The sequence below is a fragment of the Lepus europaeus genome, chromosome 23 (assembly GCF_033115175.1).
Source record: "Lepus europaeus isolate LE1 chromosome 23, mLepTim1.pri, whole genome shotgun sequence".
In the NCBI taxonomy this organism is placed as follows: domain Eukaryota; kingdom Metazoa; phylum Chordata; class Mammalia; order Lagomorpha; family Leporidae; genus Lepus; species Lepus europaeus.
Window position 1 is genome coordinate 6161698 of NC_084849.1, and position 214803 is coordinate 6376500.

Sequence of the window (214803 nt, forward strand, 5' to 3'; positions counted from 1 at the left end):
CCTGGAGCCCTGAGCGACCTCCGCCCTGCTGGATCAGTCACTCCCCGGGCCTTGCAGATGATTGAGGCGTTTGGCTTCCCTTCAGCGCCATTGCCCCGCTGGACAGATGGTATCGGTGCTCTGTACACCGGGTTTTTCCTCGCCACGGTCTGGCCACCCGGAGCTGGGCTCCGTCTCTCCCGTCTCGGGGGTCCGGGCTTCCGTGCACTCGTTCGTTTGGAGAGGATCCTTCCAGTCCCTAGCCAGCCGCGCTGCGCCCCCGCGCCCCCGGCTCCTCCACCGCCCTTTAATCTTCTGTTCACAGCTCCGTCTGTGTGTGCACTGAGCCGCCTAGCGCAGCCTTTTCTACCGGAGATTCGTCCACGGTGTCCACTCTGACGCCTTTTTTAAATTAAGAGGAGACCCTGGGGCTGGCGCCGTGGCACAGCAGGTTAAGCCGCTGCCTGTGGTCCCCGCATCCCCTGCGAGCACCTGTTGGGGTCCTGGTGGCTCCACTTCCGTCCAGCTCCCTGCTGACGCGCACCTGGAGGCAGCACAAGATGTGCTTGGGCCCCTGCCACCCACGTGGGAGACCAGAGGGAGTTCCCGGCTCCCAGCACCAGCCTGGCCCAGCCCAGGGGGTTGTAAGCATTTGAGGAGTGAAGCAGCAGATGGAAGATCTCTCTCTCTATAACTCTGCCTTTCAAATAAAGGAAATAGATCTTTAAATAAAAGATTAAGGAAAGCCCCTCTCCCAACACACACACACACACACAGAGTTCTAGGTGACATCGGGGGAAGAGAAGAGCTTGTTCCCACCAAAGCATGTTTAACTCCAACAATAATAGCTCCGTTTATTGACACCCGTCCCCACTATGTGCCAGGAACCATGCCCTGTTGGAGGTGCAGGGTCTAGGTGGGTTCATCCCAGAAATCTTCCTAAGTTCCCACTGTGCACCAAGGCATTGCTGGGCACTGGGGGTGGCTCAGGAGTCAGAGAGAAAGTCCTCACCCTCGCTAACAAAGTCCCTGCCCTCGCTCGGTTTGACAGTCCTAGCTGTGTCAGCTGACCTGATCCATAGAAACACCCGGTCAGGTAGTTTCCTGTTCCTAATTCCCAGGAGGAAACATCGAGGCCCAACGGTGGAAACGCATGGACTCACAGGAGCAGCAGACAGTGTCTCACCCATCCCCAGAGGCGCCTGTTTCCCGTGCCAACCTCTCGTCCGTCCAGGCGCTGGGACGGTGGCGTCTTAGCGTTGGGCCACAGTTTTGTCGGCAGCATTTTGCTTTCTTGGGGGTATAAGATGGTAGCGCGTGTTACAAGCAATGGCGTCTTAGAGGTGGTGAAACATGGACGTGGGCCAGCCTTGCTGGTATCAGAGACCGAGGTCTTCAGTTGCATTCCTCGCCCGTCGCCTGCTCCACTTCCTACAGAGGGAGGCGCTGACCCCTGTAGCCTGCGGTCTCTGGCTTCCGTGTGCTGTGGCTTCCAGTGGGGTTCAGCTGATGGGAGGCAGCTCTCCCAAACACCCAGGCCCCCTCCCCGGCCCCACCCACCCCAAGCAGCTCCTCTGAGTAACTGGATCTCTGGGTCTTGGGTGGGGATACCGGGCCCTAGATGGAGTTTCCTGCCTGGGGGTGGAGGCAGGGTCCTGCTGTTGCTAAACCTGGTCTTCCCTCACCACCTCTGCAAAGCTTGCCATTTTTATTGTTCATGCAGTGCTCCTCGGCTGCCAGCAGGGGGTTCTGCTTTCCGGGTTCAGTCTGCCCGGCGTGACCCGCACCTCCTCTGTACCTCAGGGCTCAGGAGTGCTGACGGGGAGTGACCTGACGTGAAGGGCTCTGGGGCTTCCCACCAGGAAGCCAGGCGCCCAGAGGCCGTGGGGCTTCTGCAAAGGATGCAGGAATCCACCTGTACCCTCCAGGTTCCCAGTGACTTGATGGCGTCTCTCAGACCGGGTATCACCATTTTCTAGTGACAGTCACGGGCTGTTGTTGTTTTTTTTATATTTATTTATTTATTTGAAAGACAGAGTTACAGAGAGGCAGAGACAGAGAGGGAGAGAGATCTTCCATCCACTGGTTCACTCCCCAAATGGCCACAACAGCCAGAGCTGTGTCAATCTGAAGCCAGGAGCCAGGAGCTTCTTCCAGGTCTCCCACACAGGTTCAGGGCCCATGCATTTGGGCCATTTTCTACTGCTTTCCTAGGCCATGGCAGAGGTTGGATGGGAAGTGGAACAGCCAAGATTTTAATTGGCGCATATATAGGAAGCCGGCACCGAAGGCGGCAGCTTTACCCACTACACCACAGCGCCGGCCCCCGACAGTTACCATCTTGTTCTGCTGAAAGTCAGCCACCATAGCTAATGGAGCCCTGGGCCAAGGGGTCCATCTCTGAGATTTATTTATTCATTTGAAAGTCAGAGTTAAAAAGAGAGAGAAGGAGAGGTAGAGAGAGAAGTCTTCCATCCGCTGGTTCACTCCCCAGTTGGCCACAACAGCTGGAGCAGTGCCAATCCGAAGCCAGGAGCCAGGAGCTTCTTCTGGGTCTCCCACGCGGGTGCAGGGGCCCAAGGGCTTGGGTCATCTTCTGCTTTCCCAGGCCATAGCAGAGAGCTGAATGGGAAGTGGAGCAGCAGGGACTTGAACCAGCGCCCATGTGGGATGCCAGCACTGCAGACGGCAGCTTTACCTGCTATGCCACAGCGCCCGCCCTGAGGGTCCATCTTTGGAGCTAAGTTTGGAGAGGGGCGAGAGGTGACCTTCCAAAGGATCATTGAGGCATTCACCACCGGAACAGGGAGTGACGCTGAGCAATCAAAACTGACAGAGGTGCACTCTCGGCCCCTCCTACTCACGGACGCTGAAAATCACCCCATAACCCGGCACCTCCAACTCGTCCCGTGGCTGTGTAGGTTAGGTGGAGCTGCCCAACAGAATCTGACTACACATGCTTCATTTCCCATCCTCCCTGGCGACAGAAGTGGCCTAGTGACAGCGTTCTGGTCCAGGAGATGCAGGGCGGTGACCCCTTCCGTCAGGAAACACCATGAGAGACTTTGAAAGGGGTAAAAAAGGGTTATTTTACAATTTTGTACATTGTAGGGCGCCCACAGCGAGGTCCACGGAAATGCAGATAAATCCCATCTGGAGGAGCTGTGGCACTACTGCTCTGGAGATTCCTTTCAGCATCCGTGACTGCACGTGTGCGAGTGCGTGTGTGTGTGTGCGCACGTGTGTGTGTACATGTGCGTGTGTGTGCGTGTACGTGTGTATGCGTGCGTGTGTGTACGTGTGTGCGTGTGTATGCATGTGCGTGTATGTGTGTACATGTGTGTGCGGGTGCATGTGTGTGTGCGTGTGTGTGCATGTGTGTATGTATGTGTGGTTGCTTGTTCCTACACGGTTGTAAATTCTCCTTTGAACTGGTTTATCATCTTGCTGATTTCTGTATTAATAAAAGAAAGAACTACAATCTTTGACACGTTTATTTTATAGTTGCCTAAGAATGATGGTTTTATGCTTTAAAAATTTATCATTTAACATTACTCACATAAGAAAACAAGAGCTCATGTTTAAAAAAAAAAAGGCCTGACCTCTCTCCCTCTGTGTGGCTGGACACGCACACAGGGCAGAAGGCGATGAGGGGCAAGCTGTGGATGAAGCGCCCACGCCGGGCTTACAGTCCGTGCACACGCATAACGAGCCCGCGTTCCTGGCCGTCTGGGTCTCCATGTCAGCTCTCAACTTCTTCCATTCCCAGTCTTCCCAGTGTGAAAGACAAACTTTCCCACCTGTTAAGCCACCGTAGCAGGGCTCTCAGTTGGGCTACGAATCACGAAACACGTTCCCCACTGACATGATCAGAAAGCCTGGTGTTTCCTTTAACACAGGAGGAGGGGAAGCAGAGGGTGGCCAGAGGACGATGGGGAAGCGATGTCGCAACCCTGAGCATTCGGAGGAAGCGTGGGGGCGTTTGACACTCGCCTGCTGAGAAGTCTTCTGACAAGAATCAAGGAGTCCGCTTCTTCTTCTTTTTTTTTCCAGATTGATTTAATTTATTTGAAAGGCAGAGTTACAGAGAGAAACAGCCAGAGAGGGAGATGTCTTCCATCGGCTGGTTCACGCCCCAGATGACCACAATGGCCGGAGCTGTGCTGATCCAAAGCCAGGAGCCTGGAGCTTCTTCCAGGTCCGCCATGCACATGCAGGGGCCTGAGCACTTGGACAATCCTTCGCTGCTTTCCCAGGCACATAAGCCGGGAGCTGGATGGGCAGTGGAGCAGCTGGGACTCGAATTGGCGCCCTCATGGGATGCCGGCACTGCAGGCGGCAGCTGTACCTGCTACGCCACAGCGCCGGCCCCTGCCTGAGGTTCTTGAAGAAGTGGCTTTGGGTGACATGCGATATGTTACCATAACACCACCGAGATTTTCAACAACACACTGTAAGGCCACCACAAAACACACCAAACACCAGAGTTAAGGGAAAGGTTTATTGTTGAGTGGGGGGAGCCTGACAGGCAGAGGGGAGAAGGCGAGAGAATGAGAGGATGTGTGCTGGAAGCAGGTCCTGTTACACGTTTGCGGGGGCCAGGGGAGTAGGAGCAGCAGAGCTGACACCTGTGGTTGGGCCGTGGGGTAAGCTTACTGTGCAAGGTGGCCACCAGGCGGGGGCGGAGCCTAAGATGGCATGGGGCATAGATGGTGCCCAGAGAAGACGTTGCCATTTTACTAAAGGCACAGCTTTCACTTGTCCACTCTTAAGGCTGGCTCAGCCCTGAGGCCCACACGCTCTTTCCCCTGGGCCTTTCTGGGCGTTTTCAAGGTGGGATGAAGCGGATGTTGGTCGTTGCCTTTTCAGGATCCGCTCTCAGTCACAGGTCCATTTTGGTCGGGAAGCTCCGTTGCCCCTGACTCACCCACCCTGTGGTCTGTTTGGGTGTTCAGAACCTCCGTCAGGAGACGGAGTGTGGGACCCCGGTCTTCCCGGGTACTGGAGCCTCGCTGCTTTAGGGAAAGAGCAACCACGTGGACTCCAGCCGAGTTCTGCGGGAGCTTCTCTAGGGCTTTTGCCGGATGCTTTCACCTGCTGGACTTCAGTCTTAGAGGACGCGCGGTTGGGGGCAGCCTCTTTGCCACCATTCGGACTCAGGATAAAGCCAACTAGGAGGAGTGCAGAGCTGAGAGGTGGGGAACATGTTTCCACTTGAGTCCGTTTGAACCGGAGTTTCTTTCATTCTCACGTTACTCCTGATTGACATTAAGGCTGCGGCCGAGCAAAACAAATCAGACCTCACCAGGGGTCACTTAGGACCTATTCTGGCTCAGTGTTTCCCAGTATTTTTTTTTTAAAGATTTATTTATCTGAAAGTCAGGGAGGGAAGAAGGGAGGGGAGAGAGAGAGAGAGAGAGAGAGAGAGAGAGAGAGGTCTTCCATCTGCTGGTTCACTCCCAGATGGCCACAAGATCTGGGGCGGGGCCACTCTGGAGTGAACCAGCAGATGGGACCTCTCTCTGTCTCTTCTGGGTCTCCCACATGGGTACCAGGGTCCTGAGCACTTGGGCCGTCTTCCACTGTTTTCCCAAGTGCATTAGCAGGGAGCTGGATCATAAGTGGAGCAGCTGGGATGCGGGCTGGTGCCCATGTGGAATGTTGGCCTCGTAGTGGAGGCTTTACCCACTGTGCGGCAGCGCCAGCTCCTCCCAGTAGTTTTCCTCCACAATGGATCCTATGCCCCTAATGCAATTTTCAAAGATGACAAATTTGCTGTTTATCATTTTCACAACTGCTTACCATACACCTGTCAGGACTGTGGACCATGGCAGACGACTGGGCTGCCACTTGAGTCCTTTCTCTTCTCCACAGGAGGGCATTTCAGGGGACTTTCACCAAGGCCCAGCCCCAGAAGAATCATTCTGGGGCTAATCTTCAATCTGTCTAATTCGTTCACATAATTAGGATGTCAAAGCCTAGTCCTTTCATGTTAGCCATAAATTATCAGACACCTGCCATACATCCAGCTGCTCTCAACACAGCGTGGATGAGAGCCGCTCAGTGAATGGGCTCCATCAACGGTCAGCTTGCTCTCAGCATCCTTCAAGAACTCTCTCTGGCTGGCGCGTGGCTCACTTGGCTAATCCTCTGCCTGCAGCGTCGGCACACCGGGTTCTAGTCCCAGTCAGGGCACCAGATTCTATCCCGGTTGCCCCTCTTCCAGGCCAGCTCTCTGCTATGGCCCGGGAAGGCAGTGGAGGATGGCCCAAGTGCTTGGGCCCTGCACCCCATGGGAGACCAGGAGAAGCACCTGGCTCCTGCCATCGGATCAGCGTGGTGCGCCAGCCGCAGCGGCCATTGGAGGGTGAACCAACGGCAAAAGGAAGACCTTTCTCTCTGTCTCTCTCTCACTGTCCACTCTGCCTGTCAAAAAAAAAGAACCCTCTCAGGGGCTGGCATTTGGCCTGATGTGTACGGCTCGGGTTAAGAAGCCCATGTGCGTATGAAGTGCCTGGGTGAGGCAGCCAGCTCCAGTGACTGACTCCAGCTTCCAGTTCACACAGACCCCGGAAGCAGTGGTAGTGGCTCAAATCGCTGGGTCCCTGCCAATCATGTGTGAAGCCCAAACTGAGTTCCTAGCTCTCCACTTTGGCCCAGCCTCGTCCTGGCTGTTGCAGGACGAGTGAACCAGCAGATGGGACCTCTCTCTGTCTCTTTGTCTCTCAAATAAAATTTTAAAAAATCAGCTTTCTCTCTCAGCACCTCCCTTTTGGGTCACTGTGCTCAAACTAGTTAATTTTTTTTTTTTATGAATACATTTTCAAGAGTGAGGGAGTGAGTCTCAGCTACAGGCATAGGTGAACTCTAGGCAACAGCATGTTCAGGAATCTCTCTGAGGTTGATACAGCAAGTGGGAAAAGCATCTCTATTTAGTGGTAAATACTTGTAGCTTTTCTGCAAGTTTGAAATTATTTCAGCTTTAATATATTTATTAGAAAGGCAGAGAGAAAGAGAGACCTTCCATCTGCTGGTTCATTCCTCAAATGTCCACAACATCCAGGGCTACACCAGGCTACGCCAGGGTCCAGAACTCTATCTGGGTCCCCCTGTGGGTGCAGGGAGCCAGGTCCCTTGGCCGTCATCGGCTGCCTCCCAGGTGCATTAGCAGGGAGCTGGGTCAGAAGCGTGGAGCAGCAGGACGGGTACCCAGGCATCTGATACGGGATGTGCTGTCCAGCTAAATCTGCGCCATCAGACCTGCCCCTATTTCAACTCTAAAATTTTTTTAAAGGAAACTTTTCATCTCTTTGCCCTTTCTCTAAGCTGTTTTTTTTTCTCTCACATTCCTTAGATACTTAGGCTATTTTCTGCTAGTTTCGCAATTCCAGAATAAAGAGATATCTTTTCCAAGGGTTCTAGCAAACAACTCAGTATCCCAGCAGCCTTCGAGTCACGTGTCCACGCCTGAGCCAATCACAGTGGCCGCAGAGGGATAGAGTGATGTGATTGGCCAGAGCAGGTCACATGCCCATGCCTGGCGCCAAGGGAAAGAGCTACACCCGCCGCAGGCCTCAGAACGCAGGGCCGGGGGAGGCGGCCTGCGCGGCCGAGGGGAAGTCGGGGGGCTGGTGGCGGAAGGAGGTGCAAAGCCGGGGTCCGCGCTGTCGGTCCGAGGCCCCGACCTCCGGCTTGGTGCCGCCCGGGGCTCACACAGGACGCCCATAAACGTTCAGTGGAGGGGAGGAGCAGTTCGAAGGCGACGCTGGGGTGACACTGGGGAGAGCCGGCGCTCGGGCCGCTTCGGTGGCGAAACCCGGCTGCTTAGTCCCAGCCCGAGCTCGCCGGGCCCTCGCTGATCGCAGCGCGCTGCTGAACACTTGCTTTTACTCCTTTGAAAGTCGGAGAGAGACAGAGCGAGAGGTGGAGGCAGACAGAGCTCTTCCCTCTGCTGGTTCACGCCCCAAAGCCCGCCCCATCTCTGTGTCTGCTCCCCCCACTACTGGTTTCCTTTTATTATTATTATTATTATTATTATTATTATTATTAGATCTTCCATTGGCTGGTGCACTCCCCAATTGGCTGCAACAGCCAGGGCAGGGCCAGGCTGAAGCCAGGAGCCAGGAGCTCCACCCCGCTCTCTCATGTGGGTGTCAGGACCCCAAGCACTTAGGCCATCCTCTGCTGCTTCCCAGGCGCCTAGCAGGGAGCTGGATGGGAAGTGGAGCGGCCGGGACTCGAACCTGTAGTCTGATATCAGAGCAGGCATCCCACGTGGGGGCTCAGCCCGCTGCACCACTGTGAAGCAAGTCCTGACTGTCGTGTCACTCCACCTCCATGTATGCAGTGGTTATTTCTGAAGGTGGCTCTTTAAACAGACCCACAAGATCTTCACACCCACTATACCTTGATAAGCTCTATCAGCCAATTGGTGTTCAGATTTCCCCGATAGGTCCTTCAGAGCAGCGGGAGCTGACCAGAGCACAGTTGGTGCTCTTAAATCTCTTTGAAATCTATAGCTGTTCCCTCTTAAATCTCTCTCTCTTTTTTTTTTTTTTTTTTTTTGACAGGCAGAGTGGATAGTGAGAGAGAGACAGAGAGGAAGGTCTTCCTTTTTGCCGCTGGTTCACCCTCCAATGGCCGCTGCGGCCAGCGCATCTCGCTGATCCAAAGCCAGGAGCCAGGTGCTTCTCCTGGTCTCCCATGCGGGTGCAGGGCCCAAGCACTTGGGCCATCCTCCACTGCCTTCCTGGGCCATAGCAGAGAGCTGGCCTGGAAGAGGGGCAACCGAGATAGAATCTGGCACCCCGACCGGGACTAGAACCTGGTATGCCGGCGCCGCAAGGCGGAGGATTAACCTGTTAAGCCACGGTGCCAGCCCCCTCTTAAATCTCTTTTGAATGTTTTGCTTGCACTTTATATGTTTGACTAAATTGTTGTTTGTGATTTTTAAAACTCATTTTGAAACAGCAGGGCGCTTCCTTGTCAGATCCCGAGTCCGGTCACAGTGTCCCTGGCTGGGCCATGATGCAACCCCCCCACCTCCTCCCCACCTCTCCCACCTACCCCCTACCCCCCCCCCCCCCCCCCGTGACCTGTAAGTCCCCAGCGTTCTCTAGAACTGCACCCTCTCCAGGCAGAAACCAACAAATTAAAAAAAAAAAAAAAAAAAAAGACTCACACCTTAAACTAGGTCAGCAATTCCTCCTCCCTTTCCAGAGAGGGCGCTGTGAAACAGCCGGCTGGAGAGGGGCTCTAGGACCCAGTGTTGACACCGAGAGGACCCAGTGGGTTGGATGGTGACCCCCCACCCCACACACACCACGGCCGACTCAGGAACCTGTGAACGTGGCCTTGTTTGGGAAACAGAGACTTTACAGATGCAATGAAGTTAAAGATTCCAAGAGGAGCTCATTGTAGATTAGCTGGGCCCCAAAACCAATGGCAGTGTCCATGCAAGACACACATGAGAGAGGGCCGGGCCCCATTAGGGGCAGAGGTTGGAGGGGTACAGCTGTGAGCAAGGACACAGCCGAGGGAAGGGGCACGAGGCGAGGAACACACTTCCTGGAACCTCTGGGAGGAGACAGCCCTGCTGACGCCTTGACGGATTGATTTTTTTTTTTTTTTAAAGATTTATTTATTTGAAAGTCAAAGTTACACACAGAGAGAAGGAGAGGCAGAGAGAGAGAGAGAGAGAGAGAGAGAGGTTTTCCATCCACTGGTTCACTCCCCAATTGGCCACATCAGCCGGAGCTACGCTGATCTGAAGCCAGGAGCTTCTTCCAGATCTCCCAGTGGGTGTAGGGGCCCAAGGCTTGGGCCATTTTCTACTGCTTTCCTAGGCCATAGCAGAGAGCTGGACGGGATGTGGAGCAGCTGGGACTCAAACTGGTGCCCATGTGGGATGCCAGCACTGCAGGCAGCGGCTTTACTCGCTGTGCCACAGAGCTGGTCCCTATTTATTTGTTTGAAATGCAGAGTTACAGAGAAGCAGAGGCAGAGAGAGAGAAAGTCTTCCATCCACTGGTTCACTCCCCAGATGGCCACAACGGTCAGAGCTGAGCTGAGCCTATCTGAAGCCAGGAGCCAGGAGCTGCTTCTGGGTCTCCCAAGAGGGCTCACGGGCCCAAGCACTTGGGCCATCTTTTATTGCTTTCCCAGGCCATAGCAGAGAGCTGGGTCAGAAGTGGAGCAGCCGGGTCTCGAACCAGCATCCATATGGAAGGCTGTCACTGCAGGCCACGGCTTTGCCTGCTATGCCACAGTGCCAGCCCCAACGTCTTGATTTCTGACTCTGACCTCCAGAGCTAAGAGAGGAGGCTCTCAGCCACCACGTCTGTGGTCACTTGTTCCGCCCACATGGTGACATAGCCAAGCCTCTGGCTGGGGAGGTTCTGGGGAAGCAGAGCCCCTGAACTCTTACCACACGGACAGTTTCTCCTCCTACAACCGGTGAGGTGGCCTTCACAGGAATGACCACTTCCTGCCCTTGTCACAGATCAAGGGAAGTGCTGTCCTATCGCACCTCTGATAAGGTGACAGGATGGGCACAGAGCCCTGCGCTCACCCCACAGGGGGCTGGCCGGTGTGTTTCCACGCCTCCCGTCCACTCCGCCTCCTGCCAGCCAGGAGGAGTACTGTGGAGGCTTGGAATCACTTGTGCACTGGTTCATTCATTTCTCCAAGACATCCTTTCCAGGGTTGTCTTGGTGCTGAGAGTCGGGCCACGTCCGGCGGGCATGGCGGTGCTGCCGGAAGTGCACAGGGAGGAGGCCTCACTCAGACTCCAGGGGACTCACACAAGGTTTGGGAGGCAGGAGGCGGTATCTCCTGCACGTGCTGATGGTAGCACCAAGCCACATGTGCCTTTCACATTTTTAATGAATTAAAATGAAATAACATAAGATATCAGTTCCCCCTAGATCCATTTCAAGAGCTTGATAAGCTAGGGCAGGCTTTGCGCTCAATTTGGGAGGGCCTGGGTTCCAGCCCCAGCTCTGCCTCTGATGCCAGCTTCCCCCTAACGCACACCCTGGGAGGCACCAGGTGGCGGCTCAAATAGTTGGGTCCTTGCCACCCATGGGGTTCTTAGCTCCTGGTCTTGGCCTGGCCCAGCCTCAGCTGTTGCGTTTGGGACGTGTACAAGAAATCTCCCTCTCGCTCTGCTTTTCAAATAAATTAAATTAAATTAAAAATGAATTAAAGGTTTTTCTCTAGTAGCCAATGTGAAATCCTTTAGGGAAAGAGCTGGGTAGCTGTGTGGATATTGCAGACCACTTCCAGCTTGTAGGATGTTCTGGAAGATGCCAATCTAGGCTGAGGGCTTCCAAAGCCGAGGGGCCTGCCCAGGGCCTCGGCGACGGCGGCGCCTCCTTGCTGAAGGCACTGGACTTGCACCAGGTGAGTCCCAGCACTGGGTGTGGGTCCTGGAGAACGGACGGGAGGGGAGAAAGCCTGGAGGCGGGGCCAGAAAGGAGGCGGTAGTTTCCCTTCAGAACCTTGGGCCAGCCAGAGGGGCGGCACCGCGGGCAGGGAGGGATTCGGGATGCAGCCTGTGGCTTGTGGCTGAGCCTGGAAGAAGAGGAACCGAGCGACGCGTGAGCGGCATGGTGGCCGGTGCTGACCGCTCCCTCCGTCTGGCGAGCAGCGGGAGGAGAAGCCGTTTTCAGTGTCGGCACTTGAGGAGTTGAGAGCTCGGCCCAGAGCTCCCAGGGGACCTAATGGGGAGTGTGGCTCCAGGAGAAGTGGGGGCAAATCCTGGGTCCTCCCCCTTCTCTCTCACCTGCCCCTGCCCTGCCCTTCCCAAAGCCCCTCCTCCCAGGTGGGCCCTCGCCCGCAGACTTCAAGCAGCAGCAGCACTCAACATGGCCTGTATTGTCCCTCGTAGTTCTCTGACGTGGACTTCAATTTTTTTTTCTCGAAAACCCAGTAAGGCTATTAGATAGAGAGACAGACAGAGATCTCTACATAGAGGTCTTCCCGTCACTCATTCACTCCCCAGATGGCCGTAGGAGCCAGGGCTAGGCCAGGCGGAAGCCATGAGTCTGGAGCCTCCGGGACGCTCGTTCGCAGGAAGCTGTGTGGGAAGTGGAGCTGGCACTTGAATGCAGGCGCTCAGATGTGGTGGCCACCGCGGAGCCTGGGGTGCGTGGGTAACAAAGAGGAGGTTAAGCTCTCAAAGATCTTAATATCATGAGGAAGAAGGAATTAAAGGGTCCAACTCACAGCGAGGCAGGGAGACAGCACGGTCAAGTCCAGCAATGCACCCCCAAGGCCGGTTGTATTTCCCATTCGTATTTTCCTGCTTTGGTCTTTTTCAGTTCAGCTGGTAGAAAACGCATGGAGTAAAAATCAATCAATCAATCAATAATCAATCCTGAACGCCCGGTCACCCCCGAGACACTTGTCATCCACCTCTTGGCTCCCTCCATCCAGCACTCACCCTGTTTGTAGAAACACGTGTGGAAATGTAATTGTACAGAAATGAGTTGGACTGCGTGGGCTGCCAGCAAATGGTTTGATCACTCAGCAGAGTGTCACAGGGCTTTTCTGTGACCGTCCATCAATCGTCTCTTTTCCACGTTAACCATGTTTAAGTGCGCAGTTCAGAGGTGTTAATCACATACATCTTTTAAAAAGATTTTTTTCTTTGAGAGGCAGAGCCACAGACAGAGAGGGAGAGCCAGAGAGGGCTTCTGCTCTCTTGTTCACTCCTCAAACGGCCACAACGGCTGGAGCTGGGTCGATCCAAAGGAGTCAGGAGCCAGGAGCTTCTTCCGGGTCTCCCATGTGGGTGCAGGGGGTCCAAGCACTCGGGCCATGTTCCGCTGCTTTCCCTGCGCATTAGCAGGGAGCTGGATCGGCAGAGGAGCAGCTGGGACACACGTGGTGCCGGCAGAGGCAAACATTTAACCGACTAGGCCACAGCACCGGCGCCTCACACACACATTTTTGTGCGACCCTCACCAGCATCCATCTCCAGAACTTTGTCTATCCCCACAAAACACTCACTCCCCAACCGCTGTGCCCTGCGCCCCTGGAGCCCACTGTCCTGCCTCTGTCTCCGTGGCTTCGCCAGCTCCGGGCGCCTCCTGTGCGGTGACGGGCTCGTGTCCGTTTGTGGCTGGCTCATTCACGTAGCACGCGCGAGGCTCCCCCACGCTGCAGCACGTGTCAGACTCCCTCTCTGGAAGGCTGACTAGCGCTCCCGTGTGTCTGAAGAGCACGTCCTCTTTCTCCATTCAACCGTGGATGGCACCTGGCGGCTTCCACTGCGGCTCTTGTGAATAACGCTGCGACCAACGCGGGGGCGCAAGTACCTCCTTGAGTCCCTGCTTTCCATTTCTTGGGGTGTGCACCCCGAAATGGGATTCCTGGGCCACATGGTGACTCTACACTCCATGTTTTCGAGGAATCACCAGACTGTGTCTTGCCCAGTGGCCCCGCCAGCCATGCAGAGGGGCTGTAGTTTCCCCAGTCTTGCCACCACGTCTTACTTTCTGATTCTTACCGCTTCCATCTCTCGTAAGAGCCATCCTGATGTGAGTGAGTAGTAGTTCATGGTTGTCATGAGCATTTAATTATTCTGTTCAAAAGACTCGAACAGACATTTACATGAGCACTGCTTGACTTTTGTCCTTGTGCTGTACGTTCCTTGTGTATCCTTAACTGCTTAGCAGGTCCATAGCTTGCAAAGGTTTGCCCCCAGTCCAGTGGCCGCCTTCTCATTCTGTCGACAGTGAGGGTGCCTGCACGCACACAGATGTCACACTGATGACGCCCAGTGCATCTAGTTCTCCACTTTGCTGTCTGTGCTTTTGGTACCACGGCCACGAAAGTGGAGCCACCTTCCACATCATCAACTCCTGCCCCTTAGGTTTTCTTCTAGGAGTTTTATGGTTTTAGCTCTTCCATTTAGGTCTTGGGGCCATTTCGAGCCCATTTTTTTTTTTGATAGATTTTAATTTGATGCCCAAAGAAACACAGCCCAGGGCATGCCCTGGGACAGGTCATCCCACAAGAGAGGCCATCTCCCACAAGAGGGAGGCCCCTGGGATGGAAGAAGACCAGGTTGTACATGGGAAAAAGCAGTCGACTCAGAGAAAGACAAGCCGATCTCTTCCACAGTGACTTCCAAGTCAACAAGAGAGGACGATGATGTGACAAGACAAAGAGGATGTGCAAGAGAGAGGCAGGTGTTTGTCACGTGGGAAAGGGGGAAGTGTTGCGCCTGCCAGTAACCCAGAGCAGCGGGTGAAAGATATTTACCATCTGCTGAAAAAGTCGGCCCGAGCACGGCCAGGCATTCAGGCTGCCACTCAGCCTCCCCTGGGGGTGCCACAGCCCCCCGTGGCGCCCCCTCCCCACAGTCACAAAGGCCCACAGAGCGAAGGCGGCTGCGACAAGCTCCCGGGAAAGCCAGAGTGAGGCTGGGTGGGTGCGCGGTGCAGCAGTTAAGTCTCCACTTCAGACGCCGGCATCCTGTACCGGGGACAGTTGAGTCCTGGCCACTCTGCTCCAGTCCAGCTCCCTGCTAACACGCGTCCTGGGGGGCGGCCGGTGGTGGCGCAGGCAGTGAGGTTCCTGCCACCCAGGTGTGAGGCTGGGATTAAGTTACTGGGTCCTGGCTTCCACCTGGCCCAGCCCTGGCTGTTGTGGGCATTGGAGGAGTGGATCAGAAGGTGGAAGATCTCTCTCTCTCTCTCTCTCTGCCTTTCAAATAAAATGAAGATAAATAATTTTTTTAAAGTAGGAGTGAGTCATCCCCATCCTTAGGTATGTCCCTCCTGCCAAGAACAGGGGCTTGGTCTTCCAGGGGCTCCTGGGTTAGTGGGAGAGCTAGGTGTGGTGTTTGATGGACATATGTATGCACCATAAGTTATGAAACCAATGAGTGAGTGTGAGGAGGAAAGGGCAGAATGACACTGCGGAGGCAGGCTAGGAACCACCGCGAGGGACCCTGCATGTCAACCCGAGAAAGGTGACCAACGCCAAATCCCACAGAGACCAGGCATGTACACCAGGGAAGCCAGCCAGATGTAAGGCAATAGGGAGTGGTGGGGATTGTGGCAAAATGCAGGACTCACTCCTGGCCTGAAGGGGGCAGCCACTCCTGCTCCAGCTGACTGCTCCCATATGGTAGTGACGGCCGCACGGTCAGACCTCCCGGCTTTCTAGAAGTTGCAAAGTCAGATCTTTATGCGGTGGTCTGGGGTTTTAAAACATGCAGTCCCAAAGGAACAACTGGTTTTCCAAGTGGACATGGCCCTGGACCAGCAGTGTGTCACCTTGGGAGCTCCTGAAGGCGCCTACTGAGAAGGGCTACGACCCCATCTGCGCGTCAGAAAGATGAGCCTGTAGGACGAGACTCCAGGGAGCGGGTGAGAGGGAGGGAGGCCCTCAGGAATCCGACTTCCATGGTGCAGGCAGGAGGCCGTCGGGGCCCGCCACAGGACGGGGCAGTGGGGACAGTTTGGGACCGGTCCGGAGCCCAGCCTTGGGTGGGAGACTCCTGCCTCATTCCATGTCTGAGAGGCAAACGTGTTCTTTCCACGCGCTCCTCCTCACCCCCACACCCCTTCCTAAACCCGGCCGAAAAGGCACAGGACACACACGTAACCCCTAAGGCCAAAGGACAGGAAAGGCAGCCAAGTCCCCGTTCTTCCTGCAGTCTGATTTTACCTGTGATTAGACAGCCTCCTTGACCAACTCCCCAGCCCGCATCCGCCGCGGTCCATGGGCTCGGTACACAATTACAATGAAAAACACACATGTCCTGGTGTTTGGCCAACGGGGACCTCAGGGCCAAATGCTCCCCGCCAAAGCCCCGGGCTCTGCTTCCCAGCCAAGCGGGGAGCTGGCCCCGCAAGAGGCCGCTCCATGCACGCAGACACGAGCAGGGGGGTCGGGGACCAAGGCGACTCCTGGGAGGATTTTGCTGACACTGGGTGAGCGTGGCCTTGCCAACTGCTCTCCTCCACGGACCCCCGCGACCTCGGAGGGCCCGGGAAGCTGCCGGGCAGCGCCTGCCCTCTCTGTACCTCCTGCCTGGGCCCCGTGGGACCAGGGAGAGGGGCCGGGCAGTCAGGCAAAGGTTAGGGGAGGGAAGCAGGGCAGAGGCCCAGGAGGACGGCAGGAAATGTTTGTGTTTCTCCAGCAGGAGGGAGGACAAACACGCTTTCCCCCGAGCCCCTGGGCAGCAGCGAGCTGAGCTCCCCGGCACAGGCGGAGTCCGAGGAGCTGAAGCGAGGCTGGGGCCGGAGGCAAGGGCAGCTCTGCAGCTTGGATCTGCCTGGGGCCTGCGGCCGCTTTCCAGGGTGACCCCTCACACCCGACTGCACGCAGTCCCCAGCCTGGGTGGTAGCCGCGGCTTGTGAACTCCCCGGCTGGATGAAGTTTCCATCCCGGGCGCAGCGGCAGCGTCCACAACTCCACGCCGCCTCTGTGCGGAGCCTGCAGCCCAGGGGGCTGAAGTCGGAGAGAGGGCAGCTCCGCTGAGCACTGGTGCCTCTGCGGCACATGGGCCGCTTGCCCTGTGCCCACCATGGACAACGGGTCGTGCTGTGCCATCGAGGGGGACCCCATCTCCCAGGTGATGCCGCCGCTGCTCATCCTGGCCTTCGTGCTCGGGGTCCTGGGCAACGGCCTCGCCCTGTGCGGGTTCTGCTTCCACGTGAAGAGCTGGAAGCCCAGCACCATCTACCTCTTCAACCTGGCCGTGGCCGACTTCCTCCTCATGGTGTGCCTGCCTTTCCGGACGGACTACTACCGGCAACACCGGCGCTGGGCTTTCGGGGATGTCTCCTGCCGCCTGGTGCTCTTCATGCTGGCCATGAACAGGGCCGGGAGCATCGTCTTCCTCACGGTGGTGGCCGTGGACAGGTACTTCAAAGTGGTCCACCCCCACCATGCGGTGAACGCCATCTCCTGCCGCACCGCGGCTGGCATCGTGTGCGCCCTCTGGGCCTCGGTCATCGTGGGGACGGTGCACCTGCTGCTGGGGAGCCGCCTGTGCGTGCACGAGGGGGCCGCGTCCTGTGAGAGCTTCATCATGGAGTCGGCCAACGGCTGGCACGACATCATGTTCCAGCTGGAGTTCTTCCTGCCGCTCGCCATCATCCTGTTTTGCTCCGTCCGGATCGTGGGGCGCCTGCGGCAGAGGCAGCAGCTGGCCCGGCAGTCCCGGATGAGGAAGGCCACCTGGTTCATCCTGCTGGTGGTCGTGGTGTTCGTCACCGGCTACCTGCCCAGCGTGTCGGCCCGGCTCTACTTCCTGTGGACGGTGCCCGCCAGCGCCTGCGACGCCTCTGTGCACCTGGTCCTCCACGTCACCCTCAGTTTCACATACATGAACAGCATGCTGGACCCCCTGCTGTACTATTTCTCAAGTCCCTCCTTCCCCAAATTCTATTCCAAGCTCAAAATCCGCAGTCTGAGAGCCAAGTGGCCAGGACCCTCCAAGACCCGAGGGCCGGAAGAGATGCCAACTTCCAACCTGTGTGGCGAGGGCCGTGCCAACGTGGCCAACAGCTTCCAAAGCCAATGTGACGCCCAGTGGGATCTGCACACGTGCTGAGCGGCGGGGGACAGGCGTTGGCGCTGGTGGCCGGGGGCTTCGGAAGAGGCCACCACCTTTCCTCCACTGTAACCGCCTGGCTCTGTTGGAAGTGAAAGTTGTGTCACTCTAGCCTCTCCGAAGGTCCCGGCTGATTGCAGTGAGTCGGTTGCATTGACAAGTCCTGGTATCCAGGGCAGGGGCCGGAATGTGCGTGGCGTGGAGTGCGTGGGTGTTGGGTAGGGAGCTAGGAGCTGCTCAGCTCCAGGTAATTCTAAATGGTGGGGCAAAAAGGTGTGCTTATGGGACCGTGTTCTCGCACTGGGGGGTTTAGGGAACTTAACTGTTTGTGGGTATGTCTTATCCCCTGCCCTGAATTCATCACTTGCCTTGGAGAACAGAGACTGGCCTAGGCCAGCATGCTTAGTCCAGGCTCAGTGGAAACAGGGGCCCCTCCAGACTCCTCTTCGTCATTGTTTGGACTTCCAGACAGCCCAAGACCAGAGCAAAACAACCCACTCTGGCCTTTGAGTTCACGTTTTTCTGCAGCTCCTTGCATTTTAAAGAAGGCGCGGAGGGATATGTTTACCTGCCCTGGTTTTCCCAGGCTGGAGCTGGGAGCTTGAAGAAAATCCTGGTCGGCTTCTGGGAGGCGCCAGGCCAGCGCAGTCGCTGCCGTGCTGTTCTGTGGCTGTGGGTGAACATCGCCCAGCCCTCCGTCCGTTCTGCAGGGTTCACTAAGTTCAGAATGCATCTCTTTCCTGGAGGGTCGCTGGCCGGCTCCTGTGGGTCGGCCGTTCTGGGGTGGCCGAGCAGAGCCCCCGCGCTTTCTTACCACGTAGTTTCTAGATATTTTCTGCAAACATTGCATTTTCTTCTTCCTGCGGGACTTCCTTTTGCTTTTGCTTTTAGTTTCCCTAATATGTCCCTGGGGTCCTGAAAACTGGACGACTGTGTGAAAGACAGGCTGCCCCTGCCCTGGACTTGGGCGTCCTCGCCAACCTTCTCCCCAGTGTCCGGCCATGACGCGTGGCAGCAGCTCTCTGCTCCTGCACGCAAGCTTCCGCAAATTCCCAGTGTACCTTTTCCAAGCTCTTTGGCCTGATAAGACCCCCAGAGGCTGCTCTCCTGTTTGCTTCCTCGGGGGGCTGTGCACCCCGCGATAAAAGCTGTGGGCTGTGGTGCAGGGTCAGAGGGGTGGAAGCTTGCGTCCCAGCGCAGCCACTTCCTACATACGCGCTCTTGGAGCCCTTCTTTATTTAACCACGTTCAACTTCGGGTTGCTGGTTTGGCAAGCAAAGGAAACAGTAATTCTGACTGCAAAGGGTGGTGGGGTGGATTCGGTGAACGTGCGACCCTGAAGCATAAGGACTTTGCTTACTGTTACGACCTCGCTGCCTAGAAGGGCACCCAACCACGGCAGGTGCTTAACGCACGGATTTTTTTTATGAATGGATGAACGAGTGCATGTGCAGCATCAAACACAGTGCTGACAGCAATCGCTCCAGATGATGTTGCATTGCATGGACGCATGTTAAACGCAAACAAGAGGCAGCACAGCCTCTCTGGGGCCCAGGGCTCCTACGAGTTGCCTCCTTGTCTCCACCCAAACTCCCTGCTCCCCAGCTGCCAGGAGAGGAGTGGAGACAAGGATTCTTATCATTCCCCAAAGTCCACAAATCTTCCTGATAGGAATCCCCGAAAAAACTCCACTCAGCTTCCAATTCTATTCTTAGCTAACATGCTTTTCTGGGCTGCTCCTGTGTTGCTTCATCGTAATAAAAATGGGTTCCAAAAGAAAAGTCTCTGTGTGTCTCTGCTAGAAGCCTGGCCGGGGAAAAGGCTCTGCTATCTAGAAGCCTGGGGCAGGCTCGCACACAGGGGTCTCGCCAAGAACACAGAGAAAGGGGAGTCACACACAAGCTCAGGCACAGCCTTGGTTCGAAATTTGCTTCTCCTTTCAAGATTGCAGAGTGTGACCCGAAAATAAATCTGTAAATCTTAACCAGAAGAGTTCCTCCAGAGTGCAAGGAAGAAGGGAGAGCTTTGTCGGGGCGGGAAAGCCCCGGATTTGAGGGACAAGGTTTTCTCCTGTTGCGGTGTTTCAGGAAAGGCCCCTGGAAATGAGAAGGGACTCAGACCAGGTATTCTGTAGGGGTCACGTGGGAAATCTAAGGGGCACCCAACAGGAGTGCTGACCGTGGTGAAAGTGTCGATTCTGCTCCATCCTCAGAAGCAGGTCCCTTGCCTGTTATCCAAACTGAAATGGTCAGCTAGGGCTGCTTGCAGGGGACCGGCACCCGAGGGCACAGGGCGTGGGGGTTAAGCCAGCAAGGCGGAGCTTGGCCACGCTGTGTGGCAAGGGCTCCAGGAGTTTGCCTTTTGGGCCTTCGATCCAAGAGGTTTCCAGTTTGACTCCAGACCCAACCTCACCAGGCAGACATTAGTGGCTCAGGATGGGCACCACCATTGGGAGGGCTCAGGGCAAAGTGAAGACCTGGAGAGAATTTCACCGTGTGACAGCCGAGCACTCAAGCTGCACGGGGCGCTGCTGAGCTCCCCGGGAAGGAGGCTCTAAGGTTTATGCATATGCAATTTTTAATTATAAATTTGAGCTTCGTGTGGTTTATTCATAATATGCATTTTTCAGAACATATCTCCATGAACTTTCTGAAGATCCCTCACATGCTTTCAAAAAGTTTCTATACCAAGATGAGCTCATCTTGCAGTGGGCACTTGGGATGCCATTTTATTTTCCCTTTTAAAGTAATGGAGTCGGGGCTGGCGTTGTGGCACAGCAGGTGTAGCCGCTTGCCCATGACACCGGCATTCCATCTGCTGCTCCACTTCCAACCCACTCCCTGCTAATGCTCCTGGGACAGCAGCAGCAGATGGCCCAAGTGCTTGGGCCCCTGCACCCACGTGGGAGATGGGATGGAGTGCCAAGCTCCTGGCTTCAACCTGGCCCTGCACCTGCCATTGAGACCATCCGAGGAGTGAACCTGTGGATGGAAGATCTCTCTCTCTCCCTCTAACTCTGCTTTTCAAATAAATAAATAAATCTTTAAAAAATAAAGTGGGCCGGCGCCGTGGCTTAACAGGTTAATCCTCCGCCTTGCGGCGCCTGCACCCCAGGTTCTAGTCCCGGTTGGGGAGCCGGATTCTATCCTGGTTGCCCCTCTTTCAGGCCAGCTCTCTGCTATGGCCAGGGAGTGCAGTGGAGGATGGCCCAAGTGCTTGGGCCCTGCACCCGCATGGGAGACCAGGAGAAGCACCTGGCTCCTGGCTTCAGATCAGCATGATGCGCCGGCCACAGTGGCCATTGGAGGGTGAACCGATGGCAAAAAGGAAGACCTTTCTCTCTGTCTCTCTCTCTCACTATCCACTCTGCCTGTCAAAAAAAAATCTACACTAAAAAATAAATAAATAAATGAATGAAGTGAAGTGCATTTGTTTTTGGCGTCATGCCCAGGAAGGCTGGCCTAACCTGAGGTCATGTAGAGTTATGTTTTCTTCTACGAGTGTTGTAGTTTGAGCTTCTGTGGTTAGATCTGTAATTCACTTTGTGAGCCGTGTAAGGAAAGGGCTCACTTCTCTTGCTTGTGGTTTCTCTGATCACTTGCGTATCATTTATTACATTGATTGGATTGTTCTGACATGCTTGCTAAAAACCAGCCGACCATAAACCTGCTATCTTGACTATTTCTGGACTCTGAGAAATCACATTGTTTAGATTACCGTAACTTCATAGCGAAGTTTTTAAATCAGGAAATGTGAGTTCTCCAATTTTGTTCTTCTTTTTCAAGATTATTTGCTAAATCTGGTTTTTTGTTTTGCTTTGTTTTGGAGGTTATTTACTGATCTATTTGAGGCAGAATTACAGACAGAGGAAGAGACACAGAGAGAGGTCTTCCATCTGGTTCACCCCTCAAATGACCACAGCAGCCGGAGCTGGGCCGATCTGAAGCCAGGAGCCAGGAGCTGCTTCTGGGTCTCCCACATGGGTGCAGGGGCCCAAGCACTTGGGCCATCTTCCACTGCTTTCCCAGGCCACAGCAGAGAGCTGGATCAGAAGAGGAGCAGTGGGACTAGAATCAGAACCCATACGGGATGCTGGCGCCACAGGTGGAAGCTTACCCTAACACGCCACAGCGCTGGACCTTGCTTAGTCTGCTTTGCCTTAGGTTTACATTAAACCCAACATTACATTTTTAAACCCTAAAATATTATTTGTAAAAAGATTTATTTATTGGCCAGTGCTGTGGCTCACTTGGCTAATCCTCCGCCTGCGGCGCCAGCACCCCAGGTTCTAGTCCCAATTGGAGCGCCGGGTACTAGTCCCGGTTGCTCCTCTTCCAGTCCAGCTCTCTGCTGTGGCCCGAGAGGGCAGTGGAGGATGGCCCAAGTGCTTGGGTCCCTGTACTCGCATGGGAGACCGGGAGGAAGCACCTGGCTCCTGGCTTCGGATCGGTGCAGCGCTGGCCATAGCGGCCATTGGGGGAGTGAACCAATGGAAGGAAGACCTTTCTCTCTGTCTCTCTCTCACTGTCTATAACTCTGTCTCTCTCACTGTCTAACTCTGCCTGGCAAAAAAAAAAAAGATATTTATTTATTTGAAAGTCACAGTTACAGAAAGAGAGGGAGAAGGAGAGAGAGAGAGAGAGAGAGAGAGAGAGAGAGAGAGAGAGAGAGAGAGAGATCTTCTATCTGCAATGGCCAGGGCTGGGTCAGGCTGAAGCCAGGAGCCAGGAGCTTTTCCAGGTCTCCCACATGGGTGCAGGGACCCAAACACTTGGGCCATCTTCTACTGCTTTCCCAGGACATCAGCAGGGAGCTGGATCAGGAGTGGAGCAGCCGGGACTCAAACCAATGCCCCCAAAGAGAATGCAGCAGTTTTACCAGCTACACCACAGCACGGCCCCAGCTTCTTGTCCTGCATCTCCCTCATCAGGAGTCCAACTGTCCCGACTCAGTCAATCCCACTCCGCAGAATGAAGTCTCCCAAAACAGCCCCAGGCACTTTACTTCCTGAGACTCCTCCTGTGGGCTGCCTGTCCACTCGGGTGTGGTGGAGGTGATGTTCTGGGATTTCTGAGCCCAACAACTAAGGTTCCCTTGTGTGCTCTTGGGACCCTTGGTAGTCCATGTATGAAATCTCGCCTGCTCTGTGAAAAGAACATGTGAACACAGAGAGGCCATGGGGAGAGGCACAGGACCATATGGAGAGAGAGAGAGAGAGAGAGAGAGAGACTCGAGTGTCCTAACATCCTGCTGGCCATCCCTACAAGTCTAGTTCAGCTGCCGTCTGAAAGCCTGCAAATAAGAACCATCCAGCTGAGCCCAGCCCACCCAGAGATCCACCAGATAACACAACAGTGCAATTTGAAGCCACTAATCTCAGCTGAGTTCAAAGACATGAAATAGTTAATTACTTAGTCTCTCTTAGCCTTGGTTTTCCAATCTGCAAAATGGGGATTATGATAGCCCATCTCTCACAGGATTTTTGTGAGGATTAAATGAGGTCACATAGGCAAATCTCCATGTTCCATGTCTGGCACACAGCAAACAGTTGAAAAATGATAGCTGGTGCTATTTTTAGAATTTCTATTTACTTATTTATGTTTATTTGAAAGGGAGAGAGAGAGAGAGAGAGAGCGTGAGCTATCTTTCCATGATGGTTCACTCTCCAAATAGCCACAGCAGCCAGGGCTGGGCCAAGCTGAAGCCAGGAGCCAGGAACTCAATTTGGGTTTCCCACATGAGTGGCGGGGACCAAGCGCTGGGGCCATTACCCATTGCCTGTCAGGTTGAGCGATAGCAGTAAGCTAGACTGGAAGAAAGCCAGGGCTCGAACCCAGGCACTCCAGGGCGGGATGTGGGAGTCCACCTCTGGAATTCCTTCTTAATTTTAAGAAACAGTTCAGTGCATTTCAGTCAGTGGTGCACACTCAGGCTGTCTTAAGACAGGTAACCAGATGTGGTGACACAAGTTCATGGAGAGAGTCATAAATTGTAAGTGGAATTTCCACCGCACTCTGCGCTCTCGAAATGATTCATTATAACAAGTTTCTGTGCAACTCATGCACTAATAATAATAATAAAAAAGGCAGGAGCAAGAAGAAACACGCCTGTGGCATCGTGGGGAGACTGGAAATTCCACAGCAGGCACCCGAGTCCAGGGAGGCCAGAACTGACGGTCTGTCTGAGCAGCTGTGACCTTTGGTTCAGAGTCACGGACTGTGCGAGCTGGACGCCAGCCTGGGGATCCTACCGTCCCTCGAGTCACCCGCGGGCAAGCCAGGGGGTGAGGAGGCTCACAGCCGCTGTGTCCAAACGTGGCGCCGTCCACTGTCCTGCTTTGCCCATCGGACCCATGGCCGCTGCTCAGACACCACCACACACGGCAGAAAATCGCAAAACCCAGGGAGGGCGGGGAGGGTCCCTCCCAGATTCCAGCTCCCAGGAGTCACTGCTCTTACCAGGTTTTCCTGACGGTGAGTAGGGTTGTTTCCCGAGTCCCAGCAGCAGGGACAGAGAACAAATGCCCATCACTGCAGCAAGCCTGGGTCCAGGGCGGCCTGACCGACTAGGCACGCACACAGGACGAGCGGCGCGCACCTGCACACCGTGGCCAGCGACACCGGCATGGAAGTCGGTGGTGCACTGAAATCCAGCCTCTGCCCTCATGAGCTGGGGGGCCTTCAACACAGGACCCACCTCTGTGAGTTTCACTTTCTGCATTTTTTTTTTTTTGACAGGCAGAGTTAGAGAGAGAGAGACAGAGAGAAAGGTCTTCCTTCCATTGATTCACCCCCAAATGGCCACCATGGCTGGCGTGCTGCACCAATCTGAAGCCAGGAGCCTGGTGCTTCTCCTGGTCTCCCATGTGGGTGTAGGGCCCAAGCACTTAGGCCATCCTCCACTGCCTTCCCAGGCCACAGCAGAGAGCTGGACTGGAAGAGGAGCAACTGGAACAGAATCCGGCGCCCCGACCGGGACTAGAACCTGGGGTGCCAGCGCCGCAGGCGGAGAATTAGCCTAGTGAGCCGTGGCGCTGGCCAACTTTCTGCATTTTGACATCAGAATCAGTAACAGTCCCTCCCTCGTAGGCTGCGGTCAGGATGAAACGGGTGCATGGATGCAAAGCACCGAGCCTGGGCTCCAGCCTATTGCAAGTTCTCTGTACCACAGGTGCCAGCATCATCTTCACCACCATCGTCATCGTCAAGTACCACTGGATATAGAGGAGTCTGATATTAAGTCATCCTGACTCTTGCGTACTATGAAGGGTCCATGATCCCCTCTTAGAGCATCCAGGTATGCAACTGAACTTTCCTAATCAAAGCAGGATTATCACTGGGGCCCGTGTTGTGGCACAGTGAGCCAAGACGCTGCTACTGATGCTGCCATACCCACATGGGTGCTGGTTCCAAGTCCCGGCTGCTCCACTTTCAATCCAGCTCCCTGCTATTGTACCTGGGAAAGCAGCGGAAGATGGCCCAAGGGTCTGGGCCCCTGCCACCCACATGGGAGACCCAGTTGGAGTTCCAGGCTCCTAGCTTCTGCCTGGCCCAGCGCCAGCCAGTGTGGCCATTTGGGGAGTGAACCAGCGGATGGAAGATCTCACTCTCTCTCTGTCTCTCCCTCTCCCTGTAACTCTGCCTTTCAAATAGATAAACAAATCTTTTTAAAAAATGTAGAAGGACAGCAAGAATTTGTAAGACAGAAATAACCAAGTAGCAATGTTCTGTAGGGTGACCCTTAAATACACTGGAAAGCAAAGGGTGTCCCACTGAGGTCCCTTTGCTCCAAGATTAACTTTACAAAAACAGGAGTTTTAAAATATCACGCACTGAGGCCGGCGCCGTGGCTCAACAGGCTAATCCTCTGCCTTGCGGCGCCGGCACACCGGGTTCTAGTCCCGGTCGGGGCACCGATCCTGTCCCAGTTGCCCCTCTTCCAGGCCAGCTCTCTGCTGTGGCCCGGGAGTGCAGTGGAGGATGGCCCAAGTGCTTGGGCTCTGCACCCCATGGGAGACCAGGATAAGCACCTGGCTCCTGCCATCGGAACAGCGCGGTGCGCCGGCCGCAGCGCGCTACCGCGGCGGCCATTGGAGGGTGAACCAACGGCAAAAAGGAAGACCTTTCTCTCTGTCTCTCTCTCACTGTCCACTCTGCCTGTCAAAAAAAAAAAAAAAAATATCACGCACTGACTGGAGGAGGCTGTGCCTATGCGGCGATGGGGTACAAAGGAGCTGCCTTTCCTTTCTGCTCCATTCTGCTGTGAAGCTAAACCTGGTCTAAAACAGAACGTCGCTCATTAAGAAAAACACCTCCTTGAAGATCAGTGACTCAGCTGAGCACAGAGGTGATTAGACTCTGACGGACAAAAGACAGTGGCTTTCACAGACCTTGGGCAATTCAAATCAGGTTCAGATTTGCAAACATCTCACAAAAGCTTACTCTCTCCAGTAGCATTTTTTTCCCCTAACTAGATCATCATTGTAGGGTGCTGGTGCGGAAAATGCCACATCCACTTGGAGGTAACACAGGACAAGTGCTGCTCACGTTCCATTCGTCTGTGCTCGTAAAATGGGCAATTACTGCCTTCTCAGCCTTTTCAAGAGGTCGTAGGTGGGGCCGGCGCTGTGTTGTATGGGTAGAGCCGCTGCCTGCAACGCTGGCATCCCATAGGGGCGCTGTTTCAAGTGCTGGCTGCTCCACTTCCGATCCAGCTCCCCACTAATGGCCTGGGGAAGCAGTGGCAGATGGTCTAAGTGCTTGAGCCCCTGCTCCTAAGTGGGAGACCCAGATGAAGCTCCTGGCTCCTGACTTCAGCCTCACCCAGCTACAGTCATTAAGGGCATTTGGGAAGTGAACCAAAGTGGATGGAAGATCTCTCTCTCTCCCCCCTCTCTCTCTCTCTGTAACTCTGCCTTTCAAATAAATAAATACATAAAATCTTGAAAAGCAAACAAGAAATCATTTGCATGCTACTGGTCTGAAGTCGGAAGTGCACACTGACATTCCAGGCTGATCCTCCGTGCTTCCGAGCCTAGCGCTTCTGCTAAAAGGCCATGGAGCCCCGTCCACAATCCCGGCTGCTGCTGTTGTTTTGTCGATTGTGCAAGCCAAGCAAGTGACAGCGAGTGGCCTCTCCCACGCCAAGTACCTGGTCAGGAGACGGGCCAGCCAGCTCTCTCACAGGGGGTGCCCCGCACGTATCAGTGGCAGGTGACGGTCGGCTTGCCCGAACTCACCCTTTACATCCAGAACATTTTCTGGGTTCCTGTCTGCCCAGGGGATTTTTATTACTTGTTTATGCAAACAGCAGGTTGCATAAGAGCCTCGCTGCCTTTTTTTTTTTTTTTTTTTTTTTTTAAAGCGATTTCGTAGCTTCCTGGTAACCATTCAGTCATCTATTTCAACACCCTGACATGACATAAAGGCGAGCCCTGAGCCGCGGGCTCCCCACACAGACGCACACCTCCTTCCCAGGCGAGGCGCTCCTGAGCGGCCCCAGTCTGGTCTCCCCATGAACCAGCACCGCCCGCAGAGCCATTTTCTGGAGATAGACAAGAAGAACTGCTGTGTGTTCCGAGATGACTTCATCGCCAACGTGCTGCCGCCCGTGCTGGGGCTGGAGTTCGTGTTCGGGCTGCTGGGCAATGGCCTCGCCTTGTGGATTTTCTGCTTCCACCTCAAGTCCTGGAAATCCAGCCGGATTTTCCTGTTCAACCTGGCCGTGGCTGACTTCCTCCTGATCATTTGCCTGCCCTTCCTGACGGACAACTACGTCAGGAAGTGGGATTGGAGGTTCGGGGACATCCCATGCCGGCTGATGCTCTTCATGCTGGCCATGAACCGCCAGGGCAGCATCATCTTCCTCACGGTGGTCGCCGTGGACAGGTACTTCCGGGTGGTCCACCCTCACCACGCCCTGAACAAGATCTCCAACCGGACAGCGGCCGCCATCTCCTGCCTGCTGTGGGGCGTCACCATCGGCCTGACGGTCCACCTCCTGCGCAAAAGGATGCTGACCCAGAACGGCCCGGCGAATCTGTGCAGCAGCTTCAGCATCTGCAACACCTTCCGGTGGCACGACGCCATGTTCCTTCTGGAGTTCTTCCTGCCCCTCGCCATCATCCTCTTCTGCTCCGCCCGGATCGTCTGGAGCCTGCGGCAGAGGCAGATGGACAGGCACGTCAAGATCAAGAGGGCCATCAACTTCATCATGGTGGTGGCCGTGGTCTTCATCATCTGCTTCCTGCCCAGCGTGGCCGTGCGGATGCGCATCTTCTGGCTCCTGCGCACGGCGGGGACACAGGACTGTGACGTGTACCGCTCCATCGACCTGGCCTTCTTCATCACCCTCAGCTTCACCTACATGAACAGCATGCTGGACCCTCTGGTCTACTACTTCTCCAGCCCCTCGTTCCCCAACTTCTTCTCTGCGCTCATCAACCGCTGCCTCCGGAGGAGCCCAGCAGGTGAGCCAGAGAACAACAGGAGCACCAGCGTGGAGCTCACCGGGGACCCGAGCACCGCTCGAAGCGCTCCGGACGCACTAATGGCTGAGCCCAACGGGCCACGGAGCCCCTCCTACCTGGTCCCAAATCCTCGTTAGACGGTGGTTCCGAGGAAGGAGACTGTCGGCAAGAAGCGAGATCTCTGGAGAGACACAGGGCTGGCGCACAGGGCGCTGTGGCTGGACTTGGCTTGAGGCTTCCTGCAACTTCCACACTCAGAGACTCAGATTTGGAGAGACGGCATGGTCCTGTGGGCAGTGCGGTTGTGAGGTTCAGCCACAGACATTGCGAGGGAACAGATGGCAAACTTCTGGGCATTCTGCTCCGCCTCCGGTCCCTGCAGCACTGGAGATGGGCGAACTGTCCAGGTCTCTGCTGGGCAGAGCTGGAGCCCCAGGGCTGCCCCTGGGGGTCTGTGGCTTGGCGGCCTCCTTCCTTCGCCTGCCTGAGACTTGGACGGTTCTCAGCTCCTGGGGTGACGCCTCGCCTGTGTGTGAGCTCCAGCAGAGGCAAAGAGGGCTAACAGACTGGAAGGGACGGACGTGGCTCCTGGTAGAAGCCCAGGGCATCACGAAAAAGCCCTTAGGTCACCTTACACTTTAGTAGACACGGAGCAGGCAAGGGGACTCATAAATTTTGGATAATATCTGAGTTTCCAGCTGTGGTGACAAGGGGATTAGCCCCAGGAGGGACCGAGCCAAACAGTGTTATTAGCGGAAAGGAAGTGGTCTTTGTGCTACAGCCAGGCAGGAATCCGGATCCTGGATCCATTTCTCTCCCGTTTACACTAACGTGAGGGCTGAGCAGTTAAAAGGCTTCGGATGAAAGCTGCTTCTGTTTGCTTAGGACATTAACGGGGAGCCGCCCCGGGGTGCCAGGGGCAAGGTTCCTTCTGGCTCACTTGCTTGTGTTTCTGTATTTAAAAGAAATTGACCATTTCAATAAATTTTGATAGGAGATGCAGTCTGGCGTTGTGTTTGTCTGGGTTACGGTTCACAGACAGATTTCTAATTGAGGCGCAGACCTACTTGGGTTGTTAGCTCTGTCCTGGCAGAAAAATGCTGTGCACTGAAAAGCAAGACAAGGACATGCTGGTGGCATGGCGAGAGACTGACCCAGAAATTATGCTTGGCGTCCAGCCATGGGTGGAAAGGGGCCGGGACACCTGAGAACCATCTGACGTGGAAGGGCGCCGGGCAAGGTTCCAGGAGGAGTTCACGTTCTATCTGGAGTTCTGTGAGCTCTGCTGCTAGCGTTTGTGTGTTAAGGAAGGGATCGGATCAGACTCAAGTCTTCTGCAGGAGGCGGAAGAGTCTCCGCAGGGCCTTTGCAGTTCCCAGTTCCGAGACAGAAAGGAGATGTTCTGGTCTGAGTCCTGATCCGCCCAAGTTTCTGTTACGCTTTCATTTCCATCTGCTGTCCCGCCTTCACGGCTTGAGCGAGATGAGCGAGATGAGGCTTGCTCCAGCCTCCGCGCCTGGACACAGATAAGGAACTTAACTATTCAGACGCCCAGTCCCAGGAAGGACTTGTTCCTGGATTTCTCAAGACCCGCGTGTCTGCAGCACCCAGCAACGCCCAGCGTGAGAAAGTCAAAAGCGGGCGCCGCCTTCTTGGGAGGGGACGGAAGAGCTGAGCTCGGTGGGGCCCCCAGCTGCACGTCCTGGGAAGCCTGGCTGTGAAGCTCCAGGGCTTTGCGGGGACCGGGCGGCTTGCAGCATTGGGAATTCAGGTCTCATCCATTCACTCATTCAGGCCCCATCGGTTTCCACATATTCATCACCGATTCCGTGCCTGGGTGGTGGCCCTGGTGCGAGGACCGAGGCAGTCTGGGTCTCCTTTGGACTCACGTTCAAGGCTGAGGGGGAGATGGCAACAAAGCAAACACGGATGTAAAGGGAATGGGATAAGAGGCTCAGGGGATCGTGGAGACACGGCAGGGAGAGTGGGAGGAAGAGTAGCCAGGGCTGGGATGCATGGGGAGGGCTCTCTGGGGAGGTGACTTCAGGGTGAGCCATGAATGACAAGACAGGGCCAGCCACGCAAACGTTATGGGAAGGGGGTGGCACACCATGTGGGCATCGCTTCAAGTCCCAGCTGCTCCATTTCCAATCCAGCTCCCTGCTAATGTGCCTGGGAAAGCAGCAGAGGGTGGTCCAGGTGCTTGGGTTCCTGCACCCATATGGGAGACCCATTAGACACTCCTGGCTTCAGATCGGCTCATATCCGGCTGTTGTGGCCTCTGCCTTTTCCTCTCTGTAACTCTGCCTTTCAAACAAACAAACAAACATTTTAAAAAATATCAGAAGGACATGCTAGGCAGAGGGAACAGGGAGTGTGCAGGCTCTGGGGTGAGAAGTGGCTGGGGTATATGAGCATACTGGTTTCCTGTGGCTGCCTTAACAGATACCCTAAAATTGGACAGCTTAAAACAATATAAATTTGTGTTCTCACTGTTCTGGAGAGCAGAAGTCCAAAGCCAATGTGTCAGCTGGGGCTGCCCCTCCTGGAGGCTCCGCCCGACTCCACGGCTGGAGGTTGCTGGCAGCCCCGTGTTCCTTGGGCACAGACTCATCCCCCATCTCTGCCTGCATTTGCACGTGGCCTTCTCCTGGTGCTGTGTGCCCTCTCCACAGTCCCTGAGGACGCTTGGCACTGGCTCTCCCCCGGAGAGTCTGCCTCTAGGTGCACCTGCAGAGACCCTCGTTCCAATGCGGTCACGTTCTAAGGCATAGGGTGAACCTACCTTGGGGAGCCGCAATCCAATCGCCTGTAAGGAGGAAGACAGAAGCCGGAGCAGCTGGCGCTGTGGGCAGGCGGTGGCTACACCCTGAGCAAAGCAGAAGACGAGACAAAGATCCTCTTAGCCTGAGCAGAGAGTTTCAAAACAAAAAGCCACCTTTATTTTCTTTAAAACAAAACAAGCACACATGGGCCCAAGCATTGTGACGCAGCGGTGGAGAGGCCATTGGGAAGCGCACAGATTGGAGTGCCTGGCTTTGGGACCCGCCTCCGCCTATGATCCAGCTCCCTGCTAATGTGTACCCTGGGAGGCAGCAGGTGACAGCCCAAGTACTTATTTCCCTGTCACCTACGTGGGAAATCGAGGCTGAGTTCCTGGCCTGGTCCACTCCCAGCTGTTGCAGACATTTAGGGAGTAACCCAATGGATGGAAGATCTCTCTCTCTCTCTCTCTCTCTCGATCTCTTTTTCTCTCTCTGTCACTCAACATATTAAAATAAATAAAACTTGAAAAAAGAGAAAACCGTGTGCATTTGTGTATTCATGCACAGAACGGCAGCCAGAAAGTGGATTGTACCTTTCTGGACTTTTCCTTATTTTTAAATCATCGACATTCGTTCCAGTGAACTCACCTTAGAGTTAGGTATAAATGGCACAGCAGGTAAAGCCTCCGCCTATGATGCTGGCATCCCATCTAGGCGTCGGTTCATGTCCCAGCTGCTCCACTTCCAACCCAGCTCCCTGCAAATGGCCTGGGAAAAGCAGCAGGAGATGACCCAAATGCTTGAGCCCCTGCTACTCATGTAGGAGACCCAGAAGAAGCTCCTGGCTCCTGGCTCCAGCCCTGGCTGTTGCAGCCATCTGGGGAGTGAACCAGAGGATGGAAGATCCCTCTCTCTGTGTGTATCCAATTCTTTCAAAATAAATAAATAACTCTTTAACAAAATTAAATAAAAATTAAGTCTCACTTAGTCATGTTCCTATAAATAAGGACAGTATCATCAGCAATGGTTACTACAAGAGTGCGTCCTCAGATACGGCTGCTCCCTGTGCAGGGCAACGCTGCTGTCAGTCTCAAATGCAAACAAGAGAGGCTGTATGTACTGGAGCAGTCATGGAAGCTGTCAGTCTCAAACTACAGTGGTGTGTGTGCGTGTGTGTGTGTGTGTGTGTGTGAGAGAGAGAGAGAGAGAGAAGAGACATATGTGCATGTCCAGGAAAGAGTGGTTATAACTATTTACGCATTCATTTTTCTATTTTTTTTTTTTTGACAGGCAGAGTGGACAGTGAGAGAGAGAGACAGAGAGAAAGGTCTTTCTTTTTGCTGTTGGTTCACCCTCCAATGGCCGCCGCGGTAGCGCGCTGCGGCCGGCGCACCACGCTGATCTGAAGCCAGGAGCCAGGTGCTTCTCCTGGTCTCCCATGGGGTGCAGGGCCCAAGCACTTGGGCCATCCTCCACTGCACTCCCGGGCCATAGCAGAGAGCTGGCCTGGAAGAGGGGCAACCAGGACAGAATCCGGTGCCCCGACCGGGACTAGAACCCGGTGTGCCGGCGCCGCAAGGCAGAGGATTAGCCTAGTGAGCCGCGGCGCCGGCCTCTATTGCTCCTTTTAAATCCATCTTACAGCTGCTTTCTTGCTTTTGCGGGGTGCCAGGTCATGAGTCCTTCTCCACTGTGCAAGCTAGCATTTTCTTTTAGCTGCTCCCCATCTCTTCCGAACCTTAAGAGATCACCCCTGGGTCCAGAACCAAAAGCCAGGGGTGGCAGGCCGTGTCGGTTCCGACTCTGTGAGCTCCCTCGCTCTCCAGAGCCTGTTTGCTCCCTGGGTCCCTTGCTTGAGGACGAGGTCTGCCCAGCCCCCGCCAGTCTGGAGTGGATGCATCACACAGGTCCCTCCTACGCCTTTTGGTTTAATTTTCAAAATGCTTCCTGGTGACGATCTGTGCATCAGCCGGCTCTCTGATTACGACAGGCGCTGTCTTCACAGACCCGGGAGCCTCTGACCCCGTCTCCTGGCTGGGCTTCTGCAACCAGAGGCTCAGCCGAGGAACCGGCTCTCTGTGGCCCTCGGCTCAGGGTTGCACTTGGTGGAGAAGCTAAGCACTGGCAGTGGAGCACCTGCCGGGCCACCGATCATCGCCTGCTCATCCATCCTTAGTTCTTACCACGACTTCTCCCAACTGCAGCTGCACCGGGCCTGAAATTCTTCCATGGTTTGGGGTGAGGCTGTGCATGTTACTGACAAACTTCCTGAGACGGAAATTCATGTTTCGGTTGTGTCTTGTTTTCTCGGTGTAGTGAGAAGTTCCTAAGGACTGAAGGGACACGCTTCAGATTGGTTCAAGTGAAAAAAAAAAATCAAAGATAGGGAGAGAGGAAGGGTGCTGGGGAGAAGGCAGTGGTTCCCATGGAAACTAAGAATCAAACTATGAGGCTTGGGGCTGGCATTGTGGCATAGCAGGAAAAGCCTAGGCCTGTGACATAAGGATCCCATATGGGCGACGGTTTGAGTCCTGGCTGCTCCACTTCCAATCCAGCTCTCTGCTGTGGCCTGGGGGAAAGTATAGGAAGATGGCTCAAGTGCTTGGGCCCCTGCATCCACGTGGGAGACCCAGAGGAGGCTCCTGACTTCAGCCTGGCCCTGAGCTGGCGGCCAGTTGGGGAGTGAACCAGTGGATGAAGATCTCTCTCTCTCTCTCTCTCTCTCTCTCTAGCTTTTTCAGATAAATAAACAACTCTTTTTTAAAAAGTAAAATAGAATAAAAAAATAAAAACAAGAAAACCATGTGGCCCCTTCAAAGAGTTTGTGGAACGATGCGAGTAGAAGATGAGTTTGTTTTGGTGCAAAACCGTTTTGGAACCAGGCATGGTCTTCGCATGCCAGGCCTTTCCATGAGCTCTCGGAAGCTCGCAGGCGTGGGCAGCTGCAGGCGGCCGGCCCAGGACCCTTCACCCAGCTCTCAGCTCGGGCTCTGACTCAGCTTCCCACGCTTGACTCTCAGGGCCGGAATCACATGAGAGTCGGCAGTAGCTCCCACGTCACTCTGGACGGGAGGGTCGTGAACACGAAGCCAGGAAAAGGCCTTAGGTAGACACACGTGCGTCTGGTTTTCCCACTGAACGGGGCGTCCCTGGGAATGGGGCACACTTTCTCCAGCCACAGCGAGAGTTCTGGGGGTGGCTGGGCAGGCTCCCCTCATCTGGGTGGCTATGGGCAGGGCTTTGTGGATCACATGCTGTCTTCATGTTGGGGTGAGTGGGGGCGGAACAGCGGGGGAGTGAAGGGCAGGAGCAGTCCAGCCCCTTGGCCCATGCATTCTTAGGAAGGATCTCCCTGAACCAAAGCCGTTCTCTCTGCCAGGGTTCTTTCTCCATTTCCCAAGCACGTTCGGGCTTTCAGCAAAGTGGATCACAATTCTCTTGCTTCCGAATCCTGCCCTGTGACAAGAGTGTGGTCCTGCAGGTTATGAGTCCTGATGGAGTTCGCCCAGCTGTTTCATGTAGGCAACACATGTATCCATTTTTGGATGCAGGTTCTTGCCTCCCACAGAGATAGAACTCCTGAGCGGAGACTGGTATGGCGAGCACACAGGAACAGAGCTAATTGGGTAGTGAGGGAATGAGCATGTATTCACCTGTAAGTGTGGGCGGCCCCACAAAGAGAAATACCCAACATGAAAGAATCGTCCATAAACAAGAGAGAAAAGAAAAATGGAAAATGGTACCTGTGATTGGGAAGGTCTGTCCGAGACCATTCTGAGTGGAAGAGCACATATGGGAGCCACTGCATGGTGCAGAAGGACTCTATCCTGCCTTCCAACTCTTTTTATAAGGAAGGGGGTGGTACCCTGTTGGATACTCAAACAGAATGGAGTCTTAGGGCGTGCCTTGGTCCCGGATGCAACGGGAGCATCCTGGGAAGGTGGGCATGGTGAACCCACTTTATTTATTTATGTATTTGTTTGTTTTTTACAGGTAGAGTTATAGACAGTGAGAGAGAGAGAGAGAGAGACAGAAAGAAAGGTCTTCCTTCCATTGGTTCACCCCCAAAATGGCCATTACGGCTGGAGCTACCCCGATCCGAAGCCAGGAGCCAGGTGCTTCTTCCTGCAAACCCACTTTGAATAGTCAGCGTCAGTTAACTAGTCAGCACCATTTTGTGGGGACACATGAGTTCCAGCTCGCCTAAACTTCCACTAGGTACACCACTTCCCATGCACCTTCCCAGGTGTCTCCGGAGCCTCCCCAAATCCTTCCTTTAGAAGGCCTCCCTGGAGAATCAAAGCCTTTGTGACCCTATGTATCACTTAGTAAACTCAGGGCAGAGACAGGCTCTTCGGCAGACCTAGCTGAAGTGGGCAGCTGGCCGCGAAGCTTGCTCTGTTCCCCGTTTCTTGTCTTCTGTGATGGGAGAAACATTGCCGTTTTGCAGCCAGGAATGGATGCTCTTTGGGTTCACGAGTGCCACTTGGCTGCACTGTGTCTTCAGGGACAGGAGCTGCCGTGTGGCATGAGCGGCACCAGGGCCTGCCCAGTAGGCTACAATCCCACGGTCCCAGGGGAAAGTCAAGTGCTTCTGGGCTCTGAGCAAATATTGATTTGCCTGGAGCTCTGGGCACACCCGGGTGGACCTCCCGCCATCAACAGGCGCTGGGACAGGATGTGACGCGCTCAGCACAGCTGTGCAGAGAAGAGAAAATCAGCTCACCAACTGATGTCGTCAGGCTGGGAAACAGCTGGTCTCTTCTCTGTGCACCTGCACAATACGTAAAACGATGCAGGGGAGGAAAATGACATTAACTGCTTTGGTAAAGCAACATGAACGCAGTGAGGTACCCACAGAGGGAGCCAGGCTCCTCATCACCATCACCGTCACCGTCACTCACCGACTGCGGCACCTGTCAGACAGTTGCAAAAGGTTTCGAGTAGATGACCTCATTCAGTCCTTTCGACAGCCTCCCAGGACAGGTGCTGCCTCCTGGTTGTTAGATAAGGGAGTGGAGGCCCAGCCAGCGTGAATAACTCGGCCGAGCTCAGACAGCTGGTAAATGAAGACGCAGGAGAACAAACCCGGGCATTTTTACTCCAAAGTCTTTGCTTCTAAAGTTCCAAGGCATGAGCAACTGAAGCTGGAAACACAGGGTGAAGACCTTGGCCCGGCTGGGTCGGCATTCCCAGAGCCTCCCAGGCTGCCTGACCATGGCCCTCAGGCCCCTCCCAGGCCCAGGCTGAGGTCATGGAAGTGGATGCTCTACAAATGCCATTTCTGCTTCTTCCCTTGTTGCAGGTGCTACTGGTCTAACATCTGCCAGCTCCCGTGGAGACAGGCAAGGATGTTGTCTGCAATATAAACTTGGAACAGCGCCAGCCATCTAGGTGCCCACTGGGGGCGGGGGGATAGATACATGCATAGTGATACAGGCAGCAATGAAAAGTGAACCAGAGCTACTGGTATCAACAAGGCTGAGTTCGCGCATATCTAAAGCACAAAGCAAGTTCCAAAGGATACACACAAGATGGTAACATTTGTGTAACATTTAAAACACTAGGCAAAAGCAGAGAATGGTGCCATCAGTGTGTAATGTCCCATGGAAATCCTGGGTGAGAAGGATACACACTAACGTCAGGATTCAGGCCACGTCTGCAGAGGGAGAGGGAAGCAGCTACGCTGTGTCTGTAACACTCATTTCATTTTAAAAGATGGACCTGGGGGCCAGTGCCATGGCACAGTGGGCTAAGCCTCCGCCTGTGGCCCAGTATCCCATATGGGCGCCAATTCTAGTCCCGGCTGCTCCTCTTCCAATCCAGCTCTCTGCTGTGGCCTGGGCAAGCAGTGGAAGATGGCCCAAGTGCTTGAGCCCCTGCAGTCATGTGGGAGACCCGGAAGAAGCTCTTGGCTTTGGATTGGTCGTTATGGCCATCTGGGGAGTGAACTAGCAGGTGGAAAGGTGGAAGACCTCTCTCTCTCTCTCCCTTCCTCTCTGTGTCTGTAGTTCTATCTCTCGAATGAATAAAATCTTAAAAAAAAAAAAAAAAAAAAAAAAAAGGGTTGGTCCTGAAAATGTCCTTCAAAGGGTGAATAAGCAAACTGTGGTACAGTCACATCGTAGAGCACCCTCAGTTATCATCCATATCCCATGACATATTATCACATGCTTCAGAGAGTAGGTGCCCCAGCAGTTACGACAGTGAAGGCCCCATGGCCCGTATCCGAGTGCTTGGGCTGAATCCCGAGTCCACTTCCTGCTGATGCAGACCTGGGAGGCAGTAGTGGTGGATGGAGTAATTGGGTCCTCGCCACCCACGTGGGAAAACCTAGATTGCATTCTCAGCTCCGGGCTTTTGCCCAGCCCAGTTCTGGCCATTGTGGACATCTGGGGAGTGAACCAGTAAGTGGGAGCTCTCAATCTGTTTATTTGTCTCTCTCCGCCTCTCAAATAAATAAATACTTAAAAATTTTGAAAAAGGCAGCAATTTGACATAGTAGTTAAGATACTGCTTGAAATGTCACACTCCTCATTGGAGTGCCTGCATTCAAATCCTACCTCCCCACTTGATCCCCAGCACCCTGAGAGGCAGCAGGGGTGTTGGCTCAAGTACTTGGCCCCTGCTACTCGCATAGGGGACCTGGATTGAGTTCCTGGGTCCTGGCTTCAGCACAGCCCAGCCCTGGCTGTTGTGAGCATTTAGGGATGGGGGAATCTCGGCTTGTGGCCTGTTGGTCTGTGTCTCTTTCTCTCAGCCTTTCAAATAAATTTTTATAATTGTTTCAATTGTCATTTTGTTGCGGGATGGTAGGATTGATTATAAATTTAAACTATAACTTGGTCATCTTTAGTCAGGCAGCAAGTGTTTTCTTTTTTAAAATTTTTTTATTTATCTATTTGAGAGGTAGAGTTCAGACAGAGAGAGGCAGAGGCAGAGAGAGAGGTCTTCCATCTACTCATTCACTCCTCAGATGGCTGCAACGGCCAGAGTTGAGCCCATCTGAAGCCAGGAGCCAGGAGCTTCTTCCGGGTCTCCCATGTGGCTTCAGGGGCCCAACCACCCGAGCCATCTTCTATTGCTTTCCCGGGCCATAGCAGAGAGCTGGACCGGGAGTAGAGCAGCCAGGACTTGAACTGGTGCCCATATGGGATGCCGATGCTTTAACCAGCTGTGCCACAGTGCTGGCCCCTCAAATAATTTTTTTGAAAGTGTAAACTATTGATCCAAGTGACAGCCCGACCAGATCTCAAGGACACTATGCCAACTGAAAAAACAGGCCAATGTCAAGAAGCTCCTTCATTTTATTTGTATAACATTTTTTAAAGGTTTATTTATTTATTGGAAAGGCAGAGTTAGAGAGAGAGAGAGACAGAGAGAGGTCTTCTATCTGCTGGTTTACTCTCCAGATGGCCACAACTGGCAGCACTTGGCCAGGTCGAATCCAGGAGCCCAGAATTCCATCTGGTCTCCCACATGAGTCGTAGCGGCCCAAGCACCTGGGCCATCTTCTGATGTTTTCCCAGGCCACTAGCAGGGAGCTGGATTGGAAGTGGAGCAGCTGGGACTCAAACCAGTGCTCACAGGGGATATTGGCATCACAGGCTTCACCCGCTACGCCACAGCACCGGCCCCTGAACCAGGCACCATGACATGGGATTCAGGGTCCTAACAGGTGGCCGAACCTGTGTGTGCCAGGCCACCCCTGAGGTCTCTTTTCCAGGGTCTCGCAGGCTCTGCTCACCACTCAAAGGCCACCTCGTCACCTTGGGGACATGACTTTCAACAGATGACTGGGGGGGGGGGGGCATAGACATTTGAGCCACAACAGACAACTCGGAAAACACACTCTGCTGGATCTTAGCCCAAATGCCAAGAAGCAATAAAGTCATCCTTTAAAGTGCACAGTTCGGTTATTTTCAGTCTATCCACAAACTTGTGCAATCACACCACCCTCTAATTCTAGAACTTTCATCACCCTGAAGAGAAACCTTTTCCCTCTGGCAGTCATTGCCCCCCTCCCACCCCCACTGCCCCTAGAAAACACCATCTGACATCTGTCTCTGTGGTCACCATGTGCTTTTCTTAAAATGAAGAAATGCCATTAACAGGGTAAGAAAATTAGGGAAGGGGAATTTAGGGGGAAATCTCTCAAATTGCAACCCAGGAACCTGCTATCCAGTCTTCAAAACCCTTTTTTTTTTTCCTCAAAATTTTATTTATTTATTTGAAATGCAGTGTATACATTTCAAAAAGAGAGAGAGAGCACTCTTTCATCTCTCTCCAAATGCCTGCAACAGCTGGGGCTGGGCCAGGTCCAAGCCAGAAACCTGGAAATCAGTCGGGTTTCCTATGTGAGTGGCAGCGACCCAAGCACTTGGGCCATCAGCTGCTGCCTCTCCGTTGCATTAAAAGGAAGCCGAGTGGAGGTGCAGGTGATGCTCTGAGAAGGGCTGTGGGCACACCAAGCAGCAGCTTAACCCATTGCACCTGCTCTGTTGAGGCAGAGGGAAGACGTTCGAGGACGCCCAAGAATTTGGAGCCTAACCCCCAGGACCCCATCTGATAAAACTACTTGAGAAAAAAAGCCAACTGGACCACAAGGGCACCTAAAAAGACATCTCAAGGGGACAAAGGAGAGAGGAAATCAGGTCCACACGACAGCGTTTGACAGCTCAGCTCTAAGTGGACCAGGAGAGACGGGGGTTTGTGCAATGGGGAAGGGCTCGCATAAAAGAGAAAGACTCTGGGAACCCAGCGATGCCCTCCCTGTAGGGCAATGACAGGAACCACGAAGCAGCCTCAGCCCAGCCCCGGAGAGCAGGGGTGGGGGCAGGAGGAAGAGGGGGCGGTGAACGTTCTGGAAGGTCTTGTCGTCCCGGGGCAAAGAAGGAGCGAAGGGTGCCCTGAGCAGGAACAGCCGCAGCCACCCCTCTGTGTCCGCAGGGGACTGGCGCCAGGGCACCCGCGCCTCCACCAAAGTCCCCCACCTAACATGGAATCTTGGCATACGGCCCACACAATCCTATTTGCCTTATTCACCTATTTTAGCTTTCTGTTTATTTCTATTTAGTCGAGGGGCAGAGAGAAACAGAGCTCTCCTCACAGGTTTGCTCCCCAAACAGCCACAGTGGCCAGGGCTGGGCCACGTCAAACCCAGCAGCCCAGAGCTCCATCCAGATCCCACACGGGTGGCAGGGACCCCACTGCTGGACCCGTCCCCTGCTGCTCCCCAGGGTGTACATTAGCAGAATGCTGGAATCAGGAGCGGAGCCAGGATTTGAACCCAGGCACCCCAACGTGGGACATGAGCATCCCAGCTGGTGCCTTAAACCGTTCCACGAAGTGACTGCCCCCCTCCTGTGTGCTTCGAAGATAATCTCTTTAGGTGACTTACAATACCTAAAATAATATACATGTTTTTGAATCGCTGCTATCCTGTATTGTTCAGGGAATAATGACGAGAGAAAGTCTGCGCATGCACAGTAGAGACATTTTTGTTTGACCCGTGGTTGGTTAAACGTAGAGCTCGCAGATACAGGGCCAACTAACACGATTTGTTCTCTGCCCGTGGTTTCTGACTCCTGACGCAGCTTGTCATCTTCTGAGCCACAGGGCCAAAGAACACCTTCTGTTGTAACGGTTGGTCTTGGTCCCTGGTTCCTGACGCGAGAGCTTTGCAGACCCCTGACGTCTGCAGGGTGGTAGGTGTGTGCTCACCATGCTGGGACCCCAGAGAGCTTCAGGAGTGCTGGTCCCACAAAGACCAAGTCTTGATGAGAGGCTGGGAACTTTCAGCCTGGCCTTTGACCTCTGGCAGGAAGAGGGGCTGGTGACTGGATGGATCACGCTCACCTTACGAAGCCGCCATAAAAACCTCATGACAGGACAAACACAGTGGTGAGTGGGTGCACCTGGAGGCAGACGGCCCCCATGCACCTCTTCCACTTGGAGCTGTATACTGCGTGACAAAGTGATACATGGGGGCCATTCTAGCAGATTAGGGACCTGGGGAGGGGGTTGTGCGGAGCCCGACTGCCAGCTGTTGGCCCGGCAGGATGGGTGGAGACCTGGGACTCTGTTCTAGGCACCTGAGCAAGGGGCTGTCTTGAGCAACCTGAGCCCTAAACCTGTGAGGTCTGCGCTAACTCTGGGTCCATGTGTCAGATCTGAATTGAATAGTAGGAAACCCAGCCAGTGTCCACAGGGAACTGGAGAGCTGTGTGGTGTGGGAAAATGTGGTGTCAGAAGTGTTGGGTGCAAAGAGAACAGTTTGGAGCTGGCGTCTACCTAGCAGTTAAGATACTGGTTAAGGGGCTGGCAAGGTGGTGTAGCGGGGAGAAGCTGCCACTTGCAGGGCTGGCATCCCATATGGGCACCGGTTCAAGTCCTGGCTGCTCCACTTCCTATCCAGCTTTCTGCTATGGCCTGGGAAAGCAACAGAAGATGGCCCAAGTCCTTGGACCCCTGCACCTGTGTGGGAGACCCGGAAGAAGCTCCTGGCTCCTGGCTTCAGATCGGCACAGCTCCAGCAGTTGCGACAAATTGGGGAGTGAACCAGTGGAATGAAGACCTCTCTCTCTCTGCCTTTCCTCTCTCTGTATAACTCTGACTTTCAAATAAATAATAAAAATAAATCTTTTTTTTAAAAAAGACACTGGTTGAGACACCAGCCATGATGCCGTGTATCAGTGTACCAGGGTTTGGTTTCCACCGCCTCCTCCTCACTCCAGCTCTCTGCAGTGAGGCCATCCGGGGGACCTGGGTGTCTGTGGGCAAGAACCCAGCAAACGCACTCCAGTAACACAGACCCTCAGCCGCAAGTGCTGGCCCTAGTAGCTGAGTCTCTGCCACCCGTGTGGGAGATCTGGATTGAAGTCCTGGCTCCTGGATCTGGCCTGGCCCAGCCTTAGACGTGTGGCCACTTGGGGAGTAAACCAGAAGACGGGAGCACTTTCGTTCTCTCAAATAAATACATTTTTAACACAAGTTTATTTATTTGAGAGACAGAGTTAAGAGAGAGGGAGAAACAGAGACAGAGAGTTTCCACTTGCTGATTAGGCTGATCCAAAGCCAGGAGCCAGGAGCTTCTTCCAGGTCCCCCATGTGGGTGCAGGGGCCCAAGGACTTGGGCCATCTTCTGCTGCTTTCCCAGGCCATAGCAGAGAGCTGGATGGGAAGTGGAGCAGCCAGGACTAGAACCGGGGCCCATATGGGATGCTGGTGTCACAGGCAATGGCTTTACTACTACACCACAGCGATGACTCCTGAATAATTTTTTAAAAAAGAAAAATGATTTGTTTTCAGTTCAGGGAGAAAATAGATCAGGGAGCTGAGAGGGGCGTGCACTTCAGGCTAGGAGCTAATGGACGATGAGGTTTCTGACTTTCAGAGCGAGGGAATTTGTCATGAAGGAGACAGCCTTAGCCTGGGAACTCTGCAGCTCTGAAAGAAAAGGATGGATACATTTGGCTACATAAACATTCAGACGTTTGTGTGACAAAGGGGACAGAAAGTGGAGCCAATGGAACTGACAGAGCTGGAAAAATATTTGTAATATAAATAGCAGTCAGCAGCTTTTATTGACCAACGTCCCCATGCAGGCATCAGCGTGTTTGCTCTCCGCGGATTAATGGCTGATGGCTAATGGCTAACGAGGCAGTGAAGCAGAGAGCACGCAACACCCGGCTCGCGATGGCCACGATGGCTATGTTATGGATGAAGAAGCTGAGGCACGGCACCGCGGCCCCCGGCCGGTCCGGGCACACTCAACATGTGACCCTTGGCAGGCTGGCCCCAAACCAACACTGTTAATCACTTCTCAGATGAAAGCCAAAAGCCAAACAGACACTATTTAAAGAGCTTTTGCAAACTGACCTGCAAAGGGTAAACAACCCGTACAGAAATGGACCTGGACCAGAAAAAGACTGTTTACAGAGGAGCAAAACCGAACGGGTCACACGCGTATGAAAAGAGACTCAGGTGCACAGGTGGCACGAGAAAGGCCACGGGGAGAGACCACGCAACCTGGCCACGGACTGAGACGCTGGCAGGAATACGGACGAAGGTGCCTTCTCACCCAGATGGGGTTTTGCAGCCATTTGGGAAAGCAATCTGGCAACGCCTGTCAAAACCGAAACTACACAAGCCCTTTGACCCGCTAATCCCGCTCCTGGGAATCTATCCCAAAGACATAAAACCGCCAACAGCAGGACAAGGATGTGTCCCGGAGCGCTGCCACTGCTGTGTTTGCTTGTTTTGTTTTGCTGGACAACGGGCCACACAGTGGATGCTCAGTGCAGGGACAGGGTGGGCTGAGTGGGCTATGCTGCAGCCACTCCGGAATGTTCCACAGCCCTTCACAAGGAATCAGATGCCTGGACTTGCAGCGGGTCCACGCAACAGTGCGTCTTCTGTGCCACTTTCCCAAAACTTACTTCCGTGGAGGAGTTTACCCAAGACAGCAGCAGGAACTCCCGCTGGTTGTTAACCTCTGGCCCCCACAGGGAAGGGAGGGGTCGGGAGACCACTGTGGACTGAGGAGTAAGGAACTGGAGAAAGAGGACTTGGGTGGGGACAAAGGGTTGACTCGAGTGGAAAGCTGTGGCTCACGGGCCAGGCCAGTCTGCCACCTGCCTGGTGAATCTCCAATTACTTATCTTCACTTTAATTGAGAGAGAGACACACACACAGAGATCTTCCATCCGCTGGTTCACTCCCCAAAATGCCCACAACAGCCAGAACTGGCTCAAGCCAAACCCAGGAGCCAGGAACGTAATCCACGTCTCCCGTGTGGGTGGCAGGGACCCACTTATTGAACCATCACTACTACCTCCAGGGAGGCAGAGTGAGGAGCCAGAGCTGGGAACAGAGCTCAGGCCCTCCCATGTGTGGCATGGGCAGCTCCGACGACAGGTTGTGACAAACCTGCGGAACAGTGCCGCTGCTCCTGCAGAAGCTCAGTCCAGGACCCGGCAGTCCGGCTCCGGCAGCACAGCCCAAGGAGTGGGAAGCAAGTGCTCAAATAAAAAGAAGACATGGGGCTGGTGCTGTGGCTCACTTGGTTAATCCTCCACCTGCGGCGCCAGCATTCCATATGGGCGCCGGTTCTAGTCCCGGTTGCTCCTCTTCCAGTCCAGCTCTCTGCTGTGGCCCGGGAGGGCAGCGGAGGATGGCCCAAGTGCTTGGGCCCTGCACCCGCATGGGAGACCCGGAGGAAGCTCCTGGCTCCTGGCTTCAGAAAGGCGCAGCACCACTGTAGCGGCCATTGGAGGGTGAACTAATGGAAGGAAGACCTTTCTCTCTCTCTCTCTCTCTGTCTAACTCTGCCTGTCAAATTAAAAGAGAGAGAGAGAGAGAGAGAGAGAGAGAGAGAGAGAAGACAGCCGTTGGGAGCAGCTCTCTTTAACTGAAAGGCAGGCAGAGGGAGAGAGAGAGGTCCTCCACGCTACCCATCACGGAGGGGAGGGCGGTTGCCGGAGCCAGTCGTGGGTTCTTTTCCTCAGCTTAGTATAGAAATAAAAGGCCAGGAAACAATTTGCAAAGAGGCAGAAATGTTTATTCAGTTGGCAAGCGACAGAGAAAGCGTGCGGTCCGAGAGGAGCCCAGGCGGAGTGCCCGAGCAGGACACCGGCTTTGAGGAAGTGTGCCGTGTGCCGGGTTTTGAAGGCATTACAGCTGTTCATTGGGTTATTGTGTTGGGGGTGCCCATTGGATAGGGGGGTTTCACATATGTATGTTGATTGGCTTGGGGCTCAAGGAGATAGTGGGGGTCTCCTGGAGACATCCCATCTCCTTAGGGGCTCAGACCCCCTCCTCTGCTAGCTGTGGGTGAAAGATTGCACCCATCCTGAAGCGTGATTTAAAGCCGTAAGGTCACACAAGACAGCCGGGATCTCCTGGAGCCAGTCTGACTCTCCCCAGGGGCTTGGCCCCTTCCCCTGCCGGCTCTGAGTGGAAGATTGCCCCCACCCTGAAGGTGTGATTTAAGGCCGCAAGGTCACACGTGGAGCACAAGAAGCGGTTAGCAGGGAGATGCCAGTTGGCCTGGAGACCGGCTTTCCAGCCACAGCAGACAGTCTGCTGTGAAGGACATTGTACCTGTGTCTGAAGGGGCCACAGACTCCCAGCCCCACTGGCCGGCTGCATTCCATCTGCTGGTTCACTCCCCAGATGTCCACAGTAGCCAGGGAGGGAGCCAGGCTGAAGCTAGTGTTGTGGTCGAATTTCGCAATCAATGCACAGGGCACAGTCGCGGATGCAAAAGCAGAGGTTTATTTGTTACCAGGGCTGGGACCCCCACCCGCACACAGCCCTTTCCCGGCTGGGACCCCCTACCCGCACACAGCCCTTTAGCAGAGCACAGGCAAAAGGCCCCCTCATTTGCATAAGGGAAGTTTTTATAGCCTCACACTTACAAGGGTGCAGGTCATCTCCTACGTAGGTTACCTTCTCACTCTCTGTAGGACAAGGTATTGGGACCTAACATGTTCATTGGTTCATTCAAACGTAAAGATTATATACGTTATGTGGCGGGAAGGCCACACAAAGGGGATGGCACAGGGAGGCACTGGCAGGAAGCATCAGGCCATAAATCCCAGGGGAGCTGGTGGGGGGTCAGGAGGTCATACATTCCAGGGGAGCATAGCCGGCAAGCAAGCAGGCAGAGTACAGAAGACTCCAACTCCTACACTAGCAGCCTCAAGCTCAACCTGGATCTCCCACGTGGGTGCCGTGGGCGCCAGGGACTCAGGAGCGTGAACCTCATCTGGTGTGTCCTGGGTGTGCATTAGCAGGAAGCTGGATGGGAAGTGGGTAAGCAGGCACTCTTATGTAGGATGTGGTATCCCAAGTGGAGGCTTAGCTGCTGTGCCAAACACCCACCGCAGCGCTGTTCACAACAGCCGAAGAATGGGAACAACCCGATGTCCCCTGGCAGGTGAACGGATGAGAAAAAGCCCTCTCCCACCCGAAGGAGTGATTCGGACCCAGAAAGCCACAAAGTCCTGACACCTTGAAAACGCGACGCTATACGAAGAAGTCAGACACGAAAGGTCAGCTGGTGTATGAATCCACGCTAGGAACTTCCAGAATGGAAATCCCGAGACAGGAAGCCCGCACCGTGCAGAGCGCTTCCTTGGAAGGTTCCGGACAGCGCAGCCTTGCTTGCTGAGTCGGGACTCTGGTTCCCGCACTTCTTGAAGAAGGAAGTTTGGACCGAGGGAGCCACCCAGGCTCCGAGGGCAAGGCTGAGGTCCACGGGATTCACCGCCCTGAATGGGCTACAGACGGCTCTGACAGCAGAGAGCTTGTCGACCGGTGTCACCCGCTGTCCTTGCGAGGGGCCGGGACCCCCGAGAGTGAGTCTGGGTGCGTTTCAGGCAACTGCGGTGGCCTCGCACCCCTGGCTGAGACCTTGCTGTTGGCACGGAGGTGTGACATGGTTCTGGCTGGACTGGTGTGAGGGAAGCCTTCCGAAAGCTGTCCCCACTTTTAGAAGGAACCTTCGCGTTGGGCAGCTACTCAGAAAGTTAAACATAAAACTACCCAGGATCCAGCGGTTCTGCCCTGAGGTCTGTACGCTCGAAGAACACAGGTCGCCCGAGCAAATCCCCGTGGAGGCAGGTCCACAGCAGCCCTGTGCAGAGAAGCCACGAGGGACACAGCGCATCCACGAGGAACGGACGGAGACGTCTGCCCGAACCGTGGAGTGTGTGCCAGCGAGAGGAACGCAGCACTGATGCTCAGACCCTGGAGGACTGGGCTGAGTGGACACCACGTATCGCGCGACTGCTTTTCTATTAAACGTCCACGACAGACAAGGCCATCCGCACAGAAAGCACCCAGGTGCCTGCTGGGGGCTGCTGCTGCGACGGGAGAATGGGAGGTGACTGCTTGACGGTTACTGTGTCTCCTTCGGGATAACGGAATGTTCTAGAACCTGATGGAGGTGGTGGCTGCAGTACACGGTGAAGGGGTTAAACATCCCCAAATCACTTGCTTTAAAGCAGCTAATGCTACGTGATATGAATTTCCACTCAATTTTTTAAAAGATTTATTTGGGAGTCAGAGTTACACAGAGAAGGAAAGGAAGAAAAAGAAAGAGAAAGAGAGAGAGAGAGAGAGGTCCTCCATCTGCTGGTTCACTCCCCCATTCGCCACAGCCAGAGCTGCGTGGATCCGAAGCCACGAGCTTCTTCCAGGTCTCCCACACAGGTGCAGGGACCCAAGGACTTGGGCCATCTTCTACTGCTTTCCCAGGCCACAGCAGAGAGCTGGATCGGAAGTGGAGCAGCTGAGACTTGAACATATAGCATGCCGGCACTGCATGCAACAACTTTACCAACTATGCCACAGTGCCAGCCTTTTTTTTTTTTTTTTTTTTTTTAAGACAGTTGGAAACTTTTGCAAGGATGTTAAGTTTGGAGCAGCCAAGCTGCTTTGCATATGAGGTGACCCGATAAGGCAGAACCAGCACATTAAAGGGCAGCCGAGTGGGACCACGGAGAGAACCCAGGTTCTGGACAAAGTCACTGGCCTGGGCTGGGAACTCTGTGAACCCGACTGTGAGAGACGACGAATATCACCTTTGCTTACAGACATTTGCAGCTGGGTTTTCTACTGTGTGCAGCCAAAAGCAACTTCAAGGTTCTGATAAAGCACAGTGAAGGCATTAGTCTTATCCAAGCAGGAACAAGAAACCCGCAGGCTCCCAGTAACCACCTCTGCACACCCAGGTGTCTCTCGCTGTGTGTGGTGACCGCTAAAGGGGTAAATAACCGGCGACAAGTCCTCAGCGGCAGGCGTTCTCGAGGATGGGGAAGGATCCATGTTCGCTGCTGGACAGCCAAGGGGAACCAAGGCCTCCCACTCCCGGTTGTCTCCAACCAGCCCTAGTGTTCGGAAAAACTGGATGCACGAGCTGTAGGTGCCACAGATAATTACAGGGCTGTCAGCTCTGAGCCCCGTGGGCCAGGCGGAATCAGCCACTGGCCTTGGCGTCGGTGTTGCCCCTCTCTGGGGATCTGGGAGCTTGGCATTGGACACCGCGACGGGACCTGGCACTCTAGGAAACGCTGACCCCTTCCGTCCCTTTTCCAAGCCAGGCTGACTTTTCTGCATCACAGGCTGCGACCGCCAGGCAGCAAAGGAAAACACGGAGTTCCTTCTCCGCAGCCGTCCCTCCCGTCTCCTGTCTCCATGGCTCGGGAAGGCCCCGGCAGGGCAGCCCCTGACCACACCTGCCGCACCTGGAGGGGCTTCAGAGGAAGCGAGCTGGGTGGGCTTTTGCCCAGGGCACTCAGACGCCAACGTGAGGGACGGAGACTTGCGTGCCTTTTTGGCTCTGATCTCGCCCTTGCCATGTTCCTTGGCTCGTAGACCCAAGTCATTGTGTAACGTGTAAACTATGAAAATAAATGACTTACGTGAAAACCTGTTTCACAGCGGATGGATTAAGGGAAACCCTCCCGGGTCTGTGCTGATTAAGGTGCCCTACCGGTTCCAGAAGCTCGCGGGGAAATGAACGTGAAAACCATGCTCTGTCTTCACATTCCGGATCCGCCCCCCCCACCCCGTTTCACTGGGATTTCATACATCCAACGGGCCCTGTCTAGAAAGCGGGGAGCTGTTTTTTCAAGAGGTCTTAAACTGCCTGGAATGTGAGATATTTCCAAAACAACCAGTACATGTGCTAAAATAAAAGGAAGCAAAACACAAACACTCGCTGACTTTGAGAGGGCTGCCAGGCCGAGGACCCTGAGGCAAATGTAAGCAGCGGCCAGGGTCCCATGGGGCCGCCTGAGGGCAGCAGAGGAGGAAGGTCTGTACCCCTCCCCCCAGCTACTCTGACCCACTTTTTTTTTTTTTTTTTTTTTTTTCATTTTCATTTTGTTTGAAAGGCAGAAAGACCAAGACAGAGAGAGACACAAACAGAGCTCTCACCACTGGCTCACTCCCCAAGTACCCACACAGCCCCGGCAAAGTCAGGAGTCTGCAACTCCATCTGGGTCTCCCATCCTGACCGGGGTAGCAGGGACCAAGCACCTGAACCATCACTACTGCCTCCTAGGGTGTGAATGAGCAGGGAAGTGGAATTGGGAGCAGAGCCAGGATTCAAACCAGGCACTCTAATGTGGGATGTGGGCATTCCAAACAGTGTCTTAACTGCTGTGCCAAAGGACTTGTTTATTTATCTGAAAGGCAGAGCTACAGAGAGAGAAGGAGACACACACACACGCAGAGAGAGAGAGAGAGACAGAGAGAGAGACAGAGAGAGATCTTCCATCCACTGCTTCACTCCTCAAACGGCTGCAACAGCCAGGGCTGGGCCAGGCAGAAGCCAGGAGGTGGAGACTCCATTCAGGCCCTCCACACGGGTGAAGGGGCCCAAGGACCTGGGCCGTCTGCTGCTGCTTTCCCAGGCACATTGGCATTGAACTGGTTAAGAAGTAGAGCAGTCAGGACTCGAATCCACGCCCATATAGGAGGCTGGCATTGCAGGTTGCACCTGCTGTGCCACGCTAGCCCCAAAGAACTATTCCCAATCTAGATTAGGAATCATAATCTTTTTTCCTTTTTTATTTTTTATTTTATTAGACAGGCAGAGTTAGACAGGGAGAGGGAGAGGGAGAGGGAGAGGGAGAGAGAGAGAGAGAGAGAGAGAGAGAGAGGGAGAGAGAGAGAGAGAAGGAGGACTTCCTTCTATTGGTTCACCCCCCAAATGGCTGCCATGGCTGGCGCTGTGCCGATCCGAAGCCAGGAGCCAGGTGCTTCCTCCTGGTCTCCCATCCTCCACTGCCTTCCCAGACCACAGCAGAGAGCTGGACTGGAAAAGGAGCAACGGGGACTAGAACCCGGTGCCCATATGGGATGCCAGCGCTGCAGGCGGAGGATTAACCAAGTACGCCATGGCGCCGGCCCTCCTTTTTTATTTTTAAAGCTGGTAAAATGCCCAGGTGGAGTTGCAGACTCCTGACTTCGCCCTGGCTGTGTGGGTACTTGGGCAGTGAGCCAGTGGGTGAGAGCTCTGTGTCTGTCTCGGTCTTTCTGCTTTTCGAACAAAATGAAAATGATAATCAATCAATCACCCACTTAGCTCCTTTTGATACCTGTTGATTGATTCTGTAGCTTTACCACAGACTCAGTGGGATAATTAAAATGTATATGAAACTTGTTCACGTGGTTAAAACCACAGCACCTAGGGAAGAGCACCACAATCTGGGGTTGGCGTGGTGGCACAGCCGGCTGAGTTGCTGCCTTAGACGTCTGCACCCCGCAGCAGTGCCTGGTGTGAGTCTTGGCTCTACTTCTCATCCAGCTCCCTGCTAAAGCACAGCCTGGGAGGCAGCCAACGGTGGCTCAAGTCCTTGGGTCCCTGCCACCCGTGCAGGAGACCTGGATGGAGCTCCTGGCTCCTGGCCCCTGGCTTTGGCCTGGCCCAACCCTGGCTTTGTGGGCATCTGGGGAGTGAGCCAGCAGGTGGAACATCTTTCTCTCTCTGCCTTACAAATAAATAAATAAAACTCAAAAAATTTCTAAAACTTATAATCACCAAGGAGGGAAATACACATCGCTTATTAATTACAATCAGGAGTGAAAATAAGTAAGGACTCAGCCATGAGAATCCACGGGCGGTTACGCTTGTTCCTTCACGAGAATGTGGTTCCTCTCGACGGCCACACCACCCAACACGCCTCGTCTGGTCTGACGTCGGAAGCTAAGCAAGATCAGGCCTGGTTAGTGCTTGGATGGGAGAATGATGTGGTCCCTGTGACTCAGCCTTGAAGAGGAAGGAAATCCCCACTCAGGCCACACGGCCTCAGGACCTGGTGCTCGGAGAAAAGTCAGCCACAAGACAAGTGCTGCCTGGTTCCACTCACGGGAGGCACTCCCAGCAGTCAGACGGACAGACGGACGGCAGGACAGTGCTGAGCGGGGCTGGGGGACGAGGGAAGGTGCTCCCAGCAGTCAGATGGAAAGAGATGGACGGCAGGACAGTGCTGAGCGGGGCTGGGGGACGAGGGAAGGTGCTTCCAGCAGTCAGACGGACAGACGGACGGCAGGACAGTGCTGAGCGGGGCTGGGGGACGAGGGAAGGTGCTTCCAGCAGTCAGACGGACAGACGGACGGCAGGACAGTGCTGAGCGGGGCTGGGGGACGAGGGAAGGTGCTTCCAGCAGTTAGACGGAGACGGACGGCAGGACAGTGCTGAGCGGGGCTGGGGGACGAGGGAAGGTGCTCCCAGCAGTCAGACGGACAGACGGACGGCAGGACAGTGCTGAGCGGGGCTGGGGGACGAGGGAAGGTGCTCCCAGCAGTCAAATGGAAAGAGATGGACGGCAGGACAGTGCTGAGCGGGGCTGGGGGACGAGGGAAGAGCAGTGAGCATTCGTGGGACGGAGTTTTGGTTTTGCAAGGTGAAAAGTTCTGGAGACAGATGGTGGTGATGGTTGTGCAACAAAATGAACAGATTTACTGTCTCTGAACCGCGTGTATGAATACTGCTGAGACAGTCAATTTTATGTGCATTTTACCAGTTTTAAAAATAAAAAAGGAAAAAAGAAAGATTATGATTCCTAGTAGTTCTTTGGGGCTAGCGTGGCACAGCAGGTTAAGCTGCAACCTGCAATGCCAGCCTCCTATATGGGTGTGGATTCGAGTCCTGACTGCTCTACTTCTTAACCAGTTCAATGCCAATGTGCCTGGGAAAGCAGCAGCAGACGGCCCAGGTCCTTGGGCCCCTTCACCCGTGTGGAGGGCCTGAATGGAGTCTCCACCTCCTGGCTTCTGCCTGGCCCAGCCCTGGCTGTTGCAGCCGTTTGAGGAGTGAAGCAGTGGATGGAAGATCTCTCTCTGTCTCTCTCTCTCTCTCTCTGCGTGTGTGTGTGTGTGTGTGTCTCCTTCTCTCTCTGTAGCTCTACCTTTCAGATAAATAAATAAGTCCTTAAAAAAAGAATATTCTCTTACTTTAAAATTTTTTGTATTTATTTGCGAGACGCACAGAGAGACATATAGACAGACACAGCTCCCATCTGTCCCATGGTTCTATTCCCAAATGCTAGCAATGGCCTGGATTGGCCTGGCTGATCCCAGAAGCTAGGAAATCAACCCAGGAACCCAACCACTTGAGCCACCACTGCCACCTCTCAGTGTCCGTTAGCAGGAAGCTGGAATCGAGAGTGGGACTGGGACTCAAACCCAGTGGAATGCAGGCGTCCTGTCCCTAGGCCAAGTGCCTGCCCCTGCTTCCTGGTCCTGGTGACAGTTACATGGCCACATCCACCTTGTGGGAATCCATGATCGCTCTGTATTTTCAGTGTTAGTTTACCTCCAGGTTCGTAAGATGGAGAGCCCACTGCTACTGGCAGGACACAAGCGGTGGAACTTGAGGAGGAGTTTATAATGGCTGAATAGCGCCTCCCACTCCCCAGATGCATGTCCACCTGGAGCCCGAGACTGGGACCTCCTTTGGAAGCACAGTATCAGCAGACATAATGAAGCCAAAGGCGGAGATCAAACAGGTTTAGGGTGGGCCCTAAATCCGAAGACAGTATCCTCCTACGAGGCAGGGAAAACAACCACACAGAGGAGGCTATGCGAGCAGAGGCAGAGGCCAGAGTCTCAGGGCTGTGAGGCCAGGAATGCCGGAGCCCCTGGGAGCCGGGAGCAGCCACTGAGAAGCTGCCCTAGTGCGTTAGGCGGGGGCGTGGATCCCACCACACCTTGACTCTGGCCTCCAGCACTGCGAGGCAGTGGGGTTTGGGGCTGTGGGGATTTCTTAGGGCAGCCCTAGGAAGCCACTCCTGCAGCATTTGGGGCAAATCAGGGCGAGAAACACTGATCTCCCAAGAGACCTAGCAAGGCGTCTGCTGGAACTTGAGGCTGCTGGGAGAGCCTGGCTCCTCCCCCTTTGTCCTGGTCCCTCCGAAACTCTAGGCTCTTTCACTCTTTGTTACAGCCAGGATCACTTATGTTTTCATTTTACTCTATCAGTTTCTCTTCTATTCCTTCTGAAATCCGGAAGTAAAAATGAAAACAGAACAATCCTCCCAGTGATCTAGACGGAGCCCGTGGCCGGTTGAGTCACGGTCGGGGGAGGAGTGTGGCATTTGGCATAGTGGCTGAAGCCACTTGGGATCCCGCACCTCAGATTGGAGTGTTCAGAGTCAAGTCCAGGCTGTTCCCAGTTCCAGCTTTCTGACACTGCACCCGGGGAGGCAGCAGGTGATGGCTACGCTGGGTCTCTGCCACCAGTGTGGGAGGCCGAGACGGAGTACCCAGCTCCTGCTTCCGCCTAGCCCAGCGCTGGCTGTTGTGGGCGTTTGGGAAGTGAACAGTGGATGGGAGTTTTCTCTCTCTGCCTTTCTAAATAAATAAGTAAATAAAATTGAGAGAGGGAGAGGGAGAGAGAGAGAGAGAGAGAGAGAGAGAAAGAGGAACCAGAATATGCATTCCCATAGTTTAACAATCAAAAATTTCCTAGATATTCTGATTCCATGTGATCAAAACACCAACAACTGCAGGGCACATGACTTTATGGAGTAAGAAAGAGGGGAGTTTAATTCTGTAAATTACCACTTCTTCTTTTGAGGTACGAAATATAGTATGGGTTATGAGTAATGTATGTTTGTAAGACTTTAAAAAAATCACCAAGTCTATATAAAGAACATGGAAGGAATGAGCTGACAGTGATCTTGGTTTTAAAATAACCACTTCCTCCTGGTTTACTACGTTATCCTTTTGAATAAGGAAAATTCTAATGCTCATACATGAGGGATCTTTGGAAAGCTCATAGAAAGGACTTTTTTTTTTTTAATTTGAAAGGCAGAGAGACAGAAAAATGAGACAGAAACACATCTTCTATCAACAGGTTCACCCCCTAACTACCTGGAGCAGCCAGGGCTGGACCAGGCCGAAGCCAAGAGCCGGGAACTCCATCCAGGTCTTCCACTTGGTGGCAGCAATCCGAGTATTTGTGCCATCACCTGCTGCCTCCCAGAGTGTGCATTGGCTGGAAACTAAACCACAAGTGAAGTAGCCAGGTCCCAAGCCAGGCACCCAATATGGGATGTGGCATTGCAAGTGGTGGCTTAACCACGGCACCAAATGTCCACCTCAGGAAAATGCTTATAATAAAAATCATAGATGAGGCTGGCACTGTGGCATAGTGCATACAGCCGCCACATGCAGTGCCGGCATCCCATATGGGCACCGGTTCAAGTCCTGGCTGCTCCACTTCCGATTCAGCTCTCTGCTATGGCCTAGGAAAGTAGTAGAAGATGGCCCAAGTCCTTAGGGCCCCTGTACCCAAGGGGGAGACCCAGAAGAAGCTCCTGGCTCCTGGCTTTGAATTGGCGCAGCTCCGGACATTGCAGCCATCTGAGGAGTAAACCAGTGGATGGAAAACCTTTCTCTCTCTCTCTCTGCCTCTCTGTAGCTCTTTCAAATAAATAAATAAATAAATAAATAAATAAATAAATCTTTATATACAAAACTATACATGGACTTCAATTTGCTTATATCAAAATATAGTCTTTTAATTCAATTTTCCATGAGTTTTAAAAGTTTCATTGCATATACAAATTCATATTAAATGAGATATTCTCAGAAATTCAAGGAACTTGGGCCCCTGCACCCACGTGGGAGACCAGAAAGAAGCTCCTGGCTCCTGGTTTCAGATCAGCCAAGCCCAGCCGTTGCTGCCATTTGGGGAGTGAACCAGTGGATGGAAGCGCTCTCGTGCACGCGCTTGCTCTCTGTAACTGTGCCTTACAAATAAATACAAAGAATTTTTAAAAGTTTTTTAAAAGATTTATTTATGGGGCCGGCGCTGTGGCTCACTTGGTTAATCCTCCGCCTGCGGCGCCAGCATCCCATATGGGTGCCAGATTCTAGTCCCGGTTGCCCCTCTTCCAGGCCAGCTCTCTGCTGTGGCCCGGGAGGGCAGTGGAGGATGGCCCAAGTGCTTGGGCCCTGCACCCGCATGGGAGACCAGGAGGAAGCACCTGGCTCCTGGCTTTGGAGTGGTGCAGCACCAGCCATGGTGGCCATTTGGGGAGTGAACCAATGGAAGGAAGGCCTTTCTCTCTCACTGTCTATAACTCTACCTGTCAAATAAATTAATTAATTAACTAAAAAGATTTATTTATTTATTTGAAAAGCAGAGGCAGTGAGGGAAAGGAAGGAGGGAGGGAGGGAGGGAGGGAATATGAACCTTCCATCTGCTGGTTCATGCCTCAAATTGCTACAACAGCCAGGGCTGGGCCAGGCTGAAGCCAGGAGCTGGGAGCTTCCTCCAGGTCTCCCACGTGGGTGCAGGGACCCAAGAACTTGGGCCATTTTCCACTGCTTTCCCAGGCATGTCAACAGGGAGCTGGATCAGAAGTAGAGCAGCCGGAACTCCAACCAGCACCCATATGGGATACCTGCACTGCAAACAGTGGCTTTACCCACTATGTCACAGCACTGGTACCTGTGTCAAAATTTTTAAATGAGGGGCATGCAAAAAAAAAAAAAAAAGATGCTGGGACTATTGGTCTATACTGCATGGGAACAGTGTGTGTGTAGACTTACTGATCAAAATTATTCAGTCCTGTTCCCTTACTCAAAGGTAACTTATCAGAACTTCCCAATGGAGGGAACTGTGTTTGCTAAGCACAAATGATAGATTCCAAATCTCCGGTCCCTAGGAGAGACTGAACATCTTACATTTCATCAGGCCGAGTTTTCTATCCCCAGGAAGTAGAGGGAGTACCTCCCACTAATTCTTTATTCTCTATTCCAAGAAGTGAAAGGAATGAAAACGTGGCTGCTTTGCACCAAGACATGAGGAAGGATGCGCAGCAGCCTTGAAAACCAGCCCGGGTGCCTGCACTCACTTGGTGACTGCTGCCTCCCCCACTTCTCCACACTATGTGTGACGAGGTGCCAGGGTTTGTTCACGTGACCACGGAACGTCCAAGGAAGGAGTTTCATCGTGGAAACGGGAAGCTCCGACTCGTTCATTTCACAGACAGGTATTCAGTGTCTGCTCCATGCCAGCCATCATACTAGGGTTTAGGGATCTGAGGATGAACACCCTAGAGAAAGCTCCCGGTGGCACGAAGCCTCCGTTCTGGGGAAAGCGTTGCTAATGAGTTAACAGAACTTTAGGGGTAGCAGGAAAGAGGAAACACAGTAACATCACAGCAAGTGACCCGGGATGGGAGGCCCTGTTAGCTGGGCTGGCTGGGAAGGGGTGAGAGAGGTGGGCATCCAGGCTGGAAAGGTGGGCTGGGCTTCTCATGCAGAACTTATGGCCATGGTGTGAATGCAAAATTCAGATCCCAAACCCAGTGCTCTTCACAAACTTGACCCTTGGGGCTGGCGCTGTGGCACAGTGGGTAAAGCCATCACCTGCCTCGTGAGCATCCCACATGGGCGCTGGTTTGAGTCCCACCTGCTCTACTTCCAACCCAGCTCCCTGCTAATGTACCTGGGAAAAGTGGCGGAGGATGGCCCAACTACTTGGGCCCCAACAACCTATGTGGGAGACCTGGAAGAAGTTCTTGGCTCCTGGCTTTAGCCTGACCTAGCCCTGGCCATTGCAGCCATTTGGGGAGTGAACCAGCAGATGGGCAATCTCTCTCTGTCTCTGTAATTCTGCCTTTCAAATAAATAATTTAAAAAAAATTTTTTTTTTTGACAGGCAGAGTGGACAGTGTGAGAGAGAGACACAGAGAAAGGTCTTCCTTTTTGCCATTGGTTCACCCTCCAATGGCCTCTGCGGCCAGTGTGCTGTGGCCGGCGCACCGCGCTGATCTGAAGCCAGGAGCCAGGTGCTTCTCCTGGTCTCCCATGCGGGTGCAGGGCTCAAGTACTTGGGCCATCCTCCACTGCACTCCTGGACACAGCAGAGAGCTGGCCTGGAAGAGGGGCAACCGGGACAGAATCCGGCGCCCCGACCGGGACTAGGATCCAGTGTGCTGGTGCCGCAGGCGGAGGACTAGCCTATTGAGCTAGGGCGCTGGATCAAATAACTAAATCTTAAAAAAAAAATAACAAAAACCATGACCTTTCTCTGGGGTGTTTTATTTACTTAAGATTTATTTATTTGAAAGGTTGAGCGACACACACACACACACAGAATACGTGAGAACACTTTTCTATCTGCTGATTCACTCCCCAAATGTCCACAACAGCAAGGGCTGGGCCAGACTGAAGCCAGGAGCTCTGTCTGGGTCTCTCACATGGGTGGCAGGGGCCAAGAACCTGGGCCATCTTCCCTGCCTTCTTAGGTGTATCAGCAGGGTGCTGGATTAGAAGAAGGGCAGGGGCCAGCGCTGTGGCACAGCAGGGAAAGCCCTGCCGGCAGTGCCAGCATCTCATATGGATGCCAGTTCGAGTCCTGGCTGCTCCACTTCCGATCCAGCTCTCTGCTGTGGCCTGGGAAAGCAGTAGAAGATGGCCCAAGTCCTTTGGCCCCTGTACCCATGTGGGAGACCGAGAAGAAGGTCCTGGCTCCTGATTGGCGCAGCTCTGGCCATTGCGGTCAATTGGGGAGTGAACCAGTGGACGGAAGACCTCGCTCTATCTTTCTCGCTGCCTCTCCTCTCTCTATGTAACTCTTTCAAATAAAATAAATAACTTTTTTTTTAAAAAAAGCAGGACAGCCAGGACTCAAACCGGCCTCCCGAGAGGGGACGCAGTGTGGCAAGTGTTGTCTCAGCCCACCACGCCACAGCGCCAGCGCTCTCCGGCAGCAAGTCTCCCGAGAGAAGAGCCTGCTTGAAGGGCACCTTCCTGGAGAAGACCCTTAATTCTGCTTTCAGCAGAGGTGCCAGTGTGCCTGCCAGCAACTCGGGGTTCACGCCAAGCGAATGGAAGCCAAGCGAGAAGTCTGAGGCGGTGCCGAGGTCGGCTTATGTTGTAAGAACCGACTTAGGCAACAGCATGGAGACGAGCAGAGTAATCCAGAGAGCGATCGATCGGGGTGATGAAAAGATAACACGTGTAAGGACAACAAGGATGATCCTGGCTGATTTACGTCCAAAAAGGTGGCTTCTCTGATTTCTGAAGGCGACCTAAGTTCTCTCCGAGCACTGAAACCGCGTGAACGTTGGGCAATAACCACTCCTGAGCTCAGCCTGAGCCCGGCTGCACGGAGCTGTTTCTGAGGTTCTAGTGCCCCCGCCTGATCCCTTTGCTCCTTGCCTGTTTGTGCCCAAGAACACACTGGGGCTTCCCTTGCCGTCGCAGCCTCCTAATTGGTTTTCTTCAGGCTCAGCTATACAGGAAACATCCAAGAAACGTGAAAGTCACCGTGAGATGCCCTCTCACCCTGCGGACTGGGGATGCTGGGGAGGACACACAACTCCATCTGCTGGTGCAGAGCTTTCCAAAGGCGCAGCCTGGGAACTTGCATCCACAGCATCTAGGATGTCGCCTTCATTCCACTGGACCTAATAAATCTATTTCTGGGAATGCATCTGAAGGCGATAACCCCAAATATGGAGAAGCCCTGTGAACGGTGTCAGCTCAGGGTAACTGTCCAGAGAGCCCAAGGCGATGCCCCAGGAGTTTTGAGGGTCGTTCTCTGCTAGGCAGTGAACCCTCATCTGATCCTCACAGACACCCTGGGAGGGGAACGTTATCCCCATATTAGGGCTACGGAAAGGGCCTCAGGGAGATTAAGCAGTTCATCCAGCTGGCGCTTGTAATTAAGCAGACACAGAGCTGTGACCCCACTTTCTACCATATCAAGGACATTAAACATATGTTGAAGTCCATCTGAGCATAGGATGGTGACTGCTAGAGGGTGGGAAGGGTGGGGGCAGGGGAGTAGAGGGAGACCAGAAAACAGATACCAAACACAGTCAGATAAAGAAGCGCGAGGCCCAGTTTACAGCACAGCGGGACGGCTGCTCACAGTGATGCACGGAACTCTGTCTGAACCAGAGGCTCCACAGGACAGGGAAATGAAACAGTTGCCTGGTGCGACTGGTTGACACTGTGTACGTGTGCCGACGGACTGAACTGTATGTCACTAAAGTGTATAAGTACTATCTGTTAATAAAGTCAAAAAGTAACCTATAAATTAAAAATAAGGGGTGAGTGACTGGGTATGGCTGAGTCAGCACCGGGGAAGCCTACAACCATAAGGAAGCGCCTGTCCAAGTCCCAGCTACTCTGCTTCTGATTCAGGTCCCTGCTAATGGGCCTGGGAGGCAGCAGACGGCTCAAGCATTTGGGTTCCTGACACCCACGTGGGAGATCTGGGCGGGCTGCTGGCTCCTGGCTTTGACCTGGCGTCAGCATCTGGGGAGAGAACCAGCAGACAGAAGATCTTTCTTTTTCAAATTAGATGAAAATAAGAAAAATTTTAAAAAGAGGCAAAACAACCCAATAAAATTATCAAGAAATGTAAAAAATAGTTTGAAAGGTTATTTTTTAAAGATTTTTTGACAGGCAGAGTTAGACAGTGAGAGAGAGACAGAGAGAAAGGTCTTCCTTCTGTTGGTTCACTCCCCAAATGGCTGTTATGGCCGGCGCGCTGCGCCAATCCGAAGCCAAGAGCCAGGTGCTTCCTCCTGGTCTGCCATACAGGTGCAGGGCCCAAGCACTTGGGCCATCCTCCACTGCCCTCCTGGGCCATAGCAGAGAGCTGGCCTGGAAGAGGAGCAACTGGGACAGAATCCGGTGTCCCAACCAGGACTAGAACCTGGGGTGTCGCCGCCGCAGGCAGAGGATTAGCCTAGTGAGCCGCGGCGCTGGCCTAAAGATTTTATTTGAGAGGTAGAGTTACAGACACTGAGAGGGAGAGAGAGAAAGGTCTTCCGTCCGTTGGTTCACTCTCCAAATGGCCGCAACGGCTGGAGCTGCACCGATCCAAAGCCAGGAGCCAGGTGTCTCCTGGTCTTCCATGTGGGTGCAGGGGTCCAAGCACTTGGGCCATCCTCCACTGCTTTCCCAGGCCACGGCAGAGAGCTGGATTGGAAGAGGAGCAGCTGGGACTAGAACCGGCACCCACAGGGATGTCGGCACCGCAGGCAGAGGATTAACCCACTGCACCACAGCGCCGGCCCCAGTTTGGAAGTCTTTAATAGCGGAGAAAACGACAGAGGTGCGAAATGACCCGTGCAGTAGGATCCTGACTCCACAGAATCACGAGGAAGTGATGCACAGAGATAAGAAAATCTGCTGAGGGGGTTAGTCATGCCCTAAGTGTTTGTGTTTTCCACATCTAAGACACATTTTATTTTAAAATTTCTATTAAAAATATTATGAGCTTAAGTTGCATTCCTACCACACAGAATATTTTTACAAATAGTTGTTGAAATTCCTGATGAGCGGCACGCAGGACCCTGCGCCACATAGAAACTCCGTGCCCTTTCCGGAGACGCTGACTGCGCGTTCTGGTGTAACCTTCAAGGGAACTTCACCCAGTGCTACAGTCTGGATACGGTTGGCATCCCCCAAGTCCTCCTGTTGAATGTCAGTTCCCACTGAGCGGTATCAAAGGGTGGAGACATATCTCACCGTGGCATTCAGGGGCAGGGCCTTGGGCAGTGATTAGGGCTCAACAGGGTCATCAGGGTGCAGCCCCTGTGACTGGCCCCTCAGAGGAACCCCACATCCTACACTGGAGATCCTGGGTTTGAGTTCCAGCTCTGCTCCCTGCTAATAAGAGGAGCAGAGACAGACGATGGCTCACATAGCTGATTTCCTGCCACCCATTAGGGAGATGCAGGTGGAGTTCCTAGAACCTGGCTTTGGCCTGGCCCAGCCCTGGCTGTTACAGACATTTGGGAAATGGACCAACAGATGGGAGATCTCTGTCTCTCTGCCTTTCAAAAGAAAAGTTCTATGCACCAAGTGAGCACTCCAGTTCTTTTAGCTGACCTGATGATAGATTTCTAATAAACTTCCACAAGTATAATCTTGTGGATTAACTGGTATATCTGGCACATGCAGCTTTTTTTTTTTTTTTTAAATCTAATTATATACAGAAAATCTCTCTAATGCTTTTCTGTGGGCCTAAAACCTCAATGCGCAATCAGTGAGCAAAATATTTTACATTTTGACAAGACACGACTGAGGGGGACTTGCGAGTAGGCAGCTGTTATAATTATTTCAAATCTGAAGACTTAAAGATCTACAGATTTAAATACACACCATTCTGCATCTGGCCTTTCAAAAAAAAAACTCTTAAAACAGCCAAATATCACTGAAAAAATAGTTAAAAATGATAAAGATAGTAAATAATTATGTATTTTATCATAAAAACAATTTTAAAAAAAAGAAAACAATTTTTATTGCATTCAGTTGAGAGAGAGAGAATATGAATATCTTCCATCAACTGGTTCACTCTTCAAATCCTGGAACTCAATCCAGGCCCCCCAGGTGGTGCAGGGACCCAAGTACTTGAGCCATCCCTGCTGCCCCCAGGGTGCACACTAGCAGGAAGCTGTGATCAGGAGCAGAGCGGGGACTCAAACTCAGGCACGCTGATATGATCCCAAGTGACTCAAATCTGTGTCAAAGGGCCACCCACAACAATTCTGTTAATGGCCACAAATTCCGGCATTTCTTCCACTGAGAGGTAGGGTCTATGTCCTTCTCTTGATTCTGAGTGGGCTTTCACTGTTTCAGCTAACAGCCTACAGTAGAAATCACACCAGGCGATTTTAAAACTGCTTTGTCTCGTTGCTGTTTCCATCCATTATGCTTCATGGCAGTTATCTTGCCGATCACTCATAATACAGTGTGTATTTACGGGGGTAAACGGTACTGATTTTATCTTCTACTGTACAAGTTCTGACCCACTCTTGAATTGACAGGTATTAACAATAATCAAATTATGGAGAAACTGTAGTAGCTAGTTGCTGATCTCTCTCTTCTTTATAAAAGGCAGAGATACAGAGAGGCGAGAGATGGAGATTCTCCATCTGCTGGTGCATTTCCCAAATGGTCACAAAGGCCAGGTCTGGGCCAGGCTGAAGGCAGAAGCCAGGAGCTTCATCTTCGTCTCCCACGTGAGCGCAGGGGTCCAGGGACCTGGGCCATTTTCCACTGTTCTCTGATGCACCAGCAGGGAGCTGGATCAGAAGTGGAGCAGCCGGGACTCAAAATGGCACCCACATAGGATGCCGGCGTTGCAGGTGGTGGCTTAACCCACCATGCCTCAGCACTGGCCTCTTCTTTCTTACTAATATGAAGAACTTTAAAAGCATGTGTTCCTAGAAGCAGAATAGTTGGGTCAATGGGCAAGTATATTTGTAATTTTTAAAAAAATATTTGAAAGGCAGAGTGGTAGTGAGAGACAGAGAATCTTCCATTTACTGGTTCACTCCCCAGACGAATGCTACAGCCAGGTCTGAGACAGGTCAAAGCCAGGAGCCAGGAAATCTATTCTGGTCCCACATAGGTGGCAGGGGGCCAAGCACTTGACCATCCTCTGCTGCCTTCCCAGGTCCTTTAGCTGGATGCAGAGACTCAATCCCAGGGACTTTAATACAGGGTGCAGAGCCCCAAACAATGGCTTCAACTCTGGGCCACATCTGCCCCTCATGAATAATTTTTCTTTAATGAGTCCAAATGGTACTTCTGTCACATAGCCAGTCACCACCACGTCTTTGAAATTATTTCTACGCTTTCTTATTACATCTTATTAACCTGCCTATTAATTTGGTGGTGCTGGGGCCGGCGCTGTGCGCAGGTCAATCCTCCACCTGCAGTGCCAGCATCTCATATGGGTGCCAGTTTGAGTCCCGGCTGCTCCACTTCTGATCCAGCTCTCTGCTTGGCCTGGGAAAGCACTGGAAGATGACCCAAGTCCTCGGGGCCCCTGCACCCACATGGGAGACCCAAAGAAGCTCCTGGCTTCAGATCAGCATAGCTCTGGCTGTTGCAGCCATTTGGGGAGTGAACCAGCGGAGACCTTTCTGTCTGTCTCTTCCTCTCAAATAAAAATCTTTTTAAAAAAATTGGTGTTGTTACACCATTTTAATCCCAGAGGTTTCATAATTTTTTTTTTTTTTTGACAGGCAGAGTTAGACAGTGAGAGAGACAGAGAGAAAGGTCTCCCTTCCATTGGTTCACCCTCCAAATGGCCGCTACGGCCAGCGTGCTGTGCCAATCCGAAGTCAGGAGCCAGGTGCTTCCTAAAATGTTTCAACATCCAGTTGGCTTAATGTTCCCTTATTACTCTTAGTCACAAGGCTTTTCTTTATTATTATTTATTTTTCCAAAAGACTATTTGAAAGGCAGAGTTACAGACGAAGAGACAGAGAGATCTTCTATTGGCTGGTTCACCCCTAAATGGCTCCAACAGCCAGGGCTGGGCCAGGCTGAAGCCAGGAGCCAGGAGCTTCATCAGGTCTCCCACATGGGTGCAGAGGCCCAAGGACTTGGGCCATCTTCTGCTGCTTTTCCCAGGCCATAGCAGAGACCTGGATGGGAAGTGGAGTAGCCGGGACTCAAATCAGCACCCATTTGGGATGTAAGCAATGTCTTAACCAGCTTTGCCACCATGCCAGCCCCTCCATATCGTCTTTACAAGAAGTTGGTCCAACAAATAGTTACAGGACTATGTCTTAAATATAGGTGAACCCTATTTAATAAGCATCATTGCAAGCTAACATTTGCATTTCCAAGTAATTAATGAGAAACAGTAAGCACTTTTAAAAAATTTCTTTATTATTTGAGAGGTAGAGTTACAGAGATAGGGAGACTGACAGGTCTTCCATCTGCTGGTTCACTCCCCAGATGGCCCCAACGGCTGGAGCGAGGCGGATTAGAAGACAGGAGCCAGGAGGTTCTTCCTGTCTCCCATGTGCCTGCAGGGGCCCGATCTACATAAGGATAATAGCATTTTGGGCACTTACGGGTATGGTGCTAGATGCTTTATGTTATTTTTTTTATATAAAAGCAGAGGTTTAATGAACTTTTATTAAATTTTTTTTGACAGGCAGAGTTAGACGGTGAGAGAGAGACAGAAAGGTCTTCCTTCCATTGGTTCAACCCCCAAACGGCCGCCACGGCCAGTGCGCTGCGCCGATCCGAAGCCAGGAGCCAGGTGCTTCCTCCTGGTCTCCCATGCGGGTGCAGGGCCCAAGGACTTGGGCCATCTTCCACTGCACTCCCAGGCCACAGCAGAGAGCTGGACTGGAAGAGGAGCAGCAGGGATTGACCCGGCGCCCTGACCGGGTGCTGGCACTGCAGGCAGAGGATTAGCCTAGTGAGCCGCAGCGCCGGCCAATGCTTTGTTAACTGTCACTCAACCTCCTGCCACTCAAAGGCAGGTACTGTGCTGTCTTCGTTTTACAGATGAGGGAATGAATGCGATTTGAGGAACTAAGCTACTAGTCCAGGACTACACAGTTCGTAATCGATAGAACCAGAATTTAAATCCAAACCTGTTTTACTCCCAAATCTGTGTGTTTAATCATCATACTGCAATGAGTTTTCTATACAGAAACTGTATTTTTCTCAACTGGCAAAAGAAAGGCAAACTAATTGCAGTCAGAGCAAATCAGTTTATTCAAGCTGTTATTCACAAGCAGGGCAAAAGGCCAGCCAGGCAGTCCCAGCAGAGTCCGTGTTTTCAAGGCCGGCTTTCGGCTCTGCACCATCCGTCTGGCTGCCTCTGGGCTGCTGGGCCCTCACAGCCCGTACACTGCCCCTTCCTACTCACTGCCAGTTGACTCTGTCTGAATCTGTCCCTCTGGCACTGGCACAGAATCAGAAGGGTGGAGAGAGGGAGCAGCAGCGTTTTCTGAGCGGGCCTGGCCAGCAGTAGCACAGGCTGAGCGTGGCCGCGGCAGCGTCGGCAGGAGGAGACTTGCTTCCGCGTCCGGGGTGGCGGTGGCAGCTCCACAGCTCAATGCCGAAAGCAGACTCAGGCTCCTCCTGGCTGCCGACGCTGCCTCCTCCTCCAGCACTCCCCTCCAGCTCCCTTTGCTTTGGTCCTTTCAACGTCTTTACAACCAGGCCCTGGCATTAAGTCTTCCTCGGCTCGGCACCTAGGGTAGTTTCTACCTTCCCACTTGACGAACCCCGCCACTCAGATTATGTAAATATTTACTTAGAATAACATTGAAAAGACAGATAACTTATTTTTATATACAGAAGAAACAGGATATAAGTAGCAGTTGCTTTTCTTGAAGGGGAGAGTAAACTATTTGTACACTGGTTGGTTCTGAATACAGAGTGAAAACCGAGAGTCTATAAATTACGTAAGTGACTGGCAACAAAAAGATCCATTAATTCAGGGTATGGACCTGGTTACATTGAGCATTTTAGCTATGACATGGGGACAATTTCTGACAAACGGCTGCAACATACAGATTACACATCTGGAAATGGTACTAAGTACAGTCAGTTCACAGCAGACTCCAAGCTTCTTGGGCTTCCTGACTTGCTATAATCCAGCAAGGAACATCTAAATGAGAGGAAACAGAAGCATATTTTGTGAACATCACAGTTTTATAAATGGGAAACGGTCAGATAAGCTGCAGAACTAAACACTTACCTGTCGTGATAAAGATCTACATGGGGCCGGCGCCGTGGCTTAACAGGCTAATCCTCCGCCTTGCGGCACGGGCACACTGGGTTCTAGTCCCGGTCGGGGCGCCGGATTCTATCCCATTTGCCCCTCTTCCAGGCCAGCTCTCTGCTGTGGCCCGGAAGGCAGTGGAGGATGGCCCAAGTCCTTGGGCCCTGTACCCGCATGGGAGACCAGGAGAAGCACCTGGCTCCTGATCAGCGAGATACGCCGGCCGCAGCGGCCATTGGAGTGTGAAACAATGGCAAAAAGGAAGACCTTTCTCTCTGTCTCTCTCTCTCACTATCCACTCTGCCTGTCAAAAAAAAAAAAAAAAAAAAAGATCTACATAGACGACTATTGGGCGTTTTAGGCAGAGGCGACTAGAGTGAAAGACACATTTTAAGGGCCATGGCTGTGGCTCCTGAACAGAATCTTATGGCACTGAGCGCATGTGACTGCAGTGAGCACTGGAGGTTACGCTGGGGCGCTAAGACGCAGGCTTACTTTCAGGCAGCTGCTCAGGACCAAAGGAGGAAACAGACCGCCACACACAGGCTTGTTAAGTCTGCCAGAGCACAGTCAGAGCCAGAATTTACCTCACTCTTGCATTTAAGTTCACAGTAGGGGTAATTTATGGACATTTAAAAAGAGAGAGAGAAAAAAAACCTGGAAGGAAATCAGGAAACATTGACACCAGGCCCATCTCTGCGCTGTGAGATTTCAGGAAATCAGTTTGGGATTCCCTCCCCACCTCTTTTGTATTTCTCTTTTTCTGTAGCAAACACATATGTCACATATAATTCAAAAAGAGAAGAACTAAAAGCAACAAGTACCCGAGCAGGACAGTATCCAAACCCTTTAAAATGTGATTTTTCACTTGCTTCATTATTTAAAGAAGAACCCTTCACAACACTAAGTTCCCAAGAGACCCTGGGGTCCAGCTCTGAAGACTGAAGCCAGAGATGAAGTGACTGGATTGGAATCATTTCTGGCCTAAGATTCTCCAATGCAAAAAGCAAAACATAAAATACATGCAGCCACACATAAAGACACTTCTCTCCAGAACACTGGACAGAGCTGAGTCCATTTTAAGACTGTGGAATTGTGGGTGGCGTCAGGCCAGGACTTGCCATCAGCCAGCTTTACCTTCAGAATCTCAGAGGGAGCAGCGTCCGGTGGAAGTTTCCCACAGTGCTTTGAATATTCAGTTATCAAGGCTGATGCTTCATCCACACTATGGGATCCAAAAGAGAAAAGAGGGGCATGAGGAAACACCTGGGCATGACAGATATGTTTGCTCTGTTGAATGCAGGGAAGGACTTCCCAAGGTCAAAATCTATCAAGTTGTGTATTTCCAGTATGCACAGCATATGGTACGCACCAGTTATGCCTCCAAACATACATTCACTCATAAATGGTGGTACAGAATCATGGCCACGTGATCAAACAAGCAGAAAGAAGCTGGGGGCATGGCAGTAGGACGGCCCTCAAGTGGCCAGCACGGCAGACCAAAGGCAGTGAGGGGAGGGAGCACACTGCACCCTGACCGCTTTCCCTTTCTCCGTGTCATCCCATTTCTCCTGCTCCATAACTACCCCCAGCTCCATCCCAAAAGCTGACTGCCTCTGAACTTGCGGGTGCTAGGGCATCAGAAAAGCAAGTTTAGCAAAAATTATGTGTCACACAAAGCCACTGGTGCTCCAAGCAAGTGTCTCAGGGAGGAAGTTGTAGTTCAGGGTGTGGAGCAGGGCTGGGAGACACTCATTGCGGGGATTCAGACAACTTGCTGGGTTCCACGTTCCCAAGGGTTTGGGTTGCCAGACAACCAGCTACGGCAAAAGCTCAGGATGCCGCAGCTCGGGATGTGGGGCTTTCATTACAAACAGCTCTGCCGTTGTTTCAGTCTAAAATAAAGATAAATTTTAATATTAAGTTGTTGTTGTGTTTTCCAAAAGTTAACTTACCTGAATTCGTTTGCCAAATAGTTCACTAGCTCAGTGATGCTGTTGGTATTCATCATGTGTACTTTCAACACTTGAAAGTATTTTGTCTTTGCCAAAACCCCAAATTCCTTCTTATTTATGATATTATTCAGGACCAGGCTTCTAACCTATAGAACAGGTAGCTTTATGTTAAAAATGGGTTAAATTCCAACTCCTCATTAAATAGTGAAACACTTATGTGGACCAGAATATGAATTTTCATTGTATTGTGATTAAGTCTCCTTTGTGAGGTGGTGGGTTAAGGAAGGGGACTGCTTTGGCCCACTGCGATATACAGTAAATAATTAAGAAGTAACTGTTGTTAAGCACTTTGGAACTTTTTTTAAAAAATAAGATTTGTTTATTTATTTGAAAGTCAGAGCTACAGAATGAGAGAGGTCTTCCACCTGCTGGTTCACTCCCCAGGTGGCCACAAATAGTCAGGGCTGTGCCAGGTCAAAGCCAGGAGCCAGGAGCTTCTTCCTGGACTTCCATGTGGGTGCTGGGGCCCAAGGACTTGAGCCATCTTCCACTGCTTTCCCAGGTACATTAGCAGGGAGCTGGATCAGAAGTGGAGCAGCCAGGAATCGAACCGACACCCATAAGGGACACCAGAATCACAGGTGGTACCCAACCTTCTATGCCAGTGTCAGCCCCTTTAGAACGTTTTATAGAGAAGAAAATATGTTTACAATTTCAAGCTCTTTAAGGCTACAAATTTTCCACTGAGCAGAGTGGTAAACAAGTCAGCCAGGATCCCTGTCTTTTAAAAATCTCACTGAGGTCTTAACAAGCAGATAATTTTTTATACTAGCATACAGAGACAGAAGTAGTTTCCAGCTTAATCTTGTTTTGGAGGAAGTGATTAATTTCTAATATCAAATCTTTTAGGACAAAAAGGAGAAGAGAGGCGGACTTTTAGCATAGTGGTTAAGACACTGCTTGTGATACCCACATCCCATACTGGAGAGGCTGGCTGGAATACTGGCTCCTTCAACTCCGAGTCCTGCTTCCTACTAATGGACCCCCAGGGAGGCATCAGGTGATGGCTGAAGTACTTGGGTCTCTGCCACCCATGTGGGAGACCCACGTTGAGTTCCTAGCTCTTGACTTCAGCTTGGTCCAGTCCCAACTGTTCTGGGCATTTAGGAAGTAGACCAACAGATTGGCTATCCATCTGTCTGCCTTATTTAAAAAAAAAAAAGAAAAAAAAAAAAAAAAGAGAGAGATGAAACAGTCTTTTACCTGATGTGAAAATCCTGCTAACTGGCCAGTACTCATATGTTCTTCTAATTGCTGTAAAATGATCTGAGGATCACATGAGCTCAGAAAGTTCTAGAGAAAAATCAAAGTATAATTAATGGAAAAGTATTATTACTACTCTTTTCTGTCATGTCTAAATGTTTAAATTTGAACAATCTTATATAATTTATAGCATGGGGAAAAAACCACTTTGATCATAAATGATTGAAACAAAGGGTAAAAGTATTTTAGAACCACTCATTCTAACAGCAAAAGCTGTTTATGAGGCATTTTGTCATGCTTGGTGTCAAAATGAATCTATTTAAATACAGAACTGTGGAAAAGCAACAAGGGTGAGTTTATGAATAATCAAAAAAAGAAAAAAGTAAGGCAAGCACAGATGGCTTTGAAAAATGCAACTAATATATCAAATAGGAAATACATAGTTTCATTTATATAGATCTCTTATCTACAGGCTCATTCACCTGTGAGAGAAATAACATCTCAAAATGCTCTGTTCCATTTATTCTAGAGTGTGAGGAAATTATTTAGTTATTTTTAAATAAGTTCCGTCCTCAAAACGCTTGAGGCTCCTTTTGTTAAGCTCCCACACAGAATCTGACTCTCCTCCTCTGCTTTCTCCCACAGTGCACTGCTAAGCCGGACTGCCTCCCTCACTTTTCCACTTCTCCACCACCCAACCTTCTACTGAAACGCAATGGCTCCCCAACATTTTCCATCCTTGTCCCTGCTCCCCGCTGATCAAACCTACAGGGTTGGCAGATTTGATCTCCTCTCAGTGTCTATACCATCTCATTTCATTCCTCCAAGGAAATCAATTGCTCCCACTGTAAGGAATACAGCCCAAATTCCCGTTAGCCATCCCTCTGCTGGGCCTTTATCCATCTTTCCATCTTGCTTCCCACTGAGCTCCTACACAAACCTTCCGCCTCACCTACCCTGAGGTACACCTGCTTTACAGATTTCGTGAAGAGAAAATGCAACCTTTTGCCAGGATACGCAATACGAGACCTTCCATTTCCTTGGCAGCCCCAGGGGAATATGTGCAAGAATACCTTAATTTGCTGGTGTCTCTTTTCTGAGTGAGGCATGAGCATCAGACAAGCTAATGCAAAAGCCGGAAGCTCTAACTGGACATACTGCCTGGCGACGCCCATCATGTCAAGATCATCTGAAACCGGACATCTTTGAGAGAGCACAATAGTTAGTTAAAACCCTGTCAGACTTACTAGAAGATACAGGTGAGCATCTCTTACCTCAAATTCCTGGGACCAGAAATGTTTTGGATTTTGGAATATTTCATACACATATTGAGATTATCTTGGGCACGGGACCCAAGTCTAAACACAAAATTCGTTTATGTCTCATATACACCTTATACACATAGCTTGAATGTAACCCTATTCAGTATATTTTGTATACCCGTGTTTTAACTGTTATCCACCGTGAGGCCAAGAGTGAAATTTTCCACTTGTAGCATCATGAGCGGCACTCAAAAAGTCTGATTTTGGAGCACACTGGATTTCAGATTTTCAAATTAGAGACATTCAACCTTTCTTGGTTTCCACAGCTGTTATCTGTCCAGGCCTTTGATAATTTCAAACATACATGATGGCTCATCGGATTAAAGAACCTTCCTAGGGGAACACAGATAACTTTGCTACCACTATGATGTCTGGAAACCTATTGATGCCTAAAGATAAATTCTCAGAAGACGGCTTTGAAAAATGCAACTAATATATCAAATAGGAAATATGTAGTTTCATTTATATAGATCTCTTATCTACTGGCTCATTCACCTGTGAGAGAAATAACATCTCAAAATGCTCTGTTTTATTTATTCTAGAGTGTCAGGAAATTATTTTCCTAAAAGTCTATAGATGCCTAAAGATAAATTCTCAGAAGACTCAATATCTAAGAGACAATACTGCAAGATCTAGGTAGCTACAAAAAGTATACTTACATTAACATCAGGTACCAAAAATCATGAAGACGTTTTATTATGAAACAAGTATCATACTTAACTTTCCAATAAAAAGGAATTATAGTTGCTCTCCCTTTCAAAGGGGACTATGTTCTAAGACCTCTGGTGGATGCCTAAAAAATGAACCCTATAGATATTTTGTTTTTTCCTATACATATATACCAATATTCTGTAATCAAATTGCCAGATCACTGCTCTTGAGTTTCAGGGATATTACGAAGTAAAACAAGGGTAATTTGAACACAAACACTGCAATACTAGGATAGCCGATTTGATATCTGGGATGGTCACATAGGGACTAATGGGCAGGTAGGGCATACAATGTAGGTTTGCTGGACTGGGGATGATTCAGGTCCCAGGTGGCACAGAGTGAGATGGCTCAAGATTTTACCACACTACTCAGAAGAGTGCAATTTAAAATTGGAATTTCCATTTAATATTTTTGCACAGCAGTGGGTAACTGGGACCTCAGAAAGTGAAACCACAGATAAGGAGAGTCTACTGCACTTACAGAGGTGTCTATTAGAAAGGAATTTCATGATGCACACATTTTATTTTCTTGGTAAAAAACAAATATTTTACTTACTCTAGGACAGCAATGAGACTCTCACAACAATCTGATAGCTGGCTGGGTCTCAAAGGACAACAGGCTGAAGATAAAAAAACAACAATGATATAGACACGCACAGCTATAAAATGCTCCTGTCAACATCTCAGAGGGTAAATACCTGAAAGCAGGGGGATCTGTATCACGTGCTGCCACGCCTTACTGAAGTAGGGAATCTGTGGAAACAGTGCAAGCATTCAGGCTTGGGTTGTGACAAAGTCTTTTTGTCACACAACTGTACACTGAAATCTTACATTCTGGATGCTAAGACAAAATCATAAATTAGTACCTCCCTGTTTGAAATGATTCACATTCTAGGATAATTTTCTGCAGAATTGTCCTTCTCAGGATCTTGTTACACAGTACTGGCTGACTCATTATTGTTCCATTTGGCAAACTGTCAGAATTCATTTCAACTCATGAAACAAAATAAATACTAAACCTATTAAATGCTAGGGCCACAGGAAAGGGGGACAGGGACCACAGAATTCAAGAACATAAATAAAGAAAAGGTCATCAACTTCCATCAACAGAGGATATATTTTAGTCCATACTATACAGAATAATTAAGAACTTAATGAGGCCGGCGCCACGGCTCACTAGGCTAATCCTCCGCCTTGCGGCGCCGGCACACCAGGTTCTAGTCCCGGTTGCCCCTCTTCCAGGCCAGCTCTCTGCTGTGGCCTGGGAGTGCAGTGGAGGATGGCCCAAGTGCTTGGGCCCTGCACCCCATGGGAGACCAGGAGAAGCACCTGGCTCCTGCCATCGGATCAGCGCAATGTGCAGGTCGCAGCGCCAGCCGCGGTGGCCATTGGAGGGTGAACCAACGGCAAAAGGAAGACCTTTCTCTCTCTCTCTCTCACTATCCACTCTGCCTGTCAAAAAAAAAAAAAAAAAAAAAGAAAAAAAAGAAAAAAAAAAAAGAACTTAATGAGATATCTTGAAAGGCTAAACAGAGTTACTTTAAGATTCAACAACCTCACGCCTGGGTATAACCAAAAAAAGAGAAACAAAAACAAAAGTCCACATAAAAACATGTGCAGCAATGTTCATAGCCACATTCATGAAGGAGAGAGGGAAACAACCCAAATGTTCATTACTCATGGGAGGCTAAACAAAACACAATCTACTCATACAATGGAATGTGGTCTACCCATACAACGGAACATCCTGCAGCAGTAAAAATAACTGAAGGTCTGACACGTGCCACAGTGTAGCACACTAACTGAAAGAAGCCAGACAAAGGGGCACACGCTGTGGGATTCCGCTGACAGAAATGTCCAGGAGAGACAAATCCACAAACAGAAAGCAGATTAGTCATGGAGGGGGTTGGAGGAGGGGGACTGAGGAGTAACTGCTAATGGATATTTGGGGGAGGGGGGGCAAGGAAAATGTTCTGGAATTAGATAATGGTTAATGGTAACAAAATGCCGTGAATATACTAAAAAAAAAAAAAATCACTTAATTTTAGATTCTAGAAGGGTAAATTTGATGTGAGAATTACATCTCAATTATAAAAAGAGATCCAAATGTCCTGAAATGGAATAACCTTTCGGATACCACTGTTACGTGAAAATGACATTTTGTCTAGAATGTGATCCCATTCACGCATACAAAAATGTGCACACACACACACACATGTGCACGCACACATGCTTGGATAACAGTAGGAAAGCTCCAGAATACATAAGGAAGGGTAAATTGCGATTATCCCTGGGGAAATAATCAAGACGAGAAACAGAAAAGAATGTCCATGTTTTACTCAGCCTGTTTGCATACTGTTCTAATTTATTAAACCAAGAATAAATTATTCTGGTTCCCAAGCTTTTTGACAACCCCTGGTATTATAACGACTCCATGGGGGCACAGCTTATGAAATCAGAGATGAGGAAGACACGGCCTCTGACTTTGAATGCCCTGAGTCTCTGAGGGAACAGACTGTCCGACACATCATTAGGATAAACTGTGTGGTGACAAATGGAAGGGTGGAGCCAAAGTGTCCTCAACCATAAATGAAGACATGAGTCATGAGGCCAGGAGAGTTCAGGAAAGCGATGTCCGGCAGGAGGCCGCATCAGAATAGGAAATTCCAGATGACCCTGTTAGGCGGTCAGTTCTGTCCTATACTGAGGAGCCGACTGCTTCCTCTAGTGTGAGGTAAGGCCAGTAAGTGTAATGACTAAATTCAATAAAAATGACTATAAAGCTACATACCTGCCATAAAGAATGAATACTACAAATGGCTGTCAAAACTTTCCTTAGATAAGGAATCTGTAAAAAGACAAAAAATTAAAATGCTTTAAAGATCACCAAAATAGAATACTTCAACAGGAAATACTGGGTTCTTAAAGTTTCAAAAGGAGGAGTCATACAAATTTATCTACCATGGGAACTGCCAGAGAATTTCACTTTCAAGCCCATAAATTCCAAAACAGGCCAGGGAACCCTCCAACTGTTTCCAGTGCAATTTGTGTCAGTTTGGAGTTTGCATTTTCCCTGGCCAGCACTACGTTCTTCAGTTTGGCATGAACCCAATGACAGCAGACACATTTTCAGCACGTACCTGTTCAGTAACAAGTGTCAATACCACAGGCTTAGGGCCTGCTGTGCAAAAGCTTGAAGGCACTCTCAGTCGTGGGCACCGAGTCTGACTTACCATGTTGAAACCAAGAAGCTTCTGTAAGAGTCCATTCCAAAGCTGCAGGTCGTAGACTCTGTATTCTAAACAAAGCTCAGCCACTAATCTTACTGCCTGAAGTTCCCCCAAAAAAAAAGAAAAGAAAAGAAAGTCACACCGCTTCAAGACATCAGTAACTAAGACTGCCATTGGAAAAGGTAGGGCAGTTTAACACAAAATACGCATTTAATCTGCAAATGTGTATTGTATTGCCTAATTTTAATGAAGGTCCCATCTTTATTATTGTTTTATATTTGATAGGTAGAGACAGAAAGGCAAGAGAGTAACAGAGAAAAAGAGAGCTCCTATCAGCTGGTTCACTGCCCAAATGCCTGCAACAGCCAGGGCGGGGTGGGGCCAGGCTGAAGCCAGGAGCGGGGCACTCAATCCAGGTCTCCCATGAGGGTGGCAGGATCCAATTACTTGAGCCATCACTGCTGCCTCCCAGGATGTTCATTAGCAGGAACTGGGAGCTAGAGCCCGGAATTGAACCCATGCACTCTGATGTGGGATGTGGGCCAAATGCCTGCCCCTAGCTCCCATCTTTTAAAGGAACAAACAAAAGGGATTCTTGGTTTTCTTGCTGTCATGGACTCACAAGCATCATCACAGACTTAAGAGTTTGCCTGTTTGTGTCAAACTCCTGTGCCTTGGGCTCCAACTGCCTCAAGACTAAATTTCCAGGGTTGGCATTTGGGCTTAGTGGGGAAAGCTGCCCCTGTGATGCTAGGATCCCATATGGGCACCAGTTTGAGTCCTGGCTGCTCCACTTTTGATCCAGCTCCTTGTTAATGGCCTGGGAAAGCAGCAGAAGATGGCACAAATGCTTGGGCCCCAGCTACCCACATGAGAGACCTACAACCCTGGCTGGTGCAGCCCTCTGGGGAGTGAACTAGTGGATGGAAGATCTCTCTCTGTCTTTCCCTCTTGCTCTGTTACTCTTTTTTTTTTTTAAATTAATTAATTATTTTTTTTTATTTTTGACAGGCAGAGTGGACAATGAGAGAGAGAAGAGAGAGAGAGAGAAAGGTCTTCCTTTTGCCGTTGGTTCGAAGGCAGGAGCCAGGTGCTTCTTCTGGTCTCCCATGGGGTGCAGGGCCCAAGCACTTGGGCCATCCTCCACTGCACTCCCAGGCCATAGCAGAGAGCTGGCCTGGAAGAGGAGCAAACGGGACAGAATCCGGCGCCCCGACCGGGACTAGAACCCGGTGTGCCGGCACCACTAGGCGGAGGATTAGCCTGTTGAGCCACGGCACCGGCTACTCTTTCAAATAAATAAACAAACCATAAAAAAACAAAAACAAAACCACTAAACTCCTGTAGACAACAGGAAGGGATTACACAAAAGTTCTTTCTTGCAGGCAGAGATGACCTTAACCCATGGACTTTAAGAAAGAGAGGCAGATGGTCATTCACATGCCACTCACAGCTGACCAGGGATAGAGTTTTGGAGAATCTGAGTGGACCCCACCCCTGCAGGACCTGGAGTACGCACCATGGCCTCATGGCTGTGGTTCTTCCACAGACCTTTGATCATTCCTTCTTTTGGACTGTTGCAAAATAACTCATAGGTGATGGGGATGTTCAAAGTCTCAAACGATGCCAGGAAAGTTATACATTTCAAATAGGATCTGTAGAACAGAGAAGTTTCTAAGGACCACTCTCATCACCACTTTTACATTTAAAATAAAAGCCACCACACAGAAATTCAGGTTTGGTTTGTTTTCACATGTCCATTCTGGGCTTGTAACTGTATTCGTTGACTGTAACATTAAACAGGAATCGATGTAAGCAAGATGAAGAAAACATTCCATTTCTAATCGTCTCTATGAAATTGCTGGAAACAAGATGTTCTCAAAGACCGACTTCTCTTTTGCCAAAACGTCAAGGATATGCAAGGCAGAAGAACTATACTTGCATAGTTATTCTAATGCAGTCTGAAGTTCTGGAAAATGCTCTGGTTTCTATTTAGTAACAGCTAATTCTACTCACTTCACTTCTCCAATGGGTTTTTTGAAGAGAGATTCTACAGTTTCCTTGTCAGCCAAATAGAGGAGACACTGAAGAGCTCGTGTTCGGTGGGCAAAGGTTAACTGGCGTGCCCCCAGTGTCTGGAAAATCAAACAAAGTCAGAGGCTTGCACACCTGCATGCTGTAGCAGTAACAAAAGCAATACACACTCACTCACTCTCTCACACACACACACGTAATTAAAGTTGATCTCTGGGGTCAGCGCTGTGGCATACGGGTAAAGCCGCCATCTGCAGTGCCGGCATCCCATATGGGCACTGGTTCAAGGCACAGCTGCTCCACTTCCGATCCGCTCTCTGCTATGGCCTGGGAAAGCAGTAAAAGATGGCCCAAGTGCTTGGACCCCTGCACCAATGTGGGAGACCCAGAAGAAGCTCCTGGCTTCGGATTGGCCCTGCTCCGGCTGTTGCAGCCATCTGGGGAGTGAACCAGCGGATGGAAGACCTCTCTCTCTCTCTGCCTTTCAAATAAATAAATAAATAGATCTTAAAAAAAAAAAAAAAAGTCAGCCTCTGCCCTTAAGGAACACTTGGTAAAGAAGAGTGGTACCTGACAGGCAGTGGTCCATGGGCCCTGAAGGGCGTTCTTGAGGCTCTTTTCCTAGTAATATCAAGATGTTATGTGCCCGTCACTCCGTGTCGATATTTGCACCTCATGGTGCGACAGAAGGAAATTTGCTGGCAGAATCCAGGCAGGGCCTGGCTGCTGTCACAACCACTATACATACATGCAGGATTAAAAATCTATAAGGATTTTCATGCCAGTTTCATGATGAAGCAGACAAAATTAATTTTACTAAAACATAATTTATATGTATAATGTACTTTCAAAAGTTATTAGAAAAGTAGAATTAAAATATGCATAGTTTTTTGTTTTCTTTCAAAGATATATTTATTTATGTAAGAGGCAGAGTTAGAGAGAGAGGAGAGACAGAGAGAGATCTTCCATCCGCTGGCTCACTCTCCAAATAGCTGCAATGACCAGGGCTATGCCAGGTCAAAGCCAGGAGCCAGGAGCCTCCTGTGGGTCTCCCATGTGGGTGTAGGAGCCCAAGGATTTGGACTATTCTCTGTTGCTTTCCCAGGTGCATTAGTGGGGAGCTGAATCAGAAGTGGAGCAGCCAGGACTTGAACCGGCACCCATGTGGGATACCAGTGCTGTAGGCTGCAACTTTAACCTGCTGAACCACAGCACTGGCTCCCATAGTTGTTGTTTTTTTTTTTTAAGATGTATTTATTTATCTGAAAGGCAGTTACAGAGAGCCAGAGGCAGAGAGACAGAGACAGAGAGAGAAAGGTCTTCCATCTGATGGTGGCTTTACCTGCTATGCCACAGCACCAGCCTCCATAGTTTTTTCTTAATAATTTTCTTCATGAACTTTCTGTGGCCCCTTCATCTGCATTGATCTTAAATTTTTTTGCATTGAAATAAGCTTACCTTTTATTCCACTTTCCACGAACTTTTAGAAGTACCCTTGTTTACCATATTAATATGAACTAACCTTTGAATACACGTTACTATCAATCAATTAATTAAAACAGTCATTAATACTCTATAGGGCAAAATGCTATGTATACATAAAACATCCTGTAGAATGGTGTTTTCAGTGAGAAGTACTTACCTGGGGAAGTTGTGTCTAACTAACCACTTTGGATTGGCACAGCTCCCTTTTTTCTTTGAAAAAATGACCACAAGCCAAGTAACATGGGAGGGCCAGGAAAGAGATTTGCTTCTTCCTGTCACTGCAGCCTCTTTCCTTTCCTTCTCTCCAGGAACCCCTGGCCTGCTGGCTCCTCAGCCTCCCCTCTGCTCCAGATGTCTCCAAGGACATCTGTAGGTGCGAAAGCCGCAGGCCACGCAGGCTGAAATCTAGCTGGGACTTGGCAGCTGAGTAGGGACAGCCAGATCATGCAGGGCCTTAAGGCCAACGTGCAGACTTTTCTCAGAGCTCCCTTTGTTTGGTCCCCCGGGATCAGGAATCTCGACTGACCAGGGAATTAATAACCTTGAAGCTAGCCTGCCTGAGGAAACTGGCAACAGGTACACAATTCAGGCAGCAAAGCACACGTCACAGAGGCCAACTGTAAAGGGTGTAAAGTGGACACAACAGTCTTTGTTTATAAAGTCAGGTTGTTCTGAGTAAGTACGTGAGTACTATCTGAAATCAAGCATAGTAAATACACAGGGGGAAAATGGTAATCTGAGATGCATAGGTAGGTTTCTATCAAGTGTCCAGAACTTACAGTTGTAGCTGATGTTGCAAATACAAACAGCATTCTTGAACTATAGTCCAGTGGACGGGACTGGAGGAGATACACAACTCTGGGGAGAAAAAATTTTAGTTACACTCATGTTTAAAATTTGGTGAGAGCTCACCAAAACAATAGACCAGTGCTTCTGTCCACAGTAAAAGGCATCACATCCCAAATGTGAGCCAGAGGATCCCGGGTCAATGACCTTTTTTGCTCTCCCTTTAAAGAAAGCTTAATCATGTCTTGAGTTCTTTCATAGCTAAAGGGGAGAACACACACAGTAAGCTCCAGGCCTCAGCCTCTTCATTGGTAAAATACTGGTCAGTCTCTGATGATTCTTAAGTTCTCCGTATTTAAGAAACTGAATAGTAAGGCCAGCGCCGTGGCTTAACAAGCTAATCCTCCGCCTTGCGGCACCGGCACACTGGGTTCTATTCCCGGTTGGGGCGCCGGATTCTATCCCGGGTGCCCCTCTTCCAGGCCAGCTCTCTGCTATGGCGCGGGAAGGCAGTGGAGGATGGCCCAAGTCCCTGGGCCCTGTACCCACGTGGGAGACCAGGAGAAGCACCTGGCTCCTGGCTTCAGATCAGCACGATGTGTCGGCCGCAGCGGCCATTGGAGGGTGAAACAATGGCAAAAAGGAAGACCTTTCTCTCTGTCTCTCTCTCTCTATCCACTCTGCCTGTCAAAAAAAAAAAAAAAAAAAAAAAAAAAAAAAAAGAAAGAAAGAAACTGAATAGTAAACTCCAATGAATACTGCACATGGACTTGTTAGGGCTGGCGGGCTCCTCCCTCGGCAGGAGGAATCAGGCAGACCAGAGGAGGGGCAGGCAGGGCTTTCGGTAGGAAAAAGCAGGAAGGTCTGAACTTTACATGAAATGTGCTTTGGGGCCGGCACTGTGGCATAGCAGGTAAAGCTGCTGCCTGCTGTGCTGGCATCCCGTTTGGGCACCGGTTCGAGTCCTGGCTGCTCTACTTCCGATCCAGCTCTCTGCTATGGCCTGGGAAAGCAATACAAGATGGCCCCAATCCTTGGGCCCCTGCACCCACATGGGAGACCCAGAGGAAGCTTCTGGCTCTTGGCTTTGGATTGGCACAGCTCCGGCTGTTGCGGTCATCTGGGGAGTGAACCAGAGGATGAAAGACCTCTCTCCTTCTCTCTCTCTCTCTCTGCCTCTCTGTAACTCTGCCTTTCAAATAAATAAATAAATATATTTTTAAGAATGTGCTTTGGGGACTTCACTTTCTTCTTCTCCCTGGATTATTTCTAAGACTTCTCACATAGCTGAATCGGTTAAATACTCCAGCAGTTACATCCTACTTGAACAAAGGTACATTTGCCTTTAAATGACTAAACAAGAGGGACTGGGGTTGTGGTGCAGTGGGTTAAGCCACTGTCTGAGATTCTGGCATCCCAAAAGCACTGGTTTGACTCCTGGTTGCTCTGCTTCTGATCCAGCTCCCTGCTAACGTGCCTGGGGAATGTAGCAGAATATAGCCAGAGTACTTGGGCCTCTGCCACCCACCTGGGAGACCCATAGGAATTTCTGGCTCCTGGCTTTGGCTTGCCTAGCCCTGGCAGTTGTGGCAATTTAGGAAGTAAACCAGCAGATGGAAGATCTCTCTTTGTAAATAAATCTTTGTAAAATAAATCTTACAACAAAAGACTATACAACGACAAGGTGAGGTCCAGAGAACCAGTGGAGTTAAGTGGTTAGGCCAGCTCTGCTCCAAACCATAAGAAATTCTTTTCTTGGGTTTGTCTTTCCACATCTCTTCTCATTATCAGATCTCCATGGTTAAGGTAGAGTATGTGGCCTAATGAGCCACCTGACTAACTTCTGGTCTAGGCCAGGAAAGGCAAAAAGCTGGCATGTGTGCCACCATACCCTCCCCTGTGTCTATGCCAGGCAGCATTAATGGAATGCCACAATCTTTCAAATCAGACTTGGCACATTTGATTAAATCAACGTGCCTTCCTCACCTCAGTCTCAGGTTAGGAGGACAAAAAGAATCCGGTGGCCCTAATCTGAATCCCTGTAGTTTACCAGGATGAGAGAACTGACAGTGGCCTGGGAGCTAAGTCCTAGCAAACAGAACTTTCCTCTGTTCAAGACGCACTCCCTGCCACAGATGTTCTAAGCATCCTCATGGAAGGTTTGGAAATTTCGGGTGCTGTCTTCTCACAGCTGAATGTGAATGACTTGATTCTTCTGAGACTCTAATCTCAGCTATACCAAGAAAGTCTCTTAAAAAATGTATTGGTAAAAGTCCTGCTGGGCATCAAGATTTAGACAAATGTAAGAAAAGGAAAAGAATACCTCCGGAGGGCTTCATCTTCCTGAAGTTCACATAATTCTGATGGCTTCTTTGGGAAAAAAAAAATAGGAAAAAAAGTGAATCACCAAAGAGTTTGACTATACAAACTTCCACCTTAAAAAATCTGTCCAATGAGACACCCAACACAGCAGACTGTGACAGGCAAACCTCTCAGCCCAGCTGCCTGAGCAAACAAAACAAATGCTCCCGGCTCCTGGAGCTTGCATTCTTAAGGTAAAAATTTTTTTTTTGACAGGCAGAGTGGACAGTGAAAGAGAGACAGAGAGAAAGGTCTTCCTTTTTGCCATTGTTTCACCCCCCAATGGCCGCTGCGGCCGGCATGCTACAGCCGGCGCATCGCATTGATCCGAAGCCAGGAGCCAGGTGCTTCTCCTGGTCTCCCATGCGGGTGCAGGGCTCAAGCACTTGGGCCATCCTCCACTGCACTCCTGGGCCACAGCAGAGAGCTGGCCTGGAAGAGGGGCAACCGGGACAGAATCCGGTGCCCTGACTGGGATTAGAACCCGGTGTGCTGGCGCTGCAGGTGGAAGATTAGCCTATTGAGTTACGGCGCCGCCTCTTCGGGTAATTTTTTAAAAATTATTTATTTATTTATCTTCATTTTATTTTAAAAGCAGAAAGACAAAGAACAATCCACTGGTTCATTCTCCAAGTGCCTGAAACAGCCGGGTCTGGGCGAGGCCAAAGCTAGGAACTCCATCTGGGTCTCCTACATGCGTGGCAGGGACCCAACTACTTGAGCCACCACCTGCTAACTCCTGGGGCTCATGTGAGCAGGAAGCTGGAATAGGAAGCAGAGCTGGAACTTGAAACCACACACTCTGATATGGGATGTGAGTGCCTTAATTGCTGTGCCAAATGCCCATCCCCAATTGGGCAATTTTTAAAAGGAAAGGACTCAATGAATTTTAAATGAGTCATTCATCAACTTGGAATATATATTTATTAGGAATTACATAGCTAGGTGCTATCTATAGACTACATACTTTCAATTCAAATTCACGTGTAAGTTAAAACAAATATAAATGGGGACTGGCTCTGTGGCATAACAGGTTAAGCTGCCACCTGCAGCACTGGTATCCCATGTGGGTGTCTGTTCAAGTGCTGGCTGCTCCACTTCTGATCCAGCCCCCTGCTTATGTGCCTGGGAAAGCAGCGGAGGATGGCCCAGGTGTTTGGGCCCCTATACTCACGTTGGGGAACTGGAAGAAGCTCCTGGCTCCTGGCTTCAGCCTGGACCCCAGTGCTGGCCACTGTGCCCATTTGGGGAGTGAACCAGCAGATGGAAGAGCTCTCTCTCTCTCCCTCTAATTCTTTCAAGTGAATAAAATAAATCTTTAAAAAAAATCTATAAATGCTGTTTTCTAAGAGCCAAACATTGCATGTGGTCTAGACATGCTTCTGACTCCTCAGTTTCTTTTTTTGTTTTTTTGGACAGGCAGAGTGGATAGTGAGAGAGAGACAGAGAGAAAGGTCTTCCTTTTTGCCGTTGGTTCACTCTCCAATGGCTGCTGCGGCTGGTGCATCGCGCTGATCCGAAGCCAGGAGCCAGGTGCTTCTCCTGGTCTCCCATGCGGGTGCAGGACCCAAGGACTTGGGCCATCCTCCACTGCACTCCCGGGCCACAACAGAGCTGGCCTGGAAGAGGGGCCACCAGGATAGAATCTGGCACCCCAACCGGGACTAGAACCCGGTGTGCCGGTGCCGCAAGGTGGAGGATTAGCCTGTTAAGCCACGGTGCCGGCCCACTGACTCCTCAGTTTCTTTTTTTTAAATTTTATTTTTATTTTATTTTATTTTTTTAAAATTTTTTTTGACAGGCAGAGTGGACAGTGAGAGAGAGACAGAGAGAAAGGTCTTCCTTTTGCCGTTGGTTCACCCTCCAATGGCCGCCGCGGTAGCGCACTGCGGCCGGCGCACTGCGCTGTTCCGATGGCAGGAGCCAGGTGCTTCTCCTGGTCTCCCATGGGGTGCAGAGCCCAAGCACTTGGGCCATCCTCCACTGCACTCCCTGGCCACAGCAGAGAGCTGGCCTGGAAGAGGGGCAACCGGGACAGGATCGGTGCCCCAACCGGGACTAGAACCCGGTGTGCCGGCGCCGCAAGGCGGAGGATTAGCCTGTTGAGCCACGGCGCCGGCCAACTCCTCAGTTTCTAACAAAGCTCAGTCCTTGTTCCTGGGAAATACTTTAAAAATATTTGTTGAGTTGAAAGTTAAGTAATTTAAAAATTACTAATTAAGAACCTAATGTCATGTTGGGACAGGTTGGGACAGGCTGGAACAGTGGGTTAGGCCAATGCTTGAGATGCTGGATCCCATATCAGAGCGCTGCTTTGAGTCCCAGCAGCTCTGCTTCTGACTCAGCTCCCTGCCCATGTGCCTGAAAGGCAGCAGAAGATGGTCCAAGAGCTTGGGCCCCTGCACCCATGTGCAGAACCAGGACACAGTTCCTGGCTCCTGGCTTTGGTGTGGCCCAGAACTGGCTGTTGTGGCCATTTAGGGAGTAAACCAATAGATGGAAGATCTTTCCTTCTCTTAAAAAAAAAAAAAAAAAAAAAATGGGGCCGCCACTATGGCGTAGTGGGTAAAGCTGCCACCTGTAGTGCCAGCATCCCATATGGGTGCTGGTTCAAGTCCCAGCTGCTCCACTTCCGATCCAGCTCCCTGCTATGGCGTGGGAAAGAAGTGGAAGATGGCCCAAGGCTTTGGGCCCCTGCACCTGCATGGGAGACCTGGAAGAAGCTCCTGGCTTCAGATCGGCGTAGCGGCCAAATGGGGAGTGAACCAGCAGATGGAAGACCTCTCTCTCTCTCTCTCTCTCTCTGCCTCTCCGCCTCTCCTCTCTCTGTATAATTTATGCATGGGGCGGTTGTTGCGGGTAAAGCTGTCGCCTGTGGTGCCAGCATCCCATATGGGTGCGGGTTCGAGTTCCAGCTGCTCCACTTTCGATCCAGTTCTCTGTCATGGTCTGGGAAAGCAGTAGAAGATGGCCCAAGTCCTTGGGCCCCTGTACCCATGTGGGAGACCGGGAAGAAGGTCCTGGCTCCTAATGGGTTTGGCTCAGGCCGCTGTGGCCATCTGGGGAGTGAACCAGCGGATGGAAGACCATCTTGCCTTTCTCTGCCTCTAACTCTGCCTTTTCAAATAAATAAATAAATCTTTAAAAAAAGAACTGATGGATCTTGCAAGGGGTATGTAGAGATTCTTTTATACTATTCTTACAACTTTTCTGTATGTTTTAAATTATTTCAAAATAAAAAGTTAATTACATGAACCTGAACTGAAGATCAGACTGTTTATTTCAATAATACTCTGAAATCATCAACTAAAAGGTAAAATAGCTAGAAAACAGTATTGAAACAAAAAGAAAAGGTAAACAACCTCACTGAAACGCATCAGAAGGTACTTTGATAAGCACTAGCGCCTTCTTTGAAGACCACGTCCATAGAAGGCTGTGCTGCATGGGGCCAACAGCCAGGCTCGGAGGCGAGGCCCTTGGCTCAGACTCAATAACACATGCTCTTGGCCTGGAGCACTTACCTCACCAGGTGCTGCTGAAGGGCACAGCCACTTTTCCAACAACATGTCCCAGATTTTTTCCAAATTAATTTCATTGACTTCAGCAATTTCCTTAGCTGCTGCGTGAATATCTAAGAAATCCAAGATAAAAAATTAAGAACAGAAAAAACTCCAGTTTTCAATACAAGGTAACTGAGATTCAAAGTGATAATTCTGCGGTGGGCATTGGGCTGGTGGATAAGAAGCTAGTTAGGACACCTGTGTCTCAGTTTGGAGTGCCTGGCTCAGTCTGACCCCTGGCCCTGGCTCCTGCTTCCCGGTTCCTGCTAACGTGGACCCTGGAAGGCAACACTGTTGGCTCAAGGAATTGGGTTCCTGCCACCCAGGTAGGAGACCTGGACTGAATTTCTGGCTCCTGGCTATGGCTCCCATCGACTAGAGGATTCTGGGGAATGAACCAGAATATGGGAGACTTCTATGTTTTTTCTTTCTGCCTTTCAAAAGAAAAAACAAAAAAAAGAAAATACCACCCACTCAAAACAAAAAAGATCATTATTATTTTTGGACAAAAAATAAATAAATAAATACAGTTTGGCCTCACCAGGATAACTGTTACCACATGAGTTCCGAATTCTTTGGTTTATGCTAGGATGTTCGTAGAGACTGACGATGAGATGTGCCGGCTTCCCTATGCCTCTTAAATACTCCGCAGTGTTCAGCTTGTGGGCTATGAGCACGGCTTCTGTGCCTGATCGCCGGAACTGGACATGAAGCTTCTTCAACAAAGCCTGGGCCTTTTCCCGTGTTTCATCCTATTAAATAATTCCAAAAAATTACTTTGTAGAACTCAATGAGGCTAAGCACCTCTCTATTAGCCCAGGCCTCCCTTCCACAGCTCTGTCCTTAGAGAGCTTTGCTCTCCCCTTTAGGTACCAGGGCAGGAGGAGGAAGACACTACCCACTACAATAAAAAGAGCGGTGGGAGATGTCCACATCTTCTACCAGAGTAGGTGGGACTGAGTCCCAACTTCTCTACCTCCACTCCAGCTTCCTGCCAACGTGCCTGGGAAGTGGCAGATAACCGCTCAAGCACTTGGTTCCCTGCTAGCCACCAGGAAGACCCAGAGCGAGTTCCAGCTCTTAGCTTTGGCCTGGCCCACCTCTGGCTATTGAAGGCACTTGGGTAATTAATTTCCAGGTGGAAGATTTCTATCATTCTGCCTTGCAAATAAAAATAAATTTTATAAAAAAAAAAAAAAAAAGAAGTAGAAGAAGAAAAGAGAGGCTCTCAATCTGGTAATTTAGACACACCTGAGGCGGGACATTCTCTAGCCATCTCTCAGCTAAATACAGGCAGAATTTCAAACTTGACATCTTAAAGGAGCCTGAAAAGATACAGAATAATAAGCAAATCTTAATCCTCTCAACACAACGGATGTTACTCAAATTAACAAGCCTTTAAAACTTTTGTGATCTACTTATTTTTATTCATTTGAAAAGCAGGACAGAGAGAGACACAGATATATATTCCATGCTCTGGTTCACTCCACTAACAACCCTGCAACAGCCAGGGTTAGGCCAGGCTGAAACCACAAGTCCAAAACTCAGTCTGGCTCGCCCATGTGGGTAGCAGGGACACAATTACTCTTGCCTCCCAGGATGTGAATTGGCAGGACACTGGAACCATGAGTAGAATTAGAGTCTAACCCCTGGGCTGGTGCTGTGGCGTAGTGGGTAAAGCCGCTGCCTGCAATGTCAGCATCTCATATAGGTGCCGGTTCGAGTCCTGGCTGCTCCACTTCCAATCCAGCTCTCTGCTATGGCCTGAGAAAGCAGTAGAAGATGGTCCAAGTCCTTGGGTCCCTGTACCCATGTGGGAAGAGGCTCCTGGCTCCTGGCTCTAGATCGGTGCAACTCCAGCTGTTGCAGCCAATTGGAAAGTGAACCAGTAGATGGAAGACCTCTCTTTCTGCCTCTCCTCTCTGTGTAACTCTTTCAAATAAATAAATAGACCTTAAAAAAAAAAGATTCTAACCCATAACCTGAAATGACATGGGGCTCCCTAAGTAGTATCTTAAATGCTATACCAAACACCCATTCCAGTAAGCTTTATAAAATGTGTACAAATGGGTGTCAGTGTTGTGGCATCGTGGATAAAGCTGCTGCCTGCAATGCTGTCATCCCATATGAAAAACAACTCGTGCCCTAGTTGCTCCACTTCTTACCCAATTCCCAGAAGATGGCCCAATTGTTTGGGCCCTGGCCACAACTTGGGAGACCAGGATAAAGCTCTTGGCTCCTGGCTTTGGTCTGACCCAGTGCTGGTAGTTATGGCCATGTCGGGAGTGAAACAGCAGATGGAAGATCTCTCTTTCTCTATCTCTTCTCTCTCTGTAACTCTGCTTTCCAAATAAATCAATCTTTAAAAAAAAGTATACAAATAAAGACTTGGGATTTTTTTTTTTAAAGATTTATTTATTTATTTCAAAGTCTGAGTTAGAGAGAGAGAGACAGAAAAAGAAAGGAGAACTTTCATCCACTGGTTCACTCCCTAAGTGGCCACAATGGCCAGAGCTGGGGCTGTCTGAAGCCAGGAGCCAGGAACTTCTTCCAGGTCTCCCATGTGGGTGCAGTGGCCAAAGCACTTGGGCCATTCTCCGCTGCTTTTCCAGGCACATTAGCAGGGAGCTGGTCCAGAAGTGGAGCAGCTAGGACTCAAGCTGGCACCCATATGAGATATTGCCACTGCAGATAGCTTAACCTGCTGCACTACAGTGCTGGCCCCAGGATGGGTGTTTACCTGGTTAAGTGCCCATGTCCTACACAGGAGCACCTAGGTTCAATAGCTGGCTCTGGCCTCCAGTTTCCTGCTGATGCAGACCCTGGAAGGCAGTAGGTAATGACTCAAGTAATTGTTCCCTGCTGCATTTGTGGGAGACCTGGATTACATGGCCCCAAGCTTCAGCATGGCCTGGCTCCAGGCATTATAGGTATTTGGGTAACAAACCAGTAGATGGGAGCGTTCTCTGTCTCTAGAAAAATAAATTAAATAAAAACAATTTAGATCCTTGACACACCCTCAACCCTGAGGAACCAAACACAGCTCTCGGTCCACACTCATCTCAAGCCTCTAAGGCTCCACTGAAAGCAGACAGTCCACTTAATATAGAGCCATAGTGTAACAAGAAAAAACACCACAGTGAAGAAACCAAATATCTCCAACATGCCAAACAACAAACGCAAAAACCAAGCTAACAAGAACAAGGAAGAAACTATGACGCCCCCAAATGAAAAAGACACCCCAATTCAAGATTATGAAGATGATGAGATCGAAGAAATGCAAGAAGCGGATCTCAAAAAATTGATAAGAACATTAAGAAGTTCTCAAAAACAAATTCTTGAACTACAGAAATCCTTCATGGACAAGATAGAAAATCTCTCTCGTGAAAGTGAAATATTAAGGAGGAATCAAAATGAAATGAAACAACTAGTGGAACAAGAAACTGTGATAGTGACTAGAAATCATAATGAAATGAAGAATTCAATAGATCAAATGACAAACACATTAGAGAGCCTTAAAAACAGAATGGGCGAAGCAGAAGAGAAAATATCAGACTTAGAAGACAGAGAACAGGAAAGGAAACAGGCAAACCAAAGAAAAGAAGAAGAAATTAGAAATCTAAAAAATATTGTCAGGAATCTACAGGATACTATTAAAAAACCCAACATTCGGGTTCTAGGAGTTCCTGAAGGCATGGAGAGGGAGAAAGGATTAGAAGGCATTTTCAGTGAGATACTAGCAGAAAATTTCCCAGGTTTGGAGAAGGACAGAGGCATCTTAGTACAGGAAGCTTATAGAACCCCTAATAAACATGACCAAAAGAGATCCTCACCACGACACGTTGTAATCAAACTCACCAGAGTGAAACATAAAGAAAAGATTCTAAAATGTGCAAGAGAGAAACATCAGATTACTCTCAGAGGATCTCCAATTAGACTCACAGCAGACTTCTCATCAGAAACCCTACAAGCTAGAAGGGAATGGCGAGACATAGCCCAGGTACTAAGAGAGAAAAACTGCCAGCCCAGAATATTATATCCTGCAAAGCTCTCATTTGTGAATGAAGGTGAAATTAAGACTTTTCATAGCAAACAGAAACTGAAAGAATTTGTTGCCACTCATCCTGCCCTGCAAAAGATGCTTAAAGATGTGTTACACACAGAAACACAGAAACATGGTCACCAATATGAAAGAAGGTAAAGGAAGGAAACCTCACAGCAAAAGATCACAGGAAGCTCAATTTCTCTTTGACATAGAATTAAACTCTGATTCTCTGTTAAAGCAATGTGTTAAAGTAATCTATTATGTTCTCTTGATGTCTGTTAAATTCTAATTGTTCAAAAACAGCTGAATTTTTATTAAGAGCTATGGGTTATTTAAATATGTGCTTTTTTCAAAAATTTGAATAATCACCTTGTAACAATGATCAAATTTGGTCTATGTTATGTCATGATTTTAAGAAATCTTATTTCAACCAGATATTTTGGATTTTGAGCCTTCTTGGCATTCTTGACAGGCATTCAAAAAATCAAAGTTTCAAACAATCTGGTCTCTAAAATTTCCAGTAAATCCTGGACTTTGGTTTTTCCAGTTTGGGCCCAACTGAAAAAATCGAAGGACCTATGTCTCTCATCTTATAGAGACACCAACTAATCAGTCTATTTGGAGTATATTAGAAGTACTGTCAAGATGTGATGTGGTACCAGACTTTAAGTTTCTATAATGGAAAATGCTATTAATACAAATGTTTGAGAATTAAAAAGTCTAATGATCTTGTGTTACTAGACATGATAGTTATCTTAATGAGAAAGCCCCAGAGGCTTAAAGGGTTAAATACTTGTAAAATCCTACAGGTGCTTTCAAAAATACTGTGAAGTAAGCAAGTGCCTCTTGTTGGTTGATGAGTTTATAATTTTAAACATGGCGACTTAAAGTCTTTTGTCATCCACAGTTATATATGATCTGCTGCTCATAAAACTAAAGCGTTGTTGGTTCTGTGTTTAGCTGTCCTCCTATAGGTTCCTATGGACTTTTTCCAGCCACTTTTATTGTATTCAGTACTTTGGGATGGCTCTGTAAACAGATGAAGCCAATAATGTATTAACAGTACCAACTGAGAGAAAGTATGGTTAACTGAGGTTACTAAAAACAAAAAGCAATTCAAATCAACTGGCAATCTACAAAAAGAGTTAAAGATTTTAAAAGCTATTATTAAAATTGCTATATTGGTCTATTATGCTATATTATATGTGTGTACATATTGTATGTCCACATGGGGAAATTTTATTAAGAGTTTTATTTTAAATGGCTTATAGATAAGATTGTCCATAAATTTAAGCTGCTAAAATCAATCAAAGATACATTTTAATTTGTGGGACCTGAATCTGTGTACCATATGTTTTAGACTTGTTGGTAGAAAGAAACTAAAAACATTTTAGATGGTTGTTCTTCAGTTTACTGGCTAAACAAACTACACCATGTTAAATATTTAAGAGGTGTTTTCAAATACATGATTCTTAAAATTTATAGAAGGCATTGGACCTTCTGGTAAATGTTTTCTTAAGTTGTTATCTAATGGTTGAAACGGTTTGCTAAGTATTCATGTGATATTGCTATTGTCAGCAAGCGATCTAGGACTTGCTCCCTCATTTCTCTATTCTAAGCCCAACTTGTTCTTTCATTTCTCTATTCTCTTCAAGGTAGGAAACTAATTCTATTATGAAGGAATCTGTAGGATGCACAATTTAATCTTTAGACCTTATAAAAGAGATGGCTAACATTTTTCTGCAATAGCATAGCCAAAATAAGAACTCAAATAATAATCTCATAGCTAGATTCACTTCGCCATCAGCGAAGTATACAGTAAGTAGAAAAAACCTCCCTTTCAGACCAAAGGGAAAGAAAGTTTTAAAGTGAGAATATAATTTTCCTCATGGGCATTGTCTACCTTAGAAAAACTACTACAGAACATGCCTGTGACTATAGACTTGTAGTTCAGGCCACCGAAGATTAGAGATGGGACACGGGCACTCCCTTGACTTGCATCCTCTGGTCTGCTTTAACACAAACCAGGAGGAAAAGAAAGCTCGGCATCAGAAGCAATGGGTGGCAGGCCTATTAATGGCTGATCTGTACAGTGATCTGCCCTCAAGGAGACCCAACAGGCCAGTCTACTGCAGTGGCTTTCAATGTGGTAAGCCTGGGCTTCAGCAGAAGTCAGCTTGTGAAGAGCCCTGGCAGCTCTGCCAAGAGTTGGATCACTGGAAATGGACCTGCCCTGGAGTCGAAGGATGCCCAGGTCAGAGCCACAGATCTTATTGGCTCTAAGCTGAAAAGCCCTTCACTCAGCCCAACTTCCAAAGTGACCACTGCAGCTGAGGGGATGGTCAAGTAGGGTCAGCAACATTGCAGGCAGAACTGTAAATTTCTTGTTAGAGATGCCCCCTGCCTTTACCTGGCCAGTTCTCCTCCCAGGCCAGCCAAGTAATGAAAGTCAACAGAGTGCCTTCCCCTAGGAGGTTCACACCTCCCTTAGGATATACCCCATGTGAAGAGATAGATAGGTCTGGGCCTCTGAATTTACAAGGCCTAAAGCCCACCAGATTATTATCAAGCCCCTTCTATCAGGTTCTATTTGCCTCTCAATCAGAAAACTTAATTGTAGCTTAGACAGCACCTTTCTTAGCTCCTCTAATAATGACTCTGTCCTTTGTTCTAGGCCCTGTCTAGTGCACTTGGGCCTCATTCCTTTGTAATCATAACCTCTACTCTACCACCAATGGCTCTACTCCCAACATGTGTGTACTGATGGTCCTCTTCCCCACTTAATGCTGTATAATTGTTCAAACCTGGTAAATGCCACTCTTAGGATCATTGGTTACTATCCTCACTCTGTCTTTTATGACCTTGTCTAAATATGATCAGAGTCGGCAAACTTGGAAGGCTTCCATAGCCTTGGCAACTCATGACGACAGCCTAGGATGGTTACTGGCGCCATAAACTAGAGTGTCAATTTGTTGGGTCAACAACAGGAGCCACTGTGCAGTTGCTCCTCATGTGGGATCTCTGTCCTTAATGTGCTGTACATTGTGATTTAATGCTGTAACTAGTACTCAAACAGTATGTTTCACTTTGTGTTGCTATGTGGGGGCAAACTGTTTAAATCTTTATACTAAATTGATCTTCTGTATATAAAGAGAATTGAAAATGAATCTTGATGCAAATGGAAGGGGAGAGGGAGCGGGAGAGGGGAGGGTTGCAGGTGGGAGGGAAGTTATGGGGGGGGGGGGAAGCCATTGTAATCCATAAGCTGTACACTGGAAATTTATATTCATTAAATAAAAGTTAAAAAAAATAAAATAAAAAGAGATTTAAAAAAAAAAATAATAAAAAAATAAAAACAATTTAAAGATGACTGAAGGCCAGCGCCGTGGCTCAATAGGCTAATCCTCTGCCTGCAGTGCCGGCACACCGGGTTCTAGTCCGGTTGGGGCGCCGGATTCTGTCCTGGTTGCCCCTCTTCCAGTCCAGCTCTCTGCTGTGGCCCGGGAGTGCAGTGGAGGATGGCCCAGGTCCTTGGGCCCTGCAACCACATGGGAGACCAGGGGAGGCACGTGGCTCCTGATCAGCGCGGCGCGCTGGTGGCAGCGCGCCGGCCGTGACAGCCATTGGAGGGTGAGCCAACGGAAAAAGGAAGACCTCTCTTTCTCTCTCTGTCCACTCTGCCTGTCAAAAAAAAAAAAAGATGACTGACATAGTAGAAAGCAAAAGTCTGGGGCCTGGGCCGGTGCCACGGCTCAATAGGCTAATCCTATGCCTGCAGCGCTGGCACCCCAGGTTCTAGTCCTGGTTGGGGCGCCAGATTCTGTCCCGGTTGCCCCTCTTCTAGTCCAGCTCTCTGCTGTGGCCCGGGAGTGCAGTGGAGGATGGCCCAAGTGCTTGGGCCCTGCACCTGCATGGGAGACCAGGAGAAAAACCTGGCTCCTGGCTTCGGATCAGCGCGGTGCGCTGGCCGCAATGCACCTGCCGTAGCGGCCATTGGGGAGTGAACCAACGGAAAAAAGGAAGACCTTTCTCTCTGTCTCTCTCACTGTTCACTTTGCCTGTCAAAAAAAAAAAAAAAAAAAAAAGTCTGGGGCCAGTGCTGTGGAGTAGCAGTAAAGCTGTCGCCTGCAATGCCGGCATCTCATATGGGCGCTGGTTCTATGCCGGCTGCTCCACTTCCAATCCAGCTCTCTGCTTTGGCCTGGGAAAGCAGTGGAAGATGGTTAAAGTCCTTGAGCCCCTGCTCCCACATGGAAGACCCAGAGGAAGCTCCTGGCTCCTGCCTTCAGATCAGCACAGCTCCAGTCATTGTGGCCCTCTGGGGAGTGAACCAGCAGATGGAAGACCTCTCTCTCTCTCTCTCTCTCTCTCTCTCTCTCTCTCTCTGCCTCTCTTTCTCTGTGTAACTCTTTCAAGTAAATAAATAAATCTTTTTAAAAAAATTATAGATATTTTCCAAATTAGCTACACAGCATATGAATATTCCCTATTTTTTAACCGGTTTCTAACCAACGAGGCTTTAAGTAACTTTTTTGTCATAACAAAAATATGGCAATAAATGTCTCTGTGTACCTGCTTGGTAAGTGAGAACGTCTGAGGTCACTGTTGAAAGCCTGACTGGACATTAGGAAGAACATATCAGTTCCTAATTCTACCAACAAACTAAAGGCAGGGCTATGGCTCTTACCCATGGCCCAGCAGCAGAGGGTCCTACTTCCTTTAGTTGAGGCCTGGAACATTCAGCAGTGTCTCACGACTAGCAGGCCAGCACAGGCATTATCAACCTATCAGCCTGCGTCTCCAAGGAGATACAAACGGAGAACATCTTGCTTACCATGATTTCAGAAAACAACACAGGAGCAGTCCATACCTTCTGGGATTTCCTGGGTGAGAGTGATGGCAATTGCAACAGCCCACTCCGGGTTGACTATAGACAGTAAGTAGGACTCGATGGTCTGAGTGATCTTGCTTACTTCCTTGCTGATCAGCGTGGACGGTTTGGCTTGTGTGAACTTCAGGAGCTTTGGCTTGAGATTTTTTTCAAAAACATGTTTGGCCGTAGATACATACAGAGTATCCAGAGAGAACTTTCAACAAAAGGAAAGGTAAGGGTTGACATGAGAGCAGCACAGAATCCTGCTGCTCAGGGTTAGAACTCACTACAGGACAAAGTAGCATCTTACAAAGTTTGACCCCATTACCTTCATTAATTTACAGATTAACAGCAATGTGGGAAAGGACTCCTCGCTGAGTTCTGTGGCTAAAAATGAAACAAGCAGAGTATGATTTGCTTAGGCAAAAAAACTTCAGCTACCCAGTAAAATTCAGAGGAAGTTAATGAACTTACAGAGAATCTTCCAGAAGTTCTGTGCTGTGCCAAATAATATCAGATGGAAAGGCAGTCTAGTGTGGGCAGCTGGTGGCAAAGTTATGACATGCTCCAACATATATTGATATTCCAAGTCCACAGGAGGAGAAATCCTTTTGTATGATTCCAAATGTTTCAGAAGACTCAATGCCTATATTAGAAGAAGAAGATATTTTCTGGTAAGAGTAACTCAATCCTAAAAGTTTCAAAATTGTCTAATTCTACATCACCATAGTTCCATAGTTCCATTCCTGAGATGCTCTTATTTTCAAATGAAAATCAAGGGGCCAGCGCCGTGGCATAGTGGGTAAAGCTGTCTCCTGCAGTGCCGGCATCCTATATGGGCACTGGTTTGAGCCCCAGCCGCTTCACTTCTGATCCAGCTCTCTGCTATGGCCTGGGAAAGCAGTAGAAATGGCCCAAGTACTTGGGCCCCTGCATCCATATGGGAGACCCAGAAAAAGCTCCTAGCTCCTGGCTTCGGATTGGCCCAATTCTGGCCATTGTGGCCATCTGGGGAGTGAACCAGCAGATGGAAGACTTCTCTCTCTGCCTCTCTAATAAATAAATAGATCTTAAAAAAAAAAGATAATCAAAATATTTTCTAATTTTCCCTGTAATGTTATTCTAAAATACGATTATTTAAAAAGCCAAAGCAGGAGAAATCAGCAGTATCTGTTGTTGGAAGGATGTTTCACAAAGAGAATTTGGCAGTTCTTGAAAAGCTCTTCAAATAGCCTGATATGTACTTCAAATATACATGACTTCATGTTAAATACAAAGGTTACAGATCTAAAATTAATTCTGAGTATCTTTCCCCCACCCCCATTTTATATCTTTTATTTAGGGGCATGTAATGTTGTCTAAATTCTTAATAATTAGTCCATTAGTAACTTCATACTCATGGAAAGATTTAAATTCCTTCAATACAGCAAAAAATAGGATGAAGATGATGAAATATGTAAGCAAAAAAATCTACTCCTTTTAAAGAAAAACATCTAGAAAAATGCAGTTCAAACAGAGTTCAGGCTAGCGCCGCGGCTCACTAGGCTAATCTTCTGCCTGCGGCGCCGGCACCCCGGGTTCTAGTCCTGGTTGGGGTGCCGGCTCTGTCCTGGCTGCCCCTCTTCCAGGCCAGCTCTCTGCTGTGGCCCGGGAGTGCAGTGGAGGATGGCCCAAGTGCTTGGGCCCTGCACCCACATAGGGAGACCAGGAGGAAGCACCTGGCTCCTGGGTTTGGATCGGTGCAGTGTGCCGGCCGTGGCGGCCATTTGGAGGGTGAATCAATGGAAGGAAGACCTTTCTGTCTGTATCTAACTCTGCCTGTCAAAAAAAAAAAAAAAAAAAAAAAAGAGAGAGTTCAAAGGATAATCTAGAAAGATATTCAATAATTTTGTGATCTAAATAAAAACAAAGATTTTTAAATTCTTAATGCATGTATCATACCTGATTAATATTAATATTGGTTATCTTCTCATCAGCTCTTTCTATAACTTTCAGGACAACTTCAATCATCTCATAGTCATAGGGATCCAACTGTATTAAAAATATTAAAATTTTATTAAATATCATCACAGATTATTTTATTCAATAATTTTTATCAGTACAGCTTACAAATGATCTCAGTGCACTACGTTATGCAATTTTTTTAAATGAACTAGAATTTTCTCATCTCTAAAATTACCTATATTACGTGTTTTAAAATGTGTCAAATGCTACCAAAAATGCTACACAAGGCAATATTGTTTCAGTAAAGAAAGGTTTAAGAGTACTACAAACAGAAAAAAAAAAAATCAACATACTGTCAAAATTTCCTAACTGTACCAGACTTTTAAATGGAAGTTCTATTTCTTCCTTATTTGACGGAAAAATCAAAATAGGAAGAAACTGACCTGTTCTTGAAAATCACTAGAATTTTAGACCTCCAAGCAAGTGTTTCTCAGAGGATTCTGCTTTAGCTCTGGGGGTATCCATATGTGCTATGAAAACAGAGTGACTGCTCTTTGCACCTTTCTGCCCACTCAACTGTTGTTTTGTTTCTATTTTTTAAATGACAAGTAAAGAGACACAAATCACAATGCTGGACAAAGTGGGATGATGACCTACTGTATGAGAAAATGTGAGTCAGTCTATATTGGCTGAATCACAGGCAAAATATAAAGCAAATATTTCTTTCATTTCAGTTTTATGTCCCTTGCCTCTACCTTCATTTCCCCAAACTATCCCTTGACTTAAAAATCCTAATTCTCAGGGCTGGCACTGCCGTGCAGCAGGTAAAACTCCCGCCTGCAGTACCAGCATCCCATATGGATGCTGTTTCAAGTCCTGGCTGGTCCACTTCCAATCCAACTCTCTGCCATGGCCTGAGAAGGCAGCAGAGCATGGCCAAATGCTTGGGCCCCTGCATCATGTGGGAGACCAGGAAGAAGCTCCAAGCTCCTGGCTTTGAATCAGCTCAACTCTGGCCGTTGCGGCCATTTGGGGAGTGCACCACCAGATGGAAGACCTCTCTCTCTCTCTCTCTCTCTCTCTCTCTGCCTCTGTAATTCTGCCTTTCAAATAAATAAATGAATCTTTAAAAAAAATTCCTAATTATCAGATGTCTTAAGAAAAAGGCCAGAGTGTAAAAATGTACGCATGAAGACATTTTAACAATTTATAATAAAATTTACAAATAATTTAAGTCTATCCATAAAACACTGGTTAAATACAGTATATTATCTGTATAGTAGAATAAATATGCATATGTCGAAAATTAGATGTACATGCACTGACATGTAATGATAATAGGTTAACAAAAAAAGTACAGATTTAGTGTAGGACAGGCAGTACACAAACTATTATCATTTTTATTTCTAAGGAGTAGGATTATAGGGAAATCTTTTTCATTTGCACCTTTCTCTGTAGTTTGATCCATTTTCAAAGAACATGTGCTTTTTTTCTTAACATCTACTTATCTATTTTCATGTATTTAAAGACAGAGTGACAAAGAGAGAGACAGAGACTTTCCATCTGCTGGTTCATTCCCCAAATGGGCTGGGCCAGGCTGAAGCCAGGAGCCTGTAATTCCATGTGGATCTCCCACATGGATGGCAGGGGCCCAGGCATGTTCATCTTCTACTGCTTTCCCAGGCACATTAGCAGGGAGCTGGATCTGAAGTGGAACCGCTGGGACATGAACCAGCATTCACTTGGGATGTGCCACAATGCCAGCAACTTCCCCTGGACTGTAGAAACTGAACACGTTCAGAGCCTAAGTGTGGTGGTATAACAAGCTGAGATGCCACATGGGTAGCCCCAGCCATTGTAGCCGTTTGTGAAGTGAATCACCAGAAAGAAGATCTCGCTCTTTCTCCCTCTCTCTCTGTGTAACTCTGCCTTTTAAATAAATTTCTAAAAAAAAGTCCAAGGGGAAAAAAATCCTGTTTGTATTTTAAAAAATAAAAAAGATAAGAGGAAAATTGTTTTATTAAGCTGTATTGAAAATATCTAAATCTAGAGTTGGGGTAGATGCTTTGTGCAGTGGTTAAGACACTATTTGAGATGACCGCATCCTACGCTGGAATACCTGGGTTCAAATCCTGACTCCACTCCTGATTCCATCTTCCTGCTAATGTGCCCTAGGAAGCAGCAGGTAATGGCTCAAGTGCTCAGGTTCCTGACACTCATGTGGCAGGCCTGGACAGAGTTCCAGGCCCCTGGCTTTGGCATTACCCAGCCCTAGCTGCTATAGGCATTTGGAAGGTGAGTCAGTGGATGGAAGAGGTCTGTCTCTATTTCTCTGCTTTAAAAAAAAAAAAAAAAGAAAGAAAAGAAAAAACAAAACAAAAGAGATATCTGGAATCATTTCAAAATTAAAAAGTTAACAAAATTAAAAGTTAACTGGACTTACACATCCAGTTTGTTACAAAAAGTCTATAATCCATCCTGGAGGGAAGATGGCAGAGATGGCTGGGCACACTCTTCGCGCCACTCACCCACCTTGTGCAGTATCCCACTAAGACTGATGACCAAGTCTTTCGTGCTTGTCAGTAAAGGAACCATTTCAATGGCTTTAGCCAGGAGTCTGGAGTGCTGGCGCCTTGGAAGCTCCGTGCTTGCATCTCCCTGGCTGTGGCTGACACTCGTGTTGTGGAGAAGTGTTTCGATGAAGAGCTGCAGAGCTGCGTCACAGTCTAACTGGAACGTGCTGAAAGAAGGATTCACGACACACTCACTCCCTAACGCCTGCAGCTCCACGTGGTTTCTGACAGAACACCCAGGCTCTTGTTCCTGTCACCAACTCCATAATGTTAATCTTCCTGCTGTCAAGTCTCTTAATCAGCTAAGCCTCCTGTCATCAAAGCTAATTATTACCTTTCATCAGACAGTACTCTTGGTGGGGGTGTAAACTGATAAAATATTGGAGAAATTTGTAATAAAACTGAAAATATGTACATCCATTTCTACGAATTTTATGTTAGTAGACAAAGACATGCAATAAGGATTCCACTGATTGCAATAATAAAAAACTGGAAACAACTCAACTACTTATCAATAAGGGGCTGATTCAATAATTCACCTATATAAAGGAATACCAGAGTTAACAGGTATGAGGACGATCTATATGTACTAACCTTGAAAGACATACTGCTAACTTAATGAAATGCTATAACATGATATGTAAATATAATTCTGCTGTCGACAGATTTTATAAAATGCATGATAGTATGTGCTCAGGGAAAAGAAAAGATCAATACAGGCCAAATGCGTTTAGCAGTGCTATCCCTCAGCCTCGGGATCATGCGGGATTTTGATTTTAACATGTTCTGCTGAGTTAAAAAAAATTTGTAATAACAGAAATGCCTTTCTAGGTCCTATTAATAAAATATCAATACTTTAATTTACAATTCAAAATCACAAAAATATCAAGAAAAGCTTTAGGAACCATCCTTTTAAAGTCATTCTCTGATGTTCTAAAGGCCATCTAAATTTATTTAAATGGATTGCTTGAGGCTAAAGTATCATTATCCTTCAAATACAAATCACCAGTGCCATGAGTAGAATAATCCTGAAATGAACTTAATATTACTACACCTATTTAAACTTCAGAAAAGAGTTCTGCACCACACAACAACACCTAACAACCAACCAGGAGTTTGGGTTAATAAAGATAGAGTGCATGCACTGACTTTCGGATCTTGGGCAATCATAACCAAAAACAGTTTAGTTGTGTTATTTCAGAGTTTGGAGCTGTGGGCACCCTATGGGCCTTGACTGGTAGGTTTAGGACCCTTTCTCTACTCCTCACTATCTATTACATGAAGAACAGGATGTCTTCCTGGAAAAGGAAACTCACTGAGCAGCTTCATTATAAATAATTCAGATTCTATTAATCTGTCACAATTTGGATGGGGTTTTGGCACCCTTGGTATTTTTGTAGCAGTCACAGTTTGATCTTGAGTAGATCATGTCACAGGATTTTTCTCCTATGTCAGCTGGCAATACTATATAATAAAAAAATTGACAATTAAACTACATGATGTGGGGCCAGCATCGTGGCTCACTTGGTTAATCCTCCACCTGCGGTGCCAGCATCCCATATAGCCGCCGGGTTCTAGTCCCGGTTGCTCCTCTTCCAGTCCAGTTCTCTGCTGTGGCCTGGGAAGGCAGTGGAGGATGGCCCAAGTGCTTGGGCCCTGTACCCGCATGAGAGACCAGGAGGAAGCACCTGGCTCTTGGCTTCAGATCGGCGTAGTTCCTGCTGTAGCGGCCATTTGAGGAGTGAACCAATGGAAGGAAGACCTTTCTCTCTCTCTGTCTCTCACTGTCTAACTCTATATATATTCTTATATATTTTTCTATAAATAGAAAAAACAAAACAAACAAACAAACAAAAAACTACATGATGTGTGTGAGAACACTTTAAAACCAATAATGTATAAGCAAATGAATGTTTGAATTTACTGGACAGAAATGTCTGATGTAAAGTAAAAATCACTGAAGCCAGCACTGTGCAGCCACCGCCTGCAATGCTAGCATCCAAATGGAAGCTGATTCGAGTCCCAGATGTTCTACTTCAAATCCCGCTCCCTGCGAATGCGTCAGGGAAAGCAGCAGAGGATGGCCCAAGTCCTTGGGCTCCTGAACCCAGATGGGAGACTGGAAGGAGCTCCTGGCTCAGGCCTGGCATAGCCCTGGCCATTGGGCTATTTGGAGAGTGAACCAGGGAATGGAAGACCTTTTTTTCTGTCTCCCTCTGTAAATCTACCTCTCAAATAAATAAATAAATCTTAAAAAATATTATTCTCATTTTACTTGAGAGGCAGAGACACAGAGAGATATTCCATCAGCTCACTCACTCTCCAAATGCCTGCAAGAGTCAGGGCTGGGCTAGGCTCAAGCCAAGAACTCAGACTGAGTCTTGGTCTCAGAGGTGGGTGGTGGGTGACAGGGGACGAGTGCCTGAGCCATCATCTGCAGTCTCCCAGGGCACCTGACAGCCAGAACAGGATCTCAGCTAGAGGGACTGGGACTCACATCAGGAATGCAAATACGGGATGGAGCTGTCTCAAGTGGCAATTTAAGCACTGTGCCTGCTCCATAAGTTTTGAGTTTTATTTGGACTCTATTCTGAGTACTTTGATGAATCTTGTGCAAACCACTCTGTCCTGCCTGAGATGTGATTTAATCCTTTGTGCACCATATTCACACTGCATATACCACCTGCTTGTTAGGTACTTAGTAGTTATCTCAGCCACCAAATCGAAAAATCACAGTACAAGGGGGTTGAAAAATTTCATGGAGGGCTAGGAGTTTCATGCAGTGGTTAAGATGCCGCTTGGGCTGCTCGTACTCCATCCTGCAGTAGCTGGGTTTGAGTCTGAGCTCCATTCCCGATTCTAGCTTCCTGCTAATGTGCATCCCAGGAGAAACCAAATGCTGGCTCAAATGGCTGAGTCCCTGCCACCCACATAGGAGACCAGGATGGAGTTCTGGGCTTCGGTTTTGGTCTGGTCCAGTCCTGGCTCTTATGGACATTTGAGGAATAAACCAGAAGATAGAAGATAGATCTCTCTTTCTGGCTTTGAATTTACAAAGTTTGGGGGTAAGTAAAAGAAAATACCAAAGGCTTGTGGGTCACCTGTAATCATCTTTATGACTTCTCAAAGTAAGGATTACTAGTTGGCTAAACTAACAGCATAAATACCACCAAAGCTTAAAGATTTACCTGCAATATTCCAGAATGAGGCTTGTGTCCATATCTATGTTCTTCACAAGTGCTTTAATGAGGTCTTTCTTGGTGAGGAAATGCTGCCTGAAAACTGGTTGAAAGGAGATCTAGAAAAAAAAGGAACAAAACAAAAATAATGCTTTCCATTGAAATGGATCAGAATAAGGACAACATCATGATTTGCCTTTTTACTACCTTTTTTGGAAAAGATACATTTTTCTGTAGCTCCTCCAACTTCTATTTGCACCATGCTACCCAACCCAACTGTCATTCTGAGAGCTGAGATGGACTTGGCTGTGGGTTCAAAAATCCCTCTCAGCCACCCTAGCCTTTGCTGCCTCACCAGGACAGGCTGGGTAAGGTCAATGGAACACTGGTCCCACTGCACAGGAATCAGGCTGTAAAACACAGGCCATTTCTACAGAGCCTACCTTCTGTGTAAGTCAACTATTTGCAAATAAAGCATTCTATATTTTTAGTAAAGAAAACAAAGTTTTATTTGTCTGCTCTTCGGCAAAGTCAAACATAAGGGCTGTATATTTTTACCTGCTAGAGGTTCTCAAAGCATGGTCTACCTGTGTACACATTTTAATATCATCTTTGCTCAAATAACAGAGGCAAAAACCAAAAATGTGAGGCTAAAGGTTAGGCCTGAAATAGCATAAATGTCAACTGATGCCAGTTAGGCACCTATAAATGGGTTAGCTAAACAGATAAAATATCAGGCCCCTTTTAATTTCCTTAAAAATATGGAAAAAAAGGAAACAAAGCACAAAGTCCTCACTTCTACACCAATATGGGTACTTGGTATGACTACAACAACTAAGATAGTCCACACATTCTCTTTCCAAAAGTAAGGGACGAGACCTTGGTTTACATGTCTAGCTGGGTAAATGCAAGAATGGATGAAATGTCACAGCAACTCACGAATACTCACACCAAGTCGACCAAGACGAATGCCCCACTGGGCATCAGTACTGAGTTCATGGAACTTAAGCCCCATTTCAATTTCTCGATAGAGGCTGGCCAGCTGAGAGCCCACCAAAGATATTGCCTAAAAATAGTAAAATATGATTGAAATTCTGTTGCACAAAGAGTAAGTGCTTCCAGCATCTTCACATAGAGCCTAATAACAATAATCAGGCTTTCTTTGTGATAACAGTGCTTCATACACCGTTATGACTTCTTACACATTATTCAGATAAATCAGTTTTTTATATGATGCCATAAATTTACTCTGGCTTTCCTTCATAAGAAGTATTATTTATCCTGAAGGCAACATCTCACAAAAGAATTTTTTTGTTGTTGCTGACAGGCAGAGTTAGACAGTAAATGGCTGCTATGGCCGGCGCGCTGTGCCGATCTGAAGCCAGGAGCCAGGTGCTTCCTCCTGGTCTCCCATGCGGGAGGGCCCAAGCACTTGGCCATCCTCCACTGCCCTTCTGGGCCACAGCAGAGAGCTGGACTGGAAGAGGAGCAACCGGGACAGAATCCGGCGCGCCAACCGGGATTAGAACCCAGGGTGCCAGCGCCCCAGGCAGAGGATTAGTCAAGTAAGCTGCGGCACTGGCCACAAAAGACAAATTTTAAAACAAATAATAGTCATAGTACATTTTCTGTTCTTTTAACTTGTCTAAAAAGAACAACTCATGAGTCCTGATTTCCAAATACACTGGAATAAGCATAATACGTGAGGTCCTAAGGCGTCCTTCAGATTTTAAGAAATAAGGAACATCTTAATTCTTCTTGTTGAGCAATGCTTATGACGTGCATAAACATTCACCAGTCATGGGCATTAGTCTCATGTTCCTTTATTAAATAACTGAGATGAGGTGGCAAAGCCAACTGTGTTTTGTCCCCTAAATTTTTAATTGTTCAAGAACTGAAGGTGTGCTTCCTTATGGCATACCAAAATTTTGTCGTAATTCTGCCAAGCTTTATCTATGAGCTTCCAGAGATTTTCAAACACGTCTTTTTCAGGTAAGAGAGTGCAGTAACCCAGTGCCAGATCAAGGTCGACAACGCGACAGTTAAATACCTATGGGAAAAAGGCATAAACAGAATCATATTCTTCATAGTCAAACAGAATTAAAAGTATTTCAAGACTCATTTGTCACAAAACTACATTATAGATGCTATGAAAGCCAGAACTCTAGAACTCAATCCAGGTCTGACATGGCTGGCAGGGACCTAAATACTCAAGCCATCATCTGCTGCCTCCCGGGGCGTGCATTAGCAAGAAGCTGGACTTGGAAGCACAGCAGGGACTTGAACTAGGCGCTGTGATATAGAATGTGGACAACCCAAGTGATGTCTTAATGGTTATGCCAAATGTCTGCCCTGAATCATAAACTATTCAAGCATATGCAGCCTTGACTGTGGTTAAAAACCCAAAAGGAGAAAACACAGATTTTACCAAGAACAAAAACTTACTTTGTGCAAAAGTGTTGTAGCATTTCCCCTGATGAACATAACAGATTTTTCTTTCAATTCTGTAACAATATGCCTTGATTGAACTAATGCGGTCTCTCCAAACAGCTTTTAGAAGAGAATAAAACAATCTTTAGGTTGACATCTACAATATCATCCTGAAAATTTCATGAACTATTTTTTTGTTGTTGTTTAAGATTTATTTAGGGCCTGGGGCTGTGGTGTAATGGGTAAAGCTGCCACCTGGAAATCTGGCATCCCATATGGACACTGGTTTGACTCCCGGATGCTCTGCTGCTGCTGCTGCTACTACTACTACTATTTTTTTTTTTTTTAAAGACTTATTTATTTATTTGAAAGGCAGAGTTACAGAGAGGCAGAAGTAGAGACAGAGAGAGAAATCTTCTGTCTACTGGTTCACTCCCCAGATGGCCACAATGGCTAGAGCAGTGCCAATCCGAACCCAGGAGCCAGGAGCTTCTTCTGGTTTTCCAACATGGGTGCAGGGACCCAAGAACTTGGGCCATCTTTTACTGCTTTCCCAGGCCATAGCAGAGAGCTGGATTGGAAGTGGAGCAGCTGGGGTTTGAAACAGTGCCCAGTCACTGCAGGTGACTGCTTTACCCACTATGCCACAGCGCCAGCCCTGATGCTCCACTTCTGGTCTAGCTCCCTGTTAATACACCTGGGAAGGCAACAAAATATGGCCCAAGTGCTTGGGCCCCTGCACCCAGATAGGAGACCCAGATGAAGCTCCTGGTTCCTAACATTACTGGCCCAGCTCTGCCATTGCAGCCATTTGGGGAGTGAACCAGCAGATAGAAGATCTCTCTCTAAGTCTTTCAAATAAATAAATCTTTAAAAATATATATATTTATTTATTTACTTGAAAGAGTTTCAGAGAGAAAAAGACAGAGAGAGAGAGAGAGAGAGAGAGAGATCTTCTGTCTGCTGGTTCACTTCCCCGGTGGCTTCAACAGCCAGGGATGGGCCAAGTCAAGAGTCAGGATCATCACTCAGGTGTTTCATGTGGATGGTGGGGGCCCAAACGTGTGAGCCGTCTTCCGCTGCTTTTCCCAAGCCACTAGCTGGGAGCTGGATTAGAAGCGGAGCAGCCTGGACACAAACTGGTACCCATATGGGGTGCTGGCGTTGCAAGTGGTGACTTTACCTGCTACACTGCAATGCTGGTCTCAACTTTATCAACTTTTAAGGAGCTCTGAAAACTCAACATTACATGCAAAAAGTATTACCATTAAATTTACAGTGATGGAAAGGCTGAGAGTGGGTGCTTGATTAGGAAGGGGGAAAAGGAACTTTAACATTCAGTTGTGGTGTTGGTATCAAGCTAAATACATTGGTTGTAACCCTTAAAACACATGCATTTTAATGTGAGTAATTCCTCAGTAAGGTTGAAACAAAACAAAGCAGTGGCACTGAAATCATCGTAACAGCAGAAACAAAGGCAATTCTCTCTGAGGCCCAGCTTCACACACAAGCTTTTCATGTGCAATCTGTCTTCCAGAAAGTTTTCAATGATGCTGTCAGGAGATAACTATAATAATTAGGGGCCAGCACTGTGACCTAGCAGTAGACCTCCCCCTGCAGTGCCAGCATCTCATATGGGCGCTGGTTCTAGTCCCGGCTGCTCCTCTTCTGATCCAGCTCTCTGCTATGGCCTGGGAAAGCAGTGGAAGGTGGCCCAAGTGCTTGGGCCCCTGTACTCGTGTGGGAGACCTGGAAGAAGCTCCTGGCTCCTGGCTTTGGATTGGTGCAGCTCTGGTGGTTGTGGCCACCTGAGGAGTGAACCAGTGAATGGAAGACCTCTCTCTCTCTCTCTCTGCCTCGGCTTTTCTATAACTCTGCCTTTCAAATAAATAAATCTTTTTAAAAAATTATATAAAACAATAAAACAAACAGATATTCTAAGTAGTCTAGTCAAAATTGTACTGAGCATGGAGTGCAAAAACATTCTATCAGGACCTAAGGAAATTCAATTTACCTTGCTGAAGCTGAGTTTCCACACTGGACACTGTCTCAGGGTTGTTTTAAAGACTATCAAAACGTATGGGGCCAGTGCTGTGGCGCAGCAGGTAAAGTCACTGCCTCCAATGCTGGCATCCCACACGGGTGCCAGTTCAAATCCTAGGTGCTCCTCTTCTGATGCAGCTCTCTGCTATGGTCTGGGAAAGCAGTAGAAGATGGCCCAAGTCTTTGGGCCCCAGCATCCGCGTTGTAAACACAGAAGAAGCTCCTGGCTCCTGGCTTCAGATTCGCATAGCTCTAGCCATTGTGGCCAATTAGAGAGTGAACCAGCGGATGGAAGACACCCCTCTCCCTCTCCCTCTCCCTCTCCCTCTCCTTCTCTTTGTGTGTAATTCTGACTTTCAAATAAATAAATCTTTGAAGGAAAAAAAAAAAGAAAAGAAAATGTATGCAAGCACCTAGTCTCAGCAGACACTCAATCTTTCTTACATATGGCAAATGATCCATTTCCTTGCTTCAGAAACAAATAGGAAAATATGAACTCCAAATTCTATTGCTTGGCAAAGTAAATAAAACAACAACGAATTGTTGTCAGAACAATACCTTTTCACTCAAACTGGTATCCATGAAGCTCGAAACAGAGTGCTGAAGACAGGTTCCAAAGGAAACAACTACGAATCTCAGGGCCAATTCCCACTGGCTAGATTCCCGCAGGTTCTGAAGCAGGGCAGAGATGGAGTTGACAACAGGTAAAATACAGCTGTCTCCTGCAAAGGGACAAAGGGGTTTTATCTGAGTAAAAGGGTTTGAGAGAGGCTGGGGCTGTGGCACAGTGGTTTAAACCGCTATCAGCAGCACTGGCATCTCATCTGGGCAACAGTTAGAGTCCCGGCTGTTCCACTTCCGATCCAGCTCCCTGCTAATGCACCTGGGAAAGCAGAAGAGGATGGCACAAGTTCTTGGGGACCTGTACATGAGAGCCTTGAAGTTTCTGGCTCCTGGCTTCAGCCTGGCCCAGCCCTGGCCATTGCAGCCATTTGGGGAGTGAATCAGTGGATAGAAGAGTGATCTCTCTCTCTCTCTCCCTCTCTAACTCTTTTAAAAAATAAATAGGATTTTAGATTTGTTTAGATGAAGAAGGATTACATTATCAGCAATAATTTTCAGGAGAAACAAGAACAAAAGAAAAAAAGAGAAAAAGAAAAATAATTTTCAGACATAATCTCTTTCAACACAGGCAGCAGTCATAGAATTCCTTCTCGAAGTCAGTTAATGAGGGACTTAATAGAAAATATCTGTGGGGGCTGGCACCGTGGCACAGGTTAATCCTTCACCTGAGGTGCCGGCATACCATATGGGCATCAGTTCTAGTCCCGGCTGCTCTATTTCCAATCCAGCTCTCTGCTATGGCCTGGGAAAGCAGAAGATGGCCCAAGTACTTGGGGTCCTGCACCCACATGGGAGACCGGGAAGAAGTGCTTGGCTCCTGGCTTCAGATTGGCACAGCTCCAGCCGCTGCAGCTATTTGGGGAGTGAACCAATGGAAGGATGACCTTTCTCTATGTCTCTCCCTCTCACTGTCTGTAACTCTACCTCTCAAATAAATAAGTAAAATCTTTATAAAAAAAAAAAGAAAAAGAAAAAAAATCGATGTCCACAAGATAATGAGATACTTCAATTGTACCTTGCCTATAATTAGTGGAAGCAACCATTTCTAGATGTGGAAGACTAAAATCTATGAGCTGGCTTATGAAAGAACACAATCAGCCAAACCACATAATCCCCCCACTAGCTTCTGGAAGAATAACAATGTAACAGTAATAACTAAATAGTTACATTCAGTTAGATTCACATTTGGAATTTCAAGGAATTTACAAAGTCTCAATACGATGTTACACAGAGCTGATGACAAATACCTTCTCTAACAGAGCAGTATGGCAAACTCACAGAACCCAAGGGAAGTCTCTTCTTTTCTACAAAAATAATAATAATAATAATAATAAATTAGATAACAGTAAACAAAATAACTCACTTACAAAGCATATGTCCTCAGATATGTAAGCATGAGCCAGGGGCTGGTATTGTGCAGTGAGTGGGTTAAGCTTCCACCTGACACCAACATCCTATATGGGAGAGCTAGCTTGAGCCCTAGCTGTTCTGCTTCCGATCTAAATCCCTAACAATATGCTTGGGAAAGCAGGGGAGGATTGGCCAACTTCTTGGGTCTCTGTTACCCACATGGGAGACCCAGATGAAGTTACAGACTTCGGGCTTCACCTTAGCCCAGTCCCAGCCCCAGCTTCAGCCACTGAAGCCATTTGGGGGGTTGGTGAATGAGCAAATAAAGTTGTCTTTCCTTCTCTCTGTCACTCTTCCAAACAAATTAAAAATAAATAAAGCTTGAGCTATTATTAGATAATGTACTAAAGCAAACTGCTGCTTGCTTTAACAAAAATAGACAACAGAAAAATGCAGATAAATGTACAACTTGATGAGTTCCACAAACTGAATGTAGCAGTACCAAGATCAAGAAACAGGAGCCCCCTGCTGCCTTTTTCCAGGGGACCCACTACCTTGACTTGAAACAGCCTGGAAGTCTTAGTGTTTTTATACTTAATGCAAATGAAATAACAAAACATGAATTCTTTTCATCTGGCTTCTTTAGTTCAACATTATGTCGGTAAGATTCATCTACTGGAGCCAGTGCTGTGGCTGCTGTAAAGCTGCCGCCTGCAGTGCCAGCATCCCATATGGACACAGGTTCAAGTCCCAGCTGCTCTATTTCCAATCCAGCTCTCTGCTATGGCCTGGGAAAGCAGTAGAAGATTGTCTAAGTCTTTGGGCCCCTGCACCCACGTGGGAAACCCAGAAGAAGCTCCTGGCTTCGGATTGGTGGAGCTGCAGCTATTGCAGCCAAATGGGGAGTGAACCAGAGAATAGAGGACCTCTCTCTCTCTCTGCATCTCCTTCTCTCTCTGTGTAACACTTTCAGATAAATAAATAAATCTTAAAAAAAATTCATCTACATTATTGTGTCTAATTGCAGTACAAAACCTCTACAGTTTAAATTTGCCTAAAGTGTAAATACATAGAAAATAATGACACAAGTGAGATTCACCAGTGAGAGGCACAAGCGATGAGATCAACTCATAAATAACAGGCAGCACGGTCTGTGATTCAAGAACAATTCCATCTTCATTGAAGAAGTCACTGTAAGACCACTCTTCATATGGATCTTTATGCGTTCCAAAGGAAGTCTACCAGGAATATGGAAAAGACAGAAGTAAGGATACTTCCAGATACAGACAGCAGCTTGACCAAGCATAGTCCAGAATCCCATTAACTACAGCCAAACCATTTTGATGAGTGAATACAATCATGTACAGGCAACCCTCACTATCAGTGGGTTCCACAAACTCAGACCCAGCCAACCTCGTGGATCGAAACACTCAGGAAAACACAATGTCTATACTGAACATGGACATATTTATTTTTCCTTGGAATTATTCCTCCTATACTATCTGCATAGCATCCACAATGCATTGGTATTCTAAGTGACCTAAAGATAATTAATGCAGACTGAGGACATGCATAGGTTATAGGTAAACTTGACACCATTTCATTCATGAGATTTGAGAATTCAGATTTTGGTAACCACAGGGAATCCTAAACCAATCCCTCAGATACCAAGGGACAAATGTTGTCTTTCTTCTGGTCTATGGCTTATAGAAAGGTCATTTTAAATCAAACTCTAACAGAAGGATAATTTTCATAGAAGCTTTTCTTTTTTGAGGCCCAATGTTTAAAAAGCACAAATTCAAGCCAATAAATGTGACTACAAAAGGGATGTGGCTTCATGCCCCTAAGTTACTTTTTGGTGTAGAGTAAGACAATGTAAAAGAGTCAGTGGTTTTGCAAACCATGCAAGTGAGTTCAAAGTGAGGTGTACTGCAGCTGGCAGGGGGTTTGCTTTAGAGAGAAGAAAACTTTAAAGAGATTTACTTTCATTAGAATTCCACAGTCATCCATTTGGCACTGCCGGGAAAGCTCCACCGCCGTTAAAGTATATTTACAGAGTTCTAAAGCATCTAGTAAAAGATCTGAAAGAAAATGGAGAAAATCCATTAAGCTCATATTTCATGCCTTTGGAATAGTGACAACAACCTTGTTAAAATTACCATTCAAAATTCTAAGGACGGTCATGTAGTAGATCATTTCCATGTAGCTTCTACCACCATAAGTATTATCACTTTCCTTAGGCTCAACTTCACAATAAATCAGAGAAGAGGAGGCAAGGAATTTCACAATCCTATGAAAATGAGTCTTATCAATAGTCAGAAATGACACTGCTAATATTTTGAACTATTCTGAAGCCATAATCCGAAAGACAATCAGTTATAATCATCCCTTGGAGCTGGCATTGTGGTGCAGTGGCTTAGGCTGCCGCCTACGACTTGATGTCCCATACAGAAGCAACTGTTTGAGTCCTGGCTAGTCTGCTTCCAATCCAGCACCCTGCTAATGTATCTGGGAAGGCAGAAGAAGAAGGCCCAAGTGCTTTGGCCACTGCCACCCATGTAGGAGACCCAGATGGAATTCCTAGTTCCTGGCTTCAGCCTGGTCCAGCCCCAGCCATTATAGCCATTTGGGGAGTGAAACAACGGATCAAAGATCTGTCTGGCCGGCGCCGTGGCTCAACAGGCTCATCCTCCGCCTTGCGGCGCCGGCACACCGGGTTCTAGTCCCGGTCAGGGCACCGATCCTGTCCCGGTTGCCCCTCTTCCAGGCCGGCTCTCTGCTGTGGCCAGGAAGTGCAGTGGAGGATGGCCCGGGTGTTTGGGCTCTGCACCCCATGGGAGACCAGGATAGGCACCTGGCTCCTGCCATCGGAGCAGCGCGGTGCGCCGGCCGCAGCACGCTGCCGCGGCGGCCATTGGAGGGTGAACCAGCGGCAAAAGGAAGACCTTTCTCTCTGTCTCTCTCTCTCTGTCCACTCTGCCTGTCAAAAAAAAAAAAAATAAAATAAATAAAATAAAAAAAAAAAAGATCTGTCTGTCTCTATCTTTTAAATCAATAAATAAATAATTAAAAAAAAAGAAAAAAAAAACCACATCCCTTGGGGTCGGCATTGTGGCGTAGCAAGTAAAGCTGCCGCCCGCAATGCCGGCACCCCATGTGGTTATCAGTTTGAGTCCCAGCTGCTCCACTTCTGATCCAACTCCCTGCTAATGCACCTGGGAAAGTGGAAGACGGTCCAAGTACTTGGGCCCCTGCACCCACATGGGAGACCCAGAAGAGGCTCCTGGCTTCAGTCTGGCCCAGCCTTTGCTGTTGCCACCATATGGGGAGTGAACCAGCAGATGGAAGATCTCTCTTTGTCTCTCTGTAACTGACTTTGAAATAAATAAATCTTCAAAATAAATTATAAAGAGATACTGCCTCTTGTGTAGCTACTATGATGTCCAGTTATAAAAATTTTAAAAAAAGCATTTGGGAGACAAGTATAAAATGAACCAGAGAATGTAAAACTGTACAAAATAAACTTTCTCACCTGGACTGCAGATGGTGGCAGCTTGGCATGCTAGATTATGGATCTCAGAAGGAAGATTTAGTCCCACAGGTGCGGTCATTGGTATGTCATTAGCCAACATCTGACACAGCTTCTGACATGCGAGAAACAGCAATTCCCCTGTGTGGGGGTTGCAGTGATACCTGAATAAGTCTCTTTGGAGGAAAGGAAGCATTGGAAGTTAGAATACTCACACAGAAAGCAAACACACTGGCCGTTGTTGCATTAATACATAAACATCAACATCATCAACATCAAATGTCTTCAAAATATGTTCACGGTATACAGCATGCTTTGTTTTCCAAATTATTTGGTACACCATTCAGTGTCAAAGTGAACAGTAACCTAGAGCCAGTGCTTACGCTATCTAACCCAAAAGTACACAGTCCTGCCTTCTCTGCTACCAGGCCAAAATAGGCTCTCAAGGTGACAACTAAGAAATGCTCCTGTGAAAACAAGTGTCACTTGCTCTACCCTCGCCACTGAAGAAGTACACAGAACAACCTTACTTTCAGGCAAGCTGTGCATTTTGGGGATATGGATATTACCTGCATTTCTTCAGGGCTGTTCTGACATTCCCGTCTTTTAAGGCTCTCAAGGTCAGCTCTGCCTCCAGCTCTTGTTCAGACACCTGCAGGGCCAGCGCCTGTCGGTGCAGCTTGGACTTGGTGCTCAGGCCCTTCTCAGTAGTCGAGGCAACCTCGTGAGCTCTGATGTGCTGTTCACGGAGATCTGCTACCAGGGCACTGTTGCTGTAATCTTCAAATGGAAGGAAGACCTCAAAGTTCTCCTGTAGCAAAGGGAAGCACGACAGTCCCAAGTCTGCTCCACATACCTGCTGTCAGAAATCTCTGCTGCATTTCAAACCTGGCTTTCTCACCTCCCCCTCAAGACAACTCCTCGTAAACTGAGAATCTGATAAGGATGGGTGTTTGGCTTAGTGGTTAAGATGGCACTTCTCAGAGCAGTTGGATTTTTGGTTCTGGCTCCAGACTCCAGCTTCCTACTAATGCAAACACCTGGAGGCAGCAGTAATGGAACAAGTGATTGGGTTCCTAATACTCATTAGGAGACCTGCATGTAGTTCCTGACTCGCAAGTTTGGCCCCAGCAGGGACTGTTGCAAGCTTCTGGAAAGTGAAGAAATAGATAAGCACATTCTCTCTCAAATAAATGAAAATTAAAAAAATAATAATTTAAGGTTTAAGGTTTCAAGTTATAAAACCAATAATAGGCCGGCGCCGTGGCTCAACAGGCTAATCCTCCGCCTTGCGGCGCCGGCACACCGGGTTCTAGTCCCGGTCGGGGCACCAATCCTGTCCCGGTTGCCCCTCTTCCAGGCCAGCTCTCTGCTGTGACCAGGGAGTGCAGTGGAGGATGGCCCAAGTGCTTGGGCTCTGCACCCCATGGGAGATCAGGAGAAGCACCTGGCTCCTGCCATCGGAACAGCGCGGTGCGCCGGTCGCAGCGCGCTACCGCAGCAGCCATTGGAGGGTGAACCAACGGCAAAAGGAAGACCTTTCTCTCTGTCTCACTGTCCACTCTGCCTGTCAAAAAAAACAAAAAACAAAAAAACAATAATAATAAAGTTTGGAAAACAGGAAATTAATTCATGTGTTGTCAATTTCAGTATTACTGATATTTTGCGTCCGTGAATGCTTTGTTGTGGAGAAGACCTGAACAGAAGGAGGGAGGAGGACAAGTGACTGGTCTAATGGTTAAGATGGTGGTCAGGACACCTGCCTCCCACATCGGAATGCCAGGTTCAATACATGGATCCTGCTCGATTCCAGCTTCTTGTTGATGTGTACCCTGGGAGGCGGTGGTGATAGCTCAACTGCTTGAACTTCTGCCACCCAGGAGGGAAACCTGAACTGAGTCTACCTCCTGTCTTTGGCTTGGCCCAGCCTCAGCTGTTGTGGGTATTTAGGAAATAGACCAGGAGATGGAAACTTGCTCCCTTTGGCTCTCAATGTCTAAAATAAACTAAAATAAATAAAATAAAATATAAAATAAAATAAAAAGTAAAGAAGTAAAGAGTAAAGAGTGAAGTGAAGTACAATACAATACAATACAATATGGAGAGATCAAGTAGGTCTGGGCACATCCACCCTCAGGTTTAAAGAACTCAGCTTTGCTCTCCTGGTTGGCTGCCAGCTCTAGATCTAAGATTTATATCTCTGACCCAATTTAAAAAAATCCTACAGAAACCCAGAGAAAGATATCAAGAGGTAGCAGGAGTGAGTTAGACCCTTTGCTTTGGGGCCATTCGTACAGCAGGGTTTCTCAGTCATGGTACTACCTCAGGCTGGAGAATCCTTGGGGCTGTTCTGGGTAATGTAGGATGTTTCACAGCATCCCTGGTCTCTACTCATAGATGCCAGTAGCACCTTCCCCACACCAATTACAACAATCAAAATTATCTCCAGGAGCAGGTGCTGGCCCCCATCCCATACTGGAGTGTGTGGGTTCAAGTCTTATCCCCACTTCCAATCTAACTTCTTCCTAAGGTGCACCTGCAGAGGCAACAGGGTTGATTCAAGTATTTGCATCCCTGCCACCATGAGGAAGACCCAGACGGAGTTCCAGGATCCCAGACTTGGCTGCGCTGGTATAGCGGCTATTTGGGGAGTGAAAGAGCAGATGGAAGATCTCTGTCCAGAAATGACCAATATCCCTTGGACACAAAACTTCCCCCCACTTCACTGAAAAGAACTTAATCTAATAAACATGGGTAATTTTCTTGGTATTTCCTTTCAGTTTCTTTTATTAGCATTTGATAGGTGCATTGTATAATTTCATAATTACCTTCCCCAATTAACATTGCATAGTTTCCCTTTCTCCTGCCATTACGTATTAGTTTTCATACCTGCGTTACACACAATCTATGGTGGAGTCAATTCTTATAAAAAATGCCGCCATGGCCTCTGCTTTCCTGCCTGCACTCACTACCTGTGGCTGCTCCTAACTGCAAGCTTTGCTCCACGTGGCTCCCAGCCTGCTCTCTGCCAGTTATGGACCCAGCTTATACTTCTAGACTTCTTTCTACCCTAAATAAATTCCTCACTTTCCTGTATATTTCTTTCACTGAATAAATGCTAAATTTTTTTTTTAAATGTTATATAATTTTTAGGGACTAGCAATGTGGCATAGCAGATTAAAGCCCTGGCCCGCAGCACCAGCATCCCTTATGGGCGTCAGTTTGAGTCCTGGCTGCTTCACTTCCGATCCAGCTCTCTGCTAATGTGCCTGCAAAAGCAGTAGAAGATGGCCCAAGTCCTTGGGCCCCAGCACCCACATGGGAGACCAGGAAGAAGCTCCTGGCTTCTAGCTTCTTATCAGCCCAGCTCTGGACGATAAGCCATTTGGGGAGTGAGTCAGCTGATGGAAGACCTCTCTTTCTCTCTGCCTTTCAAATAAATAAATAAACCTTTAAGAGTTACATAATTTTTAAACTGAGTCTCTTCTCCAAAAGATATTAATGATCTTTCTGAGGAGCCCATATCATGCAGAAACACGTATTTACAAAAATCAGTATGACAGCTCACTGGTGACATTCATTATAAACAAGCTGTTGATGACTTTATTTATGTATTTATGCCACAGTACCCTCCTTACTAGCAACCACAGAAATGTCTACACTTGGGTAACCAGACTCCCATTGGAAGGGTACACAAAAAAGTGGCTACAGGGACCAGCATTATACAAGTGGGTTAAGCTACTGGCTACAATGTCACATCCCACATTGGAGCTCTGATTGGAGTCCTGACTGCTCCACTTCTGATCCAACTCCCTGCTAATGCACCTAGGAAGGCAGCAGAAGATGGCCCGAGTGCTTGGACCCCTGCACCCACATGAGACACCCAAATGGAGCTCCTGGCTCCTGACTTTGGCCAGGCCCAGGCCCAGCCCTAGCCGTTTTAGCCCTTTGGGGAGTGAACTAGTGGATGGAAGATCTCACTCTCCCTCTCTTTGTAATTGCTTTTCAAATAAATACAATATTTAAAAAATATATATTTATTTTATTTATTTGAAAGGCAGAGTTCAAAAACAAAGAGAGAGTAGGTGGGGAGAGGGGAAGAGAGAGGTCTTTCATCTGCTGGTTCACCCCTCAAACGGCCTGGCTCAACCCTGAGACATGGGAGCCACTTGGGTGGTGGACCAGTACATAGAAGTCGTTTCTCTGACTCTCCCTCTCTCCGTAACTCTGACTTTCAATTAAATAAATATCTTTTAAAAAAGATTAAATGTCTTCTTTTTAAAGAGATCACCAAAGGTTTACCTTCCTCCAACATCTATCTTTTCCCAAAGGAAAGCAGTTTCTATGTACAGTCAACAGATATCCTAAGTTTTATAGGGCATGTAGTTTTTATTTTTTTTAAAGATTTTATTTATTTATTTGAGAAGTAGAGTTACAGACAGTGAGAGAGAGAGAGACAGAGAGAAAGGTCTTCCTTCCATTGGTTCACTCTCCAAATGGCTGCAATGGCCAGAGCTATGATGAACCGAAGCCAAGAGCCAGGAGTTTCTTCCTGTCTCACATGCGGGTGCAGGGGCCCAAGCACTTGGGCCATATTCCATTGCTTTCTCAGGCCACAGCAGAGAGCTGGATAGGAAGAGGAGCAGCCGGGACCAGAATGCCGGCACTGCAGGTGGAGAATTAACCTACTGCGCCATGGTGCCGGCCTCATAGTTTTTATTTTTAGTAATCTTATTTTAACTCTACAATGCTAGTGAGACAGCATTTAACAGAATAGTAAAGGTGTTTAAATCAGACCAGGGTGTGAGTAGCAGATACAGTGATCCATGTGAGATCAGGCCAAGCTACCCAAGCTCACTGAGGTTCTGGTTCCTCGATTACAGAATGAGGATAGGAGCTACCTGTGAGCCCAATGTGATTATGGATACACACCAGACTTAGCCCAATCAATGCTCAATAACTGGGTATACGATAAATGACCATGACTTTTTCTGGATTAAAAACTCACTTTAAAAATGCTTTTAACTGGGGCTGGTGTTGTGCCATCATGGGTTAAAGCTGTCACCTGATGCCAACATCTGGGATGAGTGCCAGTTCATGTCCCAGCTGCTCTACTTCTGATCCAGCTCCCTGCTAATGGGCTTGGGAAAACAGCAGAAGATGGTGCAAGTACCTGGGCCCCTGCCACCCACATGGGAGACCTGGAAAGAGCTCCTGGCTCCTGAAGTCAGCCTGGCCCAGCCCTAGCTGTTGCAGCCATTTGGGGAGTGAACCTAGTGTGGGAGATCTATCTCTGTAACTTTGCCTTTCAAATAAATAAATAAATCTGTAAAAGAATGCTTTTCGTATTCAAATCTAAGAAAAACATGGAAAAGTTAATACAAATTCACTCCCTAGATGTTCTCACCAAGAGAGCAGTTGCTTATTACAATGGATCTCAGATTTTTTGGCTAGACATAGGCATATTTATTACACTCCACTTAAGATGAAATAGTTGAGATAGGCAAATTTGTAGACAGAAAGTAGACTAAATGTCACTACGGGATAAGACAAGAGAGGAATGGGGACTTACCATCCAATACCTACAGTTTCTGCTGGCGGTGATGAAAAAGTAGCAAAAATAATTAATGCCACTGGACTGAACACAGAAAAATCATTACAGGGGAAAATTTTATTTATTCCCCACAACTTAAAAAACTTAATGCAATATAAAAAATCACTGAATCACTCTTTTTAAAGGATGAATCATATGGGATATGAATTATATCTCAATAAAGCTGTTGAGAGAAGCTGGCATTGTAGCTTGAGATGCTGGCATCCTGTGTCAGAGTGCAGGTTCAAGTCCCCGCTGCTGCGCCTCGGGTTCAGCTTCGGGCTAATGTGCCTGCGAAGTGGCACACTGTGACTGGAAAATGGCCCAAGTGCTTGCATGGCAGTTTCAGCCATACAGGAAGTGAACCACAGAATGGAAGATACCTCTTTCTCTTTCTCTCTCCCTCTCTGCCATTAAAATAACTACATAATAAATCTTTAAATAAAATAAAACTGCTGAGAGAGAATGGAAACCAGGAGGTGAATTGTTGCAGGCTAATGCAGAAATACTGAGAGACCTCTTAGTCAAAAGCATTAACAAGCAATGTAGCAAAACATCTTTACCTGTAAGCTAGCAGCCATTTTAAATAGCTTCAAGATTTCTTCCCATTCATCCTTCTTCTGCAGATTGTCTGTAATTAAAATTCTAAGTTATAGCAGATGTAACATTCCCACAGGCTGGATTTCTGAATGTGACCCCAAATTTTATTTACTGGAAACTTAATACACAAATTCATACATTAATGTTATCTGGAGGTGGGACACTGGGGAAGTGACTGGATCAGGGGGCCTCTGTCCAATGAATTAATGATGGGTAAAGGAGTAGTCTGTGGAGCAAGCTTGCTCTATCTCCCTATGGGATGCCCTCTGCCATGGTGACTGTGACACAGGAAGAAGGCCCTCACCAGATGCTGGCACCATGCTCTTGGCCTTCCTCAGCCTCCAGGACCACAGCTTTAAATAAGCCCTATTCCTTATAAATTACCCAGTCTTGGCTACAGAAAACAGACTAATGTACCGTATTACCACAATTTTAAAGAGCCAAAATATGAATGAGATTTGGTTCTCTAATATCAAATCTTTGTGGCTCTTTTTAAATGCTGACCTAAGATAATTTAAGTACAGAAACAGTTGCAATTTGAAAAGAGAAATCTAATTGTTCTTTCTGGTGGTAGAAAAGGGAAGTTTATGGGTTACAAAAGAAATGATAATTATTCTAAAATAAGCTGTAGCTTTGTTCCTCCAAGATAGATACTTTCTGAACAATTTGAAGTTTGAAGTTTAAATGGGTTCTTGCCCCATCACAACCAACGGATCACTGAGAATATGCAGTAAGCACAAGGCACCAAACACACCTAGCAGTAAAGAGCTTGCTGAAGCATATGAACAAATGGTGAGGTGAGGCTTACACAATTCTGTGCTTTTACTACTGATAGAACAAGAAAGACTTCTCATGAAGGAAAATGGGTAAAGACAATCAGAGGCACAAGGACTGTGCCCCCTCCTAAGAGGATGAGCTCTGGAACATAACCAGGAAGGGGCACAGACACAGAAGCTACCTTTCTGAATGTCACACAGCATTTTCAGAATGTCCACTGATGTTTTCGCTATAGACATTCTCCAGGCCTTGTCCTAAGGAGAAAAAATGCAAAATGAAATCTACATCCTTTAAGCAACCACTTTTGTACAAATAAAGACAAGAAAATAAAAACCATGCAGCTGGGGGAAAAGCCAAAATGCCCTTTTTTTTTTTTTTTTTTTATAAGAGACAGGCAGAGTTAGACAGTGAGAGAGAGAGGTCTTCCTTTTGCAGTTGGTTCACCCCCCAAATGGCCGCCACGGCTGTCGCGCTGCGTTGATCCGAAGCCAGGAGCCAGGTGCTTCCTCCTGGTCTCCCATGCGGGTGCAGGGCCCAAGCACTTGGGCCATCCTCCACTGCACTCCCGGGCCACAGCAGAGAGCTGGCCTGGAAGAGGAGCAACTGGGACAGAATCCGGCGCCCCGACCGGGACTAGAACCCGGGGTACTGGCACCACAGGTGGAGGATTAGCCTAGTGAGCCGCGGCACCGGCCCAAAATGCCTTTTTTATTAAAAAAAAAAAAAAAAAAAAAGTACTCATTTGAAAGGCAGACAACAGAGAGAGGGGTGGGGGAAAGGAAATCTTTCACTTCTGGTTCACTCTCCAAATGCCTCTACCAGCTGTATTGGGCCAGGCAGAAACCAGGAGCCTAGAACTCTGTCCTGGTCTCTGGCACGGTGGCGCAGTGGCAGGGGCCAAGGTAGCTGGCCATCTTCCACTGCCTCCCAGGTGCATTAGCAGAAAGCCAGACTGGAAGAGGAGCAGCTTGGACTCAAACGAGCACTCTGACATGGATGTCAACACTACAAGTGTGGGCTTAATCCACTGAACCACAACCTCCTATAAATGCTCTAAAAAATCAGAGGTCCATGTGAGAAGGAGTTGGGTAGCTGAAAAATGGGTCATAAATGAGTCTTAGGCTACATATGAAAAACACCGGTGTGGATTTTTGGCTGTGTAATTTAGAAATATCATAAAATATGCAAACGTTTCAAGTAACTCTTCAACTGCACTATGACAAACTCCTACTCCTTTTTTAAAATTTATTTATTATTTGAAAATATTTGGAAAAGTTCCCAGGAAAAGTTAAAAAGAAGCAACAGAAGTCTAATACATAGCCTAGAGAAAATCTAATAAATAATCACTATCTTTCAGTGTTTACTAAAAAAAAAAAAGATTTTGGTCGGCGCCGTGGCTTAACAGGCTAATCCTCCGCCTTGCGGCGCCGGCACACTAGGTTCTAGTCCCGGTCGGGGCGCCGGATTCTATCCCGGTTGCCCCTCTTCCAGGCCAGCTCTCTGCTATGGCCCGGGAAGGCAGTGGAGGATGGCCCAAGTGCTTGGGCCCTGCACCCGCAAGGGAGACCAGGAGAAGCACCTGGCTCCTGGCTTCGGATCAGCACGATGCGCTGGCCGCAGCGGCCATTGGAGGGTGAACCAACGGCAAAGAGGAAGACCTTTCTCTCTATCTCTCTCCCTCACTATCCACTCTGCCTGTCAAAAATAATAAAAAAAAAATCTAAAAAAAAAAAAAAAAGATTTTAAAAAGAAAGAAAAAAGAGGTTTTAAAAGACATCGAGCATGCAACATGCTTTCTAAATGGCTAACCCATAAAAATACTCAAATATACACGACAGGAGCAATGCAAGATGCTAGTTAAGAAGCAGACTGGGCCAGCGCTGCGGCTCACTAGGCTAATCCTCCGCCTACAGTGCCGGTACTCTGGGTTCTAGTCCCGGTGGGGCACTGGTTCTGACCTGGTTGCTTCTCTTCCAGGCCAGCTCTCTGCTGTGGCCCGGGAAGGCAGTGGAGGATGGCCCAAGTGCTTGGGTCCTGCACCCGCATGGGAGACCAGGAGAAGCACCAGGCTCCTGGCTTCAGATTGGCGCAGCACGCCGGCCATGGCGGCCATTTGGGGGTGAATCAATGGAAGGAAGACCTTTCTCTGTCTCTCTCTCTCTAACTCTGCCTGTCAAAAAAAAAAAAAAAAAAAGAGGCAGACTATTGGGGGCAACCATGTGGCATAGCATGAAGCCATCACCTGTGATGTCCACATCCCATGTGGGTACTGGTTTAAGTCCCAGCTGCTCCACTTCTGATCCAGCTCCCTGCTAATGCAACTGGAAAAGCAGAAGACGGCCCAAGTGCTTGGACAACTGAATCCATGTGGGAGACCCAGAAGAAGCTACTCACTTTGGTCTGGCCCAACCTTGGCCATCATGGCCATTTGGGGAGTAAACAAATAGATGGAAAATCTTTCTTTGCCTCTCCCTCTCTCTGTAACTCTACCTTTCAAACAAATAAAATAAATCTTTAGGAATAAAAAAAAAAAAAAAAAAAAAAAAAGCTGCAGCAGCAGCAGCAGCAGCAGCACTGTTGGGAGTAGATGTTTGCCTAGCAGTTAAGAAGTGTACACCAGGGCCAGTGTTGCAGCATAGTGGGTTACACGGCTGCCTGGGAGGCCAGCATCCCATATCAGAGCACCGGTTGGGGTCCCAACTACTCCACTTCTGATCCAGCTCTCTGCTAATGTGCCTGGGAAAGCAACAGAGGATGGCACCCTGCCACCCACATGGGAGACTTAGATGGAGTTCCAGGCTCCTTGCTTCAGTGTGGCCTAGTCCTGGCTGTTTGCAATCATTTGGGGAGTTAAACAGGAGACGGAAGATATTTGTCCATCCTTCACTCTCTGTAACTTTGCCTTTCAAATTAAAAACTTTAAAACAAAAACAAAAACCAGTAAATTAGCTGTCTTGAAATCATTTCTAAGTTTCAATGCGTTAAGATTATTTGGAAACACATTGGTTCTGTGTGCAACATGATTATTTTTAACAAGACACTGTTGCAAGACATTATGTACAATAGCTATAGCAATAAATCCTTCTAATCTGCAGACAGTGGGTCATTCACTGTTGGTCTGCAGCAACTGCTCCAAGGCAGCCATATTTGGTTTCTTCCTGTGGAGTAAAATCACACAACAATGTGTACTCTAGCAGGGAGAAAGTAGATCTTATCTGGAAGTCTTTTTCAATCTTACCGAGTAATCCATAAAAACTGGGCTAACTCACATTTTATTTGGTGAAAATCTCACCTCTTGGGAATGATCCGGTTCTTCTTGCAATGCCAGTCGAGCCCATATGATGACTCTCTCAGCAGTTTTCTCTGCTTCAGCAGGAGGCAAAGACCTCAACAGAAGGAGGCAGTCTTCACCCTAAAAACAATGTTGGAAAAGAAGTAAAGACAGCTGGGACCCGCAAAAGGACAGTTTGGATTCAACCTCTTTCTTTTCTATTTAAAGATGAAAAGGCATGATTTTGGAAAAGATTATGATTTGATATTTTTAAGATCTGAAAATTCCATTTTGACAAAAGCAAACAATAAAATAAATTTTAAATGTAACCCTAGGTTCCAAAGATTAGCTTATGTCTTAGGCACACCTACTGTTATAAAGCTATATAAAAAGCAAAGACTCTTGAGGCTGACATGGTGACAGAGCAGCAGGTTAAGCTGCCACCTGCAACAACGGCATCTCATATGGGTGCCAGTTTGAGTCCCAGCTGCTCCACTTCTGACCCAGCTCCCTGCTAATATGTCTGGGAAAGTGCTTGGACCCCTGTGCCCACATGGGAGACCCAGAAGAAGCACCTGACTCCTGGCTTAAGTCTGGCCCAGCCCTGGCTGTTGCAGCCATGTGGGGAGTGAACCAGCAGACATAAGATCTCTCTCTCTCTCCGTAACTCTCTTAAAAAAAATTTTTTTAAGACCCTTAACAGTACCATAAAGGAGGCAGGTATTAGGCACAGTGGTTAAGATGCTGCTTAGGATGCTTGCATCCCATACTGGAGCCTGATTCGAGTCCCAGCTCCTCTGCTTCCGATCAGGCATCTTGTCAATGCACACTCTGGGAGTGCCTGGGTGCCTGCCACCACATGGGAGACTCAGAGTGAGTCCCAGACTTCTGGTTTCAGACTGGCCCAGCCCCAGCTGTTCTGGGTATTTGGGGAGTAAACCAGTATATGGAAGATCTGTCTGTCTCTGTGCTTCTCAAATTGAAAATAAATACAGGGGCCGCCACTGTGCCACAGCGGGTTAATGCCCTGGCCTGAAGCGCCGGCATCCCATATGGGCACCAGTTTGAGAATCAGCTGTTCCACTTCTGATCCAACTCTCTGCGATGTCCTAAGAAAGCAGTAGAAGATGGCCCAAGTCCTTGGGCCCCTGCACCCATGTGGGAGACCCAGAAGAAGCTCCTGGCTTTGGATCGGTGCAGCTCTGGCTGTTGCGGCCACCTGGGGAGAGAACCAGCAGATGGAAGACCTCTCTCTGGCCGGCGCCGTGGCTTAACAGGCTAATCCTCCACCTTGCGGTGCCGGCACACCGGGTTCTAGTCCCGGTCGGGGCGCCGGATTCTGTCCCGGTTGCCCCTCTTCCAGGCCAGCTCTCTGCTATGGCCCGGGAGTGCAGTGGAGGATGGCCCAAGTCCTCGGGCCCTGCACCTGCATGGGAGACCAGGAGAAGCACCTGGCTCCTGGCTTCGGATCAGCACGATGCGCCGGCCGCAGCGGCCATTGGAGGGTGAACCAACGGTAAAGGAAGACCTTTCTCTCTCTCTCTCTCTCTCTCTCACTATCCACTCTGCCTGTCCAAAAAATAAAAAATAAAAAAATAAAAAAAAACCATACATACATACATACATACCTGTTCTCTATCAATCAGGTCAATAATTCTAAGACTGTAGATTTCATCATCAGACAACCTATATCCTTGGGCCACCTTTAATGCATCGTCTAAAGAAGATGGAACATCTTGTTTGAGAATGTATCTGACCACCCTCTGAAACAGAGACATGTACATTTCCAGGTCAGGAAATCTCATAGAATCTAGAAATCATTTCTTTTAAGAGTAGATAGCTACAAAATTTAAATAATGAAGCAAAAGACCCAATTGTGTGAAAAATTACAGGATGATTTCTATCCTGAATCTCATGACATCTTGTCCTTCTCTTTTAGCTTTTTTATTTACTATCTGTTGTCCTTAACATTCATAAGCAACTGAACACCCTACTACATTGTATATAACAAGAGAAAGGCATGGGAGAACACAGCTCTATTAACCTCTCAACACAGAAGATCCCGAACTTCCCACAATGTCCTAGAAACGGCCTGGAGGAAGAGGGACTGTGGAAGTGTACTCACCATCACTTCGTTGTTTAAGAGGTTCACCTCTCTTATTCCATAGCCTCGTAAAAGGTTTTTCATCTCCATCAGCTTGTAACTCTCCTGTAGTAACTTGACTCTGAAAGCAAGTATTGATATTAATATAGATTTTCCTTTTTATGGAAGGCCATGGGACACAGTCAATGATACAAATGCCTAATAGAATGTCATCTCAAAACGTGTATGTAGTGTACACGTGTATGTAGTGTACACGTGTATGTAGTGTACACGTGTAGGTAGTGTACATGTGTATGTAGTGTACATGTGTATGTAGTGTACACCGATTCTCTGGTGGATGACTCTTACTTGGGATGGTCCATCTCTAGATGCTCTTTTACCAGCTGTTCCACAGCTGCACTCCACGGAACCACGGCTGCATACATGATCTTAAGCACAGCGTCAAATATGAGCTACAAAGAGAAACACACGTGGGTAACAACCAGAAATCAGATGTACACTTCATGTACATTACTGGCATTGCCATTCAGCAAAGGTACAACATCAACCACATTGTAGTCACCTTCTGGCCACAAAAGCACATATTTCTTCTAATTGTCACACACAAAAACAGGCGTTGTGGTACAGGAGGTTAAGTCACTGCTAGGGAGGCCTGCATCCTAATTCAGAATGCCTGGTTCAAATCCTGTTTACTCAGTATTTTTGAGGTTCCTGCCGCCCACATGGGAGGCCCAGATGGAGTCTGGCTCCTGGGTATCACAGGCATTTGAGGAGTGAACCAATGGATAGATCTCTTTCTTTCTGTCTCAGTCTCTGTTTAAAATATGATTTTATTCATATTTTAGAATGATGACCTAATAACAATGTAAAGCCAAAATAAAGGCCTATTAACAACATAAAGAAATATCCCTAGGCTTGTCTAAGCACAGAAGAAACTGAAGAGATGCACCCAGCTTTCCGTGGAGGTCCTTCTGAGGTGAGAATGAGAAAACTTTTACTCTTCACTTCCCATAATTAAAGAAAATAGAATTATGGGTGATTTTTTATTTCTCCTTTATATTCCTTTTAAACTTCACAAATTCTCCTTAACACATATGTTTGCTTTTATGATCAGAAGAAAAGCTTTAAGCAAAGCTCCAGTGTTCCCAAGGAAAACCCAAATGGTCACCCCATACATACGTCTGTGTCAGATAAACACCCAATCACTGCCATGGCTTTCGCCTCCCATGCTGTTTCAAAAAGTGACGTGGACTTTGAGCTACATCTCTTTAGTAAATCCTAAGAGACAAACATATGTTTTTTAAAAAATTAAAAACTCACTAAAAAAAAAGTAAACACATACAGATACCAACAAACAAACTTTAAGTAAAAATAAACAAAAATCTTATTCTAATCAGTCATGAATGTTGAACAATTGCCAAAAAATACAAAACTGCCAAAATTTTAACTGTCAGTTGATAAGGCACATCAAAGAAAGAAACATTCTTGGGGTCTGAGCTGTGGTGTAGCAGTTAAAGTCACCACCTGCAGTGCCGGGAGCTTCATCCAGGTCTCCCCCATGGGTGCAGGGGCCCAAGCAGTTGGGCCATGCTCCACTGCTTTCCCAGGCACATTAGCAGGGAATTGGATCAGAAGTGGAGCAGCCGGGACTAGCACCTATTATGCCACAGCGCCAGCCCAGGAGTTAAACATTCAACACAGGGAAATGTGGCAGAGATCCAAGACTAAGACAAGAGCTAAAGAAAAAGTCACCTCTATGTACAGCAGGAGAAGTTCCTCCTCTTGCAAGTCATGCTCTCTCATGTAAACCCGTATAAACTTCTCTAAGATGGACGGAATTAGTTCCGGGGCCAGCACTTTATCAAACATTCGGAACACTATGGTGGTTGCATTTTCCTGGACAATAGAAAAGATGAATGGCTTAAATAAAACTCCAGCCTCAACCGGATCCAATGAACAACTTAATTCTGATGAACTTTTACCTTCTCAAAATCAGAAAGGGCCAATTTGCAGTTGTATTTCCTATGTAATGTGATCAACTCTCGTAAGTTATTGACCAAAGTCTGTAGCTGATGCACCTCGTCTGTGTCCTGATAATCTTTCTAAAACAAAAAAGTGTTAATCATTAAGGATATCAAATAAGAGTGTGAGAAACAAAGAGTCAGGCTTATTGCAAATAAAGAAAGAAGTGACCATGCTACGCACACTAGGAGGAAACCTGCAATTCTAAGGCAACTGATACTTCAAATTTTGTAGAACTTTTTTTTTTTTTAAATATTTGACAGGTAGAGTTATAGACAGTGAGAGACAGAGAGAGAGAAAGGTCTTCCTTCGTTGGTTCACTCCCTAAATGGCCACTATGACCGGCACTGTGCCAATCCAAAGACAGGAGCCAGGTGCTTCTTCCTGGTCTCCCATGCGGGTGCAGGTGCCCAAGCACCTGGGCCATCCTCCACTGCCCTTCTGGGCCAAAGCAGAGAGCTGGACTGGAAAAGGAGCCACCGGGACTAGAACCCAGTGCCCATATGGGATGCTGGTGCCACAGATGGAGGATTAGCCAAGTGAGCCATGGCGCTGGCCCCTAAATTTTGTAGAACTTTAACTAAAGTTACCTGGTACAAATTAACATAGGTGAAAATCTCAAAGAATTTGTTTCCCTTAAAAATAAAATAGAGGGACAGGCGTTCAGCCTAATGGTTAAGACGCCTGCATCCTGCATCTCACACAGGAGTGCCTCTGTTCAGTGCTAGGCTGTGGGTCCTGACTCTAGTTTCCAATTAATGTAGACTCTGGGAGGCAGTGATAATAGCTAAATAATTGGGTTTCTGCCACCCAACTGGATTGCATTCACAGCTTTCAGCTTTGACCTATCTAAGCCCTGGCTATTGTGGGCTTTGGGGGAGTAAAGCAACAAATAGGAGTTCACTCTCTCAATCTGTCATTCTCTCTGCCTCTGAAGTAAATTTAATTTACTAGAAAAATAATATTAGTACAGTATTTTGTCAAAGCCCAAATATACTCAGGTTATCAGACAATCCTCATGCCTCACCTATATACTAGAAACAGAACTTTTGAAACTGATGAAAGACAAACTCTTGTTACATAGCAATAAGAAAAAGCTCTGATATGGAAAAATACAGCAATAATCAATCAATAGACCACCTGAACCCTACACAATCACAAGCCACATATTGACAGTGTGGTCAATGATGGACTACATATGTGACAGCTGAACAATCTATAATGGAGCTGAAAAACCCCTATGGCCCAGTGAGGTCAGAGCTGTCATAAGGTCATAGCTCAACTTATTACTCACATGTTTGTGGCAATACAGGTGTGTAAACAAACTTATAGCACATCAGCACATATCATTATCTACAGTATATAAAACTCAATAATGGACAACTGTGTTACTGGTTTATGTGTGGACTAGACTATACTTTCGTCATTATGTCAGCGTATACCCCTACTTATAAAAAAGCTTTACTATCAGTGTGCTATCTTATGCCAGCAGCTGCTGCACACATCTCCTGCTTACCAGGTGTCTTGATAGTGTAATTTTCTTATGCCTGATTTAATCTCATGTTATTTTGTCCATCATGACTCTTAAGAGCAAGAGACTATACCATATATAAACACCCTATAGCCTTGATGTGTAGTAGGCCATGCCACTAGGTTTGTGGAAGTATACTCTGACGTCTCCATGATGAAATCATTTAATGATGCATTTCTCAGAACACGTCCCTGTCATTAAGCTACCCAGATTATATTAATTCACTACCTAAATTAAGCACTCCCAACAAACTATTTCTAAAACAAAAGAATCATATATGTTTTTCAATATAATAAATGTTTTCTAGTTTACAGAAACCTGAAGGGGAGAAGAAATGAACTTAAGAAATGTAGAGGCCGGCGCCGTGGCTCAACAGGCTAATCCTCCACCTTGCGGTGCCGGCACACCGGGTTCTAGTCCCGGTCGGGGCGCCGGATTCTCTCCCGGTTGCCCCTCTTCCAGGCCAGCTCTCTGCTGTGGCCCGGGAGTGCAGTGGAGGATGGCCCAAGCGCTTGGGCCCTGCACCCCATGGGAGACCAGGAGAAGCACCTGGCTGCTGCCTTCGGATTAGCGCGGTGCGCCAACCGCGGCGGCCATTGGAGGGTGAACCAACGGCAAAAGGAAGACCTTTCTCTCTGTCTCTCTCTCTCTCACTGTCCACTCTGTCAAAAAAAAAAAAAAAAAAGAAAAGAAAAGAAATGTAGAGGGCCTGGTGCTGTGGCATAGTGGGTTAAGCTGCCTTCTGCAGTGCCAGCATCCCATTGGGTTCCGGTTCGAGTCCTGGCTACTCCACTTGTAATATAGATCCCTGTTAATGCACGTAAGAAAGCGGTGTAGGATGGTCCAAGTATTCGGGCCACTGCACCCACAAGGGAGACCCAGATGAAACTCCAGGTTCCTGGCTTTGGCATGACTCAGCCACAGCTGTTACTGCCATGTGGGGAATAAACCAGCAGAAGGAAGATCTCTCTTGACCGCTCTTTCTCTCTCACTCTCTCAGAATTTCTGTAATTTGACTTAAAAATAAAATAAAATGAGGGGCATGTGCTGTGGCACAGTGTGCTGAGCCAATGCTTGGACCACTTGCATCCTATTTAAAGTGCCTGTTCAAGTCCTGGATGGTTCAAGGGAGGATAGTACTTAAAACAGGGTGAAGCGGTAACAGAAATGTCAGAAAAGTAAAACTGAGCAAATTTTCCTTTCTTGTGGATTTGAAAAATATACCACAAAAGACAGGAATATAAAAATTTGAAAAATTTGAAAAATCTGAAAATTTAGGAAGTGGACATATTTCTAGATACTTTCTCTAAGTACAAGCAGACAAACTCTTTGACATAAATGAACTATTTAACTATGAGAAACCTCACTATACCGTACCAAGGAAATCCAATGCCAAGATGATGCCAGTCCCAACTCTTCTGTTTTATCTGTGGTGAAAAATACCTCTGCCAGTTGAAGTCCATTTTCTGGCCAGTTTGCCTTTAAGAAATATCATAGATGATTAAAAACAATGTTTTATGCAATTGAGAGAATGTAAAATGGCTTTTTCATGTTAATTACATTGGTATTACCTTATCAGTTAATTCAAGGTTCCTGGCTGCTTGCTCCAACCATTTTGCAAGAATTTTCTGAAATAGATTAATTATTTAAAAATAAAAATGTAGATGGAGAATCATTGAAATAACCAAAAAACCCTGATTGTCTTTTAAAACAGACAATTAAAACAACTAACTGTTGTTAGCACAACTTAATCTTTAAGGCTGTAATGTAGAAAATAAAACTGAATCAAGAAGTACAGAGGGGACCTAACCTGTCCCGCAGGCACAGTCCTTCTCACAAATGGGATCACGTCATTTTTAAGCCATGGACAAAGCTTCTGCAGACAGACTGGTGTAGGAATCGAGTTGAGCAAGTTCTCAAGCATTTTCACATCAAACCTGTCTTCAAAGTTGGCCTAAATTACACAGTGAGAAGTTAAGATTTATCCAACACATTTAAACTGACGCCCTACCAAAAGACAAAGACTTCTTACATTAGGAAGTTACTGCAAGGAGTATCCTTCTGATTTAATAAAGAGCACTTAACGGTGATTCACCTCATATAAAGGGTTTGAGGTGAGAGACACAAATTCCGTGAAATCTCATGGAAGTGAGTGCCAAACAATAAATTTTGAAACACAGGAACCAGCAGAGATGATATTCTATGGAAAATATAACTGGAGGATGACAGAATAAATCTAACATACAATGTATCCGCTAACAGCATCACACCAGGACACGACTGTGCCAACATCAGCTAACTTTAAGGAAATCTAGGTGAGTAATGTTAATGGCCAATCCTTAACCACCACCCACACTGCAGTAAGAGCATCCTTTCCACCAGTCCTACTGAAAATCCATCAATAAGTCATGGAGTAAACTGTTGCCTGTTTAGCTAAGATTAGGAGCTAAACAATTATGACACAAAATATAGTTCTATTGAATCTTTGCAGTACTTCCTCTGTTTTAGTATCATCAAAGGAAAACTTATGTTGGGACAGGTCACATCTTATCAAACAGTCTGGAAACACTCTATTGACAATCAGCTTGACAGGCCTCAATACAGATTCAGTCACGTCTGACAGGCGCTAGAAAGCCATTAAGAAAAAAAAAAACAAAAAGTATTACCCGGTGTCGAAGCCAGAGATACTGCGCACAAACAAGGTTTCCTTCTCTTAGTTGTAAAAAAATATCTTTAAGATCATCTTCATTATTCAGAAATTCAATCCAAGAATTACCACTGAGGAGTCAGAAGAAAAAATAAGTAGTTTTTTTAAAAACTGAGGTTATACTTTACAAGTAGACATCATTATGCATTTTAGCTATTTCTTCTCATAAAATTAAACAAAATAGTTCCAAAGATTACACAATGCAAAGGCAGTGTCCTTCTTATCCCAGACTTAGAACTCTTGTCTTCTTCCTCAGAGGCCATTAAGTCTTCTTCGATCACTGTCATACAACCACTTAAATTTTTTTAATTTGAGAGAAAGAACAAGAGCAAGCTCTCATCCCAAATGACTGCCAACAGGTGGAGCTGGGCCAGGCCAAATTCAGAAGCTGGGAACTTAATCCAGGTCTCCCATAGGTGGCAGGAACCAGCTCACTTGAACCATCACAGCTGCCTCCCAGGGTGTGTGTGAGCAGCAAGATGGAACTGAGAGCAGAGAGGGGAACTAAACCCAGACAAACCAATATGTGATGTGGACTTACTACCATCAGTTCTGAATAAAGCTTAGAAATAAATGACTATCCCTTAAAATGACAAAAAGATGGGGACAGCACTGTGGCACAGCGGGTTAAGCCATGGCTTGCAGTGCTGGCATCCCATGTGGATGCCAATTTGAGTCCTGGTTGCTCCACTTCTGATCCAGCTCCCTGATACACCTGGGAAAACAGTGGAAGATAGCCCAAGGGCTTGGGCCCCTATACCCACGTGGAAGACTCAGAAGGAGCTCCTGGCCTAGTCCTGGTTATTGAAGCCGTTTGGGTAGTGAACTAGCAGACAAAAGAGCTATCTCTTCTCAATCTGTAATTCTGTCTTTCAAATACATAAGTAAATATTTTTAAAAAAAGACAAAAAGATAAACAGAACTCTCAAAAGCTCGTATCATTGTTACATGATAAAGCAAAAGAAGCATTTCTGTTAAAGTCAGAAACAAAAGAAGGATGTCTGTTATCACCACTATTTAATAATATTTCTATGGAGCTGGCATTGTGGCACAGTGGGTTAAGATGCTACTTTCGATGCCAGCATCCCATATGGAAGTCCTTATTCAAGTCCTGGCTAATTCCTCATCCATGCCAGAGATGCTAATGTGTCAGGGAACACAGTGGAAAATAGCCCAACTGATTGGGCTCCTGCCACCAATGTTGGGAGACCAGGATGGAGTCCCTGGCTCCTGGCTTCAGCCTGGCCCAGCCCAGGTTGTTGTGACGACTTGGGGAATGAACCAGTGGGTAGAAGACCTCGCTCTTTTCTCCCCCTCCCCCTTCTCTCTCTCTGATGCTCTGCCTTTCAAATAAACAAAAAGAAAAAAAAAAAGAATTCTAGGAGTACCAGCCAATGAAAGTAGGCAAGGAAAAAGCAAAATCAGAACTGATTTATCATTATATGAATATATAACCCTATACCTGGAACAAACAAGACGAAGTGGAACATTACTACAAACAGCAAAGAAATTCAATAAGGTAGCAGGCTGCAAATTTTAAAAACTCAATACCTCTTTATACCCTTTAGAAAATATGATGCTAAAAAGGAACTTAGTAAGTTCTCTTAGCCTTAGAGACCACTCAGGACCACTGGAGAAAGAGAACAGAAGGAGTAGAAAGGAATATGTTAGCCTACGTGGGAAGAGGCAACATATCAGATGTTGGTTTCCCAGCTCATTCCCCTCCCACACCAAAATAAACATTTAGAAAAAGAAAACCATAAAAAGAGGTTATCTTTAAACTGGACAAGCTGGTTCTGATTCTAAATGTCACGCAGAAAAATAAACTTGAGATCAGTCCCTGAAACAAGAAAAACATGGTAGAGCCTGCCCAAGGCGGGAAGTCCTTTTGGAGCTACATTAATTAAAACGATTTGATACTGTTGAATGAACGGGAGGTGAATGAGATCAACTAAACAGAATTAAAGTCCAGAGATAGATTTAGATACATGAGAGATTTTTAGGATATGTAAATGTTAACATTTTAATTACTTTTTAAAGGCTTATTTTATTTATTTAGAGACAGTTCCAGGAGAGAGAGAGAGAGAGAGAGAGAGAGAGAGGAAGAGACAGAAATCTTTTTTTATTTGACAGATAGATTTAGACAGTGAGAGACAGAGAAAGGTCTTCCTTCCATTGGTTCACCCCTCAAATGGCTGCCATGGCTGGAGCTACGCTGATCCGAAGGCAGGAGCCAGGTGCCTCCTCCCCTCCCGGTCTCCCACGCAGGTGCAGGGGCCCAAGCACTTGGGCAATCCTCCACTGCCTTCCCAGGCCACAGCAGAGAGCTGGACTGGAAGAGGAGCAGCTGGGACTAGAACCCAACGCCCATATGGGATGCTGTGCCGCAGGTGGAGGATTACCAGGTGGACCACCGACACTTGGGATGCCTGCACCCCATAGTATAGTGCCTCTTTTCAGTACCAGCTCCTCTGTTTCCAATCCAGCTTCTTGCTAGTATGTATCCTAGGAGACAGCAGGTGAGGGCTCAAATACTTAGATCCCAGCCATTCAGAATGGAGACAGAATTGCCTCCTGGACTCCTGACTTCAGCCTGGCCCAGGCCTGGCTGTTGAGGACATTTTGGGGTGAACTAGAGGATGGAAGATCTCTGTCTCTCTGCCTTTCACATAAAGTGAAAACTAACTAAATGTAAAGTTTTTTAAAAAGAAGATGTATCAGAGTATGAGTAATGGTGTAAATATTTGTGTTAAAGAAACAAGAAGGTTGTCCAGCCAATTTTTTGTTCAGAAAGAGAGTATTTTCTATCATTCAGTCCCTGGGCACCCAAATCCATAAATTCACCGAAAATAAACAGAGTTTTTTGTGACATTCTAAATTTATGTCCAAATCATAATCTAAAAATTAAAAATGAAATGCACAAACTTGAATTTTTCTGGTCCAAATGCTCCGTAAAATGTAGTCAACTTTGCATGAGCCCTGAGTACCTACAAAAAAGAACTGGATCATCTAAATGTCACATGCATTAACATGAAAACAAAAACACCAAAAGTCAGGCACTCCATGTCAGAAAGCTTACACAGTCTCCTCTTATTCCAGATTGCTATCAGTTTCCATAAACGTGACTATCTTTGTTTAACTCACATAAAATAGAATAGTAAAAGTATTTCCAATCATATTCAATTACAAAGACATATGGACTTTAACTAAAGGCACCATTCAAAATTACTTTTCCCATTGATTTATAAGTGTTCTTATGGTAAAACTTAGTTGGACTACACCAAACATTGACTTTAAGAATTTAAGGGGCTGGCGCTATGGCGCAATGGGTTAATGCCCTGGCCTGAAGCGCCGCCATCCCATATGGGCACTGGTTTGAGACCCGGCTGCTCCACTACACATCCAGCTCTCTGCTGTGGCCTGGGAAAGCAGTAGAAAGTGGCCCAAGTCCTTGGGCCCCTGCACCCACATGGGAGACCCAGAAGAAGCTCTTGGCTCCTGGCTTCAGACTAGCCCAGCTCTGTCTGTTGCAGCCAATTGGGGAGTGAACCAGCGGATGGAAGACCTCTCTCGCTCTGCCTCCCCTCTCTCTTTGTGTAACTCTTTCAAATAAATAAATAAATCTTAAAAAAAAAAAAAAAGAATGTAAATATATATGTGCTCATTTGCATGCACACATGTATTCTGGCATCATCAAAAAAATCGTTACGGTTTACAATGGGCTGACTAACAGAGACTACAATGCAAATTGCTTCTAGGAACTATATTCTTTGACTTTCAAATGACCCTATATGGCAAATACTATCAATAATCCCATTTTTCAGATAAGGAAATTGAGGTATAAAAATGATAAAATGCTCTTGAAAAACAAATATATCTTGAACGGAAAAACCACATCATGAAGGTACATTCACCTTCTAATTAATATATAAATCTAATGTAATTACCTCTATCAAGCCATCAGAATAGACAGAAACAGTTTTATCCTCCTTCTTCAAAAGCTAAGGATGATCAATAAGAAATAGTTAGAATATCATCTATATTAGGCTTTTCATAAAAGATTGATCTTCTGTCAATAATAGAAAACAAATTCCACTTGATTCTAAAATGAACAGTAAATAAATGATACATTTTAAATAACAAAAATAAAATTTTTTAAAAATGGAAAAAAAGGGCCAGCACTGTGGCATAGCGAGTAAAGCCACTGCCTGCAATGCCGGCATCCCATATGGGCACCGGTTCAAGTCCCGGCTGCTCTACTTCCAGTACAGCTCTCTGCTGTGGCCTGGGAAAGCAGTGGAAGATGGCCCAAGTCTTTGTGCCCCTACCCCCGCTTGGGAGACCCAGAAGAAGATCCTGGCTCCTGGCTTCTGATCAGCGCAGCTCCGGCCATTGCAGCCATCTGGGAAGTGAACCAGCAGATGGAGACCTCTAATTCTGCCTTTCAAATAAATAAATAAATCTTTAAAAAAGAAACAAAAGGGCCAGCACCACGGCTCACTAGGCTAATCCTCCACCTGCGGCGCCGGCACCTCAGGTTCTAGTCCCGGTTGCGGAACCGGTTCTGTCCCGGTTGCTCCTCTTCCAGTCCAGCTCTCTGCTGTGGCCCGGGAGAGCAGTGGAGGATGGCCCAAGTGCTTGGGCCCTGCACCCGCATGGGAGACCAGGAGGAAGCACCTGGCTCCTGGCTTCAGATCGGTGCAGCGCCAGCCGTAGTGGCCATTTGGGGGGTGAACCAACGGAAGGGAGACCTTTCTTTCTGTCTCTCTCTCTCTCACTGTCTAACTCTGCCTGTCAAAAAAAAAAAGAAACAAAAAAGAAAAAGAAAACCACCTATAACATTTTGTCCATATGTTATACCTTGATTTTAGGGAATATAACTAGTTATTGCACTTACTGTTCACTGAAAAAAAATCTATTACAAAAAAGGCATTATTGCAATAGCAAAAAAATGTTTATTACAAAGGTCTGCAAGAGAAAAATTAATTTATAATTATTTCTTCTGTGCAAGACAAATATGTCGAAACATAAAATCTTAACCTCCACTCATGCTCATTAGGATGGTTTATCAAAAGAACAGAAGACAGCAAGTAATGGTCAAGGATGTAGAGAAATCAGAGTTCTTATGCATTGAGTGCATATATGTGATTCATCAACAAATTAAACACAGAATTGCCATATGATCCAGTAATTCCACTTCTGTATATACACTGAAAAGAACTGAAAGCAAGGACTCCAGGAGATATCTGTACAACCATTTTCAGAGCATCATCCACAATAACCAAAACGTAGAGGCAACCCACGTGCCCATCAGTGGAGGAATGGATCTGTGGCTTGTGGTGGTAGACATACGATGTAACATCACTCAGCCTCAGAATGGAAGGAAGTTCTGACAGACACCACTATGCTGATGAACCCTGAGACAGTCCCAACAAGACAGACACTGCAAGACTCCACCCAAAGGAGATATTTAAAACGGTGGTTGCCAGGGCTGCTGAAGAGGAAAACAGGAAGTTGTTCAGTAGGTATCTAGTTTCAGTTCTACAAGATGAAGAGCTCTGGAGATGGAGCTCATGGTGGCACCACATCATGAATGCATTTAATTCTACTAAACCTAAAAATGGCTAAGATGATAAAGTTTATATTATATGTGTTTTAATATAATAAAAATTTATTTTCTATCATTAACTGATAGATGGAGAAACAAAATGTAATCTATTCTATTATGAAGTATTTTGGCAAGAAAAAAAGAAATATGGCTCTGATATATACCTCAAAATGAAATGGATAAATCCTAACATTTAATCGAAGAGAAATATGCCACATACAAGGGACACAAACCATATGATTTCACTGATTTAAAATGTCCAGCATAGGCAGATCCACAAAGACAGGAGGCAGAACAGTGGTCACATGAGGCTGGTACTAGGGGAAAATATGGAGTAACCATTAATGGGGTCTGGGTGGCTTCCTGGGACAAAGTTCTACACACTTGATCTTAGCCAAAAGGCCAAGAAGCGATGACAAAGTTCTAAAATTGATTGTAGTAATGGTGGCACAAATTGGTGAATATACTAAAAATCACTGAACTGTTCATTTTAATTGAGTGGACTGTATGGTGAATACATTTTCTAGATAAAGTTGTTACTAAAAGTTTTTCTTAATGGTACACACAGAGAAGAAAATCAAAATGTATTTGAGATGGTAGCATTATGAGTGATTAATGCAGATTCTCCATAAAAAGAAACAAGCAAAAACAAAACTTACCCTGGTTTTGGCATAATTGAGCATTTCCTGGGTTGTTTCGTATGTAATCCACTGAGCCTTCAAGCAGTAATTAACCACAAATTCATCGTCCTGTTTTACAAATGCCAGACGTAGTGAGGCAATCTAATCTTGATCAACACAGCAATCTTAATACTGCACTAAGCAACAAGGGAAACATACCTGGATTTTATGTAGGTTTTCCTTAGCTTCCTCTACTAGCTTTTGCCATCTGATCTGCTCACTGGTGTCCACAGAACTCAAAGCCAGTTTCTCCAATATATCATTAGATTTCACCTTGTAAACAAGCTGTAATATAATCATGCCAAATGAACCAACTTTAAGTATGATATGTAAGTATGAATTATTTTCATAAAAAGCTACATGAGGGGCCGGCGCCGCAACTCAATAGGCTAATCCTCCACCTGCGGCGCCGGCACACCGGGTTCTAGTCCCGGTTGCCCCTCTTCCAGGCCAGCTCTCTACTATGGCCCAGGAGTGCAGTGGAGGATGGCCCAAGTCCTTGGGTCCTGCACCCCCATGGGAGACCAGGAGAAGCACCTGGCTCCTGACTTCAGATCAGCGCGATGCACGGGCCGCAGCGTGCGGGTCGCGGCGGCCACTGGAGGGTGAACCAACGGCAAAAAAGGAAGACCTTTCTGTCCCTCTCTCTCTCACTGTCCACTCTGCCTATAAAAAAAAAAAAAAAAAAAAAAAAAAAAAAAGCTACATGAGGGGCCAGTGGTGTGGTGTAGCACGTAGAGCTGCTGCCTGTAGTGCCAGCATCCCACATGGGCACGGGTTCTGGTCCTGGCTGCTCCACTTCCGATCCAGCTCTCTGCTATGGCCTGGGAAAGCACTAGAAGATGGCCCTGGTCCTTAGACCCTGCACCCACATGGGAGACCACCCAGAACAGACTCCTGGCTCCTGGCTTCGGATTGGCGCAGCTCCAGCAGTTGCGGCCATCTAAGGAGCCAGCGGATGGAAGACTTCTCTCTCTCTGCCTCTCTATAATTCTTTCAAATAAATAAATCAATCTTTTAAAAAAAGAGATACATAACAAACTGTTATGGAAAAAGGCCCAGGAATAACTTTTTAAATTTTATTTATTTATTTGAAAGGCAGTTACAGAGAGGCAGAGGCAGAGAGAAGGGGAGTTTTCCATCCGCAGATTCACTCCCCAAATAGCCAAAATGGCCAGAACTGAGCCAATCCAAAGCTAGGAGCCAGGAGCTTCTTCTGAGTCTCCCCCACAGGTGCAGGGGCCCAAGCACTTGGGCCATCTTCCACTGCTTTTCCAAGTGAATTAGCAGACAGCTGGGTCAGAAGTGAAGCAGCCGGAGGCCGGCGCCGTGGCTTAACAGGCTAATCCTCCGCCTTGCGGCACCGGCACACGGGGTTCTAGTCCCGGTCGGGGCACCGATCCTGTCCCGGTTGCCCCTCTTCCAGGCCAGCTCTCTGCTGTGGCCCGGGAGTGCAGTGGAGGATGGCCCAAGTGCTTGGGCCCTGCACCCCATGGGAGACCAGGAGAAGCACCTGGCTCCTGCCATCGGATCAGCGCGGTGCACCGGCCACGGCGTGCCTACAGCGGCGGCCATTGGAGGGTGAACCAACGGCAAAAAGGAAGACCTTTCTCTCTGTCTCCCTCTACTGTCCACTCTGCCTGTCAAAAAAAAAAAAAAAAAAAAAAGAAGAAGAAGTGAAGCAGCTGGGACTCAAACTGGCAACCATATGGGATACTGGCACTGCATATACACCACATGCCGGCCCCAGGAACAACTTTTAAAGAAGGTAGTGCTCAGTATCAGAAAGGTAATTTAGATGATTAAGAATTATGGAAAGGAGCTGACGCTGGTTCAGCCATTGCAGTCATTTGGTGAGTGGGCTAGCAAATGGAAGATCTCTCCCTGTCTCTCCCTCTCTCTGTAACTGTCTTCCAGATACATAAATAAATCTTCCAAAAAAAAAAAAAAGTTACAGAAACCCTTCCTTTTGAGTCTTTACTAATGTGTTTAGCAATGTATCAAGAGATTTACATGACGAAAGATAAATAACTTAAGTATCCATCAATGGATGAATGGATAAGGAAAATAGGCTACACACTCACAAAATAATACTCTACAGATGTTAAAAAGAAGATAATTCTGTCATTTGAAACAACATGGGTAAACCTAGAGGACATAATAAGTGAAAAACAAACCCAGAAAGACAAATACGGCATGATCTCACAATACAGTGGAAGCTGAAACAGTCAGAACTCATAAAAGAACACAGCCTGATAGTTATCAGAGGCTGGGGAAATGGTGATTACTGGATACAAAGTTCCATTCCACACCTGAAATAGGTTTTAGAAATAGATTGCACAGCCTGGTGACCAGCTACTAGATATTTCAAAATTATTAAAAGAACACATTTTGAATAGTCTCATCACACACACTCAAAAAATCATTAAATGGGGGCTAGTGCTATGATGTAGTGGTTAAAGCCCCAGCCTGCTGCACCAACATCCCATATGGGTGCCAGTTCAAATCCCGGCTGTTCCACTTCCAATCCAGCTCCCTGTTAATGTGCCTGGGAAAGCAGTGGAGGATGGCCCAAGTCCTTGGGCCCCTGCACGCACATGGGAGACCCGGAAGAAGCTCCTGGCTCCGGGCTTTGGATCAGCTCAGCACAGCTCCGGCAGTTGTGGCCATTAATGGGAGTGAGTCTGCAGATGGAAGACCTCTCTCTCTCTATTTCTACCTCTCGCTATGACTCTTTCAAATAAATAAAATAAACCTTTAAAAACCAAATCATTAAATGGTAAGTAGGTGAAGCAACAAACATGCTAAATTAGCTTAAATGAATCCTTACACAATGTAAACATATATCGAGAGTGTATCTCATAAATACATTTATCAGCATTAAAAAATGAGTTTTGAGGTGGGCTTTTAGACAATAGTTAAGACCCTGCTTGTGATACCTGGGTACCACACTGTAGTTCTCGGTTTGATCCTGGGCTCTGGCTACTGATGTCAGTTTCCTGCAAATGCAGACACTGGGAGACAGCAGTGATGGCTCAAGTAATGGGGTTCCTGCCATCCACGTGAAAGATCTGGACTAAGTTCATGGCTCCCAGTTTCAGCTCCTTGATCACTATGAGCATTTGAGAAGTAAACCAACAGATGGGAGCTCACTCTCTTTCTTCTGGACTCCTGAAGAGCTTTATAAGAATTATCACATTTAATTTTCATATAAATGTATTAAGCAAATATTGAGACCTCATCATACCTCAGAGGGGCTAGGAATGAATATTTTCATTTCACAAACAAGAAAACTGAGACCCATGATGCGCTAAGTAATATGTCTGAAATTAAGTCCAAAAATGATGGAGCTGGTTTTAAGAAGCAACCACACAACTAACATTTAATGTAGTTTTCTTGAGCTTTTTCAGGGGCTAGAGGTAGAAATACACTGAATGTCAGGTTGCTGTTCCTATATAAGCACTGAAAGGGGCTCACTGGACTTGAAAGCTAAAAAATGCTAACACATAATGCTTCTCATTTCTTTCACAGATTTGCTCATTTTTACAATTTCTTTGCTTTTTAGTTTTCATTTACTTAACAGACAGAGAGAGAATCAAACCATTCACTGGTTTACTCCCTGAATGCCTGTAACAGCCAGGGCTGGGCCAGGATGAAGCCGGGAGCTGGGAATTCAATCTGAGTCTCCCACTTGGGTGGTGGGGACACAGGTAATTGAGACTCCACCCTCCAGAGTGTGATCAGCATGAAGGTAGAATCAAAGCAGAGGCAGAACTCAACTCGGATATGGGATGCAAGCATCCCAAGTGGTACCTGACTGCTACACCAAACACCCACCCCTACTCACTGCTAGAAAATTAGATACAGTGATTCCCCACCAAAACGCCCAGCCTCTGCCCTCCTCCAAAGTACATTGTGCTCCTCCTGCTAACCACAAACATTCATTATTCTGGTCTTGGTAGTCATGATTTCACTAATTTCTTTATCCCTTTACTCATATCTTTATTTTTTAAAAAATTTTTATTTATTTATTTATTTATTTTCATTTTATTTGAAAAGCAGAGAGAGAGACTTTCCATCCACTGGTTCACTCCACAAATGCCCACAATAAGTGGGGCTGTGGCAGGTTAAACCAGAAAGCCCAGAACTCAATCTAAGTCACACACATGGATGACTGAGACCCAGGTACTTGAACCATCACATGCTGCCTCCCAGGGTGTGCATTAGCAGGAAACTGGATTGGAAGCGGAGGAGCCAGGGCCTGAATCAGGCACTCTGGATATGAGTGATACTGCAGGCATCCCAAGCAGTATCTTTTTTTTGACAGAGTGGACAGTGAGAGAGTGAGAGAGAGAGAGAGAGAGAGAGAGAGAGAGAGAGAGAGAGAAAGGTCTTCCTTTTGCAGTTGGTTCCTCTTCTAATGGCTGCCACGGCCCGCGCGCTGCGGCCGGCTCATCAAGCTGATCCAAAGCCAGGAGCCAGGTGCTTCTCCTGGTCTTCCATGGGGTGCAGGGCCCAAGGACTTGGGCCATCCTCCACTGCACTCCCGGGCCACAGCAGAGAGCTGGACTGGAAGAGGGGCAACCGGGACAGAATCTGGCACCCCGACTGGGACTAGAACCCGGTGTGCCGGCGCTGCAGACGGAGGATTAGCCCTTTGAGCTGCAGCACCAGCCTCCAAGCAGTATCTTAATCACAGCACCAAATGCCTGCCTCTGCCCATATAAGTTTCTAAACCATAATCAGAATTGTTCTGCATGTATTGACATTGTGTATTTTTAAAACAACAAACACTTGGGTACCTATCATCCATTTGATAAATATTAGTTCATTAATCAACTATAATCAGGTTTTCTCTTTCCTAGCTTCCAAGGAAACTGACTTTACAAGGGATTCAATGTCCTCCTAATTGCCAAAAACCACCAGACATCTTTCTAATTTTATACTTGATCCGCTCTGTAATGTGTGAAACAACTGATCACTCTCTCCTAAACTTACAGCTTCTTCCTTCCTTGGCATTTGTAGCCACATATATTTTTGGTTTTCCTACTTTATTTCTTCCCCAGTATGTGGACAGCCCTTTCCCCTCCATCTCCTGTATGTTAGTGCCCCTGGATCTCTTCTGTAGATGTCTGCATCCTATACACTCTCTCAGTATTGTCTGAGAAACAACTATCACTATTATCCCTCTGGTGTTACCTCCTCAGCTCAGGTCACCTCCACCTTCCTATTAGACACCCGTTTTCCCAGATTCCTCACATCCAGTATTCATAAAGCAGAACTCTTCATCTCGTAGCCCTAATCTGCTCTTCCGCACATACTGCTCATCTTAGGCGATGACATCACCACCCAGCATGGACACCGAGCTGCAGTCCTGCTCATGAACGCCAAGACCTCTGTGCCTCCCCCATATTCGATAGCTAAGTCCTGCTGTTTCTGCTGCCTGCACATCTCTCTCATCAGCCCCTCTCTCCAGGACATCTCTCTCCACATCACAGCACAGGTTTAGGTCTCCCATACAAACCTGCTTATTCTGACATTCGTACCTCTTAATTTATCCCTTTCCATCTGTCCGAAACGACAGCCTACATAAGACACTCCCTGCTTAGACTGTCAGTGGCTCCCTACCGCCAGTGAACATCCTCTCAAACATCTGTGACATGAATGGGGCCTCCAGGCCCCCAGCAACATGAATGAGTACCTCAACGTCAAGTCCAAACTGAAGGGCAAAACTCTCAGCTTCAGCAAATCTGTGCTTGTGAAGTAACCGACTCAGTCTGGCAAGTTGGAAAACAAATTTCGTTAATGTTGAATAATTGGGAAATTAAAATGTTTTGTTAACAGGGAAACCTTAAGAGAAAATGAGAAGTTACCTGTTCTCTGGTAAAGCTTCTGTGAGATACCTGAGGACTAAAACAGACACAGAGCCTTCAGGCAGCCTGAAAAAAAAGACTTCACTGTAAGAGCATGCATCATTTTAGACCAGTAAATAAATTTTAAAAACTCATCTGATAAAACAAAACAACCTACTCTGGATCATTTTTGCAAATTCCTTCTAGCAGGTATATGGTATCCTACAATAATAACAAAAACATGATTAACATTCAAATATAACAGGAATGTTTTTTATAATTACTATAGAAACAACTGCTTCAGGCCAGAATTATCCATCATTGGATTTTAAAACCACTGAGGGGCCGGCGTTGTGGCGCAGCAGGTTATCACCTTGACCTGAAGCGCCAGCATCCCATATGGGTACTGGTTTAGGACCCAGCTCTCTGCCATGACCTGGGATAGCAGCAGAAGATGGCCCAAGGCCTTAGGCCCCTGCACCCACGTGGGAGACCCGGAAGAGGCTCCTGGCTCCAGATTGGCACAGCTCTGGCCATTGTGGCCAAATGGGGAGGGAACCATCAGATGGAATACCTCTCTGCCTCTCCTTTATGTAACTACGACTTTAAAATAAATAAATAAATCTTAAAAAAAAAAAAAAAAAAAGGAAAATGATTCTTTAAAAAAAAAAAAAAAACACTGAGAGGAATGGACTGGCACCGTTGTATAGCAGGTAAAGCCGCTTTCTACAGAGTTGGCATCCCATAAGGATGATGGTTCAAGTTCCAATTGCTCCACTTCTGATCCAGCTCTATTATGGCATGAGAAAGTAGAAGAAGATGACCCAAGTCTTTGGGTCCCTGCACCCGCGTAGGAGACCTAGAAGAAACTCCCAGCTCCTGGCTTCGGATCGTGGAAGCTCCAGCCGTTGTGGCCGTCTAGGGAGTGAACCAGTGGATGGAAGACCTCTCTCTCTCACTCTGCCTCTCTGTAACTCTGCCTTTCAAATAAATAAATAAATAAATCTTAAAAAAAAAAAAAAAAAACACCGAGGAAAAGGATATTCCCGTAGTAACAAAACAATTCATATAAATTAATTACTACTTATAAAAGGAAAATTTTATCTATACAGTAGAGAAATTTGGGAAGATGACTTAACTGAATGACAAAATTTAACACCACAAGTAATAGGACAAGCAGATACCACGAGGGCGAGGCCCTTAATGTGATACGCTTAGGATTATACAATACTTGTGACCAAAAAAAATCTTAACATGAATCCAATCATGATGAAACAGTCAGACAAGTCCAGAACCAAAACCAATGGTGGCGACTCCTCAAAACTGTCAATGTGTTAAAAGACAAAAAAGGCTGGGGAGCTACTCTACAAAGACTGCCCTGTGGCCATGATAACCAAATACAACAAGTGATGGGTGGTGGGCTCTTGGATAAGAAAAAAATATACAGAATACACAGCTTTAAAGTAATTGGCATGATTGATAAAATGTAAAAGGTACATTTCATTATAGTAGTGTGAGAACAACAGATTTTCTTAGTGTAATAACTGTACTACAGAAAAACGCTCTTATTCTTAGCAGTTACCTACTGAAAAGAGCATTCAGAGGTGACAGGTCATGATGTCTACAAGCAATTTCCCAATGATTAGGAAAAACATTGCTTATGTATGGAAAACAGAAATGAAATAAATGTGATTAGTCTTTTAAGAGTACAATCTAAAAAAGCAATAACCTCCAAATTAATTTTCATCTATCTCTTGAGGGGATACAAGAAAGATAAATAAAAAGACATCTGACATTTTATTGAACTAATTTGCTTTTTTTTTTTTTATACAAAGACTGACCTTGGGCAACGTAGGTGTATTTGAGGACGTCTGTGAATAATACCGTCATAAACTTGAGCTCTGTCAATGCCCTTCACTAGATTTCATTCATGTTTAACTTGATTAGTCAAGAATTTTCTAAAAGTTATAAAGTAAGTTAAAATATGCATAAACTTACTGTGCTAATCCCTGTTTGAACCAAAGAAGAAACACTGGATACTTCCAAAGAATACAGAATTTCCATTGTGGGTAATGAATAAACCATGAGACTTTTCATCTAAGAATAATAAAACAGCAATTAATTTAGATCAACATAAGCTTACAAATACAAACAAAACAGCACATATTAAAGTACATGCTACAAAGCTAAAAATGAAAAAAAACAAAAACAGGGGGCCGGTGCTGTAATGTAGCGGGTTAAGCCGCCACCTACAGTGCTGCCATCCCATATGGGTGCCAGTACAAGCCACAGTTCCTCCACTTTTGATCCAGCTCTCTGCCATGGCCTGAGAAAGCAGTAGAAAGTGGCCCAAGTTCTTGAGCCCCTGAACTCGCGTGGGAGACCCAGAAGAATCCTGGCTCCTGGCTCCGGATTGGCACAACTCCAGTCACTGTGGCCATCTGGGGAGTGAACCAGTGGATGGAAGACCTCTCTCTCTCTGTCTCTACCTCTCTCTGTAACTCTTTCAAATAAATAAAATAAATCTTTATAAAAGAATTATGTGCTACCTTTTTCAATTCTGTAGAGTAAAAAAATCCATAAAAATCTGAAATCCACTCTAAGATATCTAAGGTGAATTTAAGTCTTTAGTGTTAGAACTATTTAAGAACCACTCTAATAAACACTTTCTTATAGTCACTTTAAAAATTTATTTAAGAGGCAGAGAGACAAAGAGAGCTCCCATTCACTGGTCAACTCCCCAACTGCCAGCAACAGCTGGGGCTGGGGAAGGTTGCAACCAGAAACTGGGACCTCCAGGTCTCCAAACTGGGTGGCAGGGACCCAACTACTTGAGCTATTATCTGCTGTCTCCCAAGAAGCTGTAATCAGAAGTGGAATCTGGACTTGAACCCAAGCACTCTGATAAGGAACGCAGGTATTCCACTCAGTGTCTTACTAACGTCCAACACCTACCCCTTTTATGGACATTTTTGACTCCTAAAATGCCATGTTTAAAATGTGGCACTGAGGGGCCAGCATTGTGGCATAATGGATTACAGGTCACTACCTGCAGGCGCCAGCATCCCATATGGGTGCCGGTTTGAGGACCGGCTGCTCCACTTTCAATTCAGCTTCCTGCTAATGCACCTGGGAAAGCAGCAGAATACAGCCCAAGTCTTTGGGCTCCTATACCCATGTGGAAGACCCAGATGAAGCTACTACTGGCTCCTGGCTTCTGCCTGGCCCAGCCCCGGTGGTTGCAGCCATCTGGGGAGAGAACCAGTGGATGGAAGATTTCTTTCTCTTTGTAACTTGACTTTCATATAAGCAAAACAAATCTTAAAAAAAAAAGTGGGCTCCTGGCTTCAGATCGGCGCAGCACCAGCTGTTGCGGCCATTTGGGGAGTGAACCAACGGAAGGAAGACTTTCTCTCTGTCTCTCTCACTGTCTATAACTCTACCTGTCAAATAAAAAAAAAAAAAAAGAAGAGGAGTTGAGACTTATTTCTGCTTTAAAAATGGTAAAGAGTACTATAGAGTTATTTCTGATTTGTCTAGAATCTTGTGAACTGAGAACATGCTACGAGCACTAAGCATCTACTTCTGTATTAAAACACTTTCTAACACACAATGTGGACAAGCATGCAAAATGTTCTCCAATACCTCCTTATTAGTTGTACTTGTCAGAGCTACTAACTTGAGATTTGTGATGCCTTGCCTAAAAGAGAAAAAAGGACTTAAGTTAATCAAATGAATTTTGCGCACTGTGATACAAGCTGAGTTTAAGGTGATGTTCTTGCACAGAATTTGAATTGCGCTTACACAGAAGATAATGGATTCCATTTTTGCAAGTTCATGGCCCAGACTGACACTCTCTTTACAATGCAATCACTTGGAGAGTACTGCTGTCTATTTGTCTCCAATGAATTTGGCAAGTGATAAATAGGTCTTTGCTCTGTCACACTGTTCCACGATGTGGTTTAGAACTAAAACATAACAAATGATGACCCGAACAAAACCAGACAAGAAGCCCAGTGCTAGGAGAAGGCAAATGACAACCAGCGGAAGGTGGAACGCACCATGTTACTGAGGAAGGAGTGTCTGCTTCAGTGGTAAGAAGAAAATCCTCTATGTGAAGAGAGGGCCAGTTCCATACGGGAGTAAGGGTGAAACTATCCCATAAACTCAGCACGTGCTGCAACAGAGATATCTCCTTTACTGGTCTATTACAAATTTACATTGCTGGATGCTTTTTTCATATTTATACTGAAATAAAGCACAGTACCCAAGACAGTGGTAATCTTTCTAAGTTTGCTAATATGTTTGTTAAACACAGTATCAAGCGGAAACATAGAAGCAAAAAAATCAGAAACATACATCAGTATCAAGGACAAAGAGTAGATTGTCTATCAGCTGGAATTTCTTTGCACCTACAAAAGAGAAATGAAGATGTGTAAGGATTTTATTTCAGTGTTACATAGGGTCATATTTAAAAAGTAAACTAGCATATTTGTGCAATGGCAGAACTACATTTAAATAAAAAGTTCCCATTTTCATTTATTCCTGCCTCAACTTTAAGGTGACCAATAAAATGTAAAACTCCCCAAAATGAGGAGTAACAGCTGCCAACATCTCCAGAACAAATTCAAGGGTATTTTGAAAAGTTCAGAGGCCAGGGTATTTGGCCTGCTAACATGGCTGGGCTCAATCCAGCTCTCAATTCCAGCTTCCTGCCAAAGCAGATCCTGGGAGGTGGCAAGTGACAGCTCAAGTAGTTCGATCTCTGACTCTTGGCTTCAGTCTGGCCCAGCCCCAGCTGCTGCAGGCATTTGCACAGTGAACCAGCAGATGGGAGACCTCTGTCTACCTCTCAAATAAACTAACTAAACAAATAACGACAACAATAAAGAGTGGTAGGGTAAAATGGCCCATATACCAGCCTAAACACACTGACATGAAAATTAAAACTAATAATTACCAAAATTAGTTACGTTTTATTTTACCTTTAATAATCTCTGCATCTGTCAGGTTCTTCATGGTCATTCCTTTCTTGGAAGAATCTAGTTCCCATTTCGATAATGCACAATTACCAGTCCCCTACAAGAGTAATAATATCAACTAACAGTTTGGTTTAGACCTGAATCTTCTCCACAGCAGAAACATGTTAAACTGTACACATCACTAATTTGGAAATATTCTTACACATTTGAGCCCTACCAGCTTTTATCAACCAATTCCTCTCCTAGTTACAGAAGAGAATGAAAAGAAAAACTGTTGATATTCACTGCCTCCATTTGAATATTTAACAAGAAATAGTCATATTCAGGCAACTCCCCTAAAGACACAGAGGGAACTTTAAGATCCCTTCCAGCATTATGATATGAATTTACTCTTTGACTGTTAAATATTTTCATTAAAACAACCATAAATCTTTAGAAGCAAATCTATAAATATTCACTAAATTTGAAACCCACTGGGGCTAGCGCTGTGGTGCACTGGGTTAATCTTCCACCTGCGGCGCCGGCATCCCATATGGGTGCCGGTTTCAGTTTCGGCTGCTCCTCTTCAGATCCATGGCCTGGGAAAGCAGTAGAAGATGGCCCAAGCACTTGGGACCTGGCACCCACATGGGAGGCATAGAAGAAGCTCCTGGCTCCTGGCTTTGGATTGTGCAGCTCTGGCAGTTGCAGCCAATTGAAGAGTATACCAGCAGATAGAAGACCTCTCTCTCTCTCTGCCTCTCCTCTCTATATATAACTTTTTCAAATAAATAAATCTTAAAAAAAAAAAAAAACCCTAGTGAAATATTAAACTAGATATGCACAATATGGAAAAATAAGTTTCTTTGATATATCAGCTCCGGCCGTTGCGGCCATTTGGGGAATGAACCGTCGGATGGAAGACCTCTCTCTCTCTCTCTCTCACTCCGCCTCTCCTCTGTGTGACTCTTTCAAATAAATAAATAAATCTTAAAAAAAAAAAAAAAGAGTTACCATTAAAAAAAAAAAAAGGCCTCATGGAAAGCACAGGTGTATGACACAGTGAGTAAGCCACTGCTTTTGAGTGCCAGTTTCAGTCCCAGCTCACCCACTTCCTACCAGGTCCCTGCTGATGTGCCTGGGATGGCAACAGACAATGGCTCAAGTACTTGGGCCCCTATTACACATGTAGGAGACCCAGGTAAGGTTCCTGGCTCCTGGCTTCAACTTGGCCCAGCCCTGGCTGTTTTGGCCATTTGAGGAATGAACCAGTGGATGGAAGATCTCTCTCTCTCTCTCTGTCCCTCTCTGTCATTCTGCCTTTAAAATAAATATTTATTTATTTTTATTTGAAAGGCAGTGACAGAGAGGCAGAGACAGAGAAAGAGATCTTCCATCTACTGATTCACTCCCCATATGGTCACAAGAGCTGGGACTGGGTCAGGTAAAAAACAGGAGCCAGGAGCTTCATTCAGATCTACCTGCAGGTGGAATGGGCCCAAGTACATGGGCCATCTTCTGCTGCTTTTCTAGGCCACGAGCAAGGAGATGGATTGGAAATGGAGTAGCTGGGACTAGAACCAATGCCCACATGGGATTCCAGAGTCCTAGGAGATGGCTTTACCCACTAAGCCACAATGTCAGACCCCATAAATAAATCTTAAAAAAAAAAAAAAAAGTTCATGTAAATGTGTATTATGAAAAAACTATGCACAGATTTCAAATTTTGCATTAAAATAAACATTTTAATTCTATTTTTCCAAGAATTTGTTGAAGTGTCCACATAGAACATGAGACATCATACAGTAATATATACATTTTGAGCTGTCTTTTCAATGGTGAGAACTGAACTATGCTCTTCCATATATATTCTTGTCTGGCTTTCCATTTTACTAATAACACATACTTACAAACAGCTTAAATGGCCAAGACTAAGAATAATGTAAAATAATCAATGAGGGAGGGATTAAATTAAAGATTTTTTTTTACACTTTTGGACCATTTTCTCACACAATTAAAGTTTTTAACTAGTTTTATTTCAAGATTTGAGGAATCTGTGAACCTGGATGGGGAAAAAAGTACATTTTTATTTCATTAATCTCATCTGAAACTTAGCATTTCTGTCACTTACAAATGTAGGCAAAACCAGCAGCACAGTGAGTAGTGACTGCTACTCTGCACCAATGGTAAGCACACCTCTGGCTGGTATGACCACCGTAACTTTAAAGCGTCTCAAGGTAGCTACATTTCTGCTTAATGGCATAGTAACAGGTACTGCTGCATGTGGAAGTTTTTGGTCTTGCTTTGTTTTGTCTATACTCAGAATTTAAAGAAATTTCAGGGAGAACTGATGGAAAATAAAGGTACAAATATAGATTTACTTATTAATTTTTATGACCAAAAATTTTTAATTTCTGTTTCTATTACATGCTACAAATCAATTTTTGATTTAATCTAAATGACAATGTTTTGGGGAATAGACATTTCAAACAACAAAAAATAAGATTTTATAAAAATAATTACCCCAATTATCACAGGAATTTCACTTGCTAAATCTCCAGTCACAAGACTGAGACAACCAAGAGTGTGGTAATTTTCAGTAGAAATAAAACTGGATTTGATTTGTCCTTGTAACTGCAAAATTAAAAAAATGAGAATGCTTTGGAGGTATGTAAAAGTACATACACATACTTATGCTTCATAAAAATCAGTTTACATCAACCAGTTGCAAATGCATTTTTAAACAGAAACGTTATTAAAATGTTGAATCATGGTAAATCCTAAAATATCAATCAGTGGACCAATTATAAACAGAAATACTCTTCAACCTTTACAGCAAATATGAGCTTCAAGATGACAATGTGGTTGGTTTTCTTACCTTTTTTGCTGTATCAAAGTCTACGTCCTCGATCGCTGCATCAAAAAAGAAAGCAGACTAAATCTATAGCATCAACGCCGTCCCTTTCGTGTCAAGGTAAAATCACACACAGACTAGTCCAAAGGACACTGGTCAGAATAAACTGCCCTCGACCAGTGATACACGCTGTCAACGTGTCATATTTAACAGGACACCAGCCAGGCTGCCCTACAGACCCTACCATGCCTCACTGGACTTCCCCTTCCATGTTTCTTCCTACCCAAAGGGTCTTCTCTCTGCTTCAACACCCCTACTTGTATTCAAACTCTGAAGTCTCCATCTCAGTTTATTAGGAATAGATTTTACTTCTCTAGCTTTCTTCACAACCATGGGAAACCATGCATTTTAAATATTGTTATATATAGGACCTAGCACAGGCCTAGCAGTTTGCTGAATACATGCCCTAAATCAATTCTTCAATGTCACCTAGCTCAGAGGAACACAGGGTCAACAACACTCATTTCACAAATATGTAGATCAAGGTTGCTTGGCTTTATTAACTCTCTTTTTAAATTTTATTCATTCATTCATTTGAAAGTCAGAGTTCATTCGTTCATTCATCTACTTACTTACTTAATTATTTATTTGAAAGTCAGAGTTAGAGAGAGAGGAGGAGAGAGAGAAGTCTTCCATCTGCCGGGTCATTCCCCAACTGGCCAGAGCTGCGCTGATCAGAAGCCAGGATCCAGGAGCTTCTTCTGGGTCTCCCAAGAAGGGGTAGGGGCACAAGGACTTGGGTGGTCTTCTACTGCTTTCCCAGGCCATAGCAGAGAGCTGGATAGGAACTGGAACAGCCAGGACTCGAACCAGCACCATATGGGATGTCAGCACTACAGGCAGCGGCTTTACCTGCTATACCATAATGCCAGCCCCTTTATTAACTCTTACACAATCATTTCCACTCCTAGATCAATTCATTCCAAAAAGGTATTTATTATTGGGGTCAGCACTGTGGTACAACAGGCTTAGGACACCCGTTCAAATCCCAGCTGCTCCAATTCAGCTCCCTGGTCATGTGCCTGGGAAAGCAGTGGAAGATGGCTCAAGTCCTTGAGCTCCTGCACCCACCTGAAAGACCCTGACAGAGTTCCTGGCTTCTGGCTTTCACATAATCTAGCCCTGGCTGCTCCATGCATTTGAAGAATGAATCAGTGGATGGAAGATCTTTATCTCTTCCTCTGTGTCACTCTTTTAAATAAGTAAATCTTTATTAAAAAAAAAATAATGCATTACTTACCTTGTTGAATTTTTACAAGCTGAAGGTTTGTAACACAAAAAAATCCATTGTGTGTAAGAAGCAGCATATAATAGGTACCTATGAAAATAAAATCAAAATCAGTTTCTTTAAAAGGCACATTATTAAATTTAAACCAGTATCTGGAAGTAGCTTAAAAGATATATCAATCTGCTCTTTTAAATTCTAATCAAATAATACAGTAATGATAGAGATAAAGCTTATTTATAAAGAACGAGTGGGGCCAGTGTGTGGCACAGAGGGTGAAATTGCTGAAATCCCATCAGAGTGCTAGGGTTCAAGACCCAGCTGCTCTGTTTCCAATCCAGCTCCCTGCTTATGTGCCTGGGAAAGCAGCACTTGATGATCCAAGTACTTGGGCCCCTGCACCCACGTGAGAGACAGGGATGGAGTCCCCGGCTCCTGGCTTCAGCCTGGCCATAGGACATTTGCAGAGTGAACCAGCAGATGGATGATCACTTCCCCCTACCTCATCCCTGAACCTCCAATGTCACTCTGCCTTGTCAAATAAATAAATAAATAAATAAAACTTCAGAATAAAAAGAACTAGTAAGTTATTTGCAAAAACAATGTTAACCTCTTTGGAGCTTTTTTTTTTAAAAAAAAAACACTTAGGGTAGGTACTTAGCCTAGTAGTTAAGACATCCACACCCCAAAACTGAGTCCCACAGTTGATACTCAACTTTGGCTCCAGGCTCAATACTTCTGCTGAAGCAGATTACAGGAAGCAGCAGCAATGGCTCAAGAGGTTGGGTTGCTGCCACACATGTAGGAGACATGGACTGAGTTCCTGGCTCCAGAAAACAACCCAGCCCAGGCTGCTGGGGACATCTGGGGAGTAAGCAAGTGGATGGGGGGAGCATGCACTCACTCAAATAAATAAAATTAAAAAAAAGGGGGGGGGGGCCAGCGCCATGGCGCAGTAGGTTAATCCACCACGTGCGGCCCTGGCATCCTATATGATTGCCAGTTCTAGTCCTAGCTGCTCCTCTTCCAATTCAGCTCTCTGCTGTGGCCTGGGAAAGCAGTAGAAGATGGCCCAACTCCTTGGGCCCTTGCACCCACAGGGGAGACCAGGAAGAAGCTCCTGGCTCCTGATTGGCACAGCTCCAGCCATTGCAGCCATTTGGGGAGTGAATCAACGGAAGGAAGACTTTTCTCTCTGTCTCTCCGTCTCACTGTCTGTAACTCTATGTCTCAAATAAATAAATAAAAATTTTTAAAAATAAAAATCACCTTCCAGAAAAAAACTCTCAGATATGCCAAAATAAATTAGTTCAGCTAACATTTGTTTCAACCAAAATATAAATATGCTGAAACCTACAAAAATATAAATATATTAGAAGCCACAAAAACTTTTAAAAGAATATAGTGTCTCTTTGGTGACATCAAACCTACAAGTTTTGGGACTGGCATTGTGGCACAGCAAATAAAGCTGCCACCTGCAGAGCTGGCGTGCCATATAGGCATCAGTTAAGAGTCCTGGCTGTTCCACTTCCTATCCAGCTCCCTGCTGATGGCTTGGAAAAACCAGAGAAAGATGGCCTAGGTGTTTGGGCTGCTACACCCATGTGGAGGACCTGAATGAAGCTCCTGGCTTTGGTCTAACCCAATGCTGGCTACTGCCACCATCTGGGGCACAAACCAGCATATAGAGATTTTTCTCTGTCTCTCTTTGACTTTCAAATAAATAAATAAATCTTTAAAAAAATAAAATAATGGGGTTGGTGCTGTGGTATAGCAGGTAAAGCCACAGCCTGCAGTGCCAGCATCCCATGGGTGCCGGTTCGAGTCCCCACTACTCCACTTCCAATCCAATTCTCTGTTATGGCCTGGGAAAGCATAGAAGATGGCCCAAGTCCTTGGGCCTGCACCCATGTGGGTGACCCGGAAGAAGCTCCTGGCTCCTGGCTTCGGATTGGCGCAGCTCAGGCTATTGTAGCCAATTGGGGGGTAACCCAGTGGATAGAAGACCTCTCTCTCTCTGCCTCTTCTTCTCTCTCTGTGTAACTGCCTTTCAAATATATAAGTAAATCTTCTTTTTAAATATTAAAAATAAAAAAGCCTGTAAATTTTAATCTAGAATATTATATTTAGGAAATGTATATATTTAAACTTCTAAAAAAAGCTAAAACCAAAAACTTGTTTCATATAATAGAAACTGCGTCAACTGAAAAGCCAAAACAAGATAGGCAGCAGAGCAGTAAAGTGATACTTATTAGCACAAATTTGAATTTCTGACTTTTTGTCAGATGCCATTCAAAAAACATTCAAGAAAACTTACCTTCATTTGAACCATCTTCCTCAATAATAAGGTTCCGGTAAGTACGTTGGTCTTCATCATTAGCTTTCTGAACAAAAGCCTAGTTGCAAATTAATTTCAGATGAGAAGATTAAACTCGGAAAAGATATAAACAAGAAGTATATTCTGGAGGCCGGTGCTGTGGCACAGCAGGTTAAAGCCCCAGCCTGCAGCACCAGCATCCCATATGGCCACCAGTTTCAGTCCTGACAGGTCCACTCCCAATCCAGCTCCCTGCTAATGTGCCTGGTAAAGCAGTGGCCCAAGTCCTTGAAGCTCCTAGCTCCTGGCTTTGGATCAGCCCAGCACTGCCCATTGTGGCCATTTGGGAAGTGAACCAGTAGATGGAAGATTTCTCTCTCTGTCTCTACCTCTCTCTGTAACTCTACCTTTCAAATAAATAAAATAAATCTTTAAAAATAAAAAGTATATACTTTAAAGCCTAGAGTTATCAAATATCATTAGCAGTAATTCTGCCTCTATCCCAATATTTGCGATTTAAAATAGAAATCTATTTTGGACAAGCAATCCAAATACTTCCAAAGCTTCATTTTTCATTTCTGCATTTATTCCATGTTTCTGAGGCATGATTTCTAAACAGCATAAAGAAACATTATTCTTTAATTTAAAACACAATGATTTGCTAGTGTTATAGTTGTTTAACAGATTATTTAGGATTTAGATAATGAAAATGAAAAATATACCAAGTACTTACATTGGTGAGTAATGTTTGCTTTGATGTCACATGAATAAGATGTAAGTTGCCACTTCTCTCTCCAACCAAAAGAAATTTACCTTCTTGACATAGACCAACTACATCCACTTCAGTATCTGAAAATTTGAAATAAAATTACAAGCTTCCTTTGAAAACGTTTATTTCCAATACAAAAACAAAACAACCTTTGGCTTTAGAAAGCCAATGATTTAAGCTGCTTCTAAGTATCTCAAAAAAATCATGATAAAAGTGAAAAAGAATGCTACTGAGGCCAGCACTGTGGCACAAAGGGTAGAGCTGCTGATTGCAATGAGCACCAGTTCAAATCTCAGCTACTCCACTTCTGATCCAGCTCCCTGCTAATATGCCTGGGAAGGCAGTGGAAGATGGCTCAGGTACTTGGGCCCCAGCACCCATGTAGGAGACCTGGATAAAGCTCTTGGCTCCTGATCAGCCCAGCCCTAGCCATTGCAGCCATTTAGGGAATGAACCAGAGGATGAGAGCTCTCTGTCTCTCTGAAATGGTCTTTCAAATAAATAAATCTTAAAAAAAAAAAAAAAAAAGAATGCTACCGACTTGTATTCAGTCAGCAAATATTTCACCAAGCATTTACACAATAAGCACTGAGAAAGGCCTTTTAGGTGTAGCTGAGCATGGTAACAAAAATTCTCATCATCATGGAGCTCAAGTTCTAAAACAAAAATAGATGATAAGCAATTAGCATATTAAACCAATATAAAATGTGCAAGAGGGCCAGCGCCGTGGCTTAACAGGCTAATCCTCCGCCTTGCGGCGCCGGCACACCTGGTTCTAGTCCCGGTTGCCCCTCTTCCAGGCCAGCTCTCTGCTATGGCCCGGGAAGGCAGTGGAGGATGGCCCAAGTGCTTGGGCCCTGCACCCACATGGGAGACCAGGATAAGCACCTGGCTCCTGGCTTTGGATCAGCACGATGTGCCGGCTGCAGCGGCCAATGGCAAAAAGGAAGACCTTTCTCTAAGTCTCTCTCACTATCCACTCTGCCTGCCCAAAAAAAAAATAAAAATAAAAATGTGCAAGTAGGTGATAAATATTCTGCAAAAAGAAGAAAGAAGAACAGGGCCAGAAAACACCAAAGTACCACGTATTTTGCAATATTGATTAAGGTGCTCAGAGACGACTTGAAGGAGGTGAGGAAGCTAGCTGCAGGAATAAAGAGGAAGAATGTTCCCTAAAGAACACACAGCTCAAGCAGGGTAACATCTGCATTTATGCACTGGCCAGAAAACCAGTGACTGAAATGGAAGCAGAGAGGGGAAAGACTGAGACAAAAGCAATCACATATAACCAGCTCGTGAGCTGAAATCATTAAGCAACCACCATGACACAGAACTACTAAAGGTTACAACTGTCCACTACTTCATAGATGAAAACTGAATCTTGGCTTTTTTTTTGTCCAACATCTTGCAAAGTTGAGGTGGTCGCTGCTGCTCTCCGCGCCTCACTATGCCGCCCAAGGACGACAAGAAGAAAAAAGATGCCGGAAAGTCGGCCAAGAAAGATAAGGACCCCGTGAACAAGTCTGGAGGCAAGGCCAAAAAGAAGAAGTGGTCTAAAGGCAAAGTTTGGGGCTGGCGCCGCGGCTCAGTAGGCTAATCCTCCGCCTTGCGGCGCTGGCACACCGGGTTCTAGTCCCGGTCGGGGCACTGGATTCTATCCCGGTTGCCCCTCTTCCAGGCCAGCTCTCTGCTGTGGCCAGGGAGTGCAGTGGAGGATGGCCCAAGTACTTGGGCCCTGCACCCCATGGGAGACCAGGAGAAGCACCTGCCTCCTGCCTTCGGATCAGCGCAGTGCGCCAGCCACAGCGCACCAGCCGTGGCAGCCATTGGAGGGTGAACCAACGGCAAAGGAAGACCTTTCTCTCTGTCTCTCTGTCCACTCTGTCAAAAATAAAAAAAAAAATAAAAATAAAGGCAAAGTTCGGGACAAGCTCAATAACCTGGTCTTGTCTGACAAAGCTATGTACGACAAGCTTTGTAAGGAAGTTCCCAACTACAAGCTCATATCTCCGGCCGTGGTCTCTGAGACTGAAGATCCGCGGGTCCCTGGCCAGGGCAGCCCTGCAGGAGCTCCTGAGTAAAGGACTTACCAAACTAGTTTCAAAGCACAGAGCTCAAGTGATTTACACCAGAAACACCAAGCGGGGAGATGCCCCAGCTGTGGGTGAAGATGCGTGAGCAGGTCCAATGCATTGTACATTTTGGAAAAAATAAAACTTTATTAAATAAAAAAAAAAAAGAAAGAAAACTGAATCTTGTAGACTGATCAGTGTGGGTACATTAAAATTCCATAAAATGTGCATGTCTTGCTTCCACTCTGTGATCAAGACCAAGTTCTCAAATGCACACCTGATTCCTTTCTAGCTGTTCTCACACTAACAAAAGTACACTTCAAAAAGTTTGTGGAAAATGGACCTAAAAGGTACTTATTTTGGTGAAAAATATTGAATTCTATGCACTTGAGGAATCTTATAAAAAAGTGTGGAAATGGGGCCAATGTGGTAGCATAGTGGGTGAAACCTCCATCAGCACTCCCAGTATCCCATATGGACACCAGTTGTCCTGGCTGCTCCACTTCCAATCCAGCTTATTGCTAACATGCCTGGGAAAGAGTGGAGGATGGCCCAGGTGCTTGGGCCCCTGCCACCCATGTGGGAGACCCAGATGAAGCTCCTAGCTCCTGATCAGCCTAGCCCTAGCCGTTGCAGCTAGGGAAACAGCAGGTGGAAGTCCTCTTTCTGTCTCTCCCTCCCTCCCTAACTCTGCCTTTCAAATAAATAAATTTAAATTTTTTTTTTAAATTTTTTTAAAAAAGATTTACTTTATTTATTTGAAAGACAGAGTTACAGAGAGGCAGAGGCAGAGAGAGAGAGAGAGGTCTTCCATCTGCTGCTTCACTCTCCAAATGGATGCAACAGCTAGAGCTGGGCAGATTTGAAGCCAGGAGCTTCTTCCGGGTTTCCAACGTGGGTGCAGTGGCCTAAGGACTTGGGCCATCTTCTACTGCTTTCCCAGGCCATAGCAGAGCTGGATCAGAAGTAGAGTAGCCGGGACTCAAATCAGCGCCCATATGGGATGCTGGTATTGCTGGTGGTGGCTTTACCCATTATGCCACAGCATCAGCCCCAATAAAGTAAATCTTTAAAAGAAAGAAAAAGTGTGGAAAAGATACATTATGAGAAAGCTAATTTCAGCACAATCACTGATTTGTCTCTTAATTCACACTTAAGTCCAGGACTATATAGACTTAAAGCAAACCCTTTAATCACTGAAGTAGTTACTAAGTATTTCAAAAGATTTTTACAGTACTATGCAATCTACAAGTATCCAATATGTATCGACATTGAATTTATATACGATTCAGGAACCTGAACACAAATGGGCTCAGATGTTCAGTATTCTAACTCAAAAACCTTGCAAGTAAACTGTATTATTGCTCTACTTACAGGTTTCTCCTTGGACATACTGAAAGAAAGGATCATTTATCTTAGTATCCTTTGAATCTATAGCCCAATATAAAAAAGGTACTTTTTTCTTGAAATTAGTCTAATTTTGATTCTTAGGAAACACAGAGAAAAGAAAAGGTAATACAGCAGAATTTGGTAGTAAGATATAATTGACTTTCAATTTATTTCATTTCATGACATCAGACTCACCAAATATAAGATGCAATTGAAGGGATCGACAGATATTGTCAAGCAATATCACTGACTGGTCTGCCACAATAATAAACCCATCACTTAAGCTGCACGCTTGTATCCTTGGATTCAGTGAAGCCTGGGGGGGGGCAAGGAGGAACATGACTGAAATTAAAGCATTTTATACAAGTTTAACAACAGTTATCAATAGTATCACAGTCCCAAACACCAAATTTTAAAACTTGACAGACCTTTTTCATTTCAGTGTAACTATCAAGTTTTTCTTTACATATCTTATATCTCTCCAGGATCGTAAGCCAGAAAAGAGTCTGGGATGGCTTGGAAAGGGCAAAAGATTTCCAAGCACATATCCTTGTTTCAAACAGGCCATATTTGAGCTATAGGAACCAGATGTTAATAAGTAAATGAACCAAGACCAGCCTAAAGTCTCAGTGTCATGGACATGCTAGCAAGGAGCACCCTGGTGACTATGAGCTGGAGAAGTGTCCCCACAGAAATGAAAGAGAGCAGGCTCTATAACACCAGCCCAAGGAAACACACTGCCATGGCCATCCTTCTAAATTGTCAGGAAAAGCTGAATCTTTATGTAAAATGTATGAGCTTTATCTTATTTTTTAAAGATAGATGTATTTATTTATCTGGAAGGCAGAGGGAGAGATAGATCTCGGACCTACTGGTTCACTCCCCAAATGCCCGTAATAGTCAGGGGCCAAAGATGGGAGTCAGCAAATCCATCTGGATCTCCCACATGGGTGGCAGGACCCAACCACTTGTCCATCATCTGCAGCCTCTCAGGTGCACTAGCAGGAAGCTGGATCAGAAGCACACAGTAGCCAGAACTCAACCAGGTATTCTCATATGGAATGCAGGTGTCCAAGCATGGACTTAACCTGCTGTGTCACAATGCCCACCCTTGATTTTTCTTTTCTTTTTTTTTTTGAAGATGTAGTTACTGAAAGTCAGAACGAGAGAGGAACAGACAGGGATAGAGAGATTGTCTATCTGCTGTTTTACTCCCCAGATAGTCACAACGTTCAGGTCTGGACCAGGAACTCCATCCATGGGTAGCAGGGGCCTAGGTACTTGTACCATCTTCTGCTGCCTTCCCAAGTGCATTAGCAGGAAGCTGGATAGGAAGTGGAGTAGGTAGGACTCAAACTGGCGCTTTGATGTGGGATGCTAGTGTTACAAACAGTGGCCCTCCCACTTCTGATTTTTGAAGACACCCACATCCCATATCAGAATGCCTAGGTTCAATACCTGCCTCTGTGTGCCTACTCCACCTTCCCGCTCACACGCACCCTGGGAGATAACAGATGATGCTCAAGCAGCTGGGTCCCTGACACCCACGTGAGAGACATGGATGAGGTTCCCAGCTCCGGCTTCAGCCTTGGCTCAGCCCTAGTGATCAAATGCACTTCTGGAATGAACTAGCAGATGCGAAAGAGCTCTCTCTGCCCATCAACTAGATGAATCAACTAAATAAAAAGTTACAAAACAGGCCTGCATTGTGGCGTAGCGGATAAAGCCACCACCTGCCATGCCAGCATCCCATCTGGGTGCTGGTTCAGGTCCCTGCTGCTCCACTTCCAGTCTAGCTCCCTGCTAGTGTACCTGGAGGGCAGTGGAAGACAGCCCAAATGCTTGGACCCCTGCCGCCCATCAGGAAGACCCTGAGGAAACTCTTGACTCCTGGCTTTGGACTGGACTAGCCCAGCTCCAGCTGTTGCAGCCATTTGGGGAGTGGGCCAGTGGACAGAAGATCTCTCTCTCTCTCTGTAGCTCTGCCTTTCAAATGAATTGACAGATATTTGAAAAAACAGTTAAAAAACAAATAGGTATACAGGGCAAATCTGAGTCTTCAACATTCAACTTCTGATAATTAGAGCTTCCCCATGCATCTACTCTGAAGTAGTTAAACACCTTAAAGTTTGAGAAAAGCTCAGCTGCTTACAGGCTGAGTGATTGGGCCAATGCCTCAACTGACTCTCTGTAAAACAGGAACAATAATACCTACAGGGGCCAGTGCTGTGGTGCAGTAGGTTAATTCTCTGCCTGCGATGCCGGCATCTCATATGGACACCGGTTCTAGTCCCGGCTGCTCCTCTTCCAATCCAGCTCTCTGCCATGACCTGGGAAACCAGAAGATGGCCCAAGTCTTTGGGGCCCTGCACCCGCGTTCAAGACAGGGAAACTCCTGACTCCTGGCTTCGGATCCACGCAGCACCAGCCATTGCAGCCATTTGGGGAGTGAACCAATGGAAAGGAAGACCTCTCTCTCTGTCTCTTCCTCTCACTGTCTGTAACTCTACCTCTCAAATAAATAAAATCTTTAAAAATAATAATACCTACGGGGCAGGTGTTGTGGCACAAAGGGTTACGCGGCCACTTGGGACACCAGCATTCCGTACTGGAGTGCCAGTTTGAGTCCTAGATACTCTGCTTCAGATCTAGCTTCCTATTGATACACCTGGGAGGCAGCAGATGATGGCCCAAATCACCCACATGGGAGCCCCAGACAAAGTGCATCTTGCTACCACCTGGACCAGCACTGACAATTGTGGGCATCTAGGGAGTGAACTAGCAGATGGAGGATCTCTTTCTTTCTCTCTCTGTCACTCTTTCAAATAAATAAGTAAATAAATTTTAAAAACAATAATATCCACAACATTCACCCTTATAGAGATTAAATTAATTCATGTAAAAGACAGTCTTGCACATGACATTTGCTCAATAAATGTTAATAAACTTTTAATAAACTAAACACATTTTTAATTTTATAGGTTTTTTAATTTTAACTTTATAATTTAATACATTTTTCTGAAAAAATAAGCCAATAACTACATCTTATGCCTATTTCATTAATCATCTTTTCCACATGTAATTCCTGAATACTCTACCGCACTCCGATCACTGTTCTACTCTTTTCACCTGCTTCTTCAAGAAGTGAAAATTTAGACCAAAGCACTGTAAAGTAACTGCACTCTATCCCCTAGGGATTTGCTCATGCTGTTCCCTCCACTTAGACTTTCTTCTCCTTTGCTTAAAGCCCGAGACAAGGGTAGTCCCACTGCTCATGGTGAGATCTCCATCCTCCGAGTTCCTACAGCAGTCAGTGGCTGTACCATTCCATTGGCATACACTGACTTGCACAGCTCCATATCTCTTAACATGGCATGTAGTACAGCAGGCTAAACTGCCAGTTTGTGTTCCAGCTGCTCTGTTTCTGATCCAGCTTCCTGCTAATATGCTTGGGAAGGAGTGGATGATGGCTCAAATATTTGAGTCTCTACTATGCACAAGGGAACCTCGATGGAGTTCTGGGCTCCCAGCTTTAGCTTGACCCAGCCCCAGTTGTCGAGACCACAGTGAAACAGAGGACGGAAGATCTCTGTTACTCTACCTTCCAAATAAATAAATTTTTTAAAAATATCTTACTGCTGTGTCTTATCTGCCTAATTTTAAGATCCTAAAAGATGTTCTAAATGTATGGCTAGCACAGGGCTTTAAACATAGACGTTCAAAATTAAGTTGATGGGTATGTGCCCCAAGCTAATAACACAGAATTTTAGTTAACTGAATTCGAAGTCAAGACATACACTAATATTTTCCCACAGGAGCCCTCAGAGGTCAGGTGGGGTCCACATATTAAGGCTCCTGGTAGTATTATAAAATAACGAAAAGTCATTTTCTCATTACAGTACTTGTGGCATACTTTACATTTTTGTCTTCAACAATAAGCAATTCAGTGTCAAATATCCATACTACTAATAAAATAGCATTTATATGTCATGTGATTCATGTATGGTTTGCTAAAGGCATATAGTTCAATAATGGATGCATTTAACGCTGCATAAAGGAACAATTTCTTTTTTTTAAAGAATTATTTTACTTTTTAAAATTTATTTGAAAGAGTTACAGAGAGAGGTAGAGCCAGAGAGAGAGAGGCCTTCCATTCCCCTGGTTCACTCCCCAAATGACCACAATGGCCAGAGCTGAACTGATCTGAAGCCAGGAGTCAGGAGCTTCCTTCAGGTCTTCCCATGCAGGTGTAGAGCCCAAGGACTTAGGCGATCTTCTATTGCTTTCCCAGGCCATAGCAAAGAGCTGGGTCAGAAGAGGAGCAGCTGGTACTTGAACCGGCACCCACATGGAATGCCAGCACTGCAGGTGGAGGCTTTACAAACTACGCCACAGCACAGGCCCAATTTCTATTTTTAAAACCCTATCAGGGGCCTGGTACTGTGGCTTAGCGGGTAAAGCCGCCACTGCTTGTGGTGCCGGCATCCCATATGGGTGCACGTTCAAGTCCTGGCTGCTCCACTTCCAATCCAGCTCTCTACTGGGAAAGCAGTAGAAGATGGACCAAGTGCTTTGGCCCTGCACCCAAGTGGGAGACCCAGAAGAAGCTCTTGGCTCCTGGCTCCTGATCAACGCAGCTCCGGCCGTTGCGGCCAATTGGGGAGTGAACCATCGGATGGAAGACCTCTCTCTCTGCCTCTCCTCTCTCTGTGTAACTCTGACTTTCAAATAAATAAATCTTTTAAATAAATAAGAAAGAAAAGAAAGAAAGAAAGACTGATCCTGAGGCTCTCACTGTGGCATAGCGGGTTAAGCTGCAGCCTGCAGCGCTAGCACCCCATATAGGCGCCAGTTTGAGTACTGGCTGCTCCACTTCCTATCCAGCTCCCTGCTAATGTGCCTGCAAAAGCAGCAGAACATGGCCCAAGTGCTTGGGCCTCTGCATTCATGTAGGAGACCTGGAAGAAGCTCCAGGCTCCTGGCTTCAGCTGTTGTGGCCATTTGAGGAGTTAATCAGCAGAAGAACAAACTCTCCCTCTCTCTGTCCTTCTAACTCTGCCTTTGAAATAAACAAATAAATCTTAAAAAAACAAACAAATAAACAACTGATCCTCAAAGGATGCCAATTTTACATGGAAATTTCCAGCAATCTGACTGAACCTTGATTCACTTACAAAGCACTAACCAGAGGCTACGAGGATGACTAGCACTCAGTAAAAACTGTGTGGCTGAAACAGTGTCCTAGTTATTACCTTTTCAGAGGAGATCTTGACTAGCAAATCGACTTGATATAAAGCAGTTCCATGTTCTTTTCTTGAACCCACAGTTAGGTACCCATTTCCTGTATCATCACTTGTCAGCAGTTCAATGTCATTCCACATGTTTCTGAGCTTGTCTTCCTTGGTCGGGAAGCACTGTCTCTCCTGGACAACATGTAAAATTAGAGACCAAATTATCTTGTCACATAGAACTCAATTCCTTGGAAAATAAAAAGGGTTACTCAAAAAACAAAATCACAAAAACTAATATCAACACATAAGGAGTTGTCTTCATATTACTTCTGTGGTCAGTAGACCCTTTGAGCCAATAAAACAAATGGAATTAAATTATTATAGAGATAAAAACATATTGAATTACATACAACACGCGAACCAACAATTCCTATCTTACCAATGTACTGTTTGCTCAATAGCTTGAAATTATACCAAGTTTTCATTTGAAATGAAACTTTAACTAGAATAACAGTAAAAAAGCATAGGCTCTGGGGCCTGTGCTGTGCTATAGCAGGTAAAGCCACCACCTGCAATGCCAGCATTCCATGTGGGCGCCGGTTCAAGTTCCAGCTGCTCCACTTCCAATCCAGCTCTCTGCTATGGCCTGGGAAAGCAGTAGAGGATGGCTCAGGTCCTTGGACCCCTGCAACCATGTGAGAGACCCAGAGGAAGCTCCTGGCTGCAGATCAGCCCGGCTATAGCCGTTGTGGCCAACTGGGGAGTCAATCAGCAGATGGAAGACCTCTCTCTCTCTCTCTCTCTGCCTCTCCTCTCTCCGTGTAACTCTGACTTCAAATAAATAAATAAATCTTTGGGGGCAAAAAAAGCATATGCTCTAAAGTTCAACTTTTTTTTATTTATATAAAGGGAACAAATTTTATGTATTTCATACAGAGAGAGTGTTTGTTTTCTACGATTTATTTATTCACTAAAAAAAGAGAGTTAGAGTCAGGAAGAGACATTGAGATATCTTCCATATGCCAGGTTAAAACCCCGAATAGCTACAACAGCCAGCGCTGGGCCAGGATGAAAGCAAGCTAGCACTCCAATTGGGTCTCCTACAGGGGTGCAGGAGTCCAAGAACTTGGGCCATCTTCCAATGTTATCCCAGGCACATTATCAGGGAGCTGGACTGGAACTGGAGCCACTGGGACTCGAACCAGCACCCTTTTGGGATGCCAGCCCACTGCACAACACTGGCCTCTAGTTCAACAGTTTCTGGTATCTTAGGATGGTGAGATTCTAGATGAACGAAGAACAAGGTTCACTAATGTTTTGACAGCATCATTACACAATAATGAATGAGGGGACAAGGAAAAAAGTGGATCAGGCTGGGGCATGGTGGGTAAAGCCCACCACCTGCAGTGCAAGCATCCCATATGGGCGCCAGATCAAATCTGGCTGCTCTACTTCCAATCCAGCTCCCTGCTAATGTCCTTGGAAAGCAGTAGAAGATGGCCCAAGTGGTTGGGCACCTGCACCCCCTTGGGAGACCTGGAAGAAGCTCCTGGCTTCAGATGGGCACAGCTCTGGCCGTTGCAGCCAACTGGCGAGTGAACCAGCAGATGGAAGACCTCTCTCTCTCTGCCTCTCCTTCTCTGTGTATAACCCTTTCAAATTAATAAGCAATTCTTAAAAAAAAAAAAAAAAAGTGGATCAGGTTTTTGAATGGACCAAAAACTACATGTGAAACCTCAGGAGAGTCACTGAACCATTTCGCTAGTGAAGATTTCCCCAGTTCCTATTATCTGAGGTCTAGGTGGGGGCAGAGACCAGGATGAAAAACAACGGCTGGGTCAAGACTGCTGGGGAACAGCCTCCAAATGATTACAAGTGTTGAGAAGTTTTAGAACAGAATTATGTTCTAAATCTGCGGAAGACACCGAAGAAGGAAGGAACCACTTTTGATTGGGTGTCTTTGACAGTGTCTGCCCTCGGGCAAGAAACATCTTCCTGTTCATCAATTCTCATCTATGAAACAGCAAGACTGTGGCCATTTTACATGTTCACAGGACAATGCTTAGTCCATGGCAAAGACTCAGAAGTTTCATTCATTATTGGTGGAAGCAGGTAGCATCCGGGCTGGGAACCTGAGGCAACAGAAGCTGTTTAGACACAAGAGAAGTGTTCTTAGCTGACAGCATAAGCCAAGGTCCAGACATTAAACAAGTCAGAACAGGTTCAGCGGCTGCTGTTTGGACAGGAACGGGGACAAAATGAAGACAGAAGGGGAAAAACAAACAAACAACCAAACAGCGGAGTAAGCTGTAGTGAGCGCTCAGGAGTCGCCTTTGCCACATGCGTCACTCACTCTTCACCGATGTCTAGTTTACCGCGCGCTGTGCTCTCTTCTAGGCCAGGGAACCCGGCTGTGAACAGGGAGAAACGTCTCGGCACCAAGAACTCTGGTGGACAGGACGGGAAGAGCGGACGCGGGAGCCCAAACGCTTTATTCCCCTCACCTGCACAACCTTTCACAAACGAGGAACACGGCTCAGGGATTAAATATCTGGCCCAAAACACCTAAGCGAACCCATGCCTGACTTAACCGTGACGCTGCCTCCCTACCAAAAAAAAAAAAAAAAAAAAAAAAGGAAAAGAAATTTTGGGGGGTGAACTAGCGGATGACAGATCTTTTTAAAATGTTTTAAAGTTACAAAAAAAAAATAAGTGCACAAATAATTACAGTAGTGATTGTTTTTAATGCGCAGACAGAGAGCGGGAGGGGTCGCTTAGGGCCGCGTTTGGCAAGGGAAGAGGGTGACAAGCAGTGCGGGGGGCACCGCGACGCAGGCCCCGGGGCAGGGGCCGAAAGCTGCGCGGGAGAGGCGAGGCGGGGCCGCACGAAATCTCGGGTTCAAGCCCGGCTTCGTTCTCGGCGCAGGGAGGGAGGACACTCTACCAGACGACAGCCACGGTTCGGTGGACGCGCGGCGACCACGCCGGCGGCGGCGGGCGAGTCGGATAGGTCAGCGAGGCCTGCACACGCAAAGGCTCTCAGCTGGACACCGCGGCCGCCACCCACCCCCGACTCCGGCCTCTCCCGCCGGCGCCCAGAGGAAAACGCCTCCACACGGGCGGACGCCGCTGCCGCTGCGGCCGGAGCCCACCCACACGCTCCCCATCCTCACCTGCAGCTGACGCAACTAAAGAGGAGCACGCAACTACTTCAGTGCCCTTCCTCACTCACACAACAGCCCCTAACCTCTTCAGGCCCCATCCCGCCAGTTTAAATTGGCGGGAGAAGAGCAAACCCAACCCCTTCTACGGTGGCTGCAGGAGGCCAACCTTGCTTCAGAATCGAAACAGGAAGTCGCCCCACCCTAAGCAGCCTTTAGTCTCATCTCGCGCCTGCGCTCTCTAGGGTGTATCCCTGGCCACGCCCTCTTCGCTGACCTCACTTGCCCCTTTCAGAAAAGCACCCAATCACCGCCTTGAACCGAGTTGCCATAGAAACTCCTATCACCACCCCTTTTTTCTCCCAGCAAGCTGCGCGGCGCACCGGGCCTCATAGCCTTTGTGCCATCCGGGTCTCTCGCACGAACGATTTAGTCTGTGGCGAAGCTTCGGGGCGGCCGGTAGTGTTGAAAAGCGGAAAGTGGAGGCGCCGCTCTAGCGGCCAGGACTCTAGGCTATGGCGGTAGGTGCCGAATCTGAGTTTGAAGCCAGGGATTTCTTTCTGCACCTTTGCAGGGGGGTGGACGGCTGCCGGAGCTGTTGTCCGCCTGTGTGTGTGTGGACAAAATGGCGCCGCCGCCGCCTTCTGCACCCGCCATCATGGCTGTTTGCCGTAGGGAGGGGGAAGGAAGGCGGTGTCGGTGGGGGTGGGGAGCCGCAGGGAGTGCCGTTTTTTCCAGAACTTTCCTCAGCGCTTCTCTGGCACGGTGTCCTTTCGGCCCATTGTACTGCCTCCGGTTTGGCTTGCACCGACCGGTGGCTGATTCTAAGTTTCCCTGGGGCTCGGGCATTTGGGGATCGTGGTGGAGAAGCGATGGGGCAGAGACGAGCCGAGGAGCGGCTCCGCAGAGTGTTGGGTCGGGAAGGATGTGTCTGTGCGAGAGGAGGGCAGTCTTATGGCTGTTTTTTGGTTTTTTTGTTTTGTTTTTGCGTGTGCTCAGGGTTGCATAATGTGGATTGGCGCTTGTCTGTCCAGACCTCAGCGTGTTTCCCAGCTAGGGCCCCTGGGATGGCGTTGCTGAAAGGGGGCAAGGAAACCGACTTGGAACGTTTGGGAACCCCCAGTTCTGACATTGTTGGTTTCCGAAGCGACCGCTGACGGAGTCACTTTTAAGTGTTTGAGGAGCATCGTGATCAAGTCCCTTCACTGGCCTTTTTCCTTTAAGTTTCAAACCCCTTCGTTGACCTGCATAAGAACTGCAGTTCATAGATAACCCATTGTGAGCCGTAACTAGCCGCCTTGGGCGGAAGCTGCCCGATTCCGGTGGGACGCTTTTGTGGCCACGTTTGTAGTTCTCTTAAAAGAAAAACGTAAGCGTCTTTGCATTCCTGTTTGCAGACCAAAAAGATGCTTTCTCATTTTCGAGAATAAATAGGACTGCTGGGCCCGCCGCTGTGGCTTAGAGGGTAAGGCTGTTGCTTGTGGTCTCGCTGGTTCTAGTCCGGCTACTCCACTTCCGATCCAGCTCCCTGCTAATGTGCCCCTGCAGCCACGTGGGAGACCTGGGTGAAGCTCCTGACTCCTGGCTTCCAAAATGGCCCAGATCCGGCAGATGCGGCCATTTGAGGAATGACCCAGCGGATAGAAGACCTCTCCCGCTGTCTCTCTCTCTAACTCTGCCTTTCAAGTAAATAAATCTTTTTTTTTTTTTTTTGAAAAGTAGGACTACTAAAAAAAAGTTTATACTTCCTTACAATCGGAATATCTGGAATTATGAAAAATCTGATGGTTTTCTGCCCAACTTCCCCCACACTCACAGACAAGAACAGTTTTTGATAAGATTTCTTAACAGTAGGTAAGCTGTTTGCTATTTGTGGAGCTAATTGATTTCATAGTGTTTAGGACCTCTTAGAATACTTTAAAAGAGTAGTATGTGTTACTTGGGTTCCAAGGTTTGAAAAGTGAGGTGAATATTAACATTGTTTCTGCAGTGTCCGGTGCGGTAAAGAGGCATTTCCCTTGAGAAGTGGCCTAGTACCAGTGCTTGCCTGCCTTGGGCTGGTGATAGATTTGTATACTGTGTTTCAAGCGTGAAGGGGTTTCCAACAAGATGTAACTTGGAGGAAACCAGGGGAGCTTTCTGACAGCTAATGCTGGAGTGGAAGATGGTTTCAAGTTAGCATTTATATGTAGGTTTCTACTAAGTATAGAAGATTTTTTTTTTCAGAGCAGTATCAATATTCAGCTAATTTTACAGTTTCAGGATATCGCCATTGTGCTACCGTAAAATAGCCTCAGGGAAGTAAAAAAATTTGCCAGGGCTAACTGGCCACCTGTCATTCCATACCTGTTTGGTAATGGGGTGGTTTTTTTCTTTATTGCTTCACAGTTGAAAATGGCTGTTTGATTAAGAACTTATTGTCACTTCTATTTTATTTTACCTACAGAGAAGTCAATTCAGGCATGTGTTTCTGCAGTATAAGCTGTACAAACACTTAGCATGTAATAGACTTGTCTGAAATAGACCTGAGGGATAACGATGGAAACAAGAATGAATTTTGCAGATCAGAGTTGTTTACCTGTCTGGTACAGTACACAGTAGGAGACACAACAAAGATTTTGGCCAACTCAACCAGTGTTGCTAAGTCTTAGCTGTAAAATGAGAAAGTTGGGCTCTATTCTAAGGAATGAAAGCCTTTCAGCACAAAATGTTCTGATTCCAGAAGTCACCCGTGGAGACTGGAATGAGTACCTCCCGGTCGTAGTTGCTTCCTTCTGTTTCTCAGTGTTCTTTTTGTACCTTTCTTAGAGGCTTAACACTTAGTCTTTCACCCCAACTAAACCATAACTCATTCCTTTTTAATTTATCATTTTATTCCTGGAATCTACTAGCAGTTTGACACATTTTTAACTCAGATACTGATTGAAATAGTTCAGCATCTTGTGTCATTTATTAAAAATTTTCCATATACATTGCTTGATCATCATTTTTTGGGCTAATCTTTCAGTGGAAAAAAGATCATTGTGTGATTCTTTCTGAAGAATATATTGTGCTCGCTGTTTATCGAATACAGATTTTTTTTTTCTGATGTCCTAAGACATCTTCTGAAGGGCCAAACGGTAAATATTTTTGGCTTTGTAGACCACATGCTCTCTCCTTCACATTCTTTATATGCTTGCCTTAAGAATGGGAGAACTGTTCGTGACTCAAAGGCCCTACAAAAACGGGATCATGGTTTGCCAATCCCTGTCTTAAGTCATCACATTCCCAGATGACTTGTATTTTCATATTACCTCATCAGTGTCCACCTTCCACATTTGACTGAAACAGTTTTGGCTCCCTTTTATCAAAATCTGAATGAAGAGTTTGCAGATTCTAGTTTAGCCTTGGAGCTTTTTCTGTGACTCCAGCTTAAATCAATTTATTTTTTTCCTCGCTGCCCCAAGATTTATTTATTTATTTGAAAGGCAGAGGTACAGAGGAAGAGAGAGATTGATAGATCTTTCATCTGATGGTTAATTCCCCAAATGGCTGCAACAGCTGGGTCTGAATCAAGGAGTCAGCCTTCTAGGTCTCCCATGTGGATGGCAGGGGCCAAGCATTTGAGCCATCTTCCACTGGTTTCCCAGGCTCATTAGTAGGAGGTAGATCAGCTAAGACTTGAACCTGGTACACATGTGGGATGTTGGTGGTGCAGTCAGTGGCCCAACCCACCGTGGCACGTCGTAGCCTCCAGTATAGTGCTGTTGTCATTTGTCGTTTGGATCACATAGTTTGGCAGGGTCACAGAAATCATTTCTTCGTCAAACATCTACTTTTGAAAGCTTGTTTTGTTGTTGTTGTTTTTTTTTTTTTTGAATAGCTGAACAGGAAGAAATAGATTTTCCATTTGGCTGGTTCATTCCCTGAATGCTTACAGCAGCTGGGGTTGAAACCAAGCCAAAGCCAACAGCTTAGAACTCCATCCCAGTTTCCCCTGGTGGCGAGTAGTTGGGCCTTTGTCCCCTGCCTTCTCTGTTGTATTAGCAGGAAGCTGGATTGTAAGTAGAGGAGCTAGAATTTGAACAAACACTCTGCTATAGGATATGGGCCTCCAAGTGGCAACATGACCCACTGCCATAATACCCAGCCCTCTGAAACCATTGTTTATGGATTTTTGTATTGGGTGCTTTGTTATGAGAAGGGCAGATCTCATCTGCCCTACTGTCAACTGGAAAACAGCTGATACTGAGATGAAGATCATAATACTTGAAAATACTTTAGGGGCCAGCGCTACGGCTCACTTGGTTAATCCTCTGCCTGTGGTGCTGGCATCCCATATCAGCTCCAGGTTCTAGTCCCGGTTGTTCCTCTTCCAGTCCAGCTCTCTGCTGTGGCCAGGGAAGGTAGCGGAGGATGGCCCAAGTGCTTGGGCGCCTGCACCCTTATGGGAGACCAGGAAGAAGCACCTGGCTCCTGGCTTCCATCTTTCTCTCTGTGTCTCGCTCACTGTGTAACTCAGTCAAAAAAAAAAAAAAAAAAAAGCTTTAAAGCAGAAATGGTGTTTCTATAGCACAGCATATGTGAGGAGGAGCAAGACCATATTTTGCAGTGGTGCCATGCCGGGGGTTTTTTTGTTTTTTTTGTTTTTTTTTTTGTTTTGTTTTTTTTTTTTTTTTTTTGTTTTGTTTTCATGAAAGGGTTAATGAAATTAAGATTGGGTTCTCCCATATTTTCTCTTTATAATCTAGAAGTACTCTTCTTTTTAAGATCTTGTAGTATTAAGTCTTTTCAACCCTTGATCACTAGTTTAAAATATTTCTTTTTTTTCCCCAAAAGTATGCTGGTTTAAGAACTGGTAGAGTCAGCGTAAATGTTTATTGGAAATACATGGAACTCATAGATGACATTGTCTCTCTCTCTCTAAGAAATGGGAAACATTTTACATATAATGAAGAACTCTAAATTATTTTTCTTTAAATTTACAGGCTAGTGATACAGAACGAGATGGACTAGCCCCAGAAAAGACATCCCCAGATAGAGATAAGAAAAAAGAGCAGTCAGATGTATCTGCTTCTCCTAGAGCCTCAAAACACCATTATTCAAGGTCACGGTCAAGGTCACGAGAAAGGAAACGAAAATCAGGTATGAATTCTTAGAGGTGATTAAAATTATCAGGCTTTTATTGCAAAAAATTATTTATTTTGTCGGTTCAGTTAATGTTCTTCCCAGCCCCTGTGGGTAGTGAAAGTATAATCATAATGAAGTTATTTTCAATTGTGAGGAATGCAGGTGCTAACTAATGCAAAAATGTATAAGTGTCCAAAGGCAAAAATATGGAAAGTTAGCATTTTCAGACTGTAGCTGTCCAAACTGTATATAGTCTGGACAAAGACACATTCTGAACTTTTTTTTTTTTTTTAAGGATATCTTAGATTGTTTTCACTTTTTTTTCCTTTTTAAGATTGATTTATTTATTTGAAAGTCAGAGAGAGGTAGAGGGAGGTCTTCATCTGCTGGTTCACTGCCCCAGTTGGCCACAATGGCCGGAGCTGTGCTGATCCCGCAGCCAGGAGTTTCTTCCAGGTCTCCGATGCAGGTGCAGGGCAAGGACTTGCTGGGTTGGGGAGAGGGGCAGTTTGCTTTGCAAATGTATACCTGAAGCCACAAACTCATTCCAGGTTTCCCATGTGGGTGGCAGGAACCCAATCACTTGAGCCATCACCTACCACCTAGGATGTACTCTAGCAGGAAGCTGCCGTTGGCAGCCAGAGGTGGGCATGCAACAGAGGCACCCATGTGGGATGCAGACTTCTCAGTCACTAGGCCAGGCTCCTGACCACTGGGTTTCCTTCTTTCTTGGTAGAAAAGGTTTTACTTCCTAATGCTCAATATTTTTTTTGTTTCATTGACTTTTTTAAAAAGATGAAATTAAACTGATAGATAAAAGATCCTTTGCTATTTAAAAAAAAAATCGGCATTGCTAGTAAATAAAGAGGTTGAATGGGAAGTAGAATAATGCTAGGTATAAAAGTGGACCTGGACTTAGTCATTTAATCCTTTGTGCCTACAAACAGTTCTTGACAAAAGTAGCTTTTACCTGTACATTTGAAATTGTTTAGAATTCTCATGAACAATTTTGAGTAGAGATTTTCTAAACTAATAACATTATTCTGACTGCATAAATGAGGGCTCTTCACAAAGTTCTTGGAAATGTATATTATGACAAAAGTAGGTATCAATTTCACTTTCTTTGTACCACAGTAAACTTAGTTTAATTCCCTTTCCCACAAACTTCCTAAATTCCCCTCATATAACAGGCTAGATGTCATTCAGCCTGTTTTTTATTTTTATTTTTTCACATTAATTAGTTTATTTACCTGTAGCAACATCCTTGTAAGTTTGCTGTGGACTAGGAAACAAGATGGGCTAGTTGGAATATTTTGTAAACCACTAAGAACCTGTAACTCTTGAAAAGAAAATGTTTGTTCTTGGTTATACTCCAACTTGTTTGAATCACTTCATTTGTTTAACATAGGTATAGTATTAACAGAGGAAGAATCCCACCCCTGCTGTAAAAATATAGTCATTGAAAGATGAGCAGCAAATAGAATCTGGTTAGCCACATGGACTGGCAATTTGTTATAGAGCATCTGGGATATATGTTTAAATGAGATGTCCTAGTGTCCTTGTTTATGGTGAATTTTTGTGTGCATTTACAGATAATGAAGGAAGAAAGCATAGGAGCCGGAGCAGAAGCAAAGAGGTAATTAACACTTTGTAGTGAATAGGTACTTTAAAATACTTGTAAAGTATCTGGTAGAAATATTTGTGTGAATATAGGACTTTGTCAAGGTAAGTACCAAAACTTAAAATTTAAAAGGTTAATTGGGTTATAAAATAAGCATGATTTGGCTTCATCATTTTTCAAGAAGATAGTTGTTTGTATGAAAAGTACCTTCAAAAACTATTAACTTTATGATATTGTGAAAATATTCACAAAAATTTCATATGAAGAATATAATTGGTTTTTTTAGGCCTGTCGCACAGAGCTTCCATTAACCTGAGGTCCCGAGTCTCCTTGTGCCTGACAGCTGCTCAGGACTTTTAAATAGCAGTCATCTCTAAGTAGCAGTACCCTAGATACCTGCGGGCTACTTTTTCTTTATGAAAGATAACAAGAGTTCTCTTTTCTGTAGTACACTAGTGTGATTTCCCTAATAGTAACACTGAACTTTGAAGTGAAGGTGTGAGGGACAGCAGAAAAGGTGGCCTTGACTGCAAGGCGTGAGGAAAGAGAAAGGCAGCAGCTGTGTTGCAGCTCACCCTCCCGAGAAGACAAGCAGTGAGCCCTCGAGGAGCAGAAGGAAAGACAAGGGACGAGAAGAGTCTAACGGGGCTGGGCAGGGGACTCCTAAGACGATGTGGCCAGGGACTTCACCTCCTCCCCTAATGGAAGCTCTGTTAAATTTTTAATTTAGGAGAGTTTTTGTGAAAATGACTATTTTGTTTAGCTCACATGATAACATTTCTATAATAAATCATACTCAGCGTGCTAATGCGCGAAGAGACTGAACTGAAGACGCTGCAGACTCAGATAGCAAAATAATAAGCCTACTTCATGATAAGGTAACTATTAGTCATTCAAACTCCTATTTCCCTTAAATATATCTTAAATCAGTTAAGGGTTTTAATGTTTTATTTTATTTTTTTAATTACTAGTAATGTTATGTTTGGAAAACTGGTTTGAAATAAAACTCTAAAACCTTTGGAAGTTTAACCACTTAAAGTTTTTCAGTCTGCCACTGTATGGCAAAATCAAAGAAATTTTCTAAGCTCAGAGAACTGGCAATGAAACTAAGATTTAGCTGTGTCTCCAGGTCTCTTGTTTTTCTATAAAACAATAAATTACATACTGTGATCATTTTCAAATATATCATCATGCATGTTCCAAAAATGATTGGCTAAGGATTTTTTTTGTTTTTAAGAAAAGTTAATCTTGAATAAGAAGAAATATACCGTGGCCTATTTGGGGAAACAAGTATCCAATTGTGGTGGCAAGCTGGTGACTTGGGCATCAGAAGAACATGGGGTCTAGATCCAGCTCAACTGCTCTATAGCTTTGTGACTTTAGATCTTAGCTAATGGCACATAAAGGAATTATTAGAGAAGATGAGTTTCCTTCCAGATTAAATGTTAGTTATCCTCAGATGTCCAGGACGTTGAAGCTTTAATTCTAAGATGGATTTGACAAATCTTAATGTGGGGAAAGATGATGCTCAGCGTTTCCTACTTTCTATGAGTACGAGGATGGAGACTTGATCATACTGTTAATTTTAGCTGAGTCTCTAAATGCATATGTTGTGACAGCCTTGGTTTTAATCTTCCAAAATATGGCAAAGTGTGCATTGTGTATTGGCCCAGGGATTGACTATGTTATCCCTAGTTTGATTTCTTAAAAATTAAGAGACCGTTCCCATTTTCTACCCTAAGTACATGAAATGTAGTGGAACTCCATGCCTGTTTAGGAAATTGCAAGATGATGAGTGATTTCTTCATAGTTTAGACAATAGGACAGAAACTGTAGACCGTCTTTTTAGAGAGGATATAGCAGGCAGTACAGCTATAAAAGGGACACTGCAATTCTGCATAATTTGAAATTGCAGAAAATGTTAATGGTTAGTAAAATTATACTAGCTACCTAATTTGAAATGTTTTTTTTCTGATGCATTTCTTCATTTCTTTATTATCTCTGTTTTATTTACTTTTTAAACCTAAATTATATACTCTGTCTCTAGAAATTGATATATATATGTGTGGTCTGTATTCTTTTAGGCAAGGTAAACATCAGGGAATCTGTTTAATGGTTTTTCAATATTTCAACTTTGAAAATTATTTTTATTGTATTTGAAAATATTTTCGGGAGGAATCTTTCGGGTGTTTATAAAGAAAAATTAGTAATTGTATTCTGCAACATTTGGGTGATGTGAAACTAGATCTTTTTTTTATTTGCCACACACTCCTAAGGTTACTAATGTTGCATCACAGCATTTTTGTCTACTGATACCCATACTAACTCTTTTTGTTGCACTATTTTCCTGAAAGAACCAACTTCTTCTTAAAACAGGCAAGAAGACATGAATCCAAAGATAAATCCTCTAAGAAACACAAGTCTGAGGACCATAATGACAAAGAACATTCTTCTGATAAAGGAAGAGAGCGACTAAATTCATCTGAAAACGGTGAGGACAGACACAAACGGAAAGAAAGGAAGTCATCCAGAGGAAGAAGTCACTCGAGATCCAGGTCCCGTGAAAGGTAAACAGTGTTGGTGCTGTGGCTTAATGCCGTGCAGCAAGCTAAGTTACATAAAGGAGCGCAGTGATTCAGCATTACCCCAAGAATGTTAATTAGGAAATGAATACTTCTTGGCTAATTTCATCTATTCCTTTTCCTGCAAACAGCTAATGAATGGATTTCCTTTAACCTTTTGATTTATTGGTTTTACAGTGTAAGAAAGTCAGGTTTTAAAATGTAATGCTGTCAGTAAATAGTACTTTCATGTCATGTTTTAGAATGCATATTGCTAATATGTAGGCTTTTTTTGTTGTTGTTGTAACAGATTTTTAAAATTTTGAGAAACTAAATAAATCATGGTTCAGGTTTGTGGGTATTTTTACTTTAAGAAGGCAGTGTTAAATCATTTTTATTTGAAGAATTCTGTGAGGGATATATACATGTGGTATCACATGCAGTCAAAAATTTTTTGGTAGATGCTCTAACAGGTACTAACTTAAGCTTTAAAAAAACGTTTTGGTAAGATACAGACTTCACTATACAATGTCGCCCCCCCACTCTTTTTTTTAATAATTATTTTTTTAGAGACAAAGAGCTCCCATCCTCTGACTCCTCTAAATACCTGAAATGACCTTCATGTGGAGGTCAAAGCCAGGAGCCAGGATGTCAGTTCAGGTCTCCTGCGTGAGTGTTAGGAACCCGGTCACTTACGTTATCACCTGAGCCTCCCAGGATCTTCATTGGCAGAAAGCTGAAGGAAGGAGTGGGACCAAGAACCAAACCAACGGATTCAAAAATAGGAGGCCAGGTCTTAGCCACCAAGCCAGTCACCCACTCCCCAGCAATCTTTAATTGGAATAAGAAGCATTGAACATTTTCCACATGTGAAATCTTCACTGTGTTCTTTAGTAATCATCAAGAAAGAATGGAGGTCATTTTGTAAATTATAAATCCTTTGAAAACCCCAGTTGTCCTTTCTGTAAACAGTTCAGAGTAGTTTTGTTGCTTGTCTTGGTTGCAGTACTTAAGTAACTTATGCGGTGTGGATAATTAGAAAAATACAACTATGAGTAACTACAAATTTGTGTACTTGAATTTCAGGCGCCATCGTAGTAGAAGCAGGGAACGAAAGAAGTCTCGATCCAGGAGTAGGGAGAGGAAGAAATCAAGATCTCGAAGCAGAGACAGGAAGAAGTCACGATCCAGAAGCAGGGAAAGAAAACGGCGGATCAGATCTCGCTCACGCTCAAGATCAAGACACAGGCATAGGACTAGAAGCAGGAGTCGGACAAGGAGTAGAAGTCGGTAGGTGCTCGTCATCCTGAGTGAAATCTGTGAAGTCCCCTTAGAGGCTCTATTCATCTTTAGTCAGAATGTTAAAACTGTGCGTCATAATTTTATTTGCAGATGTCGGTAAAACTGCTTTAATCATAACCTAATACAGAGCAAGTGAATTCATATGTTTTTGGGTAATCTGTAAAGAACCAACCTGAATAAACCTATTAGTTTCATCTTATTTTCCCAACACTGGATTCATTTTACATGTGAAATGAGCAAACATGGATTGTGTGACTCCCACGTGCTCCAAAGCTTTTTGCCTGTTTTAGCACATCAAACCTCAAAACACCCACGTTTTAAGTTTTAGTGAGGTTAGATGACTTGACGAAGAAGCCAAAAATCCTAAGTGCTTGAGTCAGGTCCAGTTTCCAAACAAATCTGGATACAAAGTCCATGGGATATGCTTAGTCCACTTTAGTGCATATCCCATATCCCATTTTCAAGATGAATGAACTTAATTCAAACTCGTGTGGAAGAGAAGTACAATAAAGAGCATCAGAGGATAAATTAGCTATAAATATTAAGTCCGTGTTTGGTCATACAGCTTGATTTTGTTTTTCTGTGAGAGAGAGCTCTCATCCACTAGTTCACATACCAGTGGTGCGAAAGGGCTGCGGCTAAGGCTAGGAGCCAGGAAATCAATCCAGGTCTTCTGCACGGTGGCAGAAACCCAAGCACTTGAGCAATCACCTCTGCCTCCCAGAGTCTACTGTAAGTAGAAGTCAGGAGTGGAAGCTGTCATTGAACTAAAGTGTGTTGCTTCAGTGTAGGACAGGATGTCTGAACCAGCATCTCACTGGTAGACTGCATTTCTGTTTGTTTATTTCTGGGGGATATATATATATATATATATATAACCACTGGTTCACTCCCCAAATGCCCACAACAGCCAGGGCCTGGGTGGCCAGGACCTAAATATTTTAACCATCACCTAGTGCCTCCCAAGGCACACATTAGCAGGAAACTGGCTGAGAAACAGAACCAAAACTCACAGCCAGGGACTCCAATAAGAGAAACCAACTGCCTGCCCCTTTGGTTCTGCTCTGTAGTTGAGTAACGGAACATCCTCAAATAAGAAATTAAGTGAATCAAATGTAAATGAGGCGTTAAGCTTTTCAGTCACCTTTTGGACAGTCACAATGACATTTGTAGTTCTCGCTGTTAACTTTGATTCTGATCAGTGACTATTTTTGTGTTTAATTCTGCTAATTCTTTTGTTTTAGTTACTAATTTTGTGTTTTAGAAACACAGATTTCATTGTAAATACTACAAACAGTTGACTGGTCAATCCCTGTTGCATGCATATTGCCTTCCAAACAAAATAACTGTCTTGTGCTGATTTTGCAACATTGTGTGTACTATGCCAAAGAATGGAAACAACCACTGTTGTTCTGTCCAGCTATAGCATAGATGTTTAAATAAATTGGCAGTGCAAGCAAGAAACTTGTTATAACTGTGGAAGATGTGCAACAGGTAAAGAAGGAAGTGGTGCTACATGTTTATGTCATTTTGGTTTTTATTAAACAGTGTAAATGCATGAACATGAATACATAAGTGCAACCATAATATACTTAATTTCTTCTCGAAGAAATAATTGCCCCTTGGTTACAGTGAAACATGCGTAATACGGTTTATTGCAGAGACAGAAAGAAGAGACTTGAAAAGCCGAGAAGATTTAGCAGAAGTTTAAGCCGAACTCCTAGTCCACCTCCCTTCAGAGGCAGAAACACAGCAATGGATGCGCAAGAAGCTTTAGCTAGGAGGTGTGTCTATTTTTAATTCATTATCCCTTTTTAACTTTAAATAGATGCTGAGTTATGTGGATGGAAATGAATGTTTTCAGTCAGGGTAATTTAAATAATTAAATCTGTTAGTGCTGTGGCACTTTTCTGCTAGCAAACTGCTTCAGTAGTTTTTGAATTCTCGTACGTTCATTTACGTACAACTAGGAGGGCTGAGATGTCTAAGAATAGTTCCTGTTTTTTGTTTTTCTTTCTTCATAATTAACTGATTCATTTTTCTCAAGAAATTTAGATTCCTACATCAGAACTTTTTTGAACCTTAAACTGGTACAAAAGCTGTTAATTTTGCCTTCAAAATAGCTTTGCCTCTACTTTTTTTCCTAAGACCAAATACCTGAAACATTAAGAATTCAGTTTTTATTTTGAAGATGGCAAATAATGGTTATGCATTATAAGCCAGTGTACTTGATCTTGCATGTATTACTACTGAAAACATAGCAAAGAAAATTGTTTGGTTTTTTTGTTTTTTTTTTTTTTTTTAGTTTTCTGTTGTTTCAAGGACAAGTGATTGCGGTACTTCACAGCAGGACTTTTTGAGTGAAACCTGCAACATGATTCTGAGAACCGCCTCACAGGAGGCAAGGACAGACCTCACTTGTTTTCTCATACAAATTCTGAAAATTATGGTCTTTCAATCTTGGGTGTTTTTTGTTTTTTTTTCCTCTTCACAAAATTGAGTTTGTATTTTTTTTATTACAATAATACAGTTATCACAATGTCACCTGATGTGCTGCTGCCCTGTGAACCCAGCCTGGAAGAAACTCCAGCTGAACAGCAGCAGCAAAGGTGTGAGCTCACGCGTTCTTCACGCCATTCAACTCAGTGAATGGTGTTAATTCCAAACCTGCAGTGGCTGTTTTAATGCAACCAATAGTAGGCACTCATAGTTTCTTTCTGAAACTAAAAGCAACAGAATTCTGAAATAATTTACTTCAAACTCTGATGTAGTGTATAATGAAAGGTCCGTTAAGTTCTGACAGGTGTTTCCTAAGCCAGAATGTTTGTTTTCACTTTTATATGTCTTAAGTTTTTGTTGAAATTTTATGAGTGAAATTACTAGCATGTAAGACTTTTTAAGATTGTTATTTATTTGAAAGAGAGTTAACAGAGAGAGGTAGAGTCTTCCATCTACTGTTTCACTCCCCAAATGGCCTCAACAGCTGGAGCTGAGCCCATCCATCCGAAGTCAAGAGCTTCTTCTGGGTCTCCCATGTGGGTGCAGGGGCCATCCTCCCCTGCTTCTCCCAGGCATATTAGCCAGACTTGAACCAGCACCCATATGGGATCCAGTGCTGCAGACCAGGGCTTTAGCCCACTGTGCCACAGCGCCAGCCCAGTGTAAAACATTTTTGACTTAGTGATCTCCCATGTGAAAAGTTTCCGTGAAATCCTCTAATTTCAGAACATCGGGTTAGTTTTTTACGTATTATATATAGCATATAGACTTGTTGGGGTTTTTTGTTTGTTTGTTTTTAACATTGATTTAAAAGGCAAAGAGACAGAAAGATCTTTTATCCATCCACTGTATCACTTTCCCAAACGGCTGCCACAGCTAGGCCTGGGCCAGACCAAGGGCAAGAGCCAAGAGTGCATCTGAGTCTCCCACTTGGGTGCCAGGGGCCCGAGCATTCAGGCTATCTGCTACTGCTTTCCCAGGCTCATTAGCAGGGAGCTTGAACCCATGCTCATACGGGATTCTGGGGGTGCAGGCAGTGACTTAACCCGTTAGGTTTTTCTGATCTGTGGCCTTCATTTTATTGTTACCCTTAAAACTTTGATTCTCAAGGATGAAATCAGATGAAGCTGTGTGGTCCTCCCTACACATGAGCTCATTAAGGAATAAAATTCTAGATTTTAAAATTCCTTTGATGTAAATTACAACAATTTTAAAACATGCCAGTTATTTGTCACTGTATTTTTTTATTCACAGTGACCCAGTTCTTGCCACTTTATACCACATTAGAAGGGGAATGGTGGCATTTTAACTTAAGATTGGTAAATCAAGTACTGAAATAAAAGGTATTTCATTTCAGGAACTGATTATAAACATAGTGTTACTTATTCTATAGGAAGTAATGGTGATGAGGATTTCTGCACACATACTCGTTATTAAATTTAATGTGAAATAGGATTTATTTGTTTTGGGATTAAGTACTGTGTTTGGTTACCAGTTCCTTTGCTGGTGCTAAATTTCTTCAGTGGCTAAAAATTACATTCCTATCTTCCCCTATTTAATAGATTATGGAGAATGGTGGAGTTTTAAACTGTTAACCACTTTCTTTGACTACTATATATAAAAATTATTTTTAATTATTCATTCAAAAATGCTTAAGTCTAGTAATTAACTTTTTTTCTCAGTTGGAGGAAGAGGTGTTAAACTATAAATCATAATGTATTTTGTCTCTAGTTACAAAGATATATGTTTTTTATTTTATTTTAAATTTTTTTATTTTAAATTTTTTTAAATTGTCTTTGACAGGTTGGAAAGGGCAAAGAAATTACAAGAACAGCGAGAAAAGGAAATGGTTGAAAAACAAAAACAACAGGAAATGGCTGCAGGTATTTTTTTCTTTTTTATAGAATTGTAGTTATGTTTATGGAAATTTTGAAAAGTACACAAAGGTAACAGGAAGAAAGTCACTTGTGGTAGTTACTGACAGTCAATACACTAAGTAATTTCAGTGTTTTCTACATCATTCTTTATGCGGTGGTATTGTTCATTACATCCATGCAGATACTGAGTAATAACTTGGTTGTCTCTGCAAATGTCTTCTGCTTATGCAGGTTTTTAAAGAAGTTGATCAGAAATAATGCATTGTCTTTCCAGATTTATCTATTCATTTGCAAAGCAGAATAACAGGAAGAAGAGAGTTATGTTCTATACTCTGGTTTACTTCCCAAATTCGCACAACATCCAGTGCGATGCCGGCTTGCTTTTTTTTTGTTTGTTTGTTTGTTTGTTTGTTTGTTTACTTGAAAGTTACACAGAGAGAAAAGGTCTTCCAACTGCTGGGTCAGACTCCCTACACCCTAGTACCCATTTGAATATTCCAAAATTTAACAAAACTACAATTCTGTTTTTAGTAAGAGCACAAAATTATAAAAGTACTTGGAGAATTTGATTCCTTATAATATCTGTAACTTCTAAGAGTTTTTTATGGTCATGTGCTGAATGGACAAAAACATGTAATCAGATAGTCATTCTATGTAGAGGTAACCAACTCCACTAAAGTGGAATGACTACTTGGCCTTACCCTCTGTTATATGCGCATTAACATGAAATATTATGATTTTCATAGTATGTAGATGAGATACATTTCATAGTTTATAAAGAACCCTAGGGAGATGATACCATTATTGTATTACAGCTATGAGCACCATAGTTTATTGGTTCTGAGATCATACCTTCTCTTCATCCTTGGAGAAGTAGATGAGGTTTGAGAATATATTAGTATTCATGTGCAGACATATGTCTGGTGGTGAACACATTTGATGTTTGCTAAAGTGCTAATACTTTACAAACTAATATTTGATTATTTTCTTGTACCAGAAGATTTCAAAAATTCATGGAAAATGTGTCGTGAATAAACTGTAAATGAAACAGCCAAAACGCCAAAATAAAATTTAGCCTTTTAATTGTTAAAGGAACTTTTTGAAGTACCTTCATTTGGGGAAAATAATTCTGCCTATTTGCAGATTAGAGAGTCTCTATATGTGAATAACATGTTTGTTTTCAAATCCATGCTTCTGTCCTCCTCAGCCGCTGCCGCTACTGGAGGTTCTGTTCTTAATGTTGCCGCCCTATTGGCATCAGGAACGCAAGTAACTCCTCAGATAGCTATGGCAGCTCAAATGGCAGCCCTGCAGGCTAAAGCGTTGGCAGAGACCGGAATAGCTGTTCCTAGCTACTATAACCCAGCTGCTGTGAATCCCATGAAATTTGCCGAACAAGAAAAAAAAAGGAAAATGCTTTGGCAAGGCAAGAAAGAAGGGGTGAGTTCTTTTATTCCATGTTTTATCATTCTGATTAGCAATTGCATAGAAAGTGTGAATTGAAAAAGATTAGTTTGGATTTTCTCTGAAAACCTCCTGGAGTAGTGTAATATGCTGTAGTTATTCAATACTGGACTAAGGCATGCATGATCTCAGTGAAGCTTTCCATGGAAACTAGTATCACCATGATGGGAAAAGAGGCTGCTTAGATGAGGCATTTTTACCAAAAAAAAGTGAGATGCTTGTTTGCTTCATTAATCCATAATATATAATCTTAGTAAACTCCATTGCTAGACTGCCATAAATGGTATTGTTTCTTTTATTTGAAATACTGAGAAAATTGGTATTTGGACAAAAGTACTTAAATTTTATAAGTTGTAAAATTTAGTATTTCTTCACAGGATAGATCCCAGTCTGCTGAAATATGGGAAAAATTGAATTTTGGAAACAAGGACCAAAATGTCAAATTTAGGAAATTAATGGGTATTAAGGTGAGTTATACTTTGTATTAAAATTTAGACTGTTTTCACAGTAACCGTTTTCAGTGTCAAAACATTTTAGTGGTAAGTCTGTGTAGATACTTTGTGGTGCTTTATATCTCCAAATTCATAGTTTAAACCCTCAGTTGTCACGCCATTAAATTAGCACATTTGTTTCTTATTACTGACATTTTAGGTAAGAGTTTTTTAGGGAAAATATACTCTATTTTCAGTGCTTAATGGGGGGAATTTGTTTTAAGTTATAGAGAACTGGGTTTTTAGTGCAGGCGCAGTATTAACATGGAGAGGTCCACAAATGCTGGGCAGAGGATTAGTTTTTCGCTGAGGCAGTGTTTGGCTCAAGTCAAGCTGCACTAAGCTGGCTGTGAATCTGGAGCATGCGCTGGAGTTTGGATTTGCTGCTAGCCCTCCTAGCACTGTTCTTCCCTCAGAAACCTGCCTGTTTCTGGTGCTGGTTTCTGCTCAGATGTCACTTGTAAAAACAGCAAGCATTCCTACTGCCAATTTGTGTTTTATTTTTCTCTGTGGGGTTTATATACCGTCCAACATATTCTTCACCACCCCACTAAAATGCAGCTTGTTTCTGTTACATCCTCCTCTTGCAGACCTGGAAGAACATTGTCTTATACTTTGTAGGTGCCTGAAGAATGGAGACAGTCATTGAGGGCAAATACCCATCAGGGGAGACTTACGGATATTATGAAGGGAGAGAATTACATTTTATTATCCTCTGTATTCACTTAATATTTTATGTCTAATACTTAGAGTGAAGATGAAGCTGGATGTAGCTCAGTTGATGAAGAAAGTTACAAGACTTTGAAGCAGCAAGAAGAAGTATTCCGAAATCTAGACGCTCAGTATGAAATGGCAAGGTCACAGACCCACACACAGAGAGGAATGGGCTTGGGTTTCACATCCTCAATGCGAGGAATGGATGCAGTCTGAGAAGATCACACTTGTAAAGTTTGGGACTTCGTAGACTTCTTGTTCTGATGTCGGGTCCTTGTTCACCAAACAGCTAGCATTCTAGCTTGCATGGGTGTTGCATTGACTTTAATTTATTGAAAAATACGATTTTTTTGTAAATATCAGATCAGTGATACTGGTGTTAGTGTTGTAATCAGGTTAAACCCACTTCCATTAAACTTGACAGGACTATAGAAGGACAATATTTTTTAGTTCATGAATTCTACTTTTCAAATATATAAGAGCTTCAGGTGGGGTAAAATCTCATACATAGATTTTTCGTGTCCACTGTCTTGTGTACTTTTGTACTTAACCTTGTACAGTTATTTTCATCTCTTGAAACATGAAAGAAATGTTATGTAGGTGTACTTTAGAAGATCTGGCCATTTGGTATAAAATCCAGCACAAGTAAGCTGGGTGGTGATGATAATAAAAATGGTTTTCTCAAAACTGGTGTTTAATTTAAGTCACCTGGAATTATTGTTTGTTTTATGGTTTCTGTAGCATTTTGCAATTGCTATTAGAAAACACTGGTTAGAAACTTTTCTTTAAGAACAGTCAACTATGCTGTAGGTAACACCATGGTGAGCAACAATGTAAGAGGAAGGTGGGAGGAGCAAATAAGTTTATTAAAATAATACTGTTTTCCTACTATAAGGGCAGAATTGGTGTACAGTATTTGTCAAATATTCCATATGTTATTCAGGAAATAGCTTAATGCATTAAAGGGATGTAAGCACTTTTATTTTAATAAAGTGCCTTATAACAAGTCCTTTGTATTCCCTTTTCTCGTTATCCCTTTGAAGTGTTCTCTAGCATGACCTAAAACATTAGAAGATAACATTGTCACGAAAATGAGCGCAGCTTAAATCCGGTAATGAGGGGGAACTACAAAATTTAGTTAACTTACTTTTGTTATAACAAAATAATGTTTGCTTTGAGAAACATCACAATATAACACCACACAACAAAGACTGATTAAGGATAACATTTAGGGGCTTGCACTGTGGCATAGCAGTTAAGCCATTGACTGCAGCTCCGGCATCCCATATGGGCGCTGGTGTGAGTCCCAGCTGCTGCACTACCATCCAGCTCTCTAACGAGCCTTGGAAGGCATCAGAAGGTGGCTCAAGTGCTTGGGCCCTCTGCTGCCCGTGTGGGAGACCTGGATGAAGCTTCAGGCTTCAGCCTTGCCCAGCCCTAGCTGTTAGGCCTTTTGGGGAGTGTATAGCACATGGAAGATTTCTTTTCCTCTGTAACTCTGCTTTTCAAATAAATTTTTTTAAAAAAAAGATACAACACCCTACTTTTTTAACACAAATTACTGTTGTTAGGTATGGTTTTTTGTTACACATGAAACTCAAGTAATTAAGATTTTTTAGTAAAGGTGCAGCTTTCCAAGAGCTGATTCTGGAGAAATGGCTTTCCCATGCTTCAGGGGAAAAGCTTTCTGGTCATTAATTTGGGGATCATCACAGATTTTTCAAGTTTAATGACCTCAAGTCGGTTTTAAAATGTGCATGGCCCCATATGGCAATGTGGACATGGAAGCTTCTGCACTTAGGAGCTGACCATAATGTCTGAGGTGGTCTGCTCTGTGCTGCTCTGGAGCAACATTTCAGTTTAATCTTAGTAACCAAATGTAAATAGTTAAAAGGAAATTTATAAACATCCAAAACACTGTTGTTAGTAGTTTTGAGCCCTCTTTTTAATTTTTCTGTTTCTGAAACCCAGTGTGTATTTTAAATTCAACACATTTCAGTTGGAAATCACCATATTTCAAATGCATAATAGCCACATGGAGCCAGGGGCAACCATGTCAGTTCCTGTGTAGCGGGAAGCATATAGGTAAGTATACATACGCTGTATGATTCTGCAAGAAGCCATTATTGAAGTCTGTCTACATGAGAGGTGGCATCCATGGTTATATCATGCTTAAACCTTTTGTCGCTGTAGATGCTGACGGTTTTAACAGTAATTTGGAAGCTGGAATAGAATTTGAGAGTTCATTGGGGTTGAGAAAGAGAGAAAATAAAGGTGCCATTGAGGGGCCGGCGCTGTGGTGCAGCGGGTTAAAGCCCTGACCTGAAGCGCCCGCATCCCATATGGGCACTGATTCTAGTCCTGGCTGTTCTACTTGTGATCCAGCTCTCTGCTGTGGCCTCAGACAGCAGTGGAAGATGGCCCAAGTCCTTGGGCCCCTTCACCCATGTAGGAAACCCAGATGCTGCTCCTGTCTGCTGGCTTTGGGTCGGTGCAGCTCCAGCTGTTGCAGCCATCTGGAGAGTTAACCAGCAGAATAAATAAAATCTTAAAAAAAAAAAAAGATGCCATTGAGGTATGCTGTGGGGAAATTAGACACACGAGGCAATTCAAAGATGGCGCCCAAAGGAAGTAAGGTGGGCGGTACCCAAAGTTGTCTACCACCAAAGCTGATTGCCTGCGCAGCATCAGGGGAGGTGAGGACAACTGATGACGAGAGTACAGACATGTGGCTGGTCCTGTAGAAAATCGCCCTGTAAAATGGTCCCTGCTACCCTAGTTGGAGACCAGGAAGTGGCTTCTGGCCCAGAACAGGCCTCAGGCCTCAAATCTAGTATTCCAGCAGTGTCTCTCAACAATGCCTTCTAGCAGCCCAGCTACTTCATCAGATAAAATAGAAGTGCTCTTTGCCACTGGGGCTTGGCCCCACACCCGTTGTTCTCTTTTTTTTTTTTTTTTTTCTTTTTTTGACAGTGGACAGAGAGAGAGAAAGGTCTTCCTTTTCCGTTGGTTCACCTCCCCGATGGCCGCTGCGGCTGGCACACCGCACTGATCCAAAGCCAGGAGCTAGGTGTTTCTCCTGGTCTCCCATGTGGGTGCAGGGCCCAAGGACTTTGGGCCATCCTCCACTGCCTTCCCGGGCCACAGCAGAGAGCTGGACAGGAAGAGGAGCGACCAGGACCGAATCCGGTGCCCCAACTGAGACTAGAACCCGGTGTGCTGGCGCCGCAGGCAGAGGATTAGCCTAGTGAGCAGCGGCGCCGGCCACACCCATTGTTCTCTGAAATGACCATTTATCCAACCAGCTTAAGTCCGAATCCTAAGTCAAGACCTTTTTCATTACCTGAATGCATTCCTGAATGAGATTTGTTGCTCTAGTTTTCAGCATTCTCTACTTCTCGATACTTAGCTAACTTTACAACTATTGACACTTTAATTCAAGTGAACACCCTTAACTATAAAAATCTTACCAAGGGGTAGGCTTTGAGCTGTTTAAGCTGCTGCTGGAGACGTCCACGTCTCATGTTCAAGTGCCTGATTGAGTCCTGGCTACACCTCTTCGCGTCCCACTTCCTGTTAATGTGCCTGGGAAGGCTACAGATGATGGCCCAAGCGCTATGAGCGGCCAGGATGGAGCTCTGGGCTCCTGGCTTCAGTATGGCCCAGCCCTGGCTGCTAGAAGCATTTGGGGAGTGAGCAGTGGATGGGGAGTCTCTGCCTCTCCCTTTCAGATATTTTCAACAAAGCCAATCTGCCCACAAGACTCACAGAATTTTGCTCTGGCTCCATCCTCGGTCTTTTATTTCCCCCTGTGGTCAGAGCTATATGACCAAAATGTAGATCCGCTGGTCACCCACACACTGCCTGTTCAAGTGGCTGCAGGGACCCCCAGTGTGCACTGAGTCGGTCCAGCTTCCGCCTGGCACCGCCCCTGGGTCCCACCCAGCACCAGCCCTGCTCCTCAGTCCTCCGGGGTCCTGGCTCGCACAGACCGGCGAGTTTCCTTGTCACATGTCTCTAACTTGTGTTTCCCTCGTTTCCCAGCGTGGGAAACGGGGCTTTTGGTGGTGTTTTCCGTGACTTGTAGGCTTCCTGAGTGGGAATCGGGGTCACTCCGCTTCCTCAGGTTCCTGACAGCGCCCGACACATTGCAGGCGGTAAACAGTGACCGGCTGGTGGAACGACACACCCACTACCCCAGCGAGCGAGCTACTTTTACGCAAAAACGAGCCCAGTAAACTCCAGTCGCACGCCCGAGATCACAAACGAAGTCGGTGGCAAGGCGGGAGGTCCTTGTCTTCTTGTTTATCGCTGTGAGCCCTGCCTTTGGTGGTCACGCAGGCCCTGCAGTCCAGGCTGTTTTAACACCTTGTCTGATCCGGCGGGCTTCGCGTTTGCAAAAGGACTTAATCCCAGTACGCAGCGCGAACAATGAGTTAACAGTCGCTTAGAAACCACCCGGCCCAGCATGCAGTGCTCCCACGCAGCCCCGGAAGTGCCTTTGCGTGGAGCCGTTGCATGCCGGGACTTGTAGTCTCCAGGTGGCTGGCCCCGCCCCTTGTGAGGCCTGCGCTAGGAGAATCCCGGGCCCTGACGAGCGGTGCCGCCCCTGCAACCTTCGCCCTCCACCGGGGTGGCCGGCTCCGCCCCCTCTCGAATCTCTCTCGCGACCCAAAATGGCGGCGGAGGTGGATTTCGGCGACCTGGAGCTCTTTGAGGCGTTTGACCACCCAGAGGAGTCGATGCCGAAGCCCGTTCACACGCGCTTCAAGGACGATGACGGGGCCGAGGAGGACGAAAACGGTGTTGGCGACGCGGAGCTGCAGGCGCGGCTCCGGCAGTGCGAGGAAACCATCGAGCGGCTCCGCGCCGAGAATATCCTTCCCGCTCGCCGGGCCCTGTCACCGCGGCGTGGGGTTCCAGCGGGGCCGGGGTTCCAAGCCATTTCCCGCGCCCCGCGGGCGGGCCTGGCCGGCGCGGGCCGCCTCGGGACCAGATGCCCTCTGCGGGCCCAGCCGGCGTCGTGCGAGTGCCCAGCGGTCGGGGGCAGCCGGGTCCCCGCTTCGCGGCCTCGCGGTCAGCCCCGGGGTCAGGGGTGCGGGCCTGGAGGAGTCGGGCCGGCCGAGAGGCTCGGTGGACTGCGCGATGCGGGTCCGGACGCAGCCTGGAGTTCTTGCGGCTCGGAGCCGGCTTCCGCGCTGGGGACAACGCGCCCAGCAGCTCTGCAAGGCTGAGGGATTTGTGAGGGTGAGGGGTTTGCTGGTCGCGGGATGTTTGCTTTAAAAGCCATGTACAGATAATTTTGTTTCAAGAAGTTTCCCCTTCCGCCTGGAAGTGGCTGTCCTAGGCTGGTTTCTCGTCCCCCGGGGCCGCTGTCCTCGCCCCGTTTCCAAGTGCAGGACAGTGGGCTCCGTAGCGTCCATCCCAGAGCCCACGTCGCTGATGCGGTGCTGCCGTTTGCTCTATCCCTAGCGCGGGACCCTGGCTTGGAAGTTTTTAATTGGCCGTGTAGGCTTTCCCGGAGGGCACCGCCGATTCTGGCTCCGCCCGCTAGTCCCTTAACTTTTACCGTCCTGTCTTAGATCTGTGTCCCAAGGGGTGGACATTCCATTTTAATGTGGACGTCCAGCGCCTAGCCCCCGCAGCAGCTCGGGAGCCCAGTGTGTGTGTCATCCGATCTCCTATAACGTTAGCAGAGTGTGGCAGTTGACTTTTATGGCGTGCGTGGTTTAGTTTAATGAGAACTATTATTCCTTAATAACTAATAACATCAAGAACTTAAAAGAAAATTGAACATTCTGACTCGACCGAGGTATGAGGTCTTACAGCTGTCCCATAGTTTCCCCTCTTATTTATCCTGATATCGATATTGAATCACTATTTCCTTGTATAAAAGGTACAGGGTTTTTTGATCACTTTTAGTTGTTCAGCATACTCGAGAAATCAGTAATTATCCTTCATTCTTAATCTGTAGGGGTAAAAACGAAGTTCTGAGTGCGCTAAATTTTTTAACTGGCTGATGGGTGGAAGTATTTGTGAAACAATCCAGGACATTTCGACTTAATGTTTCGAACCGGCAGATTGTCAGCCCCGCCCCGCCATTCCTATTCTGTAAGCATTCCTGGGAAGTTAAGGTTAGGGTTACCGTGTCCCTCTCGCTGAAGATGTTCCTTAGTAGAACTGTGCATGATACAGTATTTTAAAAGAAGCAGGTAATGTGCTTTTGAAAAAAAAAGTAGACAGCAGACTTCAGCATCCCATTTCAACAGATTAAATGCTTGTTCTGTTAATATAAATTTAGCAGATCACTAGTTAAGTAGAGATTTTATTATGTGGAATGGTACTTTTAATCTTTCAGAATTTGGGGGTGCCCTGATGTAATTTATATATATATATATATATATATTTTTTTTTTTTTTTTGACAGGCAGAGTGGACAGAGAGAGACAGAGAGAAACTGATGTAATTTTACATGCACAATTTTGTCCCTCATACTGGTTGAAGTAACTGGCTACATTGGTTACTAAAACCTTTTATTTAAAAGTCTTCAAGAATAACTTCCTCATGCCTGACCTTTGTTCCTCTAGATGAGTACACTTTGAATATCTTATTTTTGGTTAGATATAAAATGTGTTAACTGTAACAAGGATTCCTCATTTAAAAAGAAAAGTCGCCATTTTTATTTGTTAAAGATACTCTTGGGAGGCGGAACTTGGTGGTGGCTCCAGTAGTTGGGTCCCTGCCACTCATATGGGAGACTCAGGCTGATTGAGATCCAGGCTGGAGGCTTCGGCCTGTTTCAGCTATATATTTCAGGCATTTGAAGAGTAAACTAGCAAATGGGAGATTCTCTCTCTTTCTTTCAAATAAATAAAAATAATCTTAAAAATTTAAAATAAATGAAAGATACTCTGTTTTAAATACATTTCCTGATAGAGTTGATCAATGCGCCAGCCGCGGCGGCCATTGGAGGGTGAACCAACGGCAAAGGAAGACCTTTCTCTCTGTCTCTCTCTCACTGTCCACTCTGCCTGTCAAAAAAAAAAAAAAAGAATCCTGGTTTGGAGATGTTTGATACACCATGCCTTGCCCTCCCGGGGTCTGTTCAGGTATTTATAAGGGGTTTCACTTTCCTGCATACTCAAAGTTAAATACACTCAGGTTCATTTAGAAATAAATTATTTTTTTACTAAATTTTTTTAAAGATTTATTTATTTATTTTAAAGTCACAGTTATACTGAGAGAGGAGAGGCAAAGGGGGGGGGGGGGTCTTCCGTCTGCTGGTTCACTCCCCAGATGGCCACAACGGCCAGAGCTGCGCCAATCCGAAACCAGGAGCTTCTTCCGGGTCTCCCACGTGGGTGCAGGGGCCCAAGGATTTGGGCCATCTTCCACTACTTTCCCAGGCCATAGCAGAGAGCTGGATTGGAAGAGGAGCAGCCAGGACTAGAACCGGCACCCATATGGGATGCTGGCGCTTCAGGCCAGGATGTTAACCTGCTGTGCCACAGTGCCGGCCCCTAGAAATGAATTAATGTAATTGGCTGGTATATCCAGTTCCTCCCTAGTTTGTAGAAAAACTGTCCAATCAGGTAAAGAAACTTTTTGGTTGAAAACTGAAAGATTAAATATAGTTCTTAATTTATTTATTTATTTTTAAAGATTTATTTATTTGAAAGGCAGAGTTACAGAGAGGTAGAGAGAGAGATCTTCCATATGCTAGTTCACTCCCCAGATGGCCACAGTGGCTGGAGCTACTCCAGTCTGAAGCCAGGAGCTCTTCCAGCTCTCCCATGTAGGCACAGGGGCCCAAGGGCTTGGGCCATATTCCACTGCTTTCCCAGGCCATAGCAGAGAGCTGGATCAGAAGTGGAGCAGCAGGGACTTGAACCGGCACCCATATGGGATGCCAGCACTGCAGGCAGTGGCTTCACCCGCTATACCACATTACCAGCCCCCTTAATTTTTTTATATGTTAAGTAAAGGATACCCTTGGGTAAGACCACTAAACTAAATCAAATTGGCAAAGACTTAGATTTTCCTTGAGGACTGGAGTTCTTGGTGGTCTGGTCTTATTTATAAGATACTGTGCAGTCTTTGTTCCTTAAGAATTATAGGGGCCTGTGCTGTGGTACAACAGTTAAGCTGCCACTTTGGACACCAGCATCCCACTCAGAGTGCCAATGCAAGTCCTTGCTGCCCCATTTCCAATCCAGCTGCCTGCTGCTGTGCCTGGGAAGGCAGAGGCAGACGGCTTAAGTGCTGGGGCCCCTGCCATCCACGTGGGAGACCTGGATGGAGTTCCTGGCTCCTGGCTTCAGCGTGGCCCAGCCCCAGCTGTTGCAAGCATGTAGCATGTGAACCAGTAGATGGAAGACCTTTTTCTCTCTGTCTCTCCTTTTTTCTCTGGTGCTACATCTTTCAAATAAATCTTTGTTAAAAACAAAAGGTTGGCCGGCACTGCGGCTCAACAAGCTAATCCTCCGCCTTGCGGCGCTGGCACACCGGGTTCTGTCCCAGTTGCCCCTCTTCCAGGCCAGCTCTCTGCTGTGGCCTGGGAGTGCAGTGGAGGATGGCCCAGGTCCTTGGGCCCTGCACCCACATGGGAGACCAGGAGAAGCACCTGGCTCCCAGCTTCAGATCAGCCCGGTGCACCGGCCGCAGCAGCCATTGGAGGGTGAACCAATGGTAAAGGAAGACCTTTCTCTCTGTCTCTCTCTCTCACTGTCCACTTTGCCTGTCAAAAAAATAAAAAATAAAAACAAAAGGTTATAAATTTTTTCTTTTTATGTATATATATATGCAAGTTTTACTTTAATGTCTTCTAAGAATATGTTGTAATTTTTGTTTTTAGTGGAATACTGGTGAACAATACTAAGCTAGATGGACCTTTATTACAAATTCTGTTTATGAACAATGCTATTTCAAAGTAAGTAATTCTTTCCCTATCATAAAAAATATGAGCTAATATGTTTACCAAACAATGTCTTCCATAAAGATACTGTTTTTATCTTTATTCGTTTACTTAAAATGCTCTTGGTGTTAAAGTTATGAAGTTAGGATTAAGAACAAGGACGTGGGAATCATGTAAGCCTGAACTGGAATCTAGACGCTTACTCTCGACCCTGTGAACCTGGTCAGGTTTGGGAACCTCTCTGCATTTTCAGTTTCTTCACAGAAAAACAGGATACTGTTGGTAACTACCTCATAGGTAGCTAAATGAGCTCCTGTCAGAGCCCAAGCGATGGCTCCTAATAAAGATAACCATTACCATTGTATCAGTCATAATGTTGTTGGCCTTTTCTCTCCCCAGATCAGGTAACTGAGTTTTCCGTACTGAGTCTTTGAAGCCTACCTCCGTGATTCCTTTTTATTAGCTAAACTAGACCATTGCAAGCTTCCCAGCGTGCTTGGGTTTAGAGTAACTCAGTGCATTCCTGCGGTGCTTGCTAGAGTGTTCTGAAATGGTTTGAGGCCTTGCCCTGTTGCTGCCTCAGCGCATGGTCGTAGGCATTTCAGACAGTTGCTTGTTCCTTCTGGGCTGGCCGAGGTGAAGAGAATGGATGCCAGGCCCATAACCCATTTTATCACTGAAGTGGAACCCAGGGCTGTGAGGGCGGGGCAAGGGCTCTGGCACTGCTGTCCCCGCCTCTCGTTAGGATCAGCTCATGATAGTCCGGCTTCTATACAGCCCTCCTGGTAGGAGAATGTCGTCAAGTCTGTGCAGAGGGAGCTCACCACCGTCTGGCAAGGCCTGCGCGCCTTGGAAGCTTCCTCAGCTGAGGGCTGCGGAGTGCTTAATGAGCATGGTTCCCGGCCCTCGAGAGCTAGAGGAAGTGGACCTCAGTATCTTTCTTGCATTGCATTTTGGTTTTATTTTTCCCAGCTTCATGTTTATGAGTGTTTCTTTCTGTATGCATGGAGAGTCTCTGGGAGGAGGACACAGAACATCTGAGCACTCCAGTTCATGCATGTTGCAGAAATAGCTGACCAGGAGACAGGAGAGCAAGGGAACTTTCAATTATGTAATCTTTTACTTCTTTTGGATTTTGAGCCATTTACATGTAGTATGCATTGAAAAGTTAAGTACATAAAGCGTATAAATAGAATCTGTTTACTTTTACAACTGTGCAGCAGCTGTTCAGTACTAGCACTGTGTCAGATTATCGTAATCATTTCATTGACTTGGCAACAGTGTATATATTTTTCATAAGGAATAAGTTCCCGAGTGTTAGAGGCAGTGATTTATTAACCTGTAAAAAGCAAAAGAAGAAAACAAAAACATAACATAATGTGTAAGACATCAGTCTATTAAATGTTTTACTGTCTGGATTCTAACCATTTTGTCTTCATATACAGGCAGTATCATCAAGAAATAGAGGAATTTGTATCAAATTTAGTAAAAAGATTTGAGGAACAGCAGAAAAATGATGTGGAAAAGACTTCCTTCAATCTTTTGCCCCAGGTATTTCTAATTTAAAAGACTTTACGATTAATAGGCTGTGCTTTTCACTGCCAGTTGTTAGGTCATGAGGATCCTCTTTGGTTCCCATCCTTCCACCGCTTCTTTGGAATCGGAACACCCAGCAACCTGACTTGATTGAGGATGTGGCTGCTTTGGTCAGGGTGGAAATGCTCAGATCCGGCTTCACTTAGAACTCTTGGTTTCTTAGCCTGGACACATAGGTTTGGACAGAAAGTTAATTTCAGGACAGAAAAGAAAATTCTCTGTTTCTGGGATTTATAAAAAAAAAAAAAATCTTATCAGCAGAATCATGTTCTCTGTATGTGTTTTTCAAAAGTCAGTACTGTGTCCAAAAAAAATTGAATCTTGAGAAATTTCACTTGTGAACATTAGAGCATGAGTTTATATGTCTGAACTTTTTTCAATTAAAAATTCAGCTAAGTAGATCTGTCAAATAAGGATCTCTAGCTGTTCATCCTCAGGAGCTGGAGAATGGAGCATGCTGCTTACATTTTTAAACATCCTTAGTTTTTATGCATCGTGTAAAATTTTTAACAATTATGGCCTTTCTGAGCATCATTAATTTGTTTCAAGGAACACTTCAAACTTTTTTAGTAGTGTGAGAACTCTGAAGGATATATTTGGTATATTCCAGTAATATAAAATTACCTATTTTTTTAAATCTTTCTGGTTATACAGTTTCAAGATAGTCATGCCTGCCTTGCTACTTTAAGTGTTGAAAGGCCTCTAGTTAGCATTGATGAGCACAAGTCGTAGCGTATGCTAGCACTTCAGAAAAAGCTCTTTCTGTCTCTTCCTACTGCTGACCATTCTGAGCTTCCCTACTAAGCTCACTAATGAAAGCAACAAGTCCAGAATTTTATGTGCCTGAGTGTTGTGTATTAGGAAATAGAGGTGTGTGTCCAGATTCCTAAGATTTGGGATTTCAGTTTATTAAGCACTGATGGCCTTTTGTGATGTGTGTTTTCCTTTGCCTCAGCCATCCAGCATTGTATTAGAAGAGGACCACAAGGTAGAAGAATCCTGTGTCGTTAAAAACAGCAAGGAAGCTTTCAGTGTAAGTTGGGAATCCTGCAGATGGGCGCTTCCTCTTGCAGCTGGGTGGCATTAAGTGACTAGTGGTGTAGGCACACTCTACACGTGAGCACTGCATTCTTTCGTAATAAACCGTAATGGAGATTCAGTCTGTGACTTACCATAGTTTTCTTTTTAATTAATAACTACTGTGCGCACAGGAGACACACTTTGGAAGACTTCATTTTTGTCCTAACCAACCTCTCTTTGTGTTTATTTTCAAGAACTTGAATGAAGGACTAGATAACTTGCTTGTTGAGCTTACAGAAGACTGACACAGGGATAGATAACTAATAAAATAAATGGCAGATCTGAAAGTTAAAATGTTGATTGACGTGACTGGTAGGTGGAAAACAGTCAGCTTACAGAGAAGACAAACATGGAGACCTTTCAGTGCCTGTGGTGTCAGTACAACGTGGGGGCATGATATTTTAGAAGACAACATCATTCTAGGATCTCTTAAAAGATGACCACAGTTTCCATGTTCATGGACTATTACCACCTGATTGACAGAGCACACTGTTGAAGACATGGGGCTGCCGCATGGTGCCAAGCCCACAGGCCATACTGAAAAGATCTGCAATGGCTGTCACATCTCTGCGAGTGGGACAGAGGTGGTTTTTTAGATCAGCCTTTATGCCAGAACCAGAACCAGTGGGTGAATTGAGTGTAAGCAGGGACATTTCAACTCAACTTCTAGAAAGCTGAAATTTCTATCAGAGATGTAAAGAGTGAAGTGGAACATCTTATTAAATAGTGAATTCCATTTTTTACTAGAGTTAAATAAAAACCAAAATGCTATCTTTAAAGGAAAGGAAAATTTGTGATTTTGAGCTAGGTAGCTTTTCTTTTTCCTTCTAGCTGTTAAGGTTCTGGGATTTTAAGTGATATCTACCTAGAAATTGAGTATTTTGTGTATTTATTAATGTCTTTTTGATTTCTTTTTTTTTTTTTTTTTTTTTTTTTTTTGACAGAGTGGACAGTGAGAGAGAGATAGAAAGGTCTTCCTTTTGCCATTGGTTCACCCTCCAGTGGCCGCCGCGGTAGACGCGCTGTGGCCGGCACACCGCGCTGATCCGATGGCAGGAGCCAGGTGCTTCTCCTGGTCTCCCATGGGGTGCAGGGCCCAAGGACTTGGGCCATCCTCCACTGCACTCCCGGGCCACAGCAGAGAGCTGGCCTGGAAGAGGGGCAACCGGGATTAATGTCTTTTAACAAATGCTGATAAGTATGTACTGAAGGTTGCTTTGTGCCAGGAACTGTTCTAGGTTCCAGGGACACAGCAGTGAGAAAAAGGGCCAGGCCCCAGCTCCTTGTTGTCCTGTTCTGCTGGGGAAGGCAGATGACACAGGGACAGCATCTCTGAGCCCCGGCCTGGCTGCTCTGAGGGAGCAGGTCCTGCAGACCACAGAACAGTCTTGAGAAGCCCTGAGGGAGAGGCCCGGCCAGTGCCGCTGCAGGCCGGGGCCACAGACAGTTCATGCAATGTGGAATTGGAAGATAAGTTTATTTTGGTACAAAGATTATGAAATCCATGTGTAGTTTTTTCATAATACACGTTTCCATGAACTATTTTAAAACCCCTCCCTTTTTTTTGTATCTTTTTTTGGGGGGGAGGGGGGCAGGTAGAGTTTTAGACAGTGAGAGGCCGCTATGGCCAGTGTTGTGCCAATTCGAAGCCAGGAGAAAACTCCTCTTATGCATGAATTTTACAGTGTTTTGCACCAAAATAGACATCTTTTAATTCCATCTTTCTGTGAACTTTTTGAGGCACTGGATGTGGGTTGTAAATTCATTGTAGGTGTTACTGGTGAGGATACTGTTACTATGCGCATTTTATAGATGTAAGTGGCACAGCCAAGGTCTGACCCAGCGTACAAGAGTACTTCACAAAAAAAAAAGAGTACTTTACAAAACTCATGGAAAATGGAATTAGAAGATACATCTGCTTTGGTACAAAAAAGTTTTGAAATCCATGTGAAAATTCTTTTTTTTTTTTTTTTTAATTAATTTATTTTTTTTGACAGGCAGAGTGGACAGTGAGAGAAAGAGACAGAGAGAAAGGTCTTCCTTTTTGCCGTTGGTTCACCCTCCAATGGCTGCCGTGGCCAGCACATCGCACTGATCCGAAGCCAGGAGCCAGGTGCTTCTCCTGGTCTCCCATGTGGGTGCAGGGCCCAAGGACTTGGGCCATCCTCCACTGCACTCCCGGGCCATAGCAGAGAGCTGGCCTGGAAGAGGGGCAACCGGGACAGAATCCGGTGCCCCAACCAGGACTAGAACCTGGTGTGCTGGCGCCGCAAGGCAGAGGATTAGCCTATTGAGCCGCAGCGCCAGCTCATGTGAAAATTCTTTAGAAAGTTAACGAAAATATATATGTATATTCTAGAAAAAAACATGCATGGGTTTTACTCCAAAATAAACTTAGCTTTTCACCTTTCCACAAATTTTTGAAGTCCCCTCATATGATCTGAGTTCCTGTGTTGACCTAGAGGCCATGGTGAGGACTTTGGGTTTTACTGTAAGATGAGAAGGCATTTGATGATTTTAAGTAGAAATGTGATGTGATAGGACTTGAGGTTTTATGTGGAATGTAGTCTGTGGCTGGTTATTCACAGAAGCTATAAACTAGCTGGGAAGTTGTTATTGTATGTGTTATTATTTAGTGTTCTTTTTCTCTCTGCTGAGAGAAAACAAGGATGCGACTCCAGTGACAGTGGCAATGAGAAGTGAGAAGAGCCCTGATTTCCTTGGAAAGCAGAGCTGATCAAATGTATGGGTCAGCTGGTCGTAGCCTGTGAGAGCAGAAGTGGAAGAACTCAGGGCCTTGGTCTGAGCAGTTGGAAGGACGTCGTTGACTTTCTGTGCTGGTGAAGGCTGGAGGAGGGGCAGGTTGGAGGGGCTGGAGTTCAGGAGGGAGCAGAACCTGCCCTTGGCAGGCTGTTGGTATTGCCTTGTGTTTCCTACCTGGGTCTGGGTACGTCCCTCGGGGAGTGGGAGTTGAGAGGGAGAGTAAGTTCTGAGCCCTAGCACACTCCAGTGTGTAGAGGATGGGGAGAGGAGAAGGATCTAGCGAAGAAGGTGGATAAATGGTCAGCAAGATAGGAGGAGAATGAGAGCAGGTGGCCTGGAAGCCAGACTCAGCTGTGTCCATCGCTGCTGACAGGTGGCGTCAGATGAAGGTTGAGAACCGTCCACTGAATGTTGCTGGGCGGAGGTCACTGGGGAGCTCCACTGTCAGGTAGCGCAGTGCCATGATAGGAACACAAGAGAATGGCAGTGACACTTAAAAGACATAGGAAGAGAGTTTTAGACTAAGAGACTAAAAAGATACAGCATCTAAATGTATTCTATAATCTTTAATCAAATTCTGACTTGGAAAAAACCCAAAAACTATAACAGGCATTTGGGTGACAGTTGGGGAAAACTAAATATAGATTAGTTACAGGTGAAACTGAAAGTTATTGAGTAGTTTTCTTAGGTGCAACAATGATATTGTGGTTTATAGGTTAATAATCTTCCAGAAAGCTCAGATTGAAGTACTTATAGATGAAATGTCATGATCTATACAACTGACTTCTCACGTGGGGGTGTGTGTGTGTGGGTGTGTGTGTACAGACACAGACCAGAAGTGTCCAGTGATAAACAAATGTTGATTACATCTAGGTAAAGGGGATGTGAACATTCTTACACTACTTTTTTCAACTTATCTGTGAAATTTTCCCCAGAAATTGGAGGGAAAAGAAAAAAATCAATGAAAATAAAGGAAATGGAAACAGTAAATATATGTTAGGATCTTCAAAGAGAATCAAAGAAATGGGGTATTGTGAGAGTCAAGGCTTTTATTTTTTGAATTCTGGAGAGAATATAGCTGATAGTTATGACCTAGTACAGAAGAAAAATTTAGATGTAGCTTTTCCTTACACATCCAAATCCTGGCTCCTTTAACCAGGGAGTTAATTATTTCTAACAATTTCATCCAAAAATGGACTGTTAAAACAACTAATCATAGTCTTACATTATTCAATGTCTTCTTTTTCCTGCTTAAATAGCAATATTTTTTGACTTGTTTTCTGCAGGTTGTAGGAAGTGTCCTGTATTTTACTAATTTTTGCCTTGATAAATTGGGGCAACCGCTACTAAATGAAAACCCTCAGCTTACCGAAGGATGGGAAATACCCAAGTATCCTACCTAGTGAATGAAGACCATTTATGCATCTTGCCACTAAGCTCACCTTTTAAAAAGTTTACCAAATTTTGCAGACTATGATAACTGTTCCTTAATAAAACTCACTAAAGGTACCAGCAAGTCTTCAGCCACATTGTTTCTCTAGAAGGGCAAGAAATACAAGTAAAGGCAAAAAGGTTTGTGTGGGCAGTTGTTCTGTGTTATTTTTTTTTTCTTAACCAAAACCATAAACTCTTTTAGCTTGAAAAGTTAATGTTCTTTATTGCTGGTTTACTGTAAAGTAAATTACAGATTGAGCTAGAATTTCTATATACAGGAATATTGTAAATGTTTAAATCGGTCATGTGTTTCTTGGAGTTAGTTTATGCCTGAGGGGCCTGGAGGGTGGAAAGGTGTGATTGCTGTTGTAGAGCCATGGTGCCTTCTTTCCGTGTTACCTAAGGGAAGTAGGAAGTCTGTTTGCTTGGTTCTTCTGTTGTTAATCACTAGAGAACAAACGAGGGAGCAGATCAGTCAGGAACAGACTGATTCTTGGTTATAAGGCTGCAGCACTGTTTAAACCACTCCGTGTAAGAGCTGTCAGTGTACTCACTACTGCAGATCCTGCTTGCTTTCTTGTCTCTCTGATACACGTTGCTGTTGTACAGAATTTTATCAGTTTGTATTTATATTATCATTTACATTATGAAAATCTTTTTTTTTTTTTTTTTTTTTTTTTGACCAACTAGGCCAAAGCCTCACTGTTTCAATTGTGGTTCTGAAGAACATCAAATGAAAGATTGCCCGATGGTAAATTCTTCTCATATAAAAAACACATCTTTGAACTGCACATCAGAGCTGGCTCATGTTTTCAACGCATTTATGGTTGTGTGATAGGAAGAAGCTTCCTCTGTTACTTTATTATAATTCTTTAATTTAAAATCTGTTCAAACTCATGCGTATTTTAAGGCATTATACTTTGAAAAAATAATACAAGGCTATAACTTGAAGTGAATGAATCATGAGTTAATTTTTACAATTTATTCTAAAAACTTAAATTATGATAATACTTAGGTAAAAACAAATTAAAGTGACTGGTTCTCTTCCTTGCTTGCTTTTCTAAAATATCCATCCTCTTTTATACTTGTTCCTTATACATTAAAACCAAAAAATCTTTTTGATCTAAAAACCAGTGAACAGTTTTACCTAATTTCTGAACTATTTCAGAATTGCTTGACACCATTCTTTTCAAATACGATTTAGCCTCGGAACGCTGCTCGAATCAGTGAAAAGAGAAAAGAGTACATGGACGCCTGTGGTGAGGCAAACAGTCAGAATTTCCAGCAGCGATATCATGCAGAGGAAGTAGAAGACAGATTTGGAAGATTCAAGCCAGGAGTTATCAGGTAGTGCTGTCATTTTGCCACAGACGCCGTTTTTACTTCCCTGGTGTTGGGAACGCTGTGCACCCTCAGGTATTCACCAGGGTGTAAGTGTCCCTAGCAGGGCCCCACAGGACTGTGCATTGGGTCGTTCATACACATTTGTTGAAATGTTAACTATTTGTTAGGCACCATGACACCTGCTATGTACTAGAAAACAAAACTTTTGAAATGGCAGAACGTTACATGTATTTGTGCAAAGAGGAACTCAGTATTTTTTTTTTACTTAGTGAGGAACTTCAGGATGCACTGGGTGTGACAGACAGGAGTCTTCCCCCTTTTATCTATCGGATGCGTCAGCTGGGATACCCCCCAGGATGGCTCAAAGAGGCTGAATTGGAGCACTCAGGACTGGCCCTCTATGATGGGAAAGGTAAGTATCTTGGGATTAGATTAGTCAGCTTAAATGTTACCTTTATTATTATTATTGAAATCACAACAAAATGTTATAGGAATGGCTGGCTTGTTCATTGTGTGCTGAATTAACTGTTTCCTATGTTTGTAAGGAAGGAACTGGAGCCTCACTGTATCCATGATTACCAGGTGGTTACCTGGACTTGCTTAGTGGCTCTGTTAGCCTGAGTGTCAGCTCTTCAGCTCATCCTCACAAGTTTACCTCCCTCAGTAAGGTGGCCGATAGAGATCCTTCAGTGCCAGCTGATTCATAAAGTTTGAAATACAGAAACTCTGTAATAGTCTAGAATTCGGCTCCTAGGTACCGCAGACCAGGGTGCCTGCGTCTGCTACTGAGTCCAGGATCCTTCTAATGCAGACCCTGGCAGGCAGTGGTGGGGGCTCAAGTGGTTAGCTTCCTGCCAGCCATGTGGGAGACCTGGATTGAGTTTCTAATGCCCAGCTTCAGACTGGCCCCAGCCATTGTGGGTGTTTGGGGAGTGAACCAGGAAATGGGAGCAACTTAGAGAGGAACCAACGTTTCTGTAATTTGCTGTCTGCCAGTTTACTCCCCAAATGGCCTCAATGGCCAAGGCTGAGCCAAGCCAAAGCCAGGAGCCAGGAACTTCTTCCAGATCTCCCATGTAGGTAGCAGGGGCCCAAACACTTGGGCCATCTGCTGCTGCTTTTCCCAGGCCATTAGCAGGGAGCTGGACTGGAAGTGGGGACTACAAGGCACGAACTGGTGCCCATATAGGATGCTGGCGTTGCAGGCAGCTGCTTTACCCACTGCATTACAACTCCAGCCCAGTTTCTGAGATTTTAAACATTTTTATCAAAGAAATATTTCCACATTGTTTTAAAAAAATGATACTTAAAACCATTCCCAGACTGATTCTGAGCCATGAGTATAAGCATTTTGCAGGTGTGCGTTTGATGTGGGGAGGGATGTATAACAGCATCTAGCAATGTTGATACTTTTTCTGATGCTCTGTAATAGATGATGCTGATGGTGAAACGGAGGCTGGAGAAGTGCAGCAGAATAAAAGTGTCACTTACGATCTCTCGAAATTGGTAAACTATCCAGGTTTTAATATATCTACACCCAGAGGAATTCCAGATGTGAGTATATTGGTTTTTTTATTCTTATAGGATATGACATATTATGTTAAAGATTATTCCAAGTTCTTCCTCTGTCTCTTCCTTTCTGTAATTCTGTCTTTCAAATAAATAATCTCTAAAGAAAAAAAAGATTATTATTAACTTATTACGTAAGTGTTAACTATAAGTTACTGTTACATAAAGAAGTGAATTTGTTATTTACATTTATTTTTAAATTTCTATTCATTGATTAGAATCTTAAAATGATTCATCAAAATTGCACTTTTTTAGGATTTTATGCCAAATTTAGTTCCTTAAAAGGAGAGGAAATAGATCAGATTTTGTAAATCTGAAACTATTCTGAACTTAGATTATTTCCAAGAATTACTTGGGAAGTAAATTTCTGTCTCTAATAAATCTAAATATTCTGTAACTTTTTCCCCCAAAATGACAATTTCTCGTTCTGTATATGAATGGTTTTTGCCAACTTTCATCTTATGTTTCAAGGTTCAACAATTACTGTATTTTAATACATTTCAAGTAATGAACTCACACAAAGCAGGGTGTGCTTCAGTGAAGGCTGACTTGCAGGACACCCACATCAGAGCTTCTGGGGGTGGGTCTCGGTGCCAGCCCAGTTCTGGGCAGAAACACACATGCTGAGTCCAGCACTCAGCTGAGAGTCAGACCCTGGGACCTACTGTTAGCTGAGACCTCAACGGGATCCTTTCTGGGAGCCACTGTTGAATATGTTACTGGAGATTAGAGAGAAACAATGTTAAACCTTAAAGATCAGTACTTTATTTGGAAAGGGAAGAAACAGAAGCCAGTAAGTGTGTTACCAGAAGTGAGCAGTGGACAGTCCTGGTGGTGGTGCCAGAGCATGATGGGAGCAAGTCTGGGGCCCTGGAACCTGCCGAGAGGCTGCACTCTGACTGCCCCCAGTCGGCACACAGTAGACTGAGCAGTTATGTCAAGTCGTCTTTCAGTCTTACCATCCTGGTCATTTTGCAGGCAGGTTTTTGTTCCCCTTCAACGCACAATTATTTCTTTCTTTTAAAAAAATGGATTTTATTTATTTACTTAAAAGGCAGAGTTACAGAGAAAAGGAGAGTCAGAGGGAGATCTTCCACCCACTGGTTCACTCCCCAGATGGCCAGGACTGGGCCAGGCTGAAGCCAGGAGCCAAGAGCTTCATCCAGCTCTTCCACATGGGTAGCAAGGGCCCAAACACTTGAGCATCTTCTGCTGCTTTTCCCAGGCCGTTAACAGAGAGCTGGATCGGAAGGGAACAGCCAGGACACGAACCAGCACTCATCTGGATGCCAGACATCGCAGGCATCTTTAATAAAGGAAAAGTCACATTAAACAGAATTTTAATCTGAAACCTTTACTTCCTTTGAGCAAAATCTCAAAATGTGACGTTTTCCAAATACGTGTTCCACTTTGTGTTTCATCACTAGGAATGGAGGATGTTCGGTTCCATCCCCATGCAGGCTTGTCAGCAGAAGGAGGTGTTTGCCAGTTACCTTACCTCCAACTTCCAGCCGGTAAAGACTCTAAGGGTGTGGTCACTAACAACTGATTACATGTATCTGTGAGGCTTTGTAACTCATCAGCATCTTAATGCCTTTTCTTGCTGTATATATAAAAGATTCTTGGTATCTGAATCAAAGAGAAAACAGTTCAATTCTGCAGATACCTAGAATTTTTTTTCTTTTTTTAGATTTATTTTATTTATTTGAAAGACAGGGTTAGAAAGAGAGATCTTCCATCCTCTGGTTCACTCCTCAAATGACTGCAATGGCCAAGGCTGGGCCAGGCCAAACCCAGGCCAGGTCTCTCACATGGGTACAAGAGCTGAAGCACTTGGGCCATCCTTTGCTGCTGTCCCAGGTGCATTAGGTGGGAGCTGGATCAGAAGTGGAGCACCTGAGCTGCCAACTGGAGCCCGTATGTGATGCCAGCACTGTAAGGTGGTGGCTTTAACCCACTGTCACAGTGCTGGCCCCTAGATACCTATACTTAAGTCCACAGGTTTTGTTTGTTTGTTTAAGATTTATTTGTTTATTTGAAAGGCAAAGTTACAGAGAGGCAGAGGCAGAGAAAGGGGTCTTCCATCTGCTGGTTGATTCCCCAAACAGCCTAAATGGCTAGAGCAGAGCCAATTTGAAACTAGGAGCCAGGAGCTTTTTCTGGGTTTCCCAAACGGGCACAGGGGCCCAAGGACTTGGGCCATCTTCCACTGCTTTCCCAGGCCATAGCAGAGAGCTGGATTGGAAGTGGAGCAGCCAGGACTCAAACCAGTGCCAATATGGGATGCTGGCACTGCAGGCGGCGGCTTTACCCGATACACCACAGTGCTAGTCCCTAGAGTAGTTTTTATGCGATATTTAAGTGAAGGGGTGAACTAAATTGTGTGTCTACCTCGTCTAACTTTGTATTTGGTTTGGTTTCCCCTGTAGCCCGGTGGTAAGTCTGGCAGCAAGAGGTCTTCCTCCCAGTCCAGCCCCAGGAGCCCAAAGAAGCAGAAGAAGGAAGGCAGCTCGGCAGCGTCCCCCGCCGACATGGATCTCGACTCAGGTTGGTTTCCTTCTGTAGTTTTGATTTCACTGGGAAGGTGCAGCGAGTTCTGTGTTTCTGTTTTCCACAGGAAAGGGGAAGGTCTTTGTGAGCACTGACTGCTAAATCTTTATTTTACTCTTAGAGATCAGAACATTGCCATTATCACTGATCAAAATAGAATTGGAGGACTGGCATGATGGCGTAGTGGGTAAAGGCACCACTTGGGACACCAGCATCCCATATGGAACTGGTTCATGTCCCAAGTGCTCCAGTTCTGATCCAGCTCCCTGCTAATGGCCTGGGAAAAGCAGCAGCAGATTTCCCAAGAGTTTGGGATTCTTCCACCTATGGGAGACCCGGATGGAGCTCCTGGCTTTGGCCTGGCTTAGCCCTGGCTGTTGCGGCCATCCGGGGAGTGGACCAGCAAAAGGAGGGTCTCTCTCTCTCTCTGTCTCTTCCTCTTTCTAACTCTGACTTTCAAGTAAATAAATAAATAAACTGAGTTGGACGCCACAGCATGGGGTGAGCCAGTGGGTGAGCTAGCTGAATTCCCAGGTTCTTCTGTGCTGCCTCTGGACTGATCAGAGCAGCACTCAGGAGCAAGCAGTGCACACCCTGTGCCCCCTGGCAGCTCAGTCTCAAAGGCAGAGCTGATCCGAGCCTTCCCACTTCTCTCCGCAGTCGTGTCAATCCAGTAGATCACTCTTCCTCTCCAAGAAAGAGGGACTGTAAGGAAGGCTGTCCTGCCTGCAGCCAAATGGCACAAAGTCCTTTTCCTCTGACACTGCCCTAGGTTTTTTTTCTTTTTTTTTTATAGTTTTTTTTTTTTTAATATTTATTTTATTTATTCGAAAGGCCTCCCTAGCCACCCTTACCTCCAGGCGGTACTGGAGACTCGTTACCCAGCCTCTGCTGGCCTCTGTTGCCACCGCTGGCTTCCTGCTCACCGTGAAGGGTAGCTAAAGGCCCTCTGGGCCCACGTCAGCAAAGGCAGCTGCTTTTGTTTACAGTCCCCTTGCCTTTTTTTTTTTTTTTTTCTAAGATTTATTTATTTATTTGAAAAGCAGAGAGAGAGAGAGAGAGAGATCTTCCATTCGCTGGTTCACTTCCCATATGGCCACAATGCTCAGAGCTGGGCTGATCTGAAGCCAGGAGCCAGGAACTTCTAGGTCTCCCATGTGGGTGTAGGGGCCCAAGGACATGGGCCACCTTCTACTGCTTTCTCAGGCCATAGCAGAGAGCTGGATCGGAAGTGGAGCAGCCTGGACTCAAACCAGCGCCCATATGGGTGCCTGCTGTGCCACAGCACCGGCCCCACTCCCTTTGACTTTTTACAGAGGCTCAAGTCTCTGCCTCTTTACCAAGAGCGACACCAGATGGAGCGTTGTGGTGCAGCAGGTTAAATTACCACTTGGATGCTCACATCTCCTGTCAGACTGCTTAGTTCAAGTCCTGGCTGCTCTGCTTCCAATCCCACTTCCTGTCTTGGAAGCCCAAGAACTTGGGCCCCTGCCACCCACGTGGGAAACCAGGACTGAGTTCCTGGCTCCTTGTTCTGGCATGACCCAGTCCTGGCTGTTGCAGGCATTTGGAGCAGAGTGACAGAGAGAAAAAGAAAGATCTTGTATTGCTGGTTCACTCCTCAAAAAACTGCAACAGCCAGGGCTGAGCCAAGCCAAAGCCAGGAATCCATCCTGGTTTCTCATGTGAAACATGAGAGGGGCATCTTCCGCGGTTTCCTAGGCAGACATGAGTCAACCCAGCACCCAAATAAGGGATGCTGGCGTCCCAGACGTCAGCTAACCCACTGCACCACAACACCAGTCCCTAGAGTTTATTCTTGTAAGCACCATACACATACACTGGAAAAGGATCATCCCTAACTCGGTGTTCTCCTTTCCCTGCCGCTTGCTCCTCCTCCTTCACCTACTGTTTATTGTAGCTAATAGATCAAGTTCTTAAAATTGCCTATACTTACAACTGATTAGTCTTCAAACCAGCCACCCTTAAAGTCTGCCGTTCAGTTCCGGCCTCACTTCACTGCCTCCTCAGTGTCTGGTTCTACGTAGGAGAGCCGCCTCGGATCCAGCAGTGGCACAGAGGAGAACTGAGCAGCCATTGGTTGAGGTCAGAGATTGCCAAGAGTGACAGCTCTGTCTTGAGATGAATCCGGGTTTACCAGTTAGCGCATTTGAGACCTGGGAAAGGCAAATGCGGAAGCATGGAGCAGCGCGGCCCATTGGGTGCCAGCTAAGGCTTGAGGCAGGCAGTAAGAGGTAACTCTTGGTCACAGAGGGCCTCCCAGGCTAGGAGGGAAGGCCGGGCTTCATTCTGGGGGGATGGGAAGACACTGAAGCTTTTCTGAGAGAGACAGTTAAAAGGGCAGATTGATTCATCTTTTAAAATAATTTGGCAAGAATTTGGGGGACAAACACAAGGAAGATGAATCCAGAGGCAAGATCAACCGATGGTAGTGGGCCTGAAATAGGTAGAGGCTGTTTCAGCATCAAGGAGAAAGTGTAGCCCGGGGCCGGCACTGTGGAGTAGCGGGCTAAGCCTCCGCCTGTGGCTCCAGCAACCCATATGGGCTCTAGTTCATGTCCCGGTTGCTCCTCTTCCAGTCCAGCTCTCTGCTATGACCTGGGAAAGCAGTGGAGGATGGCCCAAATGCTTGGAGTGCTGCACCCATGTAGGAGACCCAGAAGAAGCTCCTGGCTCCTGGCTTCAGATCAGCTCAGCTCCAGCCACTGTGGCCATTTGGGGAGTGAACCAGCTGGTGGAAGACCTCTCTCTCTGTCTGTAACTCTACCTCTCAAATAAACAATTAAAAACCTTTAAAAAAAAAAAGAGAGAGAGAGAAGAGGGAAGAAGGAAGGGTGTGCCCTAGAGAGCCAGGACCTGGGCATGGCGCAGGAGGGAGAGGACTTCAGCAGATGGGGGCCCATGTGTAGGAGAAGATTTGTTGTCTTGGACGGAGTGTGACTGCAGGGTGTGGAGGTGGTAATGATTGGTGAAAGGTTAAAAACCCAAACCCACAAAGGGGCCGAGCAGAATTGGGAAGTAGCCCAGGGTGGATTCCTGCCGAATCCTTGCCTCCTCCTCTCAGCCTTCCGCCCACTCAGTAGCCAGCATATACTTGCAGCCACTCTTCCTGCTGGTTTATCAGCTGCAGCGCCCCATCTGGGACCCCTCCTGGACCTCCATGCCTTACTTCCTACGCGTGGCACAGAAGTGGATCCCTCAAGGGGTGCAGTCACAGGGCCACCCCCAGAAGATCCTAACAACTCTCCCTGCAGAGCATCTTCCAGTGGGGCACCTGCAAATCCAGTTTTCCCCCTCCCAGGCCTGTTCCTTCTGGCCATTGAGTCACTGGACACCCTGAGGTCAAATAATAAATTGTAGTAAAACCTAATGTTGGGGCCGGTGCTATGGCACAGCGGGTTAAAGCCCCAGCCTGCAGTGCCAGTATCCCACTTGGGCACCAGTTCAAGTCCTGGCTGCTCCACTTTTGATACAGCTCTCTGCTATGGCCTGGGAAAGCAGTGGAAGATGGCCCACGTCCTTGGGCCCCTGAACCCATGTGGGAGACCTAAAAGAAGATCCTGGCCCCTGGCTTTGTATCAGCTTAGCTCTGGCCATTGTGGCTAATTGGGAAGTGAACCAGTGGATGGAAGACCTCTCTGTCTCTCTGTAACTCTTTCAAATAAATAAGGTAACTCTTTAAAAACGAATGTGGCCGGCGTTGCGGCTCACTAGGCTAATCATCCACCTGTGGCACCGGCACCCTGGGTTCTAGTTCGATTTGGGGCACTGGATTCTGTCCCGGTTGCTCCTCTTCCAGTCCAGCTCTCTGCTGTGGCCCAGGAAGGCAGTGGAGGATGGCCCAAGTGCTTGGACCCTACACCCACATGGGAGACCAGGAGGAAGCACCTGGCTCCTGGCTTCGGATCGGCGCCGGCTGTAGCAGCCATTTAGGGGGTGAACCAATGGAAAAAAGGAAGACCTTTCTCTTTGTCTCTCTCTCACTGTCTAAACCTGCCTGTCAAAACAAACAAACAAATGCTATTCCAACTTCTGAAGTACCTGCTACCTTTATCATTTCAGATGGCTCCCGCGGCAGTGGAGGTTTTCACTTTCAGCCTCCGTTACCTCCGGGCACTCCCCCTCCACTCCCACAGGGGGCTCCTTCTCCCGTCTTCACTCCTCCGCTCCCCAAGGGCACCCCCCCGCTGACTCCCAGCGACTCGCCCCAGGCCCGCGCGGCCTCTGCAGCCGTGGATGAAGATGCGCTGACTCTGGAAGAACTTGAAGAGCAGCAGAGACGGATCTGGGCGGCCCTCGAGCAGGCCGAGAGCACCCACAGTGACTCCGACCTCCCTGTGGACACGCCCTTAACTGGAAACTCGGTGGCCTCCTCACCTGGTCCCACCGAGCTGGACCTCCCTGGGCCGGAAGGAAGCACATCCGACAAGCAGGAGCTGGATCTGCTGGAACCTCAAGTACCTGACGTTTGTGCAGAAAAAGCAGAAGTTGAACCCTGCTCGAGTCCAGACTCTGAGGCCACGCTACCTCATCAGGAGAAGGAGGAGCCTGCCCAGCTGGATTCAAAAGGTGAGGAGCCTGCCCAGCTGGATTCGAAAGGTGAGGAGCCGGCTCAGCTGGATTCGAAAGGTGAGGAGCCGGCTCAGCTGGATTCGAAAGGTGCTCTGGATAACGGCAGCGCCGCGTCCGACGGTGACATTAGGAACGGAGGCAGCCAGGTGCCCCTACCGGTGGACGCCAGGCCTTCTATGGCCACTAAAGTTCACAGCCCCGTCCCTGACATGAGCAAGTTTGCAACTGGAATCACACCGTTTGAGTTTGAGAATATGGCGGAATCCACTGGAATGTACCTCAGGATACGAAACTTGTTGAAGAACTCTCCCCGCAACCAGCAGAAAAACAAAAAGGCTTCTGAGTAACTGCTCCACGGAGCCCCGAATGCTATTCATTGTACTCAGATGCACTTGTTTCCTGTTTGTCCCTGCCACGTTTGAAAATCTCTCCAAGATTAAATGGTGGTCCACAGGCCCATTTCCAGGAGCGAGAAGACTGGGCTCCCTACTTTACTGTGTTTTATCCTCACTGACAGAACCCCAGGAGGGAGCTGTAAGTCTGTGATGGCTTGGAGACAGTTTGTTAAGGTTTGTACTATTTTTGGATTGTGAGTGTCCATCAAGAGTACTGGTTTTTATCTGTCTTTTGTACATTGTTTTCCCTTTCTACATTTTGCTAATTATCCTGTATACAAGTTTAATATATCACTTTTTTAAAAGAAAAAATTCTAACCCATTTCAGATTCATGTTTTCAGCTCCAGCAACGAAATGAGAACAATCAGGGAGGAGCAGCTTCAGCCATGTAGAGTGTTCTAGCAGATGATGTTCACGCATCACTTTCAATAACACTTTTTTTTGCTTTGTTTGTAACGTCACTCCTCAGCTAAGCTTTCCAGACAGGTGCATTCATTTTTGTGTACAAAGGTTTAATAAATTAGTTTTCACACACATAATCTAAGACTTTGAGTACAGTAAAAGGAATTCACAGTTAAATTAGTGTATATAACCTTTTAAGTTTGGAAGTAAATTATGTGACTAAGAATTAGTGGTAACAAAGGAAACATACTACAAGAAATTGCAAGTTTAGGTGCTTTCACTATTTTAAGCCTTAAATAAACAGCAAATTTTGTAAAGTATTATTTTGAAAAAAATAACAACAACAAGGTGGAGGGCAGCTAGCCTTTGTACAAAAATAATTTTCTAGATTTGGATCCTAAGATCATTAAAAATTAAAAAGTAGACATAAGCAAACTGCTTTTTTAACTATCAGATGTAGGGAACAGAGCTGAAACTATGGTTTTTGTCTTTATGTAGCATCCCATTCCATCTTTATGCTTTATACTTGGTCACGGTTGTGAAAGTGAACATGTGGAGATCTTGAATTCTTAGTCTCAGGTCCTGTTATCCTGCTCTCAGACCAACAGAGGGAGCAAAAGAGAACCAACCATTCTGGATTTGGGTTTCATTGTTGAGAACTTGGGTAATCAGATTTACTGTTCTATAGACAATAATGGGAAAGAGAATTCTGTGGAAGGGGGTAAATTTATTTTGAGGGCCCTTACAGAGCGCTAGACGTGGGGGATATGTTAAGTACTGTGGCCTTTCTTCCTCTGAGTTGAAGTACACACACGTTATCTTACTCGACATTTCTGTCGGACAAATGCATTATGGCCACGTGGAAATAGGGACAGGGAGGCACACAGAGGTCGAAGGGACTTGTCAGCATTCGAGAAGTGGTTCTCGAGAGGGTGGTCTTCAGCTAACCTCTTAGCTATTCCCTAAATCATCCAAGCGCTTCAAATGCCCCTTTAAGTGTTACACTGGTTTAGCTGTTTGTGAGTGCCAGAATTTCCTGACAGTTAAATGCCTAAAACACAAAGCTGGTGAACCTCGCAAACCTGAATCCAGCTCTCCACACCCAGGCTCTGAACCCCCACACGGCCTCTCCCTCTCAAAAGCTCTGTGAAGGCACTGCGCTCCCCTTGCTGAGCGCACACTTGGGTTAGCGTTCCTGTGCTTTGCAGCAGTGAGAAGCAATGACAGAATCCACTTTGAGAGCTCCTGCTTAGTTAGCGTCCAGTTCAGGAAGTGGCCACGTGAGGAGTGGGGATGGCCTTCAGATGTCCACAGCACGGCTAACCTCTTCAGTTAGAGGATGTTTGAAGACTTCTGGAAAAACATAACCTTGAGTGAACCCTAAAAGTGTAGGGCAGGAGGGCTCGACAGACATAAAGCAGTGACATACGCAGGTTAACAGCCTGAGCCAAAGAAACAGGAGCACAAGAATGTGGGATGGTAGGGGGAAAAAACTCTTAAAAGTTGCTTACTCCTGGTGCTGGGAACTCTGAATGTCACCACTATAGGATTTGAATTCATTAGGGAAAAGGATCCGGAAAGATCTATCCGTGGAGTGACCTCATCCAAGCGGTATTTGCAGAAGATAAACCCTAATGCAGAATTTGGGCTGAGTCAAGAGTGGAGACCATTTACAGAAGGGAGCGCGTGACCTTGGGAAGAGTTTGCCTCTTGAGCTGCCCTGTTTTTGAAACACATTCTGTCTGCTGTGTTCGAGTATTAGGAAGATATGATGGGTGGAGGAAAGGTTGCCGTTTGGGCTTGTCCGTGCTGTGACAGGGCTCCAGGTGTGGGGAGGTGAGGTAATAGCCAAATACTTGTACTTCAAGATGGATTTGGGACAGGGTGGGGAGCTGCCTTCCGCCTTTGTCTTGAGGCAAGAGGGGTGTGAATTGTAATACCGGCAGCTAAAACAAAGCCAGCTCTTTGTCCTGTCATTAAGCAGGTAAGTGGAAAGAAGGCACTGCATCTCTTTAAGTTCTGCCTGCTTTGTGCTACCCAGAGGCTTCCTCCCAGTGCTTTTATTCTTCAGGTTCTCTGCTGGAATCATTTGGGTTTTTGTCCTGGACTTTGTTATCATTAGCAGGAAAAACCTGCAAGGGTGTTGTAACAATTTTTAGAACCGAAGTGGCTTGTGAGGCATGACTCAGTTCCCAAGAACATCTTCACACGGGTTTTTTTTTGCAGGGTTTAGGAAAATTCCTTTCAGCCTAAGCAGCTTCACTTGATTTAATGGCATAGATTCACTTCAGATCGTTTAGGATCATTTTGTTAAAGGAAAGTGTTTGTAAATACTTGTGAATGCGACTCACTTAAATAGTCTTGGCACAAGGCACGGTTGTACGTCACCACAGCTGACTAGGCTGTCTGTGTGGGAGCGGGAGGGAGGGCTGCCACAGCTGTCTGAAACGTGGTGTCTTGGTCTCCTAAAATGAAGTGCATTTGGTTGGGGGAGAGGGAAGGCAGTGAGCAAGCAAGATCCAGTTACGTGGAAACAGCTCCCTCACCATTCATCCAGTGTTCAGAGCCTGTGTCTGGTCCTGAATTGGTGGATTGTCTCAGTTGGAAAACCACCTCTTTAAAGTCCATATCCCTGACCTTTCTGTTAGACATGCAACACAGATCCTACTGCCACCGGTACATTTTCATTTGTAATTAAATGACACCCGTCTTAGTCATTTAAAGAGTAAATGTAGCTGTTTTTACTTTGAAGCATTTTAAGTGTTTACCTTGTAAGCAGAAGGAATAATAAAGCCATAAATTTGAAGGAAATCATAGAGGATGCCACATAATTTTCCTTCGTACAGTATAGAAATTTATTTTTTCACCAATTTTCTAAACCTAAAAGTTTTTTAGTTCTCAAAATGAAAATTCTTGATTCTGTTGCTGATTAGAACTGTAGCACAAGTTTATTGTACAAATTTAAACAAAACAACAGTGTAAAGGTCCTTTTAACAACTTTCAAAACCAAAATCAATGTTCATAGTTTGCTTTGTCTTTTTCCTGAGCAAATACATGTAACTAAAGGTTTTCTTTACATGTATCTGTAAGTAGCTTTTAATCAAAGTGAGGTTACTATATTTTCCATGTCAGTATTTGGAATTAATTATTATTTAATGACCGGACAGTGGTATGCCACATTTTACTGAATATTGTTTACAATATTGACTACAATGTTTTGTTGTTTACAATGCTGCAGTGAATGTTTTTAAAGGTAAACCTTTGCATCTTTGTGGAAATATATGCATAGGATGCATTCCTGGATTATAAATCAGATGAAATATGTTACTTTTTTGGCCATTTTTATTTCTAACATGAGTTTTTTTAATATCCTTTTTCAATTGGTTACTTGATATAGGAGGCAGCTTCTAAAAGTTCATGGAGAATGGTATTAAGATATTTTGGTGCAAACATTTTTGAAATCCATGCATAATTCTTTCATAATACCCATCTTCCATGAACTTTTGAAGACCTCTCATATTGTAATTATAAAAAAAAAAAAAAAGCCTATGTTTTGTTGGGTATGCTGCAAAATCCTGTTTTCAGTTATGTATATAAGCTTTCCTTCGTGAATGGACGGTGTTGTGATGTTTTGTTTCCTGTTTGTTGGCCCTCTGATGCGTAGTGATGCTATTGGACTGCAGTCATACTGCAAGCTCCACTCCTCCCCGGTGTTTCATGGTGTGAGCCGCAAGATGGAAGTCTCAGTACTTCTCCCATTTCTTCTTGTGTAGGTGATTATGCTAATTACTGTTCAGATCTGCCTCACTGTGTCCTCACAGATGACTATTTTTTTGGATTTTCTTTATGAATAAACTGGTAAGACTCCTTTTGTTGGATTTTTTAACATAAGGATTAAATGGGGAGGAAAAAAAAATCTACAGAAATGGGATGGGCCCCAGGGTAAGCTTTTGCTAGAGGTGTGAGCATTTCGTATCCAAGTGCCTGGATAGGGTCCTGGGGACTCCGAGCTTCTGATTCAGCTTCCTGCTACCCACATGGAAGACCCAGAGTTCCTGGCTTCAGCCTTCAGCCTGGTCCCGCCCCAGCTGTTGCAGGCATTTGAGGAGTGAAACCAATGGATGGAAGATCTCTCTTTGTCTGCCTTTCCAAGAGGGGCCGGCATTGTGGTGTTCTTGGTTAACCTGCCTGTAATCCAGCTCCCTGCTAATGTGCCCGGGAAAGCAGCAGTCTGGCCCAAGTCCTTGATCCCTGCTGCCCACCCGGCAGACCTGGCTGAAGCTCCTGGCTTCAGCCTGGCCCAGACCTGCCTGTTGTGAGCATTTGGGGTGTGAACCTACAGATGGAAGATCTTTGTTCTCTCTGTCCCTCTACCTTTCAAACAAACAAACAAACAAAAGCTTTAGAAACTAACCAAGAGCAGGAACATATGTTGAAAAAATACTTAGGCCGGCGCCGTGGCTTAACAGGCTAATCCTCCGCCTTGCAGCGCCAGCACACCAGGTTCTAGTCCCGGTTGGGGCGCCGGATTCTCTCCCGGTTGCCCCTCTTCCAGGCCAGCTCTCTGCTATGGCCCAGGAAGGCAGTGGAGGATGGCCCAAGTGGTTAGGCCCTGCACCCGTATGGGAGACCAGGAGAAGCACCTAGTTCCTGGCTTCAGATTAGCACGATGCACCGGCCGCGGCAGCCATTGGAGGGTGAACAAATGGCAAAAAGGAAGACCTTTCTCTCTGTCTATCCACTCTGCCTGTCAAAAAAAATAATAAAAAGGAAAAATACTTATGGTCCCAACCTTTTATCTGTGATAATGGGAAATGGTGTAAACCAGAAATTCTAGACAGTAGAAATGCATTTAAAAAAAAAAAAGATTCAGCCGGCGCCGCGGCTCAATAGGCTAATCCTCCGCCTAGCGGCGCCGGCACACCGGGTTCTAGTCCCGGTCGGGGCACCGATCCTGTCCCGGTTGCCCCTCTTCCAGGCCAGCTCTCTGCTGTGGCCAGGGAGTGCAGTGGAGGATGGCCCAAGCCCTTGGGCCCTGCACCCCATGGGAGACCAGGATGAACACCTGGCTCCTGCCATCGGATCAGCGCGGTGCGCCGGCCGCAGCGCGCTACCGCG

General features: G+C 46.4%; 5 protein-coding genes and 1 non-coding gene across 13 annotated transcripts; 5 read left to right on the forward strand and 1 right to left on the reverse strand.

The window, feature by feature from the left end:
- The first annotated feature begins 16525 nt into the window (after positions 1-16525).
- Positions 16526-17557, forward strand: HCAR1 (hydroxycarboxylic acid receptor 1). The gene has a single exon (XM_062182831.1). It carries the CDS (start codon positions 16526-16528, stop codon positions 17555-17557), a length of 1032 nt encoding a protein of 343 aa, XP_062038815.1.
- Positions 17558-27023: 9466 nt separating this feature from the next.
- On the forward strand, positions 27024-29016 carry HCAR2 (hydroxycarboxylic acid receptor 2). Its single transcript, XM_062182256.1, has one exon. It carries the CDS (start codon positions 27071-27073, stop codon positions 28160-28162), a length of 1092 nt encoding a protein of 363 aa, XP_062038240.1. The 5' UTR covers positions 27024-27070; the 3' UTR covers positions 28163-29016.
- Positions 29017-63954: 34938 nt separating this feature from the next.
- Positions 63955-165587, reverse strand: KNTC1 (kinetochore associated 1). 3 transcript variants are annotated; one of them, XM_062181879.1, is made up of 64 exons: positions 165420-165587; positions 162268-162438; positions 157211-157331; positions 153519-153634; positions 152786-152864; positions 150484-150561; positions 149208-149242; positions 148853-148963; positions 146354-146447; positions 145728-145780; positions 145430-145545; positions 145014-145068; positions 143367-143465; positions 141547-141590; positions 141390-141455; positions 141218-141293; positions 135676-135801; positions 135496-135585; positions 133176-133229; positions 132154-132215; positions 129188-129299; positions 128332-128475; positions 128093-128149; positions 127899-128000; positions 124951-125070; positions 124721-124864; positions 124148-124246; positions 123317-123420; positions 122990-123089; positions 122493-122627; positions 120886-121005; positions 117775-117847; positions 116780-116847; positions 111193-111434; positions 110627-110799; positions 109078-109175; positions 108194-108332; positions 106992-107048; positions 105679-105842; positions 103093-103197; positions 102569-102697; positions 101597-101713; positions 100657-100766; positions 97428-97635; positions 94893-94982; positions 93426-93597; positions 93280-93338; positions 92949-93165; positions 85285-85358; positions 84575-84785; positions 83995-84104; positions 80436-80479; positions 78106-78184; positions 75824-75942; positions 75327-75462; positions 73811-73906; positions 73369-73425; positions 71276-71330; positions 71134-71197; positions 69619-69748; positions 68546-68635; positions 67283-67428; positions 66465-66552; positions 63955-65213 (listed from the first exon to the last, which is right to left on the reverse strand). In XM_062181879.1, exons 2-64 carry the CDS (start codon positions 162394-162396, stop codon positions 65193-65195), a joined length of 6582 nt encoding a protein of 2193 aa, XP_062037863.1. In that variant the 5' UTR covers positions 162397-162438; positions 165420-165587; the 3' UTR covers positions 63955-65192. The 3 variants fall into 3 exon arrangements, with proteins under 3 accessions (XP_062037863.1, XP_062037861.1, XP_062037862.1); XM_062181877.1 differs by having other exon boundaries at positions 80436-80482; XM_062181878.1 differs by lacking the exon at positions 165420-165587 and adding an exon at positions 164600-164819 and having other exon boundaries at positions 80436-80482.
- A 202-nt stretch (positions 165588-165789) lies between these two features.
- Positions 165790-184041, forward strand: RSRC2 (arginine and serine rich coiled-coil 2). Of its 5 annotated transcripts, XM_062182854.1 has the most exons (11): positions 165790-165928; positions 166956-167093; positions 170375-170531; positions 172109-172152; positions 174492-174704; positions 175785-175988; positions 177662-177784; positions 180303-180382; positions 181584-181816; positions 182218-182307; positions 183082-184041. In XM_062182854.1, the coding sequence occupies exons 3-11, from the start codon at positions 170451-170453 to the stop codon at positions 183259-183261; spliced, it is 1248 nt and encodes a 415-aa protein (XP_062038838.1). In that variant the 5' UTR covers positions 165790-165928; positions 166956-167093; positions 170375-170450; the 3' UTR covers positions 183262-184041. The 5 variants fall into 5 exon arrangements, with proteins under 5 accessions (XP_062038838.1, XP_062038837.1, XP_062038840.1 ...); XM_062182853.1 differs by lacking the exon at positions 166956-167093 and having other exon boundaries at positions 174514-174704; XM_062182855.1 differs by lacking the exons at positions 165790-165928; positions 166956-167093 and adding an exon at positions 167238-167261.
- Positions 184042-187647: 3606 nt separating this feature from the next.
- ZCCHC8 (zinc finger CCHC-type containing 8) lies at positions 187648-213570 on the forward strand. 2 transcript variants are annotated; one of them, XM_062182819.1, is made up of 14 exons: positions 187648-187920; positions 188815-188857; positions 191899-191973; positions 193404-193509; positions 194510-194587; positions 198684-198787; positions 198904-198969; positions 199522-199582; positions 200036-200178; positions 200445-200587; positions 201608-201729; positions 203172-203258; positions 204174-204291; positions 208378-213570. In XM_062182819.1, the coding sequence occupies exons 1-14, from the start codon at positions 187722-187724 to the stop codon at positions 209232-209234; spliced, it is 2202 nt and encodes a 733-aa protein (XP_062038803.1). In that variant the 5' UTR covers positions 187648-187721; the 3' UTR covers positions 209235-213570. The 2 variants fall into 2 exon arrangements, with proteins under 2 accessions (XP_062038803.1, XP_062038804.1); XM_062182820.1 differs by lacking the exons at positions 187648-187920; positions 188815-188857; positions 191899-191973; ... (1 more) ...; positions 198684-198787; positions 198904-198969 and having other exon boundaries at positions 194515-194587.
- On the forward strand, positions 192435-192569 carry LOC133752375 (small nucleolar RNA SNORA9). The gene has a single exon (XR_009864922.1). It is a non-coding gene; the product is annotated as a small nucleolar RNA SNORA9 (small nucleolar RNA).
- Positions 213571-214803: the final 1233 nt, after the last annotated feature.

Bases quoted from the DNA above. Each gene is read 5' to 3' on its own strand.
- HCAR1 (XM_062182831.1), top strand. From the start codon at position 16,526: ATGGACAACGGGTCGTGCTGTGCCATCGAGGGGGACCCCATCTCCCAG.
- HCAR2 (XM_062182256.1), top strand. From the start codon at position 27,071: ATGAACCAGCACCGCCCGCAGAGCCATTTTCTGGAGATAGACAAGAAG.
- KNTC1 (XM_062181877.1), bottom strand. From the start codon at position 162,396: ATGTGGAATGACATTGAACTGCTGACAAGTGATGATACAGGAAATGGG. The intron at 111,435-116,779 runs GTAAAGATGTTT...CCTTTGCTACAG, and splicing joins AAATGGCTGCTAGCTTACAG to GAGAACTTTGAGGTCTTCCT. The intron at 67,429-68,545 runs GTAAAAGACTGT...CCTGTTCTATAG, and splicing joins TAGCAGGATTTTCACATCAG to GTTAGAAGCCTGGTCCTGAA.
- RSRC2 (XM_062182853.1), top strand. The intron at 175,989-177,661 runs GTAGGTGCTCGT...GGTTTATTGCAG, and splicing joins CGGACAAGGAGTAGAAGTCG to AGACAGAAAGAAGAGACTTG. The intron at 182,308-183,081 runs GTGAGTTATACT...TCTAATACTTAG, and splicing joins GGAAATTAATGGGTATTAAG to AGTGAAGATGAAGCTGGATG.
- ZCCHC8 (XM_062182819.1), top strand. From the start codon at position 187,722: ATGGCGGCGGAGGTGGATTTCGGCGACCTGGAGCTCTTTGAGGCGTTT. The intron at 198,788-198,903 runs GTATCCTACCTA...AACTCACTAAAG, and splicing joins GAAGGATGGGAAATACCCAA to GTACCAGCAAGTCTTCAGCC. The intron at 198,970-199,521 runs GTTTGTGTGGGC...TTGACCAACTAG, and splicing joins ATACAAGTAAAGGCAAAAAG to GCCAAAGCCTCACTGTTTCA.